Source organism: Chionomys nivalis, chromosome 11 (assembly GCF_950005125.1).
Source record: "Chionomys nivalis chromosome 11, mChiNiv1.1, whole genome shotgun sequence".
Lineage (NCBI taxonomy): Eukaryota > Metazoa > Chordata > Mammalia > Rodentia > Cricetidae > Chionomys > Chionomys nivalis.
This window is the reverse complement of record NC_080096.1, coordinates 38,537,005-38,807,481: the sequence shown is the minus strand read 5'-3', so window position 1 is coordinate 38,807,481 and position 270,477 is coordinate 38,537,005. Positions and strand designations below refer to the sequence as shown.

The following is a 270,477-nucleotide window of genomic DNA, read 5'->3' as shown; positions in this document are numbered from 1 at the left end:
GACACTGTCCAACTATCACTCAAATATAGTTAGAGGGCTGTAGATCAGTTGGTCGAGTGTTTGCCTAGCTTGCACGAAGTGCAGGATCCCTAGCACCATCTAAGCCGAACAGGATGACACCTGACTATAATCTTAGACTAGGAGATGAAGGCAAGAGAATCTGAAGGTCAGACTCATCCTCAGCTCCATAGGCAACAGAGGCCATGCTAATTCTATGAGATTCTGTCTCAGTGAAAAAAAAGTACGTGTGTGTATGAAATTTTGTATACATATATATTCCATATATATGAAATCATGAAGTACTTACTGCAAAGGAAAGCCACCTGATGCTATGAGAACAGGTAATGGGGAAACCCCAATCACCTTTGTAAAGCTGTTTCAGGAAAGAGTCTCTGAGAACCTCCACCACCCACGGCTGCTGCTTTTATAATCATCAATTGAGTTTTCATCTTTTAGTTACAACCTTTGCTAGTTGACCAAACACAAGTCTTTCAGAAAGATCGAGAGTGGGATGAGCATCTCTCCAAGAATGGTTGATAGTTCACTGTTCCGTTGTTTTGTTTGTTTTTGAGAAACATAACAAATCCCTTCAAAACTTCATGGCATCCTAGAATAGTGGTTCACACCTGTAACTTCAGTAATTGGGAGGCTGAGGCAGGAGGATTGCTACATAGTGAGTTCCAGGCCAGTTTGAGCTAGAGAGTAAGACCCTGTCTCAAACACAACCCCCAAATTAAACAAAAAAAAGTTAATGGCTTTGGCTGAGGCAATTAGTCAGTGATATAGTAAATCTAGTGATATCAAGGTCATATGTCTGATCCCTATGCGCACAATCCTCTCTCTCTCTCTGTCTCTCTCTCTCACACTCATATTCACATATACACTCATACACATATGCACATCCCTACACACACTCATATTCACACACACACTAGTACACATATGCACATCCCTACACACACACATTCATATTCACACACACTCATACACATATGCACATCCCTACACACACACACACACTAATACACATATGCACATCCCTACACACACTCATACATATATGCACATCCCTACACACACACACTCATACATATATGCACATCCCTACACACACACACTCATATTCACACACACTAGTACACATATGCACATTCCTGCACTTACTCCCACACACTCAGACACACGTTACACTCCCACGCACACTCACCTTCTTTGATGGCTTAAGAAAACAAGCATGTTTTTCTTGGGACTCACCGTGTTGGCTGAAGCTCGATGTTCTCTGATTTTTTTCTCTGTTTGTGTAGGGTCCCAGCTCAAGTGACTAGGTAGTCAGCTAGGCCTCTCTCCATCTTCTATAAGGCCACCCAGACTTGTTCATGGGTGGGCAGAAGCTTTCCTGGTGGTAAGAGATCACATTCTAATGCAGACAACACACCTTTTAAGCCCCCATCTGCATTCCACTTCCTAATGTCCCACAGATTAATATGCCCCACATGGCTAAGCTTAGTTTTTGCTGTTGTTGTTTTGTTCTTTGTTTTTTTTTCCAGGATAGGGTTTCTCTGTGTAACAGCTCTGTCTGTCCTGGAACTCGGTTTTTAGATAAGGCTGGCCTTGAACTCACAGAGATCCGCCTACCTCTGCGGTCCCGAGTGCTGGGATTAAAGGTGCATGCTACTATCCAGCTGCTAAACTCAATTTTAAGAGGCGAAGAGATGGGTGCCATCTCTTAATGGGAGAAGCTATAAAATAATGTCAGAAAAACTTCAGTCTACCACATGGAATTTTTCTAAGTTACCCTGGGACCTTAAACCATGTCTCTCTATAGCTATCCCCAAACAGAAATGTCAAAATGACTCAGATCAGGAAAGACTTATCATCTGCTATTTGTCCAAATAGTCTACTTTGGAGGAAGACATATCTAAACTTTTTTATGATTTATTTTTATTTCATATGCGTTGGTGTTTTGCCTGCATGTATGTCTGTATAAGGGCATTGGATCCCCTGGAACAGGAGTTACAGATAGTTGTGACGTGCCATGTCGATGTTGGGAATTGAACCCAGGTCCTCTGAAAGAGCAGCCAGTGCTCTTAAGGGATAAGCCATCTTTCCAGCCCCAAGAAGACACATCTGGATAGAGAAGTCTCGCTCATTGTCAAACAGGTTAGTGCTTTATTATCCCTGAAGAATGACCCATTCCGTGGGACTCACTGTAAAGTGGTTGAGATTCCTGCTGAAAAACCTAGCCAGGAGACTAACCAAATATTTAGAAAATATACAGAAAATATTCAGAATATACAGAAAAGCAGGCTCCCAGGAAAGCTGGGCCCTCTACTCAAGCTATACCCTCCCTCCTGGAGCACTCATCTAGTTTGAGGGTCAAATGCCAAGCTTTGGTAAGAGGCCATATGCCCAAGTGCACAGGCATTTCCATGTCTCAAACTTAACACATCCAGGTTGGATTTTGACTCTGTCCTGGTTGTGTTTGGTCCCAATTATCACAGAAACTTAAGGGTCATCCTTATTTCCCCACGTCTCCCTTTTCATAGTCTCAATATCTAATCCAGCAGCAAGTCCTTCTAAAATATCTCATTTGTCCTTATCTCTTCATTGGATTTGGTGCTAGTATCCTGCCCTCCACAGAGAGCTACCACATAGTTCAATGTTATAATAAGAGTGGCGGGGCTAAGTTCCTAGCACCCAGCCACCCGCATGGCTAGCTTATTCCCCGAAATAATTACACGGAAACTGTATTCTTTTAAACACTGTCTGGCTCATTAGTTTCAGCCTCTTATTGGCTAGCTCTTACATATTGATCTAACCCATTTTTGATATTCTGTGTAGCACCACGAGCTGGCTTACCAGGGAGGATCTTAACCTGCTTCTGTCTGGAGTGAGAGAATCATGGCGACTCACTGAGTCGGCTTCTTTCTCCCAGCATTCTGTTCTGTTTACTCCACCCACTTAAGGGCTGGCCTATAAATGGGCCAAGACAGTTTCTTTATTAAATAAAAGTAACTCCTCCATCAGTTCAAAGCCCATCGTTCTGTGCACCCAGTTATCTCACTCCAGTCCATCTTCACACAACAGCAAACTTTTACAGAGATAAAGATGAGCTGGAGAGATGATGGTTCAGTGGTCACTGCTCTTCCATAGGACCCAAGTTCAATTCCCAACACCCATGTGGGGCAGCTCAGTTTCCTGTACTTCCATCTCCAGGGGATCTGCTATTATCTTCTGGTCTTGAGGATAATTGCACTTACATGCACACACACACACACCACACACACACACACATGCAAACCCGACACACACATACACATAATTTTAAAAGTTAAACAGATCTTTAAAAAAAACATAAATGAATGAAAAGTTCAATTACATTAAGTCTATATTGCACAAGACTCAGTCTAGAGTCTCCCATTATTACTGATAGTGTAGTTTTCAATTGACTCTGTTTCTAGCCTCGAATCTACGCTTCCCCTGATACAGGCACTCTAGTAAATAACTTTCTGCAATAGCCCACTTTCTGGAGACAGCAGTCTGGTCTTTGGAGGTACTATTGCTCCCTCACCCAAACTAGGTGATTCTAACAAAGACTACTAGTAAATGGATCATGTGACTAAGCAAAGCCAATCAGAATGCTTCCCTGAGACTGTTTCTAGGTTGGAGGTGTTAGCTTTCCTTCCAAGTGGCAAATGTGTGAGGATGTACAATCTAAGATATGGTGGCCTGCCCTCAACCTATGTGTAAACTTTGGTCTATGTTAAGAATGAACAACAGAGAGAGAGAGAGAGAGAGAGAGAGAGAGAGAGAGAGAGAGAGAGAGAGAGAGAGAGAGGGAGAGAGAGAGGGAGAGGGAGAGGGAAGAGGCAAGAAAGAAGTCTCTGGTCTATGCTATCTCATCCTTTGATTCTATCAAGCAACTCAGCCCCCCCCCCATTATATATGTGTGTGAGGGTCCTCTATGTCCACATACAGGTAAGTGATTCATGCCCGGTGTCTTCAATCCCTCTCCTCTTTATTTATGGAACTCTCACTGAACCTCACTCACCTATTTGGTTAGACTAGTGGACCAGTGAGCCTCAGCAATCCTGTCTCCACCTCCACCGCGCTGGGAATGCAGGTATGCACTGTGTCCAGCTTTTCACATGAGTGCTAGAGACTAGCAGGTTCTCATACTATGTGTCAAGTCCTATGCAGCTGAGCAACCTCCCCAGCCCTCAGTTGTATCCTTTGCCTAAAGCTCCACTTAGCTCTGCCCATTGGTGTTATGTTCTTATGAAGACCGAAAATACATTGCTTATTCTCTGGTTCTCAGTTTTTCCCCCTTCCCTACATTCCAGTTTGAAAGGATAAATTTCTAATTTTTATGAGCTAGGTTTGGGGGATGGAGTTGGGGTTGTAGTTTAGTCGTAGAGGGTTTACCTAGCAGGCACGGAGCCTTGAGTTCCATTCATAGCACTGCAAAAACTGGTGGTAATGGCAGCACACACCTATAATGCCAGCACTAGGGAGGTGGAGGCAGGAGGCATCAAGGGCATTCTCTGTTACATAGTGAATTAGAAACCAAACTTTGACACACGAAGCCCTGTCTCAAAAACAAACAAGAGAAAACAACAAACAAACAAAAACCCAACCTAGGTCTTTCAAGAAATCTCCTCTATTCTCTCTTCCCTACCACCCCACTCCTTTCTCCACATCTGTTTCTATTTCTCAAGCCTCTCAGTGACATACACCATTGTGAGAACCCACCACTGACCGGGCTGACTATGTTGTGTATGCTTTTTTGCCTACTTACATCTCTCATTTTGACGTGGCCAAATGGAGAACCCTAAATAGAAAATCTCATAGAGGAGACATAGCTAGAAATGGCAAAGGAAAGCAGAGCAATCAGCGAGTCCCTGAGGAGCATGATTGGATTCCCGGTGCCCTTTGGTTCCTAATGCATCCTCTCCTAGGCTCAGCAATGGGCTGGGATAAAGATAATAGGCTGTGGTACCTTGGTTAAATCATTCCCTATCTCTGGGCTTCAGGAGCGTGGACCAGATGGTTTTTGTGGTCCTTCTTGGCGCCGATGCACTTTGACTCCATGCCCATTTTCTGTAAGAATGTTGGCAGGAGCCTTTCATTAGGAAAGCCTCCCTTCTTCCAGGGCATGCTAAAAACATGAGGGTGTGTGATCCCCTGTCGTTCACCCAGGCTAGTGGTTCTGCTTCCTGAGGCTGGGGGACCCATGCCTGACTATCCTAAGACAGAGGTGCCTCAAGGGCAGCAAAGGAAGAGACAAAACAAACATCTCCGAGCAGATGCTGAGCCTGGAGCACAGGCTCGTGCGCTTGAGAAGGGGCAGCTGGCAGCTGTGTTTAAGAACCAGAAATACATTCCGATTCAAGGAAGCCTTAATATATTGAGCAACATGTGTGTCAGGCAGAGTTGGGAAAGATCTTTCTGGGGACAAAATCTGCCATACAACGAGAAGCTTGGAAACCAAGGGAGGTGATATTGGCATGCGCCAAATTATCTTTAAATTCCTCTAAACACCAGAGCTCAGGATGGAGTCCAAGGGGGGGGGTGGAAGAAGAGTTAAGCACAGAGGGCTAGCAGTCTGATAGATCCAAATTCAATCCTTGGGGTTTTTTTTATCCCCAGTTTTGTGATTTTAGAGTTTTATTACTTTCTATGGAAGATGACTATCCACCTCACAGTATCTACCTCACGGGGCGGTGAGATGACTCACTGAGAATGAGGGTAAAACCCTTACTGTGGAGCCTGGCACACAGACGTGTGATACTGTCCACAGAATGTCACCCCGGCTAGGCAGTGACAGGGAGACAAATCTAGTTCCATATCTTCATAAGGGCACGAAGGACCATAGTCTGGCGAGGGCTGACGGAACATGAAGGGGCAGAATAGCCAGAATAACGGATTGTAAGTAGGAAATGGAGCCTGGAATTAGGAAGTGGTCAGGGCAGAAGATTACAGTCAGGAAAAAGGAAGAGGGTCAGGGAATATGGCTTAAGCAGTTCTTTTGTATGACACTGTTGGGCCCCCAAAAGGGCCAGGCCACCATCAAGCGCCTGACTGAAGAGTGTGTCAAGCGGCCTCTGACAGGTGGGTGAGATAGCTCAGCAGGTAAAAGAACTTGCAGTCAAAGCCTAACTATCTGAGTTTGATTTCAGGAACTCATGTTTAAAAAAATAAAATAAGAAGCTAGGTGCAGTGGCATGCATAAGATCCTGCTTCAACAAAACCAAACAAAAAGTAAGGCCTCACATGCTGTGTAGGGTCGAAGAGGGAACGTGTTAGCCCCAGAACGAAACTGCATGAGTCCCTCTTGGAGCCCATTTCCAGTAATCTCCTCGCCTCGCTTCCCTGCTCAAACTCCTAGTACGTATTTTGGCCATAAGAATGGAACCAGAACTGTCAAGGCCAACACACTTTGGCATTGGTTGGCTTCAGAGAAGTATCTGGAAGCTGAAAGCTGAGGAGGGTGGAGGAGAAACCCTGTGTGCTGGGGGTTGGGTGAACAGAGCAGCGAGCTGTTGTGAAGGAACAGACAGGAGACTCCACAGTCACTACAGTTAGATGACATGCTTGGAGCACTTTATTCCCCAAGTCCTGATGGTCTTTGGTACAACTGTATGGTCTGGGTTTTATTATTCCCGGTACTCAGATGAGGAAAACCGAGGTCTGTATCTATGAAGCAACCTACTCAAGACAGAGTGATGCTAGCAGATTGCTTGGGTGGTTTCAGAACAAAGTAGAATCTCCCCTGCAACATCAGGTACCCCGACCCTGAACTCTGCCGATTGGATAGAACTGGAGAAGATGGCAGGCATCGGTTCTGTCTTACATCTGGCTTCCTCTGTGGTCAGGGGAAAGAAGAGGAACGCATCCCCTTAACACCCTCAAACTTAAATCCCCAGGCAGAATTGAGCAACAGAGGTCTCTTGGCATCAGAGAGCCAGTCTGCAGTCACAGAGAGATGCTGCCTCACCTAGTCTGTAGGCCATCTTCAATTCCCCTGATTATCTCTGCTAATTTATTCAACCAGGGACCAGGCTGGTCTTGTGCCAGCTTAGGAGCTGCACCACAACAGGCTGAGCAGAATTCCTCAGGAGGAGCAATTAGCAAAAACTGCAGTCATCCCTGTAGAGAAACGAGCAGAGAATGGAGCATGAGCCCCCACGTCTCTCCGAATCAGATGCTAGCTAAGATGTTAATGCTTTAAAATTTTGTGTTTACTCTCTTTAAAATTCTGCACCTCTCCTGAGTGAATGTGAAATAGATAATGTCACATGGTGTTCTGAGTTTGTACAAATACCAAGAGGCGACGGGTATACAGCAGCATAAGCAATATGGAAGTGGAAAATTCCATTTGCGAATATCTGTGGATGGCACCTCCGTTTGTTTGGTGGGGGCCTGGAGAAATGACTCAGCAGTTATGAGCATCTTACTTACTGCCGTGGCAGAGGATCTCAGCTTGGTTCTCAGCATCCAGGTTGGACAGCTCACAAGCACATGGAACTCTAGCTCTAGGGGATCTGATGCCCTCTTCTGGCTGTGGAGGGCACCCACACACAAGTAAACATATTCTCCTGAAGATACACACACACACACACACACACACACGACCCTTGCCTTCTTCAGAGACCCTAAATGGGAATCGTGAAAATAGACCCAGTAAAAAGCAACAAAAATCAGGATGAAACACAAAAGGATCTTGACGGACTCAAAAAGGGGCGATGGGTGGTTAGCGCTGACTATACCAACTAGGGAAGAGCCAGCCAGGATGCCAGATGTACCTGTGTGCTATTGAGCAGAGGAAGTAGAGGGTAAGTATCTGTGTCTGCCTCCGGCAGCCTAGATGAGTATTAACTTCCAAGAGTGGGGCTCTGAGCTGGAAAGTGGTGGAACCCACAGTAAAGTGAAGCAGAAAATACAGAACTGGTTACTCCAGAAAAATGAGGGTGGTGCTTTCTACTTACCTTCAGCCGCCTGCTTCTTGCTCACTTGTATGAATCTAACCAGGTTCACTCCAGCCTCCTCTGGTGTCGTGGGGGGGCCCTATCCACTTCTTTATGGGGCCCTATCCATTTCTTTATCCTGGTTAATGCCTCCTCATTTTGCAGACCTTGGTGAACCAGATGGACACAGGACTCCAGAAGGACAGAGCAGAGATAGTAGAAGCACTGGATACTGGATGCAGTCACAACTCTTTCCAGAGAGATGCTTCAGTGATTAAAGGCACATGCTGCCACCTCTAATGACCTGAGTTCAGTCTTCAGAACTCACAAGGTGGAAGGGGAGAACCAAGTCCCAAAAGTTGTCCTTTGACCTCTGCATGTTCACTGTGACTCATGTGCCTACTCATGTGCATACAGAGGAAAGTGATATTTTTTTATTTTAAAAAGGTAATTCTTTTCATTACAAAAAGTATAAGCACTTACTTACCAATCACAAGAGGAGAATCTGTTAGCTCATATAAGATCCAGTGCGCATATCTGGCTTTAGGCATTGATGGAACCAAATGATTAAGTTACATTGTAACAATTATCTATGTCTTAGCGCCACTCTCCTCTGGGGTGGCTTTATTTCCTGGCTGCTGCAGGCACACCGTCCACTATAGTCATGTGGACAGAGATAGAATGCCTCTGCTCCACAGTCTGAGCAAGAGTCATAGATCACGGGTAGAGGAGAACCAATAGTCTGGGATCCATCATGCTGAAGGATGAGGTGTGCTGATTGATCAAGCCTGGAACAGGGTTTAGCTGCATTCAAACCAGATGATCTACAAGTAGGAAGGGAGCGGTTGCCACAGAGGAAAATAGGGGTTGACTTCCAGAAGAGAAGGGGAGAAGCTCTTAGACAGGAAAAATGTCAGGTAGTTACAGGAGTTACAGACTCAGGTCATTCCACAAAATAAAGCCAAAAACTCAACGGAGGAGAACAAGTTTGAGTTGTTTTCCTCCCCACGTGAGAATGGAAGGAGAGATCATTAGGAATAATTCTTAAGAGGAGCCTCTCCGCCGACGCAAATGATTCCAATCAAACCAAATTAGACCAAATAAAAGATGCCCACGTTTAATACAGCGCTCCCGGGAGGCCCGGGAAAGCATGGTGAGGGGAGAGAAGAGGGGAAGAGGAGATCATTGTTCCTTTTCTGGGGGGCAGCCTAAATAGCCTGTGGGAGTGGTTCTGACCTGGCGGGCTTTCCCAGAGGTGGAGTCCGGACCAAGGCAACTCCCAGGGGAGGGGGTTTCCAAAGATGGATGTTGGGGGCTGGAATAAGGCCCGACTAATATTACAGAGATGGAGGGGGTGCTGACCAGAAGCAGCCAGCTGAGTGCAGAGTAGGCAAGAGTTGGTACCTACAGCCGCATAGATTATATGCTGGCAAGAAGGTTGGAGAGGACAGGATAGAAATCCAACCTAGATTCTAAGCACAGAGCCATATTTCTGGTGTATGTCTGCTTCTACTAGGGGAAGAGATATTTGTATAATTCACATACAGGTGTTATTTGGTCAGTAAGCCATAAGAGAGGGGCATCCATCCTGATGGGACATCCATCCTGAGGAGACATCCATTCTGAAGGGACGTCCATCCTGAGGGATGTCCATTCCCAGTGTGCACAGAGATGCTATTGTGCAAAATTACATCTCTCACCACCCAGGAAAATAAGGTGTGTGCAAGTCTTAATTCCTGGGAGTAGAGAGTGGGGCCTTATTAGAAAAGAGGTTGTGGATATAATTATCAACTTAGGTGACTTGGGTGTTTACCAGAGCAATCAAAGGAAGATTCATACACAAGGACAAAGAAATAAAGAAGATGGCACATGATGATGGTGAAGGCAGAGACTGCAGTGATGGAGCCACAAACCACAGAATGCAGGGCACAGCTGCCAACCCCAGAAGCCAGGAGGTATGCATGGAGCAGAACACACCACACACACACACACACACAATCCTGCCGCCACAAGCCTTTTATGGAGCCAACCTCATAAACACCCTGATCCTGGCCTCCCAGTTTCCTCCTGTGATTAGCCAAGCAAGCAATAGGCAAAGATACCAAAGGGGCCTGGGAGCCCACATGACAAAGGAAATGCGACACTGAGGGCTACTGAAATGTGCGGGGAGGGAAGCCAAGCTAACTCCATACACAGGCCGTTAACTGGGAAAAGAAACTCCGCAGTATTGCTTCCTCAGAGAACCTTTTGTCTCTGTCAAAGCCCTCCCTTTATTCTACTTTCTTCACTGCATTAACCATCAGGAAATATTTTATTTGCTTTGTAAAGGTTTTGTGGCAGCAGCAGCCTTGCCTTGTGTATTTACAGTTTACACTGAGCCTTGGGCCGACAAATTAACCCTATTCCACAAAATACCTCTGTTACAAACTTCTCATTTGTAAAAATGTGCCAATCTCATGGGGCAATTGTGAGGATAAAACGAGGTCCCAGTACTCAGGTCAGTAACCGGCACAGACCCCGCAGTCGGCTCACCGGGATCTGGGCTATTCTAAGTCTTTAACTTATACATCATTTTAAAATCATAGTAACCAGCCGGGTGGTGGTGGCGCATGCCTTTAATCGCAGCTCTCGGGAGGCAGAGGCAGGAGGATCTCTGGGAGTTCAAGGCCAGCCTGGTCTACAAGAGCTAGTTCCAGCACAGGCACCAAAGCTACAGAGAAACCCTGTCTCGAAAAACCAAAAAAAAAAAAAAAAAAAAAAATCATAGTAACTTATTGAGATCAATCCTGTTATCATTATGGGACAGATACCATTATGACCCTTATTTACGAAGAACAGAGAAGATCCCACCCTCATTTATGAAGAACAGAGAAGATCCCTATGGAGCCAAGGATGACCCCAAACTTCTGATCCTCTTGCATCCACCTTCCAAGTGCAGGAATTGCAGGCATGAGTCACCACACCCGGTTTATGCAATGCTGGGGATTGAGGCAAGGCTTTGGACATTGTAAGACCCCAGTCAACTGAGATGTATCCCCAGTCCCAGAGAGGATATTTAATTTGTTCCAAGTCACAATAGAAAATACAGAACTCAAATTGAAAAATCATGAATATCTTACCTTAATCAGTACAGTATAGCATTCTAGTTAATATAAATCCTTCCTGAATTTGTTTATTTATTTTAATGGATTGGATCAGGAATAGAAGAGCGATCATGGTTTGCATTTCTCTGATGGCTAAGGATATTGAACATTTTCCTTCAGTCCTTTGACATTTGTCTCTGAGATTTCATCTTACACCATCAGAATGACCAAGATTAAAATCAACGATGACAGCTTATGCTGGAGAGGATGTAGGGTAAGGGGAACGCTCCTCTGTTGCTGGTGAAAATGCAAACGTGTACACTTGTTTTGGAAATCAGTATGGCGATTTCTCAGAAAATTAGAAAACAATCTACGTCAAGACCCAGCAATACTGCTATTGGGCATATACCCAAAAGACATTCAATCACACCACAAGGACATGTGCTCAACTATGTTCATAGCAGCATCATTTGTAATAGCCAGAACCTGGAAACAACCTCGATACCCCTCAACTGAAGAATGAATAAAGAAAATGTGGTACATTTACACAATGGAGTACAACATGACCGTAAAAAATGACATCTTAAAATTTGCAGGCAAATGAAGGGGTCTAGACAAAACCATATTGAGTAAGGTAATCCAGACCCAGAAAGACAAATATAATATGTACTCACTCATAAGTGACTTTTAGACATAAAGCAAAGAAAAACCAGCTTACAATTCACAACCCCAGAGAAACTAGACAAGAAAAAGAACCCTAAGAGAGACTTAACATGTATCTACATGGGAAGGTGAAAAAGACAAGATCTCCTGAGTAAAATGGAAGCATGGGGGTCACAGGAGTGGGTAAAAGGGCAGAGGGGAGGAAGGGAGGGAGTGGAGAAAAAAGTATGCTCAATAAAAACAATAAAAAAGAAGATCGATCATGGTTCAGTGTGGCCGAGGCAGTGAGAGTGGAGTCTACATCTGTTCAGCCCTCCTGCAAGCAGACTAGTGCCTGAGGAAGTCTTTGTGAGGACCAACTTACAAAGCAGCAAGGAACCAGGTACTTCTTGACTTAGTGTGGCATTGGGGTGGGGCTTTGTCTTTCCTCCCCATCCTGAATCAAAGTGCTGGAAGCATGTGGGGGGCTTATATAAGCATCAAGAGCACAGGCTGCCATTGGAAACTCAGCCCTCATTACAATACCTCATTTCAATACACAGAACAACACTACTGTCCTGGCAGTGGAAAGAAAAAAATACAGAGTGGAATACCGTCCTCCCATTCAGAGGCCCAAGTTCCAGCTCCTCCCAACTTTGGCAGCTACGCAGTTGTTACTTAATACTGTTGGAACACCTTTCAAGAAACAAACTGTTTAGATGGCCTGGTGTGGTGATTCGAATGAGAAATGTCCCCACGGGCTTGACCTCCAGTTCCAGGGGCCGTTTGAGGAGAGTTGGAGGCTTGCAGAAGGAAATAGCACACTAGGGTGGACTCAGAGTTCATGGCCTCGCTCTACCCCCGCTTTGTTCTCTGCATTTTGTTTTGTTAATCCCACTGGGCAAGAATAAGGCCACTACCACAATTTTTGAGCCAATGTTGAAGAAAGTTTTATCAAGTACTGGCCAGGATGATGGACGCTGGTTAGATCCATCCCTGCGATCCTCAGAAAATGGCTGTGAATTACATTAGTGTGCTGCTTTTAAAGGCAAAACCCACAAGGCTACATGCCTCCCCTCATCATCCAATCAGGGGCAAGCATGCATCCTGATGCACTTCCTGTCTATGTACTTCTGGCCCACTTGTGATCCTTCATATCCTGAGTAGTTGGGCACCCAACCTCATTTATAGAAGTGAAAACACATGGCTGCTTATCTTACATGAACAGCCCCCAGCAATCCAGAAAATTACCTGTCCTTGGACAAGTGGAACTTGCAGGTTAGAGGCCTCTTTATTTTATAGCACAGTTTCCAGCTGAAGATGTGATCTTTGAGCTCCCTGCTCCTGCAACTGTGCCTGTCCTTGCTGTCTGCTTCCTGCTCCTCTGTGAATGTAAGGATCCCTCTGGAGCCATAGTCCAAATAAACCCATTCTTCCCAAGTTGCTTTGTGTCGTGGTTCCTTATCACAGCAACAGAAGAGAGTTGGTGCTCCCCGTGAATCATGCTTATTGTCGGCACTAGGAGAGGTGAGGTCCCTGAAGGTGTATTAGTTTCTGGTCATCCACCAGATGCTGTGCAGGTCCTGGCGTATTGAAGGTGACCAATAGCTGTTTGCCAAATGAAGAGAATCAAGTGTTCCTTCTGAGCAGATGTGGTAGTGCCTGGACAAGGCTGTGCTAGCGCGGGGCGGGGCACTGACAACGTTTTGGATAGATACTGAGGGGGACAGAGAGATCTCTCACAAACTAGTTCTGGAAGAAGCTGTATAAAAAAAGGATTTGTTCAAGTGGTCACGAGTTTAAAGCACTCCATGGCCAAAGGTTTAGTTTAAATCCGTCGCTAAAACCTCTGCAGTCTGGCTGGGCTATGGTGGCGTACGCCTTTAGTCCCAGCACTCGGGAGGCAGAGGCAGGCGGATCTCTGTGAGTTCGAGACCAGCCTGATCTACAAGAGCTAGTTCCAGGACAGGCTCCAAAGTCACAGAGAGAAACCCTGTCTCGAAAAACCAAAAAAAAAAAAACAAACACAAAAACCTCTGCAGTCTGCTTATGTTAGAGTATGTATTCCTGAGTTTGTTTTTTAAGGCTAAGTTGGTAGGAGCTAGAATCTACTCTTTGGCACTTATGATGTGCTCTCTTTCTGAGACCATGGATTTTCCAAGAACTACTTGAAAAATCATTATGCCCATGAAAAGGAAGACAACTGTGGTGGCCCATGCCTATAGTCCCAGCACTGGGGAGACCAACCAGCCTGGGCTACCTAGCAAGAGACTGCCTCCAAAAAATTTACAAATATTTGTTAGGTAGAAGAAAGAAAGGAAGGAAAGAATGACTGAATAAGGTAAAGGAGAAAAAGAAAAGCAATAAACCATGACCGTGGGACGGGAGCCCTTTGCCCTTTCTTAACGGTGTGTCTCTGTCTTCCATAGTTGGTGTGTAGGATGCCTTTAGATCAGCCATTGTCTATATTTGTGTGGATCAGATGCATTGGTGATTAACTCTGAGTTACTAGGACCAGTAATGCATCAGTGACACATTAAGGAAATAAAAGCAGCTCCCCTTGGAACCATTTAACCAAGATCAAGACTTCAATTATCTACTTCATGTTCTCCGTCTTCTGTCCTCCGTCTGTCTGTTTTCTGAGTCTGAATCTGTGCCTGCCTGAAGGCTGTCTTGTGAATCTGTCTCTGTGTTGGTTCCTGTGTGTCTGTGTGTATCTGTTTTGCAACTGCATGTGTCTGTGTGTTCTGTCCCTAACAGGGGGCTTTGCTCTGTGTTTATTAAACAGCACAGAAAGAGTGAAGGACATTTTACAGAAGTCTTTAACAGAGTTTTTCATGGGACTAAATCAGTGACCCAGACAACAAACAGTATTTAAAACATCATTGTTGATCAACTAATAACCAAGTGTAGTGTTTAAATTTCTAGTGGATATTCAGTTTAGAAGATTGCTTTCAGCCTCTGTATTTGCTACTTTCAGCAAATGATTCATTTGCATTATCTGGGGCAGAGGCATGGAAGAGTACATGACTTAAGATTAGAGCTATGCATTAGCTGAGGTTGTGAAAGCTGACTAGGAAATCCACCGCAAGTTAGGTTAAATTGTTCTCCCCGCTGAGACAGGATCTCATTCTGTAGCCCTTGCAGTCCTGAAACTCACTTTGTAGACCAGGCTGGTTTCAAACTCACAGAGATTTGCCTGCCTCTGTCTCCCAACTACCGGAATTAAAGGTGTGTGCTTTTAAAGACAGGTTAGAAAGAGTTTGAATATACAGTAAGGTGCAGTCTTAAGTGACCTCAAGGTGTATCATTAACTCTGGCTGTGAGATTCAGCAAAAGTTACAATCTCTTAGAATGTAAGATATTTTCGTGATATTGTGTTGCCATATACAGTAAATCCCTGGAACCAGGAATGGTGTGACATATGTCTGGAATCCTAGCACTAAGGAGGCTGAGGCAGGACGATCAATCAGTTTAAGGCTGGCATGGACTACAGGAAACCTTGAAGAAGAAAAACAAGAGTGATACCATGGCCAGTATGAGCTACATGAAACCTTGAAGAAAGAGAGAGGTGGGGGTAGGAAGAAAGGAACATGGGTAAGAGTGGAAAGACAGCAAGTAAATACTTGGTTGTCTCTGGATGAGCCATAAATAAGAGAGGCCCCATCTCAACAAAATGGAAGTCAAGGGCCAACTCTCAAAAGTTGTCCTCTGACCTCCACATACATGCAATCACATACACACACACACACACACACACACACACACACACACAAATAGCATCACCTTTTAGGTAACTGATGTTTGCACCACCCTACAGAGACTTATTCATTCCCCACCCCCCACCCACATCAGAATCACCATGCCCTAGGGCTGAAGAGATGCTTCAGCACTTGGAAGCACCCACAGCTCTTCCCGAGGCTCCAGCACTCACATGGTGGGTCACAACTGTCAGCAACTTCAGTCCCAGGGACTGCCTTCTCCTGGCCTCCCTTGGTACTGCAAGCACACAGTACAGACATACATGCAGGTAAAACACCCTAAAGTAAAAATAAAGGGGAAAAACCGCCACATGCTCAGATTCTGCAACATAACAGACTCTGATAAGCTAATCTCCCTGTTGAGATTACCTGAACTATAATGGTCTAATATGTCATTCCTCCGGGGAGGATGGTATCAAACCGAAGCCTTCAGGAGTCAGACTATCAGGTGTTATGATAAGAAAATAACAGAATTTTCCATCCATAGTTCATTAATTTACTCTAAAGTGTTATGTGCTTTAATTACTTCCTGAGCACGCACTGCATGCTGGGCCTTGGGGTAGAGACTAAGGATATAAAGATAAAGAAAACAGATTACCTTTCTTCCTTTATGTTTTGTGGAATCATGTGAGACTCAAGGCCTCATATGTCTTAAGCAACTGCCTCACCTCTGAATTACATCCATAACCCAAAAGCAATTTTTTTAAAAGATATAATGTAGCAGGGCGGTGGCGGCATACACCTTTAATCCCAGCACTCGGGAGGCACAGGCAGGTGGATCTCTGTGAGTTCGAGACCAGCCTGGTCTACAGAGCAAGTTCCAGGACAGCCAGAGCTATTACACAGAGAAACTCTGTCTCAAAAAACCAACGCACACACGTACTTCAAAGCAATAATAAAAAATACAAAGTCCCTTGGATTATATCTAGCAAGCACATGCATTTCTTTAGGGAGAATATTATAGAACCTTTTAGAAAGACATTAAAAGCTTAGGCAATGGAAAGTTGGACCATCACTGAGGTTAAAGATTCAGTGTTATAAATCAATTATTATAAGATTAAAGATCAAGGGGAGTGGAACGTAGCTCAACAGCATAGCATATACTAGGTTCATACAAGACCCTAGGTTCTAGCCCCAGTCCCTACACAAAGAAAACGAAAAGTCTAGAAGGACCTATTCTGCTATTGTATTGACAATGATAGACATTTTTTCTTACATTTTTATTTTCACTTATTTGTGTCCTCTTACTCTTAAATAATTTACTTTTAAAATAAAAATGTTTCAGGAATATCAAACACACTCAATCTTATGCCTAAATCCAATTCGATTCCCATTACATTCAAATAGGCCTTTTCATGGAATTTAGCTTATTCCTGGAAGGGCCAGGACGTGTCTGAAGAAGTAGGAAGAGATTCTTGTTCTATCAGATATCAAAGCTTGTTATAGAACCAGATAATTAAGACTTCTATGCTTTGGCAAAGGTATAAAAATATACAAATACTCTATAAAAAAAGTCTAATACACAATGAAATATTGTAGAAAGTATTTGTAGGTCACCTGTGAAGAGATTAGGCTAGTTGATAGTTGATTACCAGTAAGGAAAACATTAACTTTCATTCCTACTTTACGCCATACACAGATATCAATTATGGGCATATTTAGACTTAGCGTGTTTGCGCAGTTCTAACAATTACATACGTACCATATATTCCTACACTGAGAGAGCTACCGTGAAATATACATAGCAGCATTAGTTCTAAATATTAAAAAGCCAGAAAGGGCCTAAAAGTCTATCAGCTATAGAATGGCTAAGCAGTTCGTGATTAAGTCATATAGGGGACTGTTATACAGAACTGAGTATGAACTATGTAGCTACATGCTCGACGCCTACAGCAAGCCCCATAGGCAGGTCACAGGATGATATATGATACATACTATATAATTCCATGACATAACCTCCAACAGGCTGAAGAAATCAAGGTATATTTCACCAGTTGTCTTCCACTTATCTCTCCAGACTCACGCTCCATGTTCCTTCGGTTCCAAGGAGGCAGAGATTTACATCAACGGCCTCCTTTGGTTTCAGACTCTGGTTAGGTTTGTCTCGTGGGAGGCACCCAGGAAGGTTGGGGTGCTACGGGGTGGCATAGTTGGCTCTTATTCTGTGATATTTTCACTGTGCACCTTGCTGTCATCTGGCTTTTCCCTTCTCTGCATCTCAGCTCCTATCCGGTGTCCCGCCTACCACAACCCACTGTGTGTCTGGTTCCCAGCCCCTTCCCTCTGCCCCCTCATCTCCCGCTACACCTAGAGGTAAGAACACTCTTACCAGCTACAGGATAATTTGTTCTTACATCCTTAGCATACCCCGCTGGCAACCTCATGAATAGTTTAACTCTCCTGGAATTATCCTAATTTGAGTGTACATCTATCTCCTGCCAGGATCCTGACTAATACAGTATTGATCAGAGGTTCAGAGATCCTCTGGCAGGGCTTCTAAAAAAAATCAGGAAAATTCTTACTATAAAACTGAGGGTAGGATTTACCTGTGGAGAAAGAAACATAATACAGAGAAATGAGCCACAGGGGAGACTTTACTCGTACCATAGTATCCTGCTTCCTAACCAGAGCTACTTGTACAAGCATTTTTTGTTTTATGATCACTCTTTATGAGTCCCTCTCCCCACCGAGACAGGGTCTTGTGTAGCTCAGGCTAGCCTAGAACTCACTATGTAGCCGAGGCATGCCTCAAGCGCCTTATCTTCTGTCTTTATTTCCCTAGTGCTGAGTTACAGGCATTGCTACTCTGATCTACTGATTATTATTTTTTAACAGGGCCTTATATTTTGTAGCCTTTTTGTATATTTTACAATAAACTTTTAAAGTAAAGGGCTGGGAATGTAGTTGGTTGGTAGAGTGCTCCCTAGGATGTGTGAATCCCTGGGTTTGGTCTCGGCACTGTGTACGATGGAGGTGGAGGTGTAAAATCGAGGTCGTCCTCAGCCTTAGAGGGAGTTTGAAGCCAGCTTGGGCACATGTGACCCTGTTTCAAAAAAGGAAAAATGGGGGGGGGGCAGGGCATCTAGTAGTGGACTTCCATGAACTCCTGCCTATAAAAGCTCAGCCTCGTAACAGAGTGGTTGGCTAGAGATATATGTCAGTAATTAGCATGTGGGTATCCTAGTACTGAACTGTTTCAGTCTGTTCTTGCAAGAATGTTGGTCATACAGGATTGCAGGCTTCCTTGTACCAGGCTCTTTCTTTTGTGCCATCACCGGTTCCCAAGTCATGACATGGAGACTTATTGTTAATCCCGAATGCTCAGCCCAGTTTAGGCATGTTTCTTGCTAGCTCTTTTAGCTTAAATTAACCTGCTTCTCTTTATTCACCTTTTGCCATGGGGCTTTTAACCTTTCTTCCTTCTTACTTTCACTGCTTCTTGTGTCTGGTTTGCTAGCGGCTGCCTGGCTTCTGGCTCCTTGTAGATGTCTCCCATATGTTCCCTCCTAGTTAGTCTCTCTCCCTGCTATCCCCACCTATCCTTTTCTTGCCTAGCTATTGGCTGTTCAGCTTTTTACTAGACCAATCAGGTGCCGTAGGCAGGCAAGGTGAAATACATCTTTGCATAGTTAAATGAATGCAGCATAAGCAAATATAACACATCTTTGCCCAGCTAAAATAATATTTCACAACACATCTTTATGGCCTTTTTTACCTTGATTATGTCCTTAAAGGTCCTATCTCTCAATACAGTTACTTTGGGGCTTAGGATATGTACATATAAATTTGGTAGGTGCCCAGTTCGGTCCATAATAGGGCCATACACTCCTTTGTTCTTTCCCTATTGCCTCAGACTTAGTGATTCATCACAATGAAACAGGTAAACCATAAGTCTTGGTTAGCAAGGAAATGAAGACTGTGCACTAACTGGCTATGATTGTACAAACTGAGTACATTTCTTGTGAAAAGCCCTTTGATATGTATCTCAGAATACCCCAAAATATGGCCCCGTTCAAGGAACCAGATGAAACTTAATTAAAACTGTTCAGAAAACATTGTTTTGACTCTTCTGTTTTTCTTATTTGTTGACAGAAACTCAAGGTCAAACTGTTACAGCGTGTGTTGTTTAGCTTCTACCAACTTGACACAAGCTACAACCGCTTGAGAAAATGGTACCTAAATTGAAGAATTACACCCATCAGATTGGCCTGTAGGAGCCTAGTTAGTCTTTCTCCTTGCCAGCCCTGTCTATCCCTTTCCTACCTAGCTTTGGCTGTTCAGCTTTTTATTAGACCCATCAGGTGCCTTAGGCAGATAAAGTAAAACAATCTGTCAGCCAATCTATGGGGCATTTTCTGGATTAGTTATTGGTTTGGAAGGGCCAAGCCCTCTGTGGGTGGTGCTACCCCGGGAAGGTGGTCCTGAGTAGTTTAAAAGATGTGCAAGCTGAGCAAGCCATGTGAAGCAAGCCGGTAAGCCGCCTTCCTCCGTGGTTGGCTTCAGTTCATGTTTTCAGGTTCTTGCCTTGGCTCTCTTTAAATAACAGACTGTACACTGTTAAGCTAAATCCATTTTTCCCCTTTCCTCACAACAGAAACCAAAGGAGGACACTGTGAAAACAAACCCCTTTTATGGTTAAAAGGAAGGAGAGGGTTAAATGGGCGAGGGAGGGAACACTAGGGATGAGGAATTAAAGGGCTTGCAGCTGGGTTCAGTCAGCCAAGCTGAGCAGATAAGAGGAATGCTCCACCTGTCTTGGCAAGCTCCAGCTGGCTCCCAAGAAAGGCGCCCCCCTCCTGGCCCAGGAACATATGCAAGGCATGGATTCTTGCTTCTATTAAAGCTAATCACAACTAAACAGAAGAACAGTTTCCAGGAAGGCTTCCGCCCATTCCAGGAAGGAGACCACTCCCACAAGGAGTTTAGGAAGCTGTGCTGTAATCAAGGTAAAACGTGATTACCTCTTAGTCCCGTGTCTGCTTGGTAATGTGTCTGCTAACATGCATGCCCCTTTGCTGTTAAATATCCTTGAAGATAGTCGGGTTCTCCTCACAGAAACTAAGACACCAGGACATTCACCCACATGTGTATGCTAACAACGGGTCTGAATCCCCAAAGGACGTAAGGTCATTATGCTGTCATTTTTGTTATGGCTTTGACAGCTGTCCCCTTTGGTAGGAATCATGGGAGAAAATATCTAAAAAGAAGATCTGGTACACCATGGTTTGGGACAGAATATTCTATATACCTCACGAATATTCCACCCGCCTCATAAATTTCATAAAATCTCCTTAAAACCCACACCTTAGAACCCACTTCTTCCCACTCTGCTGCATCTCCCCACTTCGGCCTCTTATAATGTCTGCTTTGCTTAGTGTTTCTAACTAAACTTACGTTTCTGTCCTAAACAGACCCTTGCTGCTCTGATAAATAAGTCTCTGTCAAACTGTATCTCTCTACTGAACAAACCCCTTCAAGAAGAGAAGACTCAGAGACACCCCCACCTCCCACAGTACCCCAAACAGAACCCCTCAAGGTGCTAGTTTATAGTCCCCCAAATCACACAAGGCTCTTAGCATCATGGACACAATATGGATGGAGCGTCTCAGGAATCAGAGTCAACGAGTTAGTGACCTCAGCCTCCGGTTACTAAGGTGACATCTTTTAGGGAAATCAGCTTGTTACGACCCTCCACTTTATAAACATCGCTCCTTTAGGGAAGCAGGGCCTCAGACTGGGAGGAGAGGTACCACTTCAAGTCAGGGTAGTTTTTAAGGACGTACTTGCGAGAGGAGCAAAGGGACACAGACTTGAGCTAAATGTTGATGGACAGGAAGGAGCAAATGGGGAAAGCAAAAAAGGAAGCGTTTCCGGCTCACTGGAAGCCAGGCAGCGTTAGCTCATTTATCCCTCACAATGTGTTTATGAGAAAGATTGGATTGCCCTTGTATTACATGAGAAGAAATTTAGACTCATGGAGAATGTTAGTCTCACTAAGGCCAGGATTTGAACTCAGTTTGGCTGACTCCATAGCCTTCAACTATGCAAGGTTGCCAATGTGCTATGACTGTGCTCGTTCACTGGGTCAGTCACCGAAAGCTGTTTGCTAAGCACCTAGTGTACACTGCACTTTTTAAATAAGAAAGGTGGTCGATAAACAGTAGAGTAATTTTCTAAGTGTAAATTGACACAAAACTCAGGGAGTAATTTCCTCAGAATATTTATTTATTTATTTCCCTGGTTTTTCTGGAACATGATCTCCTATCGCTTGGGTTGGCTTTAAACTTCTGACCCTCCTGTTTCTACCTCCTAAGTGCTACGACTGCATGTCTGTGCTGCTTCTCAGACCACTGAGTCACTTCGTCATTCAACAAACACTGAACTTAGTGTGTGCTACTTCAGGTAGTGACTGAAGATAAGGATGTGACTCATGGATCCTGGCAAGGGAAAGAGACAAATAAACCAATAAATACAGTATCAGTGTTAAAGATATACCATAAAGATAACAAAAATAATGTGGGCACCCAGTGGGAAGGAGGTTGGTTTACTTGCAGCGTAGATACTTGGGTTTAGAGGATGACAACTTGGTGCCAACATTCATAAACTCTAACAAATACCCCATGTCCCTCTGGGTTGATTTATTAATTAGTATTTATGGAGCATATTTATTTATTAAGCATCTACTCTATGCCAGATGCAGCAATATTTTCACTGATCTTATTTAATTCTTAATGGCAACTCCACAGAGTGTTATTGGTCCTGCCGGATAGATGAGGAAACTAAGATCCAGAGAGGCAAGGTGACTTGCCAGACATCTGACAAGGTTCAGTGTTGTGGAATATTAGTTTAACCTGTATTACATTCATTTATGCTGTGGGGTATTTGTTTAATGATGCAAAGATGTGTTGCAATCTTTTATGTTACATTTGTTTAACTCTGTGACGCTGTGTTACTTTGCCTGCCTAAAGCACCTGATTGGTCTGATAAAGAGCTGAACGGCCAATAGCGAGGCAAGAGAGAGAAATAGATGGGGTTGGCAGGCAGGGAGAATAAGTACAAGGAGAAATATAGCAAAGAGAGTGAGGAGCGAGGAGAGAGAAAAGGAGGAGGGGAAGATGTCAGGGGCCAGTCACCCAGTCACACAGCCAGCCAAGGGGTAAGAAGGAAAGAAAGATATATAAACTAAAGAAAGGTAAAACAAGCCCAGAGGCAAAATGTAGTTGAAGGGAAACAGGATAATTTAAGTTAGAAAAGCTGGCTAGAAACAAGTCAAGTCAAGCTAAGACAGGCATTCATAGGTAAGAATAAGTCTCAGTATATATTTGGGAGGTGGGTGATGGGCCCCTAAACAGTAAAAAACAACAACAGCCCACCCCATAAAGGCCCATCTCATTCCTAAATCTGGGTTCAAAACCAATGTATTTCATTACCTCTTGGTACCAGTAGACACTCAGCACTATACTGGAATTACAACAGTTCCTTGAGTCTCTATTGTCCCCCTCTATTCAGTTGATATTGTTATAATTTACAGCATCAATCTAACGCCACCAGAAAAGTGTAATAGTTACAGAAATAAATAACGTCTGGAAGCCAGGTGTGGTGGTGCACACCTGTAATTTGGGAGGTAGAGTGAGGAGGATGGCCAGTCTGGTCTGCATAATGAGTTCCAGGTCAACATGTTCGAGTGGACTAACAAGTGAGATGCTCGAAAGAGAGGGGCAGGAAGAAAGAAGGGGGAGGAAAGAGAACTGGGAACCCAGTGTGTAGACTGAATTCCAGCTCAGTCCCTTACCAGAAAAGTGACTTTTGGAAAAATCACCTTGTCGCTCTCAGATTCCATATCTGTAAAGGAGGGGACATCTCCTGGGGCCACTGTACCTGATAAATGAGTTAGCATCTGTAAACTCTTCAGTAAAGCAGGCAGAGAAAATACCAGCTATGCCAGTGTTCCTTTCTCCCGTGCCTCGTTCTCTTTCCTCCTACATCCCCAACAATGAGACAATTTTTGTGAGCGTGTTTTGTTTTGTTTTGTTTCTCTGAGTCAGGGTTCCTCTGTCTAGCCCTGGCTGTCCTAGAGCTGGTATTGTAGACCAGGCTCCCCCCAAGTCACAGATATCCACCTGCCTCTGCTTCCTGAGTGCTGAGATTAAATGTGTCTGCCACCACTGCCCAGCCTGAGAGTACAAGTTTTAACAACTTTACCTTCAAAGTGATCCTCTGAGGACAAACAACACCTAACCTACGTCCTTAGTGTCCTACGATGCTAATCAGACTTTAGGCCTAACTGACATCCTTGGCGTCCTACGACGCTAAGTCAGACTTAGGAGACCTCCTTGCATTGGGGCCCCATGAACTTCTCTGGGGACAATGATCAGTATGCTTTGGGGTAGGTGATGAGATTCAGAAAGACAAGAAACCTGCCATATGAGCAGAGTGTAGGCAAAAGCTGCCTCTGACTTCTGGCCTGAGGAGGCAGGGAAAGAGTCATTAATGGTGTCTCCTGTACCTGGAGTCATATTCCATGTACCAGATAATACAATCTCCAAGAGGAAGTGAGACTCATGCCATTAAAGAATATCCATCGGATGTTTTTTGGTTTCCTCTTTTTTTAAAAAAAAAAACTTTTACAGGATTATTCTCTGAGCCAAACAACTGCCATTTTTGGAAGATTAGCTATACCCACTTGTGAAAGATCAACCCAGCTGGGCTTGTTGACTGCTTACGCCTCCTCTGAAGGGGCAAGGAGGAGCACTTGAATATCCAGACACTCCATACCATTCTCGTCCTAAATGCTGGTAACCTCAGACTCTAGCCACGAGAGCATCCGCACCAAGAAAGACTAGGGCCTCCCTCTATGCAGCTGTGGGAATGCCATCATTTCTGCTGGGTAAAGACTTTCCAGTGTGGCCTTTGGGGGCACTTCCCCCGCTCCGATAAGTTCCCCCTCACCTATTCTCAGTAAGTTTATGGATTCCCCAAGGGAATCTTTGGTGGAATCCTGCCTCCCTTTGCTTTAATTGTAGTTGGGAACTTGGAAAAAGGGGTAAATTTTAACAACAAAAACAAAACCCACCACGACCGCAACCACCACCACCTAAAGGCTTTCGTGGTGGAAGAACATGAATAGTGATTAAAAAGAAACCTGGAGCTAGTCTGCCATAATCCAGAGAAAAGGCATCTTTTAATTCCTTCTATTCAGAGTCCTACTGAAGAAAGACATCCACTTCTGTGTGTCTACCGCCCCCTTGTGGCTGATCAGGAACATTGCCAAAAACAACAGGTGTGTTAGGTCTTCATTATTAAACTTCAAGAACTGGTTATGGGTTCACAACAAACGCTCACTGAATGTAATGTCACCGAATCCTCAGGACATCCCTATGCAGATGTGTTTTGCAGATGAGAAAACCAAGGTTAAGAGACTTAGCCAATGGCCAGGCAGTGGTGGCACATGCCTTTAATCCCAACGCTCTGGAAACAGAGACAGGTGGATCTCTGGGTTCGAGGCCAGCCTGGTCTACAGAGTGAGTTCCAGGCTAGCCAGGGCTACACAGAGACAGCCTGCCTTGAAAATGACAAGACGAAACAAAAAGAATGCCATCGGGTCTCAGGAATATTGGTCAACAAGAAACAAACTCCGTGTTTGTTTTGCAGACTCTTTTGTTTCATTTTGACTTTTTTTTTTATCCAATTGGTTTCTGTTTGTGGGGTTTTTTGTTTTTGAAAGAGAAAGAAGAAAGTTGGGTGGGTAGGGAAGTGGGGAATCGTCTGGGAGGAGCTGGAGGAAGAAAAACATGATAAAAAATATTTTGTATGAAAAAATTAAATAAAGTTCCTAAATGCAATTGAAAATCATAAACAGAATGTTATCGGAGAATATAATTTCCAAATAAGATATGTGTATGCATGTATGTGTGTATGTACATGTATGTTAAAGGAAGTGTACAGTGTAGCACTGTTAAGCCTGAGAGGCCAGGAGATTGGCTAGGCTGATCTATCTCACATACCAGTATTAGAGTGTGGTGGTTTGAGCAATTTTAAAATTATTTCAGGTCATGGACTCTTGGAGTTCACTTCTGATTAGTAGAAAGCACAACACTGGACCCTTTAATGCCAGATATCTGCTGTAAAAGTACTGTCTCGACTACGTGGGTTTGCATGTTAAAGCAGTCTATAATAAGTGGATAAAAGATCAAATTAAGGTTTAAATGACAAGCATTTGATGTGAGCCTTCGTATCTTATATCAATGAGAATGCATAAAGGAGAAGTGAGCATAGTATTAGGATCTGAACTTTAGTTTATTCTCTCTCTCTCTCTCTCTCTCTCTCTCTCTCTCTCTCTCTCTCTCTCTGTGTGTGTGTGTGTGTGTGTGTGTGTGTGTGTAGCCTTGGGTCTGTAGACCAGGCTGGCCGAGAACTAGAGATCTGCCTGCTTCTACCTCCCAAGGTCTGGGATTAAAGGTTTGCCCTTTTTTTCTTTTCTTTTTTTTTTAACTAGTTGTATATCCTTGGCAAATAAAGCCATTGACCTCAATGACTGTATTTGTTGAGTGTAACATGAATGGACTCACAGGCTACTAATTTCTATGTAATTGAACATCACTATTCCAGTAAACAGATTGTCTTGCTGGATTCTAATGATTTTTCAGTAGGAAAGCTAGTCAGGACCTGAGTTAAGATCTGAACTTGCTGAATGGATCTTTGGGATTTGAAATTGTAGGAGCACATACACAAACAGGCAGAATGATGATCTCCCAAATATGTCCATGTCTTGATCCACGGAATCTGCAAATACATTATTATAAATAACAGATATTAGTTAAGTTTGCTAAAGGAATTGAGATTATTAGGTAGTTAATCCTGAAATAGGAAGATTATATTGGGTTATCTGGTGGGTTCAACCCAGGGTCTTTCCAAGGAGAATAAAGGGAGACATAACTACAGAGAGATGCCATGTGTCTTGCTTTGAAGATGAGCAAGCCAAAGAATTTGAGCAGTATGTAGAAGTTAGGAGTAGCTCTTCTAGATCATTAAGAAAGGGATGCGAACAGTTGAGGGATGTGGAGCCCAACAGTAGAGCATTTGCCTGCCAAGACTCCTAGTACATAGAATGAAGACAAACAAGGGAGGAATACAACTATGTCGGTACCTTTACTTTTTTTTCTTTAGATTTTATTTGAAATAGAACCTTGCTCTATAACCCAGGCTGGTCTGGCGCTTTTTCTGTATCCCAGGCTGGCTTCACACTTGTAGCAATTCTCCTGCTTCTGGCTCTTAATTGCTGCGATTATAGGGATGTATCAGTCACGATACCTGACTCAACTTTTAATTTTAGTGTGGTGTGACTTGTGTCCAACTTCTGCTCGACAGAAGTAGACAATAACACACTTGTGGTATCCAGGTCGCTAAGCTTGCGTCAATTTGTTTTGTATGCAACAGAAAACGAATACAGTATCTATGACCATCACTGTGTACAGATTTATTATCTGTTTCTCGTGGTGGAGCAGAAGTAGCAGTGGGCTGGAAATCTGCAGAACAAGATCCACATTCCACCTGCCATTCAATAGTTATGTGTTTACCAGTAAGTAGCTCTCTGAGTTTATCACGGGCAGCTCTGACCTCACAGAGTTGTTAGGAAAACAAATGAGATCATGGGTGCGTAGGTGTTTTATAAAGCTGCAATGTATCCGATGTTGGTAATAAATTATTGTTTACAGTGCCTTGTATGTGATCTGCCAGGAAAGTATGATGATTAGTCTTTGAAAGTCCTTGGCATTGATGTAGCAATGTGATTGCAAAATATATATTAGGCACATTGAGGAGAAAAATACATTATAAATGGTACCTACTGCTAAACTGACTACAATATAATCAGGAAGATAACATTCATAGGAGAAAAATACATTATAAATGGTACCTACTGCTAAACTGGTTACAATGTAATCAGGAAGATAACATTCTTAGAAGATTTAAACAGGAACATAAAATTTATATAAAATAATATCAGTACAGAAGTCCCACGGTTCTATATGAATTATATATGATTACTCACCAAGAAAGCAAAGCAAACAACATGTATCTCCAGTCCAGTCATGGAATGAATGGATGATAAGCCTGTGTAAGGAATACTCAATGAGGCCTGGAGGAGGAACATCTTCAGTAGGACCTTGGAGGCTGTGGCTAGAGGGAGACTCCCTGCTAGTTTGCCCACAAGTGTCTGTCCACAAATCCAGGAACCACGCTGTGCATTTAAGGCACCCGTAGTCAGTTCTGCTGTTTCAGGTGGTACTCATCTTGTCACCATCCAGGAATTTTTTTTTTTTTTTCGCAACAATTTCAAACTTTGAGGAAAGTTGCAAGTACAAAGGCTGGTTTCCTTTGAGCCTTTAGCGACCCTGACACTATCTCCGCAAATGATTGAAACAGGCATTTCTTTTTTTCTTTTTTGTTTTTGTTTTTGGTTTGCTTGTTTGTTTTTTTCTTTGAGACAGGGTTTCTCTGTAGCTTTGGAGCCTGTCCTGGAACTAGCTCTTATAGACCAGGCTGACCTCGAACTCACAGAGATCCGCCTGCCTCTACCTCTCGAGTGTTGGGATTAAAGGCGTGTGCCACCACTGCCCAGCTTAAAACCAGGATTTCTTTCATTCCTTTACATTTTCTTTATTTTTTTGATGATAGAGATCAAATTTAGGCCTTTGTATATGCTAAACATATATTCTACCATTAACAGCCAGGCCCAGTCTCAAATCAGGAAATTACGGTTGGGTTACTTTTTACAGAGGGGGTGGGGGGTGGAGAGGTAGGGGATGGGGGGTGAGCTATGAACAAACACCTGTACACCACAGACAGGGCACCAATAACAGACCAAAGTAAAGATTCCACCAAAATTCCAATTGGGCGAGCCAATCAGTTTGTTGGACTTCCTTATAGGCATGTGGATGACCCCCAACAGCTCCTCCCTGCAAAGTCACACTGCATTGCAGATAATAGCCTCGTAGAAGATGTGCATAGAGTCCTACCTTAAATTAAATGCCCAGTTTCTTTCTTATTAGTATTCATTGTACATAGACTATGTTACAGGCAAGTATGTATCATGTATCATACATTGAGCGTTTTCCTAGTATGTATCATGTATCATACATTGAGCGTTTTCCTCCCTCACATCCTTTCCACCCGTTTTCATCCCCCTCTCGTTAGTCCTCCTTGTTTTTCCAGACAGATTCGTTTCTATTTTCGTGTCATATAGACATCTATGACGTTACGTATCTGTATAAAATCTAGAACCATAAATGAGAGAAAACACACGATATCTGCATTTCTAAGACTGACTTAATTCACTGACTATGATTATCTCCATTTGCATCCATTTACATAGCTGCATTCTTCTTTACAACAGAAACAAGTTCCATTCTGTCATATACACATGCATATCTCACGGTTCTTTTACCCAATGCCTGTGATGCCGGGTGCCTAGGTTGGTTCCCTAACCTCGCTATTGTGCCTGGTGCTGAAACAAACACTGGTGAGCAAGTATCTCTGTGATCTATCAACTTAGAACCCTTTGGTTAAATATCCAAGATTGATACAGCTAGGTCACGTTACCACGTTTCAGTTTTTTGAGACCCCCCCCCACACACACACACACTGGTTTCCATGGTAATGAGGTTAACTTGCATTACCACCAGCAGTGTTCCCTTTGGTCCACACCATCACCACCACTTGTTTTCCCAGTCTCCTGAAGCCCAGACTGGTTTCAAACTCACTAAGTCACCAAGGACAACCATAATCTCTTTGAGTCTCCCGCACCCGCCTCCTGGGGGATTATAGGTATATACCCATACACCTATGTTTAGGAGGTGCCGGAAACTGAACCGGGATTTCACGAATGCTAGGCAAGCACTCTTACCTACTGAGCTACATTCCAAGCTCTTACTCGTTTTCTTAATGACAGCCCTTCTGACTAGGGCGAGATGGAATCTCAATGTCGTCTTAGTTCTTGTTTCTCATGTGTCTGTAGCCATGTGGAATTATATCTGAGTCATTCATTCCAATCCGTTGGTCCGTGTCTGCCTTGAGCTGCTCTCGTGGTGTGTCTATGGCTATGACTCTGTAGGATAACTTAAAATAAGGCACGGTAGTAGCGCCGGCATTATTCCCTTTGGTTATCTGAAGGGTTTTGTGCTTCCGTATGAAGCTGAAGATTCTTTCTCGATTTCTATTTTTAAAATGACATTGGAATATTGATGGGGATTGCACTGAATCTGTAGGTTGCTTTTATTTAGTAATACAACCATTTTCACAATAACAATTAAAGGGAGGTCCTCGTGTCTGTCAGTGGTTTTTTTTTTTTTCACTTTTTAATACTTTAAAGTCTTCATTGTAGAGGTCTTGGACTTCCTTGGTTAGTTTTATGACAGGATACATCCTCTTAAGGGAATTGTGAATGCAATTGTGTTTCTATTTTTACTCTTCAGCAGGCTTGTTATTGGTAGATAAGGTGGTTATTTTTAAATTTTATTTATTTCTGAGACAGGATTTCTCTGTGTAGCCCTGGCTGTCCTGGAACTTACTCTGTAGAACAGGCTGGCCTTGAACTCAGAGATCCACCTGCCTCTGCCCCTCCCCCACCAGTGCGAGAATTAAAGGTGTGCACCACCACCACCACTCAGCCTGGCTATTTTTTTTAAAGTTGTTTATTTTATATATATGAGTGTCCTCCTTGAACACTATTATATACATACATACATATATATATATATATATATATATATATATATATATATATATATATATATATATATATACACACACACACCATGTGTTTACTGTGTCCACCATGGCTAGAGAGGGCATCTGTTCCTGGAACTGGGGTTTCAGATAGTTGGGAGAGGCCGTGTGGGGGCTGGGAACTGATCCTGGTTCTTCTGCAAGAACAGTCAGTGTTCATCACTGTGGCGCCCTCTCTCCAGCTCCCAGAAGACTATTGCTTTGTGTGATAATTTTGTACCCTGCATTTTGCTGCAAGTTTTTTATTATATCTGAGAGTTTCCTAGTAGCATCTTTGGGTTCTCTTATGTATAGAATCACATAAATCTGTAAATAAGGATTCTTTGGTTTCTTTCCCACGTGTGGCCCATTTCCTTATTATGTCTTATTGCTCTGCCTGACTTGAATTAAAGTAGAGAAAGGAGACATCTTTGTCTTGTTCCTGATTTTAGTCCCCATGCTTTGAGTCTTCTCCCAATTTGGATAATGTTGGCCACAGCTTTGCTGTGTATAGTCTTTTTCAGATATTCTCCTTCTATTCCTCATTTATTCGGGACTTTTATTATGAAGGATGTCAGATTTTGTCAGAAGCCTTTTCTGGGCAGGTGGGATGGCTCAGTGCTTGCAGCCAAGCCTAAAGACCTGAGTTTGAGCCCAGGACCCACATGGTGAAAAGAAAGAAAACTTCAACAAGTTGTCCATATTCACACACACACACACACACACACACTACACACACACACACCAGATAAATAAATACAAACACAAAGGTGTTTAAAGGTCTTTTCTGTATCTACAAAGATATTATGTGATTCCTCTTTGAGTCCATTTATGTGATACATTTTTTATTTTATTTTACTTTTGTGCATTTTTATGGTAATGGTGTGGGTATATATATGTGTGTGATTTATCTGCATATGTTTGTGCAAGGTCCCCTAATGCCTTATCTTTTGAGACAAGGTCTCTGATGGAACCCGGAGCAGGCTGGCAGCCAGCAAGCCACAATGATCTCCCCATTTCTGCTCTTCACGACATAACTTGAACTTGGGTTTCAGGTGCACAAGACCATGTTCAACCTTTTACATGGGTACTGAGTATTTGAACTTAGAGCCTCATGTTTGTACAGCAAGTGCTGTTACCCTCTGAAGGCCCGATGTGGATTATTTTGATGTGATACTATTTAGTTATGTTGAACCATCCTTTCATTTCTAGAATGATGCCATCTTTTTTAAAAATGCATTTATTCTTCTCTTATACATGACATCTCAACCACAACTTCCCCTCCCTCTCTTCCTCCTAGGTCCCCATGGCGATAATGCCATCTTTTTTTTTTTTTTTTTTTGGTTTTTCGAGACAGGGTTTCTCTGTGGTTTTGGAGCCTGTCCTGGAACTAGCTCTTGTAGACCAGGCTGGTCTCGAACTCACAGAGATCCGCCTGCCTCTGCCTCCCAAGTGCTGGGATTAAAGGCGTGCGCCACCACCGCCCGGCCCACGATAATGCCATCTTAAAGATAGTAAATGACTTTTAAAAACTTTTTAAATTTATTTATGTATTTATATTTATTTGTTTGTTTTATGTGTTCGAGTGTTTTGCCTACATGTAAGCATGTGTAACTGGTGTCCACGGAGGTTAGAGGCAAGTCCCTGATCCCCTGGAACTGGAGTTACAGAGAGTTATGTACCACCGTGTGAGGCTGGGATTTGGACCCAAGTCCTCTCTGCAAGAGGAATACATAGTCCCGTTGACCACTGACCCCTCTGTCCAGCCCCTACTCGCTTCCGCTATTGGTGAGTAAGTGGGTGTCACAGAGACTGTGGAGAATAGAGGGAAACTTTGGGGATTTAGTTCTCTTCCTCTACTGTGGGTTCCAGGAATCCAGCTTGACTTGTAAGGCTTGAGTGCTTTTACCTGTGAAGTCATCTTGCTGGCCTTAAATGAGGCCGGTGGTTTGTCTGTTTGCTTGTGAGCGGTGTCTCGTGCAGCCTCTGCTGATCTTGAACTTGTTCTGTACAACTGAGACTGGCTTTGAACATCTGATCTTCCTGTCTCCATCTCCCAAGTGCTTGGATTACAAGCATGTGCAATTTTACGTGGCTTGGATCCTGTTTTGTAAGCAATCTGCTAATCTGGATCTTTTGGTTGGAAATTGACATTCAGTTACTACTGAAAGATGTGCAGGCCTACCTATCACGATTGTGGTGTTTGGGGTATTCCTACCTTAGTGGTCACAGATTCCCTTAGTGGTCAGATTCTCTTAGTGGTCACAGACTCCCGTAGTGGTCACAGACTCCCTTAGTGGTCACAGACTCCCTTTGTGGTCAAATTCCCTTAGTGGTCCCTTAGCAGTCACGGACTCCTTCAAATATTGTCTACAGAACTGCTTTAATGGTCGTGAATTCTTTCAGCCTCTTTTTGTTATGGAAAGCTTTTCTTTGTTCATTTATGACAGATAGTTTTGCAGCATATAGTGGTCCAGATTGGTACTTAGTTTCTTTCAGAGTCTGAAATAGAGCATTTCAAGTCTTCTTGGCTTTTAAAAGTTTCTGCTGGGTGGTGGTGGCGTACAACGCCTTTAATCCCAGCACTTAGGAGGTAGAGGCAGGTGGATCTCTGTGTGTTTGAGGTTAGCCTGGTCTGAAGAGTGAGCTCTGGGACAGGCTTCAAAGCTACAGAGAAACCCTGTTTTAAAAACCCCAAATAATAATAATAATAATAATAGCAATAACAATAATTTCTGTAGAGAAACCTGGTGCTATTTGATGGGCCTGCCTTTTTGTGTGTGATGGGGTATTTATCTCCTGTAGCTTTCAGTATAGCTTTTTTTATATTTAGTGTTTTAACTGTAATATGGCTCATGAAGGATCTTGTCTGTGCCTCCTAGGCCTAGACGAGCATCTCTGTCCATAGATTTGGTAAATTTTAGCCTATGATTTTTATTGAAAATGTCTATGCTCTTAGAATGAAACTTTTCTCCTTCTATGTCTATGCCCATGACATGTATTTGGCCTTTTCATAGAGCCCCACAGACCTTACGTGGTCTACTTGTTTCTTCTTAATCATCTCTGAAAGTTCCAGCTCCTCTTTCTCATCTTCATGCCTGATGTTTGTCTTCCCTTTGGTCCATTCTGTTGGTGAGGTTTCCACAGAGCTTTGCATTTGGCTTATCAAATTATTTATTTTTAACATTTATTAATTTATTTTCCACACACACACATACACACACACATACACACACACACACACACATAAGTCAGAGAACCATTTTATGGAGCGGGTTTTTCCCCTGCTTTTCTGTGGATCCTGAAGATTGAGCTCAGGTCGTCAGACTTGGTGGCAAGCGCCATATCAACAGTGTGAGTTATTAAATTTTCCACTTCTAGCATTTTAGTTTTTTTCTTTTTTTAAGTGTTTCTCTTTATCAAACTCATTGGCTCTCACTTATAATCCCAGTGTGGGAGTCAGAGACAGGTGGATCTCTAGGGTGCACTGACCAGCCAGCCTAGCCGAATTGGCAAGTTTCAGGTCAATAAAAAAACCCTGCTCCAAAAATCAAGGAAGAGCACTCCAGAGAAACAGTATCTGAGGCTGTGCTTTGTCCTCCGCCATCCATGTGCAGCTCTGTGCCCCACCCCCATACACACAGGGAGAAGTCATCAGATAATCTAAAACACCCCGGCTCTCAAGAGAGTCCGACACTAGTCAGCCCAGACTGTGTTCTCTAACAAAAATCTATCAAAAGAAAAAATGAAAAGGAAAAAAAAGAGGAGAGAGAGAGAGAGAGAGAGAGAGAGAGAGAGAGAGAGAGAGAGAGAGAGAGAGCATGCACACAAAACCAGAACTGGTCTGTTAGTGGACTTTGGGTGTGAAGTGAAGGAGAGATAGCTGTGTGGAGAGGGCTGGAGGAGTGTACAGCCTGAGTTTGGTCTAGCCCGCTTCCAGGTTTCAGCGTCAACTCCCTCAGCATTCCTTCCTAGGTTCCTAGATGCCTGCCACACCCCTGGGCAGCCCTTGAGAGGTCAGATCACAGATACCAGTCCTGCCAACGCTTGGTCCTTTATAGATTGCCTCGTAGATATTGGTCACATCTCTCTCAGCAGCCCTTCAAGAGTCAAATTGCAAATGCTGGCCCTGTCCTCTTTTTCAAAAAGCTAAACTAAAATTTATTTAATTTTGTGTGTTTTGCCTGCGTGTATGTCTGTGTACCACTTGAGTGAGTGCCTGGTGCTTGCGGGAGGCTACTGGATTCCTTAAAACTGGAGTTACAGACAGTTTTGAGTCACCATGTGGGTGCTGAGAATCAAACTGGGTCTTCGGCAAGTGTAGCTAGGGCTCTTAGTTGCTGAGCCAGTTCCCAGCCCTTGGCTGGTCTTACTGTTGGATTTGTATCTTAGAATTTGTATCTTTGTTCCCTGAAGGCTCCAACTCAGACTTTGCTGAACATTTGTGGTTTTTTTAAATATTTATTTATTTATCTATTTATTTATTATGTGTATAATATTCTTTCTGTGTGTATGCCTGCAGACCAGAAGAGGGCACCAGACCCCATTATAGATGGTTGTGAGCCACCGTGTGGTTGCTGGGAATTGAACTCAGGACCTTTGGAAGAGCAGGCAATGCTCTTAACCGCTGAGCCATCTCTCCAGCCCCCACTTGTGTGGTTTTGATTCAACATTTTGGAAATATTCTTCTGGCCCAGTGTCATCGGGACATATTGTGTGGCACTTGCTTTGAATCCACCAAGGGTGTGGTTCACAAAAGTTGGGGGAGTGGGGCACCAGGATGTTGTTTCAATAGGTTTCTTAAAAACAGACTTCTCCCATTGCTCAGTGATCATACAATTTGTTTCCCTTCCTCCTTGTTTCTTCTCTCTTTAAAATGCTGTCACTAATGTCTAAGTGCCAATTTCCTGAGGGTCCCTGTCTTACGTGTAGCCCTAGTCATTCTCTTTCACAGAGAGGGAGGTACTCCAGACCATTGATCCCCCAAGAGCCGAGTCTGCCACTCCCCCTCTTCTGTTTTTTGTAAGATTTCCTATGTTGCTGCCCAGTTACATGGAGTTTCTCAGCGTCCCCTCTCCTGGAAGCTGTTCTCTAGCCTCCCCCAGGTTATTCTTTGTGGACTCTGGCAGACTGTATCTGCACGCAGTCACCACCTTCTGGCTCTAACCGTCCATGTTCTATGTAATCTAACATCTTCCAAGATCATCCGCAGGTGAAGGCTGGAAGGAGGGAACAGTGGTTCCCAACCTTCCTAATGCTGTGACCTCTTAATACAGTTCTCATATTGTGACCCACCAACCATAAAACTCTCTTTGTTGCTATTTCATAACTGTAATTTTGCTGCTGTTATAAATCTTAAGGTAAATATCTGTTTACAATTGTTTTAGGTGACCCCAAAGGCATTGTGACCCACAGGTTGAGAACCATTCCCACAGCACTTTAGGGACCTTGACTCAAGATTCATGTCTGGACTCAGAAACTATCAGCTCAATTTGACTTCAAAATGTGTGAAACTTAAACTATAATTGAGGCAAATATCTTACTATTAAGTCCCATTAAAGGAAGACACCTCTCATTCCGCCTCTTGGTCCTAGCCTTGACTGTATATTATATTTCAAAAAGAAAAGGGAATCTGGAGCTGCAAGATAAGAACACTCAAATTCAGGCTGCCTCTTTCTTCCTAGCACTATTTCATTTAAACATTACATTTGCACCTGTTTGCTCATCTTTCCTTCCAGGTCCAGTGACAGAAATCTTCACCCTTCTGCCTCCTCTGGGGTTTTGAGACTCCAGTAGCACCCTTCCTTATGTCTCACAAATGTACCAGCTCAGAAGTTACTTATAGACCGGCCACCCAGGCTATAAATGAGACCCTGTCTCAAAAAGAAATTACTTACAGGATACTCAATATGTTCCAGGCATGATTCTCGATTTTAGGAACACAGAAGGGAAAATATGAAGTATTCAGTCTCTATGGACTTTCATACAGAGACAAGCTGATGTGTGGATAAATAATGAACACTCTTTAGGGAGGTAAAATAAAGCCAAGCCGCTCCAAAGAATGGTAAAGGATTTAAGGAGCCTGGGGGGGCGGGCAGCTTAGGCAGTAAAGGTACGGATCTGAGTTTGATCCCCAGAACTAGAGAGGCATAGACAGGCAGATCCCTTAGGCTCAATGGCCATGTGACTCAATTGCCAGTCAGTCCTCTAGTCTTATCATCAAAGCCCAGACCAGTGAGAGACTCCAAAAGGAGAAGGTGGATATCACCTAGGATGCTCTCTCTCACTCTCTGTCCCTGCTCTCTCATGCACATGCACAAGAATGGTGTTTGAGACATCATATGACTGTTGTGGAGCCAGGGATACAAAATTTAAAGGGAAAAAAGTTCGGGCAAAGGCCCACAAGTAACAGACCTGAAGAAAGAAATACCTTGGTTTGTTGAAGGAAAACAAGAACGTTAGGGCTAGAGATGTAGCTCAGTTGGTAGAGATGAGGTCCTGGGTTTGATATTCAGCACCACATAAACTAGGTGTGGTGGTGGATGCTTACAATCCCAGCACCCAGGAGGTGGAGGCAGGAAGATCAGAAGTTCCAAGCTCTCCTTAGCTACACAGGAAACTGGGGTCCAGCTTGAGTAGAGTCTTTAAAAAATAAAAGTGAAAATAAAACAGAGTCAGTGCGATGAGCACAGGCCCCAATAGTGGCTGAGAATATAGATGGTAGGAGAGCAGAAATCCTAAGTGATCCCTGTGGACTAGAGGGGATGATAATGTTTACTGAACATATAAAGAGGAGCCACCAAGGGGGTCTTCAAAGGGGAGCTATGTTAACTGATATAATTCTTGTGTCTCTACAGTTTTATCCTAAGGAATTTCAAAATGTATGTCTCTGGAACGAGATAAAGAAAGACTATCTGGACTTGTTACAAAATAACCCTTCATGTGACATAATACGTTTTTAAGTCTTCTTAATTTCTTTTAAAGTTTGTTGGGTGTCTGTTATCTGTCCTGCCTGCCAGCTCCCAAATCACAACATGGAGACTTAATTATGAAAGTTCAGCCTTAGCTCTGTTTCTCTTTTAGACTGATTCAATTTCCTGTAGCTTGGGATGGCCTTGAACTTACAGAAATATGGCAGGGTGAGGTGGGCATAAGGGTCTGCAGAAGTGAGCCTGTTCCTCCTTGACTGGAGGTCAGAGAATCTGAGCTTATTTTTGCTCTTTCAAAGTTGTTACAAGAGGTGTGGCCACAAACAAGAGATTCTGACTTAGGGTGTGGTAAATTAGTATTTTGGGTGTAGAGGTGGATCTGCTCCACCTGGACTAAAGGTCAGAAAATTCAAGTCTATTCCTTATATCATGTTAATGAAGTCTATTGCATCCTCTTCCCTTTTGGAGTGAAGTATGTAAGAATGTGGAAAATAAATGCGGGCAGGTTCAGGATTCAGTACTCACTGAATGTCCCTCCTGGTGCTGTTCTGTGTTTCTGCCTCTTATTTCTCTTGTATCTCTGTTGCTTTTGCTTAATAATTCGAATCCTCATGCTCCTACCCTGGGACGTCCGAATTTCTTCGAGGCTAGTCTTCCAAAGCTGCCTCTGCCTCCAGAGTGCTGGGATTAAAGATGTGTGCCACCACTGCCTGGCCTCTATGGGCAGCTAGTGTTACTCATCTTCAGGCAAGCTTTATTTGTTAAAGCACAAACAAAATATCACCACACCTCCTTGCTCCCCAAATCCTGCCTAATTATTGGATGTTCAGCTTTTTATTAAACCAGTCTGAGTGACACATCTTCCCAGTGTACAAAGAGATGATTCCACAACAAAGGTTCCTGAAACTGTGTTTGCAGTTGTGGTAGCTTCGTTTCTAAAGCTGACAACACGTGACTTCGGGGAGGAGGAGTTTATTTTCACTTACGGTTCCATGGTACAGTCTGTCGTTCTGTGGAAGTCAAGGCAGGAACTTCTAGAAATTAGTCAAGAGAAGAGAAAAATGATATATACACGCTTGCTTGTGCTTAGCTCAACGTCTTCATTCTTACATAGTTGAGGACACCCTGCTCACAGTGAGTGGGGTTTTGCCACATCATTAGCCTAGTTAAGATAGTCCCCCAGGCCCCCAGCAAACTCAATGCAGATAATCTCTCAGAGGTAATTTTGGTTCATTAGAAGTTGACAATTAACGCTAACTACCATAATGTATAGGAAAAAGCAACGTTTATGATCATATAAAGTCCCTGGTCTAGTGCCACATGTAATTAGTCTCCAAAGACAGGACCCCCTAAGAATACGCCTACTTCCTGACCTAGATGGAGACAAAGCTGCTACAGGTGAATAGCAATCAATGGGTGGGACACCTATTAACTGAAATTCCAAAGATATGATTTCTTACATTGTAGGCCTTAGACAGGATTGAGGATAATATCTTCCTTATTTCCTCCCTTTGTTTTCTCTATATATTTTCTTCCACATTTGGCCATCTCCTCGCCCACCTCAGTTTTATGATAATCTCAGATTGCCTAAGGCATGTTCAATAGGGGAGTGGGGGAGAAGGGATGGAGAGAGAGAGAGAGAGAGAGAGAGAGAGAGAGAGAAGAGAAGAGAAGAGAAGAGAAGAGAAGAGAAGAGAAGAGAAGAGAAGAGAGAGAGAGGGAGGAGAGAGAGAGAGGAGAGAGGGGGGAGAGAGAGAGAGAGGAAGAGAGAGAGAGAGAGAGAGAGAGAGAGAGAGAGAGAGAGAAGAAGAGAAGAGAAGAGAAGAGAAGAGAAGAGAAGAGAAGAGAGAGAGAGAGAGAGGGAGGAGAGAGAGAGAGAGAGGGAGGAGAGAGAGAGAGAGGAGAGAGGGGGGAGAGAGAGAGAGAGAGAGAGAGAGAGAGAGGAGAGAGAGACAGAGAGAGAGAGAGAGGAAGAGAGAGGGGAGAGAGAAAGAGAGGAGAGAGAGAGGAAGAGAGAGAGAGAGAGAGAGAGAGAGAGGAGAGAGAGGAGAGAGAAAGAGAGGAGAGAGAGAACACATCCATTCACTTCACAAAATGGTATTTTACTTTCCTAAGAGTGTTATTGGCATTTCAGAAGAGTCATGGAGAGGATAATGAATAGCTAGTGAGGGAGTTTTGTACAGTAGGGGGAATAATTTAGGGCTTAAAACTTTAATAGGCTCATACCACGCCTCATTTACTCAATGCAGAATCCACACTCTGTACTTCTGATATCCCAACTCATAAAAATTACCTTTGAAATCTAAATGTAAGTGAGGAAAAGACATGAAAGTACAAGGGTGAATATTTGGGAAGAGGACGGAGACTGGACAGGGGTTAATATGATCAAAGTACATCATACAAATTACATGAAAATGTCGTGAAGTCTCTTTACTTTGTGCATAATTAATATATGCTAGTAAAAAGGAGAAAATAACATAAAATACCCCACTTAAAATTCTCATACTAAAATATACTCCAAGATAAAATTATGAATGTAATGAACAAATTCAAAATAGTTAAAGTCTCTTAACCAATTTTACTTTTGATACTTGAAACTGTGCTACATGAGTAACATGATTTTCCCCTCAACTTTGGTCTCTATTATTCAAAAGGAGAAATTTTTTATATATATTAAGTATAGAACTTTATGTAATTTTCTTTTAATTTTTATCATCTGAGGTAATTCTGAGAGTAGTTATCAAACCTTCAGCATTTAAAAAAGAAAAAGAATTAATCTTTGAATTTTAAGAGTAAGGTTTAGATCTGTTCCTGTGGTAGGTAGTCGTTACATAACTAACATGCCATTTAGAAGTAGTCATTAATCATAGAAATGAGATATTTTTAATTTTGATGATTTCTGAAGTCTTGTCAGAACAAAGGGAAGGATTGTGAAGTCCGTTAGAAGGTAACCCTCAGGTTAATAATTAGGAAAGACCGTGGGATTGCTGAAGATGGAGTGGAAATAGAAAAAAAAAGTTTAAATAATCTAAAAAACTCTGAGTAAGTGAGGTTAAAAGTGATATCTTGGAGCTAGGGAAACAGCCCAACCAGCAGAGTGCTTATCTGGCAAGCACATGGTTCTGAACGTGATGCCTGACCCCACATAAAAAAGTCACCCCTGGTGGTGCACACTTGTAATCGCCTGATTGGAGAAGCAGAGACCAGCAGGTGCCTAGGATACACCAGTCAGCCAGCCTAGTCCACTTAGCAAACTCCAGACCAATGAGAGGCCCCTGTTTCATAAAACAAGGAGTACCGTTCCTGAGGAACAACACTAATCTTGACCTCCACCCTCCACATGCATGCTCCCCTCCCCCGCCATGCTCCTGCGCACACACACACAGTTTATAACAATCTTGTGCTCTGTAACTTTATTGGTGATCTCAAAAGAACTCCTTAATTTCGGAAAACATCGATTTTTTATAAAATGGTTATATAGGCAACTTAAGTGTACCTTTTCCTTTACAGTAACTATGGATATTGAAATGAGATGGGCAACTTTTACTTTATGTGTACTTTGAGACAGGATTCTGTGTGGCCCTTATTGTCCTGGGGCACATTCAGTAGACTAGGTTGTCCTTGAACTCAGAGAGATCCTCCTGCCTCTGCCTCCCCAGTGCTGGGATTAAAGGTGTGCGCCACAACCTGCCTAGGCTGTAGGTCACGTATGGACTTTAACTGTCGGGTACATATTCTTATTTATTTATTTATTTATTTATTTTTTTTTTGTTTTTCGAGACAGGGTTTCTCTGTGGTTTTGGAGCCTGTCCTGGAACTAGCTCTGTAGACCAGGCTGGCCTCGAACTCACAGAGATCTACCTGTCTCTGCCTCCCGAGTGCTGGGATTAAAGGCGTGCGCCACCACCGCCCGGCCCTTCCTTCTTTTTTTGAGACAGGGTTTTAGTAAGCTTTGTCTAACAACTAGGAACTGACCCATCTCAGGTTTACTTTCCCCCATCTTCAGCTTCTTTTCTTTTCTGATCTGCCCTCACTTGTGTGGTACACAAATAGCACGATTTGTTCCAGAGTTAATGTTTTCTCCCCTCCAAGACTGTTTCTCTTCCAGAATTTCTTCTTTTCCAAGTTACTAGCAGAATTGAGAGGGTCCAAACCCAGGCAAGTCGAAGCAGCTCAGCTCAGACACTAGCTAGCCCTTAAAAGGCCACATACAAAACCAAATGACTGTGTAAAGCAGAGGCAAGAGATTTAACCAATATGGCCTCATTGAGAAGTGAAACTGCTGAGAAAAATCCAGAGACCTACCAAATCCCCTCATCTGGGTCCTGACATGAGACTTGGGCTTAAATTGAGCACACCTAAGCTTTCTCAGAACCAGGTATTGCCTTAGAGTAAACTACGGAGACTCAGGCTTCTATTGGGCTTGTGTGGCTGGGTCCTACACTTCCCCTTTCACAAGTACCAATGACAGGACCCAATCATGGGACCTGCTTGCCCCATTAAGAACCATTAGCTAACAGATTTTTCCAGGGCAGTGGCCAGCCTACCAGACCCTGTAGCTCTAGCTCTGATCTTTGAGTACAACCAAATTATTATAATCCTTTTTAAAATATATTTATTTATTATGTATGCAATATTCTGTCTGTGTGTATGCCTGCAGGCCAGAAGAGGGCACCAGACCTCATTACAGATGGTTGTGAGCCACCATGTAATTGCTGGAATTAAACTCAGGACCTTTGGAAGAACAGGCAATGCTCTTAACCTCTGAGCCATCTCTCCAGCCCCTATTATAATCCTTAATGTCCTCCTTGGTTCTGTGGTTCTGCATAAAGAACCAAGGTGTCTTCTTATTGTAGAACCATTTTAGTTAATAAATCCATTAATTGACAACTCTGGGCTTATTTTTCTGGCATATCAACGGGCACTATAGGTAGTCATTCTGTCCCCCATGCCAGGGAGTTCACCCTCATCTCAGCATTTCAACCTATTCTGAGCATGGGACGTGTTCCTTTCTGCAACTACTTCAAGCTGACACTGGGGTGTTGTCATCAGGGCCCAGGAAGGCTGAAAGGCTACCCAAAGGAGGGAATTCAGGCAATGGGGCACTCATCGGAAGCATCTGATTCGCAGACTGTTGAAGAGACAGGGAGCGTTCACATCAGCTGGACTGGTCCACATCAGCTCTCAGCAAGTCCAGGGCTCACAGTCATTTGGAGCAGGCTGTAGCCAGCAACTGATGCTTAGATGTATCTGCCAGTCACGTGGAAATCTATTAAGATAAGTTTAAACTAGGAACAGAAATTAAAATTTTTTTACTTACAGCTCCTTTGGGTATCAATGCGGCGATTTCTCAGAAAATTAGGAAACAACCTTCTTCAAGACCCAGCAATACTACTTTTGGGTATATATCCAAAAGATGCTCAACCCTGCCACAAGGACATGTGCTCAACTATGTTCATAGCAGCATTGTTTGTCATAGCCAGAACAACAACCTAAATGCCCCTCAACTGAAGAATGGACAAGGAAAATGGGGTACATTTACACAATGAAGTACTACACAGCAGAAAAAACAAACGATATCTTGAAATTTGCAGGCAAATGGATGGAGCTAGAAAACATCTTGAGTGAGGTAACCAGACACAGAAAGACAATTATCACATGTACTCAGGCTTCTAGCCTGAGTCTTTTCCTTTCAGTCTCTCTCCAAAGAGGTAGCTGCTGCCGTGGCTCCTCTCCTCTTCCCACCCCTGTCTCTCTCTCTCTCTCTCTCTCTCTCTCTCTCTCTCTCTCTGTGTCTGTCTGTCTGTCTGTCTGTCTGTCCGTCTCTATTCTTCCCCCTTCTTCCCTTACCCCCTTTCCCTTCCATTACCCACTAAATATCCAGCCTCACTCTGCATGGCGTGCTTATCCATCTGTCTCTCACCAGCTGTGGCTCCTTATGGGACTGGCTGCCCAGCTGAGGTCTCTCACCTGCTATGTAGCTCCCTACCTGGGCTGTGCTGCCCTTTGTGGCCCATGGGCCCTCTGGGAACCTGCAGCATTCTATTTTTATCGTAACATCCTCCTCTTCGTTTGCTTACACATTGATTAGTGAGTACCTACAGCTTGGTGGAAAACATTCTAAGATCTGGGAATCCTGTATGTATGAAACAGGCAGGCCAATGGCTTATTCTCTGGAATGTTCTGTGTGATCTTTGTCACTGACCCCTTTCCAGATGGTGAGTCTAACCACACCCAGAGCTTTCCATTAATTTGAGTTCATTTTTGCACCAATCCTTATACAGTTTCCAAATGTTAGCTTCAATTTCTCTTCTTTGGGAAAGCTCTCTGAATAGGGCGTATCTGTTTGTGTACCTCCATCTAGAGTTATTTGTATGCTACTTTTTTGGGTCTTTATACTGAAATTTTTACAGTGAAAAAGAAAGGTATAAACAAACGGTAAGTTACAGAGACATCATCTCTGCCGTTAATGTCTGCTCTTGGGACTAGAGGGGGGAAGAGACAGAAAAGCATTGAAATATGTGTTTATGGTACCAGAATACTTCAGAAAAACATGGAACTCTTCATGAATTTGCCTGTCCCCGTGAGCAGGGACCAGGCTGATCTTCTCTGCACTGGCCCAATGTTAGTATATGTGCTGCCTCTTTGAGCACTTTATGAGCTTCTTTAACGTCCATCTCTCCATCTCTTGTGAGCTCAAGAGAAAGGGGAAATATTTGTTCATTACTTTCAATTTCTGGCACATAGCAGGACTTCACTTGGTTAGTTAAACGAATAAATGTTTCACCCTAGGGAAAACCCAGCCAATCTCAATTAATGGTATAAATTCTTTTTCTCCTTAGGAAAACAAAATTGATAGTTGAAACTGAAGATTCCTTATTTTCGGCATTATTGCTTTGGAGAAAAAAAGCACACACACAACGTTCCGGAACAAAGCACAGACTATGTCACTTAGGTGTCTAATCAACATTTACTATTGGCTTTCTACTCCACTGCGCAGCTGTTTTAGGACTGGAGAGGCACAGATGAAGCTGCTTTCCATGAGAGGAGTCCAGTGGAGTAGCTAAAAAAAAAAACGGATTTTTTTTTAAATGTCCTAACACTGGGATATCTCAACATGTTCAAACACTTCTGCCCCACACCTCCCCAACACGTTCTCTTCCTATCCTGTGTTGTAGTCTTAGCATTTATTGCTTTTGAACATATCTGTTTCTTTACATAAGACAGTAAACTTCAAGAAAGCAAGGATTTTATTTATTTTGGAGGTAGGGTCTCAATAGGTAGCTCCAGCTAGCTTTGAACTGCTATGTAAACCAGGCTGACCTCGAACTCAGATTCATCTGCCTCTTGCCCCCGAGTGCTGAGATACAAGGCATGGGCTACCACCACACCTGCAACGATTTGTTTTGTTTATGACTCTATCCTCAGCACCTGAAATTCAGAGGCAGGAAAGTCAACCACTAACGCATCTACCGGTTTCAAGTCCCCCTCACCCTCTCCTCCGTTTATTCATGCTGAAAACGTTTATTTTTTTCATATGGTATGATCTCATTATCTAATGGTATCCGTATACTGTATCTTTTCAACTGCTTTTTATTTATAGTGTGTCTGTTCCAGTCTCAGCAATGGCTCTGGCAAACAATAACAACAACAAAACTTGGGAAAGTCACTGGAGGGCGGCAGTCTAACATGTTTTTGCCTTTCAGCAAAAGTTGACTAAACTTAAAAGGCAGGCTGAGGGCTCCATTCTATGGGAAAGCTTAAAACAAAACAAAAAAAGAAAAACAAAACCATTTCGCATACAGGAGTGAGATAACCAAACTGATCTTTTAGGGACTCTTTCGGATTTGGGGGGAGAAAAGAACCAACAGCTCGGCGTCTACAGGATGGAAAGGTGCAGTTGTTATTTCCGGTGGTGAGTGACCCACAAGAACAGCGTTCATCTCAGGATAGGGCTGGAAAAGACTTCCGGGGCTCCGCGTCTTTTAAAAAGACTTGCTGAGTCACTCTGAGAGCCGAAGGATAAGAAATACATCGCAAATGGATGAAGAGGAAGATCAGGCCCCACTATCGCGGCTCACTCCTGCGTCGCCTCGCTGGGGAATATTTTCTCAGAGCCGCGGAGCGGTACGCGGTTTTCCTAACACAGTCGCCGGCGCACGTCACAAACGCGGCCAAGCTTCTCCCGTCGTCTTCCGCCTCTTTCCCTTCGCCCCGCCCACGTCAGGTTTCGAAATGCTCTCTGGGTGCGTCAGGAACCCGGCCGGTTCCTATTGGGCCCTCTCCTTCCCGGCTCCCATTGGCTAATTCAGCAAACGTGACGTCTGTTCCGCCTTGTGACTGGCTAGAATCCACAGCGTCATTGGCTGTCAGGAGGGTGGGATGAAGGAAGTCGGTGTGAGCGAGGTTGGGTTGGAGGAGGGGTTCAGGCCTGTCCTCCCCAGCGGCTGCGGCAGCAACAACGCCGGCCGCCGCCGCCGCCCCTGGGACGCGGAGGAGGAGGAGTGGCTGGAGGAGTAGGAGGAGGAGGTGGGCCTGGGGAGCGGGATGTCCAGCGCCACGACTTGCTGGTGAATGCTGAGGAGAGTCACGGTTGCTGCAGTCTGTGCCACCGGGAGGAAGTTGTGGTGTGAGGCCGGGCGGGAGCTGACGGCTCTGGGGCGGACCGGAGCACGGGGTCTGTGTGAAGAATCTGCGAGACCCGTTCCCACGCTGACCATGCCGGGAAGAAACAAGGCGAAGTCCACCTGCAGCTGCCCAGACCTGCAACCCAATGGACAGGACTCGGGCGAGAGCGGCCGGGTTGCTCGTTTAGGAGCGGATGAATCTGAGGAGGAGGGACGGAGCGGGTCTCACAGTAATGCCGGCGACCCTGAGATCATTAAGTCTCCCAGCGACCCCAAGCAGTACCGGTGAGGGACGAGGCTTGGACTGGGGAGAACAGGGTGCGGGCTTCGGTTGGTGCTGCCATGACTTCTGGTCTCCGTGTCTCCCCGGAGGAGCAACAGGGCGTTATTACTCTCATCCTGAATGTGTGCTTGGGTGGAGGTGGCAAGGGCAATTTGGGGTGTTCCAAAGAAGTCTCTGTGTAGCTTTGGCTGTCCTGGAACTAACTCTGTAGACCAGGCTGGCCTCGAACTCACAGATCCGCCTGCCTCTGCCTCCCGAGTGATGGATTAAAGGTGTGCGCCACTATCGCCCGGCTAATTTTGACTTTCGTTAAAGTAAGAACTGAGGTTTTCGTTGGGAAGACAGGATGGATGATAAGGAGGATTTGGTGTGATACTAGGAAAGTTTGACAGTTGGCGATCTTAATTTTGGAAAAGAGGCTATTTGAGACGTGACTGTTATTTCTATTCCATTTCAATCCAAAGATATATGAGAGTCCCGTAAGGAAAAGAGGTAAAATGGAGTGAAATTTATGAAGAGGATGGTGTGGCCTTAATAAAAGAACTTTTACAGCATAGCTGGTCTAAGATGGAGTGGCATGTGACTGTGGGTAGTTCGCCATAACTAGAATGGCTAGACGACTTCTTAAAAAAAATGTATTAAAGAGGACTTGGGCCTCAGTTGGTGAATGTTAGGCTTGTAAAATCCTGTCTAATCCCGTGTTTCAATCTGTAACAAATGGTAACACAGTCTCCACCTGAATAAACATGAGAGTTAGTTTGTTTCCGAAAATGTGGCTATCTTGTATTTGAAAGTAGTTCATATTATCTAACAGCTTTGCTTTACTGGTTGAGGAAATTGAAGCCCAGAGAGGTTTTCTTTCTTAGAATTAGGCAGCTAAATAATATCGGAGCTTGAATGAGACTGGTCATCTGACATAAAAGCCAGTTGCTCTGTTTGCTGATGTTTTATGAGGTTCTTATTCATGCTGAGTTAGAAGCCTAAGTAGTCTAGGTTGAAATTTATTATAAGCCTATAGTGTGTTAAAGAGCAGAAAAGAAGCCTAGAGATCATCTTTTCTACTTTCCCCAACTCCTGTTCTCCTGTTTTACAAACTGAAACTCAGGTCCAGAAAACAGTGACACAGCCCCTACTTCAAGACCAGTTTAATCTCCCTCCCTCCCTCCCTCCCTCCCACCCTCCCTCCCTCCTTCTCTCCCTCCCTCCCTCTCAGGTGTCAGGGTCAGGTCAAGGTATCTTTATAAATTAGGGTTAACTTTTCTTGTCAAAAATGTAATTGTAACATGTAAGTGAACACATAGAAAGTAATAATGTTGTTTGGTTTTTGCCTCTCAGATTAAATTGTCAATACAGGCTTTAGTGTTTTTTTTTGTTTCCTGTTCTACCAAAGTTACCTAATAATAGCTCAATGTCAGATGCTGTTTTGTTGCTTTAAATGTGTTTATTGACTTTATTTTTTTGCAAATTTACTTAAGAAATGATTACTAACTATGTGTGCCAGGTGCCAAAGTAGCATTTCTGCACATGGGTCATATATATTGCAATAAATAACATTTTGCCCAGGGTGGCATACTAAGATGATTAAACTTACAGTGTAGGAGGATATAGACATTTAAAAGAGGAAGATGAGAGTGGGGCATGGCAGTGTACCCCTATAATCCCAGCACTGGGGAGGTGGAGGGAGGAGAATCAGAAGTCAGGAGTCATCCTTGCTTATATAGCGTGGGATACATAAGACCCTGGCCCAAAAAATGAACTGGGGAGGGGGAAGCAAAATCAGGGACCTAAAGTTTATGGAATTCCTAATAGAAGTATATATGTTAGAGTAGATTAAAAAATAAAGTGGAGATCCTTCTGTCTATGTGTTGCTTTTATTGGTTAACGAATAAAGAAATTGGCTTGGCCTGATAGGGCAGAGTAGAGGTAGGTGGGGAAAACTAAACTGAATGCTGGGATAAAGAAGGTGGAGTCAAGGAGAAGCTAAGCTATGGAGCTGCCGCCAGAAATGTGCCGAAAAGTTGCCGGTAAGCCACAGCCACATGGCGATACACAGATTAATGGAGATGGGCTAGTTTAAGGATATAAGTGTTAGACAGAAATATGCTTAAGCTATTGGCCAAACAGTATTAAAAATAATATGGTTTCTGTATTATTTCGGGACTGAGCAGCCGGGAACTAACTAGTGGCCTCCTACAACAGTAGGAAGTGATACGCTTAGAGGGGCCAGATAGCTTCTTCCAAAAATGTATGAGAAAGGACTTGGACCTCAATTGGTTGAATGGTGGCTTGTAAGATCCCTTCTAATCCTCCGGTGTTCCAGTCATCTGTAATGAATGGTGACTCAGACCAACCTGAATAAACTCCTGAGCTAGTTTGTGGTACAAAGAAAAGGAATACTTCAAAAAAGAGATAATGCAGCTGGATGTGGGGACGCATAACTTTAATCCCAGCACTGGGGAGGCAGAGGCAGGAGGATCGCTGAGTTCGACCAGCCTGCTCTACAAATCAAGTTCCAGGAAAGCCAGGGTTACACAGAGAAACACTGTCTCAAACAAACAAGCAAAAATCCACAAAAAAGCCCAAACCAAACAGAAAAAGACAGGGATAATTCTTAAAAGTTACTCTGAGTAAAGAACATACAAAAAAGAACAGAGATAACACTTTTTTTTTTAAAAGACAGGGTTTCTCTCCCCTGGAACTAGCTCTTGTAGACCAGGCTGGCCTTGAACTAACAGAGATCTGCCTGCCTCTGCCTCCCCAGTGCTGGGATTAAGTGTGGCACCACCGCCTGATTGACAGAGATAACACTTAAGAGTTACAGTGAGTAAGTTGTTGCATTTTTGTTTCATGTTCTTTGTTAAATCCAAACCTTCCCCTTTTCATCCCCCTTTAACTTTTTTTATGTACTGAAGTTTCGGATTTTTTTTTTTTTTTTTTTTTTGTGGGGGTGCTCTCTAACTCTGGCTGGTCTAAAACTAACTACGTAGGCTAGGTTGAATCTGAGTTGCTGGGATTATAGGCATGCACTACCACATTGTCAGTTTGACTTCTGAAGAAAAAGTCTTTCATTTTTGTTATTTTAAAATAAAGATGGTAAAACTTAGATCTTTAAATTCTGTGATGCTTTGTATCCAGAAACAAGCATATCAAATATCTTCAGCCTCCAGAACCAAATTACCTTTTATAATACTTGCATATAGATGTTAACTTGTGCCACACCTTTCTATCCCAAACGGATTCTTTCCATTGTGCCTCTGTAGGACTTCATCCATGATCTATTATAGTACATAGCCATCGTATTAAGTCTTGAATATATGAATGAGTGCCAGACCTGTTTAGAGAAATATTATGGTGAAATGATGCCATCAAAGATTTATCAATTTGAGTTAGTTGGTGGCGCATGCCTTTAAATCCCACCACTCAGGATGCAGAGGCAGGCAGATCTCTGTGAGTTCAAGGCCAGCCTTATGTACAGAACAAGTTCCAAACAGGTTCCAAAGATCCACAGAGAAACCCTGTCTCAAAAAACCAAAAAAAAAAAAAAAAAAAAAAAAATTATCAGTTTGTATTTATTACTAGTTAACAGAATTTTATTTCTTTGTATATATAATTTGTATTTAGCCTTTTTGAAATGTTGGCAATATCTCCTGGATACCTCCAGGATTACATTTATTTAATTGTGTGTGTGTGCAGGTGCGTGCATGTGTACATGTGTTTGTGTAGGCCAGATGACAAATTGCAGAGTTGGTTCTGTCCTCTTGGGATTGGTCTCAGCACAATGGTTGGTCTGGCTTGCCATGTACCTGTTGTGCCAGCTTACTACAGGAAGTAAAGCTTAGAGAGTGAGGTGCGGGCTGTTTCAGAGTATTGCTTTACGTTGTTTACTGTTACATGATGCTGAACAGAAAGAGCACAGTCCAGCTATAGTGAAAACACTAATATGTGCTGATTTCCTAGTTTAGTAGTAAGGTGATTTGCTTAGAAGCAGAAACCTTAGACAAATACAAGTTATCAGAAGGCAGACTTATATTAAAAATTAAGAGAATTTGTATTGAATTACTATTTTTTTTTACCAAAATCCAGTGGTCTGATCAGTGCTTCATTGAATATATGAGGGATTAATTTCCTTTTTATGTACACATACAAATTAATGGTGTGATCATAAGCCCTTAGAGTTATAAAAATAAATCAATTTGTACTTACTTGTATATAAATTCTAAGAACTTAGAAATATTCAATTTCTTGGTCTGAAACTGAATCTACACTCTAATCCCATTAAAAATTTATTTGTTTACTTTAGATTTTTAAATTTTCTGTGTATGAATGTTTTGTCTGCATGAATGCATGTATACCATGTGTGTGCCTAGAGCCCTTAGAGGTCAGAAGAGGACATAATTTGGGGCTGTGTAACTGCAGTGGTAGAGTCAGGGAGCAGACCCTGAAATGGAATGCAATGGTGTTATATGTAAAGTCACTGTGTTTCCAGTTTCCAGTCTAAGCTATGTCGCCTTGAGCAGGTTAATCTCTCAGGACCTTTAAGAGACACGCAGAGGGCTGGGCAGCGGTGGCGCAGCATCTTTAATCCCAGCACTCGGGAGGCAGAGGCAGGTGGATCTCTGTGAGTTTGAGGCCAGCCTGGTCTACAGAGCTAGTTCCAGGACAGGCTCCAAAACCACAGAGAAACCCTGTCTCGAAAAACTAAGAGAGAGAGACAGAGACATAGCAGAGCAATCCTAAACAACTGTAATAAAAACTGACAGGAAGAAGCAGAAGGAAAACTTAAATGAAGACCCACTGAAAGAGAACACTTCAGCAAGGAGTGATTGTCAGTAATCCTCATACTTGATACTGTGCGGTGACAGAAGACTGAGACCTAAGAAAATATTCCTGGTAAAAATACTTTTTTTTTTTTTTTGAGACAGGGTTTCTCTGTGGCTTTGGAGCCTGTCCTGGAACTAGCTCTGTAGACCAGGCTGGTCTCGAACTCACAGAGATCCGCCTGCCTCTGCCTCCCGAGTGCTGGGATTAAAGGCGTGCGCCACCATCACCCGGCAAATCTTTTTTGTTTGTTTGTTTTGTTTTGTTTTGTTTTTCAAGACAGGGTTTCTCTGTGGCTTTGGAGCCTGTCCTGGAACTAGCTCTTGTAGACCAGGCTGGTCTTGAACTCACAGAGATCCGCCTGCCTCTGCCTCCCGAGTGCTGGGATTAAAGGCGTGCGCCACCATCGCCCGGCTTGGTAAAAATACTTTTAAATAATAAGGAGGCAGAAGCCATGTTATACTGTTTTAAAGAATGAATGGGAAGGATGAAATTTTAGCCCACCAGGGAGATATTTTTCAATATTTTTTTAAGTCTGTCTGTCTATATCTACCTACCTACCTACAGAGTTTCATATATTCCAAGTAGCCTTAATCTCATGTAACCAAGAATGACTTTGAACTTCAGATCTTCCTACCTCGACTTCTCAAGGGCTATGATTATAGGCATTTGCTCCCCTATCCAGTTTATGCAGTGCTGGGGCCCAAACACAGGGCCTTGTGAGTGTCAGGCAAACTACCAACTGAGCTATACTCCCAGCACCCCAAGAAGAGTAAAACAAATTTTTTTTTATGTCTATGGGTGTTTTACCTGAATTTATGTTTGTGCATCACATGTATTCTTGGTACCCACAGAGGGCCCTCTGGGACTGGAGTTACAGACAGTTGTGAGCCACCATATGGGTGATAAGAATTGAATTCTGGTTCTCTGTGCTCTTAATTGCTGAGCCATTTCTAGCCCAAGAAGATTGTTTAAGGTGGAAGGGATGAGAACTTTTAGGATAATGTGGTGCCTAGAGTAGAGGGAGAGCTTTTTCAGGGTGGAAGAGATTACATGTTTCACCTTTAAAAAATTTAAAGGTGAAGGCAATCCTTAGATGTCTGGGAAGTGACAAGATCCATAATATCTATGGAATTCGTGGCTTTTGAAGGGATAGAAAATCTGTGCAGTGGAGGAAGGAGTGGGGAAATTGGAGAACTTGTAAATGAAGTAGTGTGCACACGAGGTGATTCGCTCCCCGTAGGCATGGCCATGTATCTGTTTGGCTGGGTTGTGAGTGGAAGCAGTGGCAGGTATGAAGAAAACTTTGCTTAGTTGTGCTGGCTAGTCTTGTCACCTGACACAAGATAGGGTCATCTCAGAAGAGAAAACTGCTGTTGAGAAAATGTCGGAAAAGTCTGTGGGGCATTTTCTAGGTTGATGGTTGATGGAGGAGGATCTAGCCCACTGTGGGCAGTGCCACCTTTGGCAGGTGGCCCTGGGCAAGCCTTGGAGGGCAAAGCAGTAAGCGGTGATCCTCCATCATCTCTGCTTTAGTTCCTGCTTCCAGATTCCTGCTTAAGCTTCCCTTCACGATGCACAGTAAGCTGTGATATGAAACAATCCCTGTCCTCCCTAAATTGCTTTTGGGTCATGGTGTTGATTATGGTAGCAATAGAAAGCAAACTAGGGTGAAGCTGGTACCAGAGAATGGACTGTTGCTGTGATAGACTTGATCATGTTGTTTGGGAGGATTGTGTTTGGAACTCCGATTGGAAAAGCCCTTGAATGCTCAGAGATTAATGGAAGATAAGAATGTTGAGAGAGGTGCAGGTAGGTGATAGGAAGCTGACTTGGGAAGTTTGAGTGTCCCTCAAAGACTCTATTGAGGCTATTTGTGTGATATTTTGAATTAAGAATCTGTGGTTTTGGCAGCTGGGGCTTAAGAGTCAGCTCTGATTTACTAGAGACTGGTACCAGTAAAGTAAAACCATTTCTTTAGTGGGCATTGATGCTGGTTAGCTGTTGCTGAACTATCAGCAATGATGAATATGAGACTGGAGTCACTGAAGTGAAATCTGCAGTGTTTCCTTAGGGTCAGCACACAGAGCTGCAGTCCAGAGAATGGCTAAGACTGCATCTTAAGTGGATACTCCCACTTGAGGGCATGAAGGGTCATGAAGAGCTGCTGAGGTTTGATGCCATGTGACAGGATGAGAGAGAGTCCATACTGAGATGTCAGAAATATGGAATGACCGCCACAAACTGTATCAGCTGTGGACTGGAGCCAGCCTGAGCCTGCGGGATGAGCTTTGTGTGCTGTGAATGACAGTCAGAAAAGTGGGCTGTCTAAGCTCTTTGGAGCCCGGGAAGTCATTATCGAATACCATGTCATGGGACTAACAGGATTTAATTTACAGTGCTGGATGTTGGTTTTGCTTTGATTTAATTGTAACTGCCCTGGTTCTTCCCTCTTGGAATATGAAATATGTAACTTACTTTTGATTTTACAGAAGCCCACAGTTGAGATACTTTGGATTTTTAAAGAGAGGTTGAATATTTTGAAGAGCCTGAACTTGTACAGTGTTGAAATTTAAAAAAATTTTTTACTTTGCTTGATTCTTTGTGGATTCCACATCATTCATTCTGATCCCATTTATCCTCCTGTCTCTCCAGGCCTCTCTCTGCCCTTGCAACCTCTCCCCTAAACAAAACCAAATGTAAAGGAAAAACCAAACCAAACAAAAACAAAAATGAAATTTTTTAAAGACTGTGGACTTTGAAAAGTTATATTGTGTATTGTGATAGTAACATGAGAGCTTAGAGATAAACAAGAAAGGAAAGGTTATGGTTTAATAGTGATGTATTTGTATGCCAAGTTGACAAGGGGTCAGTTTTACTGGTTTTTTGTTTTTGCTGTTTTCTTTTTTTTAATTTTATTTATTTATTTATTATGTATACAACATTCTGCCTCCGTGTATGCCTGCAGGCCAGAAGAGGGCACCAGCTCTCATTACAGATGGTTGTGAGCCACCATGTGGTTGCTGGGAATTGAACTCAAGTCCTCTGGAAGAACAGTCAATGCTCTTAACCACTGAGCCATCTCTCCAGCCCTGTTTTTTTTTTTTTAAGATTTATTATTTATTTATTATGTATACAACATTTTGCCTCCATATATGCTGCATGCCAGAAGAGGGCGCCAGATCTCATTACAGATGGTTGTGAACCACCATGAGGTTGCTGGGAATTGAACTCAGGATCTCTGGAAGAGCAGCCAGTGCTCTTAAGACCCATCTCTCCAGCCCCCTGCTGTTTTCTTTTGTTTATTTTTTTGTCAACTTTATACACGCTAGAGACAACCGGAAAGAAGGCAGGAACCCCTATTGAGAAAATGTTTCCATTAGATTGGCCTATAGGAAAGTTTGCAGGGTATTTTCTTCATTAACAGTTGATTTGGGAGGATCCAGCACACTGTGGGCAGCACTATCCCAGGGCAGGTTGTATAAGAAAGCAGACTGACGGGGGACTGGAGAGATGGCTCAGTGGTTAAGAGCATTGCCTGCTCTTCCAGAGGTCCTGAGTTCAATTCCCAGCAACCACATGGTGGCTCATAACCATCTGTAAAGAGGTCTGGCGCCCTCTTCTGGCCTTCAGGCATACAGACAGAATATTGTATACATAATAAATAAATAAAAAAAATAAAAAAAGAAAAAAAAAGAAAGCAGACTGACCAAGCCATGGGAGGCAAGCCAGTAAGCAGTGATCTTTCTTGGTCTGTGCTCCTTTCCTGTCTCCAGGTTCCTGCCTGGACTTCCCTTCATGACGATAAGCTGGTAAGATGAAGTAAACCCTTTCCTCTTCAGGTTGCTGTTGGTAATGGTGTTTATCACAGAAATAGAAAAGCAGGCTGATGCAGAGAATACTGAAAAGAATAGGTGACAGTTGGTGAATGCCAGTAAGAATTTGTGGTTTCTTTGAAAAATGGCGTAAGGAGAATGATGTTTTAAGATTAATCTGAAGGCTGCTGCTTGAATTCTTAAGATGTGTCAAAACTGGTTTAAAAGGCAAAGTTGTATGTTGAGTAGGGTGTACATTGGCACAGATGGCACCAGGTTTCCCCTAAGTGGTATGCTGTATGCTCCCTTTTCACTTTTTGTTGTTTTCTTGAGACAGGGTTTCCCTGTGTAGCCCTGTCTCCCTGTCTGTCCTGGAACTCGCTCTGTAGACCAGGCTGGCCTCAAACTCATTGAGATCCGCCCCTCTGCTTCCTGAGTGCTGGGATTAAAGGTGTGGCCATATCACCTAGATTGTTTTGATTTTGAAATCTTTAAAATATTTTATGTTTGAGTGTTTTGTGTGTGTATCTGTCTGTGCACCATATGCGTGCCTGGTGCTCACAGAGGCCAGAAGAGTGCCCTGACTGCAGTTCCAGGCGGCTGTGAGGCTTGCTGGAATCTAACCCGGGTCCTCTGGAAGAGCTACAAGCGCTCTTATCCACTGAGCCGTCTCTCCAGCCCTTCAGTTTTCTTTTAGCTGTTCCCCTACTAACTCAATTTATGTTTGTAGACTAAAACTTCATAAATATGGAGAACTGTCTGCTTTGGTTGCTGTGTGCCTAGCACATTGTAGATTCTCTAATACCATTTATAGAGTATGTGAATGCATGACCGCTAGGCATTTTTGTAGAACTCTTAGGAATATTTTTTCCCAGAAATTTCTTAGATTAAATTTATATCTGGCCAGTTTCTAAAAAATGTTTATTTCCTAGAAAATAAATATAAATAGGCAAGTTACAAAACAAGAAGTACCGTATATCTAATTTATATGGAAGCTTCTGTTTAGTGTAAAGCAAGCATTTAAATATTAGCTATATAGTTACTGAGTGATATTTGTATAAGGTTATTTTTTTGTTTGTTTTTTGTTTTTGTTTTTGTTTTTTTTGAGGCAGGGTCTCATTATGTTTTCTTTGCTGACCTGGAACTCAGTGTGCAACCCAGGCTGGTCTTGAACTTGTGATTCTCCTGCTGCTGCCTCCGAAGGCTGGGTGTAGAGCTGTGCCACCATGTCCAGGTTTTGTAATAGCAAAACGTTGGCAACAGTTTTAAGGATTATGTTATGGTATAGTTCTACAATGAAGATATTCAAATTCTAGAAAGATAAGGCTCCTTTTCTTTCTTTTTTTAAGCTTTGAGAGAGGTTCTGGAGTTGCTCTGTAAACCAGGCTGGCTTTGAAGTAATGACAGTGTGCCTGAGTGCTGGTGTTACAGGGAGGTTGTGTTTTTATAGTGATGTAGAAACTTATTATTGAGTTAGAACTAATGGTCAAAAAACATTGTATAATTTTGTCTTTAAGAGGAAAAGCCCACTAAAAACAGCACCTCTATTCTTAACCTAAAATTATTTTTTGTATAAATGTATATAGAAAAGGAAGATAGAACTTTTGTATTCTTTGATTTTTAACAGTTAAATTATATTAAATAACAATAAATATGAATATTATATGATCATTGTAGGAACTTGGATACCAAAAAGAAAGGTTTAACATTTCCCACAATCATTGAATCTATTAAATAACTTTAGTGTGTATTTTCTAAGCATTTATAGCATATTTATTGGTCTGTGGAATGTAGCTAAGTCTAATCATGCTTGGACTTTACCTTGAGACAGAGTATCTCACTGAACCAGAAACTGGACCGTTTTTCTTAGACAGAAACCCATTGAGCTCATTTTGTGTTCTTCGTCTACTGCTGGTCTCTGAGCCCCTATGGGAGGGTTTTGATGAAGATACCTCATTTAGGGCTGGATATTTCAAAGTTCTTCACTCTTTTTACATTGTCCAGTTGTGAATCTCTGCATTAATTCTGTTCTACTGCAAAAGGAAGCTTCTCCAATGATGGCTGAGTGAGATGCTGATCTATGGGTGTAGCAGGATGTCTGTAGGAGTCATTTTATTGCTGTGTTCCTTTAGCAGGAAATAATATAGTATCCTAGACCATGATCTGTCTAGTTTCAGATTCTTGGTCACTTGAGCAGTGTCCACATGGGATATAGCAGTGTCTGGCCTTAAATGCAGTCAGATAACGGTGGGTTTCTCTCACGTTTATGCCACTATTTCACCAGCATATCATGCAGTCTGGTCACTGATGTAGATTGCAGGGTTGTAGCTGACTTGGTGGTTACTTTTATCCTCTGGTAGCATGGGGACAAGCACATTTACCTACAGAGCCATTTCTCCAGCCTCAACATTTTCTTTTTTTGATTTGTTTTTGAGACACTGTTTCATTATGTATCTCAGACTAGCCTTCAATTAGGATCCCCCTGTCTCCCTCCTTAGGCTAGGGTTACCAGACATATGCCAACAGTCTCAGCTATTAACATTGTTTTGTCTATTCAGCAAATATTTCTTCAATGTTTGGTACTTGCCAGATGATAGCAAATAAGGGAGGAAAAAATCTTTGTAATTTTCTATTGAGGCAGAAAAAGTGTTGTAGAAGTAGTGACAAATGTTGCAGACACATGTAAAGAGGATTAAAAAGAATAGGAGTTGACTGGTGATGGAGTGAGTGGTCAGGGGACACATTTTTTTTTTTTTTTGGTTTTTCGAGACAGGGTTTCTCTGTGGTTTTGGAGCCTGTCCTGGAACTAGCTCTTGTAGACCAGGCTGGTCTCGAACTCACAGAGATCCGCCTGCCTCTGCCTCCCAAGTGCTGGGATTAAAGGCGTGCGCCACCACCGCCCGGCAGGGGACACATTTCTTAAAGTTGGTACCTTTCAGCCCAGACTGCCTTGCAGATGGCTGTCCTTGGCATGAGGTCTTCTCATCTGGTCTTTTTCTGTGAGCTCAAGAACTAAGATTTGCTTCTATTTTCTTATAGGTTGCCTTTTTTTCTAACACTATTTTAAAACTTTTGGTGTATTATTCCGTTGCTTTGATAGGTAAACCCTTTTTTCTGGTTTCATCACATATAAATGGTGTCTAAACAACGTTTGTTTATCTTGCCTGCCTTTTGGCTTTATTTATTTATTTGGCTTTATTCTTGTGGTATGCTGTCTTTGTGACTTGCTTCCTGAAGATCGCCAGTTTTGTAGCTTGTTGCTAAATATGTTTTCTTGTTTTATGATAAGCCAGTGTAGCGGGGGCATCTACCGTGTGACTCAGTCACAGTTTACCCTTCTCTTGTCAGTAGACATGTGAGTTCTTTTCAGGTTATTTATGGTCTTTGTCAGTGTTCCGTTGCTGTGAAGTGATACCATGAACACAGCAACTCTTATAAAAGAAAACGTTTAATTGGGGCTTGCTTACAGTAGTTTCAGATGTTAGTCCATTATAATCATGGTGGGAAATGTGGCAGCTCACAGGCAGACATGGTACTGGAGAAGTAGCTGAAAGTTCTACATCCAGATCCACAGGCAACAGGACAAGAGAGAACCACTGGACTTGGGCTTCTGAAACTTCCAAGCCTGTCCTCTGTGACACACTTTCTCCAACAAGCCACACCTCCTAGTCTTTTCAAATAGTGCCACTCCTTGGTGACTGATTTTCAAATCTGTAAGCCTATAGGAGCCATTCTCATTCAAACCACCACAGTTAATAATTGATCTCATCCCGAGCTTTTCCATACTTCTTATTTATTGGTCTGAAATTTTGACCTTTTTTTGGTGTTGTGGTGGAGAATTAATACACATCATGTGTTTAGATCTGTGGTTGTGGTTTTTCTTATTTATTTTCATTATTTTGATCAAATTTTCATAACTTTTAAAATTTATGATCTGCTAATGGCTATTTTTTTTTTTTTCGAGACAGGGTTTCTCTGTAGCTTTGGTGCCTGTCCTGGAACTAGCTCTTGTAGACCAGGCTGACCTCGAACTCCCAGAGATCCACCTGCCTCTGCCTCCCGAGTGCTGGGATTAAAGGCGTGCGCCACCACCGCCCGGCTCTACTGGCCATTTATGCTCCACAAATCTTGCATTTTATCCCCAAAGAAAACAAAACATAATCACTAGCTTTTTTTTATTGTTTGAATATGATTTTGATATGGTAGGGAATTAAATCCACATTTTTCCTTTTCTGTCTATATGGATATACATGCTATGAAGAATAGAGGACCACCTTGGATACCAGTCCTTGCTTCTACTTGGTTTGAGACAAGGTCTCTTGTTGCTACTAAGTATGGCAGGCCAGCTGCCCATGGGCAGTCTGCTGTCTCGGCTTCCCAGCTTCCATAGAAGCACTAGGATGGAGCTACCACGATTGGCTCATACGTGCCATCTGGAGATGTGAACTCCATCCTCACGTGTGTGTATATAGCAAGTGCTTTACCCACTCAGCCGTCTCCTCGGTGGGTAATACTTTCTAGGCTTCAAGGCTTGGCTGAAATGTATTTTGTTTCAGAAGGTTTCCCTGACTGCTTCCTTCTTTTAAGAATATTCTGTGTTTGCTAGTTTGATGATCCTGTTACTGAACAGTGTGTACCTAGTGGTGAAGATGTGGTCTTAGGTGTTTTTCTTTTAAGGTAGCATGATGTCTGACAAATGAGTTGTTAAATAGATGTTTATTGAGTGAATGCATAAAAGAATTAGTATAAATGGGAGCAGGCTATACTAGACACCTGGGTATCAAATGATAACAGTTTTACTATATGAGTCATTTACTTACAGGGCTATGAGTCTGTGGGATTATGTTTTCTTGGAGATACGGCCACTTTTTTTCAGTCTCTAAAAGTAGCTTTGGAAACCTGTACAATGTCAAATGCATTTTATAGAGGCAGACCAGTGAGCTCACATTTGTGCGGCTGTGCTTTGGTGCTGACCTGGCATGCCTGCTTTGACTGTGGAGAGCTGTTTTCCTAGGCCATCTAGGTAGAAGGTTTGTTTTTGGTAGAATGCTTATTTCTTAACTGAAGGACTGGGAGAGATGGTTGGTCATGTGCTTAACTTCTAAATTTTTTAAAAATTGATTATTCATTGGTCAAGACAGGTGCTTTCTATGTTGTGTGATCCAGGCTGTCTTGAAACTCAGGAACTCAGGGTCCTTCTGCCTCAGTTTTCCCAGTACTGGAATAGCAGGCATGAACTTGGAAAGAGAGTCAGACAAAACTCATATTTGAGTTCAGGGTTGGCCTGGCCTATACAATGAGTTCCAGGACAGCCAGGGCTGTGTAGATAGACCCTGTCTCAAAAATCCATATCAAACCAAATCAAAACCAAAAGAACAAAAGAACCTGACAGCTACCAAGATGATAATATATACATATATGTGTGTATGTATGTGTATAATATACAGTAAAGATTTGTATCTATAGAATGTATATATCTATATCTCAGGACAAATAATCATTATTGCTTTTATGAAGGCTTTATTCATGCCCTAACTGGATGGAATGGTACACAATTTAAAAATGTATTAATTAGTATGTATGGACCATGGTTGATGGTGAGTAACTGGAACTTGGGGTAAGGGGGGGGTACTTAGTAGTATTCAGGGTGTGTATTAAACATACGTGTGTTCTTTTTACTGAACAATTGAAACAAAATGCTTTGTGTTTTGTTTTGTTCTCCCTGCCCCAGATACATCAAATTACAGAATGGCTTGCAGGCACTTTTGATTTCAGATCTAAGTAATATGGAGGGTAAAACAGGGAATGCAACAGATGAAGAAGAGGAGGAGGAAGAAGAAGATGATGAGGAGGAGGAGGATGACGATGATGATGAAGACTCTGGAGCCGAGATAGAGGATGATGAAGAAGAAGGTTTTGATGATGAAGATGAATTTGATGATGATGAACATGATGATGATGATCTTGATAACGAGGAAAACGAACTGGAAGAATTAGAAGAGAGGGTAGAAGCCAGAAAGAAAACCACTGAGAAACAGGTGTGAGTCATGTCTATATCATCCTTCTCGTTCGGGAGCTCCTTGGGGGTAATGAGTGAACTTGTTGTTTATTTCTTAGTAGCAAAAAGGAAGTATGCATTTATCTTTTGATTAATGTTTTTAAAGCAAGAGTCTAGTTTATATAAAGGTTATATTTTTTGAAAACAGTTTGCTCTGTGATAAATGCTTACTGTACAGACTAAAGGAAACAAAAAGTGTAAAATCCATTCATTAGAGATTAAAATGGCAATATTTGAGTTTATATATATTTATGTACACTATATGCTTTACAAACTGTCAGGAAGTGAGAATCTGTACAATTCTTAGCTGAAGACAAAGGGATAAGATCTTTGGAAAGACTTGAGAAAGGAGAACAAGGCTAGCGGTGTAACATTTTCACCTGACCCTAGAGTTCTAAGTTACCCTGGGGTAATTCCTGTATAAGTAATTGACCTTGATCTCACCTATGAGAAAGTGTCAGCTGGAATTAGTAAGTACATCAGGAAAGTAAGTGAGAGACTTGAATTTAATTTAATGATCAGTGAATTGCTATGTGGGTCTTGATAGGACGATTTTCCTTAACATGTCTTTTGAAGAACACTTCCATTTTGCAGGAGGGAATTCTTCTGTTAGAGGGTAGGTGACATCTTGGAGATATAGTAGAACCGACCAGCAAATGTTTGTTAAAGTTAGTTTCTTGGTTTTGTTTTGTTTGTTTTTTGAGATAGGGTGTGATGTAGCCCAGGCTGGCATTAAACCCTGGGTAGATGGAATGACTTTGTACTCATGATCCTCTAGAGCAGTGGTTCTCAACCTTCCTACTGCTGAAACCCTTTAATACAGTTTATCATGCTCCCAACCGTAAAATTAATTCATTGCTATATAACTAATTTTGTTACTTTTATAAATTGTAATGTAATTATTTTTGGAGGTAGAGGTTTGCCAAAGGGGTCACTGCCCACAGGTTGAGAACCACTGCTCTAGACTCTACTTCCCGAGTGCTGGGATTACAAGCATGCACCATTATGCTTCACTTAAAGTTGACTATCAATGCAACAGTATGGTATAGTCTTAATATACAGGATTTATAATTGGCTTGTTAATTTAGATCTCAAAAGAATCTGTGGGACTGGCAAGATAGTTTAGTGGGTAGAGGTGATTGCTATGCAAGTCTGATGACCTGAACTGATCTTTGGAACTCACAGGGCAGAGAAGGGATCCAACTACTGAAAGTTCTCTGACCTCCATATGCACGCTGGTACTCAACATATACCTACACACATCATTATCATCATCAGTCATCATCAAGATTCAGTTCCCAGTTTTTAAAAAAGTGGTTAACCCTCAAAGATTTGAAAATGTATGGTATAAGTAGTAATGATTGTTTTTGGTGTTTTGAGACCAATTCTTGTTTATTAACTCAGGTTAGTTTTGAATGCTCTGCCTTCTTGCTTCAGCTTTCTGAGTGCTAGAATTTCAGAGAGCTGTGATTACAAACATGCCCTATCCTGCCTCTGCCTACTGCTACCCCTTTCTTGAGATGGGAATGTCTTACTTGGTGGTTCAGGCTGGTCTCAGACTCTGGTACAGCCAGAAGCTGGGACTATAGACATGTCCCACTGCTCTTGGCTTCACTAATTCTCTTAAATTAATTCTTTGCGAGTCCTCCTCCTCTTCTTCTCCTCCTTCTTCCTCCTCCTTTTTAAAAGACAGAGTCTTACTATGTAGCCCTGGGTGGCCTGAAACTTGCTCTGTAGACCAAGCTGGCCTCAAACTCACAGAGATTTCTCTACCTCTGCCTCCAGAGTGCTGGGATTAAAGACATATACCACCACTCCCCGCCCCCCCTTTTTTCTTTTAAGAAAGGTTGTACCAATTTCTTTACCAAATTGTAGATTGAGTTATGTTTTTCAGAAGCTTTTTTGTGTGTGTGTCACATAGTAGGCCAAGTTGTGTTAGCCTGGAGAACTTCCGAGGAAAACTCAAAACACTGAATAAATTTCTACATATACTACTTGGTAGACGATTTTAAAGTTTTTACAGGCAAATTGGGAATTAATAGGCTTATATCTAATTCTTAATAGAGCAGTAGTAGAGTGGAGAATTTATGTCAAAATGGAGCTGTAGCCTGAGTCTGTCTCTGGTGTCTCTGGTGTCTTGCACGGACTGGCTCTCTCTTGCACCCACTCTCAAGTTCACCCAGTTTCTGAGCTCTGTCTTAACTATCCAGATAACAGTATTATTAATATTAGCTTCTTACCTCTGAGTTCTGTACTTACCCTCCTGTTTATGAACCTGCAAGTAGCTTCTCTTGTGCTTTGGAGTTTCTTCAGTAAGCAGTGAGGTTTGAAGAGATTTGGTCACTTGGCTCTGAAGCAGTGGGCATCCTAGTGGGAAAAGATTCCACGATTGTAACAGTGGTCTTTACTGAGCCATACATAATAAACATTGGGAGGGGAAATGAACAGGTTAGTTTAGGTGAGAGGTGGCTTGAAAATGGCATAGGTTCTAAAGTGATATTAGGATTTAATTTTTATTTGAGAAATGTGAGCCTTATGTAAGATAAATCTCATTAATGAAATGGGAAGAAAGTCTTACCGTTTGGAGAACATTATCTAATTAGAAGTTAATTACTTTCCTGAAGATTTTTAAAAAATTATCTCCATTTCTGTCCTTCAAAAAGAAGTTTTTCTCGATCTGAAACGTTAATAAATTAACAAGATTGAAATTTAAGTATGATATATTTGAATTATTATTTGTTCATAATTTTGAGTTTTATAACTCAATTCTCAAGTATAAATTTCTTGGGTAGAAAATTCTCAAGTATGAATTTCTTTTCTAGCAATCGCAGAACCTGTTTTTGCTGTGGTCAAAGCTGACTGATAAACTGTGGTTTAAGTCAACTTATTCAAAAATGTCTTCAACCCTGCTGGTCGAGACAAGAAATCTTTATGGGGTAGTTGGAGCTGAAAGCAGGTTAGGCATCTATTAAACGTCACAGAACAGGTTAGACTGTGGTTTGAAGAAGTGGATATTCTTCCGTGTTTTAAATGAACTTATGTGCCTAAGTCTACAAAAATGGAACTTGAAGTATCAAGTGAGGCTGTTTGGTTCTTCTGAGCATACAAGATTGCTATTTTTACCTTATCAAACAACGCTTCACCAAGTGGATTAGCTCTGAAAATGGATGCAAAGTTGGGAAAGTTAATATTTACTTTCCTATTTTCAAATTGACCATTTCTTCTACCTAAAATCTTTTAACTAATGATGATAGTAAGTCACAATCATTTTAAATGGAGTCTTGTGTACATCTTGGCCATCTATTTTGCTAAAAACTAATTTCCCCAAGGAATTTGGCAAACGCATATCAGTAAGAAATATGTATGTGTGTTCAATATAAGGTGAAGAACTAAAAAGCCTCTTTAAATCCTGTAGCTTTTTAATAACAAAAATTTTCTCTTTTAACCATTTGCATATTTTTTATTAGATATTTTCCTAAATTGTTATTTGCCCCCATCCCATTTTAGTAGTAAAACCTTCTGAGTAACACACTGAGAAGTTTCACGTTTGTAACTGAGTTACTGAACATAAAAGTTTTAAATTGTTTAGAGCTCTTTATTCTATCAAGATATATTAATTCTGCAGATTTCCAAAATCTAGTAACTCAGGGAATAAACTCGCTTCAGAATTCTGACTCAGCAACATGAAATGATGTCTGGGTGGCCGGTCTCTCCCGTCTCTGTCTGTTTCTGCTTTCTCCCCCAGGTCTGCGCCTGTTGAGCATTTGGCAGGATGGCAAGTGGAGGAGCAGCAGGGTGAAACTGACACAGTGCTGGTGAGTTTCACTTTGCTGCTCCTCCCGATCCCCAGGGAAAGACTTCTCTTCCTTTCTGTCGGAAGACTTGTTGGCATGAACCCTTGAGGTACTGGTACTGCCCCAGGATTGACTCAGCTATTTGTATGTGTTCTACTTACCCCAGTCTGCAGCGGCTCTGTGTGTCGGAGTTGGGAGCTTTGCTGATCCAGATGACCTGCCTGGGCTGGCACACTTTTTGGAGCACAGTAAGATCTTGTAAAATATCATTCCCGGGTGTGGTTTCCTTTTTCCCTTAAAATTGTATGAACTGATTTCAAAGATTAGTAATTGGTTAATTGGAGTACATTTAAACTAAGACAAAGCTTAGAAAATACTGATTTAGGAATAATCATAGGGAAAGTCTTTTTTTTTTTTAATCTAAGTATACCTATTAAAGATTTGAATGAAAACAGTCTCTTCCTCAATCTGTACTTTATTCCTTGAAGTAAGGTCTCAGTAAAACCCAGAGCTTGCCAGTATGGCTAGTCTCTCTAGCAAGCTTGCTCTGGGGAGCTTCTCTCTGCCTTCTGAAATAAAATGAATTGCAGGAGGCTGACCACACACCCACCTTGCATTTTACAATTTTACATAAATTTTTTTTTTTTTTTTTTTTTTTTTTTGAGACAGGGTTTCAGGGTTTCTCTGTGTTGCTTTGGAGCCTTTCCTGGAACTCGCTCTGTAGACTAGGCTGGCCTCGAACTCATAGAGATCCACCTGCCTCTGCCTCCCAAGCGCTGGGATTAAAGGCGTGCGCCACCACCGCCCACATTTTACATAGATTCTAAGGATTTGAATCCTAACTCTCACATTTGTTGAGTGCGTGCTTTAACCACTGAGCATCTTTCCAGCCCAAAACCTATTTTATGTAGGCATCATTATTTGGCAATAATGTGAACAGAGCAAGAGACAGTTGCCATTCTCTAGGAATTGGCTAGCTCTGGTTGGAACAGGTCTCTTTCAATATTAATAGTACCCAATGACACCATAATTGTGGTGGCAAAAATTGTTTATTATTTATAAACAATAAAAAGGCATGGCTAATAAACCACAAGAAGAAACCATAATGTTTAACTAGAAGTATGCCTCAATAAAACAGTGTGGATGCTACATGGCTACAGATGTTTACACATGTACTTTTCTGCATTAGTTATTTTTTATACTTTTAGTTTCTAAGTTATTTGAAAGTAATCTTCTTACCTGACATCCTTTGCGGTAGTAGTTAATCTGCACATAAACTTGTTTAACTTTTAGCCTTCTGATAAGCAAATTAGTCATTTATTTTTAAAAAATGAAATGCTTGGGTTTTCTTGCAGTAGAAATAACTTCTGAGCATTGTAGAATGTTTCACAGCGTCAGTGTAGCAGAGGCAGAAACAGCCATTGTTAATGTGTTGCTTTATCTTTTATGCATAGAAAAGTTCATCTGTGATAATAAAAATGTTGTCTATTTCTTTGTGTTATATGACTTTTTATTCTTTTCATTTAGTGGTATTTATGGGTAGTTTGAAATATCCGGATGAGAATGGATTTGATGCCTTCCTCAAGAAACATGGAGGTAGTGATAATGCCTCAACTGATTGTGAACGCACGGTTTTTCAGTTTGATGTCCAAAGAAAGTATTTCAAGGAAGCCCTGGATAGGTAACTATTATTTAATAACATTATACAAATGGAAATATTGAACATGTTTTATGGTATTTTCAAGAAGTAATGTAGTTCTCTAGAACTGTCAGAGTCTATGAGGAAAGCGGAGGAAACTATTTCTTTCTCACTGCATGTGCATAGCTGTCCTGAAACTCGCTGTGTACACTTAGGCTGGCCTTTAACTCACGGAGGTCTACCTGCCTTTTGTCTCCTGAGTGCTGGGATTAGAAGCATGTGCCATCATACCTGGCTTGTCATTTTTTAAACTCTCAGGGACCTGCAGTTCAGTGGTTTGGCTTGACTGGCCAGCAAACTCCAGGGATCCCCGTCTCTACTTCCCTAGTGCTGAGATTATGGTTGCGTGGCTCCATACCAGGCTTTTATGTGGATCTGGGATTGAACTCAGGTCTTTATTCTTTTTTTTTTTTAATATTTTATTTATATGTATACAGTATTCTGTCTGTGTGCATGTCTGCAGGCCAGAAGAGGGCACCAGACCTCTTTACAGATGGTTGTGAGCCACCATGTGGGTGCTGGGAATTGAACTCAGGACCTTTGGAAGAGCAGGCAATGCTCTTAAGCCCTGAGCCATCTCTCCAGCCCTCAGGTCTTTATTCTTATATGGCAAGCACTCTATTGATTGTGGCATCTTCCCACCTCCTTATACTTATTTTTAAAAGATTTAGTGTGTGTGTGTGTGTTTCTGTTTCTGTGTGTGGATGCTCACATATATTACAAGGGGTGTCAGATTCTTGGCAGTTGGAGTTACGGGTGTTTGTGAGCCACTTGGTGTGGGTTCTGGGATCCAAACTCTGGTCCTCTGATAGAACAGTAAATTCTCTTAACCACTGAGCAACCTCTTCAACTTCCTCATTTTTTTTCTACACTAGCAGTGAAAAGTCCAAAAGTGAAATTAAGAGCATAGCTTCTTTAATAATGGCATCTAAAAGAATAAAATACTTCAGAATAAACAAGAGAAGTGAAAGCCTTGTAACAGTAGGAAGTCCACAAATAAGTGATAAGTAATAATAGAGAGATGAGAAGCTATGCCGTGAACCTGAGGCTTAGGGTTGGTTTTTTTATGTATTGGTGTTTTACCTGCATGTATGTTTGTACGAAGGTGTCAGATCCACTGGAACTTGTGTCACAAGTGTGAGCTGCCGTGTGGGTGCTGAGAATTGAACCCAGATCCTCTAGAAGACCTACCTGCTGAGCCATCTCTCCAGCCCAACACTTAGTATTGTTAAGAACGGGAGTATAAAGACTTCTTATTGTTAAGAATGAGAAACTGACTTATAGATTCACCCCAATCATTTCAAAATTTTTGCTGCCCCTCAGAGAAATCAGTGAGCTAATCTTTAAGTTCATATGGGAAAAGTAAGAAGCAATAGTAGTCCAAGTTTTATTTAAGAATAAATTGGACACTTATTTCTCCAAGACTTGAAGCTGCAGAAACCCCAGTAATACAACTCTGCGTAAGAATGGACTCTGCTCAGTGGCCTATAACTGGGAATCTAGGAACAAACCATGGCACCTGCTGCCAATAGCAGAGTGCCAGGACAGCTGAATGTCCACATGCAAACAAAGAGCCAAAGTTCTTTATTCAGCTGTTTACAAAATTTAATGTAAATTGAGCCACACTCTTAAATGTGAGAACAAAAATCGTGAAACTTTGAAGAAAATGTCAACCTTTGTAACCTTTTATATTTGGTGATAGATAGGACGTGGTGTTGGCAAAGAGACAAATGTAATAATAATCAAAGAACTAGGTACCATCTATGTGGACACTTAGACACACTATGAGAAGGTGATGAAAGGGCCTTTTGATGAAATGATACCAAGACAATTGAGTTTCCATGAATATAGGAATATAATTGACTCCTTAACTCAAAAACACAAAAAATGTTCTGGATAGATTGTAGACTAAAGAGTGAACAAAATTGCTATTCTCTAAAGCCACAATTTAGGTACTCTTTGTCAAATATGATTAAAAAACAAACCAAAAACCATAAAGGAAATGGCATATTATATTCATGAGAAGAAACTGAAGAGGTGAGGACCTGGCTCAATGATAACAAGGCTCAGGTTTGACCCCGGCATTATTCTCTATTGTTAATAAAACAAATAAAATGTATGGAGAATATTTTTGCAATAAATAACAAATGACCTATATTTTGAATAGTTATTGATTTTTTAATTTATTAAATTTTTGTACACAAGTATTCAGTATGGTTTAAATTGGTATATAAAACATAAATATTAGTAGATGTATTGTTAGAATTAAAAATACAATAAATCAGAAAGATTTGAATACATATTAAAAAAATAAATCTTGATATAACTATCTAAAATGGCATTCAGCTTTATTAGGAATCAGGGAAATGTAAATCAAAACTGTTGTGAGATGTAACTATCTCAAAAGTTACGGAAAGCCGGGCAGTGGTGGTGCACGCCTTTAATCCCAGCACTCGGGAGGCAGAGGCAGGCGGATCTCTGTGAGTTCGAGACCAGCCTGGTCTACAAGAGCTAGTTCCAGGACAGGCTCCAAAACCACAGAGAAACCCTGTCTCGAAAAACCAAAATAAAAAAAAAAGTTACGGAAAAATTTAAACTCTGATACTATCAAAGGGAAGTAAAGGGCTGGAGAGATGGCTCAGTGGTTAAGAGCATTGCCTGCTCTTCCAAAGGTCCTGAGTTCAATTCCCAGCAACCACATGGTGGCTCACAACCATCTGTAATGAGGTCTGGTGCCCTCTTCTGGCCTGCAGACACACACAGAATATTGTATACATAATAAATAAATATTAAAAAAAAAAAAAGGAAAGTAAGGCTGTAGAGGTGTGGTGGGGCAAATATATATTGGTATTGCTACTTCAAGAAAATTGTGTATTGTTTGCTGATGCGTGTGTGTACTATGTACTATTCCTTTGTACTTCTTTCCTAGGTAGTACCTAGAGAATAGAGAAGTTCTGCATATGACCCAATACACAGTATAAAACTAACTTATGGTGGCAGTGTTTGTAGTGCTCAGTTCTAAAGCCCAGGTATCTGTTAATAGCAGTGGAATAGATGCAGAAATTCCTCCCAGTGTCAGGCTGGAGAGCGCTAAGAGCACTGGCTGCTCTTCCAGAGGTCCCGAGTTCGATTCCCAGCAGCCACACGGTGATTCACAACCATCTGTACTGAGATCTTGCGCCCTTTTTTGGCCTACAGAAGTACATGCAGGTAGAACATTGTATACATAATAAATATATAAATCTTTAAAAAATTCATTCCAGTGAATGTTGTAACAATAGTGAAAATAAAGTACAGTCACATTTGTCCATATGGATGAATACACGATCATAGCATTGAATCAAACAATATATTACATACTGTGTATTTAAATTATTTTGCTTAAGACATGTATTCTCAATGGAAGTGATGGTATTTGTTCCCTTTGGTGACCAAAAAAAAAAAAAAAAGAGTAGTTCTTGAGAAGTTAAAAAAGGTTAGTGCTGGGCAGTGGTGGTGCACTCCTTTAATCTCAGTACTCAGGAGGCAGAGGCAGGTGGATCTCTGACTTTGAGGCCAGCCTGGTCTACAGAGGGGCTTCTAGGACAGCCAGGGCTACACAGAGAAACCCTGTCTTGAAAAAAAAAAGATATTTGTTTGGTTTTGGTCCTGATATGTTTAATCCCACATGCTAAAAGTTATTTTATTTTAAATTTTCCTCTGTGTTTAATTTTCTTGTATGTCGGGCTGGAGAGATGGCTCAGGGGTTAAGAGCATTGCCTGCTCTTCCAAAGGTCCTGAGTTCAATTCCCAGCAACCACATGGTGGCTCACAACCATCTGTAATGGGGTCTGGTGCCCTCTTTTGGCCTGCAGGCATACGCACAGACAGAATATTGTCTACATAATAAATAAATAAATAAATAAATAAATAAATAAATAAATAAATAAATAAATAAATTTTCTTGTATTGATGCAGCGTTGGGATCAAATCACGGGAGGCATGGTGTGCAGGGCTGGTGCTGAGACTGATTTGGTCACAGACTCATTGTGCCTGTTGGTTGCTGTTGGTTGTCTTGTTTTGCTTGAAGTATTTTGCATCTGACTTTTTTTAGAACTAAGTAAAAATATTTCCTGTTTTTTTTTTCAAGGTATACTAAGTATTAGGAAGAATGTGAATGTCTTAATGAATGTGTTGATGCCAGAACAAAGTTGCATAGCAAAAAATTCAGGAAGTTAGTCTTTCAGTTGTTTTATCTTTTCTGGAAAAAGAACAGTTTTGGGAAAGATGCAGTGGCAACATCTCTGTAATCTCAACTACTCAGAAGGCTGAGGCAGAAGGGTCCCTTGAATTCAGCAGTTCGAGGCCAGATCAGGCAACATAGTGAGTTCCTCGTCTTCAAAACAAAACAGCAAAAAAATAGAGGCAGATGTGAAGACGCACACCTGTAATCTAGCACTTGGTAAGCCAAGGCAGGATGATTGCCACAGTGAGGCTGGATGGCAGAGTGAGACTCTGTCTCAGCAAGCAAGTAGTTTTAAATGCTTAAACAAAACCAATACCAATTATATCATTATGCATTTATATAAATGGCATTTACGTATGTAATTTGACGTATAATAGTTCGTCTAAGGGCCGGGCGGTGGTGGCGCATGCCTTTAATCCCAGCACTTGGGAGGCAGAGGCAGGCGGATCTCTGTGAGTTCGAGACCAGCCTGGTCTACAGAGCTAGTTCCAGGACAGGCTCCAAAACCACAGAGAAACCCTGTCTCGAAAAACCAAAAAAAAAAAAAAAAATAGTTCGTCTAAGTAAATATATTAAAACCGGGGCCATTGGGATGGCTCAGTGGGTAAAAGTATCTGCTACTCAAGCCTGATTACCTGAGTTCAATCCTTAGAACCAATATAAAAAAACAAGATGTGTTTGTAAGCATCCATTATCCTTGCACACCTAAGGAGAGATGGGAGGCAGCCTCCCGTGGCATGGAAGCTTCAGGGTCAGCCAGCTTGGAGTGTGCATCCCCTCAGAAACACCAGAGAGACCTGCCTTGACCGTGCAGACTCCCGGACATTGTCCTCTGACTCCCACGTGTGCACCTGCATATATATGCCTTCATATTCTCTGTCTCTGCTGCCTCTCATGTGCACACACATGATAAGAAAAATACTAGTAGAGCGCTGTGCCCAAGTTAGATCTCAATATGAAATTCTGATTTTAAGGTCTGTAGTGTCAGCTCGGTGGTTAAGAGCACTTGTTGCTTCCAGGACAGGCCTAAAACTACAGAGAAACCCTGTCCCAAGAAACAACAACAAAAAATAGCACTTGTTGCTCTTGGAGAGCATCCAGCAGCCACACAATGACTTACAACCATTTGTAACTTTAGTTCCAGGGGACTCAACTCTCTCTCCTAACCTCTGTGGACACCAGACACACATGGTACACAAATATGCCATGTAGGCAATATGTATATAGGACGTGTACATACATATGATAAAATCCAAGTAAAACGAAAATTCTAATTTCTGTTTTCTATTTTAGAAATGTTGTAACACTATTAAATGAATAGAGTAAGTTTTGTTTAGTTAATGTATAGAAGTATGAATTTGGTATAAAGATTGTATATTAAATAATTGTGTATTAAAGAGGGCTGGGGTGTTGGGTGTCTATACCGTCAGCTACTTGGAAGGCTGAGGCAGGAGGGTCATGAGTTAAAGGCCAGCCTGGGCATCACAGCAGTATTTCATCTCTTAAGGTGGAGATGTAGCTCAGTGGTAGAGTGGTTTCCTAGCATGTGGGAGGCTGAGGCTGTGAGTTTGTTCCTTAGCACTACAAAGAAAGGGCAGAATGTGGGGCAGGAAACTTCTGAACAGCCTTCAATCTGTGTATTTAGGTCCTGATACTTTTCTGATTGAGTGCTTTATTTCACAAAGGAACAAGGTGTTTTTAGATTTTAAAATAAAGAAACAATAGACTATTATTATTTTGATCTTGTTGGTTTTGAGGTAATTCTCCAATTGAATAAAAATAGTTAGTTAGAGTGGATATCGTTTGATGAAACTGAACAATCCTCGAAACACTGTTTTACTTTTCAGATGGGCCCAGTTTTTCATCCATCCACTAATGATCAGAGATGCGATTGACCGGGAAGTTGAAGCTGTTGACAGTGGTAAGGAAGCTTTTTATGTTTCAGAACAATTTGTTTCTTTTATTCAAACTGGTTGTTAGCGTTTTTTCATTTTTTTCAAAACTAAGTCATTATCTTTACATTTCAAAGGTTAACATTGAAATAGATGCATCATATTTAATCCTGAGGTTGGTAAATATCTCATTCAGGATTGAGTTGCCATGAGCCAAAAGGATACTGGGTTCCTAAAGCTAATGTTAAAGTTCAGTTACTCTCTGTGTATGAAGAGACAATTTCCCTGAGGCTCCATTTTAAGTGTACATATTTACAGTTTGTCCTTTGCTAACCTGGCAATTTTGTGTATTCTTTACGGCTTGAATTTTGTTATAAAAATAACTGTGGTATGTTTGTGGTTGAAGACATTAAATCCCTATCAGGAAGTGCACTTCATTTTACTTTCTCTTAACTTTGGGAATTTATTTGCAATGCTGAAAATCAAATGGGAAACTTTAAGTGGGATTTATTTGTTGCAAAAGAAGATTGTAGGAGAAATCAGTCTTAAACATTAGTTATTTTAAGCTAGTTATGGTGGTATATTCCTCTAATCCCTATACTGGAGAAGCTAATGCAGGAGGATAGACCTGAATTCCTGGGCAGGCTGGGCTACAGTATGAAACCATGTTTCTAAAAAAGAAAAAGGAAAAAAAACCCTCATCCATTTTAATGATAATTCTTATTTTCACTTAAGCAGGTATACTTGCTTACATAATGCAGCCTAGTGGTTGGGGTAAAGAGTATGTTCAAAATGTATTTCTCTATCAAGGGTAAAGGGTGTGTCCAAAACCCATTCATCTGTCAAGTGACAGAGTGTGTTTTCTGAGTGTTCAGATACTTACACTCTATTTTTTCTAATCAACTGGATGTGTTTGCATGTGTACGGTATTAAATACCTGTTGCTGTTGAACAAATTACTAGAAGTCTGGTGGCTTCAATTCAAACAAGTTATTTTCTTGTTGAGGCGGTCTGAAGACTGTTTCTTCAGGACTGCATTTTTGGACTCAAAGGGAGAATCTATTCCTCATTCCTAGGCTATGGCTCCTGTCCCACCTTAGAGACAGCAATGTTGACTCTTCTTTGATCTCTGTTCTTTTTTTTTTTTTTAATATTTATTCATTTATTATGTATACAATATTCTGTCTCTGTGTATGCCTGCAGGCCAGAAGAGGGCACCAGACCTTGTTACAGATGGTTGTGAGCCACCATGTGGTTGCTGGGAATTGAACTCAGGACCTTTGGAAGAGCAGGCAATGCTCTTAACCTCTGAGCCATCTCTCCAGCCCTGATCTCTGTTCTTGACAGTCTTTTTCTGAGGCTCTCATCCCTCACTCTTAAAACCCTCACTGTTATAACAGATCTATTCAAGTAGCCCAGAGTATCCTCTCCTTTTCAGGATTGCCTTTATTCTATCTGCAAAGCCTCTGTTACCATGAAGCTAATAATTTCACACATATCCAGGATCAGGGAATGGACTTCCCTCCAGCACCGCTCCCTTACTGCTATATGCATGTACATATGCACACCTCAGCCAGATGTACACTACTTTTAAAACCATTTCTCTTAGGTTACAGCCACATCTTCATATTTTTACAGAGACGTTTGAGAAAAATATTTATCGTGTTCAAAGAACAAATATATTTTTAGTGTCTTACCTGTATAATTTATAACTAAAGTGTATTCCTGAATGCTGACTTCTGCTAATGTTTCTATTTTTTTCTAGTTTCTTACTGACTGTTACAGTTGTGCCTCAAGTTTTCCTGGCTTTACTCTCAATTGTTGTCAGTTAGTTCTACACATTGGCATAAAGAATGGATTGCTTAAGAATCTAATAGTGTCATATCCCCAGGCTCCGTAAAACTTCTGCAGTGCTTTACTCCATGATAATTAATAATTAGCGTCTACTGAGTACTTCTTTGCATTATTGTCCTTGTTGAAAGTAGGTTAGAGGGTTTGTTCACAGAGAGGCCCAGAGTCAGTAGTTTCCCCAGCTATCTATATTAATTCATGACTGGATGGTCAAGGGCTGTACTCATGTGATCTTTTGTCTTCCTTTTCTCAATGTTGTTCAGTCATATTGTCCTGTCTCTTTATCAGAGGTGCCATATTCTCCTTCCTCCCTTAGAATGTTTTGTACATCCCCATTTATCCTTCTCTTCTTTTACTTAGAAAACTCTCTGAGCTTGTCCTTCAAGCTCAGCTTGAGTTACTTCTCAAGAAGTCTGTCTTTACAGTATCCATCACTAACACAGACATATTTGTTGTTTATTGCTTTTCTCCCCTATGAGAATATAAACTTAGTACAGAGCTTTTATTCACATTTCTGCTTCCAGCTATATTTTTATGGCTGACGAACAGTAGGTGTTCTGTAAATATTTTTTGAAAGACTGTCTTATGTAATCTTACGTAAGAGTGATGTGCTCTTGGTCCTGTTAGGTCTCTTTATGGAATCAGGAAAGTTTGATCGCTTTCTCAGAGTTGCCTGAGTTCAGTGATATAGCTGGGGTTGTTGGCTGTCCTAGTCTGTCTGGACTTCCTTAATAGAACACTCTGGACTCAGGCTTACAGACAGCAATGTACATTTACAGACCATTGTAAAGGCTAAGGAGCCCAGTGTGAAGGCACCAGCAGGTTTGGTGTCTGGCAGGGGCCTGCTTCTTGATTTGTAGATTGCCACCTTTACCTTAATGTCTTCACATAACAGAAAGACAGTGGAGCTCTCTGGGGTCACTTTGTCATTTTGGTTGTGAGCCTTCAATGGCTGAGCCATCTCTCCAGCACTTGGGTCACTTTTCTAAGCACACTGTTTTATTCATGAGGACTCATGACCTAAGCGCTCTAACATTCCCCTCTTTGAAGGCTGTCACATTGGAGATCATTTTTTGTTTGTTTTTTCAAGACAGGATTTCTCTGTGTAACAACCCTCCCTACCTGTCCTGGAACTTGCTCTTAGACCAGGCTGGCCTTGAACTCAGATATCTGCCTGTCTGCTTTCTGTGTGCTGGGATTAAAGGCATGCACCTCTACTGCTGGGCATTAGAGATCAGGTTTTAACATGCAAATTTTGGGGTGATAAAAACATTGAAACTATAGTATTAGCACAGATACTTGTGACTTTAAAGTAATTGTTCTTAACCATCATATATTATTATCAACATAGTTGCTCTGATGATATTTAAACAAAATATATGACTAAGGCCTCAGATCTGAAGACTGATAGATAGAGCATTTTAGTGCTTTCCTTGGGAAATCCTTAGACATAATAACAATGTATCTAGAGCTGAAACATTCAGATCATTAGCTGCATTGCCTCATTTGAAAATAAGAGCAAAACTCTAGAAAGGTGATCAGTTTACTCGGAATGATAGATCAAGTGATAGGACCAAGTTTAGGTCATTGTGTTACCAACTTCAGTTTTATAACATATTTTTAAAGTCAATTTTAGTACCCCTTGCTTCAGTTCTTATTATAAGCTTGAATTTTCAGACAATCAAAAAAATATGAAGTTTCATCTTATTGCAAATGTTTCTTTAAAACTGACAGAATATCAGCTTGCAAGACCTTCTGATGCAAACAGAAAAGAAATGTTGTTTGGAAGCCTCGCTCGACCTGGACATCCTATGGGGAAATTTTTTTGGGGTAAGATACTATAATTTGTTTCTGGATAAAAAAAAAAAATGAGGCCGGGTGGTGGTGGCGCACGCCTTTAATCCCAGCACTCGGGAGGCAGAGGCAGGCGGATCTCTGTGAGTTCGAGACCAGCCTGGTCTACAAGAGTTAGTTCCAGGACAGGCTCCAAAACCACAGAGAAACCCTGTCTCGAAAAACCAAAAAAAAAAAAAAAAAAAAAAAATGAGAACAAGACAAACTGATACAGAGGGTTAGACAGTTGGGTGAGCGCTGCCTGGAAAGCACAAGGCCCTGAATTTGGCCCCCAGAACTGCAGAAAAATGGGTGTGGTGGGTGCATTGTCATTCCTCAGGGAGGTAGAGGCAGGAGGATCTGAAGATCACTGCCATCCTCAACCTATAGGCCAGCCATAAAGGAACAAGTATAACAACAAAATGAAACAAAAACAATAAAATCTACCCACCCAGAATCCCCCAAACAAAAGAAAAATTAATAAGCTGGGATAGCTAAGTGCTTTTACCTTCTAGAGGGCAGCTAGAAAACTTCCAATAGCAAGGTGTGAGCGAGCGTGCTTGTGCTTGTGCTTGCTACTTTAACACTGGGTGTTGCTAGAATAGAATTGGACATTCTGCGAGTGCTGTCTAGGTGCTGATACTGTGCTGGCTGTGTGTGCATTATATGTTGGTTCATAAGAGGTAGGTGCCGTTATAATCGCCATTTAAAGGGAAACATGCTTGGGAAATTGTGTAATTTGCTTAGTTACACAGGTAGTAAATGTTTGATGAGGATTTGAATGTCTGTTTCTCTATTGTAAAGCCTGTACCCCAGCCTGATGTTTCTGTTTATCAACAGACATCAGAAATGGTTTCTCTAATAGTTTTTTTTTTTTTTTTTTTTGGTTTTTTGAGACAGGGTTTCTCTGTGGTTTTGGAGCCTGTCCTGGAACTAGCTCTTGTAGACCAGGCTGGTCTCGAACTCACAGAGATCCGCCTGCCTCTGCCTTCCGAGTGCTGGGATTAAAGGCGTGCGCCACCACCGCCCGGCGTCTCTAATAGTTTTTGAGCTGTGGCCTAATTTTGTTTAACTGGTAAGCTGTTGAAGTGGTATCTGTTTTTCATAATGGCCTTTTATTGTTGGTAGAAACCACTTGTAACCTATTAATGCTGTCATAGCTTGGAGGAGACCAGGATGAGTTGATCTAATCAAAGGCTATTTTATTATACATTCCTGTATCTAATGGGTAACTTTGGCCTTTGGATTTTTATGCTTTATTTTTAAGAATTAGGTAGAATATTAGTAAAATAATTTAGAGAGGAAAAACATAAGTCAATATTAGACTGTTCAGCAAAGAAATTTAGACAGTTACTGTCTGCTGTTGACATTTTTCTAACCATTGATTATTCCTATGTGTCTGTTTCAGAACTGTTTCTTGGCTTATGTTATTTTTACATACCAGCTCAGAATTCTTGAGTTATTTGGATAATTTCCTAGGTCTTTTAAGCTTGTAGGGCCTTCATTGTTGGTGTAGAAGACCTTTTTAAAAAAGTACATTTAGTTGCTTCTATAACTTTTAATATGTATTTATTTTTTTTATGTAGGAAATGCTGAGACACTCAAGCATGAACCAAAGAAGAATAACATTGATACACATTCTAGACTGAGAGAATTCTGGATGCGTTATTACTCTGCCCATTATATGACCTTAGTTGTTCAGTCCAAAGGTAGTATTATCTGTTACATCCTTAAAGTTACTCTGAATTAGTAGGGCTCGAGTTGCAGTTTATTTTTGAAGGTTTGCAGCATTTTGGAGAAACTTGCATAAGAGTCACACAACCTAGAAAATGACAAAAAAAATTAAGAAAAAGATATCTCATGAATGCATAAAATTGATAATAGTTATTTTATTATTTATTATTATAAAATATACACAAATCAACAAAGATAAAATTAATCTAAACTCGGATAAATATACTGTATTATTTGCAGCAGAGAGAAATGTAAACTGATGTTAGATGCTGTATTAAAGCATAGCTACATGGAAGTAATGGTTGTAAGTTACTGCTGGAATAGTTTCTTATTTATTGTTGTGATGGTGACCAGTGCTGTGACATCTACATACAGCACTGCTGACCATGTCCGAATGGACAATTATCTTCTCTAGTAAACTACATTGTAGGGTGTTTTTTTTTTTTTTTCGTTTTTTGCTTTTTTTTTTTTTTTTTTTTTGGTTTTTCGAGACAGGGTTTCTCTGTGGTTTTGGAGCCCGTCCTGGAACTAGCTCTTGTAGACCAGGCTGGTCTCGAACTCACAGAGATCCGCCTGCCTCTGCCTCCCAAGTGCTGGGATTAAAGGCGTGCGCCACCACCGCCCGGCTGCTATTTTTTTAAAAAGGTCTCATGGTACTCACGTAGTTTTTTACTAAATATAATATATATGAAGACTAAAATATGTGTTAATAGGTTGTTCATATTATTGACAAAGCTTCTGTTAAAGAGCTTGATGTTAGTAGTCAGTTTTGGAGACAGTCAAAATTTTATATCGGGTTTAGAAAGATGGTTCAGTAGGCAAATTGCTTGTCATTGTAAGCATGAGGACCTGAGTTCCCATGTAAAAATGCCAAGCACCAGTGTATTGCCTGTAATGTGCTGGAAAGGCAGACAAAGGCAGAGAGCTTGCTGCCCAGCCAGTGTAGCTGAACTTGTAAGTTCCAGGTTCAGTGAGAGACCCTGTCTCAAAAATGCGATGGAGAACAATTGAGAATGACAATGGCATTGACCTCTGACTTCCCTGCATATACACAGTACATGTGCATGAACGCATGCACACACATTCCCATAGAGATAAATTATATGTGGTAGTGTGTGTGTGTGTGTGTGTGTGTGTGTGTGTGTATGTATGTATGTTTTAACTGCCACGGGGTCAACATTTCCACATTGTTCAAGGGTCAGCTGTATTACTTTCATAGGATGTTTGTCTTAATCAGTATGATATATTAGTTGCTCCATTATTTGACATTAATTAAAAACTGGGGTTACATTGATTATTCGGTTAGAGAGCTTGCTGATTCTCAGCATCCATGATGGATGCCTAGCAACCACCTGTAACTATAGCTCCAGGAGCTCTCACACCCTCTTTTGGCCTCCACCAGTACCCACGTACTAGTGCACACAACACACACACGCGCGCACACACACACACACTCCACTATACAGAAATAAAAATAGAATATTTTTTAAAAAATTGAAGGAAATTAAATTTTCAATATGTTACAAAGTTCACAGAAATATAAGATCATCTCATACAAATTCTTTCTCATTGAAATGGGTTTATTTATAGGCTAATCTCAAGTGTCTAAGTATACCAATGTAATTAAAGGCCATCTAGGGTTTTGAGCAGGGCCTCATAGAGCCTTGACCTTCTGGAATTTCAGGCTTGCCTTTTGTGTTTCAGATGACTCAATTTGTGGTTTTATATTTAATACAGATTGATTATAAACTTATAGGGGAAGTTGTTTGTTCATCCTTATTTAAAATCCTATAAGATGATTAAGAGCAGCTCTTAATAATGATAGAAGTATCTTAAATGTACAAGCTTGAAGAATGCTCGTGCTCCTTTCCTCCTGTGCTATTATCATGTGAGTGTCTCATTTAAGAAACCGAGGTAGCAACTGGGCAGTGGTGGCGCACGCCTTTAATCCCAGCATTCAGGAGGCAGAGGCAGGCGGATCTCTGTGAGTTCGAGGCCGGCCTGGTCTACAAGAGCTAGTTCCAGGACTTGCTCCAAAGCAACACAGAGAAACCCTGTCTCAAAAAAACAAATCAAAAACAAAACCAAAAACATCCCCCCCAAAAAAAACAAAACAAAAAAAAAAAAAAGAAGAAGAAGAAGAAACCATGGTAGCTTTCTTTTGTTTTTTTAGGGTTTTAACCATTTTTAGACTTCTCAAAATCACTTGCTAAATCATTCCTTTTGACATTACTTAATGTTTCACGTTCTTTAGAACTGACCCTCACCTGAATGATTTTCCTTCTTAGAAGATTTTGCCAAAACCTCTTCAAAATTGAGATCAACGCTCATAACATATGAAACATTTTCTCACTTTTCAAAATTAATCCACAAATGTGACTCTAAATTTGTAACATACATTGCTGTTTTTAGTATAGAAATTAATTTATAAATTGTTGCAAATTATTTTATGTATATGAAATTTTATTTACCCAGACATTTTGTTTCTTTGTATTCTTTTCCTGTTTGACATGCTGATTAATATTACAGATTTTTGTTTGGTTTTGAGACAGGGTTTCTCTATATAACCCTGGTTGTCCTGTAATTTTCTGTATAGACTGGCCTGGCCTCAAATTCAGAGATCCACCTACCTTAACCTCCCAAGTCTTACTATAAAATTTTCAAATAAACAATAGAATTTTAATTAAAATCACATACAATCTAGATTACATTGATTTTCATGCTTTCTGATTATACTATTTAAATGTCAAATAATTGGGTTTGGGAAGATGGATGGCTCAGTTAGGGAAGAGCTTGTGTCACAGGTTGGAGGGTCTGAGTTTGAATCCCCAGGTACCCATGTAAAAGGCAAGCACAGTGTCTTGCACCTATGATCCCAGCACTAGGGATGCAGGGATGGGGACCCCTGGGGTTTGCTGGCTAGCCTGACTATCTGAATTGGTAAGCTCCAGGTTCAGTGAAGCCATGTTGGAAATGTTAAAGTGGAGGGACTAGGGCTCAGTGGGTTAAGGTACAAGTCTATATGGCAGACCTTCACACACATGACAAATGTCATTAAAAGTAGTTTTTTGAAGGCAAGCAGGAGTAAGTTACAAAAAAAAAATTGGAGAATAATTGAGGAAGACATCAAATGTCAGTCTCTAGTCTCCACTTGTACACACACACACAGAGCCAGCAAAATGGTTCAGCAGATTCAGTACTTTTTGCCAAGCCTGATTTCCTGAGCTCAGTTCTTGGGACCAACATGGTAGAAGGAAAGAACCAATTCCTGCAAGTTGTCTCTGTTCATAGACATTGGTACACATGAATACACACACACAAACACATATGCACACATACACATGCATGCATGCGTGCACAAAATAAATTTAACAAAAATTCAAATATTTGTGTAAATAAAGTAGTTTAGGTTAAATTTAATATTTGATTAGTCTAATTTGTATATATATTTTTATACTTTAATTTCTTTCTCTTTTTTGAAGTACTAGGAATTAAGCTCTGGGTATCTCTCACAATAATCACATGGTCTGCCACTGAGCAAAACCTTGGGCTCATTTATTGAGAGTTATTGGAACTTATGGATCTGGTTGGAACTGACACATACTGTCCTGTGATGGGTTGGTCACTTAGATACATCTGAAGGGTTTTCTTTTTCATCTTGTGTTTTAATAGAAATTTCAAAAGACCAATTACGCAGTTTAGGAAAGGAATCAAAAGTTAGAAATTATCATTGTATTTGTTCTGGTTCTCATTGCTGTGATAAAAGGCTGACAGAAGCAACTTAGGGAAGCTTTTCTTTGGCCTATGAGGGTGGAATTCACTGTGATGGGAATGTGTGCCTGGTCCTCACATCCTCTGCAGACCCGGACTCTCAAAGGCAAAGGCTGCTGCTCACTGACATCCTCCTCTTCACTTTGTTACCCAGTGTAGACCACTCGTTCATGGGATGGGACCACCCACATTCAGATTGGTCTTCCTAAATTAGACCTCACCCACATGCCCAAGATGTGTCTCCTTTGATTCTAAACCCACCCAAGCTGACAATGAAGATGTACCGTGATGCTCATACCTGAATTCTAAAAAAAATTTTAGGGAAAGCTCAGCAAATATAGTATATATATATATATATATATATATATATATATATATATATATATATATATATATATATATCCTGGCAGAGCCTGGAAGCCATGTTAGGATGCCAAAGAGAGAAGGGTTAGTCTGGGGAGATATGTATATTGGAGTGGGTGCAGGAAGGCAGTTGGTGTATTCGTGTCTCTTGCCTCTTCATGCTTGCCTAGTGGTAAACAAAAGTTTTTTTGTTTTTTTAAACTTGGAGTCTAAAAAAGAAGTGGATGTAGTGCAGTTTTCTCATAACTGGTTTACACCAGTCAGTGTTCGCCTAATTCAAATGTGTATAAAAACAGACACCAGCATATCTACAGTTCTTTACAATGACTAACCACATTGTGTGTTCGTTATCCTCATTCAAGAAACCCTGGACACTTTGGAAAAGTGGGTGACGGAGATCTTCTCTCAGATACCGAACAAGTAAGGCAATCACTTTCTGTGAGTTACAAGTCTCCACCATTAGAGAGCTCACCTTTTTGTATGAACCTCAAATGTATCTTTCTTTTGTTTTTTTTTTTTTTTTTTTTTTTTTGAAAAGATCATAAACTGAGATCTAAGGAAGTTTACTAGCTTAGTCAAGATTGTATAGCTTTTGAGTAGAAAAGCTAGGAAACTATTTCCATAGTTCAAAAATTACATGCTTGTAAATTTATAGTAAGCAATAATTCTGGAGGTCTTCCTTTTGCATTTATTTATTTATTTATTTATTTATTTATTTATTTATTTATTTATTTGGTTTTGCGAGACAGGGTTTCTCTGTAGCTTTGGAACCTGTCCTGTAACTAGCTCTTGTAGACCAGACTGGCCTCGAACTCACAGAGATCCGCCTGCCTCTGCCTCCCGAGTGCTGGGATTAAAGGCGTGCGCCACCACTGCCCGGCTTTACTTTTATTTTTTTACTTTTCTGTTATTGTCCAGGGCATTTGGAGCTATGGTAAGAGTTGAGAAGCATGTAATGCACCCCTACGTCTCCTAACGAAGTTTGTTTTGAGAGGTGTTTTGTTTTATTTTTTTTCTTTTCTTTTGTCAGTTGTTTGGAATGTGGAATGTTTTTCTCTATTGAAGAATTATCTTGTAGACAATGGTGATTTTTTTAAAAAGATTTATTATTTATTATTATGTATGCAGGCCAGAAGAGGGCACCAGATCTCATTATAGATGGCCGTGAGCCACCATGTGGTTGCTGGGAACTGAACTCAGGACCTCTGGAAGAGCAGTCAGTGCTCTTAACCGCTGAGCCATCTCTCCAGCCCCAACAATGGTGATATATATCTAATCACTCTGCATATAGTTGTTACATTTAAACAAATTATTTCTAGTACAGCTTTACTAACTAAAGGACTTCTTACAGGAGGAAAGCTATAAGTAGGTGGCACCAAAAGAGGCAGAAATGATAGGGGCAAGGTCCCTCGGGGCAGAGGCAAAGAAAGCAGAGTGCAGTCAGGATTTCTGTCCCTTCGCTCCTGCAAAGAATGCTCTGTAGCCAGCACCGCCCAGAGTAGATGCTTACAAACGTGCCAGTCGCTGAAGTACCTGATGACACTGTCGTAAAGACTTTTCTCAATTAAATCCTAGTGTGTTTGTTCTCTTTACAGTGGGCTACCTAAACCAGACTTTGGCCATTTAACGGATCCTTTTGACACACCAGCTTTTAACAAACTATATAGAGGTTTGTGAACCTAAGGTTTAATATTGCTTGAAATAATTTTAGCATATTTCCTAAAATTCTAGTCTGCCAATTGTCTTTGAAAATGCAAACACAACGGACGTTGTGACTGTTGAAAAGGGACGCATTGGGCTGCCTGGGCTGTTTCCCCCAGATCCCGATTCCTTTTGTTCTGTCTTCTCCCCTCCTTCTTTATTTAACCTTAAGAAAGTAAAAGTAGAAGAGAGAACATCATTTGAAAATTATTTTTTGAAATTTCATTATACCTAATGGTATTTGTTAAATGAAGACATCCTCAGGTGTCGGAACTGGAAGGGCATCTTTAAGTCTTACTAAAGAGAGCCTGTTTTGGCAAATTTCCTTTGATATGTTATAGGTAAATTAACATAAATATTCAAGATTATAAAAATATATACTTACTAAATATATATTTCTAAAAATATATATTTTTAAAATTTGGCACCTGTAGAAAGTACATGATGAGTTGTTACATGATCATATTCTGATTTCCTTTCAATTTGCCAGTGTTACAGAGCCATTTTTATTTTATTTTATTTTTAAATATTTATTTATTATGTGTACAATATTCTGTCTGTATGACTGAAGGCCAGAAGAGGGCGCCAACCTCTTTACAGATGGTTATGAGCCACCATGTGGTTGCTGGGAATTGAACTCAGGACCTTTGGAAGAGCAGGCAATGCTCTTAACCACTGAGCCATCTCTCCAGCCCCCACAGAGCCATTTTTATGTTTTCTCTTTTTTTCTTTGTTCTTTTAATCATGGAATTTCTTTTTCTTTTTTCTTTTTCCAGTTTCTTTTGGTCTTCTCTCTTCTCCTCTACTCCAGTGTCAGTCTCTCCTTGCTTCCTCTGGTCAGCGGGTGTTTTGGCACGCCCGTTCTGCTGCAGGCTTCATCCTGAGAATATTTTCTGCTGTTTCTAGCTTTGGATTTTCTATTTATAGATCCGTATTCTCCAGAAATACTTTAGCCAGTACACACATTTAATCATGAGAAACAGACTCAGGAAGTCTTAAATGCAAGTGAGTTTTATCAAGATCCTACAAGCAGTGCCACTAGGGGGGGCTGGGCGAGTTTCCACGGACCTCCTGCCCTTAGTCCTGCACCTGTCTCGCCAGAAGGGAGTCAGTGCTTGTGGCATTTTGGTTCTCATTGTTCTTTTTCATTCTTGCTAAAACAATTATTCAAATTAGAAAACTGGCAACTTGAAGTAATAACTACATTTTATTTAACCATCCTGTGATTGCTGGAGGGTGAAATATATTGAACAAACAGTATGTTCTTATGACAGAAAATGTTATAGACAAATGCTTATACACTTCTTCTGGCATTTTTGTTTAGTTGTTCCAATCAGAAAAATTCATGCTCTGACCATCACATGGGCACTGCCTCCTCAACAGCAACATTACAGGTAAGAGGTCAAGGGAGGTTCGCTTCGTTAAATATAGAGCTGGGGTCATAATGTAGAGAAGACTGGGGTGCTTTAAGTTTGGGTTTTCTATATTTAAAACTCGGGTGTCTTATAAACTAGAATGTAACTACTAGATTATTCAAGTCTTAGGTATTTCGTGTTTTCTCTGGCCTCCACATGCATGCATGTGCATATGTACCTGAGCACACACATGCAAGTGTACACGTCGGACCATGAGCACACACACGTGCATACACATGCAAAAAAACAAAAGTACCACCCTTTCTCCTGCAAAAAGTGGCTTCATATGAAGTGCCTTACCATTTTCTGTCTTTATATTGTGACTGTTAACTGATTGAGAATTTCATGTTTACTGAATTTTTATAAGAATAATCTTAGATTCTCAAACCTGGTATATTTAAACCTTCTTTTGACTTCTGACCATTAATTTTTTTTTTAAGGGTGAAGCCACTTCATTATATTTCCTGGCTGGTTGGACATGAAGGCAAAGGCAGCATTCTTTCTTACCTTAGAAAAAAGCAAGTATTCAATTGTTAATTATTTCTGTAACAATCTCTGAATAATAAATAGTAGGTTTTACCGTGCATTCCTTTGCTTTAGCTGCCATGAGGTCTAGAATTAAAACACTAATTATAGTCATGTAATTACCTAGGTCGTTTTAATAACTATATTTTTAAGGTTTCTTAAAAGCTGTCTTTTTAGCTTGTGTTAGAAATAATTACAAGTTAAAAATACGTATGGGATTAACAGTTAATTCCATAATTATATAAGAAGGTTAGATAAGTAAGTCAGTTATTTAAATGCTGTGGCTCTCTAGGGTTCCCAACCCAAAAGGTGGAAAAATCATACTGAACATGTAGAGTTAAAAGTATATGCAGCCAGGCGGTGGTGGCTCATACCATTAATCCCAGCACGTGGGAGGCAGAGGCCGGTGGATCTCTGTGAGTTTGAGGCCATCCTGGTCTACAGAGTGAGTTCCAGGAAAAGCAAAGACCATCCAGAGACACCCTATCTCGAAAAATCAACTTTCCCCCACCCCCAAATGCAGCTACTTTAGTAGAGTGTGTTCTAATGCATTTCTGCAACTGTTTTATTTCTAGCCGAACAACAGAAACAGAACTTTAGAATCTGGAGCAGCACCTTTAATTTCTTCTTTGTCTTTTTTTTCCTGTGTACTAATTTGCAAGAAATACTATTTAAGATATCATTGTGTTCCAGAACATTCGCAGAACTTGAGAGGGCAGTTATTACTAAGAACTTTAATGACATGAGTATATATGTGAGCCTTTTAGGATGTGAGCAACGTGCTTTTTGACATGTGGCCATTCTTCTTACTGATCTCTGTTAGACTTGGAAACTCTTTATTTTGATGTACACCCTCTGATTTAAGTTTTTTTGTGTTATTTTAGCCAGAAAACAATCTGCTCTCTGTGCTGCTTTATTGGATAACCAGATAGAATAGCTTAAAGGCCCGAAGAGCTCATTTGACATTCTGAGTTGGGTTGTATTTTATTTTAATACTTTTAGAAGAAGATGATAACTGAAATGTTTTCTAGTAACTGTATGAAATAGTTAATTTGTGTTTTTATTTTTTTCATTAAGAATCACATTGACATCATAAAACTACTTGTACCATATCTATTATTAGTCTTCCCGTTAAACAGGGGAAGATGACTACCGTTTTTTTCTGGTGACTCCTAAATGTATTGTCATTCTTTGAACTCCTAAAACTGGAACTTGTAAACTTACTGTTGTCGGGTGTGGTGTCACAACCCTGTAATCTCAGCTCTGGGGAAGCAGAGGCAGGAGGATTACTGCAAGTCCAAGACCAGTCAGAGCTATGTTGTCAGACTTGGTCTCAAACAAACAAAACTCCTTTAACACTTAAAGTATATGTTTACACCAAAAACTCAGGTTCCAAAAACTTACAAAGAAAGCTTGTTGACATTGTTAATTTATAAACACTTATTAGATTAATTTTCCCAACTGTAGGTGCTGGGCTCTTGCATTGTTTGGTGGAAATGGTGAGACAGGTTTTGAGCAAAATTCTACTTACTCTGTGTTCAGCATTTCCATTACACTAACCGACGAGGGGTATGAGCATTTCTACGAGGTAAGTAATTAGATGGAGTTAATTTTCTTTTCTCTAGATATGATTTTATGCAAAAGACTAATGAAATGTTCTGCTTCCAGGTTGCTCATACTGTCTTTCAGTATTTAAAAATGCTGCAGAAGCTAGGCCCGGAGAAAAGGTAATAAAATTTCTTAGAATGAAACCGAGTTGATCCAAGTACAATTTTGTTTTAAGACATGCTTTAGTCCTACAAGATGGTGTTCTGGCATTTCTTGCTGTTTGCTTTATTGGCTCTGTATCCTGGTCCCTCCATCTGAGTGCAGACTATAATCTTTACTATTATTTAACTAGCTCTTTTTATTTTTATGCCTCTTGTGGGTGATTTCAATGAGAAATTTTAATATATTTTGTAATTGTCATGTTCTCTTTCACAGAGTTTTTGAAGAGATTCAGAAAATTGAGGATAATGAATTTCATTACCAAGAACAGGTATTGGAAGGCAGATTATTTTTGCATGTTTTCTGTGAACAAGTTGAAACTGTGTGACCATTGTCCCACTCTATGGAATTTTAACTGGAATTTTAATTGTGCCTCTCAAGATAACCTTTCGTTTTAGCATTTAAGTTACAGGGCAAGCCTAGGCCCGTGACACAGATCATGATGTGTGACCCTCTTTCTATCTAATCTATTTTGTCTATCCCCTTGATAAACATTCAATGGACAGCTTGCCATGGGATTCAGTAGTTTAGGAATTCAAATATTGTAAAGATATTTTACAAGGTAATCAATAACAATTACCATGTGTAATATTAAGAACACTTGAGCTTTGGGAGTCTAAGGAAAAGGAGTTTTTCCTTGAATGAAGGCCTTCATGGACATGGTAAATTTGAATTGAAGTTGCCAAAGCCATAAGGTTTGTTTATGTTCCAGGGAATTGAAAGCACACTGATAAGAGCTTTGTGGGGCCCAGGCAGTGGCTCCGTGAGTACACTACTTGCTATTTTTGCATGAGGAGCTGAGTTTGGATCTCTGGTACCCATGTAAATAAGAGTGGAGGCCTGGCAAGGTGGCACATGCCTTTCATTCCAGCACATGTGAGGCAGAGGCAGGTGGATCTCTGAGTTTCAGACCATCCTGTGTAACGACGTAAATGAATGCAGACAGATTATAAAAATATATACAGCTTTAATGGGGAAATAGACTTACAGGACCACAGGTTCCTGCGGAGAACTGGAAAGCAGAGAAAAAAGGGCTGCTGGGATCACGCCCGGCAGATTTATCAGTAAACATTAGCCCGAGGCGAACACGCCCCCAATGGGTGGGGCTTATCCCTACATTCCTGGTCTCTGTAGGAAGTTCTGTCTCAAGAGGAAGACATTCAGCCTTGGCCTTTGGCATACACATGGTTGAGTTCATCCATGTTCACATGATGCATACATACAAATGATCTTTAGGGCATTATGAAAAAGTTCATGATCCTGTATGTGTGTAGTATGAGGACATACAGATGAAAGTACTGCAGAGTATTGAAGGTAAAATGTTTAGAGAAGGGGTATGTGTGCTCATATGTCTACATGCCCTTTGGAAGTTTGTTGAAGCCCGTGAGTTGCTCCTCAGAATAACGCATGTGTCAGCTCCTAGGCTGTAGAGAAGCTGCTGACACTGCACAGGAATGGCTGGCACACCCTTACCCAGAAACCACTGGTGATGGTCTTCATTTGTTTTCCTCTCTATGTGTATCTTTTGTTTGTTGCTTTTGGTTTTTCGAGACAGGTTTCCCTTTGTAGCCTTTTAGATCTTACTCTGTAGACCAGACTGGCCTTGAAGTCACAGCGATCTGTCTGCTCTGCCTCCCAAGTGATGGAATTAAAGGCATGTGCTACCACCAGCCAGCTCTGTGTATATTTTTTATTGGCCCATTTACAGTTGTCATCTGTATTTCATTCTCAGTGTCTTTATCACACAGGCATTCTCTTACATACCATTTCAGTCAAGTATATTGCCACAATTGGTAAAGTTAACACTGAAACAATGCTGCTAATGTATAGCCCATAGAATAGTGTCTTTAAGTATGTAAAAGTACAGTTCACAAAAGAATATAGAAATAAAATGCTCAGAATAGTAACGTGTGTCTTTCTTGTGTAGGAAGATTCAGTGGAATGTCTAGTGATTGTCAGAGTTGTGCAGCAGTGACAATACATGCCATTTTAAATACCTTTAACAACCATGTTGTGGTTTCTGTGGCTGGTAGTCATAGACATTGCTCATATTACCATGTATACTGCTGATAGTGATACTTTTATTAATTTATCTTTACATGGTACTGGGGATAGAACTTGTATGTTAGAGAGGTATTCTACCCACTAAGCCTCTGATTGTTATACTAAAAAAATTAGAGATTAATGAAAATATGTAATTTCTTCCCAACCAAATTTACGGTCTCTCTGATTTTCTTCACTGACATAAGGGCTCTATATTCGAGAGCTCTGATTTATAGCCAGTCAGACCTCCTGAAAAACTTAGTTGTTTTTTTTTTTTGTTTGTTTTTTTTTTTGTTTTTTGTTTTTTTGTTTTTATGGTTACCAAAGTCTGTTCTCTCAATGTATACTATAGATGGAAGTTTCTGTCTCTCCTGGTCTCACAGCCATTTAGTCCCAAATAAACATACAGAGTCTTCTATTAATTATAAACTGTTTGGCCTATTGCTCAGGCTCATTACTAACTAGCTCTTACAACTTAAAGTAACTCATAATTCTTATTTATGTTTAGCCATGTGGCTTGGTACCTTTTCTCAGTAAGGCATTCTCATCTTGCTCCCTCTGTATCTGATTGGTGACGGACTCTCTGCCTTTCCTCTTCCCAGAATTCTCCTAGGCTGTTTGTCCTGCTTATATTTCCTGCCTGACTACTGGTCAATCAGCGATTTATTAAACCAATATGAGTGACAAATCTCTACAGTATACAAGAGCCTTATCCCATAGGATTTCTCCTGTTTTTCTTTTCAAAACAAGAACCCTGAATCTAATCTCCTTTGTTAATCTGTTTTTCCTGACCATTATTTATAACTGTAACTAACACTCTATACAAAGACAAACATCCATAATCAATTTTTTTAGGAATATTGGCATAGTTTTCTAGGCTACTTCCTATTGACTGGGGATGCTGGTAATTTTTAGGGCTATGGCTAAATCCTGACTGGAATATTCTATGAGACTTGAAGCTGTTCTGGATGCACAACTCAGAGGAAACTGCAACAGAGGCTCTCTGAGATATTAGATCACCTGGACCATCCTCTCTTACCAGATATTTTTCAGGGGCTCTTCCTCAATTAAACCTGATTTTTTTTCTTAACTCAGAATGAATCTACAGCCTCTCATTTCCTGTGGAAATAAAAGCAGAACCTTTTCCCCAAAATAACATATCTTTTGACTTAAATCTTGAAGTCAAGATATTTTTAAAATATGTAGGTTGGTTTAATCCAATAACATTTATAATCAAATGTCTTTTGCAGCTGTTGCTCCTTCCTCAGCAAACAATTCAAAGACAATTAAAGGAGCCACACCTTTGCTTGCTTCTAGCAAAGAGAGCCCACCCAAGAAAATACTGATACCAAGAATCTGTGCTTGACTCTCTTTTGTGAATAGAACCCCTCCCCAAGCTCTCTGAGGTTTTATGTGGATGTAGTTGTTGAACGTTGGGTGCCATTTCTAGAAGGAACTTTATGTCCTGACTGGTCCTGCAGCTGTTCAGTCCCAAATAAACATACAGATACTTCTATTAATTATAAACTGTTTGGCCTATTGCTCAGGCTCATTACTAACTAGCTCTCACAACTTAACCCATAATTCTTATCTTTGTTTAGACACGTGGCTTGGTACCTTGTCTCAGTAAGGGTTTCTTGTCTTGCTTCCTCTGCGTCTGGCTGGTGACTGACTCTCTGCCTTTCCTCTTCTCAGAATTCTTTTTTTTTCTTATTTTTTTTTGAAAAAAAATTTTCCGCCTCCTCCCCGCCTCCCATTTCCTTCCCCCTCCTCCTGCCCCTCTCCCCCTCCCCCCACTCCTCTTCTCCTCCCTCTCCAGTCCGAAGAGCAGTCAGGGTTCCCTGCCCTGTGGGAAGTCCAAGGTCCTCCCACCTCCATCCAGGTCTAGGAAGGTGAGCATCCAAACTGGCTAGGCTCCCACAAAGCCAGAACATGAAGTAGGACCAAAACCCCGTGCCATTGTCCTTGGCCTCTCATCAGCTCTCATTGTCCGCCATGTTCAGAGAGTCCGGTTTTATCCCATGCTTTTTCAGTCACAGTCCAGCTGGCCTTGGTGAGCTCCCAATAGATCAGCCCCATTGTCTCAGTGGGTGGGTGCACCCCTCGTGGTCCTGACTTCCTTGCTCATGTTCTCCCTCCTTCTGCTCCTCAATGGGACCTTGGGAGCTCAGTCTGGTGCTCCAGTGTGGGTTTCTGTCTCTATCTCCATCCATCGCTAGATGAAGGTTCTATGGTGATATGCAAGATATTCATCAGTATGGCTATAGGATAGGGTCATTTGAGGTTTCCTATCCTCAGCTGCCCAAGGAACTAACTGGGGACATTGCCCTGGGCACCTAGTAGCCACAACCTAGATGTCCTTCAATGGAAGAATGGATGAAGAAAGTGTGGAATATATACACATTAGAGTACTACTCTGCGGTAAAAAACAATGACTTCTCGAATTTTGCATGCAAATGGATGGAAATAGAAAACACTAACCTGAGTGAGGTAACCCAGAACCAAAAAGAAGATCATGGGATGTACTCACTCATAATTGGTTTCTAGCCATGGATAGGGACCACTGAGTCTATAATTTGTGATCCTAAAGAAGCTAAATAAGAGGGTGAACCCAAGGAAAAACATATAGTTATCCTCCTGGCTATGGGAAGTAGACAAGATTGCCGGGAAAAAAATTGGAATCTTGGGGGTGGGGTGGGATGGGGGTAAGGGAAGATGGGGAGAGAAAAGTGAGAAGGAGAGGATGGGGGGATCTTGGGGATACGGGATGATTGGGGATAAAGGAAGGTTGGATAGGGGAGCAGGGAAGCACATTTCTTAGTTAAGGGAGCCACCTAAGGGTTGACAAGAGGCTCTTCTCAGAATTCTAGACTGGTCACCCCACTTATGCTTCCTGCCTGGCTACTGGTCAATCAGTGTTTTGTTAAACCAATAGAGTGACAAATCTTTACAGTGTACAAGAGCCTTATCCCACAGCAGGGAACCATAAATAGTGAAGATGTAAGTTCATGAGGAAGGTTGCAGAAACTCTAGTTAATGTTGACTCCTCCGTATATGTTTTCTATCCTTGAAGCCACCCAAAACTGAAATCAAAGTCTTACTCTATGAAACAGAATGGCTGCAGTGTCTCAACTGAGCTCTTAGAGAACCCTGTAGGCACTCTTCCCTGTGCATAGATTGATTGTCAGAGTTGGTACCCACACATCCTGTCCAGCCACCTTACTGGGAGTGTGTTTTTCCATCAGCTGTGGTGGCACACACAGGAGTCAGAATCACAAGTGGAGGTATCAGAGTGAGCATCTGTGTACTACAGCTGTAGGTGATACCCAGATTTCTATATTCTACATGGTTAAGAATATCAAGCTGGGCGGTGGTGGTGCATGCCTTTAATCCCAGCTTGGGAGGCAGGCAGATCTCTGTGAGTTTGAGGACAGCCTGGTCTACAAGAGCTAGTTCCAGGACAGGCTCCAAAGTTTCAGAGAAACCCTGTCTTGAAAAACCAAAAAAAGAAAAAACAAACAAACAAAAAAACTTTTTCCCCTTGTCCCTCTAGTTAGTCGTTAGCAGGGTACCCCAAGATAAACAATGACATCTTCCTATGTAGCTCCTCGTCCCTTTCTCCTGCATCTTTGTATACCTTGACTTTAAGATGTGAGCTCGAGAATCTTAGGTAAAAACCCAAGCAAATGTGCAACGAGAACAAATCAGAAAAGCCAGTTTTGCTACACGAATTGCTGAATCCCTTAAAGTATGCCGAGTTACTTCTCTTTTGGAGTTTGTACATTTCTATTTTAAATAAAACTGTTTCCTCTTCAAACTTTTCATCTGACTTTCATCAATGAAAGCAGATAGGAATGCCTTTTTCAAAGTAATATTTTTAAAGAAAAAAATTTAAGTTTTGTTCAATATGCTTCATAAGTCAAATGTTTGAAATAGAGCTATATAAATTTTTAATTATTTGTTGTGTGTATGCTATACTACACATTAGGAGGCCAGAGGACCGTTTGTAGGAATTGGACAGTTTCTGTCAAGTGGGGATTGTACTCAGGTCATTAGACTTGGCGGCATGTTCTTTTACCTGCTCAGCTGTCTTATTGTCTCCGAGAACTGTATTGTTAAAAATTATTTTTGTAGACAGGAAAATAGGACCACTAATGTAGCAGTTTATTGAAGTGCGTTTATGAAATGGAAAGTTTATAGAAGACAAAACAGTTAAAGGATGTAGATTAGCATGTGTTAGAGAAGCTATGGATGAGTCTGAGCCCTCAGGCATTGCTAGGAGTGGTAGATGTCACAGCTGCTTTGAACAAGTTGTCAGTTTCCTTAAAAACTAAACAGTTGACATTTGACCTAGCCAGCTAGCTACGACTCTTAGGGCTATACCCAAGATAACTGAAACATACCCACAAACTTACGTACAAAGGCTCAAATCAGCTTCATTTATTATAGCTCCAAAGTAAAAATAACTTCATAAAACATTGAATAGATATATAGTATAATAAATGAATAAATAGTATTCTTGTTATGTAATATTATTCAGCCATAAAGGAGTGGTTTTATATTACTTTGAAATGTCATACTTAATGGAAGGAACCAGACACTAATGGGTAAAGTCGACACCATTTACCTAGAACAGTACAGTGAAGTCAGCGCGAGAGAACACAGATGTAGCGAGTCTCGAGTACTGTGAGCTTGGGGCGTGTAATGATGGAACAGCTTTGTAAATATAAAAACTATTGGATCATAGACTTTAAAAGGGTAGATTTTGTGGTTTATGGATTACAGCTTCCAATGTTAAATCTAAAATTATAACTAAGAATATGCATGTGCATATTTTCCTTTGTGCTGTTAGAGGTTGAACACCTTGTCTTGCCGCACCGGGCGAGTGCTCTGCCACTGTGATACACCTGGCTTATCTGTTTGTTTTACCAGTACCTAGTCTATTGCTTTTGCATCACAGCTCAGCTTTTAGGTAGAGGCAGTTTGTCAGTGCAAATGCTTTTTAATTGCTCAGATTTCTACATGGTGGTCAGAGCAGTTGCACTACAAGGAAGACGCTGGGGGGCTGGAGAGATGGCTCAGAGGTTAAGAGCATTGCCTGCTCTTCCAAAGGTCCTGAGTTCAATTCCCAGCAACCACATGGTGGCTCACAACCATCTGTAATGGGGTCTGGTGCCCTCTTCTGGCCTGCATGTATTATACACAGACAGAATATTGTATACATAATAAATAATTTTTTTTTCTTTTTTAAAAAAGGAAGATGCTGGTAAAAATAACTTACTAAGAATCTAACACAGGGCTGGAGAGATGGCTCAGAGGTTAAGAGTAATGGCTGCTCTTCTAGAGGCCTTGAGTTCAGTTCTCAGCAACCATATGGTGTCTCACCACCTTGTATAATAAAATCTGCTGTCCTCTTCTGGTGTACAGGCATACATGCAGGCAGAACACTGTATACATAATAAACAAACAAATAAATATTAAAAGAAATAAAAAGGTAAAACAGAGCCAGGCCTGAGGACATGAACCTTGTATTCCCAACTACTCTGGAGGCTGCGGCAGGAGGGTTCTAGTTCAAGGCCTGCCTGGGCTACTGAGTGAGTCAGAGGCTATCCTGGGCAACTTAGTGCACCTCTGTCTCAAAGTAAAGCAAAAACAGAGTTTGCGTAAGTTTTAGTTACTTTTTTTATTGCTGTGATAAAACACTAGGATGAAGACAACTTATAAAACTGAACATTTAATTGGCTTGTGGTTCCAGAGGGTTAGAGTCCATGATGCCATATGAATGGCAGCAGGACCCTCGGAGAGCTCATACATCTCGAACTTCAGGCAGGAGGTGGAGACTGCACCCGGAACGGCAGGAGGCTTTAAGGCTTACGGCCCACCCTCAGTGACATGCCTCCCCTTCCAATAGGCCACACCTCCTAATCCTCAAATAGTTCCAACTGGGGACCAAGTATTCAAACACGAGCTTATGGGGGGCATTCTCATTCAAACAACCACATTGTGTTTGGGTGTGCAGTAAATACTTGAAGTGATTGCTCTTTATTCCTGGAACGTTATTCCTACTTTACAAACCAGAGAACTGGTCATTTTTTCACTTTTAAATTGAGATAACATATTGACTAATATATAACTTCTTCGTGGGGACTTTACACAATATAATAATAAATGTCCATTTTTTTTTTTTTCGAGACAGGGTTTCTCCGTAGCTTTTGGTTCCTGTCCTGGAACTAGCTCTTGTAGACCAGGCTGGCCTCGAACTCACGGAGATCCGCCTGCCTCTGCCTCCCGAGTGCTGGGATTAAAGGCGTGCGCCACCATCACCCGGCTATAAATGTACATTTTTGAGCACAGTGTGATTTTACTATATTTATAAAATGTTTAATGCTCAGATCAGAGTAATTGGCATATTTGTTACTAAAACATTTATATATATTTAGGGAGTGTTTAAATTCTTTTTTTTTTTTTTTTTTTTGGCTATTTCAAAATATTTGTTGTTACCCATAGCTATCCCTCTGCTCTGCAGAACAGTGTCACTGCCCCTGTCCTGTGGGGCCTGTGCCTGGCGGCTGCCTCTCCGCCCTGCCTCCTTCTGTTGATACTCACTCTTACTTTTTTGCTTGTCCTGCTCTTACCTAGTGACACATTGCAGTTTGACTCAGCCTTACAAGGTTTCTCTGTGTAGCTTTGGAGCTTTTCCTAGGACTCACTCTGTAGACCAGGCTGGCCTCTAACTCACAGAGATCCGCCTGTCTCTGCCTCCCGAGTGCTGGAATTAATTAAAAGTGTGCGCCATCATTACGCGGCGAGTTTGATTCATCTTACGAGTAGTTTTTCACTAGTGGTACTTCAGTGTTGAGTCTGGTCTTTACTGACATAGCAGTCATGTGCCCATGGTGTGACTGGAGCGGAGGAGGTTAGGTTGGTCTTGGGCTCAGGGTGGAGCTTTGCAGGTGCAGCTTACCGGCACAGCAGCATGGGCTTGCTCTCCTGGAGTCCTGAGCATCCTCTTCCAGTGACACAGTGTCCTGTGAGAGTCACTCAGCTGCTGCTGTCTCACATGCGTGTGCTGTGAGGACTAAGGACAGCAGTGCGGCTCTCGTCTGAATTGCTAGTGATTGTGCCTCCTTACAGACAGATCCGGTGGAGTACGTGGAGAACATGTGTGAGAACATGCAGCTGTACCCACTGCAGGACTTCCTCACCGGAGACCAGCTTCTGTTCCAGTACAAGCCAGACGTAAGGAGTAGTCCTGTTTAGAACTTGCTTTAGGAAGGAGGAACGTGCAAAACTATAGAGTGTAAGAACTGAGAGAATGGAGAGAATGTGCTGAGTTTAGTCAGAATCTTTGTTCAAACAGAAGACTAATGAGTGGTTTCTCACGACTGGTACACAAGACCGTCTTTTCTGGTTTTTTGGAAACAGTCTCATGTATCCTAGGCTGGCCTCACACTTGTTTTGTAATGAATGTGACCTTGATTACAGGTGTTCTGAATGCAGGCGTGCAACACCAAGCCAAGTTCATGTGGGAGCGGCTGTCAGACCCAGGGCCTCTTGCATGCTAGGCAAGCACTCATATGATGAGCTACGTCCCCAACCCCATTTGTTCATCTTTTTATATGAAGGATGAAAATCAAAAATTATTATACAACATTTGTAAATTTTCGAGTGCTGAGACACTTAAAATAGTTAAGGCAGTTTCTAAGATTTATGTAGTTTGGTTCTGTGCATTCTTTTTTTAAAAAAAATTCCCTAACCTACTTGTTTTTTTTTTGTTGTTTTTTTTTTTTTTTTTTGGTTTTTCGAGACAGGGTTTCTCTGTGGCTTTGGAGCCTGTCCTGGAACTAGCTCTTGTAGACCAGGCTGGTCTCGAACTCACAAAGATTCACCTGCCTCTGCCTCCCGAGTGCTGGGATTAAAGGCGTGCGCCACCACCGCCCGGCCCTAACCTACTTGTAATTGGAAACTCAGGACAATTAATTTAGCTAGGTGTGGTGGCACATGCCTTTAATCCCAACACTCGGGAGGCAGAGGCAGATGGATTTCTGTGAGTTAGAGGCCAGCCTGGTTTACAGACTAAGTTCCAGGACAGCCACCAAAGCTATACAGAGAAACCCTGTCCCAAAGTAAAAGCAAAGGAAAAGGAAAAAAAAAAAAAGAAAGAAAGAAAAAAAAGAAAGAAAGAAATTACGTACAGACCGGGTCTGATAGCACAAGCCTATAATTATAACTGTTTGGGAGGCTGGGCTAGAGGATCTCAAGCTCAAGTCTGCCTGAGCTGCAGGTTAAGATCCTGATTCAAAATAAAAGATTGAAAAATGCTTTGGGATGTATCTCAGTGGAGGAGAGTTTGCCTAGCATGCTTGCACAAGGTTCTAGGTTTAATCTCCAGGGCTACAAGGGATTAAAGACTTACATATAATACTGTTTGCAAGTGAGCAACAGTTGGTTAGCCATGACTCTACTCCTGGGGAACAAGTCAGCTTCTTTCTATAGGGTAGCTTTTGTCAACCTGGGGTAGTTTGCCCTCAGTAAGTGTTTGATAGTGTCTGGAGATACTTTGTTTGGGACAGTTAGAGATGGGGATGGGGTACTCCTAGAACCTACCTGAGACTGTATGAACTATCTTAAAATGCAGAAGGTAGGACCCAGCAATAAAGAGTTTTCTGGCCCAAGATAATAGATATGTTAAACATTGCTTCCTGCCACCTAGAGATAGCACAGTAAATGACAGACCTGCTTCTTTGTTGCTAGTCCCATCAGAGCATGAGGGTCCAGATAGCAGCGTGTGAAGCACCAGAAGGACACAACACTTGATGTTTGTCAATTTTTTCTCAATAGAAGTAAAAATAAAGCTTTTGAAATAGTAATAAGCTTAAAGAGGTTTATGAATTAGAAACAGTTCACTGACATTAAGACACTAGGGTAACAATTGCTTTTTTAGCAGGAGTGTATTCACTTAAATTGTTACTGTTTTTTTTCCCTTCCCTTCTCTCATGTCACTGTCCCTTTGTTAGGTCATTGCTGAAGCCCTTAATAAGCTAGTTCCTCAGAAGGCAAACCTCGTTCTTCTGTCTGGTGCTAATGAGGGAAAGTGTGACCTCAAAGAGAAGTGGTTTGGGACTCAGTATAGCATAGAAGGTAAGAGACTGTGATGGTCCTCCTTTCGTTACATATGTCTAACTCAGTTGGGATTTTCTAAAAAAGATTTTTTTTTTGTGCAATCATATATACATGTAGATACCTGAGGAAATGAGAAAGTGTCAGAATTGGAGTTATTGGCAGCTGTGACCTGCTCTGTGGGTGCAGAGCAGCAGGTACTCTTAACTGCTGAGCCATCTTTCCAGCCCCATTAGCTGGGAATATTAACTTGATGGTTTTTATAGAAACAAAAAAATGTATATGTGTGAACCTGGAAACAACCTAAATGCCCCTCGACCGAAGAATGGGTAAGGAAAGTGTGGTACATTTACACAGTGGAGTACTACACAGCAGAAAAAATGACAGCTTGAATTTTGCAGACAAATGGATGGAGCTAGAAAACATTATTTTGAGTGAGGTAACCCAGACACAGAATGACAATTATCACATGTACTCACCCATAGGTGGTTTTTAAACATAAAGCAAAGAAAACCAGCCTACAAACCACAATCCCAGAGAATTTAGACAACAGTGTGGACACTAAGAGAGGCTTACATAGATCTAATCTACATGGGAAGTAGAAAGTAGAAAAAGACAAGATCTCCTGAGTAAATTGGGAACATGGGGACCTTGGGGGAGGATTGAAGCGGGGAGGGGAGCAGAGAAAAATGTAGAGCTCAATAAATATCAATAAAAAATGTATATGTGTGCAATGCATATATAATTTAATTTTTATTATTTTTTTAGACAGGGTCTCACTTTGTAGCCTTGACTAACCTTAGACTCATTGTATAGACCAGGATTACTGGCTTTTTCTCTTTTCTTTTCTTTTCTTTTCTTTTCTTTTCTTTCCTTCTCTTTTCTTTTTAAAACAGGGTCTCTCTACATAGGCATGGCTATTATGTAAAACCAGGATGGCCTCAAACTCACAGAGATCTGTTGGCCCCTGCCTCGGAGTGCTGCAATTATAGGTGTGCTACCCTTCCAGGCTCAGGATGGCTGTCTTAAGGTTTCTCATGTCTGCACTATTCTTAGCATTATCTTCTAACTTCCCATAATAGCTCATTAAGCCCAAAGATCCTGAAGTCCTTTCACTGCCTTCTGACAGACGTGGTCTGTTCTGCCACAGCAGTCCCTACTCCTGGCACCACAGTTAGGGCTTCTGTTGCTGTGATAAAACATCACGACCAAAAGCAGTTCAGGAAGGAAGGGCTTGTTTCTTCTTAGAACTCTCAGGTCTCCATCACCACAAAGTCAGGGCAGGAATTTGAGTGGGAACCTGAGAACAGAACTGAAACAGATCAGAGGAGGGCTGCTTATTGGCTTGCTCAGCCTGCTTTCTTAGAGCACCCAGGGCCACCTGCCAGACAGGGGTGATAGCACCCATAATGAGCTGGGCCTTCCCATATCAACCACCAATCAAGAAAATATCCTGCAGACCTTCCCGTAGGCAAATATGGATGGAGGCATTTTCTCAATTATGATTCCCTCTTCCTAGACATGTCTAGGTTCATGTCAAGTTGACAAAAACCAACCAGGATACCGGCCTTAAACTGACAGAGGTCTGCCTTCCTCTGCTGCCTGAATGCAGGGATTAAAGGAGTATATCACTATGCCTGGCGGAAGTATAAGTTTTTAAAACTTTATTTGGGAATGAAACTTACTTACCCTTAGTGAGCAGTTCTTTTCTGCTTTACTTATATTTTTGAATTAGTGAAAATAGCCTGCTTAATCGATCATTTGGTAGGTAGATTTTTATTTTTTATTCATTGTTATTTATTGATAGTACTTATTGTTTTGGAGGGAAAGTCTTGTTATGTAGTTCTGACTAGCCTGGAACGCAGAACCCTCCCGCCTGCAGCTCCAAGTGCATAGCAGCCCTTGCTTTCATCTTGTTTTGGAGCAATAGTTCTCAGCCTGTGGGTCTTGACCCTATTAGGGGCCTCTTTAGACCATCTGTAAACATAGATATTTACGTTATAATTCACAACAGTAGCAAAGTTAATTATGAAATCAACGAAAATAATTTTATTGTTGAGGGGTCACCACAACATTGAGGAACTCTATTAAAAGGGTTGCAGCATTAGGAAGGTTGAGAAACGCTGTTTTAGAGAAACGTTTCTCTGAACATTTCTAGGCGTCACTGCCTAGCTCCTGCTGTACACAAACTATTCTTTAAGAGAGAGAGAGAGAGAGAGGAAAAAGAACATTTGTCAGACTTCCATGTGTGTCACCTGGGGATCCAGAATAGATTCTGACTGCGTGTGGTACATACATTTATAATCCAGTACCCAGGAACTCAAGCAGGAGGAGCTCCAGTTAGAGCATAGTACAGGCTGTGGAATGAGAATGTCTCCAGAAATGAAGAGGAAGGGAGGTACAGGAAGAAAGATTGACTCTGAACCAGAGATTCTGGGTGAGACCTGAGTTCTGCATTCTGAATGCTGTTGTAGATGATGGCAGTGCTGCTGGGTCCTGCTTTGACTAGTGAGTGTCTAGGTTCTGTAGCTATGCCTGAGGAGAAATCTAGTGGTAAGGCCAGTTGATGGCTGCCTTGTTAAGAGAATTCTGGGCGTTGCGTTATTTGTTGGATCCATTTGTTTTTTCTCTCTACAGATATTGAACACTCTTGGGCTGAATTGTGGAAGAGTAATTTTGACTTAAATCCAGATCTTCATCTTCCAGCTGAAAACAAGTACATAGGTCAGTAAAATAGTCATCATCGTGTGTGTTGATCCACATGGTAATAAGACACAGCTGTGGTGTGTATCAGTGAACCCATATTTTAGGATATCAGCAGTATTCTGGGATGGGAATTGCTATTTTCTTTGTTTTTTTTGTTTTTGTTTTGATTTGTTTTTCCCTCCACTTCCCAGTTTAGAAATGCAAAGTGACTTATCCAAGTCACAGAGGAACATGGCTCCTAATATTCACAGCTGCTCCTTTCCCAGGAAGAGACCGTTAGAAGGCTGTGAGATCAGGTCCAGCTTAGCAAGAGAAAGAGCTTGCCGCTGCGTCTGACCTGAGTTCCATCCCTGGAGCCCATATGGTGGAAGGAGAGAACTAGCTCCTGCCAGCCGTCCCTGTCCCCCTCCTGCCCTCCCCACTGAACAAATGTATTAAAGACAAGATGAACCAGGAAGTCCACATAATGGGCTTGAGTTTGCTGTGATGATTGCTGAAAACTTATAGTCTATGCGAAAGGAAAATAGGCAAATGTTTAATTGTACATAGAAATGGTGTTATTTCTAAACATTTTGTTCTAAATAGACATGTATCTGCCGACCTATCTATTAGCTTGCATTGGCAAATAGATTTCTAAGTTTCAGTGAGAAAATTAAAAACTGGAGGTTTTACCAGTGTTCGTGACTGTAGTTTACTCAGGACACCTCCCTTCCCAGCAGTCCATTCACCGTCCACATCCACCAGAGATGAGACAGCCCTCACATCTGTGTCCTTGCACCACACTAGTCACAAGTAAGAAGGTCAATGAGCCAGACGGATACACACATACTTTACAGTTTATTCAGTCATGTAAAGAGGAAGTATTGATACATATTACAGTGTGGTGAACCTTTAACATGCTACATCAGGGGCTAGAGAGCCAGCTTAATGGTTAAGAGCTTTTGCTGCTTTTGCAGAGGAACTGGGTTCAGTTTCCAGCCCCCACATGGCATGAGTTACAGATGGTTGTGAGTGACCATGTGGTGCTGCGAACTGAACCCTAATCTTCTGGAAGAACAGCCAGTGCTCTTAACCATCTCTCTGGCCCCATCAGTACTTCTTAATAAATACATTATGTGCATCTTTTGATCTCCATTTTCTTTAACTATCTTATCACTTACCTAATTAACATGTTAATTAAGCAGTTTGTCATTAATTTGAAATGACAAGATAAGCTTTATTTGAGCAGAACTGTTTGGTAATCTTTCCTTATTGAAGAATATGTTCATTCAAAATTGAGTTTTACAAGTGCCCTGACCCAAGGACCACACTCTCCTAGTTAGCAGTCGCTTGAGAAAGGGATGAACTGAATGTGCTGCTGGGATTAGACAGTTTCAGTTTTCATCTAACGTGAGGTCGAGTGGACGCTGTATTCCAGTATTTGAAAAATGGTCACTCTTTCGTTCTTGTTGCTAGCCACGGACTTTACATTGAAGGCTTTTGATTGCCCTGAAACGGAATACCCCACAAAAACTGTGAATACTCCGCAAGGTTGCCTGTGGTATAAGAAGGACAACAAATTCAAAATCCCCAAAGGTGAGCTCTGCCCTCTAAAGGAGGGAAGTCTTTCTCCCGTGTAGCAACCTCTCTGTTCCTGTCTCCTTCCCCACTACTTTTTCTTTGAAGCCCCTTTTTATACCGAGAAATTAATACTGTGCTCCTGCCTACAGGCATGCATATAGACACTCTGCTTTCCAGGAAAGAGAAATTCAGCTCTGGGGCTGGTGAGACAGCTCTGCAGCTAACACCCCATACCAAGCCTCTGTTCTGGGTTTTGATCCCCAGGACCTGCATGGTAGGAGGAGAGAACCACCTTCTAAGAATTGTCCCCCGACCTACACACAGCTTAAAAGAATCAATTCTAGACAGAAATTGTTTTTAAGTATTTATTCTTTCAGAACAATGAAATTAGAACGAGATATTTGACCATCTTAAAGGATTGATTATATTATTTGAAAATCATGTTTAAAACAGATGGAGAGATGTGAGGAAATTTGTGCCTAGATACAATAGAAAGCCTAATCTAAACTTGTCACGGGAACTCTTCCTCAGCTGCTTATCTCTGCCCTTTACTCCTAGCATGTAAAGCTGTGTAGTTTGGGGCTAAACCGATTCTTTAAATTCTGTATCTTTTAGGTGGTGGCCCCGGCTGTGTTGTTCTTGTGTGTGGCAGCTCGGAGTCATAGTGTGAGGCTGCCGTTTGAGGAGTGTCCTGAACCTAGACACGCCCCCCCTTTCACCCTTCCTCCCCATGCCTCCCTTCTCCAAAACTCCACTCAGTATGTCCAGACTGACCTCCAGATGCCAACCCCACTTGGTCCCCAGGCTTGGGAATCTGAGGCTGCACCAATGTTTGCCTTGAGTGACTTGTTAGAAATAGTGATTGCCTTTTAGTCAGCTTCTTTAGAAAATGGCTCTTGTTCTGACTTCTATGAACATTGAGTTACTTGACTAATGTTCCTAACATATATACTTCTATAAATATTTTTGCCTATCTGAAGTTACTGGTAAATATGGTTATTGGTAGACCTTTCCGTATGTTTGATATTCCCATAGGTTAAAGTGTCCCTTCTATGATACTTTATTTGGGATGGTAAAAAAATTCCCTTTAAAAGCTTTGGGAATAAACATAAAGTATGAAGGAATAAAAGAGAATAAACATGTAATGAAGCTTTAAGGATTAGCAGTTTATTTAGATTTTAAAAGCCACATTAGGAGAAAATAGTAGGTGTTAAAATATTTGAGGCCTCTACCATCTGTATTTTATCTGTGGTCTTTTTCTTCCAGCCTATATACGTTTCCATCTGATCTCACCTTTGATACAGAAGTCTGCAGCAAAGTAAGTGCTTGGGTTTTTGTTGTTATTTTTGTCCTCAAAAAAGAAAAAAAGTCTATAAACTGTGCTGGCTAGTTTTATGTCAACTTCCAGAAGCCTGACCTTGCTTTTAGAAGACCTGTGGGAAAGCCTGAGGTACATTTTCTTGATTAACTGTTGATGTCAATGGTGCCGTCTTTGGGTTGATGATCTATAAGAAATCGGGCTGAGCAAGCCATGGGAAGGAAGCCATCAAGGCATAAGCAGCACCTTCCATGGCCTCTACATCAGCTCCTGCCTCTAGGTTCCTTCCCTGCTTGAGTCCCTGCCCTGACTTCCTTTGATGATGGACTGTGATGTGGAAATTTAGCAGAATAAACCCTTTCCTTCCCAGTTGCTTTTGGTCATGGTGGGCATCACAGCAGTGATGACCCTGACTGAAGAGTTGGTCCAGGAGTGGAGTTACCGCTGTGACAGATGGGCCGTATCTGGGGAGGACTCTGGGCTGGAGAACCCTGGAGTGTTGGAAGCTTGCTGAGCTGTGGTGGGAACTGGGGGGATGAGACTGGTGCAGAGGATGAAGCCTGGCTCATGAAGTTTCAAATGGAAGCAAAGACTGTGGGGCCTTTTGTGTGACATTGTGAATTAAGAATCTGTGGTGTGTGGTCAGCTGAAGCTGAAGAATCAGCTGTGACTAAGAAGAAAGAGATCAGCACCATGGCGGCAGACTCTTCTGGGAAGTGTTTCCTTGGGGCCAGCACACTGACTTCTTAAACCATTGGAAAAACAGTTTTATTTCAGTTTTTGTTTTCTGTGCTCTAATCAAGGCTGAATAACTTGTAAGCAAATCACAGAATTACTGGGTTGGGAAAGGTCCTAAAATTAAGCTCTCACTGTAAACTAGGAATGCAGTCATCCAGGAACTGGCTTCCTCTCTACAGAGAAGGCTGACTGCATTTCTGTTGAGCTAGTACCGAAAGACTTGCAGAGTTTTAAGTTTTATTATAAACTGTATGTGTTTGTATGTGTCTAGGGATGGGGTGTGGCGGGGGTGTGGTGGTGGTGGTGGTGGTGCTGCTGCTGCTGGTGGGAATGGGTGCAGGTTCCAGAACAGGTCAGAAGAGGGCACTGGGTCCTTTCGAGCTGGAATCATAAGCAGTTGTGAATTATCTGTTGTGGGTGCTGGGAATTGAACTCAGGTCCTCAGCAAGAGCTTCTAACTGCTGAACCATCTCTCCAACCCCAACCTCCAGACTTTTAATTATACCTTGTTCTTTATAAATTATTCATGAATAATTGATTTGTGAAATTGTTCATAAATATTCATTATACCTGGGTTGGGAAAGGCCCTCACTGTACTTTCCGGACTTTTAATTATACTTTGTTTTTTTACAAATTATTTATATATATAAATTATTATAATGATTTGTCCTTTACAAATTATTATATTTACAACTTCCAGACTTTTAACTATACATATTATTCATAAATAATTCATTTATGAAATTATTCATGTATTTTCATTTATATAGACAGCTGCACTGTGGGAGATCAGAGGGCCCAAAAAGTGAGTTATAGGAAAGGCTCAGAAAATGTTAGTGAATTTCTTTTTTTGTCTTTAGTTTGAGACAAGAGTTTTTCTGTGTAGCCCTGGCTGTCATAGAATTCTTTCTGTAGACCAGCCTTGAACTCACAGAAATCTGCCTGCTCCTGCCTCCCAAGTGCTGGGATTAAAGGTGCATGCTGTCACCACCTGGCTGCATTTCTTTTTCTTTGCCTCTTAATTATAAAATCCAGCCCTAAAATAATAAGCATTATGCTATCTACCCCCACCCCCTCCATGTATTACTGTTCTCCATTTCCTCATATTTTAAATGTGTAAGTCTGAAACCCTAAGCCCGATTGGTAGCCAGGGTTGCTGACTTTGAGGCTGGTTCATTCCCTCACTGCGAGCGTGCGTGTTGTGGTGAAGACTGGGACAACTACTGAAGGTAGTTCAACCCCGGCAGGCCTGCGACCCCAAGGGCTGTGTGTCCTAGAGCAGACCGCCTCACTAAAGGTGAGCGCCTCACTAAAGGTGAGCGCCTCACTAAAGGTGAGCGCCTCACTAAAGGTGAGCGCCTCACTAAAGGTGAGCGCCTCACTAAAGGTGAGGTCTCTGGTCTTTCCTGCAATCGATGATGCTAGTTCCACTTTGTCCTTTCCAGCGTTGTCCTCTTTGACATTTTCGTCAATATTCTTACCCACAACCTTGCTGAGCCAGCTTATGAAGCTGACGTGGCACAGCTGGAGTACAAACTGGTGGCTGGAGAGCACGGTCTCATTATTCGAGTGAAAGGATTCAACCACAAACTACCTGTAAGTAAACAAGTTCTGCTTTCTCTGAGGGAGCTTTGAAATCCTGTATTTATCTGTGTTGTCCCAAAGCACTATAAGCAGAGACCCGATGGGCAGTGCCACAGGTTTGCCTTGCATAAGACAACTGTTCTTTGAACATACACAATAAGATTCCTGCCCTGGCTTCCCTCAATGATGGACTGTGATGTGGAAACCCTTTCTCCTGTCAAGCTGGTTTTGGTCAGCAACAGAGACACAGACTAGAACAGGCCTATCCCTGAATCTGGGCTTAGTGACTGGCAATCTAGGGTTCTTCTGTCTCTGGGTGCCGTGGTGGGGTGGATGCAGGTTCTCATGCTCCATGGCACACACTTTACTGACTGGGCCACCTCCCCGGGCCCACCGAGAGTTTTGTAAATATATATTTTATATATAAATATTTATATATATTGGGCTGGAGAGATGACTCAGAGGTTATGAGCACTGGTCCTGAGTTCAATTCCCAGCAAGCACTTGGTGGCTCATAATGATCTGTAATGCAATCTGGTGCCCTCTTCTGGCTTGCAGTCATACATGATGGCAGAACACTGTATACATAATAAATAAATAAATCTTTAAAAAGAATACACTAGTAAGATATAGTAATGTATATTACGGCAATACATAGGACCACCTGTGCTTTAGGGCTGATCTTATTTTGGTTTGCTCTCTGTTTCTCTGAAGCCCACAGTGGCATTTAGGTTTGGTCTGAGGTAAATTCTCACAAAAGACCAATAGCAAACTTAAGGAAGGACGTTAATATTCTGGGAACTGTTCACATAAGGAAAGTAGCACAGGAAAGAACCTGGTAGAATCCAGCCCTGCACTGACAAAACTCTGAAGTCTAATTCTTCCGTTTATAGTGTTGCTGCTGTCTGCCCACCAAGAGACACTGTGGAGTGACTTACTTTTGTCCACCTTCAAATGTAGCGTTAAGATTCAAACAGATTGAATCCCAGAATGCAGTGGGTGTCATCTGGGAAACATGTTTAGAAAGCTGTTTAAAATACAAACCTTAGAAAATTGGTGCTCTCCAAGTTTTTGAGGTTTGTCTCAACTTAATACTTAAAAGCGATATATATTTATGTATAGAAAAATAAAGACTGATTTTATTTACAGGATATAGGTGTAAACTTCTTAAAAATTTTGAAAATTAAATATAACAACATTGTACAATAAATGATGCACCTTGGCTAAGTTCCTGAATGACAGAGCCGAAGCAGTTTTTAGAAATGATCAGAAACAAGTATTTGAGTTACAAACTGGGAAAAAAACAAAACAATGTCCAGGAAAAGGAAAACATTTAAGTACTATCTAAAGAAAATTGTAAAACTTCACATTTCTGAATAAGAATTTATTTATTTATTTTTGAGGCAGGGCCTCACTATATGTCTCTGGCTGTCCTAGAACTAGCTCTGTAGACCAGGCTGGCCTTGAACTCACAGAGATCCCGTCTCTTCCTCTCAAGAGCTGGGATTAAAGGTGTGCACCACCATGTCTGACTTGGATTAAGACTAATATTAAGGGCCGGGCGATGGTGGCGCACGCCTTTAATCCCAGCACTCGGGAGGCAGAGGCAGGTGGATCTCTGTGAGTTCGAGACCAGCCTGGTCTACAGAGCTAGTTCCAGGACAGGCTCCAAAGCCACAGAGAAACTCTGTCTCGAAAAACCAAAAAAAAAAAAAGACTAATATTAAACAGTTATCACTGCATCCAAAATTTATGTGCAAATAAAATAGCCTTCCAGTTGAAGGCACATTTTCAAGGTAGTTCGGAAGGAAGACAATGGAAGCTGAAGACAAACTACCTCAGCTTCGAGGAACGCAGCAGCCTTGGCCTCTGGGGACTGCGTCCTGAGCACTCCTCTCAGGTCCTGACTCCGTGCTGAGAAAACCCTTTCCTCCCTGGAGCAGAGTGTGCTTTCCGAGCTTTGCTGCTGAAAATGCCTTTTCTTTTAGCTGCTCTTCCAGCTCATCATTGACTACCTGGCTGAGTTCAGTTCCACACCTGCTGTCTTCACCATGATAACTGAGCAGCTGAAGAAGACTTACTTCAACATCCTCATCAAGCCGGAGACTCTGGCCAAGTAAGTGGACACGGGGCATGACTAGAAATGGTCGGCTTCCAGGAGGAGGCGTATGGGCTGCTGAACCTTTTAACCTCCACTGTCGAGAAGAGTGCAGAAGGGATCTCCACAACTTGAGCAAAAGCATAAACCCTCTGTGACAGGGATGCCTTGGCTGATTGTAACCTGCATGGCTATCTTTGTGTGAATCAGAAAAAGGTGCCTCGGGGTGCTCTGCATCATCTGACAAAAGAACTCCTGTGGGAAGGGCAGAAAAGGCTCTGTGACGGGGCACAGCCCTTGGGCCTTTGGCTTTAAGCCCTTTCATGACTTCATGGCTTACGCGTCCATAAATGATCATCCAACAGCCTGACCTTAAACATAGGCCCGCTTTTGTTTTATAAGTGAGAATGAAAAATTGAATCACAGATAGAACTCAAAAAATCCAGTAGCTATCAGGGAGTCAGTTTGGAGATGGGGAGCGAAGTTAGTCAGTCATGAACTTGGGTCACTGCAGTCATAGACATTTTACTATACTTTAGCTAGCATTACAAATTAGTGACATTTCTAGCAAAACAGAAATAATTAAAAATTTGTGTATTAAAAAATTAGTACAATTAGTTAAACTTGACTTACTTAGCAACTTATGTGAAATATTTCACTCTATAGCTGAATCAGGAAGGTGCATTGTATTGGTGAATAAACCCATTTAAAACTTTGTATGCAGTTTAATCTCTGCTTTGGCTATTTTGGCATTCATTTTTCTCCATCATGTTATGGTGGGAATCACCTGTCTTGAAACACTTCTACAGAATCCTGACCTAACCTTTTTCTTAAGATACATTTCTTGCAACATTTGTTTTTAAATGTCCTTTGTGCAGAGATGTGAGACTTTTGATCCTGGAATATTCCCGCTGGTCTATGATTGACAAGTACCGGGCTTTAATGGATGGCCTTTCCCTTGATTCTCTGCTGAACTTTGTCAAGGACTTTAAATCCCAGCTCTTTGTTGAGGGTCTGGTGCAAGGGAATGTCACCAGCACGGTGAGTGAGGTGCTCTTACAGTGGGTGGGACCTGTGAATTTCATTCTTCTCCTGAAAGGTTTTGTTGGGCCAGCATCACCAAATTCTGGTAGGAATTCCTGATCTGATGCCAGGCCAGGTCTTATACAAAAGACTGTTTATGACTTAGTGAAAGGGATTTGTTATTTTTTGCTTTGGTTATATTTGCTGAAGATCACTTGAGAAAACCATAATGTAGAGATTAAAATAGGAAGAGGAGAGTGATAAAGTGTGTGCTGCACATACATGCACAGCCAGAATCTGCATGCAGGCTTGGCCAAGCTCAGCAGTGAAATTTTAAGTAAGTAGTAAGATGGATAGAAAAGGTGGAATGGTACTTTCCAGGGGCCTGTGGGGCTGGAAGGGAGGCAGAAGAGAGGTGTTTAGTGGGTATATAATTCTGATTTTCCAAGATAGAGATGTTTTGAAAATATGTCTCACAAGCATGACTATAGTTAATTGAATTGTGTGTGTATAAGATTTTATATATATATAAATTTTTTTTTCAAGACAGGGTTTCTCTGTGTAGCCATAGCTAGCCTTGAACTCAAAGAGATCTGCTTGCCTCTGCTTCCTGAGGATTAAAAATTGTTCTGGGATTAAAAATTGTACACTTTGTTAAGTGATAAGCAAGCTTTGTTATATGAAAATGACGAAGCCTGAAAATAATGAAGTAAATGAAAAGTGCTTAGGAGCTAGCCGGGGAGATGTCCAAACTCCCTGCCTGACTGGGGGAGGCAGAGTGGGAAAATGCTCCCTCTTAGATCTATGGCTTCTATTCTTCCCCTTCTTTCTGGTTTTCTCTCCCAAACCCCAAGCCAGCCTTGGTTTCTGTCCTGCCAACAGAAAGACTTCCCAAAGTCTCAAAAGTAGGAAAAGCAGGCCTAGCTAATTGTCTAACACAGTGGGAGGGCCAGGAAGTTTAGGCTGAAGACTTGATGTCATGAAGTAGCTGCAGGGGAAATTACTACAGAGTTGAACATCTTATAGGCAGAACAGAGTCTGAGGAGGAACAGAAGGGATGCAGTCAGTCAAGTGCTGTTGTGTTTACTCTGTCATAGCAGGCTGTGTCAGCTGCTCAGACTTGTAAAATACAGCACTGGCTGCAGCATGGCCTAGCTAGATAAGCCAGTGTGAATACACTAGGTGGAGTGGCAGCTGGAGTCATTTAGCACTTGATAAATATCCTGATAACCAGCGATTAGGTGACAGGCTCTGCTTTCCTACTGCTGTCTGTCCTAAGTGCTGCAGAAATTGGAATTATCTTTTATCTTTTAGGAGTCTATGGATTTCCTGAAATACGTTGTTGAGTAAGTATTGGATTTTTCCTCTGAGGTTTGGTGCTCTTCCCATAAAGAAACATTAGGCTGCAGCTCGGCTGGCTGTTACTCAGCTCTTAGACCCTCCCGGCGCTTGCTTTTCTTGGCCTGATACAGACAGCAGTTGCGAGGGGGTTGAGGGAGAGCACTGGGTGTGCCCGTGTCACCTGCACTGACTCTTTCGCAGCAAGCTGAATTTCGTGCCCCTGGAGCAGGAGATGCCTGTGCAGTTCCAGGTGGTGCAGCTGCCCAGCGGCCACCACTTATGCAAAGTCAGAGCCCTGAATAAAGGTGATGCTAACTCGGAAGTCACTGTGTACTACCAGGTGAGTTGGCCCCACCGCACAGGAGGTCTCCAGTACTTAGGCTGAGTTTCACCCTTTTGTTGTATTAAACTTGGAGTTTGTGCAGTTAAAAAACGTCACTAATATGCGCCTCCCTCTTGAAAACATCACACTGAGTATTGTTAATCAACGGGTAATGTAGAACACACAGTAAATGTGATGGAGCTCGGCAGTGGTGGTGCACGCCTTTAATCCCCAAACTCGGGAGGCAGAGGCAGGAGGATCTCTGTGAGTTCGAGGCCAGCCTGGTCTACAGAGCTAGTTCCAGGACAGCTGTGACTGTTACACAGAGAACGCTATCTTGAAAAACCAAGAAAAAAGGTGATAAAATTCCTACATAGTCCCTAACAGAATCCAAGCAGTGAGATCGTTTTAAAGGACAGCTTGGAAAGAAATGAAATAAACCTAGCTAAGTAATCAGCATAGAACAACTGGTTTTTGTGGGATGGTAAATCCAAGGCAGTTTGCTATTTTCTGGGACTCCGGTCTCCTTTGTGTGTGTGTATTCTACAGTGGAGAGCTGGGGTTGGGTGTGGGTAGGCTGTAAAGGCTTCCCAGCAGACCCCACTCCACTGAACCTGCTGCAGCATGGCCTTGTTTACTTTTTTTTTTTTAAGGGGGGACTTTTTGTGTGGCTGATCATGGGCCCGTTGTACGTACATGTATATGTTTCAACAGGTGTATGTGGAAGTAGGTCAGTAGTCAACCTTGGGGATCATTCCTTAGGTGCCATTCCTCTAGCCCTTCCCTTAACCCCGAGACAAGGACTGGCTTAGAGGACAGCAAGCAGGCGAGCCTAGTGGCCAGTAAGCCCAAGGATTACAAGGACATGCCACCACGCCAAGAAGTTTTTTCAGAAAAATTATTTTAATTTTATGAGTATGGGTGTTTTGCCTGCGCATTTGTCTGTGTACCACATGAGTGCCTGGTACCTGCAGAGGCCAGAAAAAGGTGTTGGATCCTTGGAACCGGAGTTAACCATGAGCCACCACTTGGGTGCTGGCAATTAATTCCAGCCCCAAACCCATCATCTTTTAAATGTGGACTCTGAGGATTGAACTCAGGTCCTAGTGCTCATAGGGCAAGCACTTAGCCTCTGAGCCATCTTGCCGTCATTCCTCCTCCTCCCCACATCTTTTCTTATTTTGACATTGTCCTGGTTGTCGGATGCAAATTCCCCTTCTGATGCCCTGGCCATCTCATACTAGCTGCTTCATTAGGAAACTTTCCTTTCTCACAGAACACACGAGTGGTCATGGGATAGCCCCCTTAAAGGGAACAGAACTTCTTGGTGCTTGTTAATCAGACTCCATCCTCTTCCTCTGGTGAAACAGGAAAGATAAGGAATGAGTCTGTGCAAGGAATCTGCAAGAGACCGTATGAACAGCATCCTTGTTTTCTGAGTTAGTTTGCTACTCTCCAGACTTCTCGGGTACTTCCACAGTTCTTGGTTTGACTGCAGAAGCTACTTTTCAGTTTTCATGCATTTTGAGAAACAGATTCAGATCCTCCAATCACTCCACATTGCCTGCTGTCCTCCTTAGGGCTTTCAACTACGTACTCGATTTTACAGTGTATCCCGAGCCTTGCAGGCAGGACCTGTCAGGCTTAGTATCGTTGGCTTCACCCATGTTTACCTGGAAGTCGGCACCAGTGCCAACAATACAGGTGTTCTAGCACTATTTCTGTTCTTAGGTTCTCAGGCTAGTGGGAAGGCACAGTAAATAGGAGTGTTGGGACAAGAAGCTAAGGAGTGAAACCCAGGAAAGTAGTTGCCAAGATCATTAAACCCTTGCTTGTAATCGTTAAGTCATTGCTTCTCTGATCAAGTTTTCCCTTCAGTCAGGTACCAGGAGTCTAAGAGAATACACTCTTATGGAGCTGCTTGTGGTAAGTTCATGAAGTGGTGTTCAGGAGTTCCTGGTCTACTTACCATGAGGCCAACCTTCATGCCTAAGGGATGTGGACCTGTGCTAGTCAGAAACTTGTAAATGGAAGGTCAGGTGGTCATTTATTCTCATCCGATATGAACAGTCAGGGGCCTGGACCATTTACAACTGTATGGAGGGTTTTGGAGGTCACCACATCTTAGGGGAGAAGTAGCTGATGGAAAGCATGTTGAATTACAGATGCACATGGAAGAGCCCTGCTTTGACTTCCTTCGAACCAAGCAGACCCTTGGGTGAGTCTGCTGGCAAAAGCACTGAGAGCCTGGAACTCCCTTGCAGAGCTTGCCAGTCTGCTTTGGCCCTCCCATACCTTACACTATAGTACCTACATGTCAGTATTTCTGCAGTTCCTATGTTGGACCGTGATGGGGTTTTCAGTTTGTTCGGGCATCTGGATAAGCCAGAAAAGTGAGCTTGTACCCAGTTCAGCATCGGGGTGGGTACCTTCACCCCATGTTCATTTCATTGCCTCTCTGGACAGGAACCAGGTGACCACATGAACTCCTCTAACTTCTTTGTCTGGCTTTAGGTACCACGTCTACCCAACATGTAGGAACACATCTGGGATTCTAGGATTCTCTGTAACGGTTGGGACTCAGGCAACCAAATACAAGTAAGAGAGTAAATGGGTACACTCCTGGTTTTCCAGATGTGGGGGTAGGGTGGGGCTCCACAGGTGCATCCCTGAACATCTGTGCTATGTACAGCTGTGGCTATGCATGGTTTGCTTTTAGTTGGAAGGGATGGGGTGGATAATGGACAGCCCATCTAGGACTAATCAGAGCTTTACGGGTGCATAGGGTGTGGCTCAAACCCTACAGGCCACTCTGCAGGACTTACCGATATGCTTGTTTTCAGAGAGAAAATGGATGTTGGACTGATGATGTGGTCATCACTGAATGCACAAAGCCCTGGCCCTGGGTTTGATTCCCAGTACCACATAAAGCAGGCATAGCATAACATCATCTTGTAGTCAAGGCCAGGGCTGCATGATTGTCTTAAACTGCAAACCCAGCAGATGGCTCTGCTGTCAGGAGCACTTGCGCTCTTGCTAGAGATGTCACTGCTGACAGGTCACAGCTCTCATCAAGCTCTGACATCACTCGAATGGTGGTTCACAACTGTCTCTAACTCCAATTTCGGGGAACCTAATGTGCTCTTCTGACCTCTGTGGGTACAGGTACACAAGTGAGCAAAACATCCACACACACAAATCCTAACCCACCCCAGCCACACACACACTCAACCTGAGGTGTAAGGCCATGGCAGTTCCAGCTGTCAGTGTGTGAGCACTAGGAAATGAGGCTGGAGAGGAACAGGATGGTCTCATTTTCTTTGCTCTCCTGGCTTAGGGTGAAAAACATTTAGCCTTTATGCAAGTGAACCTGAATTACTTTGGCTTCTATTCAAATTCTTTCAGCTCCGAAACTGTTGACAAGAAGATAGAAGAATTTCTTTCCAGCTTCGAGGAGAAGATTGAGAACCTCACTGAAGATGCATTCAACACTCAGGTGACTGTTCTCGGTCTGTTCACATCCCAATACAATGTCCCTTTAAAACCCAGCGTGCACGCATGCCACGCTGGCACGTCTGAACGGGTGTGATGTTGTGGCTGACAGGTCACAGCTCTAATCAAGCTGAAGGAGTGTGAGGACACCCACCTTGGGGAGGAGGTGGACAGGAACTGGAACGAAGTGGTGACTCAGCAGTATCTCTTTGACCGCCTTGCCCATGAGGTAACGAGTTCTCAGATTAGGGCAGCCCTGAGGACATTGAGTCTCGGGTTCAAATCGCAGATGAGGAGGAACCTAGGCCACGGGGCCTGGTTGTCTTTCTCTTAAGTCTTTAGTTGTTAAGAGTCCCTGTAATTTCTCTGTAAGATGCAAATCTTTACCTCTGTTCATGGACCAATTCAGCCAGAGAAGCTCCACTTGGAGGTTTATTATGAGACTCGATGAGGGTAATTTATGGGTTTCTACTAAAGAATATATAGAGTTTATATTTTTATGAACATGGAGTTCTAAAGGTCTTTTGGCAACTTCTAGCTGGAATTAGTGAAACCATCACAAAAGAGCTTTGGTCCTCTCATCCAGGTGACTGATAAGCACTGTACCCCATTCTGTGAGCCTTCACAGTTGCTGAGTGTGAAGGGCCTGTGAGACACGAGCTGCAGTCCTCTGCTGATGTAGACAGCTGTTAGCAAGTGCAAAGACGGTCCCTGAGGATCTCTGTCCTTTCGTGGAAGGGTGGGGGCAGACTGAGCAAGTTCCGCAAGATAAACTTAAGGTGCTGAGGAGTGGGGACAGAGGTCTGCCAAGGACAACCAAGGACACCTGTTTCTTTCCTGTCCTCTCTGCAAGATTGAAGCACTGAAGTCTTTCTCAAAGTCAGACCTGGTCAGCTGGTTCAAGGCTCACAGAGGACCTGGAAGTAAAATGCTCAGTGTCCACGTGAGTACACTCAACCATTCGGAGTTGCTGGCACCTCGCTGGCAAATTTTTCACCCTAGTCTTCGGCTGCTTCCAGACACCTAGCTGGCAAACTTCTCACCCAAGTCTTTGGCCTCTTCCAGGTTGTTGGATATGGGAAGTATGAACTGGAAGAAGATAGCACCCCTTTTGGTGAGGACTCCAATTCTCGTGAAGGGATGCAGCTGACCTACCTGCTACCCTCTCCTCTCCTGGCAGATTCTACCATCCCCATTACTGATATCAGGGCCTTCACATCAACGCTCAGCCTCTTCCCCTACCACAAAATAGTCAAATAAACGGCAGTCTCACTGGCCTGAAGCAGCGTGTATTTAAAGCCGTGTGTGAATTGTATGGAGTTACACTACTGCCTTAGGGCTTCATTGGATTTTGCGATGGCAACCTAGGATTTGATTTACTTTTCTCTCCTCTGCAAGACTAACCCAGGGTTACTGCACTGGATGGCAATGAGCTAGTAGCCAAGTGTGACCCAGACATTTACGTCAGCAGCTTGCCTGTGTCCTCGGAGGAGGAGAACCCAGTTCTTGTGTGCCTACATGTAATTAATTTGTTATAGCACCAAACTGCCCTGTTTTGTTTTTTAATGTATTTTTAAAATAAACATAGTTCTGTATTTCCCTTCAGATCAAGCCATCTCCCGTGGCTTTTTTGGGGTGGGGGAGGTGGAAATGGTGTGCTCCTCGAGTCCTGGAAGGCAGGAAGGTGTTTCAGGCTGAGCTCCCTGTGCTACAGAGGAGCAGGGCTGGAGTCCTGGGAGAAGCTCTGCCTCAGTCCCAGGTTGCCAAATTGGTTTCCAAGGTTAGTCATATAAACAATGAAAGAAACATATTTTTAAAAAGGTTGGAAAATTATTTTATGAAGCCTTAAGAAGCACTGCAGATAATTGGACTAATCCAAGTTTAGATACAATCTAATAGTTCAATTCTAAAATAAAGGTTATAGGTGAACCATGAAATTTCCTAATACTTGACGTTCATACATTGCTCTGATGTTCTAAAAGGGCTCTGCGGAAACAGTGTCTACAGGTGGTGGGCTTGTGGATAAACTCAGGTGTATCTGTGTGTCATATCTAGAACCCAAGATTATATGAACTAGGAGACAAAGATTTTATGCCTGAACAGCAGAATTAGAGGACAGGACACTAAGACCGGGGTCTCTCTGTAAATGCTTTTCAAAGCATGGGATCTGGAAAAGGAAGAGACATCTTGTTTCAAAGCCTGAAGTTTTTCTCAGGACTGAAGTCAGAATTGTAACTGCACAGAGGAGAAAGGGAAGCGTTTTCCACTTTAATTGTTCATCTGTGTCGTCAAGTCCAGTATCCCTGAGATAGGAACCACTGCAATAAGAAAGGAAGTGACAGGTTCTCCTGAAGGAAGATCGATTGTTGCTTAATTATGCCTACTGTCCTGGTCACCAGGTGTGAACTGAGTCGCCAGCCTAATGTTTCACAGCACCAAGACGCTTCAGTAACGGTTCGTCATAAACCCAGCACTCTCCATCTTCATGGAAGAGCTACAGAAGGAAGAGAGGACTCGGTTAGATAGTGCACGCTGTGTTGCATGTCATGCCCATTCCAGGACTCAGACAGTGCACGCTGTACTGCATGCCATGCCCATTCCACCTGTTGAAATGCGTGTCAGGCAGGGACCAGGGGAACTCTTGGGTTTACCTCTTCAGTAGTCACAGAAATAAACAAGTTACTGCTCGAAGCTGCAGAGGAAGCAGGATCAGAACTTACCCTCGTCTCCCACTGAATTTCCTTCTCCTTCCTTTCTCGGGCTTCTGCTCTTTGTCTTTCTTCAAGTCTGTGCTTTGCTTCGGTTGCTGCATCAATGTCTCTGATTTTTAAATTGAAAGTGACATCCTTCCAAAGGCTAAAGAGATGGAAGGAGCCTGTGAGCTCGAGAATGTAAACCTACAGCCACCTGACAGCTGCTGAGCGCCGCAGTACAGACTAGACCTCTTTAAGCTGCTAACGGTACCATAGCAGTAAAGAGCCCTCTGCTACTTGTCCGACCGTGTGTCAAGCTGCCTGTCCCTACTTCCTTTGTTGACAGCAGCAGGAGCTAAGACTTGGGGGAGTCTGCTTCTGCCTCTACAACTCTAGGTAGTCAGTTTATTTCTCGGGCTTGAGTGTCTTTACTATAAACTGAAAGGAGAAGGGTCAAGAGGTCAACTGCAGGGACTTCAGGGCATAAGAAGTGGCTTCTTTATGTTGCTATTTCAACTGTAGGGAAAGAGGCAGAGAGAACTCAGCAAACTTAGCTGTAGTTACAAAGCTTTTTTTTTTTTTTTTTTTTTTTTTTTTTGGGTTTTTCGAGACAGGGTTTCTCTGTGGTTTTGGAGCCTGTCCTGGAACTAGCTCTTGTAGACCAGGCTGGTCTCGAACTCACAGAGATCCTACAAAGCTCTTAAATGTGGGAACTGACAAAGGGCCCAGACACTGAGCTCAGTCTGCACTGTTTTTCAATGCTCTGTCTCCCAGACCCATCTGGACCCGAGCCTAGGCAAGCAGGAAGCACCATGGCAGCTGCTCTAGTTATGGCTCCTTACCAGCGGGACTCATACTCGTTCTGATCTTCCAATTTCCTCACTTTTTTCTTGATTATAGGCAACTTCTTGGTATCTACAAAGATGGTATTTTCCTAGATAACGAGAGGTAGAATGGTGTGTTATCACTCGGTGTTACTACAGAATCAACTTCCCAGATCCCAGAGAGCTCAGCACAGTGAGTGTTTCAGATGCAACCTAAATCCAATAATTCTTAAGCTTAGAAGCTCCAATCAGCAGGCACATTCTGTGTGCACGCTAGAGCTATCTCTTGGAGCTATACCACCTCTATCAAGTAATCCCTTCATGTCAGGCAGGCTCTCTGAAGACAGGCTCAAATCCTCTCTAGACTCCAGTTCACAGCGCTCCCTGCTCATCTATATACCTGACTTAGGAGAAACAATGAGAATACATAAAACCCAAGTTCCTTAATGGTGGACTATCCTATTTATCTGATGCAAAGCCATCAGTGAATTTCATCATAAACCTGAGTGTATAAAACACAAATTAGTTTAGCACTTTGTACTGACTAATTTTATATCAGCTTGACACAGGTTAGAGTCATCTGAGAGAAGGGAGCCCCAACTGAAAAACTGCCTCCCTAAGACTGGGCTGTAGGCAAGCCCTAGATCATGTTCTTAGTCACTGATGTGGGAGGGTCCAGCCCGTTACGGATGGTATCATCCCTGTTCTGGTTGGTTCTGGGTTCTCTTAAGAAAGCAGGCTGAGCAAGCCATGATGATCAAGCCAGTAAGCAGCACCCCCCTCCCTGGCCTCTGCATCAACTCCTGCCCTGCTTGAGTTTCTCTCTCTCTCTCTCTCTTTTTTTTTTTTTGGTTTTTCTTTTTTTCTTTCTTTTTTTTTTTTTTTTTTGGTTTTTTGAGACAGGGTTTCTCTGTGGTTTTGGAGCCTGTCCTGGAACTAGCTCTTGTAGACCAGGCTGGTCTCGAACTCACAGAGATCCGCCTGCCTCTGCCTCCCGAGTGCTGGGATTAAAGGCGTGCGCCACCACCGCCCGGCTCTTTTTTTGGTTTTTTGAGACAGGGTTTCTCTGTAACTTTGGAGCCTGTCCTGGAACTCCCTTTGTAGACCAGGCTGGCCTCGAACTCACAGAGATCCACCTGCCTCTCCTGCTTGAGTTTCTATACACACTTCCTCAAATGATGAACTGTTACATGAAACCGAGTGAAATAAACCACTTCCTCCCCAAGCTGCTTTTAGTCACAGTGTTTTATCATACCAATAATAACCCTAACTAAGCACATTTCATCTTACCAACCTTTTGACAAGAGACAGAACATTTACCAGGTGACTGCCAAGTGTGGTGATATTATTTTGTTTGTACTTTAACAAATAAAGCTTGCCTGAAGATCAGAGTGTGGAGCTAGCCACTAGTTAGCCATAGAGGCCAGGCAGTGGTGGCACACACCTTTAATTCCAGCACTCAGGAGACAGAGGCAGATGGATCTCTGTGGGACTCAATCAGTCTAAAAGAGAAACAGAGCTCACATCTTTGATCTCAGCACTTGGGATCACATGCCTCTAATCCCAACACTAGGGAGGTGGAGACAGGAGTGATATGGTTGGGGAAGAGACAGGAACTCAGAGCATTCTCAGGCAAGGCATTCAGTAGAGGTAAAAAGTCTCTCTAGTCGCTGTCTCATTACTTCTCTGATCTTTCAGCATTTACCCCATATCTGACTCTGTGTTTTTTATTTATTTACTTATTTATTTACTTATTTATTTATTATACAATATTCTGTCTTGTTTGTTTGCCTGCAGGCCAGAAGAGGGCATCAGATCTCATTTCAGATGGTTGTGAGCCACCATGTGGTTGCTGGGAATTGAACTCAGGACCTCTGGAAGAGCAGTCAGTGCTCTTAACCGCTGAGCCATCTCTCCAGCCCCCTGACTCTGTGTTTTCTTTTTTTTTTTTAATATTTATTTATTTATTATGTATACAATATTCTGTCTGTGTGTATGTCTACAGGCCAGAAGAGGGCACCAGACCTCATTACAGATGGTTGTAAGCCACCATGTGGTTGCTGGGAATTGAACTCAGGACCTTTGGAAGAGCAGGCAATGCTCTTAACCACTGAGCCATCTCTCCAGCCCTCTGTGTTTTCTTATTAAGAGAAATTAGAATTCAAGCTACAAGCCAGGCGGTGGTGGCACATGCCTTTAATCCCAGCACTCGGGAGGCAGAGGCAGGCGGATCTCTGTGAGTTCGAGACCAGCCTGGTCTACAAGAGCTAGTTCCAGGACAGGCTCCAAAACCATAGAAAAACCCTGTCTCTAAAAAAAAAAAAAAAAAAAAAAAAAAAAAAAAAAAGGAATTCGAGCTACAGCCAAGTGTTGCTTCTTGTTTTAAGACCAGAAGAAAGTAAAGACCATTCTGTTACCTGCACTGTAGGAGAGTAAGGAGGGAAGGGCCCAGAAGAGATGAAGGAAACTACATACACAAAGGGCAGGCTACATACAATGCAGCTTAGACAAAGAGCAAAACACAATTCTTACCCCTGTTGCATATTTTGCATACATGATACCATTCCATTCCCCTTCAATTGAGCAGAAAGACTTCTTATCATTTGGAGAACTAAAACAAACAAACAAACCAATTTACATTAGTCTCAAGTTTCCCCAAGTAGTTTATATTAGTCTCAAGAAAGTGGTTCTACTCAAGAAAGTGGTCAGAAGAACAAGGGACAGCAGCTGCAAACCCCTTTCACAGTGAGAAGCTGTCTGTCCCGTTCTTCCTTACTCAGGACAGCGGCCTTCAGAGGGTGTGTGGATGTAGCAATGGACTGCACACACACAGCAGGAGAGAACCCATCTGTCGTCTTCTATAAATTACATCAAAGCTCAGGGATGCTCCAAACAGACCTAACCATGTCTTCCTTCTGGAGGCCGCAGAGTGACTGTCGATGGTGCCACTCAGCCTGCCCACTTCTCTATCAGTAGTAAACTTTTCCGTCCAGGGTTCCATCCTACTTTGGGGGCGGGGGTGACAGCTGATTCTGACATTCAAATTAAATCCTCTTGGGAAACTGATTAAGCAGCTGGTCAGGATGCTGTTTTCAGGGCACAACAGGACAGCCTCCTTTTGCAGGCAATGTCTGATCTACAAACTCTTACTCAGAAACACAGCTGCCTCCCAGCTCCTAACTATTGAAAAAAAAAATCATGCCGGATACCAAGGCGTGCTGTTTCCTGTTTCCCCTAACAAAGGGACAGAAAACAAGTGCAGGCTTGCAGGTCTTTCCTGAGGCCGCACAGCCTGTTTTCATGGTCCAGCCTGGCAAGAAGGTTGGACTCTATGGCACAGGGAGCTTGGCACCGGATCCCCTGTGTACAAGTCCGCAGGGAGGAGAGCCCACCCGCCACCCCCGACCGCTCTGGGCCCAGGGTGTAGGTCTCTTCTGACATGAGGTTGTTTTAAGATGGAAACAGGCTTACAAAGTCAGTTGATGGTTAGTTCCTAACAGAGTTTCAAGAGAGTAAAGTACTTCAGAAAAGTGGAACACTGAGGCAGAAAAAATACCTACAAAATCTCTGCAGTAATTCTGTGCTTCTTGCCCCCATAGAAAGGTTTAGTGTGGAAGACGATATTTGCACTGTAACCCGTTTTGGAGCAGTTAATATTGCATTCTCCTCCTAATTCCACCCAGGGCACTGTCAGGATAGACCTACAAAATCAAAGGTTCTCAGGTAAGACTGGCGGTTCGGAGAGAAAGGAGGGCGTGGCTTAAGGACAGCACAGCTGCGGCTGACGAGAAGCACGGTCTACTTGCCTTCCATAGCCATTGGGGAAGGTGAGGATGTAGTGTTCGTCGTGCTCCAGACAAGAGACACAGCCTGTGGAAGAACAACAGCTCTGCTAGGGCAGCAGCCACAGCCCATTCACTTCAGGGGTGCTGAGGGACACACCCATCCCTGCTCTCTTCTCCAGATTCATTTACATGTAAATTATGACACCCAGCCTTACTTTCAGAGGCCATTTTTCCTTAAGAAAAATGCTAGAATCCACACTACCACACACTTACCCTGACCTATGTTGTGTACCCCAATTGACATCCCAAGGAATTTTGATTTAGTCCAGATATGAGCATTGAATTGTATCTTCTTGTTAAAACACTCAGCGTAAAAGGCTGAAACTGAAAAAGAAAATGTTTCCCATGAGTGTTAAGTAGTCACTTCTCCAAACTGGCCCCACAGAAAAGCCTTTTTCCTCACAGAGAAGAACCTCGGGTCATGCTTTCCCCAGAGCAAGTACACTCAGAGCCAGTGGGCAGCGCTCCCTCCACCCCAAACATAGGGTCACGGCCAATCCCTAAGGTTTGCAATCTAAAGGGCAATCTGTTCTGGTCAGCAAGTCTTTGCTCATGCTCTCCCTCCCTGATCTGGGCCCCTTCAATATTTCTACTCTTTTTTGTTTCTTGAGACAGGGTTTCTTTAATTAAAGCCCTGGCTGTCCCAGGCTGGCCTCAAACTTACAGAGATCCACCTACCTCTATCTCCTGAATCCTGGGATTAAAGACAAGTGCCATCACGCCCAGTTCAATATTTCCACTCTTAATACTACACTGAACAAAGATACTGAGGCTATTTATTCTCCGCACCATGTCTGGAACACATCGTGCAGAAATGACAAACGTCTCCAAGTTGCCATGGGTAAGGTGACTTAAAAGCACTGCGTGTTACTTCCCAAACCCCTTCATTTTGTACACACTCAGTCAGTGATGCTAAGTCTTTGAGACTACAGTTTCCAGTTCAGCTAACGGGAAGGACAGCACTCAAGTGACAAGTCACTTGACCTGGCTGTCGTGCACTGGATGACTGGCTTTAGGACAGTTTAAGACTGAAGGCTGTAGGAAAAACCTGTAACTTACTGGGTGGATGATGGGAAACTTGTTCAGCCACAAACGTTACACTGTTCTTAGAAACCCAGGGTACCGGCCCTTCTGAAACAAGCTCCTGGAAAGAATCGTAACATCAATTTAAAAATGTTATGTAGAATCTAGTAAGCAGCATCTCCGGTCCCTCCTGGCCACACACATTTCCATTATGGCACTAAACTGCACTGTCAGTTAGGATCTGTAGTTTCCCCGACAAGACTAAAATTCTGAAGGCTTCATGTGCCTAACATGAGGCGGGCTATGAAGCCAGGCCTGAACAGCCATCCCTGTGAATGAACAAGAACTAGTATGCTCTGCCTCTTTCTTTAGTAAGAACTACACATTAATGTGGCTCCTGGAAATAGATGCAGGAGTCTCATTTTCCACAAGATTATTATGGGCCAGGCACTACAGACTAAGACCTTTTACATGGCCTGCGTTCTTGGTTGTTGGTCTCTGTCTGCAAAGTAACTCTAAATAGAGCCCTGGGCCAGTGAGATGGCTCATCACGTGCCATGAAAGCCTGGAGACCCGAGTTCCACCTCTAGTACTCATGTAAAATGGAGAGAATCTACAAAGTTGTCTTCTGCTCTCACATCCACCATGTCTCCCTCATCAAATAAACAAACGCATAAATATCAGGGCCCTGGGCTCAGCTCTAGGCTACCTACTCTTCTCTAGCTGGCTGTACTCTTGTATAACTTCATCCAGACCATCAAGGACACTAAAATCTCTTTTCTCCAGAGTTCTCTAGAGAACACACACTCAAATCTCACTCTGAAAGTTCCATTTCCAAGTCCAACAGTCTCGATTCGCCTGGGTGCAAGGACGCCTCTCTAACATCTCTGTTCCTGAGTCAGCTCTCCACGCATCAATTCCACCTTGCACATGCAGCTGGAACCAGCTGTTTTTTTTCTAGAATACTGCCTCGTTAAGCATTGTGGTTCCAAATTTAGTTTTCATAAAATCATTATAATGATCTTTTCTCAAAGCAAGACCAAGACCCCAATAGTCACAAACTTAGCATCATGGTGTACAAGGTTGTCGTGATTTGACTCGATGCCCATCCTCAGCCCATGCTACTCTTTTCACCCCTCTTCTTACAGAAACGCTCATCAACAACGCCCTTTGAATAGTGAGCATCTGAGATCATTGCTTTCACCATTATTTGATCCTGATAAAGGGAATCTTAAATCATTTTACCCAGTGTGAAATAACTGAAAACCATAACACAGGGCCACCAGAAGGCTCAGCCAGACAGGGTGTCTGCTGCCAGGTCTGTCCCCAGACCCACACAGAGAGAGCTGCCTCTTGGAGCTGGACTCTGAGCACACAGGTGTCTATGGCACACACTCAACCACATTCACAGAAATACACACACATACACACATGCACACACACACACACTCTCATACACATGCAGAGAGAGAGAGAGATGGAGAACTCACTGCGCTCTCTTCAGCATCGTTCGGCAGTGTCCAATGGCACTGAAAGATCTCGCCTAAGATAGGATTGTACGGCTTTTTGGCTACTGATCCTCTCCTTCCGGCATGGAAAGCCGAGAGGTACCATTTCACAACCTGAACCATTCGATCCCTGGGATCCTTCTGGTCACTAATGCTGGAAAAGACAATGACAAATGTGATGTTCTACCTTTAGGCAGGATGAACACTGGTGTAGCATTCAGCATGGTTGGTCTACGGTGGGCCACATGTACTGTGGACGCTAATCCCCATTGGACACCAAGGTACAACATATACGACTAATTCGTTTACTTACTGTTTGGCTAGAAAACTCCAGCAAATGTTTATATCCATTTAGTCAGTCATCACCCAGTTAGAACTTCCCTCATTCCTAGAGTCCCCAGCTCCCTCTGCACACTTCATGCCCTCCAGGGGCAAATACTGCTGCTAGTTTTGGGAGCCAAATCTTGCTTTGCTTATTCTAGGACTTTATGCCAGGGTGCTGCTGCCCTGCTGGAGAGACTCCTATATTCCAAACCACCAACCACTAATTTAAACATGGCTTGGTTTATGAAAGAGGGTCTTAGTCTGTGGCCATACTGGCCTTGACTTTGAGTTGATTCTCCTACCTAGTCCTTTTAAGAGCTGAGATTACAGGTGGCTTACGCCACCACATCCAGCTCGCTTAATTCTTTTATGGTCAAAAAGCCATTATGTGATTATAATTGTTTTTAATTGATTCAGATATTCTGTGAGATTACTGATTTTCTTTTTTAAATTTTATTATTTTGTATTTTATGTGTACTGGCACTTTGCTTGCATGTATGTACAGGCACCACATGCATGCCTGGTGCCTGTGGGAACAGAAGAGGGTGTTAGATCCCCAGGAACTGGAGCTACAGATGACTGTCAGCTGCAGATGTCTGGGTTCTGAGAACCAAACCTGGGATCCTTGGAAGAGCAGCCAGAACTCTCAACCACTGAGCATCTCTTCTGCCCTTACGATTTCTTGGGATGACTCTCCAGTCGACTCTAGAGGAAATGGCTGGCTTATTTCTCTTTGTGGTTTTTCTTGTTTTGTTTGGTATTGGGGGTGGTACTGGTGATCGTGTGAGGACTTCACACTTGCTAGGTCACCTCACTACTGGGCTATGGTAGGCCTGCTGCATATATCTTGAAGTTGTGTGTGTATATATCTTTTTATTTTTTCCTTGATAAATTCATTCTTTCATCATTACAACTGTCCCTATCTTGTCTCTGGATTTGTTTAAGATAGGATCTCACTCTTTAGTCCAAGTGCTTACTATGTATGCTAACTGGTCTCTAGCATACAGCAATGCTCCTGCCTCTACCTCCTGAATGCTGGGACTACAGAATATTTATCTTCTTTGCTCCTTTGATGCTAATAAAGCCATAAGACTTTGCTGTGTTCAGTGTTTACATGGTGTGGTGGTTTGAATGAGAATGCCCCCCTCCACCATAGGCTCAAATGTTTGAATGTTTAGTCCCCAGTCATCAGCTGTGTGGAAGGATTAGAAGGTGTGTCCTTGCTGGAGAAGGTATGTCACTGGGGGTGGGCTTAGAACTTTCAAAAGTCCAAACCAGGCCCGGTGTCTGTCTGTCTTTCTCTCTCATACATATCCCTGCTACTGTGGTTAGGCATCTGATTCCCCTGAAAGCAATACAAATAGGTATCATCTGTCAATTATATATTAAATTTACTGAACACTACCATCGATTTTTTTTAAATACTTGCACTTTGAGACCTGGTAACACGATTCTCTTAAATCTCGCTTTCTGTTCCTTCTCCCTCTCCTCGCCCCTCTCTGGTTAACTAGTGTGTCCATCGACTGTGAAACCTCAAGTGATGTGCATATGGCTTCAGGAAGCCACGATTCCTCCACAACAAGGGATGCAGTTACTGAATATGGACTAGAATATTTCCTGCTAAGAAAGTTTGCCTGCTACTAGCAAAAGGCAATGAGCCTTTGCCAATCCCTGTGCATACAGTGCACACCACAGGCTTTACATTACAGCTTATGATTCAGGCAATAATTGCACTTTCCAGCTTTCCCTTGCTTCAGGTTGTAACAAAGTACCTACCAAATGACAGGGACGTTAGAAAGGTTTGCTAAGAAAATTAAATGAATTTCAAGAAAGTTCATAGTCTTGACTTTTTAAACTCCATCTGCCCACCTGTTAGCTAGCTGGCTTTAAAGAAGCTTCCGAGGTGACTGACTTGATGGCTTCCCCCCACTCCACTACAAGACCTAAGCAGCAGGCCCTCAAAAGATTCAACTTCTACCCCAAATGCTTGAAAGAATACAGAGGGCCTGCTGGGCCACCTGGACAGAATGCTACCAGGAAGTAGTATCTGTAATCTGTAAAGATTACAAACTGCTGTGCTCAGCCAAGTACCTCACAAACAGGTCCGGATGGGCGAAAAAATCTGCATACATTTCTAAAAGAGATCTTCTCTCAAGAATAAACGTTGGAAGAACTACCTGTAAAACACACATTTGACTCCTGAGGACCGAATTCCACGAGAAACAGATTTCTGCATAGCAGGATGACATCCATCCCATGACACCCACCACAGGTCCTCAGTTGTGCTTTACTAAACCCTTTCCCAAGATGCTCTGGTTCAGAACACCCAGGGCCCCGCCCACCAGATGTAGAACCCCAGAGGGGTCTCAACAATTCCATGTGCTTCTTCTGCACAGATCTCTGCTATCCCTCAGTGTGATGCACTAGCACTTAAATCTTAGTCGGAATATAACAAACAACACACAAGATTAAGATTAAGTGCCCTGGGGTCCAGCTGAGGGAAAAATGCTCTGGGCACGAGGAAGAGGCAGAGCTAAGAAGCAATGCATCAAGTTGCTTCTTAAAGGACAGTAATGCTGTAATAAGACAGAAGTGACACAGAAGAAGACAAAGATGTGGGGACAACCACTCCTTCACCCACAGTTACAGTAGACAGAAGCACAAACCCAGAGTGTGACATGTACTAGCAAGGAAATTATATGGGTCCTGTCAGACTCCAACATTTTAATTTTCAGTAAGTATTTTCATGCCAGAGGGCATGAATCTAAATATGGTTCAGAATCTAAATATTGTGAGGGTGGCAAGGATTTCTCATTTAGGGCAAATCAGTCTCAGTTCTTAGTCCACGCAGCGCACACTGCTGTCTGAGCACTGGCATTTCCCTCGCCCACAGCCGTGCTTTGTTTAGCCGTCTACATACACATGAAAGAGGAGACAAGAAAACACACGTGGGATCGCTATGTTCATTTTGTGGTCATCCACCCATGTGTACCCTGTGTCACCTGGAAGACTTGGATGGAAGGACAGATTTGGTTACTACCTTGGTAAGGTCCATTCCGAGCCTGACTTGTGATAAGAGGTGCATGATAACGCTCTTGTGCTCCTCCACTGATCCCGCCTCCCCTTCATCATCTCTGTCGTCATGGGAATCAAAAAGATCTGCAACAGAACAGGCTGTCTTATAGGCCGGTGTTAGATTGGCTGGTGGTGCCCTACCAGTATTACGAAGATTTCTAAGAAAAGAAAGGTTTCAGGCCCCTTACCAGCATCGCTTGTGCCATTGGACATGGAGGAATTCAGTGATTCTGTGGTGTCTGGGCGCTTTAGGCTATTTCCAGAGCTGCTGTGTGTCAAGACCGAGGCAGATCCTGAAGAACTGAAGTAAAAAACAAGGGGTGTGGGGAGACAGATCAGTCTTTACAGCTGATAAAAGCAGCATGTGGTGGCGCACGCCTTTAATCCCAGCACTCGGGAGGCAGAGGCAGGCGGATCTCTGTGAGTTCGAGGCCAGCCTGGTCTACAAAGGGAGTTCCAGGACAGGCTCCAAAGCTACAAAGAAACCCTGTCTCGAAAAACCAAAAAAAAAAAAAAAAAAAAAAAAATGCAGCATGGAACAAGTTACTTGAAACCTATACACTGACAGATGGCAGAACAGCAGACCCCTCCTCTAAGCAGCCACTGCATTCCACACCGAGGTCTGGGCTTTGGGCACAGGATGTGCCGGTCAAGCCCAGCCCACGGCCATGGTCAAGGCAGTGGGATGCCTGCCTCTTTATCCAAACCTGAAACCTAGATTCCCATCCTCACTTCCTTGTGCACATGGAGATGTGCCAGTCACAGCAATTTCCTCAAAAACGGCAACAGGGATGCTGAGGCAGAAGAATTGCTTTGAGTTTCAAGCCAGCTTGAGTTACAGAGTGAGACTCTCAGGTTTTTATTTCCTGAGGTTCTTGAAGTAGTCCATAGAGGATTAACACTTTCCCAACATTTCAAAGGTAAATTTCAATTAACAACATTTTAAAATATATTATTTTTACAAATAAATTTATGACAACTGACTTTACGAGCACTTACCCAAGAATTTATATAGAAATTAAATAACCAGCCAGGCATGGTGGCACACACCTTTAATCCTTGGGAGGCAAAAGCAAGCCATTCTTTGTGAGTTCAAGGCCAGCTGAGTCCACACAGAGAATTTCAGGCCAGCCAGGGCTACACAATAAGAAATTGCCTCAAAAACCAAGTAATTACAAGGGCAAGCAATTATGTAAAGTATAAAAACATAAGCCAAATTTCTCATAATGCATACACTTAAACATGCTACAGAATACCCAGTCTTCTCAGAAATCTTTATGTATACTGTACATTATATACCCTAGTTAAATAATTTACCTGTTGTCTTTTTCTGACCTTTAAGAAAATAAACTATTTCACAGAAGACCTGAGCAAGTACAGAGTGCCCAGCACCCCCGTTCCTGCACAGCACACTGCCTCCCTCCAATGCTCGGCACTAGAGCAGTATGCTCATTCCAACTGTGGGGTCCACAGGACACCCCAGGCCCCCAGCACAGTTTAGGTTCCACGCCTACTGCTATACACCTGCCAGGTTTGTAAGACAAATGAAGAACGGCATGTGCGGAACACTTCCATCTCAAAGGCCTCTGGGCTCTGCTGAGATTAAGAAAGTAAAATCGAGACTAGGGTATGCATTATCCTAAGTTTAACTGCAGTGGTCTAGGTTACCTTGTTTCTATCTCGTTAGCAAAAATCACTCACTGCCTTTCTGCTACTTTAGATTTAGTATACATCATAGGGGGTTATAAAGTATATCTTTTAAGAAGGAATGGAATGAAAGACCCAGGTAGGAAATCAAATTATGTTTACAAAGAACCGCATGGGAATTCTTGCCAAAATGTGTGGCCCTATGACAGATCATCAAAACAGAGTTAATCTTTTAAGCCAACTCGACTTTATACTAAATTATATCAGATTTTTACCAAATCGATCTTCAAACCTCAACTCCTATTTTATTTTGATAAAATTCCAAAGGCCTGTGATTTATGCTGTGCCTTGTCTCTTTACCAATGGTTGCAGCAGCCCAGCGGGGCATGTGAAACAGTTTCAAGATGGAAACAAACAAATGCATGGGATACATTTCCAGCCATTCCACAGCTCACCCCATTCAGAACAAAGAATGGGATTGTACACACACAGTATTTAGCTTGTATGTCCAAGATAAGGGAACGTTTTAAGCTCTAACATTAACTAGTACAACTTACGAAGCATTCGTAACAACCCTCCCAGAGAAGCACGATAATTCTGAGAACAGAGATGCACTAGGGATCAATGAAGGCCTGAGGCCCTAGAGGGCAAAGCAGAGAGGTTGTTTTGAATGCACACCTGGCACAGGTTCTTTCCAACACAGCTCTCACTGATGGACAGTCATGGAAGCACACTGGCTAGTGATGTCATCCGTAACACAAGTTCCTAACTGTGCAACAGTTCCACAGTTCCTAAGGAGCTGAGTAAGTAATGAAAGGGCACAGACTCCCTCCTATCAGAGACACACAGAGAAACACATAAGGACAAGAACTTGACCTGAGTTATAGGCAACTGGAGGTAGCAGTCAGCAACAGGGGTCACGGCTCCGGCTCCAAGCCCCAGTGGTGGGCAACAGAAAACATGAGCAGACTATTCGAACAGCCGAGGCTAGGAGGCCATATACAGCACTAGCCAGTACACCCAGCTCAGAGTATTCAAAGCCTCATCACAAACAGAAAGCAACTGAGTAAAATCAACAGCAGCAGCAGCAGCAACAACAATAAAAAGAACTTAGTCTGGCCAAAAGCATCTATATTCTCCATGAATGTGAGATCCAAACTGAGACAGTAAGGACTGAGATACGAGAGGAGCCTGAAATGCCAGGCTCAACACGGTGCTTGCATGTGGGTGTGTAGGGGGGCAGGAGGCACAGAAGAGAGAGAAGAGAACCAAACAGAGGGAAGAGTGAGAGGGGCCAGAATTGTGCACATGGTCTTACAGACACACCTATGACGGAATTACCATCAGCACGGCAAGAGTAACCTTTAACCAGAGCAGAGACTTGCGGTGACGCTGTCAGCAGTTCACTGTGTGCTGCTAGGTTTACTGTAAAAGACTTCAGTGGATGGCGGCTCAATCTACTGGCTGACAAAAGATCTTCACTCCTGCTATATTTAGAGTGATAGTTAATGGCTGGTGGGGTGTCCTAGAGGGTTCAGACATTTGTTACCAAGCCCGGTGATCTGAGTTCAGTCCTAGAATACACAGGGTAAAGAGAGAAAATTGACTTCTACAAGTTGTTTTCTGACTTTCATAGATGACTGTAGTACGTACGCACACACGCACACACACACACACACACACACACTGTAATAACAAGAAAATAGCTATTGTTTAAAGAGACTTTAAATTCTGTTTAAATATAAAATGACAGCCGAAATAAGAAAATCAGCCTTTTACTTTGCAATTTTGTCTAAGTGGTTATTTGCTAAGCCTGCACTGCTGTGCCTGACAGTCATGAAGCATATCATTACTGTAGTTTAAAAGTTGCACATAAGACCCCCCTCCCACTTTTACTGTATGTTTTTGTTGAGTGATCTGTTTCTCCATCCCTAGGCAAACATGAACAAAATTATGTTAAATCTTTAAAAATTCAAAAATTTCTTTAGGAAAACTGTTAGTGGTTTCTCAACTGCTCACGACACGACGGCATCACGGTAAGTACTGTCACGCTGTTCACTCGTGCTGTCCCCAGCCCGCAGGCCTTGCTTTGGCCACAGCCTGCACCATGCTAGTCTAGTAAGTGTCCAAGACTCTTGCTCCACCCACACTACCCCACACACGCAGGCATAGCTTTGGGTAGCACCTGCTTACGTGTCAGCGCAAGCAAATTCAGTCTTTTGTCCAATTACATAAATTCCTGTTTAACACTGAGCTGGAATCACCCGTTCCTCCAACCCAGAATCAACACTGATATCTGAAGACTGACCCATCAACTCCTCATACATCATATGAAATTACCCAAGCGTGGACAACAACCAAACCAAAGTTCCACTCAACAGAGAGACCTAGAATCTCACATTAGACACACAATCAAGGAAAGACATCCACATGGCCAGGTTTCATCACAAACGACAATTTGAAAGGCCAAGGCAGTGCATATCCTCTCCTAAACCCAGCAGTCCTGCAGAAACACTCTCCAGGGAGAACTACCTAGATGAACCCGAGGACATAGAACTTAAAAGAATCATCATAAACGCCATCAAAGAATCCAGAGTTTAGTGCAGACACACACAGCTCCATAAGCTTGAAGAGCAACAATCACCCTAGAGATGACCACAAAAACACAGACACCGGCCAAATGAAACGATAAACCAAATAACCAGTTTGAAAACTGAATTCAAGTAAAGGCAGAGAAGTACTGAAGAGAACCCAAGTAAGATAAAGATTAAATTGAAAACTCAATAGCCCAATGAGAAACTCAGAGGGAAGCCATACAATCAGAATGGAGCAAGGGGAAGACAGATATCAGAGCCTGCGATAAAACAGAGGAACCAGAGCATGCAAAGAATATGAAAAATTAAAACACTACGGCCATGTGAGAACTGTGGGATATATGAAAACATCGAGTCTGAGGCTGGAGAGATGGCTCAGAGGTCAGAACACTTGTTACTCTTGTAGAGGACCTGGGTTCAGTTCCTAGCATACACATAGTAGTTCACAACCATCCATAACTCCAGTTCGAGGATCCAATGCCCTGACTCTGTGGGCACTGCACACACACACACACACACACACACACACACACACACACTGCACATACATACTCATATGCATAAAATAAATACATCTAGCAAGAATTAAATTTCAAAAAGATATTTAAAAAAATCAATTTTTTGAAGTATAGGCGCAGATGAGGGGAGAAGAATCCCAGGCTACTGGTATATACCAGGTCTTCACAAGACCACAGAAGAAAACTTCCATAAATCAAGGAAACACATTTACAGATATAAGTAACACGCAAAACACCAAATAGAACCAGAAAAACCTCCCCATTAAAAAAAAAAAAAACTCCCTATAGTATATCATGGTCAAAACACCAAATAAACAGAACAAAGAAAGAATACTGAAAGCTGCAAGAGAAGGGGAACAACAACATCAAACTCCACAAGTCACAAAAGAGGGAATGCCCATCAGAATGACAGCTAGCTCATCCATGGACATTTGAAAAGCCTCAAGAACCTGCAGCAATGTCCAGCAACCTGGACTACTGACCCCAGCAAAACTATCTGCCATAGGTGAGGGAGAAAGAAAACACTGCCACGATATAAGCAGGCTAAAAGGATCCATGACCACCACCCAGTTCTACACGGAACACTGGAGGGAATACTTCCGACTGAGGAGAGGAACAAGCAGAGCCACGAGACCATCAAAGGAGAAAAATGAAAGTGTAATCATTCAAATGCAAAGTACTATTTTATTTATTTATTTATTAAAGATTTCTGCCTTCTCCCTGCCACCACCTCCCATTTCCCTCCCCCTCCCCCATCAAGTTCCCCTCCTTCATCATCCCTAAGAGTAATCCAGGTTCCCTGGCCTGTGGGAAGTCCAAGGACCACCCACCTCCATCCAGGTCTAGTAAGGTGAGCATCCAAACTGCCTAGGCTCCCACAAAGCCAGTACGTGCAGTAGGATCAAAAACCCATTGCCATTGTTCTTGAGTTCTCAGTAGTCCTCATTGTCCATTATGTTCAGCAAGTCCGGTTTTATCCCATGCTTTTTCAGACCCAGGCCAGCTGGCCTTGGTGAGTTCCTGATAGAACATCCCCATTGTCTCAGTGTGTGGGTGCACCCCTCAGAAAATCCAATAATGAAATAACTGCAAATCACTCTGCTCCATAGTAACTTCAAACACTAATAGTGCCAACTCTCCAAACAAAGACATAAGACAGCTGAATGTTTAAGAAACAAAATTTATCTTTCTGTTGCCTGGAAGAAACTCAGCTGTGAAGACAGGCAAGCATCACCTTAAAATGAAGACATTGTAAGGTGGGTGGGATTTCAAGTAAATGGGATTGGGAAGCAGGCAGGTGCTGCTATTCTAATAATCAACAAAGTAGAGTTCTAATTAAAACCAACCAGAGATAAAGAAACATTATTTTAATCAAGGGAACAATTAACCAGGAAGATATTTCAATCCTAAACACACATGCATCAAATTCTGAAGCACAGAAAATGAACTGCTACAATGAAAAGACTCAAAGATGAACTCCAGCTTAGTAGTAGATGATGTCAAGACCGCATTTTCTCCAATATGTCACCCAGACAAAAAATAAACTTCAGAATGAAACGTCATCATACAGCTCATGGACCTAAGAAATATCTACAAAATATCCCACCCAAACACCAAAGAACATATATTCTACTCAGAAATCCATGAACGCTTCTTTAAAATAAATAGATCACATACTGGGACACAAAACAAATCTTAACAAATTCAGAAAAACTGAAATTTTTGTGTATCCTATCAGACAATGTAGTAAAACTTAACAACCACCAGCAAACAAACCTTGAGTATTACACAAAGTACTCATGGAGACTAAACAACACATGGCTGACTGATGAAACGTGCCAAAGACCTCAAGCCGGGGGCCGGAGATCCTAACCCCAGCCTGCCACAGGACTCCAGCAAAGTCCCCACCCAATGCTATGCAGCCAGGGTGGGAGAAACTCAGTCAAATGCACCAACCAGGAGCCTACCTGCCCATGGTGCCAGGTAGCTGGGCATTATAAGGAAGTATGTGGCCCAGCCCAGCCTAAAAGTCAACCTGAGCAGGACAAGGAGCCCCATATGCAGGCCTGGGGCTGTCTGCCCTAGGCTCCAAGAAGAAAAACACAGTCCCATCTGGTGCCTTGTAGTACCAGTCAGATGGGCACTATTAGAATGAGCAGAGGTATGATCTGGTGTTATGTGGGAGGAGGCAAGGAGGGAGGGAGGAGAGTCAACAGTTCAGGTCCTGTGAACAGAGGCATATCTGAAGAGATGGGAGGAGACGGGAGCAGGCTGAGATGATGCAGGAACTGACCCCTTGACCAGGTGCAACACTCAGAAGAGCAGGCTCTGCACCTCATCAGGGCAGTACAACAGAGCCAACCTGTTAGCAGAAGGTGGGTGAGCTGCCCCAAAGTTGTGAGCATGGGAAAGCTGTCCCCAGCACTTACCTGTCTTGTACAGGCAGGGGAGAGATGCCCCACTCCTTGCCCCTCCCGAATGCCCAGCAATACCTGAGGCAGATGGGACAGCTGGCCCTGTGGTCCTAAGAACAACAGAGCTGTCTCTGACCCCTACCAGCTACAACACTCAAAGAGAGCAGGCCCTGTACCTTGTCTAGGCAACACAATGTAGCTAACCCGGAAGACAAGCTAGCCCGGAAGTAGTGAGCAAGGGAGAGCTATTCCCATCATCCATCTGTCTTATGACAGCAAGGAAGGGGGAGAGTTGCCCTCCTTCCCACCCCCACCTCCACCTACCAATGCCTGAAGCAAATATGAGAACTGGCTCTGAGATCACAAGAGCAGGAGAGCTGTTCCTGCCCCATACCAGCTGCAAAACTTGGGAGAGCAGGCCCTGCGCCACACCTAGGGTAACACAATAGAGCCAACCTTGTTGGCGGAGGTGTGGGTGAGCCAGCCCCTAAGTTGTAACGCATGGGGAGAGCTGTTCCCACTACTCGTCTGTCAGTCACATGGCTGTGTGGGAGGGTGAGAAATGTCTCCCCAACCCAAAAACTGAAAAGTGGAACTCCATAAAACTAAAAAACTGAAAAGTGGAATTTCATAAAACTAAAAAGCTGTACAGCAGAGGAAGAGGAAACTCACAGCTATACAGCTGATAGAGGATCACTATCCAGGCTATACAAAAAGCTTAATTAAAAAAAAAAACTATACTAAAAAACACCTAATTTAAAAAATGGGCTATGGATCTGAACAATGAGTTTATTGATTAGATAGATAGATAGATAGATAGACAGACAGACAGACAGACAGACAGACAGAGATAGGCAGGCAGGCAGGCAAAGGGAAACTTTTATTTATTGTAAGTGGGAATGCAAGTGAGAAAAATCAAGTGTGAAGAATTCTCAAAAAGCTAAAACTAGGCCAAATGAGCCATCCAAAGGATGGTATGCATATCCATCCACTGGATCAGATGTCCTACTCATTGCTCAGCTGTGTTCATTATTCTATTTACAAGAGGTAGGAAATGAAAATAGCTTAAATGTCCTTCCGCTGATGAATAGACTAGACAGTGAAAATATGATTACTTATACACAACAGATTACTATTTGGCAGTAAGGGAAAATGAAATGATGAAATCTGCAGGTAAATGGATGGAATATAAAATATTATACTGAGTTAAGTAAAACAGACCCAGAAAGACAAACACCACACATTCTCCCTCATCTGTGGTTCCTAACTCCACAGCTTCAGGTACAAGTATATAACCTGCAGTAATTGCAGAAGCCAGGAAAAAAAAAAAAAAAAAAAAAACATGAAGGTGGGGGAAGGCAGGACGCATGGATGCTTTAACCAGGCAGGGAGAAAGGAGGGCAATGCAGGGAGAGGGAGGAAGGATGTTTGAAAAGCCACAGGAATCATATATTACTGCTGGGGAACTCATTCCTTCTCCCAACCAAGTTTGTCCTCAGGGTTAGGGGCATCTGACCCTGGATATAAGTGGTACAGGGTTGGGGTTGTAAATTAAGTAGGCCCAGGGATCTCTTTTGAAAAGGGATAATAGGTAGATTAGTGTGCACTTACATACACTAATATGTGTGACAATTTATAGACAATTTACACTGGTATAGATTCTTGTATATTGATATAAATTCAAATTATATTTGTTATATTGAATATGCTATTTCTGTATATAATATTTGTGCACCTATGCAAAGTTATTTTTGTCATATTGTATGCATGCATGTTTCTACCTCTGCTTAAGATATTTTGTATACTGATGCAATTTTAGTATATATTTATCATATTGCACAATACATTTCTATCTCTGATCAAAATACACATTGTTTACATTTGAAGGTCATTGTCCTTATCTGCTGCACAGTTGTTTAAAAGATTGTTTAATACTGTAATATGAAGCCTTAGTCTTTAAACTATATAGGTATTAAGAATTATAGGTCAATAGTCATCCATGATTGTCATCTTATAGTTAGAATAATCAGGTTCTATAGATGCATAGAGACTGTATTCTGCATAGATAGGTAACCTTCAACCACTTCAAAGAACTGTAGAAAATGGCATGTAAATAACTTAGGATTCTGCTGACGTTGAGACACAATTGCTCCTGGCAGCACCGATCTATTCCTGAGAGAATGTTGGGCACCAAACACACTCCACTTGAAGCTTGTTTTCTTCTTGGCAAAACTGGCCTTTAGGCAAAGAACTGCCCCTGCCTCAACCACTGACAAAGTGCACAGTGTCCAGAATGGATAAACAGAATACAAGCAAAAAGACTGCCAAAACTTGCCAAGACAGGGTAAGATGGTTTTGAAAATTTTCCTGCCTCTGAAAATGGTCAGTCACTCTAGGCCTTAGGCAAAGTTGGTTGCCCCAACACTGCAAATGAGACTTTGGGTGATTGCCCAGGTAGTGAATTGTCTCTGTCATTTCTTGCATCTTTTGGAAGTTGCTCAATTGCACTTCCTGTTTACTTAAGTAATATTATCTCCCTTATCAAGTCTTTGATGGGGTTGAAGACTAAAGAGCTGTAGTCACTTTCCTCTCATGACTTAGTCAAACCATTTCTAATATAAGACTTAGACTCCTTAGGATAGGATAACTATTAAAACATTTAGCATATGTTTCTTGCTTAATGTTGTTCATGCTGGTTGTAATTCTAATTTTTATACTTGATATTTGTTCTTATTATATATAGTTTTATATTAGGCTTAGAACTCTCTTATTTAGACAAAAGTGGGAGGTGCTGTGGGAACTCCTTCAGCCAATAGCCTTTAAGATATTGGCCCACTTTGGGTGTGGTCTCAGGTACTATATATGCAGACAAAAAGCATGCGCAGGCCCTTTGGCTGCTGGATTCGGTTCCAGTTCCCAGAGCATGTAGAGGACTAAGGATCACTACTCTTTCTGTGAGTTTACCTCTAATAAATAAACCTTTATTATACTCCATCCTAGGCTAGTGTAGAAATCATTCATACTGAAACATATTATATCTACCTAAAATTACACACTAAGTATACATGTATACATATGTGTATAGTTTAAGTGAAGTTATGATAGTCACCTAGGATGATAATGCTCCCCCAAGAGCCTAGACTAACACAATCCCCAAGTAAGAGACATGGGAGCCGTTTGAGTTGGTCAGGAGAGCCCAAGCAAATCCCAAACATCATAGGCTACTACTATTGCCATTCCAGAATTTGAAAAAGCCCCTATTGCTGAAAACACAGGACTTGGAGATACTGAGCTGGATCTGACCCAGAAGGCTCCTCCGGGACTAGCCTTGGAGTACAAGAGATGATACACAATCTATAGTCCTACCCAGCTGTGAAGTCTCATGGTAACCAACAGCTGTTTGACTGGACTTAACACCCACCCAATAGAGGAAATGTCTAATATTGTAAATCCAGTTAACTCCCCGTGGCCAGTGAGGCCATGGGACCTACAGGAGAACCTACTACAGCTACTTTCCAACTTTCCCTCTAACTATCCTCTCTAACTGCAGTCTAAATACATATCCTTACAATGGGCAAATGCAGCTCCCATCTCACACCAAAAGCTTCATTTTCTAGCAGAGAACATAACAAAGTCAAAATGCAGACAGAGAGCAACTGACCTTGAGATACCCAGCCCCAATTGATACACCTACCACACAAACGCCACACTCAAGACTCAGGGAATATTAAGGGAGTTGTAATGGTGATGGAAAGATTTTAAGAGCCAGAGGACCAGGATGTGTGCTGCAAAATTTTATCTTCTCTATATAACAGGGAAGACACACCCATAATATCTCAACAATATGGCTACCTAACAAGATTCAACAGTGACAATGCCAGTTGATGTGGATGGAGGAACTCTCGCCCCTAGTCAAAGAGATACAAGTAATTAACAATGACTGAGAGAGGGAGATTCAAGTCTTCTCCAGGGAGCGCCCCTAATTAGTTATCCAATACCAAGGTCAGCCTTAAGGACATACACACACAAGCAATACTAATGGACTCAGCTGGTTGTATTTATATACTTATTCATATATATGAATATATACACATGTAGAGTATGTATGTAACAATATTAAAGAAAAAGGTCATGAATTTGAGGTGGGAGAAATGAATTAAAAATAGTAAACATGAAAAACTTGGAAAGCTAAGGGGGAGGGATTAGAAGAGACAGAGCAAGAGAGAGAAAGAGAACCTAACTCTTGTTCATCTGGCCTTCACCCCTTCCTCCCCCAACTCACACGCCAGGTGTTAATCTAGACAATATTTAATTTACTTCCTCAAATTTAGAAGTCAAATTCCCCTCATTAAAATGAACTTCACAAGCTACCAGTTGTTTTCCTGACAACTGTTGGTTTTGAGTCATTATTACAGATGAATTCCAGTTTTTAATTCACGTACATAAGAGTCCTACACATATTCTAACTGAAAGAACTCTCAATGACTAACTGAAACGTGCAGTTCACATATAATCAGTCTCTTAAATTTACACAAAGTAAAACTCAACCTACAATAATTGTACCAACTTCAAAGAAAGCAGGAAAAGCAGGAAGAAATGTTTAGCAAAAATAAAGCTAACTGTGCCTCTGACAAGCAGAAGTAATGTGAAAGCAAAGTCTGTGTTTTCTAAGAGAGCAGTTATGCTAAGCTCAGCACACCTGACTTACACTGTTCTCATCTAAACATTCACAATGACTCCTCCACACTGAGCTTATTATTAGCCCCATTTCACCAATGAGGAAACTGAGGAGTACACAGGATAAGTAAGTTGACCAAGGGCACTCAACAGAACAGATTCAGAAGGCAATGTATCAGAGATTCTAGAATTCAGGCATCTGAACCATAGCAACCTACCTGTACAGAGGTTGATAAGTCTGTTATTTAATTAGCTAACACCTGTCAAACTTTTTCTGTACAATGTTTTTCAACTAATGGAGGAAAACAAGGCAAATGTTTTCTAATGAAAAACCTATCAGAGGGCCTGCCAACCTTCCTACTCAGTATCTTCACTCCAGCACTGGCCGTTCCCAGGGACCACCACAGAGCAGGTCACTTCAACTTCTTAAGTCTACTACCAGTTTTTGTCTTCTCTTTCTATAGGCAGTAAGCACCATCCTCCAACACTACACAATCTGAGGCACCCATCCACAAAATGCAGACCTGGCCAGAAACTGCAGACACTCAGAGGACAATGTTCAAAATTCCTAAAAGCTTACCAAACAAAACCATGTGCCTTGCACTTCAGTTGCACCGAGCTACTACAAACAAATCAAGCCCTTATATTCATGCCTTTGGGGAGGGGCACAAAAGATATTATAGCAGTTTTATTTCTAACAACTAAAATCTGTTAACAGCTTGGCAGCCTATCAATAAATGAACAAAATAGTGTAGTATATACTCCTACAACAGAAAAATGCCCAGCAATAAAAAGGAATATGCTAGTGATATAGTAATACAGGGATAACATGAAGGAACTTCAAAATAAAATGCTGTGTGAAAGAAGGCAAAAGTGCTCACTGTATGACCCACTAATACAACATCCTTTTTGCTCTTTTTGTTGTTGGTACTGCTTCCTGCCCCACCCCAGTGCTGGGTTTAACACACGTTAGGCAGGCACCACTCAATTATACCTCAACCCTGCAACATTCTTTTTTTTTAGGTTTTATTTTTTATTATTATTTTTATTGAGTTCTATATTTTTCTCTGCTCCCCTCCCCTTGAACCCTCTTCTCAGGGTCCCCATGCTCCCAATTTACTCAGGAAATCTTGTCTTTTTCTAATGTTAAGTCTTAGTCTCTAGATGATCAGTACGTATAGGAGAAATGTACACTTCTGTCTATAGGAGATGCAAATATTTTTACCGGTTTGTCATCACCTTTTCAAACGTTACGCTGTTCTTCCTTCAGTTGCAGCTTACTGCCTATCTTCAGTTGCAGCTCATGTTTCTTCTACACCTCCAGGCTGCATTCCACCAGGGTAATGACGTCACTCGGGTGGTGCTGTTTCAGATTCCCTATGATACTTAAATGTCCCCTCTGAAACAAAGCCAACCACCAGCAGTGATTCCTGTCTGTTGAATGCTCCACAGCACTGCTAATGGAGTAACCAAAGACGAGGGCCACTTTGTCCATGTCATCATGACCTGACTTGCAGAGCCTATCCATTAATGCTGCAAATTCTATCACAGACACCTCAGACACTCTGGGCAATGGTGAGTGCAGGCTCCTCTCCTCAGGGCTTTTAAACATCAACAGGAAAGAAGCAGTGCTGCTGGCTGCTTCCAGGACTGCTTGTCAGTTTGCTAGATACAGGTCCCCCTGTGAGGAAAGCCAGCTCACCTCCGCAACTCTAACAGGGTTCCATTTGTCCATTTCTTCCTATTCCCAGGCCCATTTCCACTCTCTCTACCTAACCTCATCACACCTTAGAATCACATTCTCTCTCTCCTCTGGAAACCCTCCCCTAGCCCAAGACCTCAAAATGCCCCATGGCTTTCTATGCATAACTGCATGCTATCCTGGAAACATCTGTGTATGTATATGTGCTTGTGTGTGTTTATCTACCCCGCATGCAGGAGAGCACTGGATTCTCTAGAACTGAAGTTACAGGCAGATAAAAGCTGCCATGTGGGTGCTGGGAATCAATCCTGGGTTCTATGGAAGAACAGCCAGTGCTCTTAACTTCTAAGCTATCTCTCCAGTCCTGTTTCTAAATTCTTACGTTGAAACTTGAATTGCCAATGTGACAGTATTAAGAGGTTCAGATTTTGAGTAGCAATCAGGTCATGAGGTAATAATTTGTACTGGATTAGAAGCCCTAGAGAGCTGCCTTGCTTTCCACCATAACAAGAACACTACTAGAAGGTGTGACCTGTGAACCAGAAAGCAAGCCTCCACCACAAACAAATATGCCAGCCCCTAGATTTTGGACTGAAATGTGAGAAATAAAATTCTATTATTTATAAGCTTCCATTTTATAATCATTCAAATAAATAACCCCACGTATCATGGAATATATATATATACATATATATATATACACAAAGTTATTTCTATCATTCCACCACCCAGTAAAATCCCTGCTTTAGTTGTTAAATGTCCCACTCTAATACAAGCACATGTGATAGTGACTCCTCTTTCCTAATACCTTATAGCTTACTCAGTTCTCACTGGATCCTCCTCCTGAAGACAGTGCCACTAAAGGAATATACAGAGCTGACATGACATTACTAGCACGTTTCATAGTTGATGTCATTTATTCAGTTTGTTTTACTAAGTCAGGAGTACAAGTCAAAACGTATTGCGCAATAAGCCTGCGAAAAGCAAGCAGCCCTCTCACAGACTGAACAAGGCAAGTGTCACTAAGAGCAGTCTAAAGACCACATTGTTTAGAAAGCAGGACCCATTTGAATGCATACATTACTCACATACTTACTCTATTAAGCGCTTTGGGGATGACCCACTTTGATGGAATTCATCAGCATCATAGAACTCATCTTCACTGCTAGAGTAAGAGAACTCTGGGACTGTATTTGGAGACAAGTTGACATGGCTGGGAGGAGTTAGACTGCTGCTAGGTGGTGAATTCCCACTGCCTAGGAGTCAAAAGTTTTCAATTAGGGAAAAAGATGGCAATTGGGGAGATGGGCCCACAACAGACCTTTCTAAAGTCAATACCGAGTTTAGTTAAATTGATAAAATTCTCTCTATTACTCTTTTATTCAACACTTAAACAATGACAATAAGAAGGCAACTTGTACTACAAGATGGGGTACAGTCTTTTTATTCTTTTTATGGTACTGAAGACTGATCCCAAGGGTTCATACATACTAGGAAAACTCTTCCTGCTGAGCAATAACATCCCCCAGACTGGATATGGCCTTTTAAACAAATGGAAAAAAATTCCATACCTCCACTCTGTAATTCAAGATTAACTTGTATTCTGTGTTGGAAAGGGGTTCTTTTAATTGTACACGTGCTGGTGTTTGGCATCTCACAAGAGACACCAGCACCAGTGGGAGCCAAGGATCTTTCTACTACAGACTCAGATACTAACGTCTATGGAAATGCAAGACGAAGCCTACACGACTGCTCAGGGTGCCACACTCACATTTATTCTTCATGGCACTCATCTTAGTAAATATAAACATTCCCATGAAGCCCAGACTCTTCTGCCTAAACCTAAGTCAGGTGCCTATGGCTCGGAGCAGAGGTAAAACAGCTACTAAGGGAAGGATGGAGAAAAGGAAGACGAGAGGAGCATCTTTCTAGTGATGGAGTCTAACTACAGAATCCACAACTATGGAGAGCCCTCGCGGGGAAAGTCTAATCTCTGAAGTGACTGGTACATTGTTCAGTAATAAAGCAAGAACAAGCAAACACCAGTGTACTGAGACTAATTCACTCAATGTCTGACAGCTGTCAGGCTATTTGTGGCTAATCTATTGTAGATGCCTGGTGGAAACTGAAGTTCAGTTACTGCTACTACTGCCAATCAAAAGCCAAGGAACCCAGGCATGACGGTGCAAGCCTTTGATCCCAGCACTTTGGAGACAGAGGCAGATCTCTGTAATTCAAGGCCAGCTTGGTTCTATCTAGTTAGTTACCGGTCAGCCAAGGCCATGCAGAGAGATCCTGCCAAAAACAATGAACAAGGAAACAAAGACAGCAGTGACGGAAGCAAATGAAGACCTATCCCCAGACTTTTAGCCTGTTCTTGTAACTTGGTTCAGTTAACAAACAAACCAACTAGTTCACAAAGATTCCTTTTCGATAAAACAGCTTGTTCTCTAAAGTAAAACTTATTGCAGACATTCCAAAAGTAACTCTCCTTATCAAATAATTAAATTCTCTCTGTTCCTCAATAGCAAAACTAAGGGACCGAAGAAACTCTCACTGGAACAGGAAAAGTAGACCACGAAACAAACAAACAAAAATTAACGACAAAGACTCTGGTGACCACATAACAGAAAACATAGGAAAATGAGTTGGAATGGGACTACAAGCTCAAGGACTAAGATTTCAACACGATCTCTCATTAAAGGATGTATTTTTTCTCCATGCCAGAAAAGGAAGAAAAGAGATGGAAAAAATAGGGAAATTAGGAGACAATCACACAGAAATCATATGCTAACTTAATTTTTATTGCCCTTAAATATATCTCCAAAGTGTTAGGATACTCTGAAGTATCTTCTTCAGAAATAGTTCTCAGAAGATAACCCTCACCCTCTGAAAATAACATATTAAAATTAGTTGGCATACAGAAATGTTTGTCACATTTTCATTGACTAACCAGTTTTATGTATTTCCAAGTAGAGAAATTTTCAACCATTTACAATCTGAACATATATCATACAAAACAAAAAAAATAAGAAAAGCTCATGGGCTTTTTCTGTTTGTTTTCTTTTTGGTTTTGTGAAACAGAACGTCTTACTATGGCAGCCCTGGCTAGCCTGTAATTCATTATACAGGTCAGGATGGCCTCAAGCCTGCGGTGTCCCCTGATCCAGCTTCTCAATGCTGGCATGACACCCGTGTATCACTACACTACACTCAGCTACGGATTCCGCTTTTAAGCTAAGATATGACATAGTCCATGAAATACAGGAGTCAAAAAACCTTAGCCTCAATGAAATTGTTTATTGGCATTTCCCAAGTAAAGGAACTATTGTTGGCTCATTTTTTTCTTTTGAAATTCAGAAGGTATTAATCTTGTTAAATATGAAAGGTCCAAGTACAGCACCACTCATTGCCCCCAAATTTAATATGGGCTAAAGTCACATGATAATTTTTCACTGTTAACACAGAAAAGTTCTACCAAGAAAGTGTCTGTGGAGTGACAAGAGATGCCAAGACCCCACCTGCTCACCAGAACTTACAGTTTTTAAATCTCCTGGTTGAACAGAGTCAAAAGTAGTAACTGTACTTCCCTGAGTCTGATTCTACAGGTAACACAATGCAAACTTAATTTTAAAGGAAGAAATAAATCTAATATCTAACATGGGTGTAGCATATCAGAGAAAGAGGAAAGACCTTTATAAATAAATAAAATATAAAATAACATAGTTAACGATATAAAACTGACAAGAATGGGACTAATAAATGTTTCCTAAAAGGTGAATCACTGATGCATCGCCCTACAAAGAAATTACTAGAATCACATAATCATCAGTGGGCAAACCGGTAACAACCACCCAGGTGGCTACAAGAACGTTGCTGAGCCATGTAAACACAGGAAACTCAATCATCTCTGTTAAGAGAGCCAGGCACAGGAACACACGACCTCACTGAGTTAGAACAGAGGAAGAACAAACTGCACACAAGAGGTGCAGCAGCACCAACAAGGCCTTGGGCTCCAGTCTGCACTTACATACTACCAGATGCTTTTCCATGAGAAAACATCCAAGTCTAAAGTGAGCAATTTGTTGCTGTTGTTGTTTTTTTAATATTCAATCAGGAGCCCTAAGTAAAGGGTACACAAAGAAAGCCCTGCACTAAAAAGTTAAAATTATAATTACTAGTGCTCTTGGATCAATCACAAAGTTACCCAATTCGAGAAGGAACTTTAATTAAAAACTATTGTTAGTGCTAGTAGCTGTTACATTTCTTCATCCTTTTCCCCACTAGAAGTCAAACACAATCCCACATTAATGGAAAGTCACAAAAAATAAAGGTCACACAAACCTGTACCTGTGCTATTTGGTGTTGGAGTCTGATGAGGTCCCAAGGTAGCTAACACAGGTCCAACAGGTAAGGAAGATGGACGCTGCTCTGACTTACACAACTGAGCAGGTTCTAGATTTGAATATGTGAAATAAGTTAGAAATGCAATTGTTTGGAATATAAAACTCCTAGATCTGGATTTTTCTATACTGAGTCAAATTCAAGCTATTTCTCTTTATGATCTCTGAGCCCCTCATAGTAACTGACACTCTCGGCACCAGTACAGGCGGTCAGAGTGGCCAACCCCAGCACAACTGCTCTGTCAAACCTAAGGCTCCTGACAGCAGTGTGCACCTGACACCCAACCCCTGTAGGATCGGACTCAGGGCCCACTCTCCCTCGTTAGTGCTCAGTGATGTAAGTTCATCCTAGAGCAGTCCATAAAAGACTTCATCTGGTCTCTTTATACAGTGTAGTCTGTGGTCTTACTAAGTCACTGCGAGAACACACAACTCTATGGTGCAACAAATGGATTTTTTTTTTTTTTTTTTTTTGGTTTTCCGAGACAGGGTTTCTCTGTGGCTTTGGAGCCTGTCCTGGAACTAGCTCTTGTAGACCAGGCTGGTCTCGAACTCACAGAGATCCGCCTGCCTCTGCCTCCCAAGTGCTGGGATTAAAGGCGTGCGCCACCACCGCCCGGCTAACAAATGGATTTTTGAGAAAAGAGTTCATTATTAGCTCAGGCTAGCCTCAACTCTTGGGGATCCTCCTGCCTGAGTGCTAAGATACAGGTATGAGTCACCATACCTAGCTTCTGTTAATTCTATTTCTTTAAATAGTATTAACTAGTCTCCTCTCAGATAGTAGGGCCTCTTATATACAATTTATATATATTCCCTCTCATTAATGTCTACTGTGGTAAAATATTTATATTGTTCAGAATGATAAGAATACCCCACATTTGCATATTGCTGGGTTACACTAACTAGATCAGGAGTCTCCCACTGTCTACAAATGCTGAGTCATGGACCAGTCCTATCAGCAAGGCGACACCTTCACTGCTGTGCTGTCCTCCTCTCACAACCAAAGCTCCTTCCATTGACCCCAGATATTGTCTTCTCTTCCCAGCTCATTTTCAGCTGTAGTATGTGATGGCTATTAGTTTTTAAATATATAGAAAATCTGAGAGTACTGCGATTAACAAATTAATTTTTTCATATCTACTACTCTGTGAAACAAATTAATTTTTTCATATCTACTACTCTGTGAAACATGGTTCCAAATACTGTACCTGGAGGTAAGACAGTCTGGGAAGGCATTGTGCTGATCACAGGTTCCAAGGGACTAGGTTGGTATATTGCATCTACAGGATTAATAGTACTCTGAGATAAGAAACACAGCAGAGTTATTTTTAATTAAATGTTGTTCTCATGCTGCCCCCCAAACAATAATATGCCACATTTCTAACAGCAAAATCCACAGGATAGGATATAGGTAACACAAAGGGAAGTGTGTCTTTTTCATACAGAGGTGTAAGAGTTCCTCCCAGTGAAGCATAGAGAGGAGGAAGAATGAGTGAGTCACTGTCATCGAAGAAGCTAAGTGGGAAACCTGCAGGGCAAGAAAGCAAACACCAGCTCAGTTCCACTGAGTGCTCCGCACCCTTACCTCACCACAGCACTGCCCATTATAACATGACACCAGTCACGAGATAACCGCTGGGACCCCATCTCCCGCGCAGCTGTATGCCACGCAGCGGAGGCGTCTCACTGCACTCCCACAATGGGGGCCTTGGACAGAGCATGGGAAGAAGCCTTCCTTGAGGACTTTTTTTGGGGGTTGGGTGCCCAAACATGTAGTGACCATGTAGGGTAAGGACAAAAATCTAGACTTCTCTGATTCCAAATCAAGAAGTTAATTCTGACAGCATGATGCACTTTAACCCAAGCCCCACAGCGTGCTCACTTTGTTCTTTGTTTGGTTTTGTAGCCCAGGCTGTCCTGGAATTCACTATGTGGACCAGGCTGGCTTCTAACTCGCAGAGATCCACCTGCCTCTGTCTTCTGAGTGCTGGGATTAAAGGTGTGCGCCACTACTGCCCAGACTCACTTTGTGTTTTTAAAGAGGGAGGTAGTCTGAGTAAATTTAATTTGATAATTAATTAAAAGGACAGATTTTGAGATAGGGTATTATTCTGTGGTCCAGGATAGCCTGGAACTCAGCATGTAGGCCAGGTTGGCCTCAAACTTTTATCTTCCTGCCTCAGCTTCCATCATGCTATGAGTACAGAGGTTTGCTACCATGCCTGGTTTGTTTAAATAATATTTGTGCAAATGTATCTATAAAACTTTAAAAACCACTTAGCAACAAAAACTGAGATAATGGTAGAGTTTTTTTTAAAGTATTATCATTTAATGTCTAAATTGTTTGTCATGCTATCAAAACCCTTCTCTATTTTAAAAAGTATTCAATCTCATTTTCTTAAATGAAATAATTTGAACATAAGAATTCTGATTCTAGTTAGCACAGATATTAACTGAAAAAGCAAAGGACACCTACAGATGACACCACGATAATCTCAAATAATCAAATATTTAGCAAAGGGAAGTAGACAATGTACTGAAACTGAGACCTGAAATTTTAATTCCTTGAAGTACTTAAGCCTCTCATTCTCTCTGGGTTCAGTTTCCCACAGTGAGTAAAATGGAAGAAGAGCCTGGATTATATAGCCTCAATGTAGTAGGACTCAACATGTGGGTCACAATCCCTGTAACAAACCTCTATCTCTAAAAATATTTAATTACAATTCGTAACAGTAGCAAAATTACAATTGTGAAGTAACAAAAATAATTTTATGGTTGGGGTCACCACAGCACAGGAACTGTATTAAAGGGTTGAAGCATCAGGAAGGCTGAGAACCACTGCTCTAATGGCTTTCTGATTATTACTCTGACAAGCCTTTGAGGCTGCTCTGGAAAAAAAACTGCTTGTCTCTCGTGCTCTTCTCTGAGGACTCCAAGCTGCAGCTGAGTGGTGGAGGCTCACCGAACATGATAAGGCCCTGGGCTTGATCCCCAGGACTGTAAAACAAAACCAAACAAAGGCAAAGTCCCCTTCACTAATACTTTGATCCACATGAATGAAAACACACTATTTCCCACTGAAGAGTCTAAGAAATAACTAGCACGCAGAAGCCAAGCCCCAGGCCAGGAGAGGACAGTGAGCTGCAGGACTACTGCACAGCCCGAGCACTGGCTCTCAGTCTGTATCATGGCTTCCTAGCTTCAAAATGAAACTTTTATACAAAAAGACTCAAGATTGTTTTCTACAAGATTAATCTTTCTACATATGAATCTTCCCAATGTTCTTAAAATTGCAAAGGATTAAACATGTGTGGTATGCTTTCTAAAACCCTGTCTATTTTTACACACAATGAATTGATCTTTGAAGGGAAAAGAGATTAAAAACAACCAACCCTTGCATCTGTAAAGGGTCTTCTTGGAGACCATGCACATAGCCCTGCCCACAAGGCCGACCACACTGCACTGTGCTGATGCCATGCACCAGGGCTTACACCTTGAATACAACTAAAAATCCCAATATATTTATTTATATTTTAAAAGTGATTCCTTTATCTACTGTCTAAAGAAGATTTTAAAAACCTATAGATAATGAACAAAACAGATGTAAAGACCACAAGCTCTGTCCTCCCAGGCACCATGAGGAGATTGTCAAGGGTCTACCATGTCATCTCCAGGCCTTAGACAAACTGGCACTCAATATTAGGGTAAAGAAGCTGCTTATTGTTTCAAGTATAGTCTCTGTTTCTCTTGAGATAAGGTCTCGTGTAGCTCAGGATGGCCTCAAACTCCCTATGTAGCTGAGGGTTAATTCCTAACCTTTCTGTCTTCACTTCCTGAGTGCTAGGATTATAGGTGTCACCATTCCATCTGGTTGATGTGTTGGGAGGAGGGAATATGGTCAAACTCAAGGCTTCACATGCTAAGCAAGAACTCTCAGCTAAGATACATTGACAGCTCTACATTAGCAATAGTCAACAGAAGTCACTAAAACTATAAAACTACTGATCTTTGTGTGTATGTACGAGGATGCCTATGTGTGCACACATGTGTGCCTGTGCGCAGAAGCCAGAGGTCAACAATGGTTGCCTTCTTCTAGCACTCTCTACCATATTTTTTGAGACAGGACCTACAGGTCTCTCCTGTACCCCCAGTGCTATGACCATGGAGGCATGCCACCATGCCTGGTCTTTATGTGGGTACAGTGGATGCAAACTCTGGTCCTTGTGGTCTCATGGCAGGCACTTAATCCACTGAGCCATCTACCCAGCCCTCAAGCTTCAAATCATTAAAATCTTTTATTACCAGCTAAGAAATATAGCCATAATTTTCTTCTTATTTATAAATAAAATGTTAAGAGTAATAGAACAGTAAAAGCTAAGGAAGAATAAGAAAATAACTACAAAGAATCCATGTTTATTTGTTCTACCAAGAATACATTATGCAACACAGTACTACTGACAAATGCATATAAAATCTAAAAAGCAAACAAGAGGAACATATAGATATACATATATATTTTTAGTAGATGAAGGTATGTTTCAATACTGCACACTCTCCGTCTGCTTCAATTTGAGAAAAAAGTCGGGTCAGGAAAGCAGTTTGGTGAGCGATACCTGTGAAAGCTGATTGACCTTCAAGCTGACACATGCAAAGTGATTCAGTCACAGAACCAAGACTTAGAACAATTTTAAGACTGCCATTTTCCCTCCAAATGATTGTTGAAAGATGGTCAACTTTAGGAGCTCAAGAAAAATCGCAAGAGTTAAACAAAAAGCAGTGAGCAGGTGAAGAGAGGAGTCTATGCTGAAAGTGAACGGAAATTTAGGCTTCTCCTGACATGACTGGTTATCACGCGCTGCGAGAGCAAAGGACAGAGACCACATCAGACTTACTATAATTCCATCTGCGTGCTGCTCCGCATTACTCTGGTCCTTAGGGAAAAACGTTAAAGACATTAACTTCACTCTTACATTTAAGTAATGCCTTGTGTACTTTTCCTAATAAGAAGGCTTCTTTTACTAGGTAAGGAAGTTAGAAATTACTTCTCTGCTTTCACTGAGACTTTTCATCTCATGTGGTACTCATTCCTAACCAGACACAGTTCTATCACTGGCAACACAACCAATAAGAAAATAACATAACAGTTATCTCTACAGAGGCACTGACTGGCGCTCAGCATGTATCCTACCAAAGTTTACTGACATTCATAGCAACAATTAAAAGCAGATATGTTGATATAAGGGCAGAGACCCTCAAAATTTCTAAGTTTCAACTTTACAATAAGTTATGCCAACTCCTCACAATCCCTAAACTTCTACTGCAGTTGACGGGCACGACCCATGTCTGAACCATGATCTGAAAAACCTAGGATGGTCATTCTTTCACCTATCTGGTTATGACTTCAGAATTACACCAATACTTTCCTAGAGATCTATTCTAATTTTCATTTCAGTAAACTTAACAGCTGTATCCACAGAGTGATGATGTAATATCTAACACTGCCTGGTAAGTATTGTATGTACATTCACTTATTCCATCAATAACCCTGTAACAGGTGCTTTTTTCTTTTTTGTTTTCTTTTGTTTTTGCCTGCTTGTTTGGCTGAACTCAAGAGGATGACCTGAGCTCTTGATCTCCTTGTCTCCAGTTACAGGCTTACACCACCGCACCTGGTTTACATGGGGCTGGGGATGGAAGCCAGGATTCTGCGCATGCTGGCAGACACTTTACTAACTGAACTGCATCCCATGCCCACAGGCAGCATTACTGTCACCACTGGACTGTGGCAGACGTAAGCTCCCAATACAGGCAGCCTCCCTGCAGAGTTCACGCTCTTGGCTAACTACCATTTTGTCTTGTGTGCCTCAGGGGGTGAAGAAAGTGGTGGAAAGTTGGTGACACAAAAATCACAACTGCATGAGAAAGGACTTAAGACTTTGAATGGTGGACCCTGAACTCTTCTGCACCCTTCTTCCCACTTGCCTTCTAACAGGCTCTGTGCCCAACATGGGTGTGAAGATGAAGAATTAGTCTTCTGGGGTGCTTTCAGGCATAGACAGGCATGGGAAAGCATCTCCTGGTGAGTACCATCTAGAAAGTAATCAAAGATCTCTGGGAGAAAATACATACTCAGAAAAATCTGAGGAATCAAAAATCCTTTAGCCTGGCTGGGTGGTGGCAGAGGCAGGCGGATCTCTGTGAGTTCAAGACCAGCCTGGTCTACGAGAGCTACTTCCAGGACAGGCTCCAAAACCACAGAGAAACCCTGTCTCAAAAAAAAAAAAAAATCCTTTAGCCTGAACTGGCCATCTCCTGTGACCAGATCGGTGCCTGGCCCAACTGTCACCAGAGAGGTGTCATCCAGCAACTGGGGGAGAAGATGCAGACCCTCAGCCAGCACTGGTCGGAGAAGAGGAGAAAGGACTGTAGGGACCAGAGGGGTCAAAGGCACTACAAGAAAACTCACAGCATCATTCATATGGGCTCATAGGACTCATGGAGACTGAGCCAACGAGGCAGCCTACAGGGAACTGCCGTAGGTTCTCTCTATATATTAGAGTTGTGCAGCTTAGGAGGACTCCAAACAGTAGGAGCGGGGGCTATCTCTGTTACAGACTTTTAGGGCCCTACTCCTCACACTGGATCGTCTTGACCAGCCTTAATACAGGAGGAGATGCGAAGTCTAATTGCATCTTGATGTGCCACGTTTTGTTGATACTCTTTCTTATCAAAGAAACAAGGAGTGGATTAGGGGAGGGAACAGAGGTGGGATGGGAGAGGGAGGAGAGAGCAGGGACTGAGATGAGAGGAGGGAGGGGAAACTGAGGCTGGAATATAAAAATCACTGTATGATTGTTGTACTTTTAGAATACTTCAACCTCAGAAAGCCACATTTCTTGGGTTTCTTCATGTTCACTCACGTAAAATTGTACCTATTTCAGAGTTTTTATGAGGATAAAATGAGAAAACATAGGAAAGTATTTAAGGGAGAAAAGTTAGATATAAAACTGAGTTTTTAAAAAATATTTATTTATTTATTATATATACAATATTCTGTCTGTGTGTATGCCTACAGGCCAGAAGAGGGACCAGTCCTCATTAGAAATGGTTGTGAACCACCATCTGGGTGCTGGAAATTGAACTCAGGACCTCTGAAAGAGCAGGCAATGCTCTTAACCACTGAGCCATCTCTCCAGCCCCCTAAAACTGAGTTTTTTAAATTAAAGGGAACTAATGCAGTGTCCTAGATAGAGTTGTCAACTTGACACTAACCTACGCACATCTGGGAAGAGAAGCCTCAATGGAATAAGTGTCTCCTTCAGACTGCCTGTGGACAAGACTGTAGGCATTTTCTTGATTAGTGATTGATGGGGAGAGAGGCAGCAGGCTGTTGGTGGTGCCACCCAGGCAGATGATCCTGGGAGTAGAAGAGAACAGCCTGAGCAAGCAATGGACAGCAAGCCAGTAGGCAGCATTCCTCTACGGTTTTTGCTTCAGTTCTGCCTCCAGGTGCCCTTCCTAACTTCTTCAGCAATGGAGTGTGACCTGAAAGTTGTAGGAAGAAACAAAGCCTTTTCTCCCCATGGTGCCTTTGGCCATGGTGTTTGTCACAGGAGTCAAACTGTAACTAGGACATGCAGGACCAAAGGAAGACATCAGAGACTCAGAATAAGATAAGGTAACAGCTACAGCCTTTGTTTTTTCCACTAGACACTTGGGGGACATTCCAAAACAGTGATGCAAAGAGAAGCCAGGTACACAAATAGTGTAGAAGAGTAATCCCACAGTAGCATAACCACAACCATCCTCTAGTATTATGCAGATAAAACATATAAATAAAATGCTAATGTATTAAACTGTCCTTTCTGGAAGCTTTCTGGAAGATTCAGTAGAAGGCAATCTTTGTTTGGTCTTTGTTTTAAACATAATGGTCAAATTATATCCGAAAATTTATCTATTAATATAGACCTTCAGAAATCTAGACATCAGCGTGTTCATCAGGAAGAATCTGAAGACTTGGCATCACTTTTTAAAGTGCATATGCAGAGAAGGGCTACTACAGCAGACCTGCGGCAGTTCCTCCGTCTCAAGTCCCGAATACAAAGAGTGGCTCACTAAACCTCTTGTGGAAACAGCATGGTCTACTGATGAGCCTCTAGTAGAAACCTGGGCACAGTGTCTCTAAGGAGCTTCCCTAATAAACAACATTTCTCACACTTGGTAATGGTTTGTGACTGCAGGAACTGGGCACATCATATAGGATTTCACTAGGGAGGACTTGAGTATGTGTCTGGTTTTCTGAGTGCTATTTCTGTGCTATTCTCTTTGCTGATCTTGGTTATGTAATTCTGTGACTGAATGCTGTGTCCTATCTGTCCTAGCCAGCCTAGCTGAGGTCTAGGAACTCTTGGCCCAGCACACACATTCTCTACAAAACTCCGAGAGTACTTTCCCCTTTATGTAAAAAATTGAGTTAACTACACACTTGAGATTCTAAAGTCAGTAATTCTGATACAGAAAAATTTTAAATATGGATCATTTAGAATTATGGAGAAAGAAAACTCAATTTTCCTGCTCAGTTTATAAACTTATGAAATTTTCTTTTCTTTCTTCTAGTTTCTAAACAGCAAACTGATTTTTCCCTAAGACTTTAAGAATATGAAATATAGGAGATCAAATGTGCCAAAATGGTCTGTTGTTAGGCAAATATCATATCCTCTCCAATGCTGAACCTATGTGGGCCTTTGTGACTATCCCCACTAAGAGCAAAAGTTATGCATGATTTCCAATATTGCAACCTGCCTGGCTTTCTTGGAAATGACTTCACTGTGTGGAGGCCGGGCAGCCACAAAGACACTAGAGAGGAATTGAACTCTTCTCCCCAACACCACCACCATGTAAGTAAGTCATCTTCAAAGTGAGTCCTCCGGACTGGAAAGATGGCTTAGCTTAAGAACACCTCCTACTCTTCCAGAGGACTCAGGTTCAGTTCCAAGCACTCAAAAGAACTCCAGTTTCAGAGGCTCTGGTGCTCTCTTCTGACCTCAGCGGGCTCGTGTATGCATATGGCTGGCGCGCACACACGCGCATACACACATACACACACACACACACACACACAGAGAGAGAGAGAGAGAGAGAGAGAGAGAGAGAGAGAGAGAGAAAGAGAAAGAGAGAGAGAGAGAGAGAGAGAGAGAGAGAGAGAGCGCCAGAAGAGGGAGGAGGCACTGCCTCCACTCCCGTAGCCTTATACACAATGCAGAGCATCAAGTGGGTAGTGGTGGGTGGTGGGGCTGTGGGCAAGACATGCCTTCTCATCTGCTACACCACTAATGCCTTCCCCAAGGAATACATCCCCACTGTGTTCAACAATTACAGCGCCCAGAGTGCAGTTGATGGGAGCACAGTGAACCTGAACACTGCGGGCCAGGAGGAATATGGCTGCTGCACACCCTTTCCTATCCTCAGACCAATGTCTTTGTCATCTGTTTCTCCATTGCCAGTTCACCCTACTATGAAAATGTGAGGCACAAGTGGCATCCAGAGATGTGTCACCATTGCCCCAATGTCCCTATCTTCCTGATGGGCACCAAGAAGGACCTGAGAGCCCAGCCTGATACCCTACGGCGCCTCAAGGAGCAGGGTCAAGCGCCCATCACACCACAGCAGGGCCAGGCACTGGCCAAGCAGATCCATGCTGTGCATTACCTTGAGTGCTCAAGTGCTGCAGCAGGAGGTGTTTGCAGAGGCTGTCGGGACAGTGCTCAACCCAACACCGGTAAAGTGTGGGCGGTCCTGCATCCTCTTGTGACTCTGGTATTCAACTTAGAGGCTACTCCTTGCCCCCTACCAGTTGTGCCTTGACGCCTTGCCTGCCCCCCAGCTGTGCCTTAAGGACTAATTCTGGCACCCCTTGCAGGGTACTCCCTGATTGCCTTTTATTCCTTAAGGAGGTACACAGGGAAAGGGGCTTTGGGCCCTGCCCCACTCTGCTTGGGAATACCAAGTATTCCATGAGTTCACCTAAGCCAGGTTGACCCTTCCAAGAGGCCAGCCCAGTGCCACCCTCCATTTCCTGCTACTGACCAGTTCATCCAGCTTTCCACAGAGTTGCTGCCTGTTGTGGTGCGTCCTCTCAGGTTAGGGGCTCTAACCTCTGCCTTTGCTCTTGGAGTAGGCTCTCCAAGATATCCCCCCCACAAAGGAAGAGCCACAGAACCCTGAGAAGAAAAATGCCCTAACCTGTCCCATGTGCCCAGACCTTATGTGTCTGCTGACTGACTCAGGCCCCATGCTCCTGGGGCCTTTCCTACCCCATCAGCATCAATAAAACCTCATGTCTCCATTGGAAAAAAATAAAAGAAAGAAAAGAAAAGAAAAGAAAAGAAAAGAAAAGAAAAGAAAAGAGGGTCCTCCAGCCCCCAGTGAAGTCAACACAACACAGAAATAAATGTATGAACAAGTGAGTAGAAGCTATTTTAAGACTCAGTTTTAAGGTGGTTTGTTACAGATTACTGGCATCAGTTTTAAGGTGGTTTGTTACAGATTACTGGCATCAGTTTTAAGGTGGTTTGTTACAGATTACTGGCATCACTGGTGCACTTTCATCTACAAAACCCAGGGTTGGGGATGTAGCCCAGCTTTACAGGAAACCGCAGTGTGGTCCTCAGCACCGCACAACCTGGGAATGTCTGCACACTATTGTAGCCCCAATACTGCCAACACAAAGCACAGGCCCCAAACTCATCCTCAGCTCACTGAGTGTAAGAACAGCCTGAACTACAAGTGACCCTACCTTAAAACAAAAACACAAATTCTAGTACACCAAAACCCGAGCACTCTAACCCTGCATGACAAAATGAACTACTCGGACAACCCCAACTTTTTCATGTGTGCTGCCTTACAGGGAGCTCTAAATCACACTTGTTTGCCTTTTGAGGTGCATGAAATCCACATAAGCACACAGCCTCTTTAATGCTTCATCATCCATCATAAGCTGTAGATAGTTGGTCTCTTACTTTGCATAGCTGATCAGATTAGCTACAGAAGAGTGTTTAGTCTCCCTGCACCGGAGACTCTACTGAACTCAAAAGGACTTGGGAAAAGGGCCCTGTTGCCCCACACAAATCACAGCATGAGTGCCACATGCAAGGGCTGTTTCTAACTTGTTTGAACACATGACCATGACTAAGTTCTGGAAATATGTCACTAAAATAAGCATGTGTACTTTATGATTTGGGGTAACTTTTGACTAGAATTATGAACTCCAGTATTTTTTTAAAATATTTTTATGGTTTATTTAACTTTATCTTATGTGCACTGGTGTGAAGGTGTCAGACCCACCCCCTAGAACTGGATCTTCAGACAGTTGTGAGCTGCCATGTGGGTGCTGGGAATTGAACCCAGGTCCTCTGGAAGAGCAGTCAGTGCTCTTAACCACTGAGCCATCTCTCCAGCCCAAACTTCAGTATTTGTAAACCATTCATACTTTTTTTTAAAAAAATTAAAGATTAAATACATTCTACACTGCCCTAATAAGGCAAAGTCTTAATTATATACCCACATAAATTCTAACTTATAATTCAAGTCTTATGAGATCCAGCAAATGTGGCTGTGAAGATAGAAAATTCACATTAAAAAAAGAATGAATTTGGATTCTTTACTCGTACTATAACAAAAATCAAGGTGCAACACTGCCACAAACTTAGAGAAAATAAAAAACATACAAGTAAAATCTTCATGATCACAGACAGCAGAAAATCTAAATGGAAAGCCACAGAAAGGGGCTAGAGTAATGGCTAATGGGATGGAGAGAAGACTCAGTGGTTAAGAGCACCGACTGCTCCTCCAGAGGACCTGGGTTCAATTCCCAGCACCCACATGGCAGCTAACAACAGTCTCTAACTCTAAGATCTGTCACCCTCACACAGACATACATGCAGGTAAAATACCAATGCAAATGAAATAAAAGTAAATAAAATATTAAGAAAAAATATAGAAAGGCTTTGAGAGGACAAAAAGAAAGAGCAGGTGGTAGGCCGAGAAAGGATCCCTCAACAGAAGCTAAAAAGGCTAGAGCCTTAATCTCTAACACCCAGAATGGTAAGAAAATTAATTTTGGTTAAGCCATCTAGTTTCTATGATATTTTGTTATAAAAGCCTACGTTGATAAAGGCAGGTGACAAGTGAGTCCTTGAGGAGACAATATGCTCTCACAGAGAAAATAAATGTCAGTAAGCACAATACATCATGTGGCTGTGACCAGTGATGCAGGGTTAGGAAGAAAAAGAAACTGGTGTGACATGGAGATTGTTCAGATAGTCAAGACCTTTCATGTGGCAGAAACTGGAGCAAAATGAGGGAAGAGACCATCCTGGAGAACATCTGTGAGAGGAGCCACCCAACAGAAGCAAAGGTCCCTGAAACTGAGAAGAAAGCTGCCTCCCCTGAAGAGAAAATTAAAGGGAAACAGGCCCCCCGTTATCAAACAGTGTGGTCAAGCAGTAGATGAAAGAGAGTGAGGGCTCAAACGCTACGGTGCATAGCGGACATCTCAAGATACCTGAGCAGGCCCCTAAGACAATGGACACAGAAAGGAAGCTTACAGACGCAGAGTCATGTAGGGTGCAGCACGCTTTAAAGCCTTACAACGTGCTCAAACTTCCTGCTGGGACTGATTAAAGTGACTCCAGAGTACCACCACTGAAAAGTAGATCTGTCAACCTAGACTAACACATTCAGCTGTGGGAACTAGTAAAAAGAAACGGAATAATCTGAACTGTAATACAGTTCAAAGACAGAGAACATCAAAAATACTCCTGATGAGGACCAGCAAGACAGTTCAGCAGGCAAAGGTTCTTAACACCAAGGCTGAAGACCAAATCCCCATGACAGCAGACTGCATCAACACAGGCTGGCTCTGACTGCTACACACAATGAATGTATCATGTAATAAACGTTCTCTAATGAGGAACTAAGAAGTAGCCGCTGAGCCAAGAAAAGGCTACACTCCAAGTAAGCTATCTGTCTGAATATTTAATGTCCTTCAGAGACTCCCCAGGCTGGCCAGCAAGTCTAAGCTGCATTTCTTCCGCCACCATACTAGATATGCTTTTGGATGAGAGTGTAATTCTTCCCTCTCTGTCCCCCCCCCATATCTGCAGGTGCTCTCCACACAGTCACGTAAATTTAGATCCAGAAAAACTAAACAAAACCTTAGCCTGAATTTTGCCTCCAGCCCTGCCCTATGCTACTGTGTCACTAACAATGTGAGGGAAAACAAGATTCTAACCCTGGGCAAACAAAACCATGTGAGCAAGTAAAACACACCACTGAGTATTTTCCAACCTCCCTGCCAAGCTGCCACCTACCTACTGCTACCCACTAGCTACAGGCACACAACGGCAAGCATAATGGTGAATGCAAGGCTTATTCTCAAACCTACTTCTCTCTAAAAATCCCAGGACCAAAAAAAAAAAAAGCTTTCATAAAAGTGGGTATACATTAGTATTTAGCCCAAAATAATTCATTACCCATTTTGTTCCATGGATAACAACAATTAATGACTGGTTTACCAATGTAGTTCAGTATCCTCTCCTCCTCAAAAACAAACAAAATACACCAATTTCAAAAATGTATCTATTATACTCTATAATGTACAAGAAAACAGCTGTGGTAAAGCTTAACTCTTGATTTCTAAGAAAAAAATTATGTAAAAGATTTAACAAAATATAGCCTTCTATTCCAAGCTGCAGCTGTGGTTAAAGCAAAGAATACGTGTGCTCTTTAAACATGCTCCCTTATTTCCTACCCAAAGAATAGGGTCTTTAAACATACTACCTTACTTCCTAGCCAAAGAATGCACTCTTTAAACATGCTCCCTTACTTCCTAGCCACAATGAAAAATTTTACCAGAAGACAGGTATGTGTGTGTGTGTGTGTGAAAACATGCAAACATAGTAATTGTTTAACAAATTATAGAGTTCCACAATTCTGTTTACTGTTGAAAAGTAATGTTTCAGAACTAAGTTTGTATATACTAAGGAAAAATTCCAATACAATTTCTTAAATTATAAACTTTGAAAGGAAATAAAAAGTAAAGTTTACTTACTTTAGCAATCTGTAGCAACACAATGCAGTGCTTAATTGACTCTACCATGCTCTATAAAGACAAAACACTGATTTTAGGGTCTTGTTGCAAATAAAATAGTTATATGATATTAGAACTTAAAATAGTCTTAAAAATCAGTTCAAATATACAAAGGAGTAAAGTCTTTACATTAAATACACTTTTCTATGTATATGGTGAGTTCTAATTTGATGACAGTGTGACAAGCTACTTATTAGCAATTCTATGATTTACTAAGGAAGATCACACTATCATTTATACCAAATAATATCTACTATTTTTCTCTCAAAGAGAAAGTATGCGAGTCTGAGTTTGATTAGCCTTCAATTGTTTAGATCAACAGTAGCAACCCCAATGTCTTGCCTAAAGCAAGACACGGGGCAGAATCTGGTCAGAATACTCAGATCTGAAATATTATTTTGCCTATTTTAAAAATACTTTTATCAAGATACAAATATCATTAGTAACATCATATTAAATAAGATCAAAGGCCAGTGCATTAAGGAAACTCAAATCTTACTGCATTTTCAAGAGGAGAGTATGTACAGATTGAGTATCCCTCATCCTCCAAGTTCCAATTCACAATTTCAGGTGTCAGGAAGTCAAACTGCAAGCATCAGCTGCAAGAAACTTAAATGGATCTTGAGTTCAGACTTGAGTCCCCTCCTCTATTTATCTTATATTATGCATGTGTAAACGATCTATTAGAGATACTTCCAGTGCCAAGTATCTCATATATGAGATACCATTTTTTTCTTTTTCCTTTTTTTTTTCTTTTCTTTTTTTCTTTTCTTTTTCTTTTTCTTTTTTTTTTTTTTGGTTGTTGTTGTTGTTGAGATAGGGTCTCAAAAATGAGATCACTATGTAACTGAGGCTGGCCTTTTTACTCCTAATCCGTGCTTGGATCACAGGTATGTGCTACCATGTTGAACAACAGCCTCCTATGCATGGAGGATACTTTTATCCCAAGATACCACTGAAGTTAAGACCAGAAACAAATAAAATGGTACATCAGATTAATTTCAACCACAGGGATAACAAATTCTTGGCCAATGACTTGATTCTTAAACACCCTCATAAAAATCCACAGAAACTAAGACACTGTTTGTTCTTATTAATAACAGCAGGTTCTAAATTAAAGTCAGAGTTTAGTAATAACTTACATTTGTTGTGTCTTTGAGAGTTTCAACTTTCTGTGAAAAATAAATTTTATAAAATAGAAATAAAGAAAATCACAAAGAGGTGCATATTGTTATTTTCGGGGATTAGGCATTTGAAGGGTTTTTCACTTACACTATTCCAAGTTAGTGTAATTAAGTTAGGAAAGAAATAGTTTTTGTTATATATTTTAGTCTAAATCCAATATTTAAATGTAAAATTCCAAATATTTTATGGATAAATACTCATAAAATTCATGCACTTCAAGACTTGTAAGAAAGTATAAAACATTCTTATATCTTTCTGGAAAACAGATTTTATATTTATTATAGACTTCATGATTTTTCAAAAAAAGTTTCCTAAAATGTCATTTAAATAAACTAGAAATAAATTCCAAAACTAAGAATTAATGGAAGGTGAGTTAGAACATGAACTTATATTATTATTAAGTGTAGCTGACCAAACTGTAGGGCCACTGCCAGCAAGAAAGCAAAACAACAATAAAAATGCTGCACCAGGAACAGCGCAAGAAAAGAGAAGACAAAGCACCTATGAGCCCCACAAACACCCAGGAAAACCAAACTGAAGGCCTGGAGGCCGCAATGCAAGCACTGGCTCTCCCTGTCTCATGCTCTTTCTGAGCAGTTCTCTCCCTGAAGTGACCACACAGAAACAGTAACTTTCTTTTTGTTTTGTTGTTTGTTTTTTAAGACAGGGTCTCACTATGTAGCTCTGAATGTCTTGGAGCAAACTATGTAGAACAGGCTGGCCTTGAACACAGATCTGTCCGCCTCTCTGCCTTCCAAGTACTTGGATTAACGGCATGTGCCTGGTCCCAAGCCCTAGAAATTTAATACCTTTCTACCTTATATGTAAAGAACTTACTCCCAAACATCTAATACTTGCAAAACAGAATTATATTAAAAACCTGAATATTATCCTTTTATTTAATTATTAAGCTGCAACTGAAAATTTACCAGAAAACACCACTTGAGGGAACATTACAATAATACATAGTAGATCAGTGATATTGTTTCTGGTGGGTTGGTAGATTTGGCTTTTTGCTATTGTTTTTTGTTTTGAGATGGGGGTCTCACTATGTAGTCCTCACAAAGCTTAATGTGCTGGGATTAAAGACATGTGCCACCATGCCTCATCCATTTTGTCTTGTTTTATATAGAATCTTGCTAGGTAGTGCAAGCTGGCCATGAACTCCTGATCTCTCTGCCTCAGCCTCCCCAGAGCTGGGATTCTAAGTATGCCTTAGCCCCCCCCCACCCGTTTCAACAATATTAACATGATAAAACTGATGTATTTCCATTACTTTTTCAAAACATTTTTGAATTTTAAAAAATTAAGTAAAATTATGGTTACAGAAATTACCTTTCTCTGTTCATCATCTTTACAATTCTGAAGCTTGTCATCAAAAAGCTACAAGGTATGAAAAAGACACTTTTAGTATCAAGATATTTATTACACTGTGTAGACTTATCAAACAGAAAAGTAAACCTTAGTTCCTAAATATTTCTGCTGTGGCTAACATACACATAAATTATTTCTAGGCTCTGTATCAAATCTCATTCTTCTATGAGAATGCCTGTGAACTGCTAAGACCAAATGCCATGGTAGAATTACAGGAAGAAAGTGATTCTTGCCTGTGTTTGCAATTCATGTGTGCGTGTGTACCTATGGAGGCAGAGGAGCATGTCCAGGGTCTTCCTCTCCCGCTCCCCACTTTGCTCTGTGAGACAGGAACTCTCACTGAACCTGTTCTGGGCAGGCTAGCTGGTCAGCAAGCTCCCAGGATCTGCCTGTCTCCATTCTGCACATTTTATGTGGAGACCAGAGAACACTGAGTGTCTTCATCATTTTCTAACTTATTTCTGGAGACACAGTGTCTGCCTCAACGAATGTGGAGCTCTCACTTGACTTGATGGTGCCCAGAAGCTTGTGGTATCACCCATGCTGGTGTACAGACATGTGCTGCTGTGCCCAGTGTTTCTATGAGAACTGGGAAACCAAACTCAGACCTCATGCCTGCACATCAAGCACTGAGCCATCTCCCCAGCACCTCCACAAGACTTTTTATTGTTTGTTTTGAAAACAGGGTCTTACTCTATAAGCTAGGCTGGCCAGGAAATATGTAGCATACTATATAGTTACTCTCAAATAGGTGATCCTCCTACTTCAGCCTGAGGGTTAGGATTATAGACACTAGACCCACAAAACTTGCAGTAAATAGAAATATTTATTTAAATTCAAAGTTTTTTTCTGCTTTGTTTTCTAAGTTAATGGGTTTCTTTTTCTACCTATGACCTATCATTTTAATTCAAAAAGTCACCCCCAAAAAAATGAAAGGGAGGAGGAACCCAAGATCTCAGCGACATCCTATTTACCTTTTCCTCAATAATCAAAGAGTATAGAACACACATTTTATCAATATAACTAGAGGAAAAGATCCTACTTTTAAGGAGTTATCAGTTTTAAAGATTGCTGGAAACCGTGAGGGATGTAAATTACCCTCAAGTAACTTTGAAGTCCAGCTTAGCAACGTTTATGTCAGAACAGCATGCCATACCTTTAATTGTTCTATCAAGATCTGCAGGTAAGCGTCAGCCTCTGTGAGTTTCTTATCAAAGTCTTGGACACTAGGAACAAATCCTGAATCCAAACCCTAGAGGAAAACAAAGTGAATGATCTGGCAGTGCCCAAGCCACACATATTATTACAGGAAACGCTTCGTCCTTCACGAATGCGTAATTTCAACTTTCAAAACATTCAGTCCATTTACACAAATGAGTTTATTTAAGTTAACAAAATTTCCCGAGACAAGTACTGCATCAACCTTCCACTCAGTAATACATGCACTGCAGTTGCTCTGAGAGAGGGTTGGTGCCCCACCCTCAAAATCACCCCCCCCCCACACGACTGGCTCCCTTTCCACCAGAGTCACAGTCATTTAGTATAAAATATAATATAATAAGAAATAGAAAACCTCCTAGGCTATTTCCTATTTCCTCCCATTGTTTTCCTGTCCCAAGAATCATGTTTGTTTGTTTCTTTAGAGGGAGGGGCTCAATGTGTGTGCACCATGCAGGTTTTCCGAGACAAGATTTCTGTGGAACAGTCCTGGCTGTCCTGGAACTCTGTATACCAGGCAGGCCTCAAACTCATAGACTGCCTCTGCCTCCTGAATGCTGGGATTACAGATACGTAACCCATCCCATCAGCTCAGAAATTTTCCACCCTCTTTTTTCCTTATTAAATTTTTTTTTTTTTAGAGAAAGCTGAGCACAGTGGCTCACCACATCAACAGTCTCATCACTGGGAAGGCTAAGACAGGAGAACTGTAAATTTACAACTAGCCTGGGTTATAGTCTCACAGCCTTTTCTAAGTGCAACTGCTGATTCTTCTCACCTTATCAAGTTCCCTATTCACTTTCAGCCTTGGCGTGAACACTACACTCTGGACAGGGTGTAAATTATTTATCTAGATGCCTCTCTTCTTCCTCAGTTTAAAAGTACAGCAATGGCATATCCTACTTTTTGTACATCTGCATCTCAATACACTTTTTGTTCTGACTGTTCAAAAGAAATTTTGAGCTCTTAATTATCTCTGACTACAAGAACGAATCGTAAAAGGTTAAGCACTGGGAGAGAACCACATTCCCAGCCCCTGGTATCTACCTGCACACCTAGCTGTCCTGTCCTGAGGAACTACCACCATCGACTTCTAAGCCAACCAGAAAACTGTACTAAATGGGTGACAGATGGTGTAGCCCAGCAAACTCAGCTGTTCCCAGTCTTCTGCCTTTGGCCAACGCACACTGCTTGTTTGTATACTCTCCACTTGAGTGAGCCGACAGTGGAGCTCTCTGTATCATAGCAACATCCCAGCTGGGCACAAGGACCCCCAGCTCGCCCCACTGCTGCCCTCCGCAACATCCCAGCTGGGCACAAGGACCCCCAGCTCGCCCCGCCCCACTCCTGCCCTCCGCCTCTGTCGACTGAAACACCATCACGTTACTACTTACTATTTACTGATGCTCTTCTCAAACTACAGTTGACATTCTCACACGAAATGTTAAAAATTTTAAAAATTACAGCCTGTCATGACCATTGGAAAGCCAGTTATCTTGTAATTACTTTCTTTTTCAAATTTAAAGCTAATAAATCTTGCCGTATTTGCTTTTTTACACGCATGTAAAGAAACTAATTGAAGAAAAATCCCTTCCCAGTAAGTGATATATATGAAAACAATGTTTAAGAAAAATTATAATCAATGTATTCACAATCCATATAATAACAAAATTATATTCACATTCTTTTGGGTTTTGTTTGTTTTGACACAGGGTCTCGCTATGTAGCCCTGAATGGCCTGGAACTCACAGAGACCTGCCTGTGCATGCCTCCAAAGTGCTGGGATTAACCATGTTGGGCCACCACACCCAGCTAGACACTTCTTCATTTTTAAAAAATATCCCAGAGAACTTCATATTAGAAATGTTTGCTAAGCAAAGTGGAGTTAAGACATCACATTTCACAGAAGGGACAGTGCCTTCTGAGACTTAAGATACCACAGGAAAATCGAATGCCTGGCTTAGTTTTTGCTTAATTTCAAGAGTAATACAGCATAACTAGCAGTGGTTTAACTATCAAGAGCCAGCTACCATCAGTTAAACACACTGCTCTTACTCAGTAGTTAGGAGAGACCAGTGACACATCCAGAGTGAACAGACGGCAAGGGGGAGAAAGGAAAGGAGATCGTCAAGGACTTTGCTCTTCTAAGCTCTTTTAGAACTATCACTGTCAGGAAATTAATAGCGCTTTTTAAATAAATCAGTTAGTGAAACTCTTCTACAGAAGAGAAACACATTATTTAAACTTAAGTCTGAACCCCACCTCAATTAATTCTTCAGAAATAATCCTTTGTTGTTTCTTGAATCTATGACCTCACTAGGCTCTCTTCTCAATCCCGCAGACGCTCGTGCACAAGTTCCCTTCACCAACAGAATAAACCCCGGGCTTCATAACCTCACGGTATGGAAGGCTTATGGGGAGGTTTGTAATGGTGGTCATCAGCCTAAAACCACGGAACTGGTCTAACTTCTCTGCACAGCAATACGAAAATTGTAGGTTGCTTTAAAAGGAATTCTACAGAGTTAGCTTATCTACAACCAATTAAATAATATGTACGGATTTATCAGGAGCATGGACAGGCAGGTGGCAATGATGACACCTTTCTTAAAATCACTAAGTGCACTGAAATTACCCCCAGTTTCCCCATCAGCCACCACCTCTATCTTCCCATTCAGACATTAGAAATGATGTGGCTGGGGGCTGGAGAGATGGCTCAGCAGTTAAGAGCATTGCCTGCTCTTCCAAAGGTCCTGAGTTCAATTCCCAGCAACCACATAGTGGCTTACAACCATCTGTAATGAGATCTGGTGCCCTCTTCTGGCCTGCAGACATACATGTAGACAGAATATTGTATACATAATTAATAAATAAATAAATAGATTTCAAAAGAAAAACAAACACACACAAAAAAATAAGTGATGTGGCTGAGTTGTCTTGTCTCTATCTCATGGAATGACAAGAGACTTTTAAAATTTCTGATTACATTTTGTAGTATAAAAATAAAATTATAGCCAGGCGGTGGTGGCGCACGCCTTTAATCCCAGCACTCGGGAGGCAGAGGCAGGTGGATCTCTGTGAGTTCAAGGCCAGCCTGGTCTACAAAGGGAGTTCCAGGACAGGCGCCAAAGCTACAGAGAAACCCTGTCTCGAAAAAACCAAAAAAAATAAAATAAAATTATAAAACTTGAATTTTTATTTTTTAAAAAAAGGTTGAAGAACTGGCTCAGAAGTTCAGAGCACTCGCTGTTCTTGCAGAGGGCCATAGTTCAGGTCCCAGGGTCCACAGAGTGGCTCACAACTTCATGTAACTCCAGTTCCTGGTGATCTAATGCCCTCTTCTGGCCTCCACAAGCACTGTATGCACACGAACCCACACAGGCACACACACATGCACGCACATGAAAAACAAAACAAAAAAAAACATTAAAAATTGTATTATATACCTGTTGTTCTTTCCAGCCAATATTCATAACAGTGAGACATTACACTTATTCATATTGGTCCTTTTAACTTTAAAAGATACTTTTATTTATTGTGCGCACACACACGCACGCACGCACGCACGCATGCATGCAGGTACACATGGTACTACACATGTATGGATGCCAGTGGGCACCCTGTAGGAGTCAGTTCTGTTCCTTCTTCAAGTGGATTCTGGGAAATGGAATCCATCATCATGTTGTGCATCGGGGGCCTTTTACCCAGTGAGCCATCCTGCTAACGCTGCAGACTTCTTTTTAAATAAGACTAAGAACACAGACCTTCCCCAGGCTGAGGGTGGTCTGTCTTCCTTTGGAAAGAACTGCAAGCAGGGCAGACCTTTAAAAACGGTGCTATTGCACCTGCTAGAGAGCAGACTGGAAGTAAAACAGACACATTTCTCAGTTCTCTGCACCTGCTCTATCGAACACTGAGCGCATGACTCTGACTTCTCTGAAGAGAGACACAAAAGACAGGCGCTGTGCCATTCCTTCATCAAGCACCCCTCGGGGCTGTCGCAGTGCTAGATGAATGCATGTGGCATCTGCACCAAATGTCCACTGCTGCTCCCCATGCTCCTTTTGGATTTCTGTTCTCTGCTCCCTCTTTCCTTTCTTCTCTTGTCTATGTCCTTCTGCAATAACTGAAATGATCATATTGCAGTGCTGGCAATCAGGACCTTGCTGCTCTCTGGCTTACAATATTGAAGTACCACAGTTCTATTATTTGTCAGTCTGGATAGAATTGCACTTTACATTTTAACTAAAAGTCCATAGTCCCAGCATTTAGAAGGAAGATCAAGAGTTCTAAGCAGCCAGACTTCTCTAAAAACACTAAAATTTTAAAAAGATTTAAAGCAGTGATAGAAAAACAAACACAAAATGGTCTATGATATAACAAGAAAAATGAATCTTCTAATTTCTAATATACAGGACTAGCTTGATATTCTCAGGGGACACCTAAAAACTAACAGGCCAGCAAATTAAATTAAATGAATTCCTATTAACAATTTTAGGTGGGACATTAAATACACAGCAATATGTTTCGTCCAAATTAAAAAGAGCATTACAAGGGTCACCTTAAACCCCGAGAAACATGCAAATCATAGCCTGCTTTGGGACTCTGCTAGTAAGACTTTCGAGGCAGGCAGGAAAGGTTTTAGAGCAACTCCTGATCACAGTGACAGACCAATGAACAAAGGTCAGAGCTACTGAAGGCGGCTTAAGGTATTCTTGACCAGAATCAGAAATTAAGAAACTTATGGGTAGGTAGGTGGTGGTGGTGGCGCACGCCTTTAATCCTAGCACTAGGAGGCCGAGGCAGTCAGATCTCTTGAGTTTGAGGCTAGCCTGGTGTACAGAGCAAGTTCCTGGACAGCCAGGCTACCCAGAAAAAATGTGTAGTGGGACATCCCCACCCAAAAAAGAAAAGAAACTTATGGGTAACTTGAGGAACTAAGAATAACACTGAATAGGAGACTGAGTAATAACACAAAAGAATGTGAAAAATAATACAGTTTCGATCAGTCTTATTTCTTAATGAAAACTTGAAGGATTGAGTTTGCTATGCAGCATTTTTTTTAAACAGAACAAAATAATTTACAATAAAAAAAAATGTACTCCCTAAAAAGGAAAAGGAAGCTATATGTGAGTGCACACACCTAGAATCCCAGCATCTGATAGGTGGAAGCAGGAAGTTCATAAGTTCAAAGCTAGCCCGAGTTATAGTAACTCCTGCCTTAAAACAAATTAATTTATTTAAAAGGAAAAATATATTTTAAATAAATTATTTATGTCTTCAGAGAAAGTTCGAAATGATAGAGAGCAAGTCATTGGCAGTAGAACTATAACGAAAATATAGCTTAAAATATTAACAAAGGAAAATTCAAAGAAAATACACCTAATGAAAAGTAAGAAAGAATATGGACAAACAGGCATTTTATTAGCAAAACAAATACTCTAAAAATAATTAATTTTTACACAAATTCCACTTTAATTTAAATAAGAGGACTTGTAACATTTATGCTAACAACTGAGGATGACATGTTTGAGATGACCTGTCACCCAATCAAAGAAGCAGAGGGCATACTTACGATTCAATCACTTACAATTATTTTTGAAAATTCAAGAACTGGAGAGATACCAGAAGACTGGAAAAAAGCAAGTGTGGTACTGATCTTCCATAAAGGTAAGAAAAGAGAGAGTAGAAAGTTACCATGCTGCGAGTCTGACATCAGCAATCAAAGGACTAAGAGAAAACCTGTAACTATACAGAGGAAAATAAGGACATAGCAAGTGACACGTTAAAAACCAAAGAGTCTGCCAAAGTTACTGGTTTTTGTGTTTCTCAAAAAATTAAGTGAGCATATTAAGCTCTTATGGAAATGGCACCATCTTGTCCTCCTATCAGTTCATTAATAACAAAAAAGTATACAAAGAAACAAATTAGTAATTTTCATGTGCCCATGATTCCATGAGGGATACTAATGATATCCTGAAACATTTACAGCCTGACAGAGCAGCCACATCAGCCAAGAACAGGTCTTGGAGCTATGGAGCTGAGGAGTCCTGAAGGCAAGCATTTTATGTATTCTTTTTTGTTTTGTTTTGTTTTTTTTTTTTGTTTTTTGTTTTTCGAGACAGGGTTTCTCTGTGGCTTTGGAGCCTGTCCTGGAACTAGCTCTTGTAGACCAGGCTGGCCTCGAACTCACAGAGATCCGCCTGTCTCTGCCTCCCGAGTGCTGGGATTAAAGGCGTGTGCCAGGGCGCCATCACCGCCCGGCTTCTATGTATTCTTAACTCCAAAGATGTAACAGTCATTTGCCAATTCATCTGGAGACAAGATCATCAATTTTAAACATCCATAAAACTGAGCACAGCGATAAACTTTTTCTTCCACTACACCTTCTTGGAAGACATCTTTCCACGGCTACATATGGCTTCAAATCAGTTTCTCTCACACTGCTGCTATTGGTTTCTTACCAAATCCTTCAAGGCACCCCAAGAATGCCATAAAAAGTCTTTTCTGAACAATTCTAAGTGAACAATACTGACACTATAGATTCACCATGAATAAGACATATTGAATTTTTTCAGAGTACTATACTATAAAGTCTGTTAAATACTTCTTATTTTATCTCAATTTATTATGACACTGTAAATAGTTATAGGCAAAGCTCAGTCCCAGAATCCCAGCACGTGGGGGGTTGAGGCAGGAAGACAGCTGAAAGTACAAGGCTAGCCTGGACTACAAAGTCTTGTCTTACAATAAAAGAGAGAAGAAAGATCATGAGATAGACTAACCCTGAACCTATTTCACAAGTGCTTACTGAACATTCAAATCTTCCAATAGTATTTTTTTTCTTTTTTATTGAAACTAAGTTTTTTTTTTCATACAATATATTCTGATTGCAGCTTCAGCTCCTCCAACTCCTCCAGATAGGATTTTTAATTAGGATTCTAACCCACTCCTCTACCTACAAATACTACTACATTTTTCTATTAAGTTACAGTACTTTTTGAAAAGAGGAGACATGTAATCTGAAAATCACACAGGGTGGTGATGTAGTGGAAATGAAGCACAAACAAGTGTTAACAGAGCAAGTTCTGAGTCCTGACTCTACAGTTTCCTAACATACTCCCACAGGTGTGCTCAGGCCAGTTCACTGTCCCTGCTTTCATTTCCCTATCAACAGGAAGGGCCACTAATTAATGGTAGCTGTTCAATTTCCTTTCTAGATCTGGAGCCTTGGACAGCCAGAATTCACTTTCTTTAATCCCAAGACCTACACAGTACTTCACAGATAAGTCATGCTGATGGATTTTAAAAAGAGAAAAAAGACTGACGAATAATACTATAAGCCATGTGCAGTTTTTCTTGGGAATAAACAACCAAGAAAAAGGCACAAGCATTAAACTTAACACTCTTTTTGAAAAGAAAACTAACAATAAGTTGATGAAGATAATGGATGGTATAAAAATGGTAAAAGCAGTAACAAAACGTGGCAAAATACAGCCAACAAACAGACCAGAGGAAAACCCTGTATGGATATTCAGAAAACAGTTGGCTATTGTGCCTACAGCACAGAATGTAAGCTGTACTTAGTAACTACTTTGATAGCCAAGAGTCAAAAGAAAGTTTCCCTCCACCAAAGATTATAATGGTTAAACACAACTCTAATCAAACAAACTATTAAAACTGTTTCTATTTTAAAAATTTATACAGGAAATAGTTTAATAGTTAAGTTTTTGTTTTGTTTAAAAAAAGAAAAGTGAATGACAAATTCTAAATTGCTCACCCAGAGATAGGGCAGAAATGGGCTGTTTCACTTAACAGGAGAATCAAGAATTAAGATCAGTACAGATATCAGCACTAAAATTCATGACTGGGCACAACTGCTTAGTTTTTAAGATGAAACTCTCTGCACTCTTCCACTGACAGGACAAAATATAAGCATGTACTCCATAAAGTGATAATGGAACAATTTAGCTGGGCAGTGGAGACTCACGCCTTTAATCCCAGTATTAGGGAGGTAGAGGCAGGCAGATGTCTGAGTGTGAGGCCAGCTTGGTCTACAGAGTGAGTTCCAGGACAGCTAGAGCTACACAAAGAACCCTGTCTCAAAAAAAACCAAAGAAGAGGGAAAATCGTGAAAACCTGAGTTTGCAGGCCTTTATAAACTAATTAGCACTAACTGATTAGCTCACAACATGAGTGACACCCAAACTACACTTAGAAATCCACTGTAGGGAGCTGGAGAGATGGCTCAGCGGTTAAGAGCATTGCCTGCTCTTCCAAAGGTCCTGAGTTCAATTCCCAGCAACCACATGGTGGCTCACAATCATCTGTAATGAGGTCTGGTGCTTGGCCTGCAGGCATTGTATACATAATAAATATTTTAAAAAAAAGAAATCCACTGTAGTTGCACACTGTAAACTGTGTCTTCAAGTTTATACGCCCTCACACTTCCAGCTCCTCCTGAAGTCAAACACAGGGGAAGGCCATGGAATTCTGTCACTTCTTGGGTGGAACTCAGGAAATGGGGGCCAAGAGAGATTTGTGTTCACAGTTTTGGCTTGACATGTTTAACTTTTCTAAGTATTTTTTTTTATAAAAACATCAAGGCTTCATGGAAAAATATTCAGAAATCACAAGTTATACGTATTTTTCAAAAAATTATATGCAAAGTCACCAGGTTTACTCTTTAAAGATTATCTATGAAATCCTAAAATATACCAAAAAAGAGTTGGCATTGCTGAAACTACCCATACCCCATTCCAAGCAAAATGAATCGTAGCCAAATTTATAACATCATTTAAGAGTAAAGTGCCAGGCAGCAAAAAGCCCTGCAAACAGAGACTGTTGACATCCTGGGGGAAAAATGAGCCCCTTAACAAAAAATAAAGCAAGACACTGAGGGCATTCCACGCCCATCCTGCCACCGTGCTCATGACTCGGCTTCTAAGAAAGCAAACTCGAGGTTTGTAAACAGAGGCAACTCGGTTAGCTGGGCTACTTGAAGGCTTTTTATTTTGTTTTTATTATTCTCTTGTGGGAGTATGCCACAGAATGAACGCACACAGAAGACAACTCTTGGGGAGTGGATGCTGTCCCTCCACCTTTATGTGGGTTCCAGGGATTTCAGTCAGGTCAGCAGGCCAGCACAGGCAAGGGCTTTCTTTTACCCTCAAGGCCATTTTTCAAGTTGTCAGTTAGGTTAAGCTATCTCAGCACTTAGGCAAACTGAAACAGAGGAGCAAACATTCTTCCCTGTCCTAGCCTGAGATTACCAACATTCTACCAAATGCAATCGGTTCAGGTAAACTTCCTGGAAGTACGCTCTATGTGTAAGCAGGAGGAAGTAAAATTAACCGTCTAAGTTTATAAGCTGATCATTTAAGCACACACTTCTCCTAACAACTTCTGATTATGCAATGTTTTCTAAACAAACCCACTATGCTCTACTGATATGACCTGACCTCTGCACAGCAAACAAGCTGACAGATTAACACTCAACGAGATCTGCATGATAAACTACTCACACCAAAGGTTTTTAGCTCGCATCAAATGAAACAAAACAACCTTTGAAAGAATGGGTTCCACGGTGTCCTGACAAAATCCCTTAAACTGCATTTGCTAAACTGTCTTTGTATAAGTGATTTCTACTGCCAGGGGATGTCCAGTGGAAGGAATCACATGCTCAGTTTTGCTGAAGTTGCTCAAAGTACACACAAAATTATCCAATTTAAAAAGTTGAAAGTCTACCAAGATAACCCGAATTCGTTGTTCTTTACTGTATTCCCCAAGCTAGTGCTTGGTTTGTGGCAAATGCTGAAGGGGGGAGAAAAAAGACGGTGACTACAGAACCCTTTCAGCATGCTCACCTAACAGTACATGAAGAAGATAAGGAAGCTCCTCTAAATTTCACTCAAACAGCACCTCACTCTTAGTAAAAAAACTGCACAGATGCTGACGTCCGATGCTGACGAGGAATTTTATTACAAAAAGAGGTGACAGGACAAAAGGCAATTATTGCAGCATGGCACGGAAGGTGATCAGGCAGTGACAAATTTCCTTCTCTCACGCCAACTCTTGTCATGAGCACATTTTTACACACACTACTTCTGGGCTTTACAACCCTATGCTACAATGATTATTTATTCACTGGGCAGCTCCTGTGACTACACTCTGTGCTGGACACCCTGGAGATGCCAAGGTGAAACAGACAACTGATCTTGACCTAAGAGTTTCCATCTATTTGAGATCAACATCTGTCTAGAACAGTGGTTTCTCAGCCTATGGGTCACAACCCCTTTGAGGTCAAATGACCTTTACACAGGGGTTATCTAAGACCATTAGAAAACACAGCTGTTTACATTATGAGTCCTAAGACTAGCAAAATTACAGTAACACTGAAAATAATTTTATGGTTGGGGTCACCACAACATGAGGAACTGTATTAAAGGGTCGCAGCTTTAGGAAGGCTGAGAACCACTGGTCTAGAGGATCTGATTTGAACAGAGAATGATGCAATGAGAAAGGCACCAGAAGACTCAGAGGAAAAGAGGGTAAAGAGAGGTTACAAGGAGGAGCATTGGGGAATCCAGGCTCTGGACAGAGGCAGGAGTCTGTATTAGAGTAGTGGGGCTGTGGCTCATCAAATGTCATGTTCAAACTCTTCTTTCATGGCAACTATTCAGGGCTAAGCAAGTCAACTAAAGATTCTGTGGGACTTCAGGAATTAGGGACAGCAAGGAAGCTTTTTCCACCTGAGCCTGAAGAAAGAGCAAGGGCTGGACCCAACAGCAAAGGACAAATGGCTTCAAACAGAGAGGGGCAGGAGCAGTGACACTTACTCTTGTTCCCTTCTTCAATCTCCTGTCACTGTCTCAATAAAGAGCCTGTAACACTGCTCCCTGGGCACACAAAGAGAACAGGGAATGATTCTAGGAGAAGGGAGAGCACAGCAAACACAGACTGACTTCAAAGGAAACAAAATTAGCGGCTGAATCAAGAAAATTCCTAGAGCTTGAGCGGCCAGGTGAGCAATGGGTAGAGATGTGCCAAGAGCACCAGGAAACATCCTGGACTTAGGCTCAATCCCTACTTATTACAGACTTGGTAAATCACTTGGTTTCTGGAAGACACCTTCCATTATAAAAGGTGGTGGTGAGAGGTGGGGGAGAACGACCATCAATTAGATTTTAGGCTTCCTTCCTTCCTGTTCTAGGATTTCCTGAAGCAAATGCATCCAGGTTAATGACGGTTCATGCAGAGAGTAAAAGCTCCATCACACTGGGAGGATCTACGGCTCATTCATTTACATAAAAACAGGAAGTTGCAGTTTCCAACTATACAAGGGAGTCTGACAAAGAATACTAAAACTCAAGTGACCTATTGTTCCTTCCTTGTAACCTTGAATCTTACGCAAGCAGAGTTTAAAACAAGCTCTAGAATACCAAGAATGCAAAGAAAGAGTAAGCAACTCAGCCGAAGATTCACATACTAGAAAAACAAAACGAGCTGTAGTCCATATAATACGGCCAAGTTCTTTAAATTGTCCCCAGAAATGTCAATACTGTCACCCTCTTCTCTCTCTCTCTCTCTCTCTCTCTCTCTCTCTCTCTCTCTCTCTCTCACACACACACACACACACAGAGAGAGAGAGAGAGAGAGAGAGAGAGAGAGAGAGAGAGAAAGAGAGAGAGAAAGAGAGAGAGAACAAAAATTACCATTCATGTCAAAAACATGTCCTGACTCTATTATGACCAGGTGCGTATTAGGATTGCCAAAGGGCTTCTTTAAGGATAATGGACGAAACAGTAAATAGAACCTAGCATTACCCAACCAATATTAAACTAAAATTTCACCCCTTCCTAAGTTCCCTTGACTGCTCTAGCCAATAACATGCTTTGTCCCATGATACTGTGCACCCAAACCAATCTGTGTTAGTATTGCTATTGGTATTATTTCAACTACATCAGAAGTCATACAGAAGTCACATAGATACAGAATCTGCTCGCCACCCCAGCACTGTTTCTAAACATTTTCTCCAATTCCCTGTGATACTTGTAAGTAATCAGTTCAGTCTAGTGATCTAAGATATATTTTAATTCACGGGAAAAGGAAATCTAGTTCCAATACAACTGAGTAAAAGGTTTGTATGTTTAGGTTATTATAATGGTTCATATTTGGATCATTTATGTCAGGCCCAAAGGAAACTCCATTTGCCCAAATTCTGCTGGTTAGACAAAAGCCAACATTCCTCAGAAATTTATGAAGCTAGTTTCCTTCTACCAAAGGAGGAGTCATTTCCCCTAACACCAGTAGAAGGGACAAATGCTGTGTGTGGTGCCTATTAGCATACCCGAACACATGCTCACTTCTAAGCTCCCTCAGTATCACAAGTAACTGTTATACACGCCAGGGTCCATGCTAACATCCTAGCTTTTCCCACACGCACACACCCTAAACTTCCTCCAGCTCAGGGGCTTCCTTCCCTCAGCTTTTCTCCTCACATCCCTGCTATGTCAACTATGCACTCTCTTGGTTCTTTCTGTCTTTGTCTCTTGCTCTCCTCTGCACCCTGCTCTGCTCTTGCTCCTCTCATGGCGATGTCTAATACACTGGCCATGTCCAGTCCACTACTTTCTCTCTCTGCTCTAAAATGTTCCAGAAGCCTCTGGCTATTTTCCCCCCACATATTCAATAAAAACCCTCCCCTTAACCATACCATGAGTGGTCGTGTCGTCAGTTTATACAACTTACCCATTGCTAAACACCTACGATGTTCTACTGGGGCTCAGAAAGCCAAACCCCAATATGGCACTTGTGAATGCTGCACCCCTGAAATGAAGGACACCAGAAGGGCTTAGAAGCAGCCTCTGAATTCCTAGTGCTCCCCTTTCCTCCCAAGCAGCTGGAGAAGCTACAACTCCTTTACTCACAGCCAGCCTTAAGAACCAGACCCACACTGGGAAGTGGGGATTTCTCTTGTTAACTCGTTTTGTTTATAGGGTACCAGATGTGACCCCATGAGTAAGGAAACATAAGAGACCACTCTACACGGCCAGACACTCTATTGGTGACAAAGTTTAACACAAACCTTGATTTCCAGCAAATTATGGCCTAACAAGAGTCGGAGAGGTGAACAAAAATTTACAGTTAGCAAAGCCATAAGAGCTATGGACAAATTCTGTGACGGCACACAAAGTAATCTCCACTACCTTGCTTTAGGCAACAAGGGGAGGGGACTAGGTACTCAGCACTAGGGTCCAAGACAAAGCTTAACCACCTGAAATGTGGGTGGTAATCAAACAAGAGAGAAGGCAGTGTGAAGAGAAAGAACTGAAGCCAGACATGCTCTGAGGAGAAACCGCTCACAGGGAACACCTTGAGCAGAGCGCCTACAACTGGCTTCAGACACTGTGAGAAGAACTGGCCCTGACTGTGGAGGACCTTAAAGGCATGCCAGGAACAGGGCTAGGAAAGGCACCCGAGACAGAAGCGTGGCAGTGACTCAGTCAGTGTGTTTTTGAGTAAAGAGGATGGCTCACACACTAGGTCAGATTTCCCAAAAGTCTAGCAGAGAGATGATGGTCTCAGAGCAGTATCAAGTCCAGAGATATTAGTATTAAAATCCAAGAGACATTAATATTACAAAGTCTGACAGAGCTTTAGACATGGAGAGTAAGGTGGATAGAAACAGCTATGAATGGAAATGGCCCTATGGTAGATCTCATTAAAATATTTAAAGAGGGAGACTAGCTTCAGAAATAGCAGTGACTGTTAAATCTTTATTTTAAAAAATTCAAAATATATATATACATTATAGTCCCATAAAACCTTTGCCTTGTAGTGTAAGAATCACTACAATCATCAGACACTTCTCCACAGTGCAGCACCTAGTGATGGAAGTTAACACATCCCAGAGGCCATCCTGGAATATTTTAGAATAAACTTATGATCGTGGATTGCTTTGTCATCATCACTACCTTTCTAAATCAAGAGTGCAAAACACGGGTGTGGTGGTACATGTATGTAATCTCTGCAGGAAGGTCAAGAGTTCAAGTACCAAGACCCTCTTTCAAAAAAGTGTAAACCACACAACTGGCTTTCCAATAAACAGAACACAGTGAGATCACAGAAAACAAATGAATCTACACTGAACTAAATTCCTTGCTGATCTTCAACTTGACTGTGCCCAAAATAGTTTTCAGTCTCTTATTTACTGAGACATGTTTCAAATACAATGTCATCCCTGTCCAAACCAAACTCAGGGTACTCAGGAAACACCCAACTTAAAAAGAATGTTTCTTGTTTAAATTCTCAAACTAAAATTCCATTTTTAGTGATGTATGCCTACTCTGGAGTAGGAAACCATCTGGCTTCTATTTAAGTAATCTCTTGTAGAGATGCACCAAAAATAAAATTTAAAAAATCCCAAGTAAAAGTAAAGGACAAGAAATGTTAGTACTGGTCACTAAAGAGCTCTAGTACTTGTTCCAGCACGGGGGTGTTCTGAAGGATGACTGATGAGTAACTTCATCAGAGTTCCCCTTTTAAGTCGCTGGGAAGGCTTTTTAAACTGCAACACTTTAAGACCCTTCCTAGCGTCCCCAGTTATAGTTATCTGGCATTCAATTTCTTTAAAAACAGCTAACAAGTAAAACAATCTGATCACGGAAAACCAAGTCTTCAAATTAGAAAATGTTCTTTTTCAACCTAATTCTCAATTTCTCCTGATTGGAGCCTTCCAGCTGTATTAATCACAGGCAACTTTCCTCAACTGTGCTAAGGCTGACAACCTAAAACCTTCCTTACAGTTGTTCCCTGAACCCCATAAAACTGTACTGAAGTTTCCAAAACATTTCCAGTAGCTACTTAAAAACAATAACAACCTCCTCCTCACCCACCCACAAACAGCAACATCCATAACTGACACACAAATACAGGACCAGGCACCAGCACAACGCAACAACATCCCAAATTCTACTTGGCCTGCAAGTGAAGATTCTACTGACAGGCGCTGGGTCAGAGCTGAGCTCTAGACGTGAAAGCTCAGCTCTGACTGTTCATTGTGAGTCAACCTTCGAAAGGAGAACCGAGTTCCACAGAGATCTTTCCTAAGCAGGGCAGAGGGTCCCTCCGACGGGTGCCTGGGGGCGTGGGCTTGGGGAAGGCGGCCCCTCGCCCCTGGGACCCGAGGGGTCTACTCACTCTGCAAGCGGCCAGCAGGAGAGCCATTCGCCGCAGACGGCCACCGTCCCAGGGGAGGGGAGGGCCTCCTTCCCCGCCCCGGATGCCCCTCCGCGGCCGGCGCCCCAGCTCAGAGCCGCCGGAGGACGCCTCCCCCGCCCTCCCCCTGCGCCGCGGCCTAGACGCCGCCCCGATTGGCTGGCCCAGGCAAAGAGGCCCCTGGCGATTGGCCACGGGTCACCTGCATGGGAGGTGAGCGGCTGGCGATTGGCGGTTGGCCTCGTTAGGCGTCAAGGCCCAAGGAGCCCAGGCAGCTCAGGACTCCCACCCGCCTACCCTCCCGCCGCGAAATGGGGGGGGGGGGGGGGTGGAGCCAGGGAAACTCGCTTCACCAGCTGGTTCGCCATCACCTTATTTTGGCAGCTCCTGAGCTCAGAAGTTCTATGTTGATTACTGATGGATTTTGCCAGAAAGTTGTTCCTGTCGCTCGAGGAAGGTGGGAGAGGAGGAAGCACTACAGCCTACCAGTAAACAAGAGCTTGGGTGTCTTTTATTTGTCGGTGGAGCGTCCGTGGGCTTGCTGTTTTGACAGCACCGTAAGGAGTGTGGGTGGTTTGTGAAGAACTTGAAGAATCCAAATAGTGTAACTGTGAAGTTCAGGCTTGGAGCACCTGGGCAGAGGCCCAAAACGCAGCAAATCACAAACACCAGTGATCGGCTTATCGATCTGGAAAGCAATCTCCTTTTCTATTTTTCCTTGGTATCTCAACCCTTCTAAGGTTCTATGAAACATCCAATTATTAATTTTGTGGCACACAGTTGAAGAAATACTTGCTACACTCAAACTGTACTGCTGTACTCATTGGTATTTTTAACTGATGTAAATGGTTTCGAAGTTCATTCTGCTTCCCCTTTTATAAGCACAGAATTAGTTCTCTCATGATTTCTATCTTAGTAAATGGAACCACCATATCCACTCTAAATGCAGCAGTCTAACCTAGGGCCTGCCTCCCCTGGTCCCATACTGAAGTCTATCAACCTAGTTCTGTAACTCTCACTTCCAAATGCGCTTTCAATCCCACCTCTCCTCATATCCCAAATAATGGCCCCTCTCGGAGTAATTCTCTTACTACAGTCTTCCTGAATCTACCATGTTCACTCTCAACATAAGAGCCAGAGTGTTATTTCCATAGCATTCTATTACTAATCAAGGAACTTGCTATATAGCTTTGCATGGCAAAAAGGGTTTAACTCAATATTTAACACTGGCCAACACAACAGTTTTATAGTCCTACCTGCATTTTTCAACTTGTACCTCCTGTTTTTCTGCCTTTCACACAAAGGCCCTTTTCAAGCTTCTTTAATTTGCCAAGGACCTTCCAACTTCAGGCACCCTGTGACCACTGCTGTTTCTTTCACACTATCTCCTTGACAACACCTTTGACTCTTAATTTACTTCTCGTCATTTCTAGACAAACAGTGTAAATTCTTCCTATTTTAGATCATCATTAGCCCATGTAACATTTTGTGGAATTTACCACAGCTATAATTTTACTTTATTGAGTTATTTAATAGCTTTTTGAGTCTTAATTCATATGTGATAAAATGTAGTGATTTAGATGAGAATGGCCCCCAAAGGCTAGTATATCTGAACACTTGTTCTCTAGTTGGATCTATCTGGGAAGGATTTTGGAGGTGTGGCCTTTTGGGGAATATGGCTCTGTGAATGTGTGCTTGCCCAGTAGGCCCTGGATTTACTCCTCAGTAAAAAGACTCAAGTCATGCTACGGCACTTTACTTTCCTGCTGATAAAACACTGGTAAAACAGTGACCAGGAAGCAACCAGGGTGGGAAGGGAAGGGTTTGTTTAGTTTACAGGTTACAGGCCATTATGGGGGAAGCCATGGAACTTAACCCCAAGGACTTGAAACAGAAAACAGAGAAATTCCACTTCCTGCTTGCTCCCAGTGCTTGCTCAGCTTGCTGTATTACACCCTGCTCAAGGGCAATATCACTACAGGGGCTGCCACTCCCCATCCACTAGCAATCCCAAACGCCCCACAGAGTGTAGGCAAGCTGATGCAGGCAGTCTCTCAAAACTCCCTTTCCCCATGACTCTAGCCTATCAGGTTGACAAGAAAATCTAACCAGCACACATGTAAAGACCAAGAAGAAACAAGTTTATTTTTCTAAATATTAGAAGCCTATCCCAAAAGGCCAGATAGTTCCAAATGCTACATATAACAACACTTAGGCATTGAACTCAAGAAGATCATCTTTGGCTAAAGGGTGAGTTGGAGGCCAACCTCAGCTACATGAGACCTTGCCTCAAAAAACTCAAAACAACAAAACCTATGTGTTAGGTAAAGATGTGTCATTAGAAATTGAGTAACAAATGTACCATCTAGGTGGGAAATACTGATAATAGGGGAAGCTATGCATATGTGGAACAGGGCTATGATAAATAGGAAATCATTGAACTTCCGGGTTTTTTTTTTGGGGGGGGGGTTGGTTTTTTTTTTTTTTTTTTTGCTTTGAACCTAAAACTACTCTAAAATACATGGTGCTTGTTGTATTTTAAGCCAAACCAATTTCTCTAGGCACTGACCTAGCAACAGAAGCCAAATGACTAGAGCAGGTAAAAGACAACTTGATTTTCAAAAGCAGTCTATACGACCTCAGTATTTTAGCCTAAGTCTTCAGAAATTTTAAACTGAAGTCAGCCAGTTGATTCCTATGTAGGAATGTAGGCCAGGTGGAGTACCTATGTCACCTGGCACATGGAAGAAGCACCACCTACCTTACCATCCAAGCTGCCATGTTTCACCAGGGGAAACTGTAATCAACACATTCTCAAAAGGAAATATTCTGTTCAGAATTAGAATTAGCAGCCTTTCCACAGGCCCACGATGCCTACAATAGTGCAAAGTCTTGCTCACTCCTGTGTCCTCAGGGACTAGCATTAGGAGCTTAAAAATGTCTGTTGGGGTAATGAAATGCCAGGCACTGTACTGTAACAGCCTCAATACACTGTGGGGGGGAAGGTGAAAAAAACAGTCTAGGGTACACAACAGGGAAGTCAGAGGACAAGAGACCAGTTTTTCCTCTATGAGTCTTTAGTACCATTCAATTTTTAATATTATATTTGATGTATACAATTGCCCTAATTTTTATAGGTAAGATTCTGCATTGGTCACTTTATTCTGAAAGAACTTCTAGATTTCATATTTAAAAACTTACATTACTACATAAGTACAGGCCTTTGCCACTGGGCTGAGCTTAGATGAGTCTTAGTTTAGATTCCACTGCTTTGTGTTGGTGGCATTTCATTTGGAAGCTCCCTTGAATGATTTTAAACCTGAAGCATTTACATTTTGTTCTACATTTGCCTACACAAAGTGATTCACAATAAAAATGTGAAAAAAGGTAGGAAAGGCTAAGAGAAAGGGAAGGGAAAAGAGAGAGGAGAGCCTACAGTTAACATAGAACAACTGTAGGAAAACTTCACAGGATTTAAATGGACAGAAATTTTCTGTTATATTTCCCATCTCCATTCTACTCTAATTACAATGTGCTCATAAATAAGCAGAGATGACCCAGAAAAACAAGGACTAGAATCAAGATGAAGAAAGGGTAAAGAAAGCTTTAGATGAAATGACAGTCGGAATAGAATACTATGTGCAGGCACTGCAGGTTAGAGAGTCCAAATTACCATCACACAACTGCTTTGCTGAGGTTTTAAAGCCACTTTAAAGATGAAGAAACTGAGGTTAAAGCTAGGTAGGCATAATGGTGCACACCTTTAATCCCAGCACTTGGGAGGAAGGGGCAGGCGGATCTCTGTAAATTCAAGGCCAGCCTAATTTATATAGGGAGTTCCAGAATAGTCAGACCTACAGAGAGAAACCTCATCTCAAATCCTGTCCCCTAAAAAAAGAAAGGGAGGGGGAAGGAGGGAGGAAGAAAAAGAAAGGAATGAAGGAAGAAGGGAGGGAGTGAGGGAGAGAGACAGAGACAGAGAGAGAGAGAGAGAGAGAGAGAGAGAGAGAGAGAGAGAGAGAGAGAGAGAGAAACTGAGGTTGAAAAGCAATTAAGTATCACCATAGATTTCACAGCTAGGCAAGCCCTAAGTCCTAGTCCTGGTTCACCTAGATCTAAAGCATTTCTTCTTACCCAGTTCTTTCTTACCCAGTTCTCAAACTACCCATGAAAACTGGCTAGTGCTGGGCTTCTGTATGTGTACCATGAGCATACATAGTATATCAGTAAGTGGGTTTCTCTCTCATGAGCTTTACAAACTTAAGAGAGGGATGTATAAGTAAGAAGAGAGGATGCAGCTGAAGCCTACACCGCTCCTAGCAAAGACAAGTGTTCAAATGTTCACTGCTAAGATGACACAGCAGAGTATTCTGGGGCTACAAGAGGGGAAAGCACATCAGAGGCCGAGGGAGAGATTCCCCTTATATATAATAAATATAATATACCTGTAATTTTGCTACTCTTATGAATCGTAATGAAATATCCGATATGCAACCCCTGAGAAAGGGTTCTTTAATCCCCAAAGGGGGCGTGACGCATAGGCTGAGAACTACTGCTCTAGAGGCTGTTTCTTTCTCCTCATTTATGAATGCTCAGGATCATTAATGATGGCTGTTCATTTAAAGGATGAAAAAGAAAATAAATTAAGGAATATAGGTTGGGATAGTACAAGAAATAGAGCTGCCAAGATAAAGTGAAAGCCTAGGCTGAGTGTGACTGCACTGGAGGGAGGGAGGGAGGGAGGGAGGGAGGGAGGGAGGGAGGGAGGGAGGGAGGGAGGGAGGGAAGGAAGGAAGGGAGGGAAGCAGCCCATCTCCAGACTGAGCTTCCTATCCCTCAGAGGTCAAGGTTGGCATCATCAAAGAAAACAGAGGCTTAATGACAGGGCTTGAGAAAGAAAGGGATGGAGGCTCCTTTGTAGCCCTGCCTTGGGAATTCCAGGGCAGTAGATCCCTAAGGCAGAGGGGACTGAAAGCTTTATGAAGATAGGAGGGGGAATCATCTACAGAGAGTTTAGCTCAAGTTACGAAAATGGCAGAGGCAGCCACAGAGTCAAGGAAGGAGGCCTCGGTCTCAAAGGAATCAAGGTTATTGATCTTTGAGAAGAAAAAGAATATGTGAAGCAGAGAAAAGTCTCAAGAACTGTTGAAGAAGAAAAACCTTTTAATGTGAAGAGAAGAACATGGATTTTTTTTTTTTTTTTTGCGTCTTTTTGTTTTGTTTTGGAAGGGGCAGGGTCTATTGATGTTTTTGAGACAGGATCTCACTATGTAATCCTCACGGGACAAGAACTCACTCTGTAGACCAGGCTGACCTCAAACTCACAGAGGTCCTCCTGCCTCTGCCTCCCAAGCTCTGGGATTAAGGTATGTGCACCACAACATCTGGCTGAAAACAGGTTTTTATTAGATTCTAGACCTAAAGAAAAGATCTCACTGTGGGAAATTCAACTGGCAATCAACAAAAGGTCATTAAAAGCTTCTGGAGCTGGGAATACAAGTCAGTTGACGGAGTGCTGCCCGGCAAAGCACAGAGTCCTGGAATTTTAAGAAAGAAAGGGGAAGTTTTTAATCATGATGGATATTCCATTAGAGGTGGAAAACAATTAAAATTGAGATAAATATAGCCACTTCACTTTGGTAGCTTCTTATTTTGAATTTATTTTATGTTCCTGGGTGCTTTGCCTGCAGAGGTCAGAAGAGGACATCTGATCCTCTGGAACTGGAGTCACAAGCTCACAGAGAGTTGTCAGCCACCATGTGGGTGCTGGAAATTGAACCCGGGTCCCCTGGAAAAACAGGATGTGTTCTTAATCACTGGGTCATCTTGTCAGCCCTCATAGCTTCTGTTATAATGGGCAATAAAAGCAATGAAAACAGATAGTTGTAGTCTCAGGAATGAAGACTAGAGTAATACACAGTAAAAACTGTCCAGTCACAAGAAATTCTAATGGTGTTGGCTAAAGCAATGTTAAAGAAACGGGCCACAAGCTCTACACTGGGAAATGAGGTAAGAAAAACTGGAAGAAGACTAAAATGGCCAGGGAAAATAGATATGAAAAGACCAATGTGAGAGAAGAGAGGTTTGGAGGAAGTAAAGCAGTAGAGGAGAATGGAGTGAAGAAAACACTCTGACATTTGAGGTGGTGTAAGTGTAATAACCAGGCCAGAGTGATGCTGAATCTCCACTCTCAGGGGATATGGGATGCCCCTCTGTATGCTGTGAATATGTTTTATTATAATTGGTTAATAAAGAAGTTGCTTTGGCCTATGGAAGGGCAGACTAGAGCTAAGTGGGAAAACTAAACTAAATGCAGGGAGAAAGAAGACAGAGTCAGGCAGACGCCATGTAGCTGCTGAAGGAGAAAGATACAGACCTTACCCAGTAAGCCACAGCCTCGTGGTGATACACAGATTAGTAGAAATGGATTAATTTAAGATATAAGAGCTAGCTAAGCCATTGACCAAGCAGTATTGTAATTAATATAGTTTCTGTGTGATTATGCAGGTCTGGGCAACTGGGAATGAAAGGGCAGTCTCTGTTTATACCCAGGCCCTCCCAAAAGTGCCAATCTCTTAGTGCCTGACAGATGTGTTATGTGCCTGTATGTACTCAACAAGTAACGATGGAAAAGAACTCAACTGTTTATGTATCACTTCAGCAATTCCTTCCCATCACTAACACTTGTTGAGCTCTAATGAACCACCAAGCACAGGAGAAGGGATGGCAGCTGACTTCTGTGCAGCTCTTCCAACAGGGAGGTACAACTGGAGACTCTTGTAACTACCACAATGGTGCTAAGGAGGAGATATTGTCAGTCAGGTAGGTCAAGGTTAATGAGTAAATGCTAATCACTGCACTGGACTACAAATCGGACACCCAACTCCAGAATGAGGCTCTTCACCACACTCCACTCTCTCTGAGAAGACAATACTGCCCACTCAAACACACAGCTTCATAGTTCTAAACATCTTAGCCTCTCTATTTACTAAGAACATTCATATTACATGTTTTCTTAAAATGCCAAAGTGATCAAAGCCTAGAATATTTCAAAAATATCTTTTCCTTCCTGTTGTTCCCAAAACATGTAAGCTCTCTTTTTACCAAACTCTAATTCTGATTCTACAATTGGATCCACATTGGTACCTGATTGGAAGCAGTTACCTACTAATGGGAGTTTTGTGTGCTTTGAAGATAGAGAAGGCACAGAACTCAGGAGAGAGAGGCAGAGGATTTTGAGTTTCAGGCCAACATGGGCTACACAGCAAGATCCTGCCACCACCACCCCACCAAAAGTACTTAGGAACTGTGTAGTGACTGTGGCATCCAAAGGGAGGTCCTTCAGCTTGAAGGATGAGGGTCTGTCCTTGTATGTGCTACCAAAGAGGTCAGCTCTGAGATAAGCTACAAAAAAGGCAAATGGCATTAGAGGCGGATAGGGGAGATGGAAGGGAAGGGAAGAGATAAAGAGGGAGAGAGAACAAGAACATCACTCAGAAGAATGTAGAGGCCAGAAAGCTATAAAGAATGTTAAGGGAAGGAAGTAAGTAAGAGCATTTGATGGGTTTCATGGCCCCACAGCAGAGGCCTCTAAGGGCAGGCTGAAGACACATCAGACACCTGCATGTCATTTAGCCAGTTAGGGGGAAACTGCATCTGACACATTCAATGTAATTAAATGTAAAACAATTACCTTCTAATTGGACCACATGTCTGTCCAAAATATTCTATATTTTATTTATGGAACTACCTAAATTTAAAAAAAAGAACTTGATGGCAATCATGAAGCTGCTTTAAAAAGCATACATCAGGGTAATCTACAAGCCTTTTCAACTCCATCTTCACTGTTCCCATCCCTTAATAACCACATCAAACACTGTTTTCTAAGCCTCACCATGTGAGAAGAGCTGAGGTAAACCTTACCAAATCAAGCAATTTCTGGATCAGACAAAATAGAAGGGGGTCACAAGGCACCAGTTGTCTACAATTCAAGACTAAAAAAACATAAAACAAACTCCTCTGTCTGCCACACATGGACATTCAGAGGCGAGGTGTAAGCAAGCATTTTCTCTATGCTAGAAGAGGTGTGAGCTGCATCTGTCATTTACCCTGTTTTGCTTCCTGTTCTGAAGCTACTAGGGCAGGGATGGGGTGGTGACATCTACTACCTAGTACTAACAAGGTGTTTTTGTTTTTCTAACACATCTCAGTTCCAGGCTGGAATATGACCCCAAAATTCTGACTGGTTAGGATTAGGCTCATGACCATAACCAATTTTTTTTTTTCTTTTTTAAAGACAGGATCTCAGACTGCAGCCCAGGCTGACCTTGCTCTCAGGGATCCTCCTGGCTCAGCCTCATGAATGCTGTCACCACTCTGCTACTCTACCACTCAGCCACTGACCTGCTCATCTTACTGACTATGGACCTAGACTCCCTACAATACGAGGCTGGAAACTGCTGCAACCAGTCTCACTACCACTGAGGCAGTGAAATAAGTCCCAATAATTATGAGCCAACAAAATCCAGAGATGGAAGGGGACTCTGAGTATAGACTTCAGATTTCAGCCAGCTTTGTTTCTCTTGACCCATTTATACTGAGTTTTCTTTCATCTTTATCCTAATTAGTATTAACCAGGTGTATGTGGTAATAACCAAATTCTATTAATAAGAAAATGATGGGGGCTGGAAAGATGGCTCAGAGGTTAAGAGCACTGGTTGCTCTTCCAGAGGTCCTGAGTTCAATTCCCAGCAACCACATGGTGGCTCACAACCATCTGTAATGGGGTCTGGTGCCCTCTTCTGGCCTGCAGGCAGAACACTGTATACATAATAAATAAATAAACCTTAAAAAAAAAAAAAAAAAAAAGAAAATGATGTCAACTTCTCAGCATTTATCAATTATTATACCTACAATTTGGTTTTATCGATAGCCCAATATTGATACAAAATACTTAAATATGTATCTGGCACATTTTAAAATATCATTTCACATTCAAATTGCCTTATACTAACTTCATTCCTGATTTTAAAATATCTGTATTTTGCCCTACAGAAAGTAGAAAAAAAAAAATGCTTGCAACTTTTCTATGCAACATTAAAAGTTAAGAATAATCAAATCAGAAATGAAGAGTTCTCATTGTATTATAGCAGTTTTTTTTTTTTTCAAAAACAACCATTCTCCCCAAAAGAAAGTCATAGACAAACTATCCAAACGCCATACAAAGCCTCTTACTTGAAGCTGGAGAGTATGTCGAAGAATGGTTTCTTCTAAGGCATGGATCCACTTCTCTCGTTCGTCGGCATCTCGAGCTAGAACAAAAGATTAGAATTTGCTGTGTCATTTCCTTAACAGGTTCACCTTAAGGAAGTATCTGATTTCTTAAGTAGATCCAATATCTAATAAGAATTACAAACTATAACAATTTTAACAAAAAGAATGGTTATGTTTAATAATGCATAGGTTACTTTTGTCACAGACCAACACTCCCATGAAGAGCAACCAGAAAAGCTGGACTGATTAGTTTTTACTAGCTTCATTTAACAGATGAATGGGTTTTAAAATGTGGCACATATACACAGTGGAATACCAGTCAGTCATTAACAAAAATAAAAATACAGATGGTACAGCGGAGGAAGCCAGGCATAGACACACAAGTCCATATGATCTCACTTGTATGATCCTCAAACAGTGCAACTCGAGAGGTCAATAGTGGAATGCAGGTTATGAGAGGGTGAACAGAGTGGAGAGAAAGGAAGATGGGGACAGGGTAGATTGGTAGGCACTAAGTTACATTATCTGGAAGCCAGCAGCTCTGTTTAGCTGCTGTACTATTAGGTGACTCTCAATACCAATATCTAAAAGAAGATTTTGAAAGCTTTTACCAAAAAAGAAATGATTAGTGTTTGCAGAAATAGGTACACTTAGCCTGATTTAAAATAACACGTATACAAAACTGAGGCATATTAGCCCTGTTCAGGATCTTATGTTTTTATGTATCAGTTAAAAAAAAATTTAACTTAAATTTAAAAAGAAGAAGAAAGAAAGAAAAGGTTGAAGACACCATAAACCAAGGTAGTAAAGAATTACCAGTTAGCACCTGGAGGAGAAGCCTTGCATTCAGTGATGCTCTCTGCCTAGCAGCATGATAAAGGAGGAGTTGTGGACTGGATGCTGCACTTGAGATCTGACAATGTATGTGCCAAGGGGATTTGGAAACTCTATTTTCTGGTACATTGAGACTGAACCTGAAAGTATTTTTTAAGAGAAGTTGAAAATAGGGCCCACTAGCCGGGTGATGGTGGCGCACACCTTTAATCCCAGCACTTGGGAGGCAGAGGCAGGCGGATCTCTGTGAGTTCGAGGCCAGCCTGGTCTACAAGAGCTAGTTCCAGGACAGGCTCCAAAGCTACAGAGAAACCCTGTCTCAAAAAAAACCAAAAATAAAAAAAAGAGAAAGAAAATAGGACCCACTAACACTGTAGTTCTCAACCTGTGGGTCGTGACTCCTTGGCAGTAGAATAGCCCTTTCACAGGGGTAACCTAAAACCATAAGGAAACAGATTTTACATTACAATTCATGACAGTAGTAAAATTACAGTTATGAAGTACAATGAAAATACTTTTTTGGTTGGGGTCACCACAACATGAGGAACTGTACTAAAAGGGTCCCCGCATTAGGAAGGTAGAGAACCACTATGCTAGCAAAGTGGAGTAAATTAGGCCGTGTCTTTTTTTTTTTTTTTTTTTATGTATACAATATTCTGTCTGTAGGCCGGAAGAGGGCACCAGACTTCATTACAGATGGTTGTGAGCCACCATGTGGTTGCCGGGAATTGAACTCAGAACCTTTGGAAGAGCAGGCAATGCTCTTAACCACTGAGCCATCTCTCCAGCCCTAGGCCATGTCTTGATTGGACCCCACAATGCCTTCACTTTGGAACTAAGGAAAAAGCAGAATTAAGCCAACTATTTGGTCATCTGTGTGTTCCACAAAGATCCTGATATCTAAAATAGACTAAAGAACCCCATATTGTTAGTAATTCTGGCATCTGGCTAGCAAAACTGGCGAAAATTTCCTCTAAGGATGGCAACCTCATCTTGGTCACAGACTCATCTGCCTGCCTGCCTGCCTGCCTTCCTGCCTTCCTTCCTGCCTTCCTGCCTTTCCTGCCTTCCTTATTATGCTTTTTTTCCAAGACAGGGTTTCTCAGTGTAGACCTGGCTATCCTAGAATTCCCTCTGTAGACCACATTGACCTTGAACTCAAAGATCTGCCTACCTCTGCCTCCTACGTGCTGGGATTAAAGACGTGTGCCACCACTGATCTTGTATTTCTACAAAGAATTTTTCAAATATAGTCTAGCACACAAGCAAATACAACCAAATACACATAAATGAAGGTGCTTCTCCAGATGACACCACACATAACTGAAACTAAGGTCAATAGGGATTCCAGATTATAAGTAACAGGTGGTATTGTAAAAGTTTTTTTTTTTGTTTTGTTTTGTTTTTTTACTTATCATCACTGTGTGAGCACTTCATGTAGGTCAGAGAACAACTTTGAAGGTTCAGTTCTCTTCACCTTTTCCTGTGTTCTAAGGATTAAATCCAGGTCATGCTGAGCCATCTATTTGGCTCCTCATTTTATTTTTCAAATAACCAAATATGAATTCTCAAACTGAAATACAGTATTTTTAATATACATATAATAATAAAAATTAGGAGCTCGGTGGGTGGGTTTAACAGCAGATTGAGTACAGTCAACAAGGCAATTAGAGCTCTGGAAGAGATCATAAGCAGCAGCCGCTGCCACTCTTGGGTATGGGGTATTCACAGTGGGCAGAGAGAGGTGTCCGAAGAGCGTTCCCAGTGCTCACACTGGGCAACTCACAACCATCAAAGCTCCAGCTCCAGGAGTATCTGAAAATATTCTTCTGGCCTCTGTGGGCACTTGAACACACATGGCACACAAACACACACACATGTAAGTAAGTAGACAAATTTAAAGTACAGATAAAGGGTTAAAAATAAATAAATAAAAAGGTAAGAAAATTTAATATGACCATGATTGGAATACCAGGGGGAGATAAAGAATAGATGAGAAGCCCTACTAAGGAAAGAGGGAAAACCAAGAAACAAATACAGGGCCATGAGAAAGGAAGAGAGCCATCATCCCCTGGATCTTGTGTACATTCCTGGTGGGCTGAGTCTCATGGCTTCTGACGACACCAGCAAAGGACATGACACTCCCTTTGCCAAGAAAAATTTCATGAACAAGATTATGAAACATGTTTACAGTCAAAAACACGTCACAACCTCTTAGTAACCACAAACAGTACAAGTTTCCCTGAGGAAATCTTACCACGATTATGAATCATACTAACACTCAAGCTGTCTTACTGCCTATGACCTATGTATTGCAAAAGTTCCTGACCTTTCTTGTCCTGCACTTTTATATAATCAGCACACCTTATCTGTAGACCCTCACAGTACACCTCATAAATCACTTTACATGCCTTCATTTACCATTAGATAAAAATACACCAAAACAGTTTAATCTTTTAAACATACCTACAGTTCAAAACCTACAAAATTCTAAGAAATTTCAGCTAACCTCTCAGGAAATCTACACTTCCTTGTAGTGTGTACAGTATCCCCACCCCAAAACACACTCTCTCTCTCTCTCTCTCTCTCTCTCTCTCTCTCTCTCTCTCTCTTACACACACACACACACACAGAAGCATGCTGCCTGTTTGTGATAAACCCCAACCTTGCTTCACACTGACTTCCTGAAATCACTTCCTGAGATTTGAATCAAGATCTTGATTTCACTTGAACGGAGGTTCCTAAAGCACCCTGAGAAGTCACAGCTGCCGAAGCTGCACACTGCTTACTGCTGGTGGCACTACCTGGCTGGGAATTTTCCAAAATTGATGAAAGACATTACGCCACAGATTTCAGAAGCCCTCGGAATCCCTGAGAGGTTATTCAATATAGAATCAAATACTTAAGCAAATATTGAAGGCACTCTCAATACTCCAGAGTAAAGTGGCTAGATAAGCCATATAGAACTATATATGTGCATGTGTGTAATGTGTGCATGCACGTGCAGACCAAGTGATGGTAACTCAGATACTCTTGGGATAAAGGACATTTCTGGGTCAACTGGTGGAACTTGAGAGTCAGTGGATCAGTGGTGTTACTATATCAATGCCAATTCCCACACATTAACATTTCTAATGCTAAGAGCTGTATTGCACATATGGTGTAGGAGGTCCTTTTGTATTTGTGTTGTTTTTATTGGTTAATAAAGAAACTGCTCTGGGCCTGGTGATAGGGCAAAACTTAGGTAGGGGGGAGACAGAACTGAATTCTGGGAGAAAAAAAGCAGAGTCAGAGAGAGATCCGCCATGGAGACGCCAGGTCAGACATGCTAAATCTTTCCCAGTAAGCCACAACCTCGTGGTGAACACAGATTTAATAGAAATGGGTTAAATCAAGATGTGAGTGTTAGCTAATAGGAGGCTAGAGCTAAAGGCCAAATAGTGTTTTAATTAATACAATTTCTGTGTGATTATTTCGGGGGTTAAGATAGCCGGGTGGCCAGGATGACAAGCAGCCCGCCCTTCCTGTTACACACATATGTGGGAATTTTCCATTTACAGGAAATAAAGAACTCAGAAGGTTCTTAATACTATAAGATTGAGGTAATTTTTAAATTTGTTTTTAGGCATTTACATATTTGTAGTGTGTGTCAGGGTGGAGGTTAGAAGAAAACTTGCAGAAGTAGCTTCTCTCCTTCTAGCACGTGGATCCCAGATCAAACTTAGGTCATGTTCATCAGGCTTAGTGGCAAGGGCCTTTACCCACTGAAACATCCCAGCAAATCAAGATTGAGATTTTTAAATATAACTTTTACATTTTAAAATAAACTCTATGATAATAAAACAAACATAACATAAATAAGCGCAAACATAACATTCATAAAGAACTCCACTCCCATTCTATAATGCTCAATTTTAATTCAATTTCTAGAGTAAATAGAATGCAAATTAAAATAGAAAATTTTTAATTTTGCTAAGCTGATTTCAAAACTTTTGTACAAATGCAGAGTACAGAACAACAGAGAACTTGCTGAAGAGAGAAGTCTTGTCAGAGAATCTGTTCCAAATATGAAGTCATATGAAATGGTTAGTAAAGAAAACATAGGTAGTTACTTACCAACCCTCACTGCTAAGCCTGCCCACTTTCTATGCATGACTGAAATCTGGGTGTGCGCACCCTCTCCCCATGCAGCTGCTCAAAGACTCCACTGCTGAACCTGCCTGCTTTGCTGTCTAACTCTCACTCCTAATCTCATAGCTCATTCCTGGCGGCTGCTTGCTTGCCTATCCTCTGGGGCTTTTCTCTCAAACTCCAATAAAACTGTTCTTGAGTTTCAAAAAGAAAAAGAAAGGAGAAAATATGAGGCTAAAAGTGTGGATCAGTTGATAGTGTTTCCCACAAAGGCCCCAAGTCCAATAATCCCAGCATAAAGATGGCAGGGTGCCGGTGGCCATGTCAGAGGAGGAACACAGTCCAGTGGACAGCAAAGCTTCCTGGGTATATCCTGGAGAGGTGAAGCCCCGGAAGGATCATTTCCAGAATGCCCTTCGCTTCCTCCTGCTTGCCACTGACGTGTTCCTGCTGTATTTAGCATGGTATGATTACCACGTGAATGGATCCCACTCCTCACTGGGCAACTTGCTTGCTGATCATAATGACGATGATTTTTATAAGAGCAATGGTGCTTAGTTAGATCTATGATTTCACTGACATTTCTGAGTCAGCCTAAAAGATACAGGTGGCTAAGACAGGTAGTGAAGATGATTGGGGAAATGGTTTGGGTTATTCTGTCAATTGACTCCTACAAGTTGTCTTCTGACCATGTGTGCAGACACTAATGTATCCACACACAAACACACATAAAATAAAAAAGTAATGAAAAATTTTAAAAAATAGAATTCATAAACTAGTAAATCAACTGTTTGACAAAAGTTACTATCAGCCATTTTAATGCCCTACAAAACCACTGCTTACCAAGAGGGCTGACGCCTGGGTCCAAACTCTGGTCTGATTCTCGGCTTTGCCCTTATTCACCTGGACCTTCACATTCCTTATGCCCTCTGTGCCTTAAGTGTCTCATCTATACTGAGGATGATAGTACCAAGTCTGAGGCTGAGAGGCAGGAGTTCAAAGCCAACCTTGGTTACACAGTGAGTCCCAAACCAGCCTGGGCTACATAGTGAGTTCAAACCAGTTTGGGCTGCACAGGGAGACCCTGTCTCAAACAAACAACAAAACTCAAACTGAAAAACTATCTTATTCACACCGGGGTATCTGGCAGGTATTTCTCTCAAAATGAATAAAAACAGCCTGTATTCCAGGGAGATTTTACAGTTTGTTGCCAATTATAAAATGGGTGCTGGGAACCAAATTCTGATTCTCTGCAAGAGCAATTTTATACTCTGACCTATGAGCCACCGTCTAGGGTGGTTATTTTGTTATGTCTATTAATGAAATGGGTTTACTGATATCATGAGATTTTTTTGTATTGTTTGCGAACTGTTTATTTCAGATAGTTTCCCCCCTAGAACTCAACTATGTTGCCCAGATTGACCTTGAACTTAAAGCCTCAGCCTTGAGTGCTAGGTTTATAGCAGTGTATAATTATGGCTGGCTCTTATGATACTGTGAGTAAATATGTTTAAAATCAGTTTTAATTTTTAAACTCGAAAATATTGGTATACACATGTGACTACAATTTTTCTGGAGACATATAATTTTAGAAGGCACACAAGGATACTCAAATAAAAAAGTCTGAGAGGTGCTGGCATACATGTAATACCTTATTGGATTACTTATTACTTCATCCACTGAATTCTAAGTACCCAGAAAGCAGAATTTGCTCAACTGAAGGTGTTGCTGTATTGCAAGCACCTAGCAAACCACTTTGCTCACTACATGATGGATGGATGGACAGGTAGATGAATGGATGGAAGGATAGATGCTAAACACAACCATTCCACTTATATAATTTGGTGGCTCAAAATGCAACTGACATATGGAATAGTCAAAATGTTTTGTTCTGTTTGTGCAGTGGTCAGTCCAGGTTCTCAGAATAGCACGCTGTGCCAAAGCTCACCCATTGAGCCATACCCTCAGGAGAAGCTATTTTTTTTAATATTTATTTATTTATTTATTATGTAGACAATATTCTGTCTGTGTGTATGCCTTCAGGCCAGAAGAGGGCACCAGACCCCATTACAGATGGTTGTGAGCCACCTTGTGGTTGCTGGGAATTGAACTCAGGACCTTTGGAAGAACAGGCACTGCTCTTAACCACTGAGCCATCTCTCCAGCCCCAGAGAAGCTATTTTTAGAAGGCAGTAAGGTGATATGGAAAGACAATGATCTTATGACCAAATCTAAACCAATATTTTGATAGTTAGAAACTTTCAGAATTATGGTTTTAATTAGCTGCTTATTATAGAAGTTAGAGGGGAGAGCAGATAAGAAGATATGTGTATCTTTTCCTTGTATACCTTTCAATCAAAGCAGATAGAATGGTCCAGGCTTATGATCCCACCCCACCCCCACTTCCCTAGGTCAGCTATGTTTTCCCTGGGTTCTGGACTTCAATCTGGTCCACATTTTCTTAATTCTCTAACACTATCATTTTCTTAGCAACTAATAGAACAAATGGTCATTTGTCTTCCAGAATGATGCCTTTCTCAATGAAGTCTCCTGACCAGCCTTATCTCTGTTCTTTGTTTTCGTTTGTTTTTCCCTGGCGCTGTGATAAAATGCTTTGATAAAAAGAACTTATGGGAGGAAGGTTTTAGTTTTGCTCAGGAGACAAGATACAGCAGAGAAGCCAGGGCAACAGGAGCTCGAAGCAGCTCGTCACATCTATTCACGAGCAGAAAGCAATGAAGCATGCTGCAGCTCGGTTCTCTTCCTCTATCTTATTCAATCCAGGACCCCAAGTCCAGGGAATGGTTCTGCCCACTTTTAAGATAGGTCTTTCCACACCAGTGAAAGGAATCAAGCTAACCCTCCCACAAGCATTTCCCGGGACTCTCTTCTACAGTCTGCCAAACTGACAATTAACACTAACCATCACAAGTCTTTACAGAAGACTGCCCCCTAATCCAGCACCCCCCATCCCACTACCTTGTCCCTACTGTTTCTTTAGTGTCCTTATGCCTTTAACATACATGCTGGTTCATGGCTATTATTTATTGCCCATCTTTCCTGTCCCTGGAATATTAAGATCCACAAAAGCAGGGATCTTTCTGGAGGATGGGGGTGGTGCGCACCTTTAATCCCAGCACTTGGGAGGCAGAGGCAGACAAATCTCTTGAGTTTGAGGCCAGCTGATCTACAGAGCTACAAAGAGATACCCTGTCTCAAAAACAAACAACAAAGCAGGAGTCAGTCTTTACTTCTCGACATATCCCAGCCAGTTAGAATCTCGCCATGGAAACGACTGTTCAACAAGATATCTGCTGAATAAAAATTGATGGCCCACTAATCATATTGCTGGGGATAGTGCTCCATTTCCTATTTGTCATAGGAAGTTAAGTTAGGGTTTCTTTTCTTCTTTCTTCTCTCTCTCTCTCTCTCTCTCTCTCTCTCTCTCTCCTCCCTCCCTCCCTCCTTCTCTTTCTCTCTCTTTTATTTTTTGAGGCAAAGTCTTACTATGTGGCTCTGGCTGTCCTGGAACTCACTCTGTAGATCAGGCTGGTCTCGAAATCTGAGATCCATAAGCCTGTGCCTCCCGAGTGTTGGGATTAAAGGCATATGCAAGTTAGGGTTTCTAAGAAATCACTTTTGCTTGATATGTTATTAAATTTTCCACAATTGGCTCCTTTGAAGATTTATTAATAGTTATAGCTGAAGTCTCCAAACTGTCAAAATGCATGCAAATATTTGCAAATGTGTCTCTCCTCCACAACTTCTGTTTTGATTAGCTGAAGCAATATTGTGAATCTCCAAGACAGAGTTAGCATTGTGTCAGGCAACTATGTGTTCATTCAGTCAAGGACAATGAAAGCCATATGAGTTCTTTTCATTTCATTCACCAATCACATGCTTGTCAGCCAAATTATTCCTACTCAATGAAAATCCTTGACAAATTGCTATGCAAATATATATACTACTACTTTTAGCTTCTACAGCTTTCTACACTGCATTAACTTCAGGGTTTCGTGAAGGAGTCAAAGTGTCAGTCAGACACTATTCCATAACCTTAAAAAAGCAAGACTTTGTAAAGTCCTTTTTCCGACATGGGGATGTAGGAACATTTAGGAAGGCTGCGGCTTTAGAGAGTTCTCACAGGCATTAAACAGGAAGGTGCTTTAGCTGTGCAGAAACTAGGGAAGGGGAGTGGACGGCTAATGGAGCAGCAGAAAGTGTGAAGGAGATGATAAGGGCCCGAGCCACATGACAGGCTTAGGAGCCAGAAGGAGCATCCTGTGGACAAAGTAATACAGGAGGACAAAGGGGTGCATATGCAAAGCAGGAGCAGGCTTCAGCTTGGCTCGCTGGGGAGATGGAGGTGCTGGTCCATGGCACAGTCTTGGCACTCAGGAGTGTGTGTCACAAGAGGCCAGCCCAGCAAGACCTTACACAAACACGACAAAAGAATATACAAGTAGAGAAACGAGAGGGCTCCAAAGGTTTGAAAAGCCTCACTTTGTGTGGGTTCTTGAAATTCACACTCAGGCCCTCATGCTTGTGTGGCAGGCACTTTACTTCCTGAGCCATCTCTCCAGCCCCAGAAGCGCTAAGCTAATGGTACATGCCTGTAATCCTAGCCTCTGGAGGCTGATGCAGGAGGATGTCTGTGAATTCATGGCCAGCTTGGAATACATAAGTACCAAGTGATCCAAAGCCATATAGCAGGTCTTATCTTTCAGAAAATTATAAAAGTTTTACTGAATTTATGAACAAAAGTACTCAAACACATATTAGAAAAAAAATCCCTCTTAGAGAAAAAACAAAAATGAGACTATATCTTTAATTCATTTTGGAGTCGAGAAGGGAGAGTGGGACGGAGAAGGTAAATTTAAGAGTCCAAAGCAAAGTGTCAGCTCACTAGGAGAAATACAGAATTTTAGAAAGAAAGGAAAATGTTACAGGGTCACTTTACTTGGATTAATAAATGAAACGAAACTAAAGAAGAAAATCAAAGCCTATTTAAATCATAAAGAAAGATCAGGAAAGAGCAGGGTGTGGTAGCTCATGCCTGTAAGTCCAGCACCTGGGAAGCTGAGTCAGAGTTCCAGGTCAGCCAGGCTACAGAGGGAGGCATACCAATAAATAAATATAAATAAGTCAAATTCAGGAAATAGACTAAAACAAAGCAAGCAAAATATGTGAAAAGAGAATTATCTAGTAATTCTTTTGTTTGCTTTTGAAGTAAACAAGATCAAATAGATGAGACCTAACAAAGTAATAGAATCCTATGGAAAAAATCATAATAATTTATGTTTGTTTCTTTAAATAAAATGCTTAGAGAAAATAGACATTATCCTTTACACAGTGCGGGTAGAGCAGCATATAAAAGGAGAATGTGCGCGTGTTTCTTTGGGGCAGAGCACTGGGAAGGCATTCTGCATTAGCCTGTATAAAATTCCTTCAGAGGGTTTCACTCTGGCTCCAGTTTCTCCAGGGAATTCTGCTCAGGGCAAAGAGCAGCAAGCCACTTCCTCTCTCTGCTATATTTAGCGCTAAGCTATTAACACAATATCTTTGCCTTTCCTTCAGAAAGACTACACTTCCAGACCAAGACTGTAGTTAGAACCCTGTACATATCACAAGCTTCAGCCCTGCCCTATAAAAGAAAACCTAGACACAGAAAAAAAAAGTCATTAATTCAGCACTCATCACAACACAGGATTTATATTCTTGCCAAATCACTATGCTTAAACCAGTGCCAAACACCTCATGTTCCACACTGGGTTCTCATAGAAAAACCAGGTTTCTCAATAGCACAAATAACTAAGAGAAGACAGACATGTTGGCTTCTTTCCCTCAAAAACTTTGAACTGCTCCCTCTGCTGGTGTAAGAAGAGAACTGTGGAGTATGAACAGACTGAAATAAGAGGGAACAAGGTCAACGTCCGACCCCCTCATCAGTAACTCCATTCAGGGAACAGTCCCATGCTTTCTGTGGCCAGCTCCTAAGTCTCCCTAACAGCTGGTGACTTGTGATGTGATTCACTGTCCTCTCTTCCCACCAGTGTCCCAGTTAACCTTGCCTCAGTGGGCCCAGCACAGTGATGAGTCCCTGCTTGGATACACAGAGTGCAGACACAAACCCACCTGCTACCATGAAGCACTGGTTTAGAAAGAGGCGACAGCAGCAAAGCAGGTACAGAGGCTACAGTATGATAAACAAGTCAGCGTGACAGGAGTCACAGAGAGTACGGCGTGAGTGAGCAACACTGTACAATGAGAGCTGTGAATATAAATCTAGGCCCTGCTATTGTGACTATGAATAAAAATTCATATGAGCCTCAAGGTCTTCCCCATATGGTAAGGATAAAACCATCTTACCCAACAGTGTGGTCCCATCCCGCCAAGGGTTATCATGCCCAGCATAATGTTCAGCTGACCCTCAGTGGCTGCTTCCCCACCAGTCCTGTTTTACTCGCCAGAGGCTCACTTCTACTGTGCATTCTAACCTCCTTCTCTAGGAAAAAAATCTCCAGCCGTCTTCCACAAAGACAAAACGCAAAACAAAAACCACTCATCACATCCCTGCCCTCAGCCTTACACCACCCATGGCATGCACTCAGATCAACGGTCTTTTATATAACACCCGACTCCTCTAACACGGAATCACCTGAAGATGGCCTCACTGCAGCCAGCAGCTCAGCAAGACAGAGCTTTTTATAATTCATTGAAATCTCAGCCCTTCCTAAATGTCAGTAAGTTGTCTTAAGGTCCTCTTAACTTGATTTTAAGAAGATGTAGATTGAGGATGTAGCTAGCTGGCCGAGCGCTTGCCTACCATGCACAGAGCTATGGGGTTTGATCCCCAGCACTGCACAAACCAGGTATGGTGGTGTATACGCCAATCCACACTAGGATATGAAAGAAGTTCTGAGTTCAGGACCATCCTTAGATAGCACATTTCAGGCCAGCCTGGGATACGTGAGAGTCTGACACACACATACAAAAGACAAGCATACAATATAATTTTAGTTCACATGATAAACTTATGTTACATGTGGAGTGTACTAGGAAGGGTCGCGGTCATGAAAATGCACGTTCACACCCTGGATGTCAATAAAAGGGCTGAGAGGAAATGCTGGCAGAACCAAGCAATCTGAAAGTTAAAGCAGGATCAGTGTAATCCAGGCATTGTCAGAATTGCCAAAGTTTTAACTCATTTAACCCATAATATGAAAAGTACGAGAAACTGTGCAACCAAGAAGTTGCTGCTGGAACGAGGACTTGAAATTGAGCTTCTAAATCTACGAATTTCACTGTTCGCCCCTCTTTACACTGAGAAGATAACCTAGTTCCTTGTGTTACATACATACTCAAGTACTTGTTGATTTCACAAAAACAAATCAATTTTTAAAAATAAGTAGATGAGGTGGGCAGTGGTGGCTCACACCCTTAATCCCAGCACTGGGTAAGTAGAGGCAGGCAGATCTCTGATTTGAGACTAGTTTGGTCTACAGAGCAAGTTCCAGGACAGCCAGGGCTATGTAGAGAAACCCTGTCTTGGAAAACGAAACAACAATAACAAAAAGAGTGGATGAAGTAAACTGAACACTAGTATTCTCCACAAGTGCCTAAGCATTGTAAAAAGTAGAAAATTTCCTTTCATTCTGTATCTATACTCACTCTTCATACCAAGCAATGTGCCCCAAACTAAAAAGATTGCTTACTAAGAACCACAAGGTCCCTCCCAAGGTTATATACCCAATAACAATTGCTTGGGAACTCTCCAGATGCAGCTCCCCAGAGTCACCACCCATGCCAGGGTTGGGCTTTCCCTGATACAGTTGTTCTTTAGTTGCCAAGTTCAAGTTCCTAAAGTAACCCAAGGAAACTCTGGCTCATGCATTGCTCTGCTGTGCCCTTCACCGCATGATGCACTAATGCATTTGAAACCATGAGCTGAAATAAGAACTCCCCCCCCCTTTTTTTTTTTTTTTTTTTTTAGTTTTTTTCGAGACAGGGTTTCTCTGTGGTTTTGGAGCCTGTCCTGGAACTAGCTCTGTAGACCAGGCTGGTCTCAAACTCACAGAGATCCGCCTGCCTCTGCCTCCCGAGTGCTGGGATTAAAGGCGTGCGCCACCACCGCCCGGCAGAACTCCTCCCTTTGAGTTGTTTTCATCAGGTGTCTGGTCACTGCTACATAGAAGTTACTAACAGTCACAGGATGACTTGTTCTTACACATACACTGGACCAGAGGGCCAGGGAGGTGACCCTGATCGTTCTCACCTTCAGGCAGTAGGACTGGAGTGATAATTAGCAATGTCTTTACATTACTCTCCCAGCTTGCCACACTGAAATATTACATTAGCAATTAAGAGAAATGAGTGGTGGGATAAATTGTAAATTGCTAACAAAAGTAATACTGGATTGAGACATCTATCTACTTACTATACCAGAGCCCATAATTAGACTTGGGAAGATTATAGTTGCAAATATTTATGGAGGATCACGAACAGAAAGCAAATTAAGAAAAACATAGGAACATTAGTGAGATCTAATCCTCCTACAGTTATACAACAAACTCCCAATACATGAATCCAGCCTACATAAACATCCTGAGCACCACTGAAATTATAACAGCTAATTACAGATTTAATTACAGTTGATTTATTTCTCTTATATGAAATGTCACTTTTTGTTTCGGAGAGGTTATCACATAGAAATCAGAAACATTTAACTACAGAGGAAGTATTTCAAGTAAATAAAAGACAGTGCCATGTTTACCAGGGATAATGCTGAGGTACCTGCTTCCCAAGCAGGAGTCACCTAAACCTATCATGATGCTTTAGTCGAACGACTTACTGTCTAGTCCAAACAACAGACTGTGTAGGTGTGTAATAAGCTGGCTAATATTCATGTACTAGAGGCATCGATGCACTGATATACTTCAACAATATGACTTTTTAAACCACTACGTTGCATAATAATTCTGCATTTTAGTAACTAATCCAGCTTTAAGAGGGCTGAGCTGAAAATGTTGGTTATCATATCAACTGCAGACAACTGCTTCCACTGAGACTTATGGAGTTCTAGTCTAGGCTTCTTTTTGATGCTTTAAAGTGCTGTATTTTATCTTAGGAAACTTGTGTTACTCTAAAATATGTAACTTATACTATTTACAGTTTGTACTGTTTAGAAGATGTTGTCAGTAAACACCCCCCCCGCCGCCCTGCTTTTTTGAGATAGGTCCTCACTATGTAACCTAGACTGACTTCAAACTTATGACCCTCCTGTCATTGTGCCCAGGTTTATGGTTTTTCATTTTTTTAAAAATGAAAAAAAAAATGTTTATACACCAGGCTTGCCAAAGGCAAGACACCCTTTGATACAAATTAGATTAATCATATTAAGGGCAATCTATGACCAAGGCTAAGTCACTTGGCTCTGCATCTCACTCATCTATACGTTAAGGATGATCCTAGAGCAAGTGCCATTCCAGACTCTGGAGCTCAGGCTTTCAAAGGTATTATAGATGCTGTGGAGGACCCATTCCAGAGCTTCTGGCTCATAAGGGCACATTCCCACGCAGTGCTGAAGCTCTATCTACAAACACACTTTAGAACCACTAACCTAGATGGATCTGAGAACAAATCCTGGCTCTACCACTTGGGCGTCCTAAAACTCAGTTTGTCCAACTCTAGAAACAAAGCTATCTGTGATTACGGGTTTAGCAACTATATACAGCGGTGTCCACTGTCCACTGAACAGTATCTGGTTCATATCAGTTACTTAGTAGCAACCCGATAGTTGCTGCCACTGTAACACTGTAACGGAACACAGGAACATCAAGGGCATGGTATTTTACCCTTGCATTCAACTGCATTGTTATTTGAAGGTACTCCTATTTACATTAATTCTTTCTTGATAAAATGATAGATCATGATAGCTAAGTGACTTATGTCTTTAACAATCCCTCTCAAGAGAGCTTGCCTAGTATGCATGAAGGCCTTGGTTTGATCCTCAGCAGCTCATAAACCAGACAAGGTAATGCACTCTGCAATCCCAGATATCAGGATGTAGAGGCAGAAGAATCATCCTCACTGGCCATAGATCAAGTTCTAGGCTAGTCAAGAATTTATGAGAACCTGTCTCAAAAGATAAGGTACTAAGTACTGTGCTCAGTTTTCAGTTTTGCTTTATATCAGCTGGGTGGTCCCAGCTTCCTTATCTATAAAGTAAAGATGGCACTAGTACTTACTTTGTAAAGTGAGCTACATGATTTAATAAAGGTAGAACCCAAAAATAATATCTCACATAAAATAAACACTCAATAAATGTTTGCTATTATCCCTATATCCATAATGCTATAAATCATTACAGACATTAAATCATCAAAGATACAACTTCATAAGCTAGGTAAAGCAGCTCACCCTTGCAATCCCAGTACCTGGGAAGCTAAGGCAGACAGGTAAGTCATTCAGGGTCATTCTTAGTCTCATTTTGAAGCCAGGCTAGGTTGCACAAGACCTTGTCTCAAGATGAAGACAAAAAAAAAAAGTTACAACTTTTCATCTATAAAAACAGAAATTTCAGATGATTAGGTTTTGGGTTGGGAAGATGCCTCAATGAGGTGAGCACCTGCCACACAAGCACAAAGACCTGAGTTCAGATCTACAACCCTCACCTGAAAAGTCATGAGTTCCCAGAACCCAGCACTCTAGAAGCTGAGATAGGCAGTTCCCCAGGGCTTGCTGACCTGGCCACCAGATTAGCCTATTGGTAAGCAGCAAGTGAGAGACCCTGGCTCAAAAAATAAGGCAGAGAGTGATAGAGGAAGACACCTGATGTAGACCTGGCTTCCACACATAAGCACAGGCATTTGCACATGCCCAAACATGCACGCACACACACACACACACACATGTACACGTACACATACACATGTGCATGCACATGCCTCCATTCTAACTTCTTTTATTGCTCTTCCCAGTCTACTGGCATTCCATCCTCTTTGTTTGCTGTGATCTCCTACACAGACAACAGATATTTCTGCCAATGTTCTTAACTATAGATTTAAAATCCAAAGGCTTTATTTAGCTCACAAAGGTGCAGTTTGACTTTTTTTTTTTTTTTTTTTTTTTTTTTTTTGGTTTTTCGAGACAGGGTTTCTCTGTGGCTTTGGAGCCTGTCCTGGAACTAGCTCTGTAGACCAGGCTGGTCTCGAACTCACAGAGATCCGCCTGCCTCTGCCTCCCAAGTGCTGGGATCAGTTTGACATTTTTTAAAAACATTTAAAAATCTGGAAATATTACATACTCATTTCCTACTAAGAAAATCTGACCTCTCTTGAAAAGAAGTAGAGAACCTGTCGACATTCAGCAAGCCTTACCAAACATCTTAACTGTCTGGACCAGGTACAGCAGCTTCCCCTCTCTACATTGCTAGTCTGGATTATTATTGCTACATTTTATTTCATGTTGTGTGTGTATGGTGTGTATGTGTATATGTGTCTATGTGTGCCACTGCACACATGCAGAAGTCAGAAGGCAATTTTGGGCAGTCTGTTCTCTTCTCCCATCATGTAGGTTCCAGGAATTGAACTCTGGTCATCAGACATGCAGACCCCAAATTGCTAGTCTTTGTCTAACTTTAATCCAAATTGGTCGTTTAAACTTTCAACCTCTAGTTCTACTTAACAGCAATATGCTAATAGCTATCTTCATTTGCATGTGAGCTCAGACTCAGTTCCCATCATCTCTGTGTCTCCAAACTAAATTCCTCAAGACTGTTTCAGATGTGACAAAGTTCAATTGAAAAACCAAGCCAAGAACATTACTACTAAATTCTCCTTCCTCATTTCTAGCCAGTCACTAGCTCCTGTTGATTTACCCACTACAAATGTCAAATCTGTTCCTTTCCACTTTCCCCATTACCACTGCTGTGATCTGTTCAGGACCCCATCACCAGCCACAGCTATTCCACTGTGGGTCCCATAAATGCTTGCCTTGTCCAGAACATTGAGCCAACACCTCCCCACTCCTGCACCCTGGCCCTTTTCTCTCTGGCATCATCAGCTCTTCCTCTCCATGGAAATCACTGTTGTCAACACAGAAACACTATTACTGTTCCTTTTGTCCTTAATTAAAATCTCCCCAGACTCCCATGCCTCAAAATCCCTTCTGTTCCTGCTATCAGCTCAGCCGAATTTGAAAGCACTCTGTCCTGGTTTATGGTGGCTCTCCTCAAGGTTTTCAAGAGCCCCTCCTGATGAACTCCATTATGACATCACTCCCTACTGCCCACTTCCCTTGTTCATCAGCAGCGTCTGGCACAGTGGCTGACCTCTCTCCCTCCGAGAAAGCGCCTTCTCCAGGCTTCACTCGCTTTTGTCCCTTTGTCATCGCTCTCCAGCTGATTCTCCCTCATCTTGAGGTCTCTAAAGTATATCTTCAAGTGCCTACACTTTGGTGCTCAGACTTTTTTCTTTCTACTCCTATTCCCAAATTCCCACAGCCATAAACACTGTCTGTGCCAATAAGTCCCCAGATTTATTTTTCAAACCAGAAATTTTCCCCTGAATTCCATATCCAAACTACACATTCAACATCTTCACTGAATTCTTCTTTCTTCCAAACTAGTTCTTCTTGGAATCATCCTCTTCAGTTGGCAACTCTGTTCTTTTTACCTCAATCAAAACTCTCATTGTCAACCTGAACCTGTCTTTCCATCATCTACAACTCAACCTTCAAAATAAATAAAACATCATTGTCCAGTCAGTGGTGGCACACACCTTTAATCCCAACACTTAAGAGGCAGAGGCAGGCCAATCTCTGCGAGTCTGAGGCTAGCCTGATCTGCAGAACAAGTTCTAGGACCACCAGGGCTGTTATACAGAGAAACCCTGTTTTGAAAAATAAAATAAAACATGAACTAGAACTTAGCAACATAAAAGTAACTAAGTTATACAACAACTTGAAAACACTGTTCTGAGCTAATAAAGTAAGGCAGAAGAAAATACACATGACATGATCACATTTCTGTGAAGCTCCCCAATGGGTATGCACACCTCTATTGACAGAAAGCAGATCAGTGGTTGCCTGGCCCAGGGCTGAGGAGGGGGCTTTGAAAGGGAAGAAATCTTTTGGAGTGATGAAAATGTTCCATATTGTGGAGGCAGCTATCTGCAAATAAGCTGACCAAAGCCTACTGAATTATATGAGACATATTTTTATTTGTTATTGTTATTATTATTATTATTATTTTGGTTTTTCAAGACAGGGTTTCTCTGTAGCTTTTTGGAGCCTGTCCTGGAATTTGCTACACCAGGCTGGACTCAAACTCAGAGATCCCCCTGCCTCTACCTCCCGAGTACTGGAATTATAGGCGTACGCCATCACTGCCCGACCTGAGACATAGATTTTAAAATGTTTTTATCTGAAGGTCTTTTTAAAAGTTGTCATTTGCTGTTGTCGTTATTGTATGTTTCAGCGTATGTATGCATCTGAATGCACATACGATGGAGGGAGTTCAGGCATGCCACAGCATGTGTGAGGAGACCAGAGAACAGTTTTATGGAGTTGGTCCTCTCTTCCCACCTTTAACTGGGCCCCAGGTATCAAAGTCATCAAGTTTTTGCAGCAAGAGCTGCACTGAGCCATCATCTCATCAGCCCCTCATGCATAAATTTCTTACATGTTAATTATACTCCACTAAAGTGGATTAAGCACACATACAATTTGACCACTTTTTGCTACCTCCCTACCCCCACTGGTACAGTACGGAAACCATCGCTTTTTCTCTTCTTGTCTACAACAGCCTCCTAAATGGCTTCCTGGGTCTGTGCTCCTCTGCACCTTATTCTCACCACAGTGGCTGGAGCACCCTGTAAATTATGAATCTCATCATGCCACTCTCTGATCAAAATGTCCTAACAGTCTTTCATGAAAATAAGATTCTTTTTTATTTCTTTTTTGGCAACTGGGTCTCACTCTGTAACCCAGTCAGGCCTGAAACTCACTCTGTAGACCCAGGTTCTAGCTTGACACAGGAAAAAGACAACACTCAACATACTGTGATAATATATCAACCTGAATTTGCTTTAAATTCTCATCAGCAATTTAAGGTCAAGAAGAATACCATAAAACTTAAGCTCTATCAGACACCGAGAGGTTTTCTATCAAATCTGTAGATCTTTACTAAGTGTGAAGTAATTTCCCCAATCACCTAAACCAATGCACAGTCTTCTTTTCACGAGCTCACGCTGCTTAACACCCCATAAATGCTACAGTAGAAAACAAACAATCTGGCGGCCTGGAAACTCAGGGTTCATTTTTAAAATTCTTATTTATCTTTATCATTTAAACAATGTCTTGTTTTATCAGCAAGCCACATAAACACAAAAATGCTAAGGAGATCAGTTTAACATAAATAATTTAAGGTAAGGCAGAGGCGCCTTTGCTCAGAGATCCAAGGCTCTTTCTACCAGGCAAACAAAGGTGCTCTGGTCCGGAGGGGCCTCCTCAGGAGCTGCAGAAGCTGTGCTGCAGCCCCTGCAGCCAGCAGCTCCTAGAACTGCAGTGAAGTACTCAACTCCATCAGAGTAAAGAGTCGCAGTTACCTGCTTTGGCTTATAAACAGCGTTGCATATGTAACCTGAGAACCAGGGCTGCTTGGTGATGAAAAGGTTTCATGAAGTTAAACAGAGTGGAAATTTCCAGGGGTGCACTATTATTTAAGCGGTTCTAAATAGATAATATGCTAAAGCACAGTTAGTATTTTAAGGATAAGCATGACGACATATTAGAAATGTCACTGGCGCACACTGGCCTGTCTTTCCTAGGCATAGGCAGCATTTTCCACTTCTATGAATCAATTTCTTAAACAAGACAATGAAGGGAACAACCACAGCATGCTGTCCTAGTGTGGGACAGCAGTGGCCTAAACACCTTTGCCCAGCACACCTCATAACCAAACATTTCCAAGCTGTAACTGTACTTAGTATTCATCTGCCTTGATGTACCTGGCGACCGTAACAGTGACAACCACCTACAGGTTCAGACAAAGCGCTAACATCTCCAAACAGTCTCATTTCTAAGTTTCCTGGATTGCTTTAAACCTACAACAGACATTGTTCTGGATAGGCAAAACAATAAAATAAAAAAATTAAAAAAAAAAAAGCACCAAATTAACAGGCACTCCTAACAGACAACAGGATCATAGGACCAGATCGCTAAGATCAGCTTAGCTGATCGAGCGCTTCCAAAGCAAGATGAAATGGGAATGATCACACAGTACCTTACCCTTTCTACCGGTGAGCCATAGCATGCAATGCCGAAACATAGCAGTGGCAGATGGCATTGGAGTTATTAACACAGAAAGGATAATAGCAGAGGAATGATGGCTGGCAGACAAGACACAGAAATGCAGATGGAAATATGCAAATGTGGAGTTCTTGAAGCAGAGTAAAACCTTTCAGGCAAAGGCTGCCTCTAGCTTCAATTGAATTTACATTTTGAGCTTCACAAGGACAAACACTGCAGCCTTCACATTCAGTCTTTAGACTCTTCATGCAGAAGCAGAAGCACACTCCTCGAGAAAGAAGATCAGCAACCTTCTGTAAGCACAAGCCAGCAGCAGCAGCAGCCCATTACTCTTGCTTCTCACTGATTTTTATCCTTTAAATTTTTAATCTCCAATTGCGGCCAGATCCACAGTCGCTTCAAATTAATGTGCATCCACTGCAGATACAAATCCCTGCCTAACCTGCAGTACCACTTCATCCAGAAGGTTCCTGTGCACTCGTTCATGCAGGATCAGTTGCAAAAGCATTCAAGGCATTCAGCAAACAACCCACGAGAGAAGAGAAGAAGCAGGCGGGACCATGAAGAGAAAGAATCTCCCCTTTCAGCTCACCCTGGAAGTGGAAGGTTTTCTGATCAACAGTTATTGTGAAGGTGCTGTCGTCCTCATCGTCTATACCAATCACAGCTCCCTGTGAAACAAAGAGCAAAATCCCAATAAGGCAAACAATGACATCAGCAATATTCACTCCTGCTACAGCCTTGGAATACCCGAAGCAACGAGGACACTGGAAGCAGGCTAGACGAGCAGAGGAATCCGAGAACCTTGTTTTGCTTAAGGAGGAAGAAGTAACGGAGAAGGGCTGGCGGGATACCTTAGTAGTACCCTGCATGGAGACTTTCCATGCCTTGCATAAGGGACATGGATGCAGTGGGAGGGGACAAGCACAGACGCTGAATCCGGAATCTGTTTAACAGCGAGCCACTGCGCCCTTCTGAGCTTTAAATTGCTCTCTAAAATGGGAGTCAGAAACCTATACCGCCCCAGGTTGTTGTGCCGTGCAAAGACAGCAGGTGCTCTTCACCAGGCTGCTGCTGTACTGCACTTGTTAGTGCAGAAACACCAGCTGACATTTGCTCCAAAACACTGCCCAGTGGCCAGATGCTCCCATAGCCACTTGTGCTTTGGTGGGCGCTGCAGCTTTCACACCGAGTTACTGTGCGCTCCTGTGTCTGCCTCCTCCCACTAAACTGCTGTGAGCTTCTGGGAACCCAGGACAATTTTACTTATTCTGACAAATGGCACTCAAGTGTATGCTTTTTAACAGAAAACACGACTTTCAGAAGGCAGTGAGAGGGCAGGGAGCTACACTGGTTGGCTGTTTCAGGAACTTTTAACATTTTTTTATATACAGCTATATGCATCCTAATCAGACAACTGGAATTAAAGGGGGAGGGGGAGCTATACAAAATCAAAGTCTACTGGGCAATGGTCTCAAGGACTCAATATCTTTTATATCCCAGAGGGGCCAGAGAACACATCACACCACATAACTCTCACACAGTCCATTCTTAGATACCTTGAAATGAAGGCTCAAAAGAATGGAGGGGGAAAAAAACAGTAACAACCTCATCACATGAAAAAAGCAGGGTGACTATTATCTCAAAAATATTAGTACAGCCAAATACTTATTCATTTCTTCCCAGATACTATATAGCTAAACCTCACCTTCATCTAAGTTCTACACACCTTACTTAGCTTACTTATTTCAGAGTAGGTAAGAAATTTTGTCCCTGTTCTCAAATACGGAAATGTCTGCGAACTTAGTCCAGATCCAACAGAAGCTCATAGCAGGCACCTCTTAGTCCAGCACGATGAACACGGTCACCACCATCACGTACTAGAGCAGTTCATTCTGGTTAACTTCACTAGGCTAACTTCGTGAATTTCTAATAAATCAAACACAGCAGCACTGAATAACCCATTAGAGAAATGTATGCTAGATGGAGCACATGGAACAACGGTCCTTGCTTTTAAGACCTTTCTGCTCTGGAAGAGCAGATAAAACCCAGTAGTGAGCTCTACCTGGACAAACCTTGGAAACAGTATCAAAGACACTTGTCACTAAGGAAATAGGCACAATGGACAAACACACAGAGATGGAAAGTACTTCAGTAGTTCCCTGAGGGTACGGCGAATAGGGACTGAATGCTAGTAAGCAGGAGCGGGGGAAGGGTTGTTTTGGAGACGAGGTGTTGCTATCCTGCCCAGGAGGCCTCAACTCCTGGGCTCAAGAAATTCTTGTCTCAGTTTTCCACTGGAATTACAGGTACACACCACTACACCTGGATGGCATTATATTTCTTCATGGAGTGATGAAAACATTCTAAAATTGACCATACCATTACGGTAGTTGAACAATCCTAAGAATATACCCAAAATATTAACCATATACTTTAAATCAATATACTATACAAGATGTGAATTTTCCTTCTTTAATACCGGGTCTCATATAGCCCAAGCTGATGGAGGAAGGTCATTGGTTAATTAAAAAAGAAACTACTTGGCCCTCATAGGTTAGAACATAGGTGGGTGGAGTAAACAGAACAGAATGCTGGGAGGAAGAGGAAGTGAGCTCAGATGCAGGGCAGCTCCTCTCAGAGACAGACGGCAATGCAGCTCATCGCCAGGGCAGATCCGATGAACCTCCGACCCAGGATGGACGTAGGCTAGAATCTTCCCGGTAAGCGCACCTTGGGGTGCTACACACACTATTAGAAATGGGCTAGTCCAGGTGCGAGAGTTAGCCAAGAAGAGGCTAGATATAATGGGCCAAGCAGTGTTTAAAAGAATACAGTTTTGTGTGTTGTTATTTTGTGGCATAAGCTAGCCAGGCGACCAGGAGCTGGGGGGAGGGGCGGGGGCAGGAACATAGCCCGCAGCTCCTACAACACCAAGCTGGCATCTAACTCTATGTAGCCAAGGATGAGACTGAACTCCCGATCTTCCTGCCCATCCTCTTGAGTACTGGGTTAATGGAATGTATCATCATTCCCAGCTGATTTGGTGTTTGGGATCCAGTCCACAGCTCGACAAGCACTCTACCAATTAAGCTACATCCCAAAGCTCAGTGTGTAAATTATAACTCAACCAAGCTGCAATACCCACTTTCAAATGCCTGTTTGTTCTTTCTTTTGGGTTTCTCAACCTAAGTTTGTTCATCATCTAATCACTCAAGACAGGCCTCAGGAGGGCTCACAAAGGCCCTCATCCTGTAACTGTCTATGCTCATTTGGAATTTTTACCTTTGCTTTTGTTCTCCTTCAGTGCTGGGGACTCAAACTAGGGCTTCGCACCTGCTAGGCAAGGCACTCTACACTGCGTATCCTAAGTTCACCATCTCCACAGCTGCTGATACAATGGCAGTTTTCACCGATTTCTTGCTCACTGATGCAGTCTGTCTTCAGTCTGGACACCAACTAGGCCAGTCTTTGCTATTGCCAGAGAAGCAGTTTCGAAAGTGCAAACTTTAGGAGACACACCTTTTAAAAATATACCTTGGCTCTCCATAAACGAATCAAGTCAACATTACTTCTTGATGCTCTTCGAGACTCTTCGTTTGGCTCCGCTAACCTCTTCTGCTGTCACCACTCTGCCACCCCTGCCCCTGCAGAGAGAACCCTGCATGTGCTCAGCCTCAACATTTCTTCCATGCACCAAAAAACCAGCACGCAGTCTCTCTTTCTCGAACCATTTTTCCAGTCCAGTTCCCATCATTTTCTAAACAAAACCCACCCAAATCCCTCTAGCGCCCTCCTGCTCTGTGAAAACTGCCCCGCTCTTAACCTTTCCTCCATCCCTGCATCCATGCCTCCTTCCTCTCGCTGCATTCCAGAGCCAGTATTCTTTAGACAGAACTCAGCAGCGCACACAGCCACTGTCACCTGTTCCCCCTTAGTGACCTTTGTCCCTAAGCTGAACTCAAGAGAGCTCTCCCCAAAAGAACCTTTGCTAATCTAAAATGGGAAAGGGCACTCCTTTGGATCCACGGCACTTCCCTGGAAGGCTTCAGAACCTGTAACTAGAACTGGAGTCTCCTGCTGCAATCAGGATGAGACACTACCTGAGTGTCCTTCAGTACAGAAGGATGCTGCACCTGACACTCTGGCCTCTCCATATGATCTGTTCAAAAACAATCTTAACTTCCCTTGAGAATACCCTAGATATACACTGTTCAATGCTGTAGCCAACAGTCCTGTGTGACCATTTAAATTTAACTTATTTAAAATTCAGCAAAATTTAGAGATGAGTGGAGTCAAGTTCAGCTCTTCAGGAAAGCAAAGCTTAGCACCAATAAGGCCCTGGGTTTGGTCTCCAGACCAGAAAAAACACACTGGAATTTCAAAAGCTCAGTAGGTCCAGAAAGCTAGTGGGTATGGAGGGCACAAACACAAACCATTTTAGTCACCGTGGAGATCACAGGCACTACAGACCACAAAGAGGAGGATACTGCGGTCTGGTCACTGAGAAGAAAATCACAGCGAAAAGCTATTGCCAATTGGACATCTGCACTTTACACACACTTGCTTTGAAAAACATTATTTTGAAATGTAACATACACAAAGGCTGTGTACAAGGTCAACTCTCCTGTGTAACTTTTCCTAATCTCTTACACAGCCCTCTCCCACAAAGGCAAGCGCTAGTGTTGAGGATTCATTTGGAGGTTGTAGCAGGCAAGTGCAGTTACTCTTGTGCCCCGACCAAAGGACAGTCCTCCTCTACCAGACAAGATCATGGAGGGCTTGCCTTTGGGAGGGATGCAGAGTGCTGTGAGGGAGGAGAGGAGCAGACTGGCCGATTGACTGGAGCTTCCCTGGGGTGACAGATGTTGTAGCCAGACAATGTGGATGACAGATGTTGCAAGCAAATCTCCCTTACATGCAGTGAGGTAAACACTGTTCTTGAATATTATGAAGTCCTATCCGTTTTGAGTTTTATACAAATGGACTCTGTATCTTTTAATCTGCTCTCACACAAAATGTTTGAAATTCACTTATGTTGCAGGTAGTACAGTTGTTGACGGTTTTTGTTTTTATAGTTGTGCTTCTACATGGTCTTCACAACTTATCAATTTCACTGTGAACAGACATTTACACAGCTCCAGATTTACACTAGGACAATGCTATTATGAACACTGTGGCTCTTTTCTTACACATAGTACCTGGAGGTGGATTTACTAGATCAGGGGCATACACATGTTGGTCTGCAGACAGCCAAGGGTTCCAAGAGTAGTTGTGCTGATTATATTCCCACTTCATGAGCACTTTTTTGTTGCTGTTTTTTTGAGACAGGGTTTGTCTGTAGCTTTGGAGCCTGTCCTGGATGGAACTCGTTCTGTAGACCAGGCTGGCCTTCAACTCAACAGATCCACCTGCCTCTGCCTTCCGAGGCATACGCAGCCACCACCACCACCAGGCTCATAAGCACATTTTAAATCACTCAGCAGTGACCACTGACATCTGACAGTGGTTTTAATTTCCTTTTCCTTGGTAACTGATGAAATATCTTTCCATGTCTATTGTTATTTGAATATCCTTTGTGTGATGGTTCAGTGTTATCAATAAGCAAGAAGCAGACCATGTTCTATTTATAGTTTTCTTTCTATTGTCTATAAAATCTGCAGCCTGACTTTTGCATCTCCTTTCTTCTAAGGAACAGTTTTTAACTCTAATTCTTTCCCTATAATGTACTGAGTTTATATTTCATAGTTACACTTTCTGTGGATCCTTCAAGAAATCTTTCTCATTCCTAAGGTCAAGGAAATATTTCCCTACACTGTCTTCTAGAAGTCTTTGTATTTCAATATTAAGGAAAGTAAGTCCTCTCACTTTCTTTGGCCTTTTTACGTTCTGAACCAATACTGTCACCAGAGTCGTAGGTCAGAACGTGGAACCTGTCTTCTGAGGTCTTTGTAAGAGGCTGAGAAATCAAGTGGCAAAACCAAGAGTGGTGTTATTGACCCTTTAAAAATGTTAGAGTTCACTGAACAAGTTTCATGCATGAGAGAGTGCATACAGCAGCACACTGACTCAGAAGGCTACCGATCGACAGTTTAACAGTTTCAATTCAACAATACTTATGGTTTTCTGGGTAAAGGGTTCCAACCATCTTTTGTTAATCATTACTCCTCCACCCTCTCCATTCCCCATCACCTTTTCTCTGCTCCTTACCCTCTCAGTTGCATGTACACATATGCAAGTCTCTTCTCTGACAACAGTAAGGATGCTCTGGGTCTGCACCCACTCCAGCAATTAGACCATTCCTCTAAATCCCTTCCAGTCACTCAAGCCTCCTGCCTGTGATTCACTTCATCTTTCCACTCCTTGAAGATACCTGGCTACACTGGCTCTTCTTCACCTTACATAAGTTAACTTTATGGCCTGGTTTACCCGGAACAATCCTGGATTATTCTGTTGCCCTGGCAAAATAATCAACTTCCCCATTCATTGTCAAGACTGTCTAAGTTCCAGAGATGGTCACACTCCACCACACCTTAGTCCCAAGACTCTAACCACCCTCTCTAGACTTAGCTCTTACCAATTTCTGCACTTGAACTGCTCAAGGTTTACCAGTTGCTGCAAGTTCTTTCTCATAGCCATGTATCTCCAATTGTTCCCCCTGTCTGCCACATCCTTCCTTTCCCCTACCTGGATCTGCTCTGCTTTTTGCGGTTATCTGGAACAAAACTCCTCTTGGTAACTAACATATGCAATGGTGTTCTATCAAGAAAACTGTTGTGCTAACCCCCCCAAATGCCAACATTTTGTGATTTTTTTAAGGCTCATTTCATGGTCTCTTGTGACTTTTCTCTGAGGTTTCGAACGATCAGCTTTTCATGCTCCATCAGTACTTGATGCATACTGCTTTAGGTTTCAGAGAGAAACTATAACTTCAGCATCTTCTCCAAGTGTGTGATGGTTTGAAAGGAATGGTCCCCAATGACTTGTGTGTTTGAATGCTTTGCCCATAGAGAGTGGTACTATTAGAAGATATGGTCTTGTTGGAATAGGTGTGGTCTTGTTAGAGGAAACGTGCCACTGTGGGCTTTGAGGTCTTATATGCTCAAGCTATGCCTACTGTGGCACACAGTCTCCTGCTGCCTGAGGACCAAGATGTAGAACTATCAGCTCCTTCTCCAGCACTGTCTGCCCGTACACTGTCCTGTTCAACTATAATGATAATGGAATAAACCTCTGAAAATTGAAAGACAGCCACAATGAAACGTTTTCCTTTAAAAGACTTGCTGTTGTCATTGTGTCTCCTCATAGCAATAGAAACCCTAACTAAGACAGAAGTTGGTACCAGGAACTGGGGTATCACTGTGATAGGCCAGGCACTGTTTCTGTTTAGAGGAATATGAACTTTGGGACTATATATTAAAAAAGCAGTTGACTGCTTTAAGTGAGGCTTAATGAGCCATCCTAGTAGAAGCATGGAAGGAAGACAGTGGTGCTTGGGTTATATGAACTGTGGGGGCTTAATTCAAGAGGTTTCAAAGAAGAATTTTAGTATGTTGCCTAGAGACTGTTCTTGTGATATTTTGCCAAAGAATATGGCTGCTTTTTACCCTTGTCTGAAAAGTTTACCTGAGGCTAAATTGAAGACTTTTTGGATTAATTCCATTGTTAGAGGAAGTCTTGAAACATATTAGTATTGACTCTGTTATGTAGTTATTAGTGTTCATTCTTATACAGATCTGTAATGAAAAGGAGGAAGCTGTGCAAGGAAAAATACAAAATGTACAATGAGGAGAAAGGAGGCATTAGGAGGTAGAATAGTTAAATCCTATGTTCAAGGAGATAAACAGATTAAGAAATGGAATAAAAGAAGTGGTGACTTCAGAGCAAGACTCCACGCAGCTGAGCATCCAATTTGTAAAAAGAAATTAACTTGACCTAAACTAATCCAGTTTAGGTCCAGGCGTAAGGGTACATGCCTTTAATCCCAGCACTCAGGAGATAGAAACAGTGGAGCTCTAAGTTCAAGGTGAGCCTGATCTATAGACCAAGTTCCAGGACAACCAAGCTTAGGCAGTGAAGGAAAGCATCAAAACACAAAGTTGGAGAAGATGTAACTGAAGAAGGGTCCATGGTCAAACCCCAACAAGCAGCACTTAGCAGCTAGACAAGTGGTTCTGGCTTTAGAGTCAAGGAGAAAAGAAGGGTTATGGAAGTCCCTCTGTGACTTCAGCCAGGTGTGTACTGAAGTCAACAAAGATCAAAGGAGATGGAGACTTGAAGAATGCTTTGACATCAGACATGGAGATGCAGAGTTCTAAGTTTGCCCAGGCGGTTTTTGGTCTTGCTTTGGTCCAGTATTTCCTCACTATGTTCCCTTTCCTACGTTTTACAATAGTAATATATATCCTGTGCCATTATATGTTGAAAGTATGTGATCTGCTTTTTTATTTTGAGGGTTGAGACTGTTACAGTATTATAGTGTTATAGTGGTATGGTGACTTTTGAAGTTGGACTGGATGCATTTCTGCATTACATGACAGTTACAAGCCTGGGGGAAGGGGCTGGGTGTGGAATGTGGTTTGAATAGGAATGTCTCCTGTAGACTCACTGAATTCTTGGCCCATAGAGAGTGGCACCATTACGAGGTGTGGCCTTGTTGGAGGAAGTGTGTCACTAAGGAGGTAGGCTCTGAGGTCTCTTATGCTCAAGCTTTGCCTACTGTGGCACATGGTTGCCTATGGATCAAGATGCAGAACTCTCCAGCACTATGGCTGCTGAACACTGCCATGTCCCACCACAGTGACAATGGACTGACCTTCTGAACATTATAAGACAGCCCCAGTTAACTGTCTCCTTTGTAAGAGTGCTGCTGCCCTGGTGTCTCTTCATAGCAATAGAAACCCTAAGACAAAGAGGATGGATCTCTTATTTTCTTTCTCTTTTTTCTATACACACAGAAATACTTTAAGCATGAATAATGGTTCAAATACCTATGATGGAAACAGTTTTGCTTTCATGGTTTGCAAAACAAAATAAGATTCTGGCCATTCTGCAGTTTTGTTTTGTTTTTGTTTGTTTTTTGCATAAAAGATAAAAGTGGGTTGGTGAACTGATTCCAAAGGTAATAAAAGAATGACTACTTCAGAGTGTAAATGGCTCACACACCCCCTAGCGGAGCATGGCTGATGCAAGCGACTCCCTCATGCACTAAACACACACTGTCCCTCGCTGCTGAAATGCCAGTGGAACTTTACATTCATATGCTCACTGAGATTCAGGGTGAACAACTGGTACCTCATCTTTAGAGAACATAAGACAGGCTCAGAGAAGTAAAGTGTTTGTTCAAAGACAACAGCTAAAATGTAGAAGTCATTCTAGCACGTCCTGATACAAAGCAACATTTCCTATTACTTCAGCAAACTTACTGAACACCTATTCCAGGCCAGGAGCACTAACAGCCAGGAACAGGAAACAAATAAGGTGCTTCAACAAATGAGCCTGTGGGGGGACATTCATGGCCACCAACAATATGTTTGTTTTGCTCTCAGAATAAAAGCTGCTTTTAAAAATAAAAGTAAGTAAATAAATAATGTGTCTGCACCCTGAAGGAATATGAAAGAGAAAAGAAAGAAGTCAATGTATAAAGAGGAGCAGAAACACTTGCGTTCAACCTGCTCACAAAGGTGCTGAAAGGAGGGCCTGCTGCATCCATTCAGTGACTCAACAAGCAACATGGGGATGGGGGTGCTGGTGTTTGAAGACAGGGTTTCTCTGCCCTGGCTGTCCTGGAACTCACCCTGTAGACCAGGCTGGCCTCTAACTCACTGAGAATCACCTACCTCTGCCTCCCAGTGCTGGGATTAAAGATGTCTACCACCACTGCCCTGCACAACATTTTTTTTACACTCATCATTTGTTTACTGAAGCTGAACACACACACACACACACACACACACACACACACCCCTTCCACACTGAGAATCCATACATGCTTTCCATGCTGAGAACATACCTCTTTTACATTCCTGTTTCCTTTTATATGAGTTGAATGTACATTTCATTTTTAAGTATATTTTTTGTTTTCTTACTGATTTCATGCATTCTTTGGGTTTTGTTTTTTTGGTTGTTCCTAATTTATAGTTCTTCATACTTTTTTGGATATTAATCCTTTGTCAAACATATGCTTATATTTTCCCTCTTGTCCATAGGTTGCCTTTTTCTCTTTGGTTGTGGTAGTAATTTAAAGTTATTCAGGTCTCCCTATAGTTTTTCAACAATGGCTTATAAAAGAATGCATTTGTCTTATAAAACATATTTCTAGCCGGGCGGTGGTGGCGCACGCCTTTAATCCCAGCACTTGGGAGGCAGAGGCAGGCGGATCTCTGTGAGTTCGAGACCAGCCTGGTCTACAAGAGCTAGTTCCAGGACAGGCTCCAAAACCACAGAGAAACCCTGTCTCGAAAAAACCAAAAAAAAAAAAAACATTTCTAGGAGAGTTCTATCTAATATTGCAAACACGGTTCTTTAATTCTCCTAATTGATTATGGCAATTATTGAGGAATATTACTAGTTTTTGCACATTAATCTCATATCCAATTTGCCATTGTTCCATTGTTGTTTTTCAGACTGAATCTTACTGTGTATCTCTGGCTGATCTGGAACTCCCTTAGTAGACCAGGCTAGCCTCAAATCCAGACATCCATTTGCCTCTGTCACCTGAGTGCTGGTTTAAAGGCATGTGCCACTACATCTAGCCCCACATATTTTTAAGAGTTCTTTTTATTTCCAAGTATGTGTGTGTATCTCTGTGCATATACACTGTATATGTAAAGGTGCCCACAGATGCCAGATATGGCTACCTGAATTGAGTGCTAGGAACTGAAAGAACAGGATACACTCTTAACCACTGATCCATCTCTCCAGCCCCTCCACATCCAAAAATTCTGCTTAATTTACACAAATAAATTATCTGTAATTTCTTCACATTCATTTATTTATGTGTCATGGCACACATGTGGAGGTTGGAGGACAAGTTTTGGGAACTGGTCCTCTCCTTCTACTGTGTGGGCTCCTGCAATAGAATTCAGGTCATGTGGTGTGGCAGCATCTTTACCCACTGAACCATCCCACCAGTGCATCTGTAGGTTCTCGAGGACTTCATGCACATACTCCTATCTACAAACATGAGTAACTTATTCTCCCACTCTGATCTTTTCTTCTTTGTTCTTTATTTTCATGGTGCTACAAGTGCCATGCCCCATAGTATGGTTTCTCTCTTGCTTGTTCTTTGCTTGGCATTCTGGGACCTGCAGGGTGTAACAGTGAAGCAGCACCAAACAAGGACCCTATCTTGCCGCTGACTGTGAGGCTAAGAGATAGCCTGGTAGTTCAAGTGCTCACTGAGAAAGCTTTTGTCAAGACCCCTAAAGCTTTGGTTTGGGTCCCCTGAACCCACATGAATGCTGTTCTGTTGCTAAACCCAGCATTTGAAGGCAGAGACAGGGGACCTCAAGCAAACTGGCTAACATGGCAAGCTCAGAGTCCACTTGAACAACCCTGCCTTAATAAACAAGGTGGGGAATAATCGAGGAAGACTAAATGTCAACCTCAGGCTTCTACACAGATGTACACGCACCTACACATACATCCACATACATGTGAACATGCATGCATATCACATAAATATACAAAAAAGAAAGAATTTATATACTGCTTCATTATTAAGTACATAACAGCCTTCTGGCAAACATTCTTTACGAGGTTTAAGAAGGCTCATTTTGGCCAGGTCTGATAGCACACAGCTTTATCCCAGTACTCAGGAGGTAGAGGCAGGCAGGGCTCTGAGTTCTAGGCTAGCTGGGCAACCAGGGCTATATAGTGATACCATATATATGTTCATTTTGATCTGGATGTGGTGGCAAATGCTCATCATCCCAGCACTTAGGAGGTAGAGGCACATGGGCAAGGAATTTCAGAACATTTTCCATGTCAAACTCATAGGGAACAGACAGAGATGGTAAGGCTGCTGCATTAACAAGTGAGCCCTAAATTAACTGAGTAATTTTTCATCATGAAATGACAAGATAATGACAACATTTCTTGTGGGACACAGGCTTTCAGGCTAGAGGAGGACATTTTTAAATTTATACATTAATCTAAATTACCTCCCCACATCTGCTCTAGGATGTCTCTTATTGTTAGATGCAGTCCAATACCAGAGATCGGGGAAAGTGTCACAGGGCTAAAATAAAGCAGTAGTATCCATCAGTGCTGAAGGTATTAATAACCTTCTATCAGTAGTGGTATGCTACTGATCTCTCAGGATGAGCTAAGAGAAAAGAGAACAGATGATGGCTTCCACAGGGAATCAATCCACTTATACCCTACACATGACAGATACATGTCATACAAGTTGAGTATCCTGAGTTTAAAAAGAAAATCTGAAATCCAAAGCACTACAAAATCCAAAAATCAGGCAACACAATCAGAAAATTCTACACCTGATTTCACGTACCAAGGCACAAAAATATTGTATAAAATTATCTGCAGGTTATGTGTATAAGGTATATAATTGAATTACACATTTAGACTTGGGTCCCAGTCCCCAAATAGGTCATTATGTGTACGCAAATATCCCACAGTTCAAAAGAGGAATATTTTATGGCTGCAAACATTCCATATAGGGATATTCAGCTGGCCCTCTTCGCTGTACTGGGTCACTTCAAGTCATAAACAGATCAACAGTCTTCAGAGTACTTAACATTAAAACTTGGTTGACTTATAATTCATCTCACTCTGGTGGTCCCTATGCCTCTTCAGAACAGCAGAATCCAAGGTTCACCTGCATCAACTGTGCTTATTACAGCCAGGCCTAGCAACACAGGCCAATGTTCTCAGTGATTCGGGAGGCTGAGGCAGAAAAGTCAGCCTGGGCATCAGTAAACTCTGGTCTCTAAAAGTTCAAAGGGAGTTGGGAGGACCACTCAGTGGTGGATTGCTATCTGGCACCTCTAAGGCAGTAGGTTCAGTCAATACCACTTATCAAATATATTAACAAATTTGAGGCTGACAATTCTTGAGCGAATAGTATGCTTATTTTGTTAGTTTTTTTAAAAACAATTTATTTGTTTTTGTTTTGTGTGCATTGATGTTTTGTCTGCATGTATGTCTGTGTAAGGGTGTCAGGACCCCTACAACTAGAGTTAGAGACAGTTTTCAGCTGCCATGTGGGTGCTGGGAAGAGCAGCCAGTACTCTTAACCACCGAATCATTTCTCCAGCCAGATCTTTTTTCTTAAAGAACTCAAAAATAAATGGAAAGAGTTGGCTCAATTTATAAAGCTAGCTAAAAAGCAGAATTCACTTTTAACCTCCATTCCAGAGATACCAGGCTCTTGTCTCTACATCACATGTCTCATTAATGCTATTACTCACCCATTTTGCACCTATTTCCTAAAAATGTTTATTTTTTTGGTCAGATAAAACATGGGGGTGAAGTAGATTAGACCTAAGCACCAACCATTACCACGTCCTCGGGTCAAGGGCGCCATCTAGTGGTGCATACTTGGTAACAAAAGTCAAATTTTTGCTGACAGGCATGGTGGTTCAGACCTGTGACCACAACACTTGGCAGACCCGGGCAGAACTGCTATGAGCTTGAGGACAGCCCAGGCTACATAGTGAGTTCCAGGACTGGCAGGCCTATCTACAAAGGAAGTCTCTGTCTCAGAGAGAGAGAGAGAGAGACAGAGATTGATACTCACTTCCCTATTTTCTTCATTGATTTCTGCTGCTTTGCAACAATGTGGCATGTCTGCATTACTTCTTCTAGCTGGAGAAACTGAGGAGGGGGAGTAGTTCAGCTGTAGAACAGTTATTTAGACTGCAACAGGGCCCTGAGTTCAATCTCCCAGCACTGTCCCAAGTCAGGCATAGTGGGCCACACCTGTAATCCCCACACCTGGGAAGTAGAGGTAGGAGGATCAACTCAAGGTCTTAGAGGGAATTCAAGGCCAGCCTGAGCTACAGAAGAGAGGATTAAAGGGAATTTGGGAAGGGGAACAGACCAAAGTTCAGTCCCAGATTCACTATCAATGTGTGGCCTTGATAAATTGCTAAAGCCAACTTCATCTCAAAAGAGCCTGGAGATGTGGCTCGGGAGTGGAGTTCTTTCAGGGCATTACCAGACACTGAGCTCAACCCTCGCTCCAGAAAACAAGATTGCCAAGCCTGACCTTGCAGGGCATCTGAACTAGATGTGCTAGTATCTCAGACAGTAAGACGTGGGCTCCCTGAGACCCTGCATACATCATGGAGTCTTTCCAAGGTGATCTTGTCTGCATAACACAGTCAATCAGACAATTCGCTCAAAACTAAAGATTCTAGAATCTTATTCTAAAATAAGGTGTGTAGAAGGGGCTCCTGGAAACCTATATTGTAAATAAACACCCAGATGTTTCTCACACAGGAAGCCAAAGGACAATACCCTTTTTCCCCTCTTCTTTTTGGGGTAGGATCTCATTTAGCCCAGTCTAGCCTTGTGCTGGCTAGATTTATGTCAACTTGACATAAATCTGAGAGGAGGAAACCTCAATGAAGAAAATGCTTCCATAAGATTAGGCTGCAAGCCAGCCTGCAGAGCATTATCTCAATTAGTGATCAATGGGGGAGGGCCCAGCCCATTGTGGATGGTACCATCCCTGGGCTGGTGGGCTTGGGTCCTATAAGAAAGCAAGGTGAAGCCGGGCAGTGGTGGCGCACGCCTTTAATCCCAGCACTCGGGAGGCAGAGGCAGGCGGATCTCTGTGAGTTCGAGGCCAGCCTGGTCTACAAGAGCTAGTTCCAGGACAGGCTCCAAAGCTACAGAGAAACCCTGTCTCGAAAAACCAAAAAAAAAAAAAAAAAAAAAAAAAAAAGAAAGAAAGAAAGAAAGGAAAGGAAAAGAAAAGAAAGCAGAATGAGCAAGCCATATGGAGCAAGCCAGTAAGCAGCACCCCTCTATTGTGGGATATTTTCATTCTGACACTCCCAAGACTGCCAATAAAGTTAAACCTTGAATCAAAGGGTGGAATCAACATTCAGCTGACCAGAATTAACCATAGAGTTTTTGGCTGACACAAATTAGGATAGAGAGAAACAAGAAGGAATAGGTAGGGGTTTAGAAGGATTTGCGGGCCTTTTCGATCTCATAGTGTGGAGAAGCAGGGTCAGCTGATCACTCCTCTGTAGCTCTTTGGATCTATCAGGTTTCTACCCCAATATCTGACTCCTGAAGTAATTGCTGCATCTGGTACTTCACCTCTCCACGGCCGATGTGTCAGCTCCTGCCTCCATGTTCCTGCCCTGTTTGGGTTTCTGTACTAGCTTCCTTTAGCGATGGACTACAGTGTGGAAGTGAAGGCCAAATAAACCTTTTCCTCCCCAACTTGTTTTTTGGTTATGGTTGTTTCATTGCAGCAACAGAAAGTAGGTCAGGCCTTAAACTCACTGGGTAACAGAAGATGACCTTGAACTTCTGTACCTCCTGCCACTACCCTCTCAGGGCTGGGAATGGAGGCGTGCACTACCCATGCCTAGTTTTATGCAGCACTAAGGATCAAACCCAGGGCCTTGTGCATACTAGAAAGCACTGCCAACTGAACTGCATCCCAGCACTGTCATAAATACATTTTATTACCCTCCTCCACTGATGTGCCAAGTACCTAATGCTCACAGACTCCCACTAGAAAGGAATTATAATTCCCAATTAAAGAAAACTCAAACTCAAGCTTATGGTTTCCCTCTTTCAGTCAACCAAAGGGTAAATTAAAAGCAGGTTCCTGTAGGTTCTCTGTCCTGCTATGCAGCAGGCATGATTCTAAGAATGACGTTTGTTCTTGGAATAATCTCTTCTCCTGGGACTACGGATGCAAAGCGGATATGATGAGATCACTGCAGTGCTTACGTTAAATGAAACAGCAAAAAGAGTTTCTGACCTAACCGAATTGCATGAGCTTTTTAAAAACAGTGCTTTCTGCAGGGGCAGCAGAATGGAAAGTCAGAGGGATTCACACCAGGGGCTGATGTGAACTGTTGACTCCTATAGAGACGAGACATGGCAGGTGAGCACAGCCCCCAAAAGTAGAGTTAAGGGCCACAAGTGACAGCAACCAAGAGTCCTCAGAAGCTTAACTACAAACAATTATATCTGACCAACAGCCTAAAAAGGGTTCTTTCTTAGAGCCTCCAGATAAGGACTCATCCCAGTCAACTTCTTGACTTCAGTCCTGCAAGTCTTAGCAGAAAATCCAAGTGAGCTGTCTGCCTGTAGAATTGTGGAACCAGGAGGCGGTGGTGGCACAGGTCTTTAATCCCAGCACTTAGGAGGCAGAGGCAGGCAGATCTCTATGAGTTGGAGGCCAGCCTGGTCTACAAAGCAAGTTCCAGGACAGTCAGGGCTAAACAGAGAAATGCTGCCTCAAAAAACAAAAACAAAAATGAAAAAAAAATTGTGGAAAATTCAGTTTTTTGTGTATGGTGACAAAAATATCAGGTCTGCAGCATTAAGGACATTTATCCTTCTGTGCAACTGCCATCACCATCCAGCTCTTAAAAACCCCCTCCCCTGCTCTCTCTCTTCTGCCAGTCATTTTTGGTGATATCCCAAGTCTCCGGGATTCCAGCCACTGAGTCCTGGTCCTTGGGTGTGAGTTCCCTCTCATGGTAGGCCACACAAGTTGTTCTGAGATTTTGTTTTCTCACTTTTCGAGACAGGGTTTCTCTGTGTAGCCCTGGCTATTCTGGAACTCACTCTATAGACCAGGCTGGCCTTGAACTCATAGAGATCCACCTGTCTCTGCCTTCCAAGTGCTAGGATTAAAGACATGCTCGACCACCACCGAGTCAGAAACTACATTTCTAAACTCAACTCCATACTCACCAAATAGCTTCTTGTTTTCCATGCCTAGGCTGGAAACCACCAATTTATTCCAGTTTGTATGAACTTGATGACTCTTCATATCTAATAGGACTCACAATAATGTTTGTGTTTTGTGGCTAGCTTAGCATACCACCCTCAAGGTCCATCATGTTAGCATATATGAAATTTCCCTTTCTTTTCTTAAGGCGAAATAGTATATTGTCTTAGTTTGTGGTCTAGTTGCAGTGATAGAATACCCTGAGACAAAAGCAATGCAAGAGATAAAGGGTCAATTTCAGCTCCCTTTCTCCTGCTATATAGTCCAGGATCCCAGCCCAGGGAATGGTGCCACCCACAGTGGGCAAGTTTTTCCATCTCAGTTAACCTAGTCAGAACAATCCCCAATAGGTATGTCCAGAGGTCCATCTTCCTAATGATTCTAAATCTTATTGGGGAATATTATTTTAACGTGTGTTTTTGCTTATGGGGCATTTGTTTAACTCTGTGAAGCTGTGGTTCTTTGTCTGTCTAAAACACTTATGAGTCTAATAAAGCGCTGAACAGTCAATAGCAAGGCAGAAGCAAGGATAGGTGGAGCTGGCAGGTAAAGAGTAAAAACAGAAAGAGAAACGAGGGCGAGGAGGACATCAGAGGCCAGACACCCAGCCATGGAGTAAGAAGGAAAGTAAGATATACAGAAATGAGAAAGATAAAAGCCCAGAGGGAAAAGGTAGACAGGTTAATTTAAGAAAAGCTGGGCAAGCAACAAGCCAAGGCTGGACAATTATAAGAAAGAATAAGTCTGTGTGTGTGATTTATTTGGGAGCTGGGTTGTGGGCCCCCCAAAAGTGCCCAAAAAGTCAAGAGTAAACAAGATTCTATCAAGTTGATGACTGAGGTAACCAGTCACAGTACTCTACTGTGTTTAAGTACATTCACATATGACATATGCTGTGGGATAATGCTCTTGTACACTGTAAAGATTTGTCACTCAAATTGGTAAAATAAAACAATGATTGGCCAGTAGCTGGCCAGGAAGTATAGGCAGGTAAACAAACTTAAGGATGATGGGAAGAAGAAGGGTGGAGTCAGAAGTTGCCAGCCAGATGCAGAGAGAGCAGGAGATGAATATGCCATGCTAATAAAGGTACCACCAATGTGGCAGAGGGTAAATAAGGAATATGGGTTAACTTAAAATGTAAGAGCTTCCATACTCAAGTTATGAAAAAATGTAAGAGCTAATTAGTACTAAGCCTGAGCTATTGGCCAAGCATAATTTATATTCAGTCTCCAAATGGTTATTTGGGACAGGGCAGATGGGACAAGAAATATCAGTTTACATACATACATATATGTATAATTTTATTCAGGGGCTATTGTGACTAATACTGTTATGATCAAACTGTGCATAAATATTTACTTAGGTCCTTGTTTCCATTGTTTTTTAAATTGTGGCCTGAGGCAAAGTCATTATCTTAAAAACTGGGCAAGTAAAGGAAATAACAAAGCAGTTATCCTGCCTATTTGAACTGTACTGTTAGGTAAACAGATAAGAGAGAGAAACCTCTCATAAAATTAAGCCTCACAAAATTAGCATAAATATAAACCATCTCCATGTTGCCAACTCCGAGTGAGTTAATGAGTTTAAGTACTCACCAAGCATTATCATCAATAAGAAACAAGAACTGGACACATGTCTCCTGCTAGAAGAACACACCACCCACAGTCTTGTCAACGGTATCAAATGTGAGTCTGATTCAGTCTCTGGATGCAGCTACCAATCAGAGCAGAAACAAAGGAGAGAGGAAGGTGCCAAGCTGCACCAGGGTAGTAAAATAAAATAGACACAATGCAAATCCCACAGGCCTAAGGGCAGGATGGTTCAGCAGGTGAACTGTGAACAAAAGGCACGGAGTTTTAAAATAAGCAAACTGAATCTACAAAACTGCTGGGTTCTGGCACACTGTGATCCCAGCAGCACCCGAGAGGCAGAGACAGAAGGATCACCTGAGCTCAGGAACTAGAGACCAGCCTGGGAAACACAGTAAAACATCTAAAATTTTCAACTTAAAAACTATAAAATGTCGGGATGTCACACTATAAAATTATAAAGCAATGCAGAGGATGATTAGAGGAGACTAGAGCCATAACCTGACTGGGGCATGTACCGAGCTTTCGGGCAGCTGGCGAAGTCCTGAGTGCTAGGCACAAGGGTTAAGAATTCAACTATATTTAAAAACCAAAACCAAGGACTAAGCCAGCACATTAACTGTACCAACAAGACAGAGGCCTGACCCCAAATACAATCAGCTGACCTGTTGTTTCAACACAGCCCTGCCAAGGCCTCACCACTGGCAAATCTCAAGCCAAGAAAGCAGTTAAAACCAGAGCTAGTGGAAACTGGGATCGATACCAAGTACTCAGGAAAGCAATCTGACCACAACAAGAGGAACCACAGGAAAATTTAAAAATACAGAAGTAGAAGGAAGGTGTGATTGGTCATGCTGCAGCCCCAGTACTGGAGAAGCTGCAGCTAAAGGAGCATCACGAATTCAGGACCAGCCTGCAATGGTGAGATTCTGTTTCAAAACAACAAGAAGGAAGACCAAGGGGGAGAGGGGGGCAGGGAACAGCCTAGTTGCTTTTTAAAAATCTTTATATTGCCATATATTCAAGTTAGTCTACTTTCCATTCTGCAAACAGCCACACTTACTCCCATCTCAATTCAAGACTTTTCCCATTATGCCTAAGCTTAGAATTGTTTTCCAATTCTTGGTAGAATGTTAATAAAGGTAACAATATTTACCAAATATATTCACATCTCCAAAAGTAAGGGTGCACCCTATGTTCAGTTCAAAGCACTACAAACAAAAAATGCTAAGGGTGGGGAGGAAGGGAGATGACAGAAAGCAAACAAACGAATGGAGAAAGCGGCCAGAAGCTGAGGGGCCTCGTCAGAGAAAGGAATCAGTACAGAAGAGTGAATCTGGGAGCTGTGGCCCCGGCCATGCACTGCTCTGGAGCTCTCCCTAACTCAACAGCTGCGGAAACTGAAGGAGCAGCTAAAAGCAGCACCTTTTTCCACATATTTTTATATATGGGTGTTTATCACAAAGAATCATTGGTCTGGTTCGAGGCCCCTGGTCTCTGCTGCACCATCTGTGCTGAGCCCTCACTGGGACTCTTCTGGACATCCCATTGCTGCCCTGTGCCATGCCATGGAGCCCTACGGCTCTGGGTCCACAGGACTCACACACACTCACACACACACACACACACACACACACACACACACACACCACTCCAGCAGGTCACAGACAGGGTGGATTAGTGGACTACCATCAATTTTTAAGTTATACATGTGGTTCAAAGTATCTTTCTACAGCCCAGCACTGTACTACACAGTACTGAAAAGAAATCAACAGCTAATGAGATTTCTCTTGAGTCTTTCCCACTACTGCTGTTGACACCAACAGTGTAATTCCAGCCTTGTCCCTTGTCTGTAAAATGAGGCTTTAAAGGAAAGTCAGGACGTGTTTTAAGCCATGGATTAAACCACGGATCAAAACAATTGAATCTGGTTCTGGTCCTGATACTTCTAGAAGTGACTTGAAGAAACCCGATTTTCTTCCCTGTGACTTGGTTGTATGGCCCAATGGCTAAGAAAGGAAATTAAGTTAAATCCAGGCTCCAGCACACCATCAAAATATATCCTTTCTGTTGAAATTAGTCTTCATAAAATGAAGGAATACTCACCCTGAGTCTAACGCATCCTCTTCGAGAGCCTCTCATCATTTTGTCCTTGGACTAAAAGAAAAACAAAACACTCAGTAAATAAAAGGTTACAGACAACTGTTTTTAGAGTCAGCGGGGAGCTAAAAACCAACGAAAATTTACAGAACTGACCATTCCTTCTGCCCATTACCTGCCCCAAAAGAAATTTTTTGTGGGGAATGACAAGCTAAATGAACATGGTTTTGTAGTTTCTACAAACCAACCTGAGCACAGAACCGTATGCACCTCCTCACATCATGTTTATCCCTCCTCGTGCCCCTTCACTGTAGTCCAGTGTTTCTCTAGGGTTTAAGAATCTCTCCCTGATGATGCTGGCAAAAGGGAAAGGATCACACTTTAGAAAAGGTGCTCAGTTTATCCATGCGGTCCCGAGAAGTCATTGCTCAACCTGTTTGGTTGTTGCTCATCAAAGTGCTTTAGCTGTCGGCTCTGGATTCTCATTCCTGAGTACCAGCCTCCTGCACGTGTTCTGTACATGGACACCCTGTGGGCATGCCTCAGAGGTGAGAAGTCTGTCTTGCCTTATCTTATGCTTTAGTACAGTGCTGGTATACATTAGGTGCTCAAAAAACATCTCCTGTGAGACACTGTTGTCCCTCCTGTCCCCTCACTATACTGGGAGGAACACAAACACAAGGGGTCAAGCACAGAGCTGACATCCAGGAAATGTTCCTGAACGTAAACTGGTCACACAAAATAAAGTAAAATGTAGGAGAGGGAGTTTAATACATAATATTTGTGGAATAATTGGTATTTCCCACATCCCACCTATATGAGAAAAAAATCAAAACAAGCTGATTCCACATGACTGCATAATTGCCTCCCTTGGAGTCACAGATATTTAACCTCCAAATCTTTAAGCCATGGGAACTCATGTTCAGAAGTGGATGCACTGAAGACAGCTTGTTTTTATTCTATTTACAAATAAATACAAGAACAAAGACATACATTTTAGGGGGAGAATATCCTCACTACCAAGCACGATCAAAGAGTTCTTTACTAATAATACGCAGCTAATGAAAACACTGCTAAGAAAAGCATCCTTTTAGCATTTAATAACCTTCTTATGCACCTATATTTATCTTCTCTCCAAAATAATGAAGGCAGAATACAAAAACATTAATTAGGTTACAAACAACCAATGAGAATAGAATGAAAAGTAAGCTAAAAAAACAAAAAAGTAAAAGCTGCATACTCATCCTGGAGCCGCTCACATTGTAAAGCAGTTTTTAAAATCACAAGACACAGCCAGACAGGCCAGTGATGTTGCTAACATTTGGTTTAGGAATTATAAAACCCTGAAAGAGACAACTGGAAGCAAATGCTCCAGAGAATCAGAATATGGAGCATTCTACAAAACAACTGACAGACCCTTAGAAAACATGGTCGGGAGGGAGCAGAAAGTCTAACGCATAAACAGTCATAACACAGAGCAAAGCAAGCGCAAAGTGTCACAGGCTCCAGAAAGGAGAGTTTCAGGCCTGGGCAGCAGGAGTGACTGCATGCCAGCTCCTGGTGAAGGCACTAGCAGCAATTTGATCCAATCCACCCCTTCTGTGGCTCCTTTCTCAGTAAGCTGTCTCTTTTGCTGTAAACCCCCCTCCTCTCTCTCTCTCTCTCTCTCTCTCTCTCTCTCTCTCTCTCTCTCTCTCACACACACACACATACACACACACACACACGCGCGCGCGTTTGTCAGTTCGGTTCTTTCTTCCAGAAAACAGTATCTGAAACCACTCCCATGAGGTGCCCACTGAATCCTACTATCAAGACCAGCAGAACTGCTTTGAAGTCTGAGCCAGGCTGATCTATACAATAAGCTCCAAGCCAGCTTAAACTACATATTGAGATTGTTTCAAAATACATATAAATATGTAAAGCAAAACAATCTTCAGTGGCCCTAACCTGCTGAGATCTGATCCGAGAGCCCCAGCATTCCTGTGGCCGAGGCTGACTTTCCAGCTCCCGGAACCAGTCAGTCACCTTCATGCCTAGGGATTTTCACAGGCTGTTCTCTTGCCTGCAGTGTTTGCACACGTTACAGGTTCCTTAACAAGCTAATTCCTGCTCACCCTCAGAGAATTCTAGCTGAAGCCCAGGACTGATTATAACCATTCTGGCCATGAGTCATTTTTAAAAACACAATCTTCCCCTTTATAATACTGTGGGGAAATAAACTTCCCTGGATCTCTCTGTGCGCCAATCAAAGGCTGTAGGGCATGTCATTATAATTAAATTTTTCATTTTTCTCTGATCTCAAACAATAATAAATATTTTTCTTTCCCAGCAGAGTCTGAAATATTGTATCTGGAGTAGGAAGGTCATTTTAAGAAGCTCAATATTAAATCTGCTGTATTCAAAGTACTCTGAGTAAGTTTTATCACTTTAGATGAACTTCAGGATTCTACTTAAAAAGCCATCTATCAGGTAGAGAGAGATGATTCTCTGGTTAAGAACACTTGCTCTTGTAGAGAACCTGGGTTCCGTTCCCAGGACCCACACGGTACCACCTGTTACCTCACAAGCACCTATAACTCCAGTTCCAGGCTTCTTCTGACCTCATGGGCACTGTACACACACCAGGCAATTACATACATGCAAGCATATACATAAAGTAAAATTTCTTAATCTTCAAGGGCAAGTGAGATGGCTCAGTGGGTAAAACTGCTTGCTATACAGACCCTACAACTTGACCTGGAAACCTTGGCAGGAGGGGTGGACTCCCAAAAATAGTCTTCTGGCTTCCATACTATGCCTGTGCCATGGCACATCAGCTGTACAACACACACACACAAACACACACACCCCACTGATAATAAATAAGAATTTTTATTAATTAAAAAATATTCTCCATTTAGGCTCCAAGGCCACAGATACCATTTGTGTGAAATTTAGTCTTTAAATGTACAAAATCATTTCAATCCAATTTCTAGAATTACATACATCATACATACATACAAACATACACACACATACACACAGGCACGCACACACACACATACCCAGATGCTGTGGGAGCTCCTTCCACTCCTTCAGTCAATAGCCTTTAAGATTCCAGCCCACTTGGGCGTGGTCTCTTATACTATAAATGTAGCTGTAAAGCGTGTGCTTGCTCTCGCTTCCAGCTGCTAGACTCTGTTCCTGTTCTCCATTCGTGCAGAGGACTGTGATCTATGAGTCTCCCCTAAATAAATAACCCTTTATTATACATAAATCTGAATTAGTGTGGGATTATTTTGTATCTTCTGCCATCATCCAGAGATAAAGAATGTATCTATAGACAACACTATAATGAAACAAGGTAGCTGTGGAGTTGAAATCCAGCTCTGCCAGTGAATCAACTATGCAGCCTTGACCAGATCTCTTCTGTTCTGACTCTAGTTTACCTGTCTGTAAAACAAAAACATGACTTATACTCACAAAGTTGTCCCAAATACTTAATGAGGAAATCATGCAGGACACCTGTGTAAAGCTGGCGCAAGGTTTATGCCCCTTCCATGCTCCTACCTTAAGTACAGCAAATACAAACTGTAGTGATACTCTTTAAAACTAAACAGGCCCTATTCTCAAGTGTGACACATTTTATCAGAGTTCAGCTCAGCATGTAACTAGGCAGGCAGAAGCAGTATTCTAAATGTGCCTCCTCCCTTCAGTTATTATGACTCTTCATGGGCCCCAAGGAATTGGAATTTCCCAGGAATGCTGATACCTGCAGAGAGATTTATCAGAGAGATTTCACACAATGCCAGCTTCTTGGAAAATAGACCAGGAATCAGAAGCCAATGATGGGTCAGTGACGGGCAGGACTATACCTTGACTCAACTGCTTAGCTATGCATACATCTGTCCTCTATTTAAATCTAAGCCTGAAATCTGTACCCTGAAGATGGACTTGGAACGAGGGACACTGGCCCTCTTCATTTTCCACATCCCAGCATGACCACACTGAACAAACCCCTTCTCTGCTTCTCACTATTACTTGCTGCTTTAACTGGCCCACTGAGGGCAGGTAGACTGAGTATAATTTGTCAGGACTCCAGGAACCAGACTTTGACCCTAAAAACTCAAGTAACAAGAACAAGCACTCCCAAACATGACACCTTAAGCAGCAGCCTAAAGGTCTCCTGAGTCTCCTTGTCTTCCTAAGGAGCAGATCCACTGGACAGGAACAGGGTTGCCAGTAGCTTCCTTACCAAAACTGTATTAACCAAGGGTGATTAGCAACCAGGTGGATCACAGAGGAAGAAGTTGAAAATCAAACCACACAGAGCCAGGGGAATTTTGTCTCATGTCGTTGCCTGTTCTTCGGGTCCTCCCACCCCCCAAAATCACTTACTACACCCCTTAGAAGGGTCACTAGCTCCTCAGTTTACTCTCCCCTGTACAAAGATGCTAAGCCACAGGCATTTGATTCCTCAAAGTCGCCTATTTTGTGTGGTTCCAGGCGCCCTGATAAACTTGGACACACTTTCTCTTATTGTTTATGTGCTTTTGATTTGGTTCATCAAACTTGCCAGCTCAAGGAAGGAAACTTTCCTTTACTTATATGTGACTTATTTCAAACATGCCTTATCAACTTTGCCCAATCTACATAAATCCTGCACGTGTGTACAAACACCTGCTTTAAATAACACATAGACCACTCCAGGTGAAAGAAGAACAAGCACCAAAAGTTTGTAATTTCCCTCGTTCCTGCTCACAGGGTTCCTGCTCACAGGGTTCCTGCTCACAGGGTTCCTGCTCACAGGGTTCCTGCTCACAGGGTTCCTGCTCACAGGGTTCCTGCTCCACAGGGTTCCTGCTCCACAGGGTTCCTGCTCCACAGGGTTCCTGCTCCACAGGGTTCCTCTGGATCTCCCCACACTGGACACAGGAACTGCTCTCTCCTCAGCTGTCTCTGCCGCATTGGTTATTATGCTGTGTCATGCACCTTTGACCCGTTTTCCTTGTCACACAGGACGAAGTCTAATTATCATCTCACCATGACTACTTTCAACCTGTCTCCTAGAGTTTAGTGACTGCCTGGGACCTGGGAGGTGTCAGATAAATGCATACATAGATCCAGACTCCTCTCTTTGGCATCCTACTCATTAACAAACACAATTTACTTGAAATATGCTTATTTAGCCCCAATTCAAGCTATTCAACACTCCAGATAAAACAGAAGAAACTTTTTTCTTTCTCTAATAACTTTCTGAGCTATCTGTTGAGACAGAGTAGCACAGGCTGGTCTCAAACTAGCTATATAGCTAAGGATAACCTTGAATTTTTAATCTTTCTTCCTTCACTTCCTAAGTACTGGGATTACATGCATGTATTCCAGGAGCTTTTCCTTTTTATTACATTTATTTATGGGGGAAGGGCTGCATCTCGGCATGCAGGCGGTCAGAGGACAGCTTCCAGGAGTGAATTTTCTCCTTCACCGTATGGGTCCCAGGAACTAAACTTAGGTTGGCAGGCTTGATAAGCACCTCCATTTGCTGAACCGTTTCCCCCACCCCCACACTCATGTTTTTTGACCAAATTTTTTTCAATTGCATTTTGAAAAGTAACATAAAACAATTACAGGTTAATAATACTATATAAACATGAAATCAAAACAGTACCAAAGTAATTACTTATTTTTTATACTTTTAAATTTATTTCTTATGTGTATGGATGTCTTGCCTGCAAGAATTTATGCTGTAGGAATTCCTACCACCAGCAGCCTTTAAGTTAGGTACCCACCCACTTGGGCGTGGCCTCTTATACTATATATGCCAATGTAAAACATGGCCTTCCCCCTTCCCCGCCCCCCTGCAGGATTCGGTTGCTGTTCCCCGTTCCATCAGAGGATTGTGATCTGTGAGTTTACCCCTAAATAAGTAATCTTTTATTATACTCAATTCTGAGCTAGTGTGGGATTTCTTTTTAGTGTCCTCCTTCAAATGTATACGCGACACATGCGTGCAGTGCCTGAGGAGGCCAGAGGACGGTGTCATAACAAGCTGGAGTGGCATACGGTGTGAGCCACCATGCAGGCTCTGGGTCCTCTTCAAACGCAGAAAGTGATCTTAATTGCTAAGCCATCTCTTCAACCCTGGCGTACCTATATTTTTATGTTAATTGTAACTACTTAGCTCTCCAACATTTTTATAAGCTTTGAGAAAGTCAGTTCAGTATATTTTTAGTATACATTAGCTACTCCAAAATATGAAGAGCTGGGGATGCAGCTCAGTGACAGATTCTTGCTTAGCAGGCATGAGGTCCTGGATCCTGGATCCAGCGCTGCAAAGAAAGAAGAGGGGAAGGCCTTAAGTGACTCACAGAATCTGGCTTGAAGCCAGTATACCATGCTATCTATGAAAACCTGTTAATTAAAGTATAAACATGGGTTATACTGCTTCACAAGTAACTGTGTTGGGAAAAGTTTTGGACAAACATATTTAAAACTCCCTGGAGAAGATCAGCTTGCCATTTAAACCAATCTTGCTATCCTTTCACAAAGCCGAGACTGTCCCCCAAGCCACTTAAACTTCTATTTGAATGTAAATTTTTACTTTGCTTAAAATACATTTGTCTTAAACAAGAGTTTCACCTGACTTGCTGCAAATCTCTCACAGCCACAACTGACTTTGCATCCGAAGTCTCGACCTGTGTCCGAGCATAGCACTCCTACTGTCTCACATGATGATGGATATGAGTGCCTCATCCCTGTTTCTAAAGAGACAGGGTTTATACTTGTATCTTTCCCCCTAATTGGTCACCAACCACCCTTCTGCAAAAAAAACAAAAAAACAAAAAAACAAACAAACATTGATAGTGGGCATCGTGCAGACAAAGAATGTGAACAGACGTCAAAATGCTTCAGCGCTGAGCACACCCAGGAGGGTATGTGCCTAGCCAGTGCTGGAACTTGGACCACGAGTCAATTCTGGGGCAGGGACGGCAATACATCAGTGCAGTGAAGACAGAAGCCATGGGTACAGAAACACTTGCTCTTGGAAGCGGGACAGATAAAGGACAGGAAGGAACCCTGCACAATGGCAATAATTCTTTATGTTTCGATTAGGATACAGTAACAAGGTCATAAGCAAATGTAAAAACTTATTCAAATATACTTAAAATAAACTGATTTTAACTTGGCACAATTAGCATTACAGAAAGCAGGTCAGGCCGGGCGGTGGTGGCGCACGCCTTTAATCCCAGCACTTGGGAGGCAGAAGCAGGAGGATCTCTGTGAGTTCGAGGCCAGCCTGGTCCACAAGAGCTAGTTCCAGGACAGGAACCAAAAAGCTATGGAGAAACCCTGTCTTAAAAAAATCCAAAAAAAAAAAAAAAAAGAAAGAAAGCGGGTCAAACCTAGAACCAGAAAGCCAAGATAAAAGTTTTGTTGATCAGATCTCCTGAGAAAGTTGGAAGTGTGGGGTGGGAGGAGAAGGAAAGGCAGAAGGGGAGGAATAGAGGGGAAGGGGAGAGGGAAGAGAACGAGAGGGAACAGGATGGTCGAGATGGGGTAAGAACAGAGAGATAGAGAATAAGGAAAGATATATCTTAGTTGAGGGAGCCATTATAGGGCTAGCAAGAAACCTAGCACTAGAGAAATTCCCAGGAATCCACAAAGATGACCCCAGCTAAAACCCTAAGTAATAGTAGAGAGGGTGTCCGAACTGGCCTTGCCCTGTAGTCAGATTGATGACTGTTGTAAATGTCACCATAGAACTTTCATCCAGAAACTGATGGAAGCAGATGCAGAGAGCCACAGCAGAGCATTGGGCTGAGCTCTCAAAATTCAGCCAAAGAGATGGACGAGTGAGAGTATGAGCAAAGAGGTCAAGACCATGATGGGGACACCCACTGAAACAGCTCACCTGAGCTAATGGAAGCCTTCCAACTCAGGCCTGGCAGTGAAGGAACCAGTATAGGACCAAACTAGGCCCTCTGAATGTGGGTGACAGTTGCATGTCTGGGGCAGACTGTGGGGCCACTGGCAGTGAGACCAGAATTTATCCCTACTGCTTGTTCTGGCTTTTTGAAACCCATTTTCTCTGGAGATAAAACCTTCCTCAACCTAGATATAGTGGGGAGGGCCTTGGGCCTACCTCAGAGCAATGTGTTAGACTTTGTTGACTACCCACGGGAAGCATTCCCCTCTCTGAGGAGTGGATGGGAGGTGGGATGGGGAGTGTCAGGAGGGGAAGGTGGGGGGAGCAGGAGGAGGGGAGGGAGGTGGGAATGGATTTGGCATGTAAAATGAGAAAAGATAAGTTTTTAAAAATAATTTTAAAAAAGAAAATGGAAAAAAAAGTTTTGTTGATCCCAGGTAAGATGACTGGGTTGTGGTAACATAGAGATGTTGCATCTTCCTGTCAACATCAATGCCATTAAACATCTGTAACATGAAACTCCCCTTGACCTGATGCTGCATATAAACTTGGCATCCTATATTGCCTGCTTTGAGAAACTCAGATGGCTAAAGGCTTCACTCCTTGCTATGACTAATGAACTGGAACACAGGCTTTCACAATAGGACCCAATGTGCATTTCCTGTGTAATACTAAATCATAGACACTGGCTTTGTTATCTATACCATGTGTCCTGAGCCAGACACTATGCTTGCATTTCACTTCTGTCATGTTTACGTTGGCACCATGAGCTTATGAGACGGCTCTTTTTACTTTTCTATTTTAGCTTTTTGAGGCAGGGTCTCACTTGAGTCTGTAACCCAAACTGGCCTGGAATTCACAGAAATTCTCTTGCCTCGAGTCTCCTAAATGTCAGGGTTACAGGCAAGAGCAACCACACCCAGCTTCGAAGAACTTCTGTATCAGCTATTTTAGTGTGTGTGTGAGGGGGGATTACATACTAAGGTGCACATGTGGGAAAAAAATCAAAAGACAACAACTTTTTTTATTTTTAAACAAAAGACAACTTTTAAGAGTCAGTTCTCTCCTTCCACTGTGAGTTCCAGGAGCATGAGGGTGTCAAGCTCACATAGCAAGACCTTTTTACCTGCTACGCCATGCCACCAGCCCTAACCACAACTATTTTATAAATGAGAAATCAAAGGGTAACGTTTAAAAAAGTTGAGCATGGACATTCACAGACAGCAAATGAGAGAAACAGAAAACAAACCCCAAGCACATCTATAACAGTCATAGGAAGCCTGCTCACTCTACGTCTTCCCTAAAGTGTCTCTGTGTCATAGAGAATGAATGTAAAATGAATGACTGTCCTGTCTTCATCTGAGGAAATGTCACCCTGCAGACAGCTGTCAGTAGTGCATGCTCAGGGGGCAGCACCCTGCCCTCCCACATACTCCTAGGTCACAAACACGCCTTCATCCCTTAACCCGAGAGCTTTCTGGATCTTTTCAAATTCACAAATGCAGAAAGGTAATATGCATACATTACATAAATTACAGTACAGAACTAGACCTCAAGTACACTCTGGGGTAACTAGGCATGCAAATCTCACAAGCACGTTACTATTTCTGCAGTACAGCACATAAATATTTATAAGTGTAATGAAGATTAGAAATAGCTACACATTAATTCAAGACAGGCTTTGCTTTCAAACAAAAAAAAAATGTCATAAATTTAAAGAAAAGGCTTTTGGAATTCAGAGCTTTAGGGATTTCGACATGAGGGTAACGGCTGGTGCTCCGGCTCTGGCATCTCCCTACTGCACTGTACAGACGCACGCTTTCGCTACCTTGGCTTTGGAACTTTTTGTGTTGTTTGGTTTGGGTTCTTAGTGCTGAGGACCAAATCTAGGATGACCACTGCCTTACCACTGAGCCCCCAGCCCTTCCACTGTTTTTGGTTTTGCTTTGGGGTTCTCTGAAACCCAACTGTCCTATAACACAGGCTGGCCTGGATTTATGTACCCAGCCTAGCCTTGAATTCTAGGCCATCCTTCTGCCTCAGTCCTGCCTAGGACAAGAGCATGTGACAACAGACTCAGCTCTTTCACTCTTCTTTTTATAAAGAACAATTTTATCTTCAAGGGAGAATTTTGGGCTAACAGCTCAGGAAAGAGAGCCACAGGTTCAATTAAGGACAACCATGATGACTTAGAGTTTTGCATTCTTTATTAAGTTAAATATTAAATACTAAAGAGCAGCACACGCTTACCAAATTATTTATAGCACATCAGCACTGTGTGCTAGACCTCAAGGCAGACTTGTTTTGTTTCCCAAATACCGCCGAAAACACTAAATATTGATTCATGTTTTTTTAAAGAGAGTTGACTGAGGGAAATAATGGGGAAGTGTTAAACTCCAAGTGGTTTGTGCTTCAATATTAGTATTTCCCCCACCAAACTGTGAAATTATAATCCATTATTTATCATTCAATTTCATATCTTTATAAAAATAGCCTGAAGAACATTTTCCATACTTGGAAAAAGACCAATGTGGGTACAAAATAAAATGAGGAAAAGAAGAAAAAAAATCCTACCATTTTAAAGAGTGAGTCGTGTCTTGGGAGGGAGAAGCACTTGCTGCAAAATAAAGACTTGAGTTTGATTCCCAGAGCCCACATGGTAGAAGGAAAGAACTGATTACCCCAAGCTGTTCTCTGACCCTGACATGTGTGCTGTGGTAAATATTTGCACACATATACATACACACACGCACACACACATGTAAACCAAAAACAGCCCCCCAAAAAAACTTTAAAATACATGTGTATGAAAATGTGTATAACACACAAATACAATGCTGGCTTCTAAGAATAACAGCTGGGACAATGGAGCTTGGACACTGTCTATCCCAGGACTCACTCCACAGAGCCCAGTTTAGAAGGGGCTATGTTCCAAAACTCCTTGTTCATGTCTGCAGTTTAGGATTTAGGAAAAAAGTGTTTGTAAAGAGACTTAAATTTTATTCCTAAAATTTAATTTATTTCCCTAGTTAGCTAGGGAAAGCATTTGAAATCTAGTATGTAAATATGAAAACAGAGGGTAAATCTTAAGAATTCAAATACTCTCTCAGAAATAATTTATTTAAAGAATTTCTATCACAAATGTTGGTGCTTAAGGGAAATATGGTCACAAGAGAATAAGAAGGTAGCTAGAATCCAGAGCCATGCCAAAGAGGCTAAGAAATTCCCTAAGACTTGAGATAAGGTGAGAGGAAGCCACTTTTGTGAGGCAATTTAAAGTAAAAGCACAAGCAAGCCCTGGTTCCTTACCAAACCTAATGACTTCAAAACTTAGAGATTTACAAAAGGGAAAGCCAGGTATGCTGGTATACTCCCATAATCCCAGTACTCACATGGTGGAGGCAGGAGGATTGAAAGCAGGCTTAAAGTCAGCCCTAGCTATATAGTGAGACCCTGATACTAAAATACAATAAAATAGAAGCAGAAGTTGAAAGTTACAATGCAGGCACACACAACACGGGGGCTAGTCATGCAAGATGTTGCCTATCAGAAATTTATTCTTGGTCCCCAAATCCAGGTGATTAAAATTCAAAGGCAAATGATCTCCGTTATAATGTGGGTGCTGAGAGTTTCCCACAAAGACGCATGTTAAAGGTCTAACTGCCATAGTCAAGATCAGGCGCTAAAGACTCTCGCCTAGTCAGTGAATGAACACCTCGGTGGATCCTCACTACAGTGAACATGCTAGAAAATGGGCCTAGTTAAAGGCAACAGCTCCCTGGGGACACATCACAGTCTCAGCATGTCTTTCTCTTCTTTCTGATCACTATGAAGTAAGCAGCCAGTCCTGCTTTGAGTTCCCAACAATGACAATAGTGCCTCATCTTGGACTCAGAAGTAGGAGAGCAAACCATCCACGGGCTAAAATCTCCAAAACCGGAAGCAAAATGTAAACACTTTGGACAGAGTTACAGTAATTAACCAGAGGCAAAGATCACAAGTTCAAGGTCAGACTCTGCTATAAGTGCGATCAAGAAGAGTCTGGTCTATATAAGACCCCATCTCAAAAAATCCACAAAATGAACAAATAAAAACAAAACTCTGTGAACAAAATCAACCTCTTTTCTCTCTAACTTCCCTAGCCTCAGGTTTTCTGTTATAGCAATACAAAATGGACCATGAGAGATGCCAAGGCAATTCAATGGGAGAACAATCTTTTCCATGGTACAGGAATAACTGATTTAAACATACAAAAGAATGAAGTTGGATTCTTACCACATTCCTGCACACACACACACCAAAAAAAAAAAAAAAAAAAAAAAAAAACAGGTTAAAAATTACCTAATACCTAAACCTTGGGGCCAAAATTATCAATTTCTTAAAATAAAATACAGGTTTAAAAAAAAAGATAATAAAAACCAAAAACACAAAAACAAACAAACAAAAAACCCACAAACACATGGATAATATCAAGGGCATTCTGGATGGTATGACTTTAGGCCTTTCTATAATGTTAGAGTAAGCCATGACATCTAAAATGTGATGCCAAAAGCATAGGTACCGGGGCTGGAGAGATGGCTCAGTGGTTAAGAGCACTGACTGCTCTTCCAGAGGTCCTGAGTTCAATTCCCAGCAACCACATGGTGGCTCACAACCATCTGTAAGGAGATCTGGTGCCCTCTTCTGGCATGCGGGTGAACATGGAGGCAGAATGTTGTATACATAATCAATAAATCTTTAAAAAAAAAAAAAAAAGCATAGGTACCATAAGAATAAACTGGACATTTTGTGCATCAAAGGAAGCCATCAACTACGGAAACACCATGCTGTGTGCAGGTTAGTGGCAGACTGCCTGTTTAGCATGCATTAGCTCTGGATGTGATTCCCTAATAGTGCACCAAAAAAAGAACAAAGAAAAAAAGAACAAAGGAATTAGAGTCTCAAGCAAAACAAGTCTGCAAATTAAGTATCTGATACAAAATTGGTATCTTGAAGACAGGAAACTCAGCTGGGTCTGGTGGCACACCCCTGTACTCAGAGCAGGAAAATCAGACGTTCCAGGTCACCCTCAGCTACAGAGCCAGCATGAGACCAGCAAGGGCCACATGCCACAAAGCAGGGAAGAACAAAATGACACAAATCCCAGCATGGAGAAGGGACTTGAACACAGTCCCACCCCTGACAAGAAGCTACTTGTAATCACCAACGACTGCGGAAAAGGGAAAATCCGTTTCCCAATGAAGTGACACCGAGTCTGCCAACTGCACACAAGGACGGGCTGCATGAGCAGGTGGAAAAGGTACTCCTCATTTTTTGGGTGCTTTTTGTTTTGCTTTAGTAATTTTTCATCACAGTTCTGTTTGTTTATTGGTTGTTTTTGATTATCATGTTTTGTTGGGGTTTTTGTTTGGTCTGAAAGAGGAAGATAAAGAAAACAAGAATATGAATTTGGGTGAGTAGGGAGGAAGGAGGAACCTGGAAGGATTTGGGGGAGGGAAAAGAATATGATCAAGAAATACATTGTGTGCAGAAGCTTTTAAACAGTAAGAAAAAGAGGGATAAAGATTCAACACAACATCTGCCGACGAAAAGTGAGCACCCAGAGACTACGAGGTACTGCCAGACACCAAACTTGAGTGAACCTTGAAAACGGTAAAGGGGCTTCCAGAGGAAATGCTGCCACATTAGAGACGGATGACTGCTAATAGAGTTTCAAGAGCGAAGAAAAGTTTCTAAACTGTGGGGACTGTCACAGTTGGTGACTTTGCTAAAATGAGTCATTTTAGGAAATCATTTTGGTGAATCATCAGCTTAGATGAATGAACTGTATGGCATGTGAATTAAATCTAAATGAAGCTACTGAGGTGTGAAGCATGAGGGCCTGTGTCCCGTCCCCAGCATGGAAGGGAACAACTGTGGGAAGATGAAAAACAGGCAACCGAAAATCTACCTAAGACTGTTAACAGGCGGGAAGATGGCTCCGGGTGAAGAGTACCTGAGCTACTCCAGGGGGCCTGCACCTCTGTACCGCCAGTCCAGGACGCCTCTGCCCCACCAGTGCCTACACTCCCACACACACACTCACATGCACACACACACAACACAGCTAAAAATAACAGTAAAATGAATTTTTAAAAAAAGTTTTTTTAAGCTGTTACAGCTAAAATGCTTGTTTACAGCTTAACAGAGCTTTAACAGACAATGGCAGTCCAGAGAGCCAGGATTTTAAGACAATGAGAAAGAGAGGAGATAAAGCAGAGGAGGGTAAAAAGCTCTCCAAATGAAGCCCTTGAAAATTCAGTGCCAATGAGACCCAGTGCACTGAGGACACTTCCATATGAGGGAAGCAAAGCACCTGAAAAGGTGAGTGCAGGATTCTGAGCTCCAGCAAGCCTGGGTATTGTCCCTGGATAGTGAGGCCACTCCTATAAGGAATGAGAAAGAAGGGGGAGTGAAACCCTACAGAGCCTCAGAGGAGCAGAGCACATTTTTACCCAGATGTTTATATACCCAGCTGTGTCATAATTACAGCTAAGTCAGCCATGTCCTACCAAGGGGTGAAGGCAGGAAGATGGTAAATTTGAAATCAGCTCTATAGCAAGACCCTATCCCAAAAGACAAAATACTGCTAAAATAAAATATGAGAAATAAGCACAGAGGCTCTACATGAATAAAATCCAAAAATCATCCCATACCCTTTTAAAATTTTTTGGGACAGGACCTCATGTAGCCCAGGCTGGCCTCAAGTTCACTGTGCAGGCTAGGACAGATCTGAAATCCAGATTCTCTCACCTCCACATTCTGAGTGCTGGGAGAAAGGCATCACCACATGTCCCACTTAGAAAAATCAGCCTCCAAAATGGCTTTAACCTTGTCAGGTGAGTAAGACTAAATAAATTATGAGTAACTCGAAACACTTTCTTTGAACATGATTCCATTCATATGAAGCCATGTCCCTTATAAACTTAATTTCTAAAAGCAGTCACTTTTAAAGTTTCTCTTTTTTTAGAAGAAATGCATGTACTCAGGAAGTTGAAGCAGAACATGATTTCTCAGCTACCCTGCATTATCTAGACTGTCTCAAAATAAAGGGAAGAAAAGAGGGAGGGGAGGTGGGAGAGTGGGAGAGAGAGAAGAAAGGAGGGCAGGAGGAAGGAAAGGAAATATGATGGTCCTAGTCTGAGAAGACAGTCCTTTATAATAAAGTCCTTAAGAAGGAAAACAAGTTAATCGGCTGGCCATCTGTTTTTCTCTATCAGTATTAAAATAATGCCATTCTTAATCTAAATCATTTACTGGGTGTTCTAGTTTTGACTGCAATTGCCTATTACATATCTGACAATCTAATTGGAGGTAATTCCACATATACATATGGCATATTTAAGATTAATAATTCTTTCTTTTGGTTTCCTTTTTCTTTTCAATGTATACAGATGTTTAGCCTACATGTATGTCTACGCCCTATGAGTATAAGAACTGGGTGGTGGTGCCTTTATTCCCAGCATTCCAGAGGCTGAGGCAGGCAGACAGATCTCTGAGTTCAAGACCAGCCTGAACTATAGAGTGAGTACCAGGACAACAGCAGCAAGAACTGACAATCTGTCTGGATTAACACAAGCAGATCATAGGGTTCTTCAGCCTCCAGATGATTAATTAAAAGCCAGCACTCGGGAGGCAGAGGCAGGCAGATCTCTGTGAGTTTGAGGCCAGCCTGGTCTACAAGACCTAGCTCCAGGATAGGCTCCAAAGCTACAAAGAAACCCTGTCTCAAAAAACAAAACAAAACAAAAACAACAACAAAAAGCTGCTGTTACTATAAATTCAAGTGGGTTTTATATAAGCCATAGACAATGGTGTATTTGATATTAATATATTCTGCTCTGTAAACTGGAGTCCCTAACTGCCTCCTGTATCTCACCTCTCTGCCTGATTCAAAGGAACAGGACATTCTATCCCCTGGAATGTGCTACACTGTGGGCCTTGAAGATTAAGATGTTCAGTACAAACTGCCACCAAGGAGGTTACAAGCTTGCTGTACAGATAAAGAATGTACAAGAAATATGGCTAATTGACTATAACAGTTATCAATGACTAAATGCTCCAAGGAATTAGATTGAAAGGCCCTGGAGTCTTAGAAAAGAAGAAAAAACAAGGCTTGTATAGCCATGTTCAACCTGAGACCCATGTGGAGCAAGACCTTCGGTTCAGCTGTTAAAGTAACCCGAACTTCCTGAAAACACGAGGTTTATTGCAGCTGATGACTCAGCTCTCAGGGCAGAACTTTGTAGATGACAACACTGTATGTAATATCACACCTGGACACACCTGGCAGAGTATGAAAGCAAAAGGAAAACTATGGCATTTCCACCCACTTCTTCCCATGGGTTCCTTTACTTTCTTGGGGTACTTAAATTCAGATACACTTTGCTTTCATTCCTTTTACAAATCTGAAGCAGCTACTTTACGTACAGATTAAGCATCCCTAAATCTCAAATTCACATGTGCATACATATGTATGTGTGCACTTGTCTATAGAGGCCAGAGTCCACTCTGTCTTCCCAAATCACTCTCCTCATTTTTTGAGGCAGGATCTCTCACTAAACCTGAATTTGGCCTGTAACCCCAAAACATTTCATGATATGTGCAAATTCCAAAATAATTTTTAAAATTCTAAAATGCAAACAACTTCTGGTCTCAAGAATTGCAGATCAGAGACACTCAACCTGTACCGACACTTATCATATAAGATTAATGAAAAGTTCATTTGATTGTATGCAATACAGTTTACTGTTGAGTGTGCTGGTTGGTCCATACCAGTAACCCCAGGATATAGGAAGCTGAGGCAGGAGGATCATGAGTTTCAAGGCAGCCAAAACTGATAACAAGATTCTTCATTAAAAAAAAAGTTTACTTAGGAAAGTATAAATTGACTTTTGAATATATGATGAGATTGACGTTAACATCATTCTAGAACGAAACTACCTCTTTTACAAGAGAGACAGACACATTTTAGTGCTTCAGAAACCGAAAATCCAGTTGGGCCGTGGTGATGCACACCTTTAATCAATCCCACACTCGGGAGGCAGAGACAGGTGGATCTCTGCAAGTTCGAGGCCAGCCTGGTCTACAGAGCGAATTCCAGGACAGGCTCCAAAGCAATAAAGAGAAACCCTGTCTCAAAAAACAAACAAAACAAAACAAAAATCACCTGAAATCCAGAGGCTGAAGAGATGGCTAAAGCAGTTAAGCGCACTGGCTCTTGCAGAGGACATGCGTTCTATTCCCAGCACCCACATGGTGGCTCATAACTGTCACTAACTCCAATTCCAGGCTATCTGATGCCCTTTCCTGGCCTCTGTAGGCCTCAGGCATGATGCACAGACATACATGCAGGCAAAACATGCATACATATAAAAACAATAAAATACATCTTTAAAAAGAAGAAATTAAAATCCAAGTAAATTAGACAAGACTTTTTAAAACCCCACCCAGTAGACATTGCTATCAACTGTCAAATAACACTGACCTGTTTGGCTAGCAGGGTTTTAATGCAAAATCCTCACAGACTCATTTTCGCTAAGTCTCTGGCTCTAATCTTCCCAGCCACCCACTGCCGCGCACCGCGCCCCCGTGTCTGCGCTCTGTGCGCTGGCACCCAGTTCGCGAGCTTCGGGCAAGGGGGCTGGAGGTTAAAATACACAGACACACACAGACAGAGAGACAGCTACACGGGTCATCCTTGAATTCCCCAAGAAAGTCCCCTTTATTGTGTTCAGGGGCAGATTATAGCCACGCCCCAGCCAAACCCACCAGAAACCACTCTTCTGCCATCAGGAACTCCTGAAGGTCTCGTGCTCAGAGCAGCTGTAGGCACTCAGATCAGGGGATTACAAGAAATTCAGGATCTGGGGTCTCACTGCTCCCAACAACCCACATGCTAAAGCCCCAGCTCTTTCCTCACAACTGCTTTCTCCTTTTCCTTCTTCTCAGGGCTGTTATTCTGTCTTCATTCCTCAAGTCCACTTTGTTCTCCTTGTCACCCTGAACCTTGCTACCTCACCACACACGATTACTCAGGCACCACCCGTTCAGTCATCGATCCTGCCAGGTTTCTGCAGGGAAATGTCTTGGATACTCTACACTCAACCATCTAGTCTTACTACCTCCTCTCCTAGCCACTCCAATCGCCTTCTACACCTACCTCTCCACAGAAAATGCCCACTTGGGACATCAGTGATATCCAAGTCCATTCATCCTGTGAGTTATGTAGTAGAGGTCATGTGTACACACATCTCCACTTTGACTTCTACCTTCTTCTACGTCTAGCTGTTGTTTTTCTCTCTCTGTTTTTTCCTACCTATCACTCCTTAAACATGGCTGTAATGGATTACAATCTCAGCACAATTTCTTTGAAAAGACAAAGCCTAATTTTCCTCCCCATATGTAAAATTTCCTCCTGTAGGACCATGAGCTGAAACAATGAGTAGAACACAGCTGAAGCGGTGACAGTGATCATAAAAGGATGATGGCTTCCTACCTGGTCTCACCTGGATCTCTCTCCTGGTGAAGTTAGCTTCCCTGCCATGTTAGCGCTCAACTATCCCAATGGAGAGGCTGCCTGATAAGGAACTGGGGCTGCCTTCCAACAGCCAGCAAGGAACCAAGGCTTTCTGCCAATGGCAATTCAGAAGCAGACCCAGCCAAGTGCTCCAGATGACTGCAGCCCTGCTAATGTCTTGACTGCAATTTCATGAGACCCTGAGCTTGAAACCCCCAAAGTTCTGTCCCATGGAAGCTATGAAATGGTAATGTTTATTGTTGCTGTGCTTTAGAGTAACTGGTCATGAGGCAATGAGTAACTAATCCAAGGGTATTTTCCTGAAGTGTCTCCAAAGATAGCAGTTTTCAGTTACTCTAATTCTTCATATGTAAAAAATTAGTAGCTGTCTTCAGTCCAGATTTCTCTCCCAAACCCCAGATCCTTAACACTTCACTTCAACCTATTAGAACCCAAAACTACTACCCTTCTCCCATTCATCTTGGCTCGCAGACCAGAAATTCCAGGGATCTGTCTCTGCCTCCCCAGCTCTGGGAGACAGCAATGCGACTGCCCAGTGTGCATACGTGTGTGCTAGGGATCCACACTCAGGTCCTCATATTCACACAGCAGGCGCTTTACACACTGTGCCATTTTCCAGCCCCAGGTACTCAAGAGTTTTATGTGTGGATCTCGTTTGGAATCCTGACTCAAAGCAACTCCTGAGAGAATAATGGTCGAGATGGTCAGGAAATCAAATAGACTTCAAATCTGATGTAATTAAACTATCATCATTCAACTGTAATAAAGGTATTTTGGTAACATTTTTTTAAAATATTTATTTATTTATTATGTATACAATATTCTGTCTGTGTGTATGCTTGCAGGCACCAGACCCCATTATAGATGGTTGTGAGCCACCATGTGGTTGCTGGGAATTGAACTCAGGACCTTTGGAAGAGCAGGCAATGCTCTTAACCTCTGAGCCATCTCTCCAGCCCCTTGGTAACATTTTTTAAAAGAGAAATCTTTGGGCCATTGAGACGTCCAGAGTAGAGGTACCTGTCATCAAGCCTGGGTGACTTGAGAACCCACAAGCTGGAAAGAGAGAACTAACTATGGCACGTTGTCCTCTGACTGTGAGCATGCACAAGTGTAAGCGAACACACACAATACAATTTTAATTTCAAAAAGCTTTTAAGAAGTCAATGTTTAGCAATATACCAGAAATATTCACAAATAAACTTTAATAGTTGGAATATGTTTTAAAATAATCCAGTTCAACTGCGCATGGCAACCCTCACCTGTAATTCTATGAGTTTAAAAACAGCTCTGGCACCAGGCAGTAATGGCACACACCTTTAATACCAGCATTCAGCAGAGGCAGGTGGATGGATCTCTGTGAGTTCGAGGCCAGTTTAGTCTATAAATTGAATGCTAGGACAGCCAGGGCTACACAGAGAAACCCTGTCTCAAAAAACAAAAACAAAACAAAAAAGCTTTGGCTCAAGTGAGACCCTGTTTTTAATAAATATGTGTGTGTGTGTGTGTATCCATTCTCTGTGGTAGCATACATCTGTGATCCCTCTGCTTTTGAGGCAGAGGCAGGAGAATCAGAAGTTCACACAAGGAGAAAGGGAAGGAAAAGGAAAAGGAAAAAAGGAAAAGGGAAAGGGAAGGAAAGTGAAGGAAAAAGGGGGAAGAGGGAAGAGGAGGGGAGGGAAGGGAAAAGAAAGGGAAGGAAGGAGAAGGGGAAGGGGAAAGAGAAAGGGAAGGGAAGGGGACAGAGAAAGAAAAAGAAGAGAAAGAGAAAGGAAGAATATTAATAATCAGGATTAGCCATATGCTGATAACTGTATGGCTGGATGTCAATAATTCATTATTCTATCCTCTTTTATATGAGTTTTAAAATGTCAACAGTAAAAGTCTTTTCAATATTAAAAGTACTTAGAATATGGCTCTTCAGAGCCCTAGGGATAAAGTTCAAATTGCTTAGCATTTCAAATTGAAATGCCAAGAAGTCTTTCATGGTCCAGCATAACCCCGTTTCTGCTTGCTCAGCACTCCAGGCCATCTCACTACAGACTTCCATCCCAAGCTGCACCACTCACAGGCTCCTTACCTGTCTCTTCCAAGAGCATTCATTTCCTGTGTCTCCAGTCCTGCTCCCTCTCTGCTCACATGCCCAACCCCTGGACTCACCAATCAGGTCCCGACAATCTTTGTTTTCTCTAGACAGCATATCCTAACCTGCTAAAACTGCCAGGGGTACACCCACAGGGCCTATACCCCAAACATCTTGTGAGTTCCCAAAGCTTTTACCTGCTGTGTCTTCCAGCACGTTCTAGGTATTATGACAATATGGGTGGCTTCCATCTCATTTGCTAACTCTACAGCAAATTATACCAACTCTACCGACTTTCTCATCTTCCAACTCCTCACAAGACTGTGACGCCTGCAATCTACCTACCTTTCTGTCTCTTTTATGACCATGATTCACATTGATGGTTCATAGTTCACATGGTGTTCTCAAATTTACATCTTTAGCTTTCTCTGATTATCTCATCTAATAATAAAAATAGAATTCACTCAAGAGGTGGATGCAGGAGGATCCAAGTTTTGAGATCAGTCTGGACAACAAAAGTATACTCTCAAAGTGTGGGGGGCGATATATGGCTCAGTCAGTAAAGTGCCTGCCACACAAACATGAGGACCTAACTTGGAGTCCCTAGGACCAACATAAAAGCCAAGCATCCCACCCACATATCTGGGGGGTGGGATACAAGAATTAGGTGGATCCCGGGAGCTCATGGACCAGTCAGCCTAGCCAAATGGATGAGCTCCAGGTTTAATTTTGTCTCAAAAAATAAGGCAGAAGGGGTTGGAGAGATGGCTCAACAGTTAAGAGCACTGGCTGCTCTTTCAAGGTACCTGGATTTAATTCCTAGCACCCAAATAGAGGCTCAAGCTGTAACTCCAGTCCCAGCAAACCTGACATCCTCTTCTAACCTTTAGGGCACCAGACACATACATGATGCACAGATACATGTGCAGGCAAAACACCCTGTACATAAAATAAAGTTGTTTAAATACATAAATATGGAGAAACACAATTGAAGAAGACAATGTCAACCCTCTGGCTTCCACATGCATACACACTGGTAGAACACATGCATGTCCCACACATACACAATTTATTTTTATTTTTTTTTTGTTTTTTTTTTTTTTTTAAATTTTCAAGACAGGGTTTCTCCGTAGCTTTTTTTGGTTCCTGTCCTGGAACTACCTCTTGTAGACCAGGCTGGCCTCGAACTCACAGAGATCCGCCTGCCTCTGCCTCCCGAGTGCTGAGATTAAAGGTGTGCGCCACCACCGCCCGGCCACAATTTAAAAAAACCTAAAATAATAACAATAATACAATGAAACAATTTTGTGCAATCACCTAATAAATCCTTATCTGTTGCCAGGCCTGACCTATGACTCCAAATACCTCTAGATTCAATCGCTGATCAGTTCTCAAATATTTCTTTATGTTAGTGTTGCTGTCCTTCTGGTCTTTTCTGGGCAATATTTCTGCAGATTTCTATTTCTATTGTTGACTTTGTCACACTGATTTTGTGTATGTGTGTTCATGTGTGTAATGTGTATGTGTACATGTGTTCACATGTGTGGGGGCACATATGTGTGTGCATGTGTGTGTAGGCCCAAAGTTAACACTGGGTGTCTTCCTTGATCATTCTTATTTACTGAGTTAGGGTCTCTTGCTGGACCCAGAGCTCACCAATTCTGTCTACTGTAGCTACTAGCGAGCTTGCCCAGTTGATCCCGTCTCTGTCCCCAGGGTGCTAGAATTACAGCAGCCATCATGCCTGCTCAGCTTTTACATAGGATATGGGGATCTGAATTCTGGTTTGTGATTGTATAGCAAGCACTTTATTCTCTAAACCATCTCTCTACCTGCCATATTGCTTTAAAATTATGTTTAGATATCTGCTCTGCCAGATCAGAAGTTCCTAATGAAGGAATCATGCCTGTACTCCACGCATATACACTAACTGTACTATTAAAAAGTTGGCCCTACAAAGATGCAAAGATGCTTGCTAAATGAACTAACACTAAGAATATATTATATCTAATGATTAAGAGACTGAGTTAGCTGGGCTGTGGTGGCACACGCCTTTAATCCCAGCATTTGGAAGGCAAAGGAAGGTGGATCTCAGAGAGATACTTAAGCTGGGTGTGGAGGCACTCACCTTTAATCCCACCACTCAGCAGATCTGTGAGTTCCAGGCCAGCCAGGGCTACTGAACAGCCTGTCTCAAAAACCACACACACACACACACACACACACACACACACACACACACACAGAAATTGAGTCAGTACTGAAAAAGAATACCTGTAACAATGCATTAAGCTTTCCTTCAAAATCAAAACATTGGGCTGAGGACATGTTAGAGGTAGTATGTTTGCCTAGCATATGCAAGATTGTGGGTTCAATTGCCAGTCTGGCAAAGAGATTATGAAATAAATGAAAAGAATAAAGTAAACAGATCATTCCAGGCTGGAGAGACGGCTCAGCTGGTAATGGCACTTGTCACCAAGGCTGACAATCAGAGTTCCATCCCTGGGACCCACGTGGTGGAAGAAGAAAACTGGCTGCCTCGAGTTGTCCTGACTTCCATACAGGTAATATGGCATAAACCTGCCTGCACATTAACATATACACATGCACAAATGAAAAGTGTAAATTTTAATTTAAAAAAAAGTGTCATTCCATCCCTAGAATTTTATGAATTTTGGTGAAGCTCTAGGCTGAAAATAAGGCTTAGTTGAACCTATTTAAATTTAATCCCAGTGACTCTGGCTCAATCGTGAAATTATTTAATACTGATTCTCAGTAAAAGCTGACTCTAAAGCAAGGGCAATCTAGTTTAGTTTAGAATTTTCTGAGATAGTCTAGAAGAGATCAACAACCACAGTGCCAGCCCAGCACTCAAGTAATTTTGGAAACAAAGCATAAAGTGACTATTTGCTGCCTTGATTAAAACGTGGCACTACTAGCAAGTGTGTCCTGGGTCAGTGCAGCCACGGCGGCTTGTGTTCTCTTCAATTGTACCTGTTGCCTTGCCCTTCCACACTACGCTGGATTCCAACACTGACCTTGGGATGGCCACTTGTCACAATTCTGTGCCCTGTGGGAACCTGAACTGAGCACGGATTCTGCAGCCAGCTCGGCGCTTGCACAGGTGCCTAGAAGGGTCACACACTAGTATCACCTGTGCAGTGATGGAACCCTTTGGCTTAGAGGGAATCAAGAAGCAAGGGTGGTATGTCTTGAAACTCTGACATGAGTGACCCAGAAAAGCTCTCAGTAAATTCACATATATGAAGGACTTGGGCTTAGACAGTTTAGACCAAGTAAAGGTTATTATGTGATCATGGAAGACGAATTTGGATCTGAAATTCCTGATATAGATACAGAGAAGTTACTGTGTCCACAAGAAATTGCAGATTATATCGCAGATAAGATATATATATATATATATATATATATATATATATATATATGAATAAGGCGTCAGAGCCTTCTTCCTCATGGAGAGTTCTCAGAAACTGGCAAGCATCTAGAAGTGGGAACACACAGTGGCGTCATCACTGACTGACAGGAGCTCTGCTAGATTTGAATTTAAATTGTCTGAGTATTTCACCCTTAGAAAAAAATGTGGTACAACCAGTTCAGATACTCTTACTAAAAGGTGTGGCTGTAAGCAATCAGTCACATGCGGGTCATTAAGATAGACCCATATGAACTCTAATGTACTAAACAGTGATAGAACGCAGTGCCCGAATTCAATCAGACCCCTACTCTCCTTTTGGTTGTAATTTCTATTTTCACAACATAGTACAATTCTCTGCAAGCAAATAACAGAAGAATTAAGGAGATAAGTTTCTAAACAGCCATTAGTGAGAAATATGATCCCTCCTTCCTCTAGCAAGGACGTTTCATAGAATCTAATCTCAGAAGGGAGGACAACATTAAGGAAGAAAAAAAAAGTCTATGAAAAACTTCTTTTAGTCAAAAGAACAAGGAGTCCAAGCACTCCAAATCTACAAGGACAAGGAGACAGAAAAAGAAAAGAAGAAAAAAGAATCGTAACTTGGGACCTCTCCAAACTGCCCTAGATTCAGACCCACACAAATTTGGGATTTGAAGAGTAACTTAATTCTATAGTGCCACTAACTGAAATTACTTCACCATGAATATGATGGCTAGGTTCCATGGATTTGCTGATAATCACATTCACATTTAGAGAAACTTGATATTACTCTTTTAGTCATAGGTTTCATAACTCTTCAGTTTGTCAGTTTTCCATCCTACATAATCTTAATGTGGTGTGTGTTTTGTTATTGAGTGTTTTTGGTTTGGGTTTTTTGTTGGTGGTGGTGGTCTGTTTTACTCGTTTTTGAAACAAGGTCTCATTAGGTACCCTAGCCTGGCTTAGCCTTAACATTTCCAGTCTAAAATGTGGACATTTGGAGGTTACATATATGGGTCATTATATTCAACTCTGAACAATACTTATGTCTCAGTAAAGTTTGATCTTTTAAAACTTAGGCAGAAAGGGAATAGGAATGTGGGTCGGTGGTAAAGTGTTAACCTAGCATGTTCAAGGTCCTGGGCTCCAACAACAACATTAATAATAAAGATGTAGAGAAAAAAAGTTCACATCGGAAGAATGATAAAGGCAATGCTCTTATTGTTGCAGACTCACGTTAGTGACTTACAGCATTTACTTTTCTTCTTCGTGTAGCAAAAGAGCAACTTAATGGGAATCCTGACTCCACCACTTACAGCTATCTATTTGAGTTTGGCTAATTGCTTAAAAGCCCGCAGCCTTGGATTTCAAAACTGTAAAACAGGGACACTAAATGGGAATAATGAATACCTATCTTGCAAATGAATTAAGAGTAAATGAATTAAGGTGCCCACTAGACTACACTGAAAGCTCCCGAGAAGAGAGGCTGTGCCTACATTGCTGTTGATTCTTGGAAACAAGCAGAACAGGAACGCAACGATATTTTTAAATGTATGAATAAACTATGTATCTCTATTTCTCTCAGCAACACTAACTCTTCTCCCGTAACTGTATTTCTTCCTTTTTCTTCTATTATTTTCTAACGCCTTCAAGGCATTCTATATTTTGTTCTTCTGAGTGTTTTTATTTTCCTCACGGGCTATTATTAACTGTACAGCTCAAAGAAAGTAGCCCCGTTAGTAATTTCTCTAACACCGCCAACTTCCATCTATTAATGCGACGGGGGTGGATGAGGCGGTCAGAACATAGGTTTGTCAGCACTTCACCTACCTACCCTGGGCCACTGACTCGTGTCAACAACAATGAAGTCGCACAGTCGGCCCACCCCAGAACACAACTTTCAAGGCAACCGCCCCATCCCTGTCTACATCTCCGCAACCAGAAGACTCGCGCAGAGGGAATCCTCTGCTCTCAAAAGTTACGGAGTCCGTTACACTCGCGCCTCGCTGGAAAGCAGAATGAATCCCCAGAGTAGGATCGCCGAGCTGGACAGACGGGCGGGAATTCAGAACCCGTGGTGTGGACGAGGGTCACCTTTGGACCTGGCCAGGCTCGTTTGACCACTGCTCCGAGAAGGCAGCGCTCGTCCAAGCCCAGAGGAGCTAGGGGGTGCGGCCGGTACGAGGACGGAGGGCAATAGGGTTGACAGCGTGGATCGCACGGTTGACTGGCCACCGGGACTACGCCCACCGCACCTAGCCACCGCGCCGACCCCACCTAGCCCCAATACCACTCCCCGAGGCACCGGCTCGCCCCCCGGCCCATAAATCAGTCAGCCGGCACTGCTCACTGGCTGGGTCCGCAGCTCCCTCCTGGTCATTGGCTACCCGCACGCAAAGCCCTCCTCCACAAGGGAACCTCGCGTACGGCGGTCCCCACAGCTGAGCACCCCCGCCCCGGCTCCCCGTAGCTCGCCGTCCGGGCAGCGCGGCCTCAGCCACTCACCGTGTAATAAGAGAGCAGCCCTGCATTATAGTCCAACACGAACCAACGGTACTGCCAGCCCTTCATCACGTTAGTCCATTTGCTCAGCGGCCCTTCCACAATGGACGCCATCTTGGGAGCCGCCAATGACAACAAACGGCCTGACGTCAGTCGCCTATATGGCATTCGGCATGCAGAGGCGGGGCCTCCGAGACCCTAGGCGGGGCCGAAGCGTGAGTGGGCGGGGCCATGGGCGGGGCCTCTTGCAGCCGGTAGACCCACGCCCCTGGCGATCGTAGTCAGCGTGCTTGCTTTCTTTCTCTCTTTGCCTATTGTGTGTAGGAAGGGATGTTATGGAGGCAAGCTGAGAAAACAAGCGTGGATTTTAAGATTATTTATCCAGGCCGTGCGTGACGGTGTCAGTAGTTCAAAGCCAACTCAGCTAAGTGAGACTGTCTCAAAAAAGAAAGAAAGAGAGAGAGAGAGAGAGAGAGAGAGAGAGAGAGAGAAAGAAAGGGAAAGGAAAGAAAGGAAGGAAAAAAGGAAGAAAAGAAAAATTGTAATCTCAAAATTTGATAGTAGAAGAATCGAGGTGCAGCGATTAAGAGTATGTACTGCTCTTGCAGAGGATCCAGATTCGGATCCTAGTACCCACATAAGGGGTAGGGAAGCTCACAACTGCTTATAACTCCAGGCCTTCAGAACTGAGGGCACCTGTGCTTGCCTGCAGATACCTCTACCCCACGGAGACACACACGCTCAAAGTATATATAATTAAAAATAAATCTTTTTTTTTTTCGTTCAAGATCATCCTTGACTACATAATAAGTTCAAAAGTAGTATGGGCTACATAAAACATTTTAAAAGTTAATCACGTAGAATTTTATTTTTCTTTGAGACAGAGTCTCTTTGTAGTCCTGACTGTTCTGGAACTAGCAATGCAGACCAGGATGGCCTTGAACTCACAGAGCTCCGCCTTCCTCTGCCTCTCAAGTACTGTGATTAAAGGCATGTGCCACCTAAAAAAATTATTTTTTCTTTCTTTCTTTCCTTCTTTCTTTCTTTCTTTTTTGTTTTTTGTTTTTCAAGACAGTTCCTCCCAAATGCTGGTATTAACGGCAAGTAGCAGCATTGCCTGGCACAAGAATTCTTTTTTGAAGAATGCAATGATTGATTGGGAGGTTGAGAGATGGCTCAGCAGTTAAGAGTACTGGCTGCTCTTCCAGAGGACCCAGGTCGGATTCCCAAATGGAGGGTAACCACTATTTGGAATTCCAGTTCCAGAGGATACAACATCCTCTTCTGGCCTCCATGGCACCAGGCTCACATGTGGCACACAGACATACATGTAGGCAAAAAATACCCATATACTTTTTTTAATTGCAAAGAAAAAGAATACAGTGATTGCCAAGCACCCCACCCCTGCTATATTAATCAGCGTTCTCTAGAGTAACAGAACTTATAGAATGAATATATATATTAGAGATTTATTAGAATGACTTCTACAGGATGTGGTTCAGCTAATCCAACAATGGCTGCCTATGTACAGAAAGTCCAAGATCCAGAATTGTTCAGACCATGAGGCCAGATGTCTCAGCCAGAATCCTGAAAAGTAGGTCTAATACCAGTGAATAGGCTTGCTAGCAAGACCGGGTAAAGCAGGTCAAAAAAAGAGAGAACTTACCCCTTCCATGCCCCAATATTGGTCTCTAGCAGAATGTGTGGCCCAGATTAAAGATGGTCTTCCCACCTCAAAGATCTGGATTAGAAGTGTACCTTCCTACTTCAAATGATGCAATTAAGAAAAAAAATTCCTCACAGGTGTGCCCAGCCATTGGGTTGTAGTTAATACCAGATGTAGCCAAGTTGACAACCAAGAGTAGCCTACCACCTGCCTTCACTTAAGGAGACTTGTAGGTCACTCCTCACACTTCAAAGGACTTCACCCCCAATATTCATTTCTGCTTCCTTCCACAAACACTCAATAACCATGGTCTGGAAATGAAGCTCAGTGGTAGAGTGCTTGCCTAACACATGTGAGTCTCTGAGTTCAATTCCCAGAATTTAAATGTACGCTGTTTTGCCCTGAGAACTCTTCTAAGGCTTTGAGAACATTTGCAGAAGATAGAGGGGGAGGCAGAAATAGACAACAAAATCCACGATGGAGCATAGTAAACCTTGTTAAGTGCTATGGGTAAAAAAAACAATAAAGGTAGGAGGAGTTTGGAGCTGCTATTTTAGATACCTGAATGAGAAGGCAACTTTTTCAAGGTTTTACACATGTATATATGTATACATGTATATATTGTGTATACATGTATATATTGTATATTAAGTATTAAGTATTACTCCTCATGCACTCCTAACTCTCCCCTTTCTTGTCCCTTCCCTCCCATTAGTCTCATTTGTCCCTCTAGACAGTTTTTCTTCTGTTTTCAGGTCATATAAGTATGAACACACAATTTTATGTATCTACATAAAATATAGATACCACAAATGAGAGATGATATCTGCTATTTGCCTTTCTAAAGCTGGCTTAATTTGTTAGAACGGCTGTCTATAGTTGTATCCATTTTCCTGCAAATGACATGACTGCATTGTATGTACACTTTTGTCTCTGTACGTGTATGTGTGTACGTGTGTGCACGCAGTATTCATGCAATGTCAAAGGACAACCGGCAGTGTCGAGCCTCACTTTCCACCTCGTTTTAGATAGTGTTTCTTATTATTTACCGCTGTGTGTACCAGGCTAGCTGGCCTAAGAGCTTCTGGGGATTCTCCTGACTGCAGACACCTGTACAGACACACACTACCCCATCCAGCTTTATGTGGTTTTGTGGATTGGAAATCAGGTCCTTCTTGTGTAGTGAGCACTTACCCTCTCAGTCATCTCCTCAGCCCTTATTCTTTTTCTTTTGACCAAAGCAGAGACCTGAAGGAAGTGAAGGAGTAAGCTAGGGGAAGACCCTCCCAGGGAAAATGACTGGCTACCCAGAGCAGATGTTAGGAGTGAGCCAGGCATGTTGAAGAAACAATGAGGAACACAAAGAGAGGAGCAGTGAGGCAAAGGGGAAAGTAGTAGGAGGTGGAGACAGAAAGGGCAGACCACGCACAGCCGACAACTACAGTGTAAGTATTTATGGGTCACGTGCTATATCCAGACACCATCCAAGGTCCTGGATCTTCTGTGAGGAAAGCAAATACTCAGTAAGTAAACACGAAAACTTCCCAGCTGACAGAGTGCTTGCCGAGTAAGCACGAGGCCTGAGTTCAGTCCCACACACCCACGTGAAAAGCCAGGGGCACACCTGTAATCCCAGGGCTGGGAAGATGGGGACAGGAAGCTCCCTGGGACTTGCTGCTCAGCTAGTCTTGCCAAATTGGTGAGAGATAGATTTAGTAATAGGCTGTGTCTTTAAAATAAAATATGTGGAGGACTAGTAAAAGGGTTCAGTGCGGAAAGGCACCTGCCACCAAGCCTGATGACCCGGGAGCCCACGGGATGTGAGGGAGGACTAACTCCTAAAATCTGTCGTCTGACTTCCGTGTGCAAGTTGTGGTCCACGCCTGTGCCCATATATACAAACACACATGTCTGCACACAAGTAAATAAAATGTAGCTTTCTAAAGAAAGGAAACCATGCAGCACCACTTTGCTGAGAATTTAATAAGCTGTAATAGGATATCAAGGAGAGATAATGTCAGCTATGAAAATACTATCTAGAAGTGGAGATTAGGTTGTGTAGTTTTCTTTGTTTTTTTTGTTTTTTTTTTTGGTTTTTATTTGTTTGTTTTCTCTTAAGGTTGAAGATATCCAAGAGGCTAAGGCAGAAGGATCACTACTAGTTCCAAGCTAGCCTGATTTCAGTGTGAGACTCAAATCGAAACATAGATGAAGATACCGGGAAATATGACTTTGCTTATTTTCAGAGGTAGACAATGGAGACACTTGAAATAGGAGGAAACAGTAGTGGTAAGTCCTTGACAGGACTGAGACTCTGAGCCCAAAGAAGAGGTAACAGCATCTGGAAGCAGACGACTCATCCGTGCCAACACAAAGGGGATGGGGGAGTATGAGTTAGGTGCCAGAGGTTTGGTAATTACGTGAGGGTGCTCCTATCTGCCTCTGGGTGAAGGGAGGCTCGGAGCTCAGTAATTAATCATGTGGGCTTTGAAACCACAGCACAGCATCACAGTCCTGCACCATGTGACAGCATTTGGTCCAGAGAAGACAGGACATGTAGGATGGTGGTCCCCTGAGATTACAACAGAGCTAAGCTAGGAAGGTTCCATTAGGTAATGATGTTAAGACTATCATAATTGGATAGTCCAGACACTTTGCTGTGTTTGTGGTGATGCTGGTATAAGTAAATTTTTACTGCCAGGGCTGCTTGTAGCTTATACAATAATGTACACCATATAAGCTTGATAGTGGTAGACAATATGCCATGGGTTATGTAGTCTCTATATTCCCAATCACTATTTTAGAGTGCACCCCTCCTTATTAAAAATGAAAAGCTGGGTGTGGTGGTTCATGCCTATAATTCCAACACTGGCAGGACATAGGCGAGAGGCAGGTGGGTTGCTGTGAGTTTGAGGCCAACTTAGGCTGAAAAGAGAGTTCCAACCTAGCTTGGGCTATATAATAAAACCTTGACTAAAAAAAAAAAAAAGGTGAGAGGTAACTAAAGCAGCCTCAGGCCGGTCCTCCAAGAAGGCTTCTAGGAGAAATACAGCTACTCCATGTGCAGTATCTCTAAAGACTTTACAGTGGACCAGGTATTGGAGTGGAAGACAAAAATACTGATAGTCTTACTCTAGCGTAAGTGATCTGTTATGGTTTAGGGGTGAAAGACCCTCCACAAGATAATGTTTGAAACTTGGTCTTCAGCTAGTTGTGCCATTTTGGAAGCTTGTGGGACATTCGGGTAAGGCCTAACACAGGCAGGAAGTGGAACATTGACTTACAGACCTGATGGGTTATGGCCAGCCTCTGTTCCAGCTGAACATTCTACTTCCTGGCCCATAAAGATGTGGAGGAGTCCTATCCCCATGCCCCCTCCACTTTCACACTACGATGAATGGTAGCCCTTCAGACCATGAACCAAAACCAATTTTCCCTCCCTTAAGTTGCTTCTGGTCTAGTGTTTGGTCACAGCGACTAGAAAAGTAACTGATATATAGGCTGTACTGTAGAGTTTAAGTGTGTCAGGTGCCATCTAGGTTTGTATGAGTCTGTTTGCACAATGATGAAATAAACTCATGGCCTGTTTCTCAGCAAGAATCCCTATTGTGAAATGGACATGGAAACTGCTTTGAGATTCCACCTCACCCCAGTCAAAATGGTTACCATCAAGAAGACAAAGGACAAGAGATGCTGGTGAGTAGGCGTGGGGCGGGGGGAGAACCCTTATTCGGTGTAGGTGAGAGGGTAAACTGATGCTGCCACCATGGGAATCGGTATGGCGACTTCTAACAAATTAAAAACAACTACCAAACCAGGCATGGTGGCACATGCCTTGAATTCCCACCACTCCTGTAACAGAGGAAGCAGATTTCTCTGAGTTGGAGACTAACCTGCTCTACCCAACTAGTTCCAAGCCAGCTAGAGTTATAGAGGGAAGCTCTCTCTCAAAAGAAATGATAGAATTACCATGTGACCATACCACTCATGGGGTGTAGAGAGCCATGTGGAGTCACACCTGATGGCTATGTGTAGAGAGCTGCGTGGAGCTGCACCTGATGGTGCTGGCTCCTGCCCTCCACGATCCCGAAAGCGAGTGCTCTCTGTGATAATCAACTCCTAATATCAACTAGGCCTGACTTATCACGCAATGATTGTCAGCTGCTTGCGTATGCGTGGACCTATGGACAGTGCCCACCTGGCAATCTGGGGTTGGTTGCCCATGCCTACTTAAGGGCTGGGAGAGGTTTGCCTGGAGAGAGGAAAAGAGAGAGAGGAAGAGAGTGAGTGTGAGTAAGTGAATGAGAGAGAGAAAGGGAGAGAGAGATATAATTGTAAAAAGGTCCTGGAATAAACTGCAGTGAGAAGAGCTCCGGTGGTCGCGTCATCCTTGCGGGACGAAGGTAGCCGTGACAGTGGGGATAGACCCAAAGGACTCTAAATATTACCACAGAGAGACATTTCCATTTCCATGTTAGTGCTGCACTGTTCACAGTGTGAAGAAAATGGAATCGGCCTACATGTCCATGAATAGACATGAACAGATACTGAGAAAGTACATATACACGATGGAATTTTATTCTGCAATTTAAAAAAATGAGGGTCGGGGAGATGGTACTTGTTGCCACGCCTGACAACCTGAGCTCAGCCCCCAGAGTATAGACAGAGAGAACTGACTTCCACAGGTTGGTCTCTGACTTCCACACCCATGCCACAGCACAAACACACACACACACACACACACACAGTCAATAATAAGTGTGAAGAAAAATGAAATTTTTCGTGGTAACTTCATTCCATGCTACCATTCTGAGTTACAGAGTGAGATCTTACCTTTAAAAAAAATTCCCTCTTACCCTGGTTAAAAAAAAAAAAAAGAATTGGGCTGGAGAGATGGCTCAGAGGTTAAAAGCATTGGCTGATCTTTAGGAGGTCCTGAGTTCAATTCCCAGCAGCCACATGGTGGTTCACAACCATCTGTAATGAGGTCTTGTGCCCTCTTCTGGCCTGCAGGCATACAAGGAGGCTGAACACTGTGTAAACAATAAATCAATAAATCTTTAAAAAGAAAAAAAACAAAAAACAAGAATTAAGAGCTATGTGTTTCCAAAATATTACACCCCAACTGCAAGCTATGTTTGTACCATATGAGTCTTTTGAAAACTACTTTGTGGGACTGGAGAACTATCTCAGTGACTAAGAGCACATGCTGTGCTCACAGAAGACCCAAACCCAGTTCTCAGAACTCAGTCTGGTCTCACAACTAACTGCCTTTAACTCCAGGTCCACGGCATCCAGTGCCCTTTTCTGGCCTCCTTAGGCATTGCACTCACATGCACAAGCCCACGCGAGTTTGTGCTCAGGCACACACATATACACATAATTAGAAACAGTTCTTAAATGCCTTAGACATAATATAAATAGTATCATCAACCTCTAAATCTGTCTTGGCTTCCCTCAGGGTCAGCAGGCATCAGAAGGCTTTGCTTAGCTTCATCTGTGAAAAGACAGATCAACAGGAACAGGCAAGAGGAAGGGCTTGGCTCCTAAGACAAAATCCAGTTCAAAGCACTTTGTCTACATTCTACACTCCTCCGCTGAAGTTAAACATGGGGGAGACACGTTGGGCTCATCCTGACATTCTTCTGTGACAGACCTTGCCTGAAATGAAAAGGCAGCTGAAGTATAGAGGAAAAAAACAATTAGACTCAGAAGCAAAGAGAAGAGACAATGCTAATCAATACACGCTATAAACTCTCTGAGGACAGGAATGGAGGCTAAATTCATCCTAGCACTTGGAGGATCAGTAATTGTTTTGTTTGGCGCTGGGACTGTACTCAGGGCCTGAGTATGCTAAGTCACTCTATCACTGCTGTACACTACTAGCTCAAAATGTAATTTTATTTGTGTTTTGCTTTACATTTTTAAATAAAATATTTACTTTATTTATTTATCTTAAATAAACTAATTCTATTTTATGTTTTGTTACGATGGAGGTCTTGTTGTATAGTATAGACTGGCTTTGAACTCATATCCTCCTGCCTCAGTCACTCAATTAGTGGGGAATGCAAGCCTGTACAAAAAAACACCTGAATCCAGTGTGTGTGTGTGCGCACATGCAGAGTGTGCATGCATGTGTATGTGCTGCTAAGAATTGAAGGTAGACCCTGTGCATGCTAAACAAGTACTCTGCTGCTAAGTTACAAAGCCCTAGCTCAAAATTAGATGTTTTTAATTTTAAGATTTAGTGTGTGTGTGTGTGTGTGTGTGTGTGCTAGTGCCCAAAGAGACCACAGAGGTCACTGGATCCCTTGTAGCTGAGTTATATATAGGCAGTTGTAAATGGCTCAATGTGGGTTCTGGGAAATAAACTCTGGTCCTCTAGAAGAACAGCAAGCACTCTATCTGTTGTGCCATCTCTCCAGCTACTTAACTTCTGTTTTTTTAAAGATTTATTTATTCAGAGTGTGTGCGTGTTGGTGTGTGTAGGGTAAGAGGTCCTTGAGCACACAGATAAGCACTGGAGGAACCAGGAAGTTAAACACACAGGCCTGTCTCCTCAGCGGAAGGAGATGTTTACCTGTCTTCCTCCAAGAATGCTGGAAATGGTTGTAGTTTGCAACTTGGTGATCTTTTGATATCTGTAGGTCCAGACTTCACCCGAATTCCACAGAATATTGTTTATTCCAGACTTCCCCCGCCTACATCTTGAACATTGCTTCTCAACCCACAAAACCCATCCTTGTGAGAGATGTCATGTGTGCTTTACAACAGCCTAGGTACTTCTGTGTTTCTTTGGGCCAGGTCACTCCTGACTCCACAGGCCTTGTGTTTACCTCAGTCATTCTCCCTAGACCCTTATCTTGAGCTTTGTTTCTGAGTCAACAGAACCCATCTTTATGGAAGACGCCGCCTGTACTTTGTAAAGAGTTTCAATGTAAACGTGATTTAAGTTTGTTGTATACTTGGGACTGACTTAATTGTTATAAAGAAACTTTTTTCCAAAATTTTGCTGTGCTTAAATAGGACTAAAATAAACACCTGGTGTCATACTCCAGAAGCTTGGCCCATCACCCGCTAATTAGGTCCGGCTGAACTGAGTTTCACTCTTACCTCACCTAGATCATTTTCTTGCCAACTGTAACAGTTGAAGGGACCCCCACATGTGTGTCTGTGTCTGTAAGTACACATGTATGAGGGTGCCCATGTGTACACAGAGGTCAGAGGAGAGTTTGGATGAGCCCTAGTCATCCTCCTGTCTCCAGGCCCTCAGAGCTGGGGTTACAGGCATACCCTGGACACTAGGCTTGTCACATAGGTGCTGAAATTCCAGTCCTCTTGATTGAGTAGCAAATACTGTTAACCGCTGAGCCATCTCTCTAGTTCCTCATGATGAGATTTTTTTTATTTCTTTTTAAACCACCCTAGCAGTAAAACTGAAGCTGAAACGAGGAGAGGCAGACTTGAGACGAAGCCCCGTATAAAGGTTGTCACGTGTGCTGTAGTCCTAGCACCGACAAGGAATGCCACAAAAACGAGTTCTAAGCCAACCAGGGTTCCATAGTGACCTGTGTCAACAAAAACCCAAGCAAGTAGTGGAAGAGTCTAGGACTGGACAACCACAATAGGGATAGAGGGTGGTGAAGATTTGCTACTATGTATTTATTCTGCATAATTAATTAATTTTGAAACTGTGAAACTGTGTCTTCCATAGTCCAGGTTGTATTCAAACTGATATAAAGTGGAAGATGACCCTAAACTGCTGCCACCTTCCAAGAACTGAGATTAGAGGGTTTTGATAGCAACCTTTTTTTTTTTTTTTTTTTTTTTGGTTTTGGTTTTTCAAGACAGGGTTTCTCTGTGGCTTTGGAGCCTGTCCTGGAACTAGCTCTGTAGACCAGGCTGGTCTCGAACTCACAGAGATCCGCCTGCCTCTGCCTCCCGAGTGCTGGGATCAAACTTTAATTCAGTTAAGCAATAGAATTCAGTACTGCTTTCTCTCATTTGTGTGACTGGATAATCAGTTAAGTCGCTGCTTTTTGTTTTGCTGGTGGTGGATCTGTGTTTGTGTATTGCTGACTTATGACTTCTTTGTTTGACACAGGGTTTCCCTAAATAGCTCAGGCTGGCTTCAAACTGGAGACCATCTTCCTGTTTCAGCCCCACTCCTTGACCACCGCTGAATGCTGAAATTAAAGGTATACACCAACATGCTTAGCTAAAGTAAACCTTCGTCTTACTGTGCTAGGCAAGTGCTATTTTGAGTCTTACGGTGTATTGTTGTTTTTTAATACCCTGCCCCTACATGTTTTTTTTTTTCTTAAAGAAAGAACAAAAACAGCTTATGTTTCTCATTAGGAAGTTTCCTTCCTGTGAACAGCTGTTTAGAAATGATTGTGTGTTCATGTTCGTGTGTGTGTGTGTTTCTAGGAGAAATGATTTGTGTCTTTTCCCCAGCCTTCAGTCCTTCAGTGTAGGTGCGAATTGCTCCACAGCGCAGTCTGTCAGTGCTGGCTTGAGCCCTTCTCTTCCTAAACTTGCCACCAACTGTTTTTTTGTTCTTGCTGTTATTGGTGTCATGTTTCTTAATTGGTATTTGTTGGCCATCAAATAAAACATGTCTAGAATGCTGCCTTCTTAAGAGAAAACATATAAACCTACAAAATTTAACTGTCCTCCTGTCCTTAACTGGGTGTCAAGGAAACGGATCATGATCAGATGTGGGGACGGCAAAATAAGACAGCTGATTATTTTTGTCTGCAACCAGCAAGTGTAGCCCTGGGTTCTTTCCACCCGCTCCTGAACCTACAGAGGAGAAAACAAGTGAAGTATCTGGCTGAGGAAGATGTGGCTACAATGTGAGGAGAAAGGTTACTAAGAAAGGAAGAGAAAGGAATGAGCTCATCTTTTGACCCCTTCCAGTGTTCCCTCAGAGACCCACATTCCAGCTAGCCTGGGCTCCATTCATTTCAAAAGCACCCTCCTTTCTCATGTGCTTCTGACACTCTGCTCCCTGTACCTGACTGTACCCTTTAAAAACTTTGGGTTGCCGGGCGGTGGTGGCGCACGCCTTTAATCCCAGCACTCAGGAAGCAGAGACAGGCGGATCTCTGTGAGTTCAAGGCCAGCCTGGTCTACAAAGGGAGTTCCAGGACAGGCTCCAAAGCTACAGAGAAACCCTGTCTCGAAAAACCAAAATAAATAAATAAATAAATAAAAACTTTGGGTCTTGTTGTTTAGCTGCTGTTGGTTTTTCAGATAGAATCTCATGTAGCTCAATCTGGGCTCAAACTCACCTCACTATGTGTAAGAGGCTGACTTTGAACTCCTCATCCTCCTGCCTCTACCTGAGTGCCTGAGGTCCCTGGCCTACTCTTATATCCCTACTTGAAGCACATTACCTGGGCCATAGCCACCACAAGTCTGAATGGAACTCCTCTGCTTTTCCCTGTGTAATTCCACCTCCTCCTTATCCTTTCCCTGAGAACAACTGACTAACCATCCAGACTCCACTTTTGTTGTAGAATATTAGTTGAAGATGTGTTACAGGAGCCTGGAGAGATGGCTTAGAGGTTAAGAGAACTGGCTGATCTTCCAGAAGATGTGTTATATTCATTTGTGCTATGGAATATTTGTTTAATGGTGCAAAGATGTGTCTCATTCTTTAATGTTGCATTTAACTCTGCAAAGCTGTGTTACTTTGCCTGTCTAAGACACCTGAATGGTCTAACAAAGAGCTGAACAGCCAATAGCTAGGCAGGAGAGAGAAATAGGTGGGGCCGTCAGGCAGAGAGAATAAATAGGAAAAAGGAGGAAGAAGAGGGAGGAGCAAGAAATGGAGAAGGAGAGGAGAATACAAGGGACCACCTACCCAATCAGCTATGAAATAAGAAGTAAAGAAAGGAATTAGGTTAGAGAAAGGTAAAAGCCCAGAGGCAAAAGGTAGACAGGATAATTTAAGAAAAGCGGGCTAGAAATAAGCCAAGCTAATGCTGGACATTCATAAGAAAGAATAAGTCTCCGTGTATTTATTTGAGAGCTGGGTGGCGGGCCCCCAAAGAGTAAGAGTTAAAAAAAAAAGTAAATAAATAAACAAACAGCTACACACTTTGAGATTTAGTAAGCTGGGACTCGGTTTGATTTGGTTTGTGCACAGCTCCTTGCTTCTAATAATGCACCAGCAGCTTGGCTCCCTTACTGCACATGCTATGCATACACCCTTTTCTGAACAACAGACGCATATCCCACCACTAATGACAAGTGGATTGAGATAGTTTCCATCCCAATGCATCCATGTAGAAGAAGGGAAGACCAATCCAGTCCGAACTACTTTGGGACACAAGTACCCTCAAATGTTAGTGAGAATCTAGTTACCATATTATACTTACACATACTTGGGTATACATCTGATTAAGATCAAATGCACTATGGAAAGGGACATACACAGAAAAATTATTATAGAACCCAATCTTTCAGTCAAAACAGAAAAGCACTCTACTATACCATTTAGTATCCAAACTCCTCCTCTTCTTGAATCCCATAAAAGTAAGCCCCAAGCTAGACAGTGGTGGCACACATGAGAGGCAGAGACAGGTGGATCTCTGTGAGTTCAAGGCCAGCCTGGTCTACATAGTGAGTTCCAGGACAGCAACAACTGGGTCCCTTGAGTATCCTCACTCATGTGACCACTGTCAATCTGTCAATCTTGACAGTGTATCCCTTTTTGATTTGTACTATCATTTCTCTTGAAATAAAGTTTTCCAGACAGGAGAACCAATGGAACAGAATCAAAGACCCAGATATCAGTCCACACACCTATGAACACCTGATTTTTGACAAAGAAGCTATATATATTGAAGCAATATATATATATATATTGAAAAATAAAAAGCATATTCAACCAATGGTATTGGCATAACTGGGTGTCAACATGTAAAAGAATGAAAATAGATCCATATCTATCACCATGCACAAAACTCAAGTCCAAATGGATCAAAGACCTCAACATAAAACCAACTACGCACACTAAACCTCATAGACGAGAAAGTGGGGAGTACACTTGAACGCACTGGCACAGGAGACCACTTTCTAAATAGAACCCCAGTAGCAAAGACACTGAGAGAAACAATTAATAAATGGAACATCCTGAAACTGAGAAGCTTCTGTAAAGTAAAAGACATGGTCAACAAGATAAAACGGCAGTCTACAGAATGAGAAAAGATCTTCATCAACCCCATATCAGACAGAGGACTGATCTCCATAATATGCAAAGAATTCAAGAAATTGGTTATCAAAAGGACAAATAATCCAATAAAAAAAATGGGGTACAGACCTAAACAGAGAACTCTCAACAGACTGAAAGACATTTAAGGAAATGCTCAACATCCTTAGCCATCAGAGAAATGCAAATCAAAACAACTTTGAGATTCTATCTTATACCTGTCAGAATGGCCACTGATGACAGCTTATGATGGAGAGGTTATGGGGTAAAGAGAGCACTCATTCATTGCTGGTGGGAGTGCAAGCTGGTAGAGCCCCTTTAGGTATCAGTGTGGCGATTTCTCAGAAAATTAGGAAACAACCTACCTCAAGACCCAGCAATACCACTTTTGGGTATATACCCAAAGGATGCTCAGTCATACCACAAAGAAATGTGCTCAACTATGTTCATATCAGCATTATTTGTCATAGCCAGAACTTGGAAACAACCTAAATGCCCTCAGCTTAATGGATAAGGAAAACGGAGTACATTTACACAATGGAGTACTACATAGCAGAAAAAAATGACATCTTGAAATTTGCAGGCAAATGTATGGACTTAGAAAACATCATAGTGAGTGAGGTAACCCAAATCCAGAAAGACAAATATCATATGAAGTCACTTATAAGTGGCTTTTAGACATAAAGCAAAAGAAAACTAACCTACAGTTCACAACCCCAGAGAACCTAGACAAAAAGAGGACCCTAAGAGAGACATACATAGATCTAATCTACATGGGAAGTAGAAAAAGACAAGATCTCCTGAGTAAATTGGGAGCATGGGGATCATGGGAGAGGGTAGAAAGGGAGGGGAGAAAAAGGGAGGGAATCAGAGAAAAACATATAGCTCAAAAAAAACAAGTTTAAAAAGAAAGTTTTCTTGCTTCTTTTGCAAATCCATGTGAGTCCTTAGTTCCAGTTCTTTGAATAAAAGGCCAAGAATCCAAAACACTTGGCCTAGACCCTAACCACTGTTAACAACTTCAAACATCAGTTCTTTGAGGTTTCTGTGGAACACCCACAACTATGCCAATGTTCTACCACAAATTATACACAGATAATGGTCATCCCAAAACATCTAAGGGCTCATTAAGATGAGTTCATCTGTAATGTACTGTGACAAGGGTATGCTACATGGCCAGATATCAGTGTTCATTATTATTATTATTATTATTATTATTATCATCATCATCATCATTATTAATTACTCTTATAATCTGGTGCTGGGAATTGAACCCAGAGACTCTCACATGCTAAGCATGTGTTCTATTATCAAGCTACTCCTCCCGTCCCCAGAAATGTTTTAGATAAGCAATTTATTTGTAGTGGTTAAGATGGATTTCATGCTGGCATCAAGAAGACCAGAACAAGTGAGCCATGATGAGTCCTAAATGACAGCAGCAGGAGGAGAGAGGAGGAGGAGGAGGAAGGGGAGAAGTGCTAATGGCTTAGGAAAAGGCAAGGACCAGCTGGACTCCAGGTTTCTGGGCTGAGAACAGGACAGCAAATGGAGTTTTCCTGATACGCGTAAAGCTGACTGTGTTGGATTGAAGTGTGCGGCACACCCTGGATGGCAGGTGTTGAGCCAACTGTGGATGTTCCATTTTGGAGCTTAGGGAGCAAACCAGAACTATAGACCCAGACTTGAGAGTCTGCACTTGTAGGGGGTAGGTGAAGGGAAGCACGGAGGTCACACTGGAATCTGGATGAAGTATCTGGGACAGAAGTGTCTGGGAGTGACATTGAAAGACGGCAGAAAGAAGAGAGGGGAGGAGTACTAAGATCAAATGGTTATAAAGTATCATAGTAAAAGAATGGA

General features: G+C 42.1%; 2 protein-coding genes, 1 non-coding gene and 1 pseudogene across 10 annotated transcripts; 2 read left to right on the top strand and 2 right to left on the bottom strand.

Annotated features, from left to right (window-relative positions):
• Window positions 1–43,692: 43,692 nt before the first annotated feature.
• LOC130884566 (U6 spliceosomal RNA) lies at window positions 43,693–43,798 on the bottom strand. Its single transcript, XR_009058084.1, has one exon. It is a non-coding gene; the product is annotated as a U6 spliceosomal RNA (small nuclear RNA).
• Window positions 43,799–45,549: 1,751 nt separating this feature from the next.
• Nrdc (nardilysin convertase) lies at window positions 45,550–116,265 on the top strand. 2 transcript variants are annotated; one of them, XM_057783504.1, is made up of 33 exons: window positions 45,550–46,057; window positions 60,420–60,726; window positions 63,569–63,702; window positions 64,492–64,561; window positions 64,707–64,788; window positions 66,068–66,221; window positions 72,312–72,385; window positions 75,941–76,036; window positions 77,626–77,748; window positions 82,270–82,327; window positions 83,503–83,576; window positions 84,933–85,002; window positions 85,464–85,541; window positions 87,016–87,136; window positions 87,217–87,275; window positions 87,532–87,586; window positions 96,493–96,597; window positions 98,376–98,499; window positions 101,116–101,202; window positions 102,640–102,759; window positions 104,011–104,062; window positions 106,246–106,396; window positions 108,373–108,500; window positions 109,361–109,523; window positions 110,820–110,851; window positions 111,048–111,186; window positions 113,047–113,094; window positions 113,334–113,386; window positions 113,683–113,766; window positions 114,574–114,664; window positions 114,773–114,889; window positions 115,514–115,603; window positions 115,726–116,265. In XM_057783504.1, the coding sequence occupies exons 1-33, from the start codon at window positions 45,720–45,722 to the stop codon at window positions 115,918–115,920; spliced, it is 3,672 nt and encodes a 1,223-aa protein (XP_057639487.1). In that variant the 5' UTR covers window positions 45,550–45,719; the 3' UTR covers window positions 115,921–116,265. The 2 variants fall into 2 exon arrangements, with proteins under 2 accessions (XP_057639487.1, XP_057639486.1); XM_057783503.1 differs by lacking the exons at window positions 63,569–63,702; window positions 64,492–64,561 and having other exon boundaries at window positions 45,551–46,057.
• A 147-nt stretch (window positions 116,266–116,412) lies between these two features.
• Osbpl9 (oxysterol binding protein like 9) lies at window positions 116,413–255,901 on the bottom strand. 7 transcript variants are annotated; one of them, XM_057783506.1, is made up of 25 exons: window positions 255,737–255,852; window positions 229,252–229,302; window positions 209,192–209,270; window positions 188,287–188,363; window positions 169,424–169,492; window positions 163,775–163,870; window positions 162,580–162,627; window positions 161,202–161,231; window positions 160,021–160,071; window positions 150,803–150,841; window positions 147,119–147,209; window positions 145,849–145,959; window positions 142,601–142,760; window positions 128,141–128,253; window positions 127,918–128,036; window positions 126,969–127,054; window positions 124,536–124,707; window positions 123,082–123,166; window positions 122,236–122,346; window positions 121,984–122,047; window positions 121,738–121,878; window positions 120,710–120,788; window positions 118,196–118,287; window positions 117,381–117,516; window positions 116,413–117,154 (listed from the first exon to the last, which is right to left on the bottom strand). In XM_057783506.1, the coding sequence occupies exons 1-25, from the start codon at window positions 255,845–255,847 to the stop codon at window positions 117,080–117,082; spliced, it is 2,286 nt and encodes a 761-aa protein (XP_057639489.1). In that variant the 5' UTR covers window positions 255,848–255,852; the 3' UTR covers window positions 116,413–117,079. The 7 variants fall into 7 exon arrangements, with proteins under 7 accessions (XP_057639489.1, XP_057639490.1, XP_057639491.1 ...); XM_057783507.1 differs by having other exon boundaries at window positions 145,855–145,959; XM_057783508.1 differs by lacking the exon at window positions 169,424–169,492 and having other exon boundaries at window positions 145,855–145,959; window positions 255,737–255,901.
• LOC130883318 (rho-related GTP-binding protein RhoG-like) lies at window positions 155,167–155,808 on the top strand (annotated as a pseudogene).
• Window positions 255,902–270,477: the final 14,576 nt, after the last annotated feature.

Coding starts and splice junctions, on each gene's coding strand:
- Nrdc (XM_057783504.1), top strand. CDS start 45,720: ATGCTGAGGAGAGTCACGGTTGCTGCAGTCTGTGCCACCGGGAGGAAG. Junction 114,665..114,772: donor AAGATGCATTCAACACTCAG/GTGACTGTTCTC, acceptor TGTGGCTGACAG/GTCACAGCTCTAATCAAGCT. Junction 115,604..115,725: donor GTAAAATGCTCAGTGTCCAC/GTGAGTACACTC, acceptor GGCCTCTTCCAG/GTTGTTGGATATGGGAAGTA.
- Osbpl9 (XM_057783506.1), bottom strand. CDS start 255,847: ATGGCGTCCATTGTGGAAGGGCCGCTGAGCAAATGGACTAACGTGATG. Junction 150,842..160,020: donor TGTTGCTACAGATTGCTAAA/GTAAGTAAACTT, acceptor TTTTTCCCTAAG/GACCAGAGTAATGCGGAGCA. Junction 118,288..120,709: donor ATGCAAAATATGCAACAGGG/GTAAGAATTGTG, acceptor CTCGTTATCTAG/GAAAATACCATCTTTGTAGA.